Raw genomic sequence first — 288358 nt, forward strand, 5'->3', positions numbered from 1 at the left:
CGGTTTCCCCATGTTCCCAGGAGTGCAGCATCACCAGACAGACACTGAGGGACAGCAACATCCAACAACGCAGTCTTTGAAACAAATGGGAGTGGTGGCATCCCACACCAGGAGGAGAACAGTGCTCAAACTTCGCCCCTGATTATTGTCTATGTGGCGATGCGGGTCCTAACCCTGTGTCTAGTCGCCACTCACAAAACCAAGAGCAGAATTACAATGCGCTGCAAGGGTGCGTGCTCCAGTTCCTTCTCGACGAGTATTGTAAGGAAACAGGACCGGGAAGACTGAGGCCCGGGCATCCCAGCATCCAATGCAATTCTCCCCCAAACGGCCCAGTGGTTCCACAGTGGCAAACAGAGCCCAGTCACTCCCCACTTCAGACCGTGTGTTCGCAGGGTGGGGATCCCCGCAGGCGGAGCCTCCAGGAACAGGACAGGGCACAGGGCCCCGGGGGCAGCAGACCCAGGTGTAGGCCTTTCACTCCCAGCAGACGTAGCAGTACTCACTTGAACCAGGGCACATAGGTGCACCACACCACCAGTCTGTGCCTTTCAGCGTAAGCCTGCTCCGCAACTCCAAGAGAGGAAGCCGGAGGCTCCAGCAGCGTCCCACCTGCAGATCGTCACCCGCCACAACAGCCAGGAAATGGCAGCAGTCTCTATGCAGGCCGGTCCAGCAGGCAACAATTCCATTGTGGGCTGTGAGCCCAGGCGTGGCCCCCCTCTGTCGTCCTGCAAAGCAGCAAGGCTCTGGTGCCAGCGCAGGCAGCCGCCCCAATTCAGCTTCCAGGGACACTGGGAGGCACCAGCGGGCCCCGCCGCAGGATGCAAATCCCCACGCCGGGAGATATCACAGCTGGCAGCGCTCCTCACAGCTATTCCTCGCAGGCAGGACAAATCAGCAGAGCTCTTCCCGGCACTCCCGAAGTGGGGCCAGCAGACGCCGAGATCAGTCGGGCCCCTCCGCAGCCATCGCAGCAATCATTCCGAGGCAGGGATCAGCGCCATCTTGAGGATCCAGGGCCGGCGCCTCCACGCCTGTTCCAAACGGACAGCTCGGCTCCCCAGGCACTCAGGCCGGTCTAAAAACAGGTCCAGGCTCTTCTGGTCTCATGGGGCCAAGTGCATGCCCCCGGATCCGAGGCAGCAGCGATGAAAACAGGATAATGAGCTGGGCTGGTGCGGAGCTATGGGCTCACGTGTCCATCGGCTCGTTAGCCACGCCCCCATGACATTAGTTCTGTTCCGAAGGTAGGACGCAATCCAGTCTAGAGCAGTCCCCTCTAACCCGGCTTCGCAGAGTCTTTGTATCAGAGTGTCACTCCCAACCATGTCAAAGGCAGCCGAGTGGTGCAAGAGGAGTAACGCAGCAACCCCGTTGCGGTCAACAGTTTTTTGCAGGTCATCCCAGATGGCAAGGAGGGCAGATTCTGTGCGTCTTACCAGACTGAAACCAGTTTGGAGGTCTGAAAGTATGGCATGGTCTTCATTGAATTGTGACATCTGGGCGAACATTTCTCTGTCTATTAATTTGCCCAGGAAAGGTCCATTCGTAATGGGTCTGTAGGTGTCCGGGTTCAGCGGCTCAGAGTTTGTTTTCTTCAGTAAAGGGTGTATGTATGACTTTTTGAGTTCTTCTGGAAATATTCCAGTAGTTAAGGAATCAGTGATGATTCTTCTTACTGGGGTGGCAGCAGATTTTGTTAGAAGAATTGTCTTGAAAGTTTGCGGTGGACACGGATCAGAAGGGCTGCCGGCAGGCCTGCTTGCTCTGACCAGGTCCATAAATTAATTGGGTGAAATGCGTTGGAAGCAATGGAGAGGCTGGGTTAGAGTATTCTTGGATTGTTGCTTTGTAAAAGGGTTAGTGCTGGTGTTCTTTTTGAAGTATGAGTCCAACGTGTCTGCTTTGTCCGTGTAATGATTTGCCAGTTTGTCTGTGAAATCTTGAGTAATGGGATGAGTTCCTTCTAGGCAATTTGGTTTATAAAATTCTTTGAGATTCTTTGCAGATTTAGCATTTTGAATTGTGTCTGAATTGTACCTTTTATTTGCTTTTTTGATAGCTGACTTGTATAATCTGTTAATGTTCCGTAGGCGAAGTTTGTCTTGTTTGGCATTTGTTTTGAGCGAGGCATGTTGCAGCTTTCTAATTTGTTGTTTTAAGTCTTTTATCTCGGTATTTCTCCAAGGTGCTGGTTTTCTTTTATTCTATTGTGTGGTATCAGGATATCAAAAGCTTCTTGTAGCCACTCGTATAGTTTGTGAACAGAATGTCTTTTTCCCAGATCTGTACTAGATGTTAGTTGTTTTTCTAAGTGTTCCAAATTGAGTTTGTTCCACGATCGATAGGTGGATGCACATAAGGTGGTTTAAGGTAAGTCGCTTAGTGTTGTTTAATGTTGGAAAGCAAACAAATTGTGGTCTGAACACGTGACTGGAGTTATAGTTTGAAAGGTAACTAGTTGGGTATTAGCAAAAATGATATCTAGGACGTGTCCAGCCATGTGTGTGGGTTTGTGGACAACCTGATGCAGGTTCAGTGCGTCTAGGCCAGTGATTATGGTTTTCGGATGAGCCATATTGGGTTTGACAAACCAAATGTTGATGTCACCCAGAACCCATAGGTCAGAGTGTAATGTTATCAGGTTTGAAACTGTGTCTAGAAGTGTGTCAAGGAATGTTGCTTTGCTAGCTGGAGGTCTGTAAAGGAGCAGGAAGTTACAGGAGGAAGACAGTGTAGGATTTCATCTGGTGAGAAGAGCCTCAGTATTTTTTATGGAGGGGTCATCAATCTTAGTGATATGTAATGTTTGCCTGAAACAACAGCAAGGCTACCTCCTATACGTTGTTGGATGATGGTTTCATAGCCTAGAGGAGTGGCTTCATGCAGGACTGGAGCCATATCATCTCCCAACCATGATTCAGTTAGGAGTAGTATGTCTGGTTCTGCAACAGTGAGAAGGTCGTAGATGTGATGTTTAGAGAGCAATCGAGCATTTATTAGTAGACAGTTTAGAGAATGTGCTTTGGAGACAGTGAGACTTTGTTTTGCAGAAGAGTGATCAGTATTGTGTGGGTTTGTATCAGGTGTTTTTAGTGCTGGTATTAGTATAGCAATTCTGTAGTGTTTTGCAGTGTAGTTCTTGTCTGGCATGCTAAAAAGGCATTTTGATGGGTCTGTGTGCGTAGGTGGTGGAGAAGGTGTTGGAGAGTGAGTTGCTGTGCTGTGTTGTGTTGTTTTTGTAGTGTAACCTTGTTGTGCAGTAGACATGGAGAAGCAAAGTTGGGATGTGTGGCACGTTGCTTACATTGTTTGCATGTGTTTAAGGCAGAAGGTGTATAAGTTAGGGGTGATGGTGCATCATGTGGGTCATCTAGTAAGGTTCTAAATTGTCCAATGGATGAGAGGCGGTTAGAAGAGAGTTGCTGTGTGTGTGTTTGGAGGGGAAAGCGTTTACAACGCTGTCTCCACTACGCAATGCCATTAAAACGCCGTTGTTACAACGATCGCGTTGTTCGTAAGCAATAGCATTACATCGCAAGTTATTACAACAACTTGCAGTAGGGGGGCGCTCTGGTATTGGAATTAAAATCCAACACCTTCCCTGCTGTTGCGCAAACTGGAGTAGGAATAGTAAATAATACTATTTCTAAGTCCAGCGCAACCCCTACTGCAAGTCGCTGTAATGACTTGCGATGTAATGGTATTGTGTACTAACAATGCGGTCGTTGTAATGGCATGCGATCAAATCGCATGCGTTGTAAGGAGCTATATTCGTGTTCAATGTGATGGAAGAGAGAAAGATTGCAATTGCAGTTTGTTCATTTGTGTAGATTGAAAGGTGGGTGTAGGATTGTATTTTGTGACTGTAAGTATGAGGTGTTTGAGAGATTTTGACATGCTGGAATGCGTGATAAGTTTTGTATTTAAGGAGTAGTGAAAAGAGGTACTGATGTATTTGTTTTATGAGATGGATTTGTTTGTATAATATTGTTTGTGAGTGGAAGTTGTAAGGTAAAGGGGTTGGTGATGTGTTTGTGAGTGGTTTTTAGGTGGATTTTTAGGGTGTAGGGTAAAAATGGGTTTTTGGGTGGCAAGGAAATTTTAAGGTGAATATGCGTTTTTTGGGTGGCAAGCTAATCTTTAGGGTGGGTATGGTTTTTTGGGTGGCAAGGGAATTTTTAGGGTTTAGGGTGGGTATGGGTGTTGGGTGGCAAGGACATTTTTTAAGTTTAGGGTGAATATGTTTTTTTGGGTGGCAAAGGAATTTTTAGAGTTTAGGGTGGGTACGGGTTCTTGCGTGGTAAGGGATTTCTTAGGGTGGTTATGGGGTTTTGGGTAGAAAGGGTTGTTTTAGGCTTTAGGGTGGTAATGGGTTTTTGGGTGGTGAGGGTGTTGGCATTTGTGTGTGTACATATATATATGTATTCAAATATATATATAAATAAATAGATAAGAATGTATTATATATAAATATATTTATATTCGTAAAAATTATATATATTTGTAAAACGCAAATTTCATTGTAAAGGTATGCATGATAAAGGCATTTACGTGGTAAAGAATTGCGCGATTAAGAATTGCGTAATAGTGTTGCGAGCGTTGTAATGACCAAGTTGTAAAGCCACGCTTGGTAATGGCTTGTGGGGTCCTGTCATACATCCTATGTTAAATGACATCAGTGAAGACATCACGGATGACAATGTCAGACTTCTCTTTATGCTTGTTGACTCTCTAGTCTCATGCCGGATCGGACGTGTCCCAGTGGATCGGACGCCATACGCCAAGCTGAGTCGAGTTTGATTGCGCTGAGGTCCCGACTCTGGCTCCCCTGTGGGGTCTCATGAAACACCTGTGAGCGAGTGCGACAGCCACAGACTGCTGCGGAGAACATGTCCCACGATGTCCGTGGAGGCGGCCCAGTTAGATCAGGGTGCGGCCTGTAAGCTAGCCTGGTGAGTCCCACTTGCTGCAATTGCGGCTGCAAGGCATCCCAATTTCAGGGCGTGTGGGGATTTTGGGAAAGTCTGAGCATGGACTCCATAGCAGGAGCAGGACCACCGAGGTAGAAGTGGGGCCTTGGCAGTCATTAACCGTCCGGTACGGTGTGCCTATGGTGCCTGAGGATAGCACATCTACAGAGCCCCTGGAAGTAAAAGCCGTGGGGGTACTAGGGTGCTATGGGAGCACTGTGGGAGGAGAAGCCAGGCGCCATAGCTTTACCCAGCCCAGCCACAGCTACTGTTTGCACCTATTACCCCCTTGCTCTTCGGCTCTGCCCCCTCCTGCCTTCCATCCTGTTCTGCTCCCCCTTGCCTACCCAACATCTCTATGAACTTTCTACAATAACAGGAGTTTTTTTGGCGAGAGGCACGTCATCCAGCTGAAACCAAGCTGAAATTAGGCTGTAACCAGTGCAGCAGCAAAGTAAGAGCAATGCAACAAACTTGTGGTTGTCCTCTATCAACAACCAGAAGAAACCAGAAGCTTGTCATCAGTGCCAGCAGTAGCACGATCTGCCCTTCATCACACCAGACTGCAGGCAGAATGGTAACTAAGACAACCTAAAGACCTAGAAGGACAGGGGCTCATGCCATGGATTCCATTGACATCAAGCGTTGGAGAATTCAGAACGACAAAGATTAAGCGCTACTTCTAGAGCAACCAACAGCCTCCATTCTCACAGTGTGCCTGGTTCCTCAGGCAGTTTCCAGAGGTAAAATGGTGGAAGAGTCCTTTCCTGCTTTCAGATTCCTGATTACGGACTTCTTCCAAAGGTCGACAATCCGAGGATCAGCTACTGGTAAAGGGGCTAACACCCTAGACACCCCCAGAAGCTGCCATCACTACACTAACTCAGTCAAGAACAGACCCCTCTGTAGACCCAAAGCGCATGAGCACAGTCCGGACAGACGGCTCCACTGATGACGCCCCCAGTCTTGCTGACTCTTCACAAAAAGTATCTTTCAGTGAAAGCTCTTACTGCAACTATAACTGCTTCAGGCAGAAGTAATTCCCTGTTTCCTTCTAGTCCCTCTGGTCCCATAGCCCTTCTGGAGATTTCAGATCCATTCCCCTCAGACTTGGATCTGAAAGACCTAGAACACAGCAAACCCTGCTTAAGTAGCTCAACTATTCCAGCCAACTTTGAACCCAGATGACCTAGCTCAGACTCATAACGGAAACACCTTGCCTGGCTCTGCCGGCGATCAGTCGCGGTCAGAGTTGTACATCCATCCGGATCTGCCTCCTGCAGAGGATCAGAAGAGGCTTTGATTACCTCAGCGATACTCAATTCGTCAACTTTATCTTCATCCTTACCCAGACTTCCCTTATACACATCAAGCCTCCTCAAGGAAACATCGGCTGAAACACCGCCCGAAGAACAAGACCCGTGTATCCTGAGTTCCAACTCCCCCCACCCACACCCCCTGCCAAGCCAGTTTTCTCAGTCCACAGCCATCATCTATCAATAACTCTCCTACTCCTAAGATACAAACAATGGAAGTGTGGCACTCCCTGTTGAGCCCAATTAATTCCATGGCCACTGCTTTATGCTATCAATCAGCCTAATTAGATGCTCAAGGAGACATCCTTGGCTCCCTAGTGACCCTCATCACTGGCATCAACAGTAAACTGGACACCCTGAAAAGTATGATCAAGCATGTGAAAACCGTGGCTGAACTGGCTGACTTTTCTATAAGTCTGATGAGCACCTGTCTGTGCTCCCCAATTCTAAACAAGCTGGCCACCCTGACGCAAGCTAAGAAAACCTTGCTGTAGGATCTTACAGTTCCATGGGGATCTCCAAGTTAAAAAGAAACTTCATTGCATCTACGCAAGTACAGATGCTGTATTTTAAAAACAAGGGTTTTAATAAAGTGCAACGTGCATGTCTCAGTTCAGGGCAGATACAAACTAGATGGGCCAAGGACTCCTCGAACTAATGGCAAAGTCTGCAGGAGGCTACCCCCTTTAGCGATTTCCAGCGAGTGTTTATGTCTTTTATTGGCATAACCAGGAGTCTGACCGATAGGATTTGTTTTAATATCGATTTGTTCAGAGCAGAGTCAAGGTAAGGCTGCCTAAATTTGTCCCTGTAAGAACGGGCTTGAAACCCAATGTTGCTGCTAGAGGACTCTATAGACCCCATGTCATCATGCTTTGATAATATTCTTACTTGTTTCCTTAGAATTGTTTTGGGCAGACCCGGTTGATGAATAAAGTAACTCCAGTTGGACAAATCAAGGGCAGTTGATAAAGCATCTGCCCAGGGGTTTTTCCCTTCCGTGAACTTTTCTTTCAGGGTTGCTTTCATTGTGTGTGGAGGGGCAGCACATATCCCTCGATAGTAGCGGATGACCGAAGCCCAATGCTCATAAGAATGTTTACTTAGCCCGAATTCCAGCCGTACTAGAGCATTCCTGGCATAAGCTGGTATCTGGAAAATCTGTTCGAATGCTGGGCAGTTGGTGGACTCCATGTTGATTAGAACCCCGGGAAATACTAGTTGCTAGTAGGAGATTGAAGGAATGAGCTTAGCTTTAATACCCTTTCGAATAGGTTCAGATGTCGGACTACACAATTTTGAATTGAGTTTGCAGAGGGCGTTCGTCACCGCCTTGGCTTTGGATTCTATAGATGCAATGTGTGCTGTCAACTTGCAGTTGCTCATTATCCATACTCCCAGGTAGTTATACTTGGTTGTTGTAGATATTTTCAGGGTATAAGTTTGTTACCATGTTTTCCAGTGATAACTACTTTTGTTTTACTAGCGTTTGCGGTCAATTTGTTTTCTTTATTGTAAATACTTAGGGCATCAAATGCTCTTTGCAGACCCATCTTTGTGTAGTCAATTAAGACTATGTCGTCAGTGTATTGCATTAAGAACAGTCTGGTCATCCCAATTTTGGGTGCTAACAGGTTGGCTTTTGATATTGATTTGCCAAGATCTGGAGTATATAAATTAAAGAGTGCCAATACGCAGCCTTGTTTCAACCCTCTGTCTGTGTATATTTTCTTTGTGGCTCTATTTCGGAAGAGTTTCACACGTTGCCAGGTTCTGGTGTAGAGGGCAATAATAGCGTTCAGCAGCCTTGTTGGTATCCCCCAGGTTTTTAGTTTTTGCCAGAGTAAGTTTCTAGTGACACAGTCGAACGCATGCAAACAGGGGGTGCTGTTTTTGCCGGCTGGACTGTTCTATCAGATAGGCTAGGACAAGGATGTTATCCAGTGTTGATGCTCCGGTCCTAAAGCCGGATTCATAGTTTGGTAGTATTCCAGCCTCAATAGGCCTATTTTGTAGGTCTTGTAGGAGCGGATTTGCATAAGCCTTTGCCTCGATATCCTGGAGGGCTCATCCTGTAGTTGGTTGGATCTCCGATGTCGCTTCTTTTATGGATTGGTTGCAGTAGGAATCCTTTCCAGGCTGCAGGAACTGTTGAGTTAGTCATACAAAACTTGTATAATGGGTTAAGTATTGTTGCCCAGAATGCGGAGTCCTCTTTGAAAAGTTGTCCAGGGAGGCCATTGCTTCTAATGTTTTTTAGTATTATTAGTACTCGGTTCTACACATCAGGAGGTTCGCTTGATTCTTCAGTGGTTATTTGAGTTACCAGGTTTTTGTTATACCAGTGACATTGTGCAGGCTAGTGCTCGTGAATGGTCATTGATGATCTAGCGAGGTGTTGTGAGAAGAGTTAAAGTAGAGTGTTTTCACACGGAAGATCCAGGTGTGGCTTGGCACTTTGTTTAGCTGGTCATGACCATGCACGAAGAGACTGTTGATGTACATCCAGAATTCTGCTTGTCTACTTGGGTTTGAAAGACTGTGGATGTGCAGCCATTAGGATTTTTTTGTTGCCTTTTAAAGATCCATATGTTTCTCCTATTTTTGTCATCCTATTTCGTCTCTTGCCCGCTTGTGGTTGGCTTGTCTCAGTGCCATCTTGCTACATTGGATTATTTTACACCTTAGGCTTGGCAACACACCCTTTCTTTGGATTCTGACTGATGAGTAAGTTTAGTACCAAACAATAGGCAGTACAGCTCTGGGACCAATTTTGTCCATTTTGTGTGTGTATTCCATTCAGTGTAGTCGCTGTTAAGTGCAGGCCAGTTGTTTTTCCAGGCTGTCAGGCCCGGTGTGTTGATTTTATTCCATTTCAGTCAACTTAGGAACATATGTATTTCCTCCCCGTTAGGTGCACCCAGGCGGGCAGTGTACTTAAGAGTGACTGTTTGCAGAGAAATAGCTGTGAACAATGGGAGGTGATCACTGGTTGACTGTACTGGCTTTTGGAATTCAACCACTCCTTCACTAAAAAAAATCTCTTAAAAGCCAAAGGTGATACAGGATGTTCAGAACATGCAATTTATGCAGGGCCTTTCATATTTCATATCATCTTGCTTACCCTTTTTTATTTTTTTCCTTTTGTTTTTCCACTCTACCTCTTTCAAGGAGATTTTTAGTCAGCTGTTATGACTGAGAATCTCCATCGAAGGTACAAAGCGGACAATTTTAGGGCAGTGTAATGTGCTGCTTTTTGCTTGGCAGACAAACCTCTTAAACACACTCACACATATGAACATCCATACACATGTGCAAAAGAATTCACTGCTCAGCTCAAAGGAACTTAAACAATCACAGTAAACTCTCATAATAATAAAACAAGATTTATTTAGGGAAATTTCAAATAATGGTCATAAAACCATCATAGGTTCTTCTAGAGGTCCTTGATGCTGATGGCAGGTTGGTCCCTCACCAAGGGACTGACTTTCCTTCCCAGTCCAGCAGACATCCATTGTCTTTTTCAGTGAGACTGTAGAGAACATTCAGGATCCCTTTTACGCTGTCGGGTGGGGTCAAGGGCGCCTGGAAAAAAGACACACACTGTTTAGCACAGCTGGTAACAGTCCTGTTGTGTGCTTAGTCAAAACATTTACTCAAACAGCCTTAGACTGTCTACAGTTTCTTGAATTCATTCAAACATGGGAGATAGGAACTGGTAGGGCTCCAGATATCTTAACTTAGTGGCACAGTAGCTCAATTTGTTTCTTCCAGTTACCTCACAAATCTCACATTTGCTCAGTAGTTACATGAAAAAACTCAGATGTAATAAAAATTCTGAAGTGATGCTTCAACGCTGGAAAAACGTACATGGTCCAATAACTCTTGAGGCTATATGTGAATCAATGCCAGAATTTTAACCTCTTTCCCCACTGGAAAATATATATGAGAATAAACTTGAAAAATCAAGTAAGATCAGATTTTGAGCACCTTAGATTTTTTCTAGTTCCATTTGCAGCTGTCAATATGGACTGAGTACGATCACCAATAAGATCTGCAAATGTTGCAGAGGTTGTAGATATCATCAAGTATCGCGGGCTTTGGTTATCTGTATATGTCTACAGTTTATGAACCTAACTAGAATTTTAGTTCATGCTGTGTCGAACTGTTTACTTGTACAGTTGAAAATTCAATAATGTCATCCCTACATGGCACCAATTATCAACTGCTCGCTTAAAAATCTGCAAAAACCACAAGGTGATGAATGGAATGAATGATTGAATTAATCTCAGCCACTGACAATCGCTCGGGCTGCATACAAATCCATCTTTTGTTTGCCCACAATGCCACCTCAGTTTGGACCCAGCCGTATGCAGATCAGTTTTGACCCTGCTCCAATTGCAACAGTCCAGCCCAAACTGCCAGGCCAGGTCCTCCCTAAACTGTAACGCAAGCAACCTAGGATGTATTTCGGCCTAGTTAGGGTTTTTTAGTCAGGTATAGCTAGGTTCTATTGGCACAGTGAGCCCGGGACCCTTGTCTCACACTTAGGAAGGCAATGCAAAAACAACAAGGTGAATGATGGAACGCTTTAATTAATCTCAGCCACTGACAACTGCTCGGGCTGCATCCCAATCCATCTTTTGTTGCCCACCATGCCACCTCAGTTCGGACCCAGGCAGAAACAACCAGTCTTGACTCTGCTCCTCAAAGCAACAGTTCAGCCCGATCTGAAAGGCCAGGTCCTCCCTGAACTGGAACACAAGGAATCTAGGACTGGTTTTGCCCAATCCCCTCCTTAAGGTTCCCATGGATATTGGTCTTCCTTTCCGCCAGGGAATCATGATCCCTGCATAACATTTCGAACATCATCTTCAGAAAATATGTTACTATACACCAACTTCTTGCATATATACTGTAACCTGCTGAAGTTTATTCATTTGCCATGTATTCTCAATCAGACCACTTTTCAGCCCACCTTCTTACATAAAGGCAAAATATTACTCACTATAGAGATACAGCATTGACCACTTCGAAGAACTTCACTTTGTAGCTATTTTTGTGTCTACCATGACAAGTTCCCAAGTGAACAACCACAGGCGTGGGATTAAAAGCTATAATGTACCTGCCATTAAATCCATGGCTGAGCGCCCGTCAAGTGGGTTGCTAATATTCTTGCAGTCCACCCTATTGCACTCTATCACAGTAGTTGGCACAGACTCTCCTGATCTCCTCTCCAATTAATGATTTTTTTCCTCAACTAAAAACCCTACCGCTCTTGGGGGCTCATTTATGAGCCCTTGCGTCACTTTTGCACCACTGGTGCGTCATTTTTTGTGACGCACCAGCAGTGTAAAAAATGCGCCTTGTTGCGCCACATTTACAAAGTGACGCATCTAGGTAGATGCGTCACTTTGTAAACCCCTGCGCTACATTATACCTGCGCCAGGTATAATGTATGCAGGGGGGGTGTTCCCACGCAAGAAAGGGTCATAGAAGTGACGCAGTGAAATCTACCAGATTTCACTGCGCCACTTCTAGGACTCAAATGCGTCAAAATCTTACGCCTGCCTCACAGTAGGTGTAAGACTGACGCAAGCCCTTTCACATGGGGCTTGCCCCATGTGAAAGGACACATTGCTGGGGTTGCGTCACTTTTGTGTCACACTCCAGCAATGCGTCACTTTTGCGCGATACAGATACGTCAGAAATACTGACGTATCTGTAACTCCTTGCGACATGATGCGTCATACAGTAAATATGACGCATCAGGTGTGTCGCAAGGAGTGCGCACTGAGAAGTGACGCATCGCTGCTTTCATGCAGAGATGCGTCATTTCTCATAAATGAGGCCCCTGGTAATCAACATGTATAATATGAGTGGTGGTCGCAAGCAAGGATCCCAGGCTCTGCTGGTTTTGGACCAATTATTGGTAGCTCAATCTGACACACACCACATCTTTGTAGCTGGGGATTTAAATGTATCATTTGAACCCAACGACGTGCCACAAGAACTATCTAGCACAGGGGATTTAATTTGGGGGATCCCTGCTTTTTCAACCCCTCTAAAAGGAATCTCTCCAGAGCAACCCTCCAGGTTGTTGATCTCACCCTGACACATGGGTTACATGCATGCATGCATGCACCCGGCGGACGCCCTCGGTTAAAATACCTGCTCCTACGTTTAGAAGAGGGCTGTACTACAGCATCATAGATTTCATCCTATTGGATGTGAGACTGACGTAAATTGGGGGATATGTCGTGGTGGAGAGTGACAAATGTGACCATAATCCTCTGATACTTAAACTGAAGCAGTCGATGACCATGCACCCTCCTCATGATGTATGTGGCCAACAAAATTCCCTGAAAGTCACAACTAATAGGAGGAATGTTAAGTGGGAGATAGTGAATTCACCCCCTAACACAGTTATGCATCTACACCTAACGCTTGTTATAAATATGGAAAATATGTTAGCAAATTGGGGAGAGAGCATAGCAATTTTATGAGAGCACAACATAGTATTCTTAAAACTAGGCAAACTTTTTCCTAAGGTGGTCTCGGTGCTGAAAACGAACTGGCCCAATGGGGTGGTTTAATAGATCATGCAAAACTGCAGGGTTGGTGCTGGATCCGATAAAAAAGGAGACATTTGTAACATTAGGGAAAGCAGGGCTAAGTATGGGGTTAAAGGAAGCTAAAGCAACCTGGGAAAATTATATTTGGGCTAAACCTTTGGAAGCTGCGACCTCCAATATTCAGACGTGTTCTGGTCCTTGGTTAGCCTTAGTAGTTAGAAATTGAGCAAATCTGCTGAGCCCTTGATCTTGCCCTGCACATTTTGGGAGACTATATTCAGACCATCTACAGACAAGAGAGAACCCATGCTCCTATGGAGGCCACTTACTCGCTAAAATCCAATCTGGCCCCAGTAGTCTTTTCGTTGGAGGAAACTGCACATGTCATTGCCTCCTTTAGGCCAGGAAAAGCACCAGGGGCCTTATTTATGAGAAATGACGCATCGCTGCGTGAAAGCAGCGATGCGTCACTTCTCAGTGCGCCCTCCTTGCGACATACCTGATGCGTCATATTTAATGTATGACGCATCATGTCACAAGGAGTTACAGATACGTCAGTATTTCCGACGTATCTGTAAGCGCAAAAGTCACGCATTGCTGGAATGTGTCACAAAAGTGACACAACTCCAGAAATGCGTCCTTTCACATGGGGAAAGCCCCATGTGAAAGGGCTTGCGTCAGTCTTAAGCCTGCTGTGAGGCAGGCGCAAGATTTTGACGCAACAGCGTCCTAAAAGTGACGCAGTGAAATCTCATAGATTTCACTGCGTCCCTATTACGAGGCTTTTTACGGGGGAACGCCCCCTCTGCATACATTATACCTGACGCAGGTATAATGTAGCGCAGGGGTTTACAAAGTGACGCATCTGCTTAGATGCGTCACTTTGTAAATAGTGCGCAACAGGAGGCATGTTTTACGCCGCCGATGCCTCACAAAAAGTGACGCATCGGAAGCGCAAAACTGATGCAAGGCCTAATAAATGAGGCCCCAGGCCTTAACTAGATCCCCGAAGATTATTCAAATCTGACACCACTGTCTGTGTATCCTACATAAATGTTGTCTTTAACGCAATCATGAGGGAGGAGGCTATTCCCACTTGCTGAGATGGTACCAATTTTCTAAAAAGGAGGATCCCAGCATCTCACCTAATTATCTCCCAAATAGCCTTATGGATAACTTACAAAAGGTTTTCAGTAAACAGATTCTCGAGCATCTGTTGGATTGATGCGAATAGAACCATGTTCTCTCAAACCTGCAAGAGGGCTACAGGCAGAAGATGAGTTCCGTTGACCAGGCCTTCCGATTACTCTTTATTAAAAGGAGGACGATGGACCTGGGCAAGAGTGAACATTTTGTGGCCTTCAATGATCTCCGTGCCGCCTTTGACCTTGTGCCTTGGGGGAAATTGTGGGAGGTCCTTCTAGAAATGGGGGTCCCCTAAAACCTACTGAGCATAATTAAACCACCCCATGAGGGTAATTTTGAAAACGTCAGGTGTGAAACCAAGTGGAAGTGACTGAGGCCATCCCATGGACCAAGGAGTGTGACAGGGCTGTGTCCTAGCGCAAACCCTGTTACTCTTATATATTAATAACTAGGCAGGCTGTCTGCTGAATTGTGTTAATGATTCATTCTCCCTCCATGGCAGAGAACAAAATATTGGCACTCCCATTTGCAGATTACACACTTATGTTGTCCAAAACCAAGAGGGGTCTGTAAAACCTGATCGATCGATTCAACCAGTTCTGCATAGAGTATGGTCTTGAAATTAACACCACCATAGTTAAATACATAACCTACTCTAATTGAGGTAGGGCGAGAGGGGTTATAAAAGTGGGGAATTAACCCCTGGAAAAAGTGAGAGAGTTCGACTACCTAGGTATCAGATTAGCTGAAACCAGGTCATGGGAACCACATATCCTAAAAGGAACACTTTTAGTGAAGCACAGAGCAGGAGTTAGACGTACGTTTGCAAAGAAAGCCAATTGGATCTCCCCCCTTTACCCGCCACAGAGAATTATAAATTCAAGCAAAGGGGAGCAGCGCTTTAGGAGGTGGAGTTATGGGGCCACTGAAACATTAACTTAGAGTTTGGTAGAAAACAACTTTATTACATCATTCTGGTTTAGGGAGGGGAACCCCTGTTGGAACCCCTATGCCTGGACTTAGGTATCCATTAAATAGCAGCCTAAGTTGCATTAAGACCACTGTTATACTGGATACATATCTGGAGCACTAGTGAACTGTCTCACTACAGAGATGGCCCCCAAGACATTCTAAAAATGAGCTCAGCGGAAACAATAACATGGTTGGCCTCCGTAGAAAGGGCCTGAATGGATCTGGGTTCGGAAAAATTTGGGGAGCAGACATGTTCCATTCAGCCAGGAGATGCCCAACTAGTAAAAAACAAACACTGGTCTACAAGTAAGTTGCCAGTCGCAGTGAACACCGAACAACCACAGGCACTCTGACAAGTACTTTTCTGCAACAGAAATCCACAACGCTGAGGATTCCTTAGACTACATATGACCAGCTTGTGCTCCATCTGTGTTTCTGCAATTTAGGTACACTGCCAATCGGGGTGGTGCACACTTGAGGTCACATTTCATGTTTCCACTGTAAAACTATTACGGAAACAGATGAACACTTGTTATTTTTCTGCCCTAAGTATATCAAAGCCAGGAGCAGGGCCCTGTGTTGTTCCCTCAATCTGGCAGAAAGAATAGAGGCTTATAGAATCTGTAAGCGTGACACCTCAAAGCTAGTAGTGGCGGTGCCTAAGCTCCGGCATACAGCATGGTCTGTGATGCAAACTTTATTAGGTAGCAGGACAGATTGATCACCATAGGGGCTTGGACTTGATGAAGTTATCATGAACTGTGAAAGAACCTCTGATGAAATTTTGTTGTATACTTGTTTTTAGTTTTCTTATTTATTGCTGTTTTTCTTTGTGCTGTTTGGGAAATTCTATTGTTTTTTTCTTTGATTGCCTTATGTATTATGTATAATTAAATTATATTTTGAACTATCAGTAAACAATATGATACAGTAGACTAGTTGACCTATCTTACATCACTTGGCATTTCCATTCCACAATTATAGGATTCCAGGCAATTAATATTATATTATCTTTACAAATATAATTTAGGTAATTACATATCTACTTTCTTCTAGCCAAACCCCTCCCAAGAGGCGAGTCACTCTCTCCCCCCTTAACCATTTTCCTACTGCGCCCCTTTGCAAACACCAAAGACAACTTCTTTGGTGCCAAAAAGGTTACAGTTTATTAACACATAACATTTGAACATTCCTTCTTCATGGTCATACATACAATTCAATTAACTCATTTAGTGATTTGCCATCATAGTTAATTTAGTCCGTTTTCTGCTTGTTATCTGCTCTTAGACAAATCACTTCCTGGGGAGGGGCCCCATTACCCAGGCCACTGTGGCACGGTGTTGGGCTTCAACTTGTTACCGACTTGGTGGGTGCCCGTCCGGACTCGCCCGGGCCACAAGTGCCGTCCCGCTTGCCTTCAGGCCCATCTTGGTCCCTCCCTGCTCCTCCGGGTCCTTGCCGTGTGGCGTCCCAAGAACCCCATGTGAGCACTTCATCTATCCAGCCTGCGGCTGGGTACTAACCGCTCACCCCTTTGGTACCCCTGCTGTGAGGCATCCCAAGGCCTTGTGGGAGCCTCCCATCTACTCTATCTGTGGCTAGTGTCCACTAATGGCTCACAAAGTGCCCTTGCTGTGATGCATCCCAAGGACAGTACGTGAGCCTTCCATCTACATCTAGCAAATTTTCTCCTTTTCTTATCCTTCTAGGTTTTTTACCGCCACACTACCTACGGTTTTCCAATCGGAGGGAGCTCTCCCCAGGCCCCGCTATGCTTGCCCGCTGGTTCTGCGAACCCCACTTGTTCTAGCACTCCCATGATGTTGAGCAGTAACATATCCATCCCCACTCCTGTTAGGTGCACCCCGTCCTCCGTGTGGGAGTCTGGCGACCTCAAGTTTATGAAGCTGTGCCTTACAAAACCCAGCTGTTGGCCCTACATATCTGTGACATCGTAATAATCAGTTTGCGTCTGAATTTCTCCACTGCCCCCAAGTCCATGGCCTCTCTCCAGGACTTCAGCACTATTATTTCTAAGAAGATTAACTCAGCTGACTGCACCAGCTTCGATACTGCCGCTAGTCCTTCCTGCATTTTCATCAGCAGGCTCCTCCTACACATGTGGTTCTGAAAATTCGGGACTCATATGATAATTCTGGACTCGAGAATTAAACTTCGTTGAAACATGACGAATTTAGTATCAAAAGACCGAGAATGACGAGCACACCATGTACAAGCATTTTCAGCATATTCGAGTGACAATTTCACCTCGAAATCGTCATTTTGGTTCTGAAACCTTGGCTTCCATTTTATGTATGGCAGCCATTTTGTGAGTTGCCCTTTACATAGGCCTTAATCCAGGTGAATTCGATTCCAAAAGGACACGTACACCTTAATCGACTTTCCTATGACCTGTGCAAGTTGGAACCATTGCCCCAGGCCGAACCTGTTAGGTCAGTTCCTCTCCCAGTGGCCGAACAAGATAGCATCAAGGCTCAACAAGCCATAAAACCCTTTCAGCGCACACACACCTGCCGTATCTTGCTCACATCTGTCTCTGCTCTTTTTGCTTCACTTGCTTTATGATGGGGAGGTGCCCATTTTTATTGGGGGTCCAACGATATCTGATGAAATGTTGGACCTTGCCGGGTGATTTGTTGTAGGCTGGACGAAGTGAAATATGGACATGTCATCATGACTCTGCTTTTTCCTTTGTAACAAAGGAATGTAAATGGTATACTGTAAATTCGAAGAATGTTTGCCTGAAGCTGAATATTTTGTATAAAAAGAGAAGCCTGGTTTTGTGAAGTCGAGCAGTCTCCTTAGAATATACTCCCCGTGTGTTGTACTTCTAGGACACTTGTTACCTTGGTTGCAGCCAATAAAATCGATCCTTGACTTCACCTAGAAGACTCTGAGTTTCTGTGGTCTGAATCAGGAAGGACTCGAGGTCTCTGGGTGTACCCTGACACAGCTGGGTTGCCGGTTCTGTGCCGGTTCTCAAAAACCCAGTACCTCAGTTGGCGCCCAACGTTTGGGGCGATACCAGTGGTACCAGCCCAGCCAGAGGTTCGTGAGGAGCTTCGTGTGAAAATTCCAGAAGACGGCCAACCACTTCATCGACCCCTGCATGTCGACGTGGTCCGAAGGTCTTTGCTGCGAGGTTCCCCGCTTCCCGACGGCTACAAAGGACTGCTGCGCTGGCTATCGCCCTGATTTGGACCCTTGAAGTTTGGTAGAGCGAAACACTAAGACGAGTCTTCTGGTGACGTCATCGATATCTCAGTTAAGTATAAGTGGAGCGTCTCCCAGTCCTTAGTTGGTTTTGATTTGGAGCTTGCAAGCACCAAAGCCGAAGGACTCGTGTATTCACGAGAAATATCGTAATCGATAATCCTTTGAAGTTTGGAGCTAGACTAGTGAGCGAAGATGCCTAGTCTTAGACTTGGAAATTTGTTTTGTCTTGGTTGTAATAATAGGGACTCCCGATTGGAGGACTCATGTCCGGTTCCTCTGGTTGGAACTCCAACTTACGAATTATATGTCAAACACGGAGTAGGCCCCATCACATACAATGAAGTATGGATCAAATACACCAGAAAAGATGGTGTTTTAAAATGGCCCCAATATGGTAGCTTTGATAACGAAATCTTAGATAACCTTGAAGTTAAACTTTTCAAAAAGAAAGCCCGGCCGGCGATGTTTGACTCTTTCCGCCTATGGCGTAAGGAAGCCAAACAAAAGGAAATTAAATTAGAAAAGAAAAATAAGAGAAAGGGGTATTTCAGTAATGCAAGCTGCTATGCAGTTTAAAGACAATGAAGAACAGATGAGTGAGCAGTTGCACAGGCAACATAAAATGGCAATAGATAAATGCTATCCAGTTTTGCCGCCTCTAAAACAAGATGCAGCGAAAAACCTTGAAAAAGATCCATTAATGACGCATTTATTAAGTTCGCCACCCCCCTATGCACAGAATCCTACAGCACCTCCGCAAACCTTAGTCGCGCAACCTGTGATTGCATTGCCTCCTGCTCCTCTACAGCAACCACCAGCTGCTCTTCAGCTGGCTCCTGCTCCTTCGGTGCAGCCTCCTCAAGGCCCACCGATTACCTCTACTTCCCCTATGTTGTCTACGACTTTGCCTAGTGCACCTTCTATTTCTCCTAATGCTCCCCCTGCTATTGCCTCTACTTCTGCCTTATCTCACCCCGTTTTTCCACCCGTTCTTCCTTCAGTTTCTCCTTCCACTGTTACTAACCTTTTCTCACCTCTTTTCGGGTCGCCTACTACGACCCCTAACAGGACGGAGACAGTTGCGAAGTCAACTGCCTGACTATCAAGAGAGAGATTTATTGAATCGTTTAGCGCGCAAATGGGTTATGGATACTGTAAAGTATGATGTAGAGTCTGTCATGGAAGTCTTCCGTCAGTGGGAAGCACCGACGCAGAGATATGTTTTTGAGCAAATGTGTGTTTTCCTCTGCGAGGATTTGGAAGACAATGATCTGGAATGCAACCCACAAGAGTTATGTCGTGTACGGTTCAAGTTTGGAGAGGGCATGATCGTAGGTCCCGATGTCGAGAGAGCGGTTGAGATATTATTATCATATCGGAGTAAGGGGAGCACTTCTGGATCACAATCTGAGCATGGTGCATCTGGTAGGAAAAAGGCACGACAATACCCCATGAGAGAAGTTCCCCCACAATGGAGAGAGGGCGACCCAACTGTTGATCCCCCCATTCTGCCACACTTTCAGCGCGTGTGGGTACATGTCCCATGGAAGCGAGCTGAAGTTTTAGCACTTAAACAGACATTACCTGATCCGCGTAAAAATCCTGCAGGGTATTACAAAGAGTTGTCACAAACTGCTGGGTCATGTATAATGAATTTAGCCGATATCGATATGTTATTTGGGAATGTAGTTCCACAGCCTTTATGGGGTAAGATTCGTCATACAGATCATGATCAGGAGTTAGGTGACTCATGGGTTAATATTGCTGCTGCAGATGCCCGACAAGTTGGTGGTGCTAAGCCTGAGCCTTTAGTAGCCGAACTCCCTGGTAAAATAGTTGATTACATGAAAACGATAATGCCTGCAGTACGTGTAAATTGGGATAAGTTGTCTGCATGTAAGCAGAAGAAAGAAGAAACTGTCTCAAATTTCTTCACCAGGTTTGAAGAGACTTTTGTGGACCACAGTGGTCAAGATATGACCACAGAAGGTGGTCAGAGATTGTTCGTCGATAAATTCGTGCACAATCTGCTTCCAGAATTGTGTAAAAAGTTAAAGGATTCAGAAAGTTCTTGGGCAGTTTCGTCTTCAGCACAGATATTAGCTACTGCACAATATTACGAAAATCGAGACAAAGACGAGAAAGATAGAGCAGAAAAGAAAACTAAAGAGTTGAAAACGAAGGTTTTGTTACAGCAAGCATATCCGCCACGTGGTGGTGGTAATCAGAATAATGGTGGTCAGAATAACTATCAGAATAATTATCAGCAGCCTCAACAGTATCAGAGGAACTTGCACAGAGTAGAGTACACTCAGCAACGTGTCCCTGTAGGCCCCAACCAGTGTTCATATTGCAAGGAAGAGGGTCATTTCAAGTATAATTGCCCTATTCTGTTACAGCACGCAAATGGTGGTTCTAGTGTAAGAGGTCGTGGTGTTCAACAAGCGCCTAGAGGTAGAGGACGCGGAAAAGTCCCCCAGAACGCACGTCCCCTTCCACCACAAAATTCTATGAATAGGTTCGATCAGCAGAATAACGCATCTGACAGGACAGCTCAATACTATGTTGATGATTACTATACAGAGGATGAGTATTTGGAAGGTAATAATTGCTAGGACAGCCATAGACAAAGAGAGGGAGTTGTTTCAGTTCCAGTAGATCAGAGTGGACCATACGTTGAGGTGATTACATCAGGTGTGTCAGAACCTTTTCTGTTGGATACTGGTGCTACAAAGAGTTCTATTATGCACTCCAAACTCCCTGGCGCACCTTTGTCTGGCGAAATGAACGTTTCTGTAGGTTTTTCTGGCGCCCCAGTTAGAAATCCGATTTCTGACCCTTTGTCTCTTTCTGTTGGTCCTCGTGAATTAGAAGCACCCCTTATCCTGACAACAGGATGTGGTGAAAACTTGCTAGGATTGAATTTGTTAAAAAGACTGTATGCGACTTTGTACTGTTCTCCTTCAGGAGTACAACTTAATTTAGGTAAGAAAGTGGTTTCTCCAATGTATTTGTCGAGAGACAAACTTCCAACATAATTGTCATCTCTCCCCGATATTCTTTGGGCTACTGGTCCTAATGATGTAGGTCTTTTGGAAATACCACCATATGTTGTAACATTGAAAGCCAATGTTAGAATGCCACGAGTTCCCCAATACAAAATCTCTAGTGAAGGTGAAAAAGCTTTGCTAGCGATCGTTTACGAGCTAATTGAAAAAGATGTGATTGAAGAGACAAGAGGCAACGTTTGCAATAGTCCTGTTCTGCCTGTTTTGAAACGAACTGATCCATCTCAGCCACCCGTGTACAGATTTGTGATTGATCTCAGAGAGGTGAATAAAATAGTTGTGCCACAATTCCCAGTTGTCCCCGACATTACTACATTATTGACTCTGATTCCAGCTTCTGCCACTTGGTTCTCGGTGATTGACTTGAAGAATACTTTCTTCAGCATCCCGATTGCTGAGGAGAGCAGGGATATTTTTTCCTTCAGTTTAGGAGGACGAAGCTTCCGCTTTAAACGCGCTCCTCAGGGCTACTGTGAAAGTCCATCAATATATAGTCAAGCTCTAAAAACACAGCTTGATACGATTGTTTTACCTGAAGGCGCTGCCCTTATTCAGTATGTAGATGATTTGCTCATTGCTGCAGATACTGAGGAAATATGCAAGAAAGCCACATTGTCATTGTTGCGGCATTTGTGTGATTTGCATCACAAGGTGTCACTTTCCAAACTACAATATTGTCGACAAGAAGTGACCTACTTAGTTCACCTCTTATCGAAGGAGGGAAGGAAACTGACCCCAGAAAGAATACAGGCAATAGCGAAATTGAGTGTGCCAAGAACACAGAGAGAAGTGCGTGCTTTCTTGGGCATTACATCGTACTGCAGACAGTGGATTCCAAATTTTTCGTTATTAGCCAAACCTTTGGTGGCATTAACGTGTAAAGACACACACAATCCCGTTCCTTGGTCTGAAGAGTGTCAGAAAAGTTTTTCTGAATTGCGCACAGCATTATGTTCGGCTCCTGTGTTAGGTACCCCCAACTACAGTAAGCCTTTTACATTGTATGTCCATGAGAAGGAAGGTTGTGCATTGTCAGTTCTGACTCAGTTATTTGGGGACAGACAACGTCCATGCGCGTATTTTTCGTAGACTTTGGATCCGGTAGCTAGAGCATTGCCAAGTTGTTTAAGAGCCACAGCGGCAGCAGCTGTTTCTATTCGACAGTCTGCTGGTCTAGTAATGAATAATACACTAGTCGTGATGGTCCCACATGCAGTAGACACGTTGTTAAATAGAACCAAGACGCAGCACTTAACTAGTGCTCGATTGTCAGGTTACGAATTAACATTGTTAGCGAGTCATGTGCACATAAAAAGGTGCAGTACTTTAAACCTAACTACGTTGTTGCCAATTGTAGAAGAATTAGATACTTCAGAACAGCATGATTGTTTTCTCAGAACAGAAGAAGAGACGAAAGGAAGAGTTGATCTTTACGACACTCCTCTTGCTGAATGTGATGGTACGTTGTGGGTGGATGGTTCATGCTTCAAGCTCCCGAATGGTGACACGACTGCAGCATATGCTGTCACGACTTTGCATACAATTGTTGAAGCTGCACGTATTCCACATAATTCAGCTCAAGCAGCAGAATTGATTGCACTTACCAGAGCATGTGTATTGTCTAAAGGAATGAAAGTGACTATCTATACCGATAGCCAGTATGCATTTGGTGTGGCTCATAGTTTTGGACGATTGTGGAGAGAACGTGGGTTCCTGACTTCGCATGGTCAGTTGGTGAATGAGCTTCTTGAATCACTGACCATGCCTCTGCAAGTGGCGATTGTGAAATGTAGTGCTCACAAGAAGGTGACTGATGATGTTGGTCGTGGAAATGCATTTGCTGACGAAATCGCGAAAGAAACTGCAAGGAATGTGATGAGCCGAATGTATGTTGCAGGCCCTGCAAGATGGACTGGTGATGTTGGAATGTGTGAAGACACGATAGAGAGTGTGAAGTCCATTCAAGCTGAGGCCACAGAGAAAGAGTTGAGTACGTAGAGAGAAAGTACGGGTAGAATGGATGCAAATGGTTGTTGGGTTGAACTGTCAGAGCATCAGAGATGGTTGTTACCCGATGCATATGTGCTTGCAGTGGTTACAATGGCTCATGGAATGGCTCACATCAGCGTGAAAGGGATTTGCAAGTTGTTGGCTCCAGTATGGCAGAATTCAGGGATTCCCAAGTGTGCAGAGAATGTCGTCAAGAATTGCATGGTATGTCTGAAACACAATCCTGGTAGGGGAACCCCAACTCCAGCTGGTCATTTTGCACCTCCTACGTATCCGTTCGAGGTTTTGCAGCTAGATTTCATCCACATGGAGAGGTGCAACAATTTAAAATACGTACTTGTTGTTGTCTGTGCCTTCTCAAGATGGGTAGAAGCATATCCCTTAAAAGACAATACTGCCTTGTCCACAGCGAAAGCCCTTGTGAAAGAGTTCTTCCCCAGGTTTGGAATGCCTAGAATGGTCTGGAGTGATAACGGAAGTGAATTTGTGGGTCGAGTGATGAAGAGAGTATGTGAAGGACTAGGTATCCAGCAGAAGTTCCACGCTGCAAATCACCCCCAATCAGCTGGATTAGTAGAATGTTACAACGGCACTTTAAAACTTAAACTGGCCAAAATCCAAGCGAGCACAGGTCTTAAATGGCCTGATGCTCTACCCCTAGCACTCCTGTCCACCAGAATGACTGTGCATTCACGAGTGAAACTTAGCCCCTACGAAATTGTTTTTGGCCGCCCAGCCAACATATGGGGAGTGCCTAGACCCACTTAGTTCAGTGAACTCGAACACCCTGTTTTGCTTGATTATCTGTATGAATTGACGGCTAAATTGCGTGTTTTGCATCAACAGGTTCACGACACCCTGCCTCTAGTCTCTGAGACTCCAGGACATCGGATCGACCCTGGATCCTGGGTGTTGGTCAAGAACTTCCAGAGAACAAAGAACGACCAGCCCAGGTGGACCAGACCGCACCTCGTCCTTCTTTCCACAAGATCCGCCATTCGAGTGGATGGGAAGGCCAACTGGATCCATGGGGTCCATTGTAAAAGAATCCCTTTATCTCTGTCTTATGACCCGTGGGTCCAGAAGGGTGTCGCTGACTCAGAACCTGAAACCGTGCCACGTGTCCTACCTTTCAGTGATACACGTGTAAAAAGAACACTAACTGAACAAGAGAGAGACACTATTGTGCAACCAGCAGTAGCACCATCAAAGCGATTGAACACTACAGAACCTGAACTCTTGTTCCAGGACCAAACAGTACACGGAAGAGAACGTTACCATTTGAGACCGAGACCTATAGACAAATAAAGATATTTCTTTTTTCCTTCCAAGTACTATTTTTTTAAGTGCAGCTCTCCCATCTGAAGAAAACTTGCTTATTTTTGTTTTTCGAACCGCCATCCGGGTTTCGCTGCTAGGGCCGTGATTGCTTAAAGTCTTTGGGGTGCAGCTAACGACGTTAGGTCAGCAGTTCTGGTCGGTCTAAGGGAGTTGGCCTGGACTGACAGAAGCATTCCTTAGCAGAGTCAACCTCCTGTCGCGGGCAGCACTTTAGAGAGGATGGAGTTTTCCGAGATGGAGAGACCTGCCAAGGAAATGAACTTTAAACACAGGATTTGTAAAATTATGACAAAGAAAAGCTTCTTGATATTGTGCATATTTGTGTTGTTCAGTATGATGATATTTTTAGTAAGTAATGTCTTGTTCTCTTTTCAAGTAACATTTGCACCCACTTCATCGCCTATACCTCCCCCTTCTACTGTTTCTTCACATTCTTTTCAACCCCTTCCTGAACACGAATCCGCTAGGAGACTAGAGTTTATCAATAACTCCTTTGTTCAGCTCTTGCACCAACACCAACTTGTAATGAACACGACTAACTGTTGGGTGTGCGGTCTTATGCCTCACACAACGGATAAAGGTATCCCTTATCTGGTCCTGCCATTTAGCCACAATGGCTCGGTGGTGGCATACAGAACAATGTTCATATATGCACGTGAAGGTTACCCCCTACGCTCTATGAAAGACAATCCCAAGAATAGTGCTCTAGTCAAGGGTATAGTTGACATGATTAAGGATGGTATTTCTTATGAAACTACCCCCGAAGATGAGATACGTGCCTATATAGGATGGAACGTGACAGGATATGGAGCTAGGTACACAGACAAAATATCGAGTTTTAAATATCGATATACAATAATATCGAAGTTTAAATATCGATGGGACAAAATATCGAAGGTAAGTAATATCGACAGTCTTAATATCGATATTAGTATGATATCAGTAATATCGAAGTTTTAAATATCGATGTCAATAATATCGAAATAAATAACTTCGATGTTACTAATATCAATTTTTAAATAAATTTAGTGTATATTATATTGTATTTATTATGTTTTATTATTTATTTTTAATGTAATTTAATTAAATATTGTCTTTTACTACTGTAGCGGGTTGTGGGTTTATAGGGGAATAGGGTGGGAAGTAATTTGATTATGTTAAATTAATTATTAATTAGTAGGAATTATTAATTAATTGAGAAATAATTTTTAATTAATGGTAATTAATTGATTAATTGATAAATATGTTCTGTAGCGGGTTATGGGTTTATAGGGGGATAGGGTGGGAAGTAATTTAATAATAATTAATTAATTATTATATGTTTGTACATATATTAATTAATAATTAATTGGTAATTAATTAATATTAAATAGTTTATTACATTAATTATAGTATTTTTTTTATATATAATTTTTTGATATTCTTAATTAATTAATTGGGAAAAATATTATTAATTATTAAATTAAATTAATTACAGCTAATGTGCTAATATATTTACTTTATTGTTATTGTTAATTAATAATTAATTGGTAATTAAATAATATTAATTAATTTTGGGTAAAGGAGTATTTTTAGGGTTCAGGGTCAGTTTTCAGTTCTTGGGTAAAGGGGTATTTTTTGGGTTCAGGGTCAGTTTTCAGTTTTTGGGTAAAGGGGTATTTTTAGGGTTCAGGGTCAGTTTTCAGTTTTTGGGTAAAGGGGTATTTTTTGGGTTCAGGGTCAGTTTTCCGTTCATGGGTAAAGGGGTATTTTTAGGGTTCAGGGTCAGTTTTCAGTTCATGGGTAAAGGGGTATTTTTAGGGTTCAGGGTCAGTTTTCAGTTCATGGGTAAAGGGGTATTTTTAGGGTTCAGGGTCAGTTTTCAGTTTTTGGGTAAAGGGGTATTTTTAGGGTTCAGGGCCAGTTTTCAGTTTTTGGGTAAAGGGGTATTTTTAGGGTTCAGGGTCAGTTTTCAGTTTTTGGGTAAAGGGGTATTTTTTTGGGTTCAGGGTCAGTTTTCAGTTCATGGGTAAAGGGGTATTTTTAGGGTTCAGGGTCAGTTTTCAGTTCATGGGTAAAGGGGTATTTTTAGGGTTCAGGGTCAGTTTTCAGTTTTTGGGTAAAGGGGTATTTTTAGGGTTCAGGGTCAGTTTTCAGTTTTTGGGTAAAGGGGTATTTTTAGGGTTCAGGGTCAATTTTGGGTTTTTGGGGTACAGGGATATTTTTAGGGTTCAGGGTCACTTTGGGGTTTTTGGGGTACAGGCGTACAGGGTAAAAACAAAAAAATATTACATTAAATCAATTAAATAACATTAAAAAAAATAAAATTACATTACATTATTAAGTGTTTTATTTATTTTAAATGTATATGTATTAGTTTTAATTTTGTTTTAATATTTTTATTTAATATTTGAAAAATGATATGTATTTTACAATTATTTTTACATTATTATTAATACATTTAAAAAAACGATATTTTTAATTACGATATTTTTGTACTACGATATTTTTTTTCCGATATTTTTGTACTTACCTTTATGGAGATAGGATTCCGATATTTTTGATGTCGATATTTTTGCTCCGATATTTTTGTAGTTCGATATTCTGTCTGTCGATATTATGTCAGACATTCATGGAGCTATTCTGAGTGAGAAACAGCAAGCTAAGATATCTTCCCCGATTTGGATTGTACCCCATCAGGGTCACCTGTGTCTGCAAGGTACTGGCAAGAATCCCAGAGCTCAGTTAGGGAAGAGTGTCTGTACTGAAACGTACGTTTTTGGGTCTCAGACTTCCCCTGGTTTTTGGCAGCTAAGGGTACCTATTTCCTCTGCCATGATAGAGCCTATACATGGTTGCCCCCTGACTTTTCGGGCTCATGTTTTGTTTCATTCCTGTTGCCTCCCACCTACACAGCAGCGGCAGATTACCACAAGACAAAGATGGTTAGAGGTGTCTTGAGTAAAGAGGACACTGCAGGACAAGAATTTGGGGACTTCGCAAAGGGTTTTCTGCCGTTCTGGGGATCCATGGCTAACAGCAGGAACATAAGGCAATTGACAAGGGTAGTTGAGTCCACTGTAATAGAAACTGCTGGTGCCCTTAGTAACCTGACTGCTGAGCTCCAGTCGGATCGTCTTATGACCCTTCAGAACAGGGTCGCATTAGATGTCATACTTGCAGACCGAGGTGGGGTATGCAGATTGATCCAATCGAGTTGCTGTGTTTTCATCCCAGATAACACTCCAACAGTGTACCAGGCCATCTCCAAACTACATAAGATTTCCGAATCTATTCATGTGGATAAAGGAGATTGGTCGTTAATGGGATGGTTCTGGGAACTGATATCCACCTGGAGATGGAAAATTCTGATGGTCATTGGGATGGTCTTAGCCATTCTTTTCCTGTTCGGTCTATGCGTACAGTGTGCTCCTGCAATATGTGGCCTCTGTGTCACATCATGTGTAAGGAAGCCTGTATCAAGAGATGAACTAAGTACTAGAATGATGTTACAGCAACATCTCAATGACTTTAGGAATATAGATCTGGACTCAGATTAGCATGAGGATAGATTAATTGCCTATGAAAGGGCAAAAGGAGGGTTTGTGGTTCTGAAAATTCTGGACTCATATGATAATTCTGGACTCGAGAATTAAACTTCGTTGAAGCATGACAAATTTAGTATCAAAAGACCGAGAATGACAAGCACACCATGTACAAGCATTTTCAGCATATTCGAGTGACAATTTCACCTCAAAATTGTCATTTTCGTTCTGAAACCTTGGCTTCCATTTTATGTATGGCAGCCATTTTGTGAGTTGCCCTTTACATAGGCCTTAATCCAGCTGAATTCGATTCCAAAAGGACACGTACACCTTAATCGACTTTCCTATGACCTGTGCAAGTTGGAACCATTGCCCCAGGCAGAACCTGTTAGGTCAGTTCCTCTCCCAGTGGCCGAACAAGATAGCATCAAGGCTCAACAAGCCATAAAACCCTTTCAGCGCACACACACCTGCCGTATCTTGCTCACATCTGTCTCTGCTCTTTTTGCTTCACTTGCTTTATGATGGGGAGGTGCCCATTTTTATTGGGGGTCCAACGATATCTGATGAAATGTTGGGCCTTGCCGGGTGATTTGTTGTAGGCTGGACGAAGTGAAATATGGACATGTCATCATGACTCTGCTTTTTCCTTTGTAACAAAGAAATGTAAATGGTATACTGTAAATTCGAAGAATGTTTGCCTGAAGCTGAATATTTTGTATAAAAAGAGAAGCCTGGTTTTGTGAAGTCGAGCAGTCTCCTGAGAATATACTCCCCGTGTGTTGTACTTCTAGGACACTTGTTACCTTGGTTGCAGCCAAAAAAATTGATCCTTGACTTCACCTAGAAGACTCTGAGTTTCTGTGGTCTGAATCAGGAAGGACTCGAGGTCTCTGTGTGTACCCTGACACCGCTGGGTTGCCGGTTCTGTGCCGGTTCTCAAAAACCCAGTACCTCACACATTGAGGCCAGGTCGTTGCCTCCTAGGTGGACTACCACTGCGTCTGGTTTGCTACCTTTCCCCAGTGCGTCTTGCAATGCGAGTAGCAGTTGGTCCCATTTCATTCCTGGACGACCCAACCAAACTATGGGGCTGATTAGGATGGCGAACAGACTTTGTCCGTCCGCCATCCTGTCGTAGGAAGGGACCGCTGCCATAAGGGCGGAGGTCCCGTGCGTCGAATTAGGATGCACCCGCCACAGTGGCGGGTGCATCCCGCATTTTTAAGATTGCTGTGGGCGCCGCAATGTTAAAAATGCATGTTGTGCGTTTCAAAGCACAACATGACAAGCACCGCGCGGTGCCTGCCATGTTGTACTATGAAACGCGGGGGGGTACCATAGGTACCCCCCATGTGCACCCCCAGCCCCTCCTTCTCCCTGGGGGCCCGCAACAGGCCCCCAAAGCAAAGACCGTATGCCCTTCCACGGTGGCAATGCCGCAGTGGAAAGGCATAGGACCGCAGGCATTGTAATATGGTTGGCGGTGTCTCGCAGACACCGGCACCATATGTACGAACTTTTTCCGCCGGTCGCAAAGGCGACCGGCGGAAAAGCGGCGGACGGTCTTCCCATTCACCGCGGACCCCCCAGCCATCCTAATGTGTGGGGGGGTAATTTCTGTGAGGATGTCGGGCGGATTGCCCCCGCCGGGTCGGCAGTGGCTACCGCCAGTTCGGCGGGGGCAATCCGTCCGCCATCCTAATCGGCCCCTATGTCGGTGCTTTGCAGCCACATCCCGTGAAATCCATGTCTGGCCACTGCGCACTGCAGCACCCGTGTAACATAGGAATGTGCCACAATCCACACCGTCTTGCGCTGCCCGGGTGGACCTAAAATGGGGGGGTTGGAGGGGGGGGGAGAAATTTGGGCTCAGTACAGTGTGGGGTGTGTATAATATTTGAAAGCGCCAGACGCCCACTGCTCAATTCCCTTGATTTGCTCGCTGCCCATGCCCAGACACGCCGCAGTAGTTGCGGCCCGATCCCGAAAGAATGTGATCCATAAGCCTTGGTCGGGAGTCTCACCGCCCCCAAGGCCCTCCTCATTACTGCTATAAATTGGAAGAGGCTGAGGAATGATCCAGCTTCATGTCTGAAAAGCGGCCCCGGTCTAGGTTCTAAGGATGCCATGAATTTTTGCACCAGGCATACAAGGCAGCAGGGTTCCCCCTTTATGCAATTTAGTCTGGTCCACCTCCCTTTGCCTACTTGGTCTGTTTTTGACCTCCACAGCAGGATGTCCATGTAGCCCTCCGCAAGCGTGAGGTTGGTCCGATGTACACATGCCGTGCTTGGGTCCCTTACCGCTGGGGCCACTAGCTCGCTCACCCTGTATGCCCCGAAAAAGGCCAGTGTGAATGCTGCCCTGAAAAGTACAGCCTCCTTCTCTGATGTGCATTAAACCCCACAGGGCCATTATCCTTTGTTGCAGTATGCTGAAGTGAATGGGCCTTCTCGTGTCCTTCCTTGCCTTCTGCATCCTGCCCCAGCCTTTCATTTCCATTCTACATTGAAAACCCCTGGTAGGGTCCTCCTCCTTCACCATCTTTGTATAGTAGGTTGCTGCGCTCAAATGTGCTTGTGCCCATGATCTCGACCTGGCCAATAGAGATGCCCATTCTATGAAGTGCAGAATTCCGCTTTGCCCCGCCGGCTGTCCTTTTGTTAGCCCTGTTACTGCAGTATATGTCGCCCAGCACTTATGATAGCGGTGCAATGTTTTTGGGGTCGGTGCGTTGCTCAGCATCTCTTCTACGCCAGCTCTACCCATGTCCAAGCTTCTTCCGGCACTGGGGTCATTCCTTGGCCCACATCTGGAGTGAGGTCTCGGAATCTTGCCAACTGAAAACAAGAAATGGCATCCGCAACGGAGGTCTCGATTCCTGGGAAGTGTTGTGCCCTGAGTGCGATATTCACGTTCAGCTGGCATTGGACTAGTCTGTGCAGCAGGCTAACCACCGCCGCACATTTTGCCATCCCGGTGTTGTTCGCCTTTACTACTGCATGGTTTTCAGACCACAGTATTATCTGCTTGTTCGCCAGCCGTTCAGCCCAAATGTGAAAGGCCACTACTATGGGGAACAATTCCAATAGTGAAAGGTTTGCTGTGGTCCCTGCTTGTTTCCTGGCCTCAGGCCATGACCCTGCCGTCCAAGCAGTCCCTAGGATAGCCCCGAAGCCCCCAGCTGCGTCTGTGTACAGCCGGAGATGTGCTGCTGGCACCCATGGCTCTCACCAAGAGTGTGCCATTGAAATTGGACAGGAAAGATTCCCATTGTTCTAAGTCTGCTTTTACCCCATGCGTTAGGCAGACCCTGTGGTGCATCTGTGACATGCCCCTAGTCAGCCATGCCAGTCTTCTTGCAAACGCGTGCCCTGCCGGGATCACCCTTGTGGTAAAATTCAATTTCCCCAGCAGCTGCTGCACTTCACCTAGCGTAGGTTTCTTCTGTAGCCTCAGCCTACCCATTATTTCCTTAAGCTCTGACACCTTGTTGGGTGTTGGTTTGCATGTTCCTGCCACCGAGTCTAGTTCTATTCCTAAGAAGACCAGCTTTGTGGTCAGGCGTTCTGTCTTGGCTTGCGCTAGCAGAATGCCTAGCTCCCGGGCCAGCGCTATGAAGCTTTGCAAGAGGTGGGCACAGTCTCCTGTCTCTGCCTTGCCAATGAAGAGGAAGTCGTCCAAGTAATGGACCCCTACGCAGGTGCGCGTCCCTAGTTCCCACACTAGGAAGCTGCTAAATGCCTCAAAATATACACATGCTATTGAGCAACCCATTGGCAAGCATTTGTCAAAGTAGTTTTCCCCATCAAACTGGAAACCTAGCAAATAGTAGCTATCTGGGTGGACTGACAGGAGGCAGAAAGCCAACTCCTGTAACAGGACCCCGTCCCCTCCTGCCTTATCAGGTCCACTGCGTCATCCACTGATGCATGGGCTACTGTGTAAATGTCCTGATCCAGCCAGTCGTTAATGGAATCCCCTTGTGGGTGGGACGAATGGTATATTAGCCTGAATTTCCCTTCCTCGTTCTTAGGTACCACGCATAGTGGTGAGACCACCAAGTCCTCCAATGGGGGGGGGGGGAGTGGGGTGGGGGTTCTTGGTGAACGGTCCGGCCACCTGCTCCAGTTGAACCTCTTTGCCCACCTCTTCTCTAGCTAAGCCCCAGTTTTCCCTTGCTGATTTTAGGTTCCAGCTGTCCCGTGCACCCCTGGGTCCTTTGTATGGTATTATGAAGCCTTGTGTAAAACCTTATGCCAGCCTTTGTCTGTGGCCTTGGGATACTGACAGAATGATTATACCAGCCTGCTGGTTTTAATAGGGGTCGGTAGCAGCTGCCCCCTACCCTTGCCCCCCATCTGTGGGGGCTTGCTCCTCACTTCTTTGCGTCAGCTTTCTCTTTGCCTGCCCCTGCTCCCTGATCCTGCCTGCAGCGACTTGTGGGGTGGTTTCTCCCGCAGGAACTACAAGCGTGTTTGAACCTGCATGCTGTCCCCCACTGTACAGTTGTCTTTGTTAAATTTCCAGCAAGGTTTTCTGGATTTGGTACTGCACTGGGGCTCTTGCCCTTGAAACCTTGGCTTTGCCCCTCGTATTTGCTCTTACTCCCGTAAGTGAGAATATTGTTATCCCTTGAGCTGACCCCCTTCCCTGGCCACTACCATGTGCATTCAAAAACCCTCCATATCCTGCCAGTCCACTCCATCAATAGCCAGGTTTGCATTTTCTCCCTGAAGCCCTCATTATATTTTAACCAGGCTTTCCCCTGATAGTTCAATTGGGCGCTCTGGGGGAACTTCTCCACAAACACAAGCTAGGGTCCTGAAAGCTTTCATAAAAAAACACAAGAGAGAGTAAGGGAGTCTGTTCACAGCAGGTGTGAACGGGGACTACTCCTAGTCCCCTAGACTAACTATCAATAAACATAAGAGGAGTATCACCTGGAAGAGCTCAAGGAGCGTTATGGGTGGGACGATCGGATGAGAAGCAAGTCCTTCTTGGATTATAATAAACCCCTCACTCACCAACCTGGTTGGTGACATGCTTCATCATCGGGGTCCACCCTGAAAGCCGAATGCCGTCAGGGTGTGCTACGACACCTGAATTGCAGTGGAGCAGGTTAATGTGTGTGAAGGTGCGAAAAAAAGAGTTAAAAATTGTCCTGGTATGACTATAGTGAATAAAGTTTATTTCTAGACTACTGGACAATATTAAAATGTGTGGGCGATACAATTACAGTAAGTTATGACCGTGTGTATCTATGTGTTGAAGGTCTACATGTTTCAACCCGCAAATGGAACTTGCCGGGTTTTCTTCAGGACCAAGGAAAATGGGTGGTCAGAGTACACTAACGCTCTGCCAGTCCTAAGTTCCTTTTGTGCTACTGACAAAATATGCAGTAGAACAAACTCTCATAAAAAAATTTTTGTTGAGAGAAAAAATAAAAGACCTGTGAAAGAAGAATTGAACAGTAGTTACAAGCCTGTAACGTCGTGCAGTGCTGTCTTTCAGGTGTATTTGTATATTTTTGTTATTACAGTGCCAAACCCAGTCGGATCTCACAGCGAGCTTGATGTGCACATCGGTGAAGTATATTACCCATGGCGTGAGTAGGCACGAATCATGCCGGCATACCTGTCAGGTGGTGGGGTGCAGAGTGACCAATAAGAGATTATTGCCTCGTACATTCCACAAATGGTAGGTGCGTGACTCAACTACATGCACCTATCGGACATTGTGTGTGCATCCGTCTGAAAATCCAGTGCACGGTGAAAGAAATACCTAGGTAGACTATCACACTCAACCTTAATAGGTGCGTGACTCAACCGGATCCATTTGCACACCTATCAATAAGTGGTGTGTGTAGTGGTTGGTATATTGTTAAACATATAGGTCAAATGCACTCAATCAATTCAGTTGTGCGTGACTCAATAGTGCTCACTTGCAATAAAGTGAGCGAATAACGACGTGAAAACAGATATCCTTATTTGTCATCATTCACAGACAAGACTCACAAACATAAAGACACACTTTAAGAGACCTGAGGGTTGTCCAACTCACTCTAGTTTCAAGGTCTCTAGGCTTCACGGGGTGGAGTGGGAGAGGGCCTCTGGTAGGGACATATTCTGTATGTTAACAAAATGAAGGGAGGAAGAAGGTTCGTAAGATGCCCTTAAGGCGCCTGCGCCCTGAAAAAATGTCACGGGGGACAGCGTCATTCCAAATTTTAGCATTAAAGTACTTACAGTCTGCCAGGAAGGAACGTAGCTGGATACCTACACGCCTCTCAATTAGCCGCCCCGCGCTGATACAGCGGGCGCCGAGGCTATTTCAAATGAAGATACAACGTTTCCGGGTTGGGCGGGGTCACGTTGCTCAGAGAGCGTGGGCCGTACTATGGAACGTGTCAGGGGCCAAAAAGGTGGTTGCTAAGCGACTAGCCGGACAGGAATGCCCGCTAGTCAAGGTTCCAATCCCGGGGCCGGAGGGAAAGGTTTCTATTGAGAGGCCCGCGGGAATTTTAAAGGATTATGATAATTGAATGCAGCAGATATTAAAGACTAGTCAATTTCCTTACATATAATAATTAGAGACTAGTCAATTTCCTTACAGACAAGGGGTCGGGGAAATACGGGTGAAGTGGCAATTAAGCACCAGTGCTTTAAAGGAGGTAACAGGCGTTATGTGCCTAGTACATGATGGTGACACACCAGATGTATCCTTAGAGGTGGAAGTCAATGTACTTCTGTTAGGCAATCATAAATGTTTGTAGCATAAAGACTGAATAGCCACATTTTTTGAGTACAGTGATCAGAGGACTGAGGCCAAATTCTTGAGTACAGTGATCAGAGGACTGTGGCCCATGGGATGTTATCGTTCAGCCCACTAACATGGGTAGACAGTCTGTAGACCCATCTCTGTTCTTTCTCGTACAGTCGTTTTTGTACATTGGGTCCCGCTGTCACTTGCTCAATAATTGTCCATACCATGTCATTCGGTGTATGGTTCTTTTCAATGAAGTGATCAGTCAACTTTGTTGCATTTCTCTTGCACCTGATGGTGCTGCGATGCTCGCTGATTCGCTGTTTTATTTTCCTAGTGGTCATTCCGATATATTGTTTCTTGCAGGTACATTCGATTAGGTAGACCACATTACAACTGTTACAGTTTGTGTGGGACACCTGTTTCCACACTTTTCCTGGTTCAAGATCAAGTGTCTTGGTGTTTCTTGTGAGGTGACAGACACTACAATTGCCACAACGGTAGTGTCCAGTTACTTTTGGCATACCCCATGCTTCAGAGATAGTTGTAATGGCATCCGCTTTTTTTGCTTCTCTAGGTCTGGTGTTTACCAGGCTATCTTTCAGGCTGTGCTGTTTTTTGAAAGAGAATAGTGGTTTCTCCCAGTGTAGATTACCCGTGTTTAGGATAGACCAATGTTTGTTAATGCTCCTCGTGACTTGGTTTGATATGGCATTGTATGTAGTGACACAGGTCAAAGGTATGCTTTCCTCTGTGATGGGTTTCTTTTCCAGTAATGCCTCTCTTGGTTGATTTCTGGCACGCTTTTGGCATTTGTTAATGATCTTGGTGGGATATCCACGAGTTACTAATTTGTTAGTAAGGTCGGAGGCTTGTTCCTTGTATTCCAGTAATTTGCTACAATTGCGGCGTAATCTCAAGAATTGCCCATATGGGAGGTTTTCCCTGAGTGGGCGAGGGTGGAAGCTCTCGAATCTTAATAGATTATTCTTCGCAGTGGGTTTATAATGCGTTCGGGTTTCCAGATGATTATTTTCCTTGGTGATTACGACGTCCAGGAATACTAGTTCATGGTTGTCAAAGCAGTGGGTAAACTTGAGATTTTGATCACATGTGTTTATCCAGGTGATAAACTCCTGGAGCTTCTCCGCTGGACCTTCCCATATTGCGAGGACGTCGTCAATATAACGTCGCCAAAATTTTATATTTTCTGCAAATGGGTTTTGGGGGTCTAGGATGAATTTCCGTTCAAAGTTGTAGACATACAGCCCTGCCACGCTGGGAGCAAAGACACTTCCCATGGATGTCCCCCCACTTGTAGGTAGAGGGCACCCTCGAACTCAAAGAAGTTGCGTTTTAATGCGAGTTTGGCACATTCCAAAATGAAGACTCTGGGTGTGGTGAATGACCAGGTGGTGTTATTCAATGTATCCTCCAGGACTGTGATTGTGTCGTCCTGTGGTATACTTGTGTAAAGGCTTTCTATGTCGAAGCTCAACAGAAGTGTGTTCTCATTCACAGTTATATCCTGTAGTAGATTTAGCAGGCTATTGCTGTCCTGTAGGTAAGTCGATGTGTTTTGGACAATAGTTTTTAGAAAAAAGTCACAGAATCTGGACAGTGGCTCGAGTAAGGATCCAATGCCTGACACAATTGGACGTCCAGGTGGTGGTAATCTGCCTTTGTGCATCTTTGGCAGTATGTAGAAGTAAGGTATTCTACTGTCAGTGGTGCAGAGGTAATCCGCTTCCTGTTTGGATATTCTCCCAGAGGCCTCAGCACTATTAACCAGTTGTAGAATTGCTGATTTCAATTCATCTGTAGGGTCTGCAGCCAGACTTTGATAGTTCTTTGTGTCACTTAGTAGACGAATGCATTCCTCCCGGTAGGTGTCAGTATTCATTACCACTAGGCCACCGCCTTTATCGGCGGGTTTTATGATGACACTGTCACAAGCCCGTAGGTTTGATATCGCTGAAAGCTCAGCATTACTCATATTTTTGAACTGTGATGTGGCTTCCATCCTTTCAACATCGTTATAAATTGCTTGTTCAAAGGTAATCAGCTCAACGGGGACAGTGTGGGTTGGCGGGGTAAATGAGGATTTTCTTCTCAGTCCGCTCTCATTAGGTATTTCAGGTCCTTCTGGGTTTCCTTGTTTTTCGAAGAAGGCCTTTAGTCGTAACTTTCTAAAGAAACCGGCAAGTTCACAGTGCAGTTTGAATTTATCTAAACGTGCTGTGGGGACAAAACCTAAGCCTTTGTTAAGAACACTTTCTTCAATTTTTGACAAAGGTCTGCTCGAGAGGTTAGTTACTAGGGTCTCGTGTTGCTTGTCCCTGCTTTGCTCCTGGTTTGTCCGCTCACTGGGTCTTCCTCTTCCCAGTGTACTTGGTTTTGTTGTCTTCTTCTTCCCTTTCCCCGCCTGCCCCTGGCTAAAAAAGGGGGGCGAAATGGGTTTTGTTGGTAAGGTGGTGGTTGGAAGTGCGGTTGGAAAGGTGGTTGCCATCCATACATTGGGAAGTGAGGTGGTGGTTGGTTATAGTGGCCTTGAAACATGGCTGGATCGAATTGCGGCCACTGGTTTTGGGTTCTATAGCCGCCCCTGGGTTTTTGTTTTGTACTATTGGTACTTGATCCACTGCTATTATTTGATGAGTTGCTAGAAACATCCGAGTCGGGTGTTGTCTTGGCTTGGCTCACAAAATCTGGATCAGAGTATGGGTAGGTTTTGACGAAGGAGAAACGTTTTAGGTCTTTTTGAAACTTCGACACCTTCTGCTGCGTCAGATTTTCTCTGTATTCGTTTATTTCTTTGTTAATTTCATCAAGTTTTTTCTTGTACCCGGTTATGCTGGTCTTTATATGAGTCTCCGTTTTTTGAATTTCAATTAGTATTGCTTCGGATAATCTCAGGGCGGTCTTCAGGATTAGCATGATCCAGTCATGTGTGCAATGCCATGCAATTAATGCCCAGTCTTTTCTGAAAGTAGCGTCATCGAGAAAGATGCGCGGTGCATTAGTGACCAAAAGCCCTTTGGGGGCCATGTTATTCGTCACGTATTCCTTTAGGATAGTTCCGTGCAGTATAGTCCTTATTCTGTTCCTCTTCATTTCAGACAATTTTTCCCAGTCACTTGTCTGTGAGATGGTCTGTGATATGTTTGCATCGGCGAAGCCAGATATTTCGCCTAGGATGGCATCAATTTCCTCAGTAGAATATGTGAGGCCTTGGTTTTCTCCCATTGTGAAAAAACTCACACAACTTACTTACACATTTTTTTCACAATGGGAGAAAACCAAGGCCTCACATATTCTACTGAGGAAATTGATGCCATCCTAGGCGAAATATCTGGCTTCGCCGATGCAAACATATCACAGACCATCTCACAGACAAGTGACTGGGAAAAATTGTCTGAAATGAAGAGGAACAGAATAAGGACTATACTGCACGGAACTATCCTAAAGGAATACGTGACGAATAACATGGCCCCCAAAGGGCTTTTGGTCACTAATGCACCGCGCATCTTTCTCGATGACGCTACTTTCAGAAAAGACTGGGCATTAATTGCATGGCATTGCACACATGACTGGATCATGCTAATCCTGAAGACCGCCCTGAGATTATCCGAAGCAATACTAATTGAAATTCAAAAAACGGAGACTCATATAAAGACGAGCATAACCGGGTACAAGAAAAAACTTGATGAAATTAACAAAGAAATAAACGAATACAGAGAAAATCTGACGCAGCAGAAGGTGTCGAAGTTTCAAAAAGACCTAAAACGTTTCTCCTTCGTCAAAACCTACCCATACTCTGATCCAGATTTTGTGAGCCAAGCCAAGACAACACCAGACTCGGATGTTTCTAGCAACTCATCAAATAATAGCAGTGGATCAAGTACCAATAGTACAAAACAAAAACCCAGGGGCGGCTATAGAACCCAAAACCAGTGGCCGCAATTCGATCCAGCCATGTTTCAAGGCCACTATAACCAACCACCACCTCACTTCCCAATGTATGGATGGCAACCACCTTTCCAACCGCACTTCCAACCACCACCTTACCAACAAAACCCATTTCGCCCCCCTTTTTTAGCCAGGGGCAGGCGGGGAAAGGGAAGAAGAAGACAACAAAACCAAGTACACTGGGAAGAGGAAGACCCAGTGAGCGGACAAACCAGGAGCAAAGCAGGGACAAGCAACACGAGACCCTAGTAACTAACCTCTCGAGCAGACCTTTGTCAAAAATTGAAGAAAGTGTTCTTAACAAAGGCTTAGGTTTTGTCCCCACAGCACGTTTAGATAAATTCGAACTGCACTGTGAACTTGCCGGTTTCTTTAGAAAGTTACGACTAAAGGCCTTCTTCGAAAAACAAGGAAACCCAGAAGGACCTGAAATACCTAATGAGAGCGGACTGAGAAGAAAATCCTCATTTACCCCGCCAACCCACACTGTCCCCGTTGAGCTGATTACCTTTGAACAAGCAATTTATAACGATGTTGAAAGGATGGAAGCCACATCACAGTTCAAAAATATGAGTAATGCTGAGCTTTCAGTGATATCAAACCTACGGGCTTGTGACAGTGTCATCATAAAACCCGCCGATAAAGGCGGTGGCCTAGTGGTAATGAATACTGACACCTACCGGGAGGAATGCATTCGTCTACTAAGTGACACAAAGAACTATCAAAGTCTGGCTGCAGACCCTACAGATGAATTGAAATCAGAAATTCTGCAACTGGTTGAAAGTGCTGAGGCCTCTGGGAGAATATCCAAACAGGAAGCGGATTACCTCTGCACCACTGACAGTAGAATACCTTACTTCTACATACTGCCAAAGATGCACAAAGGCAGATTACCACCACCTGGACGTCCAATTGTGTCAGGCATTGGATCCTTACTCGAGCCACTGTCCAGATTCTGTGACTTTTTTCTAAAAACTATTGTCCAAAACACATCGACTTACCTACAGGACAGCAATAGCCTGCTAAATCTACTACAGGATATAACTGTGAATGAGAACACACTTCTGTTGAGCTTCGACATAGAAAGCCTTTACACAAGTATACCACAGGACGACACAATCACAGTCCTGGAGGATACATTGAATAACACCACCTGGTCATTCACCACACCCAGAGTCTTCATTTTGGAATGTGCCAAACTCGCATTAAAACGCAACTTCTTTGAGTTCGAGGGTGCCCTCTACCTACAAGTGGGGGGGACATCCATGGGAAGTGTCTTTGCTCCCAGCGTGGCAGGGCTGTATGTCTACAACTTTGAACGGAAATTCATCCTAGACCCCCAAAACCCATTTGCAGAAAATATAAAATGTTGGCGACGTTATATTGACGACGTCCTCGCAATATGGGAAGGTCCAGCGGAGAAGCTCCAGGAGTTTATCACCTGGATAAACACATGTGATCAAAATCTCAAGTTTACCCACTGCTTTGACAACCATGAACTAGTATTCCTGGACGTCGTAATCACCAAGGAAAATAATCATCTGGAAACCCGAACGCATTATAAACCCACTGCGAAGAATAATCTATTAAGATTCGAGAGCTTCCATCCTCGCCCACTCAGGGAAAACCTCCCATATGGGCAATTCTTGAGATTACGCCGCAATTGTAGCAAATTACTGGAATACAAGGAACAAGCCTCCGACCTTACTAACAAATTAGTAACTCGTGGATATCCCACCAAGATCATTAACAAATGCCAAAAGCGTGCCAGAAATCAACCAAGAGAGGCATTACTGGAAAAGAAACCCATCACAGAGGAAAGCATACCTTTGACCTGTGTCACTACATACAATGCCATATCAAACCAAGTCACGAGGAGCATTAACAAACATTGGTCTATCCTAAACACGGGTAATCTACACTGGGAGAAACCACTATTCTCTTTCAAAAAACAGCACAGCCTGAAAGATAGCCTGGTAAACACCAGACCTAGAGAAGCAAAAAAAGCGGATGCCATTACAACTATCTCTGAAGCATGGGGTATGCCAAAAGTAACTGGACACTACCGTTGTGGCAATTGTAGTGTCTGTCACCTCACAAGAAACACCAAGACACTTGATCTTGAACCAGGAAAAGTGTGGAAACAGGTGTCCCACACAAACTGTAACAGTTGTAATGTGGTCTACCTAATCGAATGTACCTGCAAGAAACAATATATCGGAATGACCACTAGGAAAATAAAACAGCGAATCAGCGAGCATCGCAGCACCATCAGGTGCAAGAGAAATGCAACAAAGTTGACTGATCACTTCATTGAAAAGAACCATACACCGAATGACATGGTATGGACAATTATTGAGCAAGTGACAGCGGGACCCAATGTACAAAAACGACTGTACGAGAAAGAACAGAGATGGGTCTACAGACTGTCTACCCATGTTAGTGGGCTGAACGATAACATCCCATGGGCCACAGTCCTCTGATCACTGTACTCAAGAATTTGGCCTCAGTCCTCTGATCACTGTACTCAAAAAATTTGGCTATTCAGTCTTTATGCTACAAACATTTATGATTGTCTAACAGAAGTACATTGACTTCCACCTCTAAGGATACATCTGGTGTGTCACCATCATGTACTAGGCACATAACGCCTGTTACCTCCTTTAAAGCACTGGTGCTTAATTGCCACTTCACCCGTATTTCCCCGACCCCTTGTCTGTAAGGAAATTGACTAGTCTCTAATTATTATATGTAAGGAAATTGACTAGTCTTTAATTTCTGCTGCATTCAATTATCATAATCCTTTAAAATTCCCGCGGGCCTCTCAATAGAAACCTTTCCCTCCGGCCCCGGGATTCGAACCTTGACTAGCGGGCATTCCTGTCCGGCTAGTCGCTTAGCAACCACCTTTTTGGCCCCTGACACGTTCCATAGTACGGCCCACGCTCTCTGAGCAACGTGACCCCGCCCAACCCGGAAACGTTGTATCTTCATTTGAAATAGCCTCGGCGCCCGCTGTATCAGCGCGGGCGGCTAATTGAGAGGCGTGTAGGTATCCAGCTACGTTCCTTCCTGGCAGACTGTAAGTACTTTAATGCTAAAATTTGGAATGACGCTGTCCCCCGTGACAGTTTTTTCAGGGCGCAGGCGCCTTAAGGGCATCTTACGAACCTTCTTCCTCCCTTCATTTTGTTAACATACAGAATATGTCCCTACCAGAGGCCCTCTCCCACTCCACCCCGTGAAGCCTAGAGACCTTGAAACTAGAGTGAGTTGGACAACCCTCAGGTCTCTTAAAGTGTGTCTTTATGTTTGTGAGTCTTGTCTGTGAATGATGACAAATAAGGATATCTGTTTTCACGTCGTTATTCGCTCACTTTATTGCAAGTGAGCACTATTGAGTCACGCACAACTGAATTGATTGAGTGCATTTGACCTATATGTTTAACAATATACCAACCACTACACACACCACTTATTGATAGGTGTGCAAATGGATCCGGTTGAGTCACGCACCTATTAAGGTTGAGTGTGATAGTCTACCTAGGTATTTCTTTCACCGTGCACTGGATTTTCAGACGGATGCACACACAATGTCCGATAGGTGCATGTAGTTGAGTCACGCACCTACCATTTGTGGAATGTACGAGGCAATAATCTCTTATTGGTCACTCTGCACCCCACCACCTGACAGGTATGCCGGCATGATTCGTGCCTACTCACGCCATGGGTAATATACTTCACCAATGTGCACATCAAGCTCGCTGTGAGATCCGACTGGGTTTGGCACTGTAAAAACAAAAATATACAAATACACCTGAAAGACAGCACTGCACGACGTTACAGGCTTGTAACTACTGTTCAATTCTTCTTTCACAGGTCTTTTATTTTTTCTCTCAACAAAATTTTTTTTATGAGAGTTTGTTCTACTGCATATTTTGTCAGTAGCACGAAAGGAACTTAGGACTGGCAGAGCGTTAGTGTACTCTGACCACCCATTTTCCTTGGTCCTGAAGAAAACCCGGCAAGTTCCATTTGCGGGTTGAAACATGTAGACCTTCAACACATAGATACACACGGTCATAACTTACTGTAATTGTATCGCCCACACATTTTAATATTGTCCAGTAGTCTAGAAATAAACTTTATTCACTATAGTCATACCAAGACAATTTTTAACTCTTTTTTTCGCACCTTCACACACATTAACCTGCTCCACTGCAATTCAGGTGTCGTAGCACACCCTGACGGCATTCGGCTTTCAGGGTGGACCCCGATGATGAAGCATGTCACCAACCAGGTTGGTGAGTGAGGGGTTTATTATAATCCAAGAAGGACTTGCTTCTCATCCGATCGTCCCACCCAGAACGCTCCTTGAGCTCTTCCAGGTGATACTCCTCTTATGTTTATTGCCTGAAAGCTTTCAACCAATTCTCTAGCGAACCCCTCCACCCTGGGTTTGCGTAGATCCCTCCTATCGTCCTCTTTCTTGTCCTGGGTTGTCAGGTCTAGGCCTGCCTGCCGTACCTCCAGTAGGGAAAAGAGGTCTATAAACTCTTTCCGCCATATTCTTTCCTTTACTGCTAGCGGGATGAGGTTGGCTAGTCCCAGGAGTTTTGTGGTTGTGGGGGGATACCCCATGGAGGCGCGCAGGTAAGCGCTGGCCGGCTTCCAATTGGTGTCTGTGCCTTCCCCTGGTGCCCCTTTCTTGCCTGCCTTGGCTGCCCCAGGGTTTGTTGCCCCCTCTTGTCCCGATGCTACCTGGTTGTCCGCCCCACCTGGTATAACAATTTGGGGTTTCTCCCTGGTCTTATTTGCCCTCTTTGAGCCTCCCCTTTGGTACAGCCCTTGCTCCTGCTCCTGGCTGCCCACTTGATTGTTTGTGCCCCATTATGGGCCTACTCCATAGGGTGATCCTGAACCAGGCCATTGTTAGCAGGGCATCCAGGGTGGCTGGCCCCATGCCTCCCCCTGAATAAACTGTATGTCCCACCCCTGCCCTGTTTGCCGGGGGTGACCGGGCCAGGGCCTTTGCCACGCTAGTGTACCCGCTGTGTACCCTGCTGTGTACCCAGGTTCACTATTTGCCCTGGCTTCCCTTCTGCTGTTGCATCACGCTGCACTCTTTCATGCACCCTTTGGTCATGTGGCGTGCATTTCTTACCCTTGTCCACAGCAGTCGCGGAGTCAATCTCTGCGCGATTCCGGAGGGGTCGCCATGCTGGCTACAGACCCCTCATCATCGCTGCTCACCTCGGTCTCGGACCTGGATGCCACTTCTGGGGTCACTGTCCACCTGCCCTCCCTGGCCAGTGATTTCTTTCTCTTTGCTTTCGCAGTTATTTTTGGGGCCACCATTCTGGCTACATGCCCCTTAGCGCCCGGTTTCTTGGTGGGCAGGGTGGGAGCTGCTGCCAGCTGCTGTCTCCTTTTTAGGTCTCGCCTACGACGAACGCGCTGAAAGCGCGTTCTCGCAAGCGAGAACTATAGTCGTCGTCTCAGCAGTCTGAGACCGACAAAGTGAGACAAGACCTGGCCGCGCGCAGCGTTTCTCCATAGGGTAACGTTGTGCGCGCGGCCAGGTCTTGTCTCCACGGCATGCGATTGCAGACCGGATCGCGTTGCGCGCCTCTCTGGAATGCAGGGGGAGTCTGCAGAGAGGCGGGCGGCGCTGATAAACAGGCAAGAGACGCATGTGGAATCCGAGTCTGCCAGGCTGCACGCGCTTTGCTGCCCGGCATTTACTTTCGCCGTTCTTGTTTCCTGAGTAGTTGCTTGTTTTACTTTCTGCAACCTCTCGTCGTGTTTTCATTTGAATATTTAATTCTTGCATAATTAACTGTGGTAAATGCCATCCACGCCCCTGCACTCCAGATTTCAGCACTCATAACTTTACTTTCATTTCCTCAGCAAAATGCCATGTTCCATTTCCAGGCACCTTTGATCAGCACGGTAGCAGTGAGCACGGCACAGATTAATCGGTTTGTCAGTGGAAATACACGTACAGCGCTCCGATACCTTTGAGTTGATTTGGCACTAAAAGAAACATTTCTGTGTTGGGTAAATCACAGCTTGTGATGCTAGGCAATTCTTGATCGCGCTCATGCCAGGAGTCTTCCACAACACTCTTGCACATGACTTTGAGCCGAGGATGCGGCAGAGATTTACCATCGGAATAGTTTAAATTGACTAACAGGGCCAAAGTATTTTCACCACGCAGAAGTCAGCGACTGATATGCAAATTACCTTGTAACATGAGGCACGTAGGTTGTAGACGATGTATATGACCATTTGTCATGTACCAAGTGCTCTATGAAAGTGCTATAAGACTTGCCATTTAATAATAATAATGCCATTTATTTATCAGTTTTCAAAACCAACACCTAAATAAAAAAATTGTCATTTACAATGCCAATAGCTCTAACTTTTGCTAAGGCGAGACCGTTGCATTGTAAATGCTTGTTCTTCATTGGGGTGCATCTTTAATCTGTTGATCCACCCATTATTTCCCTTTCAGGGCTACTAATGCCCGGGCTCTGTCCAGCATTGTCTGTAGGTCCTCATCCAGTTCTGGGTCATTCTCCTCTCTTCTCCTATCTTGCCCCTTCTATGGGGCTTCTGCTGCCCCATCCATGTTCCTGAAACACGCTGGGGGCCGTTTAGCCCTTCCGGCCACCCCCGTTGCTGGCCATCCTGCCTGTTTACCTGATTTGAGCCACCTACCCTTGTGCTGCTGTTGTGTGGTGGCAGTGGGGAGGCAGGCTCCTTTGCAGCCCTGCAGTGCACAACAGACGACATCAAAAAAGGCCCACAACTTGCTACAGTCCTAGCGTTTGGCAAGCTCCTCCCTGCTTTGTTTTTAGAGCCTTTCTGATCCGGCTCCCGAACTTTCCGTGTGAACGCTCAGTACTTCTTGCTCCCCTGATACTCTGCCAGCGTGCTTCTCGCTCCCCTCAACGCGCTGATGCAAGCAGGTACCCCGAGTGCACCGGCCTCAGTAATCCTCGCTGACGATGCTGAGGATAACCTGGGCCGCTGCCCTTTAAATTCCAGCTTGCCTCGATGTTCCGGCCCCTTTAAGGCGGAACCGCAGTCTTTCCAGCTGCCTCCTCAGTGTGGCGATGACGGGGATGCCCCGGGGCAGGGGCCGCCTTAGAGGCATGTGCAAGCTGTGCACCTGCACAGGGCCACCACGCCAATATATATCCTTAATATAATAATCCTCTGAGGATGGATACATATTTGCGTGGCGACCCCTGGCAGGGATATGGCAGCCTCTGGCTCTGTTCCACTTCCAAACACCCTGACCCCCCCACCCCCCCCCCTCTTCACTGGCCTCAACGCTCCGCCCCGCCCAGACCCCCTCTTCCGGGGCCCCCTACCTACGCTCCCTGCCCAGGGCCGCCATGAGCCTAGAGCCGCCCCTGCCCGGGGCCGCTGACCCTTTAAATCCTGGCTCAACCTGATGCTTCGCCCTCTGTGAAGCAGGTCTTTTCGTCTGCCTCCGCTCCTTCCCAAACAAGCAAAAACCTTCCAACAGCTTATCGTCATCGTGGTGTCAGTCCTGGTTACCTACGGTTCGATCCTGCTGGATCCGGATTATCGCAAGTCTTTGTCCCGACCACAGGGCTCCTCAGGCCCGTCCCCACAGGTACGATAACGCCACCAATGATTCTCTCTTCTTACGCTAGAGGGGGTTTGTATGCTCAAGGGGGCCTCTCGTTCCCTTAACCCCATCTGCAGCTTTTGGCCTGCTCCCCTGATTGGTAGCGGCCAAACCAGCCCGGAACGACAAATAGTGGTCACCCCTTTTTCCCCCCCAAGATTGCGCCTCGGAGGAGGAAAGCTTCTTGCCTCCGGGCGGCATGTCCCGGGCCCCCATTGGGTCCGGCTTTGCCTTCCCCGGCTCCATTGTCACTGTTACAATAAGTTACAATGAGTAGCCAAACCATGATGTTCTAATTCCTAACCATATTTAATCACAATCACCTAATTCTACGGTCCTCTATCCAAAATTATTGCAACCTCTAGATGATCACTAAGAATCCCTTCATCCCAACAACTTTTATACTGATTACCCGTTCTAATATTGTACCCACTTCAAAATAGCCAAAACTGGGCCTTCCAAACTCCATTAGTTTTTTTTTTCATTTTTTTTTCAAAAAAACCTTTGAGTCATCTCACAATACACGGCTGTTCGCCTACAACCCGGAGGCCGGCAGCAATCATTGAACTGTTGAACAAAAGTCACAGCTGTTCAGCCAACAACCTCAGGGGCTGGCAGCGTAGTTATCAAAAGTTGTGGTCGTAGTCTATCACGCAATTTGGGTCAGCACATCTCGACATGAGACATTACCAGAGCAGCATTAACATTTCACATTGCAGCAGTTAAAGTCACAGAGTATAGCCGGTCTCACAGAACCCACTTTCCCTTTCACATACATCGTCTAGGTGTTACAGAGTAGGCACAGATCATGTCTCTAATGTTTCCCCTCCTCCCGAAGAACCACGGCTATGGTGACTAATTGAGTGCAAGCTGCCCTGTCTGAGGGTCAATATCTTTCAGTTTCAACCAGTCCGCAAATGGGGCCCATATGTCCTTTGGTTTAGACCTTTCTGGCATTTGTTCCCAATATTCCTCCAGTTGATCTTTACAGTATGCAACTGCCCTCACCCAGGCCACAGCCACCGGAGGTTGTCTCTTACGCCAGTGTATGGCCACCTGTCTCTTTGCCATCAGTAGCAGCATGGCCGTGAGTTTACGTCGCTTCACCGGGATATCTCCCACATAACCTAATAGCGCCAGAGTGATCGTCCTCTCTATAGTGGAGCCTATTATGTGTTCAATGTGCGTGAGGACCTCATCCCAGAAGCGGGAGACCCCCGGGCAGTCCCATGCCATGTGTGTGAAATGGGCGTTTTGCATATTGCACCTCCAGCAACTAGCTTCGTCACTCAGTCCCATACGGCGCATCTGTGTAGGTGTGCGGTATAAGCGATGCAAATAGTTAAAATGAGTGAGCCTAAGCCTATAATTGGGCGACAGGTACTGTAGCTGTGCGCAGCAGTAGGACCACTGTTCCTCCGTAATTTCCAGGCCTGCCTCTTCGTTCCAAGCCTCCCGTGATCTAGGCTTAATGAGTGGGCTTTCCTTCTGTGTGACGCTGTAAATGCGCGTGACCAGCTTGTGTGGCGAGGCGTTTGCTAGAATGTTTTCAAGCGCCGGTAGCGGAGGGGGTTCATTTGGGAAGTCGCCAAAGGTGGCCCTGCACGCGGCCCTCAATTGGTAGAAGAGCAAGGTGTCAGACGCCGTAGGGGCCTCCGTGCCACACATATCTTGCAGCGTCAGGAATGTCCCTGCCGGGTATAGGTCCCTCCCTTTATGTAAGTTGTGCGCGTGCGCCCTTTTCGCTATCGCGTCATCCATAAGCGGAGTCAACAGCGGATTGCCCCTCAAGGGCATCGACGGGGCGTACAATTTGTCAACGTGTGCTCTATTCGCTATCTTTGTCCATGCCCACCTCACACTTTCGACTGTGTCAACATCCTGTCGTGGGTGCTTATAAGAGTGGAAAACTGCCGTGTTTAGGGGGGTAGGGGAGACCCTATCTATTTCAATCGCTACATGTGGCTGGAAGGGAACTGGATGTATCCAGTAATGTAGGTACTGGGCTTGCGCGCTGTAGGCATACAGTTCGAAGTCCGGAGCCCCCAAACCACCCTGTGATAAGGGCAATGTCAATACCTTCCAGGAGATTCGAGGCTGTTTATCTGCCCATATCAGGACCAGCACCGCAGTGCGTAAGCGTTTGAAAAAGTGCACATTCAGGGGAATTGGCAGGTTTACAAAAAGATATAGCAGCTTGGGGAGTATCACCATTTTAGCAATGGCGATGCGTCCCGTCAGGGACAACGGAAGGTTTTTCCATCTAGCCACCTTACCCTCTATCCAGTCCATGGCTCTGCCATAGTTCTGCGTCCATAGGTCCTGTAGCGAGCGACTCAGATGAATGCCCAGATATCGCACCCCCTCAGTCGCCCACCCTATAGGAAATTCCGATGCAATCCGGGCCGTATCATCAGTAAGCGGAAACATAGTGGATTTGGCCCAGTTAATCTGTATGCCTGTCAGACCACCATATCTGATGAACTCGCGCATGATCGTGTCAAAGTTGTCCCGGGGATTATTGAGATAGACAGTTATGTCATCTGCGTATAGGGAAATAAGGATTCCCCGCGTTGTGAAGCCTATACTCTTATGTGCATGCTGCTGTCGTAATTTAGCTGCTAGGGGTTCCGTCGCAATAGCAAAGAGCAGGGGAGACAGTGGGCACCCCTGTCTCGTGCCTCTAGTTATGTGGATAGGCTCAGATGTGCGCCCGTTCACTCGGATCCTGGCAGTGGGTTCGGTATACAATAGCTGGATTTGTTGTAAGAATAGAGGGCTGAAGCCCAGTCGCTGCAGCAGGGTGAACAGGAAGCTCCACTCCAGGGAGTCAAACGCCTTTGTGGCGTCCAGCAAAGCCGCAGCTGCCCGCACGTGGGGGGCCAGATAGTGGAGCATACCAAAGAAGGTTCTCAAGTTATGCGCTGTGGATCTCCCCGTGACAAATCCCGCCTGGTCTGTCAGTGCGATCTGCGGCACCATAGGCGTTAGCCGATCCGCAAGTAGTTTAGCGTAAATTTTAGCATCTAGATTAATCAGGGACAACGGGCGGTAAGAGTCCGTTCTAGTAGGGTCCTTATCAGGCTTCAGGAGCGTGATAATTATAGCTTCCCGAACAGTGGGCGGCAATCTACCGACCTCAAGCGCCTCCTGATACAGCTCATGCAGCCATGGGGCCAGTAACTCAGCATATTCCTTATAAAAGGCAGCCGTTAATCCGTCCGCACCTGGAGCCTTGTCCCCAGGCATGGCGCTTATTACCTTTTTAATGTCGTCCACTGTGAAAGGTAGTTCCATATATTGTCGAGCTCCGTCGTTAAACCACGCAAGGCATATCTCATCTAAATAAGCAATCAGATCGGCCTGCGAAGGGGATATTTTAGAAGTGTACAGGTCTGTGTAGTAGTCAGTAAATTCCTGCAGAATGTCCGGCGGCGTGCGCACCGTCTCACCCCTCCCCGTCTGCAGCTCAGCCACATAGGAAGTGCCTCTTGGCGCTCGAAGCAAGTTAGCTAGGGTCCTACCAGGTCTGTCACCTTCACCATATTTACGCGCTTGTGCATGCTTATGTAAGTACACTACTTCCCTTTCCGCCTCAGTTTGATATTCAGTCAGTTTGGACCTAATGTTCGCTAAAGTTTCATGTGATGGTCTGTCCACCTGACTCCGTTCTAGGTCTTGCAGTTTTCTCTAATCTCTGTAGGGTGTTTCGTATGTCACGCAGCACTCCAGTTTTCAAAGCAATACAATCCCCCCTCACCACAGCCTTAAAGGCCTCCCACAGCACTCCAGGGGAATCCACCGAGCCTTCATTTAGTGTGAAGTATGCCTCAATTCTGGTTCTAAGGTCCTCGCGGAAAACCTGGTCTCGTAAGGCCCCGGACGGGAATCTCCATGTATAAGGTTGAGTGTACGCCGGGGGCACCCCAATGGTGATCTGTACTGGGGCGTGATCCGACAGCGTGCGGGCAAGATGTGTGGTCTCAGTGACCCATCCATGTAAGTCTTTAGTAAGTAGCCAGTAATCCAGTCGTGACCATGCCTCTCTGTGATGTGTTATGCAAGTGCCCTCCCTGCGTGTCGGGTGCGCGGCTCTCCAGGCATCTACCAGTAGGAGGTCATCTATCATCTCATGTAGCAACTCCGCTGCTCTAGGGTGGTGTGTACGTGAAGTACCTTGCCTATCCAGTGTTGCAGATAGTGGGATGTTAAAGTCTCCGCCCCACAGTATCGCCATGGGGCCCAGCTTCTGCAGTTCATGCCACAGCGCACCGTATACTTCAGGACTGTCTGTGTTAGGGCCATAGTGGAATGGTGCGCCAGTGCAGGCCCCTCCTTAACAGTATCGCCACCCCCCTGGAATAGTGAGAGAACCCAGCCGCAACAATCACCTCCCACCTCCTGTTCCTCAAAGTGTTCGTGTCTGCAGGGAGTAAATGTGTTTCCTGTAATAAACAGATGTCTATGCCATGTCGTGCCAGGTATGCGTGAGTGAGTCTAACTTTCCGGCGGTCGTTAAGGCCTCTAACATTCCACGTGAGACACTTCAAAGTGGCCAAGTGATTCGTATTCATAGGTGCCGCCATTACACAATCAAGTCAATATCGGCCATAGGCGACAGCCGCCATTTCTGCAAGTATCGCGTGAAGACGCCAATTGGCAGTCCCAGAGGTCATAAGTAACAGATATCAAGCACGTTCCAAATATGGTAAAGCGGACAGGCTCAACATTCCTTCTCAGTGGCAGGCATGATGACCCAAAAAGTAACATGTATGGTGACTCAAAAAATAACAACAGTGTCAATAACAACATCAGGTTCCCCATCCCCCCTCCTCCCACACCAACCCCCCAACTAGGTTGTGCATCATAGCCCTCCCCACCCATGAACGCATCACAGCTCTCAGTGAAAGAACTATCACTAGGGAGCAGTGTCACTAGAACAGTAATTGCGGGAATCATCCCAGAGGGAGCGCAGCGTGACCACCTACTCGCCCTGTACTTATGACAGGATGACCAAGTGCCGGCGCGAACACTGCCTCTCAAGGACCCACTCATGCCATACCGTACAGTGTGTCAGACACATAGTCCCGTTGATTCCTCCACTCGGGTACGCCATCTTCCTCACCGGCGCGGTGTGGTCACAGATATCCGTCTGAAGAACCGCGTCGCAGAGGGAGCGCACTTATCACTCAACGTCACTCAGCCGGTCCGGATTGTCCTGCTCCCCCTGAGTAGGTCTCTGTTTCTGCTCTTTTGCCAAGTGCTTAGCGTATTGAAGCGCAGCCTTCGCATCAACAAAAAACGTCGGTTTTCCGGGACCCTGCACTCTCAGTTTTGCCGGGTAGATCAAAGCATATTTCGTGCCCGTCTGCTGAAATATCTTTTTTGCGGGAATGAATTCTCTGCGGGCTGCCTGTACTTGGAGAGTGAAATCTGGATATATTGCTATGTTATTGCCATTGTATTGTAGCTTGCCTTTTTCTCTGGACATTCTCAGTATCGCGTCCCTGTCCCTGTAGTTCAGGATTCGGGCCAATATTGGTCTTGGCGGGGCTCCCGGTTTAGGCACGGGTCCCAGCGATCTGTGCGCCCTTTCCACTAAAAACATTGAGAACAGGCCATCTCCAAAGAGGTCTCGCAGCATTGTCTCCATGTAACGCTCCATGTTCGGAATGTCTGTGGATTCCGCCACGCCTGTGACGCCTGTTGAATTAGTTCCAATACCTTGTCCATGCCTCGCACTTTCTTTTCCAGCTCCGTCTGGCCCTCCTCCGTTTCGGTCACTCTTGTTTCCAGCACGCTCACCCTTCCTTCCTGCTTGTCCATGCGCCGCGTGATACCATCCATGCGGGCGGCCAGGGTGTCCATTTTGGTATCGATCGCTTGTAGGCTCGTCTTCAAGTCCTGGAACATGTGACGAATGTCCTCAGCCGGGAGTGTTGCGAGGTCTCTTCGCCCGTTCCAGACTCATTTTGGTCCTGATTTGCAGCTTTCTGCCTGGTTTTATCAAATGTGATTTTTGGTTGCCTCGTGTCTGGCTTCCCCATGGTGGCCGGCGTCTTCCAGGCCCCGTCCAGGCACGTCTGGCACTGCTGCTATCGTACACTGATATCTGTCCTGGACAGGGTCGACCCACGCCGAGCAGGCGTTCCTTCAACGTAGTATCCGACCCACAAGCTATCGGCACGTCTGCTGCTATCCCCCTTGGTGGTCTGCGGAGTGTACCAATGCCCACGCGGCAGCGAGGCCTAGCACATGGCGCAGGGCCCGCTCCGCTCGCTATGTCGCCGTCTCGGGTGGTGTACACCGTTATTCTCCGTCTCCGTTAGTAGTCGACAGCGACTAACAAGGTCCCTGGCAGGGCATGAGGGGAACCCCACTTCACCACCAACAGCTAAGGTATGCAGGCCCGACTGGCTGGGCAGACCATCCCGTTCCAAAATGGCGCCGGGGAGCTCACCTCGGCAAGTCCAGCGATGCGGTCGGGCTGCTTATGGGACGACCACCGGGCGTCCAGTCAGCCTGGTACCAGCACGGATCAGCTATCCTCCACACTCCTCTTTTCGCAGACAGTCTCGGCACACTCAGCTGGTTTCCGCGGGGGCACCGCGCGTCGTCTCGCCGTCCTCTTAGGCGGCAGCTCCTTTTCCACCCGCTCCGATGTCCCGGCCGCAAGGCGGCCGGCGGTGGCGCTCGCCCCGTCCGACAGTGCCTGTGAGGGGTCGCTGTCCGCCCGGCGGCCGCTGCTGTCTCTCGGCCGCCAGCCGCGGCCCGCTCCAGCCCATCCTTTCGCTTCGCGTCTGCTCCGGCACACTCAAGTGGGGCGTAAATCCAGTCCCCGGCTCGTCTCCGCACGCAGGCCGCACTCCCGCAGTCAGTCACCGGGCTGCAGATCTAGTTGATGGCGGTCCTCGACTCCGTTACTGCTGGAGGATCGACCGGAGGATCAGATAGTTAGGCAGGCATTCTTTGAATCCGAAATGCAGCGTCGATGAGTCGGATAGATGTCGGATTAATAGCTTGGTCGGCGGAGCCGCCGAGTTAAGCAGCCATTCCGCTCGGCAGTCAAGCCACGCCCCTTCCAAACTCCATTAGTTAGGATTGGCCCCAATCAACATTCCAATGCAATTTCATGGAAACACGTGTTCTCTACTGCTTAAATAGGCACTGTGGTCCCCGGTGGGCATACTGTTGTTATACAGTCTGCATCCAGACAGAATTATATATAGAGAACTGCATCTGTCCTGTTTGACATATTTGTTCTGTCCACTGAATATGGAAGATGGTTACAACCTGCCATCATGCGGTCGACGGACCCAGCACAACCTAAGAGATACTGCATTAATCTCCTTCAACACACTGCGATACAATTGGCAGACCCTGTGGGCAGAGGACATTTTTGAAGTAGATTCTATGGCTCATCAGGGATCACCTAACCAATATTGTTTATTTTTATTTGGGGGGGAATATATATATATTTTTCTTTAAACAACACAGACAGAGCAGTACAGTTGTGCACAGGGTCTCCACAGAAAGGTAGTCACAGATCACTGCATATATTTTCATACCAACACCAGATCTTGCCACCCTCCCTCTCCTGGTGTCTCATAAACCAATGTTCTCAACACATCAATACACTATGATGCCACATATACACATGGAGTCTGGGACAGGCAGTGCCTGGGCCTTGCCAGTGATCACGAGGGCAATGCATTGTTGTGCCTCGGCGTTAGGGACCCTTGCAAGGTGAAAGCCTCTGACTGTTGCGTGTCTCTATCAAGCCCGAAGTATCTTCTCCGGGGGTCCGAAATTTTGTGAAATTTCTTGGGGCATCCTCTGCTTCGGTAGGTGGTCTGCTCGGCTATCATGTACGTGTCCATGCCCTTCGTCCATTCCTGAATAGTCTGATTATCTGCCACCCCCCATTTCCTGGCAATGTCTCTCTTCGCGACCACTAACCCCAAGGAAGGGAAGGAAGCCAAAGTAAGTTGTGCTCTGGTGATGTCAACCTCAGTCAGTTGCGTCACCCCCAGGAGAGTGCCCAGTAGTCCCAGCACTTGTCCGCAGTAGGTCTGGAGTTTAGGACATGCCCACATCATGTGGTAGAAACAGCCGAAGGCCGCGTCGCAGGTTAAGCAAAGTGGAGACTCTGCCCTCCCCATTCTATGTAGTCTGTCTCTGTCATAGTACGAATTATGCAGTATCTTTAATTGAATAAGTCGGAGTCTCGTCTTTATGGCCACCTCCCTAGGGTGCATCAGCACCGCCTCCCAGTCTATATCCTCCATGGCCCCTACCTCACTCTCCCGTCGCAGCCAAAGTCTCCCTAGCCCGTCGGGAATGTTGTTGTTAATTGTTTTGTAAGTGAAGGAAACTGCCTTCTGGGCGAGCTCCTCTTGCAAGAGTCTACCCTCCAAGGGCGCGTATTTCTGGAAGCTGGTCACATGAAAAGCGCTCTGCCCGCCATGCATGGCGCAGCTGGGCATATTTAAGGAATTGTGAATCGCTCATGTCATAGTCTTGTTAGTTTGGCCCATGATATGAAATCCCTCTTCTCAATTACGTCGCCAATGGTAGAAATCCCGAGGAGATCCCAACCCTTGAAACCAGTGAGTTTGCGCAGCTCCCCAAAGCGAACCCCTTCCCAAAGTGTGGTGGCTTTTGTCACTCTCCTTGTCCAGTCCATGATCCTAGTCACCTTCGTCCATGCCGCCAGGGCCACCGGAGTTACAGGTAGCAGGGGAGAGCCACCCCTCCCTCCATACAGGTAGGGCAAATGCATATGAGGCAGCATGACCTCCCTTTCGAGGCGATATGTGGGATGTTGTCTGTGTTTGTGTATCCAGTCGTTCATGGGTATCAAATGAGATGCCCAATAATAAGTCTCAACGTCGGGGAGAGCGATGCCTCCACTGTATGGATTACGTTGCAGTGTTTTGAGTGCGATTCTGGGGTGCCCCCCTTGCCACATTAGTGTTCGGAGCATACCATCTATTTCCTTAAAGACGGCATTGGTAAGGGGGTGATCAGAGTTTTGCAGGGCATGGAGAAGTTGAGGCAAAGTGATCATTTTAAAAATGGCTGCACGACCCAGGAGGGTAAGGGGGAGATCTCTCTACTGCTCCGCACCTGATCTAAAGTTATTGAGGACCGGTCCTAAATTTTGCTTTCTACACAACTAGGGATAGGGAGTAATGAAGATACCTAGATATTTAAAGCCACTTTGCGCTACTCGAAGGTCTCCCGGCAGGGGACAATCAAGGTGTGCAGCCATCGGGCAAAAAAGTGTGGACTTGTTTCAGTTTATTTTGTATTCCGAGTAGCAGCCATAATCAAGTCGGAAAGGGCCGGAATGGTGGTTGCCGGGGGCAAAATATACATCAGGATATCATCAGCTACAAGGAAATCTTTTCCTCTATAGTGTCTGTGGGTGCAGTATGGAAACCACGAATGGAGGGGTGTACTCGTATCACACACGCCAAGGGGAAAGGTGGCATCCCTGCTGCGTCTCTATAGGAATGGGTGACTAGCACATTCCGTTGACTCGCACCGTAGCCAATGGGCGATTGTAAAGGAGTGAGACACAGCTACGAAATGTCAGCCCTATCCCCAGCTTAGCCAGGCTGGCATCAAGGAACAACCAATCAACCGCATCAAACCCTTTCTCAGCGTCCAATGATAAGAACACCTGCGGGCTGGTCTGGTCCTGCACCTTCATGAGCCAGTTGAGGGTGTGTCTAAGGTTTAAACGAGTGGATCTGACCGGCATGAATCCAGATTGGAATGCATGGACCAGACCCTCAATTACCCCTAGAAGGCGTGTGACAGTATGGTGGCCAGGATTTTGACTTCCGAATTTAACAGAGAAATGAACCTGTATGACCCACATTGATCACTGGGCTCGCCCTCCTTGTGTATAACCACGATGGTGGCCATCGGTAGGTCTGGAGGGAGAATGCCTTCCTCGTGAGAATCGAGGAAGAGTCGGACAAGATAGGAGGCACAGGATACTCGCGTATCATCTGCAAAATTCCACGGGGAGCCCGTTAGTACCCGGTGTCTTCCCAGGACGTAGCTTCCCTATCGCATCCTGGACCTCTGCTAACGTTGGCTCTCCCTCCAGGCTCTGTGCCTCCACGTCCCCCAACCGTGGCGTAGAGATCCCCTCCAGGTATGCCTGGACTTCGGCTCGCTACTTAGACATTTTGGGCCGGTATAGGTCTCTATAATACCCTGCAAAGGCATTGGCCACCCCGTTATCGGTAGATTGGGCGATGCCCTGAGAATCAAACACCTCCCTCACCGACTGATCCAGGCTAGGAGCTTTCCTGCCTTGTCTCCTACCTCGTAAAGGCGATATAGTGTAGTCAGATATAACTTCTTAGCATTGTCTGAGGCCAGTTGCCTATATTCCACACTCCGGGCCGCCAGTCAGCGTGTTACGTCTGGGTCATTGCCCAGGATCACCCGCCTTATAAGACCCACAATCTCCTGTCCCAGGATAGTTAAGGCTTTATCTCTGTCCTTCTTGTCCCGCGCTATGCGATTTTGGGCTCTGTCGCGCAGCACGGTCTTATACACTTCCCACACTGTCACTCCAGAGGAGACCGAGTCCTTATTTTCCTGGAAATAAACTTCGATGTCTGCCCTAAGTCCACGCGCTATCTTGGCATTGCTTAAGTCCCACGGATTCAGACTCCAAGTGCAAGTGCCCTCCCGTTCCCTCAAGTCCATCTCAATCAGCAGCGGGGAGTGATCAGAAAGACCCAGAGCCGTGTATTCTGCAGTCCCAGCGTTACGTATTTCGCCCTTAGGGATGAATATGTGGTCCAGCCTAGAATATGCATTAAGGGCCCACAATGAAAGCCGAACTGCCGGGCTGGGGGGTGGGTTTCCCTCTAAACATCTGTCAAACCCAATGTTGTGGAGAATCGCCTAAGGGGGTGGTCGTTGGGGGCATATCATTCCCTACCAAGCGGTCATGCTGGGAGTCCATAACTTCATTGAAGTAGCCCCCCCACAATATGCATAGCTGAGGGAATCTCCATTAGTATGTCCATCACCTTAGTCATGGTAGGCGCTTGTAACCGGGTGGTGCGTACACACATAACAGTGCAACTTCTATCCAACCCCACAGTCCCAGGACGCCTACATATCTACCCATAGAGTCTTGCCAGGAGACATGGAAGGGGAGACCCTTTTTTATCAGGATAGCCACCCCCTTTGCCCCAGAGGTGAACCCAGCATGCGCCAGGACCTTGTATGGACCACAGCCAATAAAACCACATTCTGTACCCCAGAGAAGTGTCTCTTGCAACAGTACGATGTCAGGGTGGTGGCTATTAAGGTATTGTAGAGATATCAATATAGGACTAGCTATGTTGTGTTAGAGGAGACTCAGAAGGTATATCTGTAGGCAAACCCTTAGGTTTGGACATGAAGCCCTCACACACCAACCTAGTTGGTGTCATGCTTCATCATCGGGCCCACCACAGTGACACCGAATGTGTCCCGGGTGTGCTGCGACTCCAGATTACTGAGGAGCAGGTATTCTTACTGAGTGTGCAGTGCTGGTGAGAATGGAGGTGAAAGGTTTAAAAGCTATCCAGGAGGTCCCAGTTCCCGAGGGTAAAGGTAAATTTAATACCTGGGCCCCTGTTAGCAAGATAAAAAGGCTGTGGACGTTGTGGAGTATATTAGGGGCTCCTACGTCCTTGTGGTCTACATGTTTCAGCCAGGCCTTTTGATTAAAACTGGCTTTCCTCAGGACCAAATGAGTATGTGTGAGTGAAAATAAACTATATTAAGTGAAAGTGTATGGTAAAAAAGTGTTGCACTCGCTAAGGTGCCGTACGTGTAAGAGGGGGATTCCCTCTGCTTTACTGTACATAAAACACAAAACAGTACAGACATACAAAGAGAGTCATTGAGAATGGTATTAACCAAAACACAACAATTGCCGGCTTCTGGTGTGCGTGAGCGACCTAGAGCGGCAAAGAACTTAGCCATGAGTGTGCCATGGCTATAGTGAACTATGGCGGTAAATTATTAAACGCAGTGGCAGTGGTGGGCTACACAGCGAAACAGGCATAGCGTGAGGTACAGGTAAGTGTAGTACATAATTCCTCACACTTGCTACTTGCTGTTAAAGCCTCATGGGTCACTTGGCAGGGAGGGAAAGGAGACCCTAAACATTTGTAGAGGATTACAGTTAGGATATCACCTGTGGAGAGAAATTGTTGCTTACCCAGAGCGTTGTGCAGAGATCAAGCTTACTCACGGTATTTCCGATCAGCGGTTCCTGCGACCTATCGTCCTGCTCCAGTGTCCCGAGTGAGCTTTGCCAGAGTCAGGTAAGGGCTTAAATAGCCGGTTTGATTGTTATCACCTGGAGAGGGGAGAGGGCGCGGTCGCGTTTTCTGTTTAGGGCGCAGGCGCTGGGAGCTAGCGGTTTTCACCTAGCGCATGCGCAATGTGAGGTTTCCAGCGCATGCGCGGTAGAGGTGAATGCGAGCGCTATGCAGTCGCGCATGCGCCATGGTACTGGGTTGGCAATGGTAGTGGCAAGTGCGCGCGGGTCCGTGCGCAACTGAAGGAAAAAGAAAGGAATAAAGTAAAAGGCCCAAGTGGGTCCCTTATTATTTAAAAAGCAACAACAGGGATTACAAGGTATATATAGGTCAAGGAGGCAATTACAGAATAGGGACAGACCACGAGTCTGAGCGCAGACAGGGATACTGACCAATATCTTACATATGTGTTTTTTATCTCGCCAGAGCATTCCACGGGATGGAATCATTGAGCCCCTCTATATGGGTAGAAAGGCGATAAATCCAGCGTTGCTCTTTGGTGAGCAGGGTCTTCTCATCACAACTTGAAAGTGCGAATTGTTCGATCACCGTCCAGGTGAAATCATTCGGGGTGTGATTTTGCACGATGAAATGCTGGGTCAGTTTGCTGATGTTTTTACCACAGCGCATGGTGCTTCTGTGTTCAGTCATCCTAGTTCTGACCTTCCTAGTCGTCATGCCTACGTATCTCAAGCCACAGCGACAGGTGATTAGGTATACTAGGTTAGATGAATTACAGTTTGTGAATTGTCGTTGTGTCCAGGTTTTCCCAACTTCCAACGACAATGTCTTTGAAGGGGTAGTCAGGTGGCAGACGCTACAGTTGTAACACGGTTGGTGGCCTATTAGTTCTGGTAGGCCCCAGGTGTTTAAAATTGTCTGGCTGGTTTGGTGTGTTTTTCTGGGTCTCGTAGTGACCAGCTGATCCTTCAAATTTTGTGCCCTTTTGTATGCGAAGCGTGGGAGGTCCCAGTTCCTCGTGCCTGAATTGATGATTTTCCAATTTTTGCGAATTATACTGGAGACCTGATTGGAGGCGGTGTTATAGGTGGTCACACACGTCATGGTTGGTGTTTCTGGTGGTCTGACCACGGCCTCCAGAAGGGCCTCCCTATTCTGATTGCGTGCTCGTTTACAGGATTTTGTGATGATTCTGGACGGGTAGCCACGATCTTCCAACTTGTGGACCAAGGCTTTGGACTGGTGTTTGAAGTCATGGAGGTTGCTGCAGTTCCGGCGAATACGGAGGAACTGGCCAAATGGCAGATTCTCCCTCAAAGGTCTGGGGTGGAAACTGTCAAAACGCAACAACGAGTTCCTGGAAGTTGGTTTGTAATGAGTCGTTGTGGTCAGACCCCCCTGATCAGCTTTTATGTTGAGGTCCAGGAACGCCAGTTCAGTAGAACTGCTAGTGCAGGTGAACTTCAGAAAGGGATCAAGGCTATTGATCCAGGTGAGAAAATCTCTCAGTGTCTCCTCATTGCCTTCCCAGACAATGAGGATATCGTCAATGTATCGACGCCAGATTGTTATATTTGCTGAGTAGGGGTTCGTGGGGGCTTCGATGTTTGTCTGCTCAAAGTGGTGGACGTATAGCCCCGCCACGCTCGGCGCAAAGACACTGCCCATCGAGGTACCATTCGTTTGTAAGAAGAATGTGTCCTCGTATTGGAAATAATTCTCTTTTAATGCCAACGTGGCGCAATCCAAGATGAAATGACGGGGTGGCATCCTGAGGGAGGCTCGTATATAAGCTCTCCACGTCTTTTGAACCAATGGGTTGAGGTTCAAAAAACTCCATCCTACGTCAAAGACACGAAGCACCTCCTTAACATCATTAAGGATGTCAGTTTCGATAGTGACAAGCACCTCCTGGTGGGATTAGACGTGGAGAGCTTATATACGAGCCTCCCTCAGGATGCCACACTGAAGGTACTCCATGATGTCTTGATGGAGATTGACTGGCAACATCGCACACCCCGTCATTTCATCTTGGATTGCGCCACGTTGGCATTAAAAGAGAATTATTTCCAATACGAGGACACATTCTTCTTACAAACGAATGGTACCTCGATGGGCAGTGTCTTTGCGCCGAGCGTGGCGGGGCTATACGTCCACCACTTTGAGCAGACAAACATCGAAGCCCCCACGAACCCCTACTCAGCAAATATAACAATCTGGCGTCGATACATTGACGATATCCTCATTGTCTGGGAAGGCAATGAGGAGACACTGAGAGATTTTCTCACCTGGATCAATAGCCTTGATCCCTTTCTGAAGTTCACCTGCACTAGCAGTTCTACTGAACTGGCGTTCCTGGACCTCAACATAAAAGCTGATCAGGGGGGTCTGACCACAACGACTCATTACAAACCAACTTCCAGGAACTCGTTGTTGCGTTTTGACAGTTTCCACCCCAGACCTTTGAGGGAGAATCTGCCATTTGGCCAGTTCCTCCGTATTCGCCGGAACTGCAGCAACCTCCATGACTTCAAACACCAGTCCAAAGCCTTGGTCCACAAGTTGGAAGATCGTGGCTACCCGTCCAGAATCATCACAAAATCCTGTAAACGAGCACGCAATCAGAATAGGGAGGCCCTTCTGGAGGCCGTGGTCAGACCACCAGAAACACCAACCATGACGTGTGTGACCACCTATAACACCGCCTCCAATCAGGTCTCCAGTATAATTCGCAAAAATTGGAAAATCATCAATTCAGGCACGAGGAACTGGGACCTCCCACGCTTCGCATACAAAAGGGCACAAAATTTGAAGGATCAGCTGGTCACTACGAGACCCAGAAAAACACACCAAACCAGCCAGACAATTTTAAACACCTGGGGCCTACCAGAACTAATAGGCCACCAACCGTGTTACAACTGTAGCGTCTGCCACCTGACTACCCCTTCAAAGACATTGTCGTTGGAAGTTGGGAAAACCTGGACACAACGACAATTCACAAACTGTAATTCATCTAACCTAGTATACCTAATCACCTGTCGCTGTGGCTTGAGATACGTAGGCATGACGACTAGGAAGGTCAGAACTAGGATGACTGAACACAGAAGCACCATGCGCTGTGGTAAAAACATCAGCAAACTGACCCAGCATTTCATCGTGCAAAATCACACCCCGAATGATTTCACCTGGACGGTGATCGAACAATTCGCACTTTCAAGTTGTGATGAGAAGACCCTGCTCACCAAAGAGCAACGCTGGATTTATCGCCTTTCTACCCATATAGAGGGGCTCAATGATTCCATCCCGTGGAATGCTCTGGCGAGATAAAAAACACATATGTAAGATATTGGTCAGTATCCCTGTCTGCGCTCAGACTCGTGGTCTGTCCCTATTCTGTAATTGCCTCCTTGACCTATATATACCTTGTAATCCCTGTTGTTGCTTTTTAAATAATAAGGGACCCACTTGGGCCTTTTACTTTATTCCTTTCTTTTTCCTTCAGTTGCGCACGGACCCGCGCGCACTTGCCACTACCATTGCCAACCCAGTACCATGGCGCATGCGCGACTGCATAGCGCTCGCATTCACCTCTACCGCGCATGCGCTGGAAACCTCACATTGCGCATGCGCTAGGTGAAAACCGCTAGCTCCCAGCGCCTGCGCCCTAAACAGAAAACGCGACCGCGCCCTCTCCCCTCTCCAGGTGATAACAATCAAACCGGCTATTTAAGCCCTTACCTGACTCTGGCAAAGCTCACTCGGGACACTGGAGCAGGACGATAGGTCGCAGGAACCGCTGATCGGAAATACCGTGAGTAAGCTTGATCTCTGCACAACGCTCTGGGTAAGCAACAATTTCTCTCCACAGGTGATATCCTAACTGTAATCCTCTACAAATGTTTAGGGTCTCCTTTCCCTCCCTGCCAAGTGACCCATGAGGCTTTAACAGCAAGTAGCAAGTGTGAGGAATTATGTACTACACTTACCTGTACCTCACGCTATGCCTGTTTCGCTGTGTAGCCCACCACTGCCACTGCGTTTAATAATTTACCGCCATAGTTCACTATAGCCATGGCACACTCATGGCTAAGTTCTTTGCCGCTCTAGGTCGCTCACGCACACCAGAAGCCGGCAATTGTTGTGTTTTGGTTAATACCATTCTCAATGACTCTCTTTGTATGTCTGTACTGTTTTGTGTTTTATGTACAGTAAAGCAGAGGGAATCCCCCTCTTACACGTACGGCACCTTAGCGAGTGCAACACTTTTTTACCATACACTTTCACTTAATATAGTTTATTTTCACTCACACATACTCATTTGGTCCTGAGGAAAGCCAGTTTTAATCAAAAGGCCTGGCTGAAACATGTAGACCACAAGGACGTAGGAGCCCCTAATATACTCCACAACGTCCACAGCCTTTTTATCTTGCTAACAGGGGCCCAGGTATTAAATTTACCTTTACCCTCGGGAACTGGGACCTCCTGGATAGCTTTTAAACCTTTCACCTCCATTCTCACCAGCACTGCACACTCAGTAAGAATACCTGCTCCTCAGTAATCTGGAGTCGCAGCACACCCGGGACACATTCGGTGTCACTGTGGTGGGCCCGATGATGAAGCATGACACCAACTAGGTTGGTGTGTGAGGGCTTCATGTCCAAACCTAAGGGTTTGCCTACAGATATACCTTCTGAGTCTCCTCTAACACAACATAGCTAGTCCTATATTGATATCTCTACATATAACCAGGGGACCCGGACTGGCTTACCTAGTCCTCTCTCTCCTTTTTGATTTGCTATTAAGGTATTGTGACACTAATCCGTGTTTAATCTTGACCCCCAGCCCATTTACATTCCATGTCATGATCGTTAGGAAAGGGGTATGGGACATGGTATCTTTATCTGTTGTGGACCCCGGGTATTGGACCCCGGGTATTAAACTCCCGGGTATGTAGGAGTGGGAGTCTCAAGCACGTCTGACCTATGAAGGTGGTCTGGTATCCAGAATCCTGCTCTTAACAAACCAACATAAAAAACTATGAAAACCCCACTGTTCGGTCCCCCACACCCCCCCTCTCCCGTCCCCCTACAGCCTGCTGCCCCCCCCCCCATCGCAGGAAGGGATCCTCGGCAAAGGAGAGTAGGTTAGCAGGGGTGTGGAATTTATTAAAATATCTACTTGTCCATGAGGCAGGTTGCTTCATAAATCTACTTGTCCTGTAACAAAATCCACTTGTCCCTTGGGTGCCATGTAGTGCGGTGGCAAATTATGGCAGCAATCTCATTATATAAGAGCTGTTATATAGTCTCTCTGATTATGCCAGGGCTCATACCATAGTAGCGTTTGAATACTAGCAATCCCTTTATGTTGCCACGTTTCAGCAGATCTACATACTTTGACTGAAGGTAGTGATAAGCAGTAGTTCCAGGGTTGGAATGCCCTTTTGAGTCTGTGCAAATCAACTGACTTGCATGTTTAAGGGTTTTCAACAACTCTTCGCTAATATAGAGTTTTATAAAAAACCTTGTCAAGAGGATTTTCCCGAGCCAATATCCTTCAATCCCCTCGAGGCACAACTGATCGACGAAGAGGCCTCCGAGCTGCTTTGCAATGGGGCCATTTGCTGATCAGCTTTGCACCCTCATGGCTTCCTCAGCAACATCTTTTTGGTGGACAAGCCAGATGTGGGGACGCCGACCGGTTATCAATCTCAAAGAGTTCAATGGGTGGTTGGTATGCCGCCATTTAAAAATGGAGAGAATACATCTACACCGAGATGTCCTTCTTCCTTGGGAATGGATGGTGCGGTTGGATCTAAAAGATGCCCATCTGGTGATTCCAATCCACCCGCCACACCGGCGGTTCTTGCAGTTTTGCTGGAGGGATCTCATTTACAAGTTCACTGCCCTTCCGTTTGGCCTTTCCTCAGCTCCATGGTGTTTTTCACCCAGGTGCTTCATCCGGCAGTGGAGTTCCTCAGGTCATAAGTATGATCATGTACTTGTACGATATTTTTCTTATTGCGCAATGCCCCTGGACCTTATCCAAACAGCTCCAGCAAGCGGTGTCTCTTTTGCAGAGTCTGGGATTTCTCATCAACGAGAACAAATCCATTCTCAGGCCTTTTCAGAAGGTGATTTTCTCGGATTTGTGGTGGATCCCATCCGTGCGTCGTTGAGTCTGCCGTCACGGAAAATGGCCAAGCTTCGTCACGACTTGCGACAAACAGTCTCCAGACCTTACACTTCACTTTGACAACTGGCCAGGTTGGTGGGGCTTCCATCCTCATCTATTCAGGTGATCTTGGTGATCATGGCCCCTGTATTATCGGGCCCTCCAACGCCTCATCTGACGAGAGGATAGTCAGACGACCACTCAGTCCCGCTGTCGGCAGAGGCCAGGGAGCGATTGCGTAGTCATTGTCCCACATGGAGACGTAGACCGGTCGGGCGACTTTCGGCTCGGTTCCGGATAAATCATAAAATCCGACGCCAGCAGGTCAGGCTGGGGCACCCGGTGTGGGGATTTTTCCACCACAGGAGTTTGGTCACTGGACGAGCAGAACCTTCACATCAACCGTCTGGAGCTTCTGGTAGGCTCTTTTGCAGTGCAATGTTGGACAAAAGACAAAGTGCGGTCTTGTGTCCTTTTAAAGATGGACAACATCTCCGCGGTTCAATATGTAAACCATTTGGGAGGTCCCCGATCTCGTGCCTTGGCAAACCTGGCAAAGAACTTTTGGGGATTCTGCTTGGCTCAACACATTTTGGTCACAGCAGAGTACCTTCCGGGCCAGAACAATCAGATTGGCACTCGAGACATCTTCACAATTCCAGTCTCTGGAAAATGGATCCTCAGGTTTTTCAGTGTGTGGAGTCTGTGTGGGGACTGTTCTCTGTAGACCTCTTCGCGTCACGTCTGTACTGCCAAGTCCCATGGATCTTCAGTTGGAGACCAGACCCAATGGCTTTGTCCATGAACGCCTTCCTTCAGGAATGGAACGAAGAGAGGGGCTACGCCTTTTCTCCTTTTTCGATGATCACGAGGGTGGCGGCCTAGATTCGCCGGCAGAGGGCGGAGGTGACCATGATAACACCACGTTGGAGATCGCAAGTTTGGTTTCCAGTTCTTCTGGAGCTTTGCTGGGATTTTCGAATCCTACTCCCCCCATTTCCTCACCTGCTTCTGAACCCAAATGGGGTTCCGCATCATCTGGTCACCCAGGGGTAACTCCTTCTCATGGTGTGATGGCTTTCAGGCAGCGGTGGTCGTTGCCGGGCCTTACGAGACCGGCTGAAGTCCTCTTGTCAAAGGCTTGGGCGGATAGCACCACAAAACGTTATTGGTCCGCCTGGACAACATGGGTTTGTTGGTGTCTTCGAAGGAGTTTGGGTCTCATGGTCGCAAGTGTTGTTCCAATCTTGAATTTATGGGCAGATTTGGCTTTAGAGGGGCTGGCGTATCGTTCAATAAACGAGATACGGTCTGCAATTTCGGCGGGTCATAACCCAATAGACGGTGCTCCGGTAGGGGAACACCCATTTGTCTGCAGACTTCTGCATGGTATCCGGCTTTCTCTGCCTCTGGAGCAACGCTTTTCTGCTATATGGGACGTCAACCTCGTGTTGAACCTGTTTTTGTCTTGGCAGCCGAACAGGTACCTTTCATTGAAGGAAATTTGAGCCAAGCTGGCAATGCTTTTATGTTTAATCTCCTGCAGGAGAGTTTTCGATATCCGGGCACTGGACATCTTGGCGAGAGTTTTTTCCCCCCGGACGGGGTAGTATTCACAGTAGGACGACATACTAAATCTTATACCCGGATGGTTTCATATCTGGCTTTTCAAGACACCCCAAAATTATGTGTGGCATATGAAGAAATAACTCAAGAACTCCGCCCTCCGGGTGAACGACAACTTCTTATTGCTCTCAGGAAACCACACAAGGCTGTCTCTTCCCCCATCTTAGCCGGGTGGGTGCGTTGGGTCATGCAGGAGGCAGGTATTGACACAAAACAATTTGGAGCCCACTCATACAGAAGTGCGAAGGCTTCTAAGGCATTTTCGCTGGTAGCACGTCTAGAGGATTTAATGCGTGCAGCAGATTGGTCCTCAGACTCAACCTTCAAAAGGTTTTACTTTAAACCAGTTTTGGAAGAGCCTCAGTTTGTGATAACGAAGTTTTAAACTAGCATAATCGGAGCGTCTCGTCCAGACATAGAATAGAAATTTGCCTTGCTCCGAAAAGGTAAGTTTCAATTTTATTAAGGACACTGAGGATTATCCCACCCGGGGCACAGTTGGTGCGAACCCATCCACATGATGGTTAGTAACCGATTCATATTTTCGTTGAGTTTTCGGTATTAGTTGTAAGTGGTTTTCGTTATAGGGTTTCTCGTATTGCAACTGTTGAATATTGTACATTGCATAGAGATTTAGTTTCTTGAACCCCTTACGTTGTCTTTGTTCTTTTAGGAAATGATGGTTCAGAACAGGATCAGTGATGATTTGGCGTAACTCGCACGAAGAAAGAGGAAGGTCAGACGCAGAAAAGGGACTATGTATTGCATGGTGATGGACATAATGGAAGGACTATATACTTGGATGCCTCCCTGGATGTTATGGGAGAGTTTTTTCTTTGTTCACATTCAAAGATTTGTTGGTTTATCTTTCTGGCTGCTGTGAGATTTAATGTTAATAAAGCGGAAAGAGATATAAGCATAATCCTCTCCTTTGCGGTGCTAGGCAAATTTCTATTCCCTCTTACAGCTGCCATATTGTACTTGCTGTGGCAATCTTATATTCCCATCTCAAGATAGCACTATACGCTTTGAGGTGAGAGGCAGCTAGGCCTAACTCAAAATGAATCAGTTGTACTGGAAGTTTCCTCTTACGGGAAGTAATAATCTGGATATTTCACTTTCTCCTCTATTTAGGTAAGTGTATTTTGAAAAGAGAATACATTCAACACCTCAAGAGCTGCTGATGCAATCGTTAGCGCATACACCTTGAGAGTGTGCTTTTAGGCCAATTTGGAGCATAATTGGGACACAGATCAGTCTCTAATGTAAGTTGGTGCGGCAAAGAACACAGGGCATACTGAAACATAAGGAGGAGGACCCGGCATATGATGAGCATGGGTCAAATTGTGGTCTAAAAGGAAAACAGGCCAAACTGGGATCTAAGAAGGTGACAGGCCAAACTAGGGTGTAAAGGGGCACACTGCATCATACTTAAAATGACATTCATGTATATTAGCATGATTTTAAATGCAGCAAAAGAGAATGGAATGCTTTAGAGGGAATATTTTCACAGCACAGCAGCAGAGGCATCTTTTACATGGAGTGTGTTGCAAAGAAACATTTGTGGGGGCGTGGTCCATATTACAGAAGCTAGAATATGATGGGTTGGCGGAAAAAGGTAATCCTAGGCAAAGTGTAGTCACCTGAGGGTGATTTACCCACAAGCACATTTTTAGGTCTCGCCTGTCGATGCGCACGCGCATCGAGCTTGCGAGACTATTGGGGCTTAAACAGTCTTTAACCAACTTGCAAGGAATCGTGGCGATTCCTTGCAGTGCCCGTGAAATTCAAGCTCAATGCGCATGCGCATTGACATTAAAAGCGCGTGCACATGCCCCCAGCCGCCTGGATGTCTTTTCCCTCAGCCGCACTCCTCCCACACCCCCGCTCCGCCCCCTCCCCTGTCTGCCGTGTCGCATTTCTTCAGGGCACTTTCTCCACGGCCGCCAGGCCACATCAAAGGCTTCCCCAGCACTGCCCCACCCATCAATCACCATCCCACTGCCACCCCCCTCCCTCTCCATATGGTGCGCCCTGCCTCAGGCCTCTGAGCCGTCCCTACGCTCCCCACCCACCCCCATCCTTCACACCCTTTGTCATTACTTCGGCCCAAGCCTGAGCCATCCCTACGCTCCCCGCCCACCCCCCTCCTTCACACCCTTCGGCACCACTCCGGCCCCGATCCGTCACTTATTCACGGCCGCAGGCCATGACTCGCATGTACTTCCCCGGCTCTGCTCCCCGCCCCGCCTCCTCTCTATCCCTCGCTCTCCTTGTTTTGTTCTCATTCTCGCAAGCTTTTACCAAGTCTCAAGGCCGCACTTTCAAGGCCTGTCTCTTTCACGGCCAATGCTTGTTTACTTCGTCTCCCCCTAACCCCAACACTTCGAGATCGCTGTTATTTTATTTTTTTTATTTAATTAGTCGATTCCAGTGATTTGTGTATTTAAATTTTTAGTTTAGGAGATTAACGTTGAGCCAACGCCTAGGCTCGAACTCTGGTCTCCAAGTCTCTGGTCGGTGAAACTGTTTCAGCACAACAACAGCCACGTCACAACCCACCATTTGGAGCAATGCGCTCCCGCCATGCCCCCCACAGCAGTGCCAAGAGCTTGTTAATTCCTAACCAACTGCGCAAATTGCTCTGTACCACAAACTGCTACCCCCCACGCCTCAACTCTCCACGTCTGCACTTCTACTCTTCCCTACTCTCTAACACTACACCCTCTCACGCAGGCTCTCCACACTTTCACTCGCTTTCCCTGCTCCTTCACCTGTCGGACTCCTCTTCGTCCTCTCACATTTATACCTGTTTAGTCCCATCTTTCCGGCTTTCCCTTCCCATCTCCTCCCTCTGCCTCATCTCCCTGACTTGTCATTCGACGACCCCCTCACACACAGCCCAAGCCTTCCATCCATTGTACTCGCTTGCTTCCTCCCACCTTCCTCACCCTTTAACAATGTCCTACCCTCCAAGGTATCTCCCACATGCTTTACCTCTTACACTCCCCCTAACACACATGCTCTCCCCTCTTCATCGGCTCTTCTCTCCCTGTTACTTCTTCCCTTCCAACACCTTCTCCTCCCTTACCCACTCCTTCTCTCGGACCCATGCTCCCTTCACACTCTGCCCCCCCCCCATCTCTCTCTTTTTTTCTGCCTACGCTGCCTTTACTGCCCCGTCCTTGCCTTTACGAATTTACGCTGTTTACCGTGTGTCTCTTCTTTTACAACTTATTTGAGGTTTTTTTGTGTCTACACTCCAGGCTTTTGGGGTTCTGTTAACCCAGGGGCGTAACGCAGGCACCTGGAGAGGGGCATAATTTGAGCCGGTGGTTACCGGTACGCACATGGGGAAATGCCATTAAAATATAACAGTTACTCCACTGTATGGTCTTAAATGTAAGGTTAGGTGGCTATGGGGGAGAGGAGTCACAAGTGCAGTGAAATAAACTTTCACTTTTAGCTTTCGTGTGGCCGCGCTTGCTAAAGCCTCCTGCCCTACCCCTTCCTTATCCCCTCTCCTTTGTGCCTCTTCCAAGAGCCAGCTGAAACGGGAGGAGATGGACTTGTTTTCGAGGTGCAAATGGGTTTTATTTGAAGGCGGTTCTGTACACTGACTGTCCAGTTGTGCAGTGGAAGAGGTGACATTGTGTACACCGTTGCATCAGCCTTGAAAGTGTGCAGTGTTGAGTGTGCATGTGTTTGCTGCATCCACCACCACCACATCCACCACCACCACATCCACCACCACCACATCCACCATCACCACCACATCCACCATCACCACCACATCCACCATCACCACCACATCCACCATCACCACCACATCCACCATCACCACCACATCCACCACCGCCACATCCACCACCACATCCACCACCACATCCACCATCACCTCCACCACCACATCCACCATCACCTCCACCGCCACCTCCACCATCACCTCCACTGCCACATCCACCGCCACATCCACCGCCACATCCACCGCCACATCCACTGCCACATCCACCGCCACATCCACCGCCACATCCACCGCCACATCCACCGCCACATCCACCACCACCACCACCACCCCATCCACCACCGCCACCACCACCGCATCCACCGCATCCACCATCACCACATCCACCGCATCCACCACCACCGCATCCACCACCACATCCACCATCACCTCCACATCCACCATGACATCCACCGCCACATCCACCACCACCGCATCCACCACCACCACATCCACCACCACCGCATCCACCACCACCGCATCCACCACCACCGCATCCACCACCACCGCATCCACCACTGCATCCACCACCGCATCCACCACCACATCCACCACCACCGCATCCACCACCTCCACCGCCACATCCACCATCGCATCCACCACCACATCCACCGCCACATCCACCACCACATCCACCACCACCACATCCACCACCACATCCACCACCGCATCCACCACCACCACATCCACCACCACATCCACCACCACATCCACCACCACATCCACCACCACATCCACCACCACATCCACCACCACTTCCACCAGACCCACCACCACCACCACATCCACCACCACATCCACCACCACCACATCCACCACCGCATCCACCACCACCGCATCCACCACCGCATCCACCACCACATCCACCATCACCTCCACCACCACCTCCACCATCACCTCCACCACCACATCCACCATCACCTCCACTGCCACATCCACCGCCACATCCACTGCCACATCCACATCCACCGCCACATCCACCGCCACATCCACCACCACATCCACCACACCCACCACCACTACATCCACCACACCCACCACCCCATCCACCACCGCCACCACCACCGCATCCACCGCATCCACCATCACCACATCCACCACCACCGCATCCACCACCACATCCACCTCCACATCCACCATCACCTCCACATCCACCATGACATCCACCGCCACATCCACCACCACATCCACCACCACCACATCCACCACATGCACCACCGCATCCACCACCACCACATCCACCACATGCACCACCGCATCCACCACCACATCCACCACCACCACATGCACCACCACATCCACCACCACCACATGCACCACCACCACATGCACCACCACCACATGCACCACCACCACATGCACCACCGCATCCACCACCGCATCCACCACCGCATCCACCACCGCATCCACCACCGCATCCACCACCACCACATCCACCACCACCACATCCACCACCACCACATCCACCACCACCACATCCACCACCACCACATCCTCCACCACATCCTCCACCACATCCTCCACCACATCCTCCAACACATCCACCACCACTTTCACCACCACCGCATCCACCACCACCACCGCATCCACCACATCCACCACATCCACCACCACATCCACCACCACATCCACCACCACATCCACCACCACATCCACCATCACCTCGACATCCACCATGACATCCACCGCCACATCCACCACATGCACCACCACCGCATCCACCACATGCACCACCACTGCATCCACCACCACATCCACCACACCTACCACATCCACCACCACACCCACCACCACACCCACCACGTCCACCACCACATCCACCGCATCCACCACCACATCCACCACCGCATCCACCACCACCTCCACCACCACATCCACCACCACATCCACCACCACCACATCCACCACCACATCCACCACCACCACATCCACCACCACCGCATCCACCACCACCCCATCCACCACATCCACCACCTCATCCACCACCGCATTCTCCACCACCACATCCACCACACCCACCACCATCATTTCCACCACCACATCCACCACATCCACCATCACCACATCCACCACATCCATCACATCCACCACATCCACCACCACCACATCCACCACCACCACATCCACCACCACCACATCCACCCCCACATCCACCACCACCACCGCATCCACCCCCATCACCACCACATCCACCATCACCACCACCACCACATCCACCACCACCATATCCCCCAGATCCACCACCACCACATCTATATGTGTGTGTGTGTGTGTGTGTGTGTGTGTGTATGTCGCTCTGTGTGTGTGGAGGTGCAAATGCAAGGTTCTTGGATTTTCGTCACAATAAAATACACTGAACATAACCTTCACAAAAGATATTTACACACGTTTAAGCTATTGCCATTATAAATTACAATACATTTTATTTAAGTAATAATTATTCACAAAATTAAAAGCCATTGTTATTTGTAATATCAATACATCTAAGTCACGTAAATCCAACACACATTGCATTACAAATGCTATAGGTGTCACATTTGCGAAAGTTAAAACTATTGACATTGTAACTGACAAAGCTATTAATTTTGCTATTTTCAAAACCAACACATAAATAAAAAAAGTCAAACTTTCCTAATGCGAGACCTATTGCATTTCCAATGCTTGTTGTCAGTGGTGCTGAAGATCAGAGTTATTGTTTCTGGTGTATTTGTTTTTTAACTCTTGCTTTTCTATGGTCTTTTTATTGCGTTGACTTGTTGCCCAATGGCCACTTCCCAGCTCTGATTGCTCCTTTGCATACTGGCAGGTAAAGAGTTCTCGAGTACAGCGTGGACTCCTTCAACATAATTATGTCCGGTTCTTCCTGAGGGAGATTGGTCCACATAGGGCCCTGTCCATTAGAGAGGTGCAGAGCATGAATATTGTTTAAAAAAATGTTATGGCTCCATAGGGCAGACAACCTGTGACGATGATGGTGACTACAATGGGTATTAAACACTAGCTTTTAAAATATGGAATGCTGGTTGTAAGACCCTGGAAGGATTTTGTGAGATTAGTTTGTCAGACACCTTATCAGTAGAAAAGCCACTGGATTGCATGTTTGTACCTACCTCTGATCCACCGAGATCAGTCTGGACCCAACCAGGATGGATGGCGGTGCACAGGATGCCATCCGATTTGTATCCCAATGACTGGCACTGTGTGAGCATGTTCAGAGCAGCCTGCAGGGAAAAAGGAAACAATGATAAGACATGTTAAACAGGCCCAAGAGCTAAACTAAGAAATGCATTCCTAAAACTTCACATTTCATCCACACGTGACAAAGTCAATCCAAGATTAATCACAGAAACGTCCTTGTAGACCATGACACCTGTCATTCCACTGAGATTTACCCGAGATCTTAACATGTGCCATTGTTTGAGCATGCTCCAATGCCAATATTACCTGTGCACCTAAAATATGACTGCTTCCTGCAGACTACAGAACTGTAAAAAAAACTGCTTCTTTTTAAACTCTTTAATCACAGATGCCACTATCACTCCAGATGACATCAGATCAAATCAAATCAAAGTGTTAATAATCCTCTTCAGAAGTTTGAAAACCTTAATAAAGAGATGTTTGACAACAAGTTCTCCTTTGGTTGTGTGCATCCTCATTTCCTTGGCTTTTTTGATTAGTGTCAGTGTTACCAACTCTGATGCATACAAACAAACACCAACTACCTTAAATTACATTTCTAAATGTCATTATGCTGTGTATTGCTGGGGCGGCTATGATACAGAAAGAATCAAAGAATAAAACTTCAGAAAAGCATAACCGTGTTAGACCGGTCATCCTTAGGGTGGTGTTTCCTCAGACATTTTTTCTTTTACCTCCCGTTATTGCTGATTCTTTTTGTTGACCGTAGGATTCTGTGCACTTTACCACTGCCAACCAGAGGCAAAGTGCATGTGCTTCTCCCCTCAATAGGAGGACATTGGCGTATACCGGATTGGCATATTTGTTGTGCTGTTAAGTCCTTTGTAAAGTGGTATATCATATACCCAGGGCCTGTACTTCAAATGCTATTAGTAGACATGCTGCAATGATTGTACCATCCACATAAGTAGCCTTTCAAACCTATTACAGGTCTGTGGCTGCAGTGCCTGTGTGTGCTGTTTTCTGTCACTTCGACTTGGCATTTAAAACCACTTGCCAAGCCTTAGACTCCCCTTTTATTACATACAAGTCACCCCTAATGAAGGCCCTAAGTAACCCTAAGGGCAGGTTGCCCTGTAAGTACAAGGGAGAACATGTATGTTTGATTTTTACATATCCTTTTAGAGGCAAACACCCACATTTGTTTTTCTCTACTGCAAGGCCTACCCCTCACATGGGTCAGTATTGAGACTTCCTTAATACACTTTTAAGCTGTAATTACTGATCAGAAAGGAGTAGAAAGGAGTAGCTTTTTCATTGTTCATATCTTTGGAATGGTAATGATAAATCCTCCTTACTGATGAAGCTGAATTTAACATTTCTAGTTTAGAAATGCCACTTTTAAAAAGTGGACATTTCTCTGCACTTACTGCTCTGTGTGCCTGACATCCTTTCTCCAATACATGTCCGGGCTGGGTGACAGCTATACTATGTGCATTCCCTCCAGACAGCCACAAACACAGGAAGGCTAGGTGTAGCTGGGTACCCATCTACAGAAATCTGCATTCTGATGGCCCTTCCTGGGCAGGGTCTCACACTTATAATTCAAATGGTAGTGGCAATACACCACACAAAGGACTGATCCACCCCCCCCACACACACACACACACACACACAGATAGCCTGGCAGACAGGACTAGGGTCAAGGGGATCTGTGTGCACTTCAGAGAACTGCTTTGAAGTCACCCCTCACGTCAAAGGCACTTTTGGGTATGAGTACTGGGTTACTGATCCCTTCAAATCAGACCCTTCTAGATCTTAAACTGAACCTCTGCCAGAAGGACTAATGTGCTGCTTAAAATTCAACTGGACTGCTTTTCAGCATGTTGCCCTGCTGCCTGCTTCTCTTGGACTTCGGTGAAGGAGAGCTGGACTCTGCCTTCCCTCCAAGTGCGCTCCAAGAGCTGGTTGGCTTGCCTCCTGTTTTCTGAAGTCTTAGGGACACCAAAGACTTCTCCTAACTCTGCTAATGGACTCTGCTGTCTGAGAGTCCTACCCTTTATGAGGTGCCCCTCCAGTTCTGGACCTCAGAAATGGGTTCTGAAGCTGTTTTGCTACAAAACCAACACATTGTCACCTTGGCACCAATAGGAACCGGCGCATTGCCCTTCAATGCCAGTGCAGAGGCTGTTCGACAACAGCAGATCCACAGCCTGTGCGGTTTAATGACGAAGCTCTGCGATGCTCGACAACTACTCATTGTCTGAATCTCAACGGAGCTAGATGACGACGTAGCAACCAGACTGTGTGGAAAAGATTGGCACATCGTTCCCTCAGCGAGGTTAGTTCTTATGCTACCGAAGAGAGCTTCAGCCAAAAGACCACTAGTCTTACTGCACTGGCTTCCCTTCAGGGAGAGAGTGAAGTTTAAGGCCATATGTGTGAGTCTTTGGATTTTACAGAATAAGGGGCCTTCGTATTTGCATGGCTTTCTCACTCCCAATGTACCGACCAGACTGCTAAGATCTAGTGGGAAAGGAAAGGTGCACATTCGCAAAATCATGAGATCCAGGATGGGCTGGACTGTTCCCATGAGGCACAGGGTCAGACTGATTTGCATATGGCCATGTCTGAACTGGGGTGGTGGAGTGAGCTAAAGAATGATGATTTATTAAACCCAGATCAGTTGAATGGGGGTGAGTGTTTGATTTGCTCAAACGCTCCGTCCATCATCCCCTTTGGTATCGCTTTGTTCGCCCTAAATTGGCAGGGTATGCCCAGACGTGGGTCCCTTGCTCACTTTGCCACTGGATTCAAGATAGCCTGGCTGATGAGGGTTATGAACCCGAAACCGGTCCCAAGATGCTCGTTTCCGGTCCAGGGAAGACATGGCTTGGCAGTTCAGGCTGGACTGTTCCCATGAGGCACAGGGTCAGACTGATTTGCATATGGCCATGTCTGAACTGGGGTGGTGGAGTGAGCTAAAGAATGATGATGGGTTAAACCCAGATCAATTGAGTGGGGTCGAGTGTTTGATTTGCTCAAACGCTCCGTCCATCATCCCCTTTGGTATCGCTTTGTATTTACATGGCAGCCTTCGAACAAGACAACATCTTCAATACCGACAATCCGTACCATAAAAACCTAAATCTGTGGAAACGTTTCATCGATGACATCCTGATTTTCTGGCATGGGACACAAACTGTGAAGAATTTGTGAGGTGGATCAATGAATTAAATGATTACCTCAGATTCTCCCATATAATCTCAGACACTTCTATTCCATTTCTAGATATAAATATCACACTCACGACAGGGAGTCTTAAAACCTCTTTGTACAAAAAAAAGACTGACCGGAATAGCATACTTTTATACACCAGTCATCACCCTAGAGCACTGATGGATAACCTGCCAGTCGGCCAGTTTTTACGAATTAGGCGCAATTGTACATCAATTGCTGACTACAGAACAGAGGCCAACACCTTGGCGTCTAACCTCAAGGATAGAGGCTACCCTGAGAAACAAGTCAGAGACTCATGGAAGAGCTAGGAATAACCCAAGAAGGCGTTACTTGAGGCACATCCTAAACCATCCACTGACAACCTTACATGTGTTACATACTTCACCCCAGATTCTGCCAGAATTAAAAAGATAATCCTAAAACACTGGCAGATTAGATTTTAAACACAGGGGATTTACAACTTCCCAAACCCAGGTTCGCGTATAAAAGAACACGCAACCTAAAGAACACATTGGTACATACCAGACCGAAGAAGCACAACACCGACACACAGAGGACTTTGTGGGGTCTGCCATCAGTGACTGGATACTACCCTTGTGGTTCATGCGTTGTATGCCCGCTAACCACCGTATACAAAGAAATATCCCTGCAACCTAACTTCAGATGGACCCAAAAGAGGCACACTAATTGCAATACCAAGCAGTGCATTTACATGATGACGTACCCTTGCGGCATGAAGTATATAGGTATGATGATGCGACCCATTAAGACAAGGATCACCAGGCAAAAAGTAACATCCGCTGTCAGAGAGTCACGACAAAACTGTACACTCACTACAAAGAAACACCACACTCCCCTGACAATCTATGTGGGACGATACTAGAAGTCTTCCCAGTCATCACTAAAGCTGCACTGTTCAGAGCAGAACAGAGATGGGTCCACAGACTGTCCACACACACCACCGGCCTCAACAAGGACATTCCTTGGGGCGTGTTGAACTAAGTTATATATACCAGCGTGATGAATGCATTTACACAATGAGTGACCCTTCGTGCAATATGACTCATAGCATGATTTGTCACAATAGCCACCACAATTATTGAGGGCTCTCTTAGATCATCTCAATACCCTGACCATCCTGTAATAGACACTCCCTCCTCCACTACGCCACCATCAACTAGCGGGGTTGACTCGACACAAGAGGTTTTTAGTGGCTACCACAGTTAAGGAGTGCTTATACATACAGCCCCCATTGGAGTACATAACCCCATTGTAGTTTGTCCCCCATCCACCATACCACTACCCGCCGTGTGGGCGGATTAATCGCTTTGATCCTCACCGAGTTAACCTGGTTAGCAATGTTACAGACTTACTGCCATTTATCTAGGAAATAGTGCTTTTACTGCCTAGACATAAAACGTGGAGGTTATTTACCAGCTACATAATCTCTAACACAGATTAGTTCCTGTGGAGATACTAGGCACTTACGGTTTATAAATACGATCTACGATCCGTAGTAACACACTCCTCTGCAAGATGTCCGCCACTGCGCCGTCACTTCTAAAATGCCTAATGATACTCCCTTTTTATTTCCGTTTCGCCACACACGTGACTTTGTCACACCATTGGTTCACAGCACTACATTAAGACCAGCCGCCGAAGTCCCATCACCATCCCAGTGTCGGCGGCAGGGTAGGTCGAACGCCTTAGAGCGTTACACATGCTGCTGAGTGTTCTCGATTTTCATACTGTAGAGGTGATTGACCAAAGCTCTGGGCTCTTTCTGTGTGTAGGGTATACCTACCTGGGATACCGCTCATGGTGTACTGAGTTGGGAAGCGCTGCCATATACTCTGCTCTGGTGCACTGACTGGGCGTGCTCTGGCTTCCCCGGAGGCGCCACGGCAGTGCACTCATGGCAGGGGGTTAGCGCCACCTGTAGGAAGGTGGATACCTGACTATGGTTACCCCAGATTTTTTGCCTAGTGTTTAGCTGGTTTTCGACTTAGTTGGCGTGGGATCCTCCTAATCAAGGCCCCTGGCTATCTGCTCTCACTGTAAAATGGACTCCATGTACTTTAGGTACATACCCAATTCAATCAATCAATCAATCATAACATTTGTATAGCGCGCTACTCACCCGGAAGGGCCTCAAGGCGCTTGGGGGAGGGGGTCCGCTACTGCTCGAACAGCCAGGTCTTGAGTTGTCTCCTGAAGGCGAGATGGTCCTGGGTCAGCCGAAGGTGGATGGGGAGGGAGTTCCATGTCTTGGCCGCCAGGTAGGAGAAGGATCTGCCTCCGGCGGTTGCTCTTCGGATGCGTGGTACGGCGGCGAGGGCGAGGCTAGTAGACCGTAGCTGGCGGGTGGGCGTGTAGAAGGTCAGGCGGTCGTTGAGGTACTTGGGGCCCAGGTCGTGGAGAGACTTGTGTGCGCGGGTGAGGAGCCTGAACGTGATCCTCTTGTTGACGGGGAGCCAGTGCAGGTCTCTCAGGTGGCCGGAGATGTGGCTGCGTCGGGGGATGTCCAGGATGAGTCGGGCGGAGGCGTTCCGGATGCGTTGGAGTCTTTTCTGTAGCTTGGCTGTGGTTGCGGCGTAGAGGGTGTTTCCGTAGTCCAATCGGCTGGTGACGAGGGCCTGTGTGACCGTCTTCCTGGTTTCGGTTGGGATCCATCGGAAGATCTTGCGAAGCATGCGTAGGGTGTGAAAGCATGATGAGGAGACGGCGTTGACTTGTCTGGTCATCGAGAGGGAGGAGTCCAGGATGAAGCCCAGGTTGCGTGCGTGGTCTGTTGGCTTGGGAGCGATGCCCAGGGCTGGGGGCCACCAGGAGTCGTCCCAGGCGGAGGGCGATGGTCCCAGGATGAGGACTTCCGTCTTGTCTGAGTTCAGTTTCAGGCGGCTGTTCTTCATCCACTCAGCGACGTCTTTCATCCCTTCGTGCAGGCTGGTTCTGGCGGTGTCGGGGTCTCTGGTGAGGGAGAGGATCAGCTGGGTAGGAGATGATGTTGAGGTTGTGTTGGCGTGCGATGGCGGCAAGAGGTCTCATGTAGACGTTGAAGAGGGTGGGGCTGAGTGATGATCCTTGCGGAACGCCGCAGATGACTTCGGTGGCCTCGGATCGAAATGGGGGGAGGCGGACTTTCTGTGTTCTTCCGACGAGGTACGAGACGATCCACTCTAGTGCCTTCTCTTGGATGCCGATGTTGCTGAGGCGCTTATTAGGGTGCGGTGGCAGACAGTGTCGAACGCTGCGGAGAGGTCCAGGAGGATGAGTGCCGCTGTTTCCCGTTGTCGAGCAGGGTTCAGATGTCGTCGGTTGCTGCGATGAGGGCGGTCTCGGTGCTGTGGTTGGCTCTGAAACCGGACTGCGAGGGGTCGAGGGATCCGTTCGTCTCGAGGAAGGCGGCAAGCTGTCTGTTGACGATCTTCTCGATGACTTTGGCAGGAAAAGGAAGGAGCGAGATGGGGCGGAAGTTTTTGAGGTCGGTGGGGTCCGCGGTTGGTTTCTTCAGTAGGGCGCTGAGCTCGGCATGCTTCCAGCTCTCCGGGAAGGTGGCGGTGTCGAGGGAGGTGTTGATGACGTCTCGGAGTTGGGGTGCGATGGTGGAGTTGGCCTTGTTGAAGACGTGGTGGGGGAAGGGGGTCAGTCGGGGATCCGGAGTGAATGGTGTTCATCGTGCGGGCTGTGTCTTTGGTGGTCACCGTGGTCCAGGTGCGGTGGGGGGGCGTTGGTTCGACGGTTGGGTGTGTGGGTGGTGCGCCGAAACTGTTGTGGATGTCGGCAATCTTGCGGTGGAAGAACGAGGCGAGAGAGTCACAGAGATCTTGTGAGGGAGTGATGTCGTTGTTGCCGGTGCTGGGGTTGGAGAACTCCTTGACGATGGTGAAGAGTTCCTTGCTGTCGTGGGCGTTGTCCAGTCGTTCCTTCAGTGATTTCTTCTTGGTGGTGCGGATGAGCTGGTGGTGCTTGCGGGTGGCGTGTTTGAGGGCGGTCATGTTGTCAGTGGTCTGGTCGAGGAGCCAGGCTTTCTCGAGGGTGCGGCAGGTCTTCTTGGAGTCCTTGAGTTCGTCGGTAAACTAGGGGGCCTTCTTGCTTCTGGGTCTGCTGGGAGGGTTCTTCAGTGGTGCGAGTTCGTTGGCGCAGGCGGTCAGCCACTGGGTGAAGTTGAGGGCTGCTTCGTTGGGGTCCGTTGTGCTGGTGGGTGGGTTCTGGCTGAGGGAGATGGTGAGCTGGTCGGCGGTGATCTTGCTCCAGCTTCTGTGAGGAACCTGTTGCGGGTGGTGGTGGGTTGTGGTTTTCTGAAGCTGAAGTGGACGCAGCTGTGGTCGGTCCAGTGGAGTCCGGTGGAGTGGCTGAAGGTGATGTGCTTGCTGGATGAGAAGACGGGATCAAGCGTGTGGCCGGCGTAGTGGGTGGGGGTGTTGACCAGTTGCTTGAGTCCGAGGTTGGCGAGGTTGTCCAGCAGGGCGGCGGTGTTGCGGTTCTTGTTGTTCTCCAGGTGGAAGTTGAGGTCCCCTAGGAGGATGTAGTCGGCGGAGGGGAGGGCGTGTGGGCTGATGAAGTCCGTGATGTCTTCGCTGAATTGTGTGCGTGGTCCCGGGGGTCTGTAGATGAAGGTGCCTCTGAGGGTCATCTTTGGGTCGGTGTGAATCTGGAAGTGGAGGTGCTAGGCGGCGGCGAAGGTGTCGTTGGAGTCGGTCGTGATGCGGATGGTGTTCTTGTGGACGATGGCGATGCCTCCTCCGGTCTGGTTGACGCGGTCCCTCCTGATGATCTTGTACCCGTCCGGGATGGCGATGGCGATGTCGGGGGCTGAGGAGGCGTTCTTCCAGGTTTCCGTGAGGAAGGCGACGTCTGGTGATGTTGTGTCTAGCAGGTTCCAGAGTTCCACGGCGTGTCTGTGGACGGAGCGGGTGTTGAGCAGGATGCACATTAGGTTGCTGCTGGTGTTTGGCTTGGCGGGTGCGATGCAGGTTCGGAGGCAGGTGAACTTGCAGGTTCTGCAGGTGAAGGGTCCGTGAATGCGTTTCGGGGCGGCCCGGCAGCAGGGGGGGTTCCGGCCGGCGTTGAGGGCGGCGGCGTCGTAGGTCTGTCGGGTCGTCTTGCGTCGGTGGGGGCCAGGGGTCCTGGCACTGGGCGCTGTCCAGGCGCGGACGGGCGCAGACGGGCTTGCCTTTGGCGCGCCTTCGGCGCACAATCGGCGCGCCCGCTGCGCGTACGCATGCACTCTGCCATAATGGAGAGTGGGGGTGGCGGAGCGAGGAAGGGGCAGCTGGGAGGCGGGAGCGGGGTGGCGAGTGGGGGAGGAGCGGTGAGGAGATGCGGAGGGAGCGTGGGTGGGGCCGCGGGGGAGCAGCGGCAGGGAGCGGGGTGGGTCAGGGGAATAGGGCAAGTACAGTGAGTACAGTGAAAGACAAAATACAATAGGAACAGCAACAGAGTTTAGGGCACAAAATACAAAAGGCGGAGCTAAATTACAAGGGGCCGGGGAGCGACGGAACAGTGAGTACAGTGATCAGATAAAATACAATAGGAGCAGCAACAGAGTTTAAGGCACAGAATACAAAGGCGGAGCTAATTTACGAGGGGCAGGGGAGTGACGTAACAGACAGCAACACGAGGCAAAGCAGCAAAAGCATGACACGAGTCCAGACGGAAAATTAGATATTGGATCACCTTATGAGCCCCTGTATAGTGTACCATAGGTACCCAGGGCCTAGGTGCATCCAAGGCCACCAGAGGCTGCAGCATGAATTATGCCACCCCTGACTGGCCATCCAAACTGACACAACTGGCTGATCACTCAGCTGGGGCAAGGTTGAGTAATCACCCCTTGCTTAGATATAGTATTCCTATATCTAACCTTATGTCTAGACACATATACACCTATAAATCACTCCTATGGCAGGCCCTAACAATCCTGGAGGCAGCGTGCTTGGTTTTATGTGAGATGAGGCTCTTGCATGAGCTGAGCCTGTCTAAAGCTTTCGGAACCATGTCCTTATAGCTGTTCTAGGATATAGCCATACCATATACTCTTAAGCGCATTATGAACCTCGCGGTTAAATGCTAACTTTGGTTTGGCTTTATCAAAACATGTTGTGTAAGGTGTCATACGCTTTGGAATACTACCCCCCTCACCAGTTCTGGCGACGGGGGTAGCATTCCACCCTTCTAGGGGGAAAAGACATGTTGTTCCTACTAATCCCGGTTAAAGTTAACCAGAGCCTCAGCATCACAAAATGGATGCTGCTGCCACAGACACAAGTCTGACCTCCTGCTGCTGGGAGTACTTCCAGCGAGGGAGGCTTGGACAATAGGTTTCCTGTCTTGAGAGGTGCTAGCACCACCCCAGACAGGCCATAGTATATTGGGGCAGGGAGGGCTGAATGAAATGAGACACTGCCTGGGGCACACAAGGTGTCCCATGCATAGTCCGGTTCAAACCGGTGCTGGGGCACTCCAGCCCCAGCTCTGGCGCAAAACTGGACTAAGGGAAAGGGGTGTAACCACCCCCTTCCCTGGTCCCACCCATAGGAGATCCAGCCCCTAAATTTGGTATATAGGTAGGAGCTGAGTCCCAAGACTTTAGATTTATCCTGACTGAAACTTGAAACGAAACTCTGGACCTTCGATGTTCTACTTGAAGATAGAAGACTGAAGAATCTCCCTTGTGGTCAAGGAGTGACCACCCTGTGTAAGCACCATCAAGCGGTCAACGGTTTGCTTTGTCGACGCTCCCGCCGGAGCCCGAGCACAGAGCCTGACAAGACCCGGCCTTCCAGACTTCCAACAGCCTGATCCACAGTCACAGCAGAGCTGAGACCCATGGAGGCGACGAGAGACGTGGGACCGGCCATCTTGGAGAGCCAGCGAACTGCTTTCCGTGCAACTTCTGAGGAACCCTCGAAGTTGTGCATTGGGGATTGAGAAGCCCCAGCCCCGAGCACCAACTGCACCGAAGACCAGCCCTCCACGAGTTCTGCGTGGGGCCCTTCTGCATTTTCCTGCTCAACGCGTCTGTCCAGTCACTTGCCCGTTGGCTAGTGGCCTCTGTGATGACGAACCTTTGAATTTACACTGCTGGTCTGGTTGCTCCAGACTGGCCCCTGCTTCCCTGAAAAGGAGAAGCCCGTCAGACCTTGTTGGTCTGATCCGTAAGCCACCTTTGATTCCTGCGTGGGTTGCCTTTGCCAAGGCTTGTTGACTCCAATCCTGAAGGTGACACCGCCGACAGCGAGAGCCTTCATGGGACAGTCCGTATCCAGCGCCTGGTCGTCCTCGACACCTCCTGGTCCACGTGGCTGTAGAGACAAGCTTCACGACATCACCCGATTGCTTCGCGACATCGCCTGGTTCCTTCCTGGTCACTGGCTAGTGACCCAGACTCTGTCCCCTCTGCTTTCAGGTACTCTTCATCCTCGATCCGCCCTTGGATCCAACCGGACACTTCTCTCCTGGGCGCCCGCAGCATCTTTCTTCAAGGCTCCATAGGATTCAGCGCCGAAACCCGACACACGTTGACACCTATGCACCTGCTTTCTGTGGGTGAGGTAACGCGAGTATTTCGGTACTCCTTTGGGTATTGACTATCCTAGTGTCCTAGTTTCCAGTAGCTTTCTCCTAGTCAATCCGGAAGTGAACTCAAAGAACTAGTTTCCAATTCTTTCATTCCCATTTTAACTCTATGGTAACTCGTGTGTGTGTAAAGACACTGCACACGCATCCCGTGGGTCTCCTGCTCCCTATCCTTTGGTAGTACAGCGTAGCCCCAGCGATTCTCCAGGTCCTAGACCTATCCTTTGTTCGTGACATGTTTCTTATACCACTATTTTAGTATATGGTTTGAAGTGCCCCTAGGGCATTACTGTATTTTGTGCAACTTATTGTATGTTGATTAAGTCTCTTGTTATGTGCTTGTGCCTCTGACCTCATAAAGAGTTCAGAGGATTAATTTAGTAATAAATACATATATATTTTACATATATAACCTGTGTGGTGTCCTTTCATTTGGAATTACAGGGATTCCATTTGGTAAAACAGCTGGCTTCACATGCCCTCTTGAGTTTAGCCTAAGACTGCTTTGTCCATGCTACCACTAAGATAGCTGGTCTATAAGGTTGACTTTACAACCATCACCATAAGGGTTGTTTGGACTGGTGCAAGGTGCTCACTAGAATAGTGAACATCATATATCAGGCCAACTTCTCACACCGCCCTCAGCCCAGATCACTAGGTTGGATCCTCGGTGGGGTGAGGCCACTTATTGGACAGCCTTACATTTGTGCATTTACCGCTATAGTGATTACACTTTGGCTACCACCATATACCTTCCCTGGCTCATTATGGTGGCTTATTAACAGAGCTCGACCGTTACTTCCTTTTCTCCCCATTAGGACCCAACCGGTGTCCTCTAACCACCGGCTACTGAAGCAAACAATTTTTGCGGGCAGTATAGGCGAGTCCTACAATGTCCTGATTACCATTATTACTATTTTTACAAATTAGTGTTTTAACCTTGCGAATGGGTGACACGAGTAGAGTATGTTTTAAATATTGAGCATACTCCACTTTGATCTACACTTGTTTCTCACTGTGATTCTATGTGTGACACAGTATTTAAGTTAAGGTCCTTTCACGAGCACAATCATCGTTGGACAGTAAGGGTTTACTTAGAGACAATATGCTTATTAATGTGTGATTTTAACATGTTCCCCCCACTTATTTTTGTCCCACTTCCAGGTCTACCATGAGAGTACGGGGTATGTACATTCCACTTACTTTGTAGTGTAGATAGTGTGACTTTGATCCTGAAAAAGTGTCCTAGCAGTTTGACTTTTGAGACACGAAACATGTTGATCACTTGAGAGCCGGGCATATACCACTAGACACATTACAACTAGTTTTTATCCCCTCTCCACCTTTTAATTAGGCAGTTTACCGTCAGAATAAATATTGGTTAGGACTAACTGACCTATTTTAACTCACATTTTCCTTACATCTACACAGGCTAGGCCCCTCACCCCTACTGCACCCACCGGCAGGAACAAAAGATCCCCGATAAAGAGCCCCGGTTCCGGGTGCCCGTCAAAGATTGCAGCACCGACCCGACGAGGGGCAGGCTCAAATGATGAAGCATGACACCTAGCTTGCTGGGTGTGTGAGAGCCCTAGTTCCAACAAGGTGAATTCACTCTCCTCCCCTCACACAATAGTGGTCCTCCAGTGACCCTACTACCTTTTCATGCTCCAACCATCCTAACATACTATCACAGAGGAACTCCGTACCCACCTTGTACACAGAAACACAGGGTAACATAGAAAGTTAACAGGGCAGACATCCAAATGTATCATCAGCGTTATGGGGAATATGCAATCGACCCGAGGTTATGAAGGGCAGCACTAATGGGCATGTAATACCTCTAGAATTATCACAGATCTCAAATTAACAGCTGCAGTGATCAAACTAACTGCCCTGCTTGGGATGTCTGTTTTGCACCCTTACATGCCCTCTGGGAAGGCAGGGTACTGCAATTGCCCCTGGGGCATGAAACAAACATGGCTGCAGATCCAAGCTCCCAGGGGATCACGTGGGCCTCGTACAGGCAGTTTGGGGGCCTTGTACTTTCCGGAAGAATACCTAGATGATAAACGAGTCAGAATCTCTTTCACTTGTAAGCGTAAGAAGTCCTAGTGGAAGGCCTCTTAGCCTCCTTCAATATGTCCATGCAATCCTCAGGAAGATTCAAGTGGCCATATTGCACTCTCTCAGGAGCCATGCCGCCAAACTCAATGATGAGAGGTTGGGGTGCACCATCTGCCCCCGAACTTCGTCAGAAAGTTCGGCCGACACGGCAGCTGCCGGTGAGGTAGGAGCGACCGGTGAAGCAGGTCCGTGAACCACCACTGTCTGGGCCATTCTGGAGCAATGAGGATCATCCGCGCTCTAGACTGGGACAGCTTGATGAGCACTGCCGGAATCAGGGGAATTGGTGGAAAAGCGTACAGAAAGCTGTTGGACCAGCTGATCCATAACGCGTTCCCCAGAGTCCCCGGTTGGTAATACCTCGAGGCGAAGCCGCGGCATTTTCTGTTTTCGGCGGTGGCAAACAGTTCTACGTCTGGAGTGCCCCCACATGGCGAAGATGTCGTCTAGCACCTCGTCGTTTATGACCCACTTGTGGTTTTCTTGGATCAACCTGCTGAGGGCGTCCGCTTGAACATTCTGCACACCTGGCAGATGAGTCGCCTTTATAGTCAGTCCTCTGGCTAGCAGCCAGTGCCAGATCGCCTGCGCTTCCTGTGACAGTGTGCGCGATCTTGAGCCCCCCTGCTTGTTGAGATAATACATTGTGGTCGTATTGTCCGTCTGCACAAGCAAGGAGTTGGTCTGGAAGGACAGATGAAAGGCCTTCAGTGCCAAGTGAACAGCTCTGAGTTCCAGGAAATTGATGTGATACGTGGACTCCGCCGGAGACCACGTTCCCTGGATCTGTAGATGGTCTGAATGAGCTCCCCAGCCCTGGAGAGACGCATCCGTCACGATAGTTTGAGTAGGGATGTCCCTGTGGAAAGGAACCCCTCTGAGGAGATTCTCTGCTGAGCACCACCATTTCAGGGACTGTTGGGTGGGACGAGACAACTGGATCCTGGCCTCCCAGCACCCTTTCCTCTGGTCCCACTGATCCTCCAAGCATTCCTGCAGCGGTCTCATGTGGAGGCACGCATGTGGAGTGATGAAGATGCAAGAGGCCATCGACCCCAGTAGAGAAGACACCGTCCTCACTGTTGTAGATGGAGCAGCTATGAGAGCCTGAGCCTTCCGAAGGATCGATAAGCGTCTCTCCTCCGAAGGAGACACTCTTGGGGACCGCGTATTGATGGAAGCTCCCAAGTACTGCAGGCACTGGACAGGAATCGGGACAGACTTGGACATGTTTATGTGCAACCCCAGCTGGCTCAACAGAACAGCCATCTTGTTGAAGTAGAGTTGCGCTTCCTGGAAGATGGAGGCTTTGATCAACCAGTCGTCCAGGTACGGGTAGACAAACACCTTGTTCTTTCGCAGGTGCGCTGCCACGACAGCCATGCATTTCGAAAAAGTCCTGGGTGCAGACTTCAGTCCAAACGGTAGTACGGTGTACTGATAGTGATTGGTGCCGACGAGGAAGCGCAGGAACTTCCGGTGTTTCTGTGCAATGGGCACATGGAAGTACGCATCTTGCAGATCTATCGCGCAAAGCCAGTCTCCCCTTTGTAGCTGAGGATAGATCTGGTGCAACGACAGCATGCAAAACGTTTCCCTGCAAATCCATTTGTTTGCTTGCTGCAAATCCAGAATGGGCCTGAACTCGTTCTTGTCCTTCTTCTGTACTAGGAAGAAACGGGAGTAAAGGCCCTTTCCCCTTTGAGACAGAGGGACGTCTTCCATCGCCCTTTTTCTTAACAGGGTATCGGCCTCCGCCTTGAGCTCGCGCAGTCGGAACTGCGAGCAAACCGGTGGAATTGCTGGAGGCGGGCTGATGAAACGAAGACTGTATCCATTGCAAACAATATTCAGCACCCACTTGTCCTGAGTAATTTTTCTCCACTCTGCCAAGTATTGTTGGATGCTTCTCCCCACCGGAGCGGGTAACGGACGAGAGGGAAGTAGCACCTCAGGGCCCAGACCCAGCCGGGCCTTTGGGCGTCGAGGCGGACTGCTGGCCGCCTCTGCCCCTCTGTCATTTCTGGAAAGGCCGCCTCTGGTACTGCTGCTGCTGATGTTGCTGCTGGCCAGATTGACGACCTTGCCCTCTGCCCTGGGCCCCGAAACGCCTCTGGAAGGGGCGGAACGACTTCTTCTGTTCCTTCGGCTTCTCTAACCCGACGGCCGTCAGCGTTTCAGCCTCCGCCTTCATGCGGGCCATCTCCTCATCAGCGTGTTTGCCAAACAATGTCACTCCAGAGAACGGCAGGTTGGCGACCCTCTGCTGGGCCTCTGGCTTCAGCGACGTCAGGCGTAACTAGGCATGACGTCTCAAATTTATCCCGTGACAATAGCCATGGGCAGCCAAGAACGAGGAATCCGCCGCTGCGCTGATCACTTGATTAGACATCATCATGCCCTTGTTGAGGATCTCTTGGAAATCCGCCCTTTTGTCCCTAGGGAGATGCTCCATAAACTGCTGTAGGGAATCCCACAGGGATCGATCGTAACGTTCCAAGAGAGCCATGGCACTCGCGGCTTTCATAGACGTAGAAGCCGTACCGCAGACCTTACGTCCCACTGAATCCATCTGCTTACACTCTTTTATCAGGGGGTACCGTGGATGAAGGAGCAGTAGCATGTTGTTTCCTGGCGGCTGTAACGATCACAGAATCTGGGACCGGGTCCAACCTGAGAAACGCCGGATCGGATTCTGGAGGTCTGTATTTCTTCTGCAGCCTGGAGGGGGCGGATCTCGCCGACGCTGGCGTCAGGAAAAGGTCCATTGCCGGCTCCTCCAGCCCCGGCACTAAGGGCAACAGTGGTCGTGATAGTTGCCGCTTATGGAGGGTCTCGAAAATCACTGACATAGAAGGCATGGGCACCGTCAGGGTAATACCCAGCTTCGCCGCCCCTCGCAATAAGACCTCTTGAAACGACACAATGTCATCCACTGGCGACACTTTCGTGGGGGGCGAGTCTGACAGTGTGGGCGAATACCCCCGAGCACTGGACGAATCCGTATGACGGGATCTCGATCGATCACATCCGTGACGCCGCCGTGACCTTGTAGATGAATGACGGTCACTCCTAGAACGGCGTCTTCGCCTGGATCTAGACCTGGACCGTGATCTGGGCCTCCGAGGTCGTGGACGATCCACAGGCCTGGTCGGCTGCGGAGGTATAGCCGGAGTCTTCGGCTGTGGCGTCCCCTTAGGTGGTGACCGGAAGGGCGGCAGCGAGACTGACCGTGGAGGAAGCCTTGGTGGAAGAGGCGGAGGACGATGTGGAGGCGGAGGAGGAGGAGGAGGAGTCCTCGGAAGTGGCAGAAGCGGTGGAGGAGTGGGACTCTTCTGCGGCAACGTAGGAGGTGTAGGCGACCTCGGCCGAGAAGGGGAGTAAGCTTGAGAGTACTCCGAGTCGGAAGGTCTCACCACTCTCTTCTTATTTGTAGGCCTGTGCGACGAAGTCCTAGAAGCAGACCTTCTACTGGGCGACCGCCGGCGCTGCCGCGACCGGGGGCTCGTGGAAGAAGAGGGCAGGCTGACCACCGAGCCCGGGGACGCCGTCCTTGCCCTGGATCGCCTCCTGGAGGTAGACTTCTCTTTTCTAGACGTCGACCTCTTCCTCGACGTCGAATGCCTCGACGTCGAGACATCCCTCGACGGCGATCTTCTTTTCCTCGACGTCGAGTGCCCGCTCCTCGACGTCAAATGCCGAGTAGACCTCGACGGCGAGCGGCGGTGTCACCTCGACGGCAAGCGCCGGTGCCTGGAACCATCACGACGTCGACGACTCCTCGACGTTGATGTAGTTCTCGACGTCAACCTCGTCCGAGGTCTCAACGTCAGCCCCCTCGATGTCGAACGGCGACGCCGCTTCGTCCCAGAGCCCCTGGGTCGACGGGGAGCACACGGTGGTCAATCCTCTCGACGACAACGTCAAGGCCATCGACGTCGACGGAGAAATGTGCCGTTTTCTGGCCTTCTCTTGCCTGGGGAGCCCCCCAGAGGCCTGAGCACGGGCAGAGGACTCAGATCAAGTCCTCCCATGCCCAGACCCACCTTGATCTTGCAGTTTCCTCAGCTCCAGGCCTTGGAGCCGGATCTTCTCCCTCTCTCTCCTGGTCCTTTTGGAAAAGGACTGGCAGATGTCACAATCCGCAGGAACATGGGATGAAGAGAGACAGAGGATACACACTCTGTGGCCATCCGATTTGGCCTTCTTCTTGGCACACTCAGGGCATCTGTCAAACAATGCAGGCATTTTCGACAGAGAAGGTGGCAAAAAACTCCAGCAAATGGAAGAAGGAACAGGTGGACATCGAGTGAAACACTCTAAACACTTGAAAAGTGTAAAAAAATATGAATAAAACCCAAAAAGGGAGAGCTCAATGCTCCAGGGTCCTGCTAGCAGGAGCCGGAAAAAAGAACTGAAAGTAAAAGGAGTTTGCTATGCATCATGGGATACAGAGGGTCTCTGGAGATTTCCTTAAAGGCACGGTAACCCTTTTCCAGACATATAATGGCAGCCTATGGGGGCTTGTCTGTCCATCCCTTCCTCTCTATCATTCGAAGGTTTTTGTGAACGGGAAGTTTCTCTATGGATGGAACTGGTCACATTATGGTAAATGTGAGGTTGGTAAAACATCCTTGGCATTTCTAGTTGAAGTACTGGACAGTGTAGACTTGTAGGTACAGGCTGCATTATTGTCTTTAATTTTCTCTTAAGTGTCTATGCAGGTCTGCAAATAAGACGATTTAAGAGATTATTTTTGATTGGTCCGGGGTCCACGCACATGGGCGGGACTATTCACTAGATTATGACTATACACAGAGATCCCCTACTACAGAAATATGCCAATTAAGGGTATGCCAATCAAACTGTGTTTAGGAGAGAGAGCACAAGCACTTTGTGCACTTTACCACTGCTGATCAGTGCTAGAGGCCAGCAAAAACGAGTTCAGCAAGATTGGAGGCAATCAGGCAACAGGTTTGGGAGACGACCACCTTAAGTCGGACAGGTCTAGCACAGCCCATGAGTTACAATTCTAACTTAGAAACGTGACCTATGAGTTGCCAAAGAGCTGCATGCAAACTAACTGGTAAAGGGTAGATTGGTATGTCCCCCCCCCCCCCCAAAAGTCTTTCATTAGCCTAAAGTTGCTAAAAAGAGTTAATTTGGGTAGAAACACATTCTTATAGTAAAATCAATCCCAACCACTTTGTTGTATTTTAAATCCCGAGTTTGTGCTTCTCCAAACCAATCCCTCAAAACATACACTGCCTACTAGTGTGGATGACATTTAAATCTACATATACCTTTTATTCCTCATTGTCTTACGTAACATTTCTTATAGACTGATTTACACACATATAATTCATTGTGTGAGTGTGATGTAAAATGCTCTTACACCCTACACTGGTAGGCGTAGCGCTATAAAACAAATTAAATTCACGGGAAAGAGGGTTTATGGAGAAATGAGGGGCACTGTAGTAGATAGGTAGTGAGGGATCCATGGAGAATAAAGTAACTGAAGGAGGGGAAAAACACAGCCTGGGCTGCTATCGCAGGAGCAACTGGTAGTCCTTTGTGCCATTTGTAATAAGCTGCTCAAATTTCCCCCATGATGACAGGGCAACGCCCATATCTCCCTTGAGCTCCAGCTGTTCCATTACTCAAGTGCCCACCTCCAAAAAGCAATGATGTCCTGCAGGTTAGACATCCAAGACGTATTCGAGGCCTTAATTGTAACAAATGAAAAAAATATTCAATTAAAATAAAAGACCCCCTAAGCCATATGTGGTTTACCATGGAGCAAGTGGAACATTGCAAATGGAAATGCTGACACTCCAGAGAACCTTGAGGAAGGGCAACAGAGCAAACGAGTTACATCACAAAGATATATAGTGACAATCAAACAGGGTGCTGTAAATTTGTTCACTGAATTGAACCTGCTTGCCTTACCTTGCTACAACGATAGGAGACAACAGGAGCGTATTCAAATTTTTCATGACAGACGGCGATTGATGACAATCTGGTAGACATGTTGATCACGGCTGCTTTGCTGCAGCTCATACCAGCCTCGTTGTTGTCTTGGGCAGCCTTCTTTAAGAGGTGTAGAAATGCCTGAGGAGACAAAAATCATTTAAACAGCCATTTGGGACACAATCATGCTAGAAAATGCAGCGCTGGGGCATTTCTAAGGGAAAATTGCATGAGGTGACTGTTCCTTTAGGTCCTTCAGCTTTGACAATGACAATGTTGAAATAAATAAATGTATTTCTAATCACAATGATTGCAAAAAGTGGATTTCTGTTTGAAGAGTGTTCAGCAACATATAGTGATTTATGTTGGCTACTGGACCAGGAGACCAATGGAGTTTTATTTGGTAATGTGTTTCTGGGGCAGGTCTATAAATCACAAAAAGGAGGGGCTTAATTATGAGAGCCCTGTGACACTGTTGCATCACGTAAAGTAGCACATGCATTATGCAGGTCTCTCAGTCCAATTTATGAAGCCACACAAAGCCACCCTTTGTGGCTTTGAGAGGCCTCATAAATTATGAGAAAGGCAACACAGTGCCAATCGCTGCCCCGCTTTACTCTGCGCCCAAGAGGCGTTCCGTGGGTGTTGCAGTGGGTTTTCCCAAGCAAAATCCATGGAATTTGACACTTCCCCAGATTTACAAAAGCATGAAACCTGGAGAACCGTCAAATTCGTACGTCTCCCGAGGTGAAGCATAACGTGGAGAAATATCCTTATTTCCTCTTGTTTTTTCCTCTTTCTAGGTCTGCTGCACAGATAGGAAGAGGAAAACACTGTTTAGGATTGGTTTTGTGAAGGAAAGATCCCCTTTTTTAGAGGAAGCAGAGCCGATACAAAGAAATGTCAGATAAGAAAATGGTTTACAAACAGTCTACATTTTGGTCTTTATATTGCCTATACTGCAGCAGAAATCATTTTTCTATGTTAGCATAACCAGAGGACTAGGTTTTAGTCGACAGCACCCTTTTAAGACGGCAGCGCCTTTCATTTGCTAGAGACATTTCCAAATGAGAAATATAACTAATCATAAATCTAAATAAAACTAAAACCATGACATTGGAAAGCCCTATAAAAGATTCTTGTTTTAGTAAATGGGACACAAATGCTGAAAATTCTCTAATTGTGTTTATTATTAAATTGAGCTAATCACCAGATACACAAAAGCCTAGCAAGTGGAATCGCTAAAGAGAAAATTTAACTGTGGGGAATTAGGATTAACACCATGGGGCCGATTCAGATCCTGGAAAAACGCTGTACAAATCGTGGTATGGAGCGTTTTCCCCATACAACTCGTACTTGTAAGGAGGCCCCTACAACCTAGGAAGTACGATCCGTACAAATAGACGCACTCCATACAAATTGTAAAAAAGACCATACAACTCGTATATACAAGCAATTCAGATTCGGATTGCTCTGTACGCAACATTCCCATGTATTCCCGGCAGCAGTTTACAACCCGGCAAGTACGATTCGTACAAACGGCACTCAGTACGGCTCTTTTTTTACACGAGCCAAAAAGTGCCGGAAAAACCTTGTACGCCCCGAAAACAGTACGAGACAGACCCCCTCATGTACGCGTCTTACACCCCATGAATACAGGGGTATGGTGCGTATGTACGGTGCGTACGGATGACACGGAAAGTGGGATACGGTGCGTACATACGCGATGAAGGGGTACTGGTCGTGTACGCACCGTACAAGCACTGTACCCCAAAATCGCATATGTACGCAATGTACCCCAACATCGCGTTTGTACGCACCGTACCCCAAAATCACGTACCTACGCACCGTACCCCAAAATCGCGTATGTACGCACCGTACCCCAAAATCGCGTATGTACGCATCGTACCCCAAAATCGCGTACGTACGCACCGTACCCCAAAATCACGTATGTACGCACCGTACCCCAAATTCGCGTACGTACGCACCGTACCCCAAAATTGCATATGTACGCACCGTACCCCAAAATCGTGTACGTACGCACGGTACCCCAAAATCGCATATGTACACACCGTACCCCAAATTCGCGTATGTACGGTGCGTATTTATTTATTTATTTATTTTTTGATATTTATAGAGCGCATGCAAAGGCCCGTAGGCGTCTCGGCGCTGAGTATCTGAGTATTTACCCTGAAGAAACTAAGATGGTCTATTGATTAAAAAGCCAGGTCTTGAGTTGTTTACGAAAAGACCATAAAGATGGACTGGCTTTAATCGCAGATGGCAGAGAGTTCCACAACTTGGGGGCTGCTACCAGGAATCTTCTATCGCCCCATAAGACCGTTTTTGTTCGGGGTATAGCAAGATCTCCTGAGCAGGATGAACGTAGTGTTCTAGATGGACGATAAGGAGTCAAATTGCGGATTAGATGAGCTGATCCTTGGTTATGCAGCGCTTTATACACAATGCACAGGGTCTTGAATTTTATCCTGTTTTTAATGGATAACCAGTGCAACTCTTTGATGGTTTTGGAGGCAGAGTGATGTTTAGGGATATTACCCAGAAGCCTCGCGGCAGAGTTTTGTATTGTTTGTAATTTATGTAGGACACCCTCCTGTGCATTGAGGAACAGGGCGTTGCAATAATCCAAAGTGGACAGCACAAGAGAGGTGACAAGGGTTTTACCCGCTTTATCAGGTAAAAAAGGGAGAACTTTTTTAATGAGTTTCAATTTATAAAAAGCTGAAGATGTAATCTGGTTAGCGTGTGGATGGAATGTAAGACGCTCATCAAAGATGACTCCCAGATTCCTCACTTTGCTAACAGGCTCGGGGGGAGAGCCCATCGAGGAGGGCCACCAATTGGATGACCACTCGGGTGTTAATTGTCCAAAGACAACTACCTCAGTTTTCTCTGAGTTCAATTTTAAGCAATTGGAGGCCATCCAACTCCCTATTGCCATCATACCGGCCCTGAGATCATCTGCCACTTTATAGCCATTGTTCTTGATGGCTAAAACCAGCTGGGTGTCATCTGCGTAGGATGTAAGGCTCATCCCAAAAGCCCGAATGACATTGGCTAAGCCCGACACATAGATGTTAAAAAGTGTCGGGCTTAGGGATGAGCCCTGAGGTACACCACATGGCAGTGACATGGTGGACGATTGGAATGGTCCCGTTGTAACCACCTGGGTTCTATCAGCCAAAAAGGAGGCCAGGAGTCTGCTAGCAGTCCCCTGTACCCCCAAACCCTCGACACGGTCAATCAGGATGGTATGATCGACCGTGTCGAAGGCTGCAGATAGATCCAGTAGTATCAAAATGGCTGTACCCCCAGTGTCACGGATGAGTCTGATGTCGTCAGCTGCTTTAATCAAAGCTGTCTCCGTCCCATGACACTGGCGGAACCCAAACTGAGTTTCGTCAAGTAGCTGGTGTTCTTCCAAAAAAGCGGAGAGTTGTTTGTTCATAGCCCTTTCGGCTATCTTGGCCAGGACTGGTAAGTTGGCTATTGGCCGATAGCTTTTGGGTTCATCCTTGTCCAAATGTGACTTCTTTAACAGAGGTTTTATGATAGTTTGTTTCAGACTTTTTGGGTAAATACCTGTTTTGAACATGGCGTTACATATGAGGGATATAGCCGGGGTAATCTCTTCCAAAACTGGCTGTAAAACTTTAAAAGGACAAGGATCAAGTGCTGAACCTGATCTAATGGTGGCAGTTATATCCATAACCTGGGCTTCTGTAATTTCGACAAACTGAGTAAGCGTGGGGCCAATAAGAGTGTTAGGTGTACTTTCAGAAGAATTTTTAATATTGGTGGTAAATGCGGAGTATATGTCATTAACTTTATTAAAGAAAAAGTTAGCCAGTGTGTCACACAGAAGTTGAGATGGAGGAGGGGTCAAGTTGGAAGAATGACCAGCTAGCTGTTTTGCAGTATCATACAAAAGTTTATACAAATTTTTTGCAGTTTCTATTTTATGACTAAAAAATGATTTCTTGGCTTCATCAATCATTTGTTTATATTTGGCTACCATTTCCTTATATTTAGTTTTGGCCTCTTCGGCGTAATCTTTGCGCCAAAGCCTTTCTTTCTGCCTGCATTGTTGTTTCTGCTGTCTTAGGGCAGCTGAATACCAGGGAGCTGAGGGAGTAGATCTATTGCGGGATACTTGCTTAATGGGAACCAGTGAGGATGCTGCTGCATCAACCCAGTCATGAAATTGAGAGGTGGCTATGATTGGGTCTTGTGAGAAGGAGGGCATGGAGGCTACTAGAAAAGTTTTCAAATTGGAGCTGTCTATATCGTCCCATGCCTTGAAGGTTTGATTAGTGTTGCTGGGTTTCAGCGGAGCAACTGGTTGGTGAGGGTTAAGTGATGCCATGATGACATAATGGTCAGACCAAGTGACCGGAAAGGTTTGCGTTACATGAAGGTCATTGGAATTGGAAAAAATGCCATCCAAAGTATGGCCCCTATCATGCGTAGGAGATTTGACCATAAAAGACAACCCAAAGGTAGTCATATCCCCTAGGAACATAGCAGTGTCCTTATCTTCAGGTTTGTCAAAATGGAAATTAAAATCTCCAAGGACCGTAAAGGAGTTGTCAAGAGCGCATGATTCCAAGATGGATCTAAGATCGGTGATAAATCCTGTTCTTAATCCCGGTGGACGGTACAAAAGGATTCCTTTAAAATTGTCAGAGGGGGTCAGTTTGACAGAAAATTGCAAGGCTTCACATGAAGGCAAGGGGATGATGTTGGTTCTGACAATGAATGAGTCGCGTACAATAAAAGCAATCCCCCCACCTCTCCCTCGTGGTCTATCCAGTCTGTGGATAGCGAATCCCTTGGGGACTGCAATGACAATGTCTGGGTCGGATGAATTATCCATCCATGTTTCTGTCATGAACAGCATATCTAGGTTATTATCTTCTATTAAGTCAGTTATGTCCTGGCGATGTTTACCCAGCGAACGGACATTTATAAGTGCCAATTGAAGGGGTTTAAAGGGACGAGTCTTAGGTTTAGTTGGATAAGATTTATGTAAAATGGGTATCTGCAGTTGACAACAGGGGCAGGTTTGGGGAAGAGCCAAACCTCCAAAAAATATCGGGTCTAATCGGATACAGGACTGTTGTATTACAGGCCGTAGACCCTTGAGCGTATTTGCCGTATATGAGCCAGGGGAATCTGGGACACTCGGGTCAAGAAGACCAGGGGGACTGGCCCTCGGCCCGGGCCAGGCGCGGACGGGCGCAGACGGGCCCGCCTTTGGCGCGCCGCCGGCGCGCCCGCTGCGCCCGCCCGCTGCGCAGACGGGTGAACCTGTTGTTTATATCCGCCATTAGAATGGGAGGAGAGAGGGCGGTACCAGCGAGCAGCTAGACCGCCAGCCTTCCCCAGTCCAAGATGGCGCCTGAAATGCGCCTGAAATCGGCGTCGCGATGTTCGAAAAGGCAATAATAGAGGAGCCTTGGGCGACGCTAGTCTCGCACCAAGGTGGGGGCTACTGCAGCCTAATTAACATTTGTTACGCACTGTACCCCGGGATGAGTCATACCAGGGTACGAGGCGAATAGGGGTTCGCTTCGTTGCCCGGTACGAGTCATTCCCCGTATACAGGCCATTTTCCATACAAATTGTATGCTGACAACCCGGTACGAATCGTACTTGACGGGTTGGACAGCCTTTTTACAAATTGTATGGTCTTTTTTACAAGTCCGTGTCGTACAGCTTTTCCCGATCCGATTTGTAAGGATCGGGCCGATCTGTATGTATTTTTCCCGTACGAATCGTACTACACGGGTTGGAAGGGACTTTTACAATTTGTATGGAAAAATATACAAATCCTATTTGTATGGAAAATAAAAATCCAGGATCAGAATCGGCCCCCATGTATGCGGTGCAGATTTCCGCGGTGCGCTGAAGTTAGCAAAAAACCGCGGTTCATGACGAGCTCAGCTCGTCAATGAGCGTACGAGAGGTGTACCTCATGACGAGCTGAGCTCGTCATGAGCGTCGAAGGGGTTAAGTAAATATTATATACCGTAAGGGACACTGTTCCCCTCTCGCTGTACAGAGAGTTTGTGGCCACACTGATTTTTTGGGGGTGAGATATCGGGGAATACTGTACAGTGGGAAATGTAATAAGAGACTGATTGTAAGTAATTCAAATTCACTATAAGCTTAGAAAATGAACCCCACATGGAGAAAGTAGGTTATAGTCCGGTCATATGACAGTTTAACATCCGTTTGATGAAGCAGCATTACATTATTTCTATAGTCTATGATTGGCCAATGGAGGCTGCCCTTATTGGTGTCAGGGCTCTGCAATCCTTGTTTTGTGACCTTTCGTATCACACCAATATTAAATCATCGTTTTCTTATTGCCTACAGATGTAATTGGGAAAATGACGACTCCTTTTGCAAGCAGCAGCCTCGGGCAGTGAATCTGTGTTATGCGCTGGCAAAGGCATAGAAAGGCCCCTGCGCCAGCCATCAAAAGGTTTTAGGAGGGAGGGTGATATCTCAGCCCTTGCCTCTGCGTCACTGGTAAAGTAAAGCGCGAGACAGCATGTTGATTCCTTTGTTTTCTCGGGGGCATTTTCGTTCACGCCAGGTGAGGTGCTATTATAGCCTTCCTTGATCTGAACATGGGCAAGCGTGCTTGTGCAGTAAAAAAAAAAGAATCATCTCCAAGTGCCCATTCCTCCTTCTCTGCCCCAACCTCAATAGATAGGATGCTCCAGAGAGCTACAAGGGTGGTAACGACTGAAATAGAGATGACGGAGAGGCACCTGTCTGTAACCCCAGATATCTTCTGTCAGGTGCCTGAGCCATCTACCTCCCAAGCTACAACCCCTGGATCTGCATGTAGGCTAATAGAATCTACCTCTGGGCCAATAGTCCCTTCCACCTTCACCCCAAGAACTGCCAGTGAAGCCGGCAACTCACAAAGGCGGCACCACCACTAGCTCATGTAAGAACGGGGGATGCAAAACAGGAACTGGGGCAGGAGCTAAGAGAAAGAAAAACATGGAGATAACACCCAGCAAGGAGGAACTAGCTAGCACTGGGAGTAACAGAATACCCCACAAACCCTCAGTTTCTGATTATCCTTCTTGGGTGAGGAATTTGATAGTGGATCTAGAGATCCAGCTGAGAGCTATTGTAAAGGAAAAGCTTGCTCACTTACTCAACCATATAGGCACAGGACATATAATGGGTCATAGCAGTCAGGCCAACTCTACTGATAGCACTACCCATGCTCTAGGGAAGAGGGAAGACTATAGCTTCCAGACGGACAGTGTAGGTCAATCCCCCCTGGCAATCGAGGTCCCCGAGGGCTGTACCCCCCCTGTGTGCCAATGTGCACCAGTAGGGCAGAGGATCATAGCACCGAGACAGCTGAAACTACCCGGTCTCAAAGCCAGGTATTCAGCCGGCCCAAGATATTAGGACAGCAACTGGCCCCAGGAGCCTCACCAATGCGAAAGGGAGCCACAGCCCTGCTTCAATAAGGGGGATTTAAATAGAAGAAGGCCCACCCATTTAGAGCACAGGTCCGGGTGTTAGACCTGGCACCATTGGTGTGGGTCTCCCTCCCATTTTTCTCTGTTGTCTCTTTTGTTTTTGCTGGTATTAGATGCTCTGGGCGTTGTGCCATTGCCATTCAGTGCCACAGCGCAAATGCTCCCTGTGTAAATAAGACTGTGAATTGGAATATCCCCGATTGGCTTATTTGGTTTACCTGTTAGTTCCTAGTAGTGTGGCCTGTGTGTGCCCAGGGCTGGTAACCCAAAAGCTACTGGTGGGCCTGCACCACCCACAGAAGCAGCTTGTAAAGTGTACCTCAGCCCTGCCACTGCAGTGTCTGTGCAGTCCAGAACTGCCATCTTGGCTGTGAAGTGCCCACACTTCCCAGCCCCTGAACCTTCCCTTAGCATCATATCAGTCACGTGTGTGTAAGGTAGGACATGGCTTGATGTGTGTAGCGTGTCCTGGTAGTGAATTACACCCCATTTCGTTTTTCACTACTGCACGGCTACCGGTTCTCCATAGGCTAGAATGGGCAGGTCTGATTATTACATTTTATAATCCTAACCGACCCAGAGAACATGGTAGAAATTCGAATTTAGTATGACTGAACTCAGAATGATAAAATACATATTTTATTGAAGTTGGTTTTAATATTCTGTGTTTGAAAATACCACTTTTAGAAAGGAGGTATTTTCTTGCCTAAGCCTTCCAGCGTGCTCTGCTGTTATGTGTATAGGCTATCTGGGTTTAGAGGGGAAAGGCAGGCAGAGTCAGACCAGGGTTGAATAGAGAGATCTGCATTGATTACTGGGGAGGGGTAGCTCCTTGATCTGAATAGGGCTGTGCCTGGCAAGGAGAATGCTGGCTCCACCTCCCACTGTGCGTCTGGTGGCAGACTCCCTCTTTCTGAAAGGAAGGATGCAGCCTGGTAAACAAAGTGCTCAAGTCCTGAGCAGAACTGGTTTTGGCTGTGTTCAGTGACTAGGGACTTTTTAGAACAAAGACTTTTGGGGTATAAATATCTGTGCCCAAACCCCCTGATTTTGTATTGCTCCTGGATGTCAAGAAGAACCTCCGTCCATGTCACTGAAGGAATCTGCAGGAGAGGACTATCCTTGTGCTTGTGTGCTGTTTCTTGGATTGGCCTGCAGTAGTTTCCCCTGGACTTGGAAGAAGAGGGAAAAGGACATGGAGGGGACTTTTATTTCAACTTGCTAAAGCAATCACCCAAGGACTAGGAGAGAGCTAGCCTCCTGCTGGAGTCACAGACACATCTGACTCCCCCACCAGCCTCCTGATTTCTCCCAGTGAGGATTTCTATCTGCAGGTAAGGCCCCTGTGAGTTCCAGGGCCTATAGTTCTACTACAGAGAAGAGAGAGCAGAAATCGTCGCTAACGCCCGTTTGCGAGCAGCCGCAGCTGAAGAGCGGAAGAAAAATCACTGCACTGCTGCCGCCAAACGCTCGCAAACCAAAGATAATCGCATCACACGCTTGCGGGCCACAAAGTGCTCGCTAACCCCAAAGATCATCGCATCGCACATTGGGAAAATCATCGCTACAGCCTGTTTGCGACATTTTTCTTGTTTTGCTACGTAATCCAGGTACTTTGTAAGTAAAAGGGTCGCAGAGACCACTGCCCTGAACTGAATCCCTATTTGAACACTTTGAACTATTTTTACAGCATTTCAAGAGTATCCCTATTTTTCAGTAGTGTGGCTTTTTCCGTTATTGGTCTTGTGTTAAGTCTATATATAAAGATACTTATTTTTTATAACTATTTGTGTGGTGTCCCTTTGTAGTGTCCTTCACTGTGTTACTGTGTATGATCATAAATGCTTTACATATTGCCTCTGAGATAAGCCTAGCTGCTTGTGTTACGTTACCATAGGGTTGAGCAGGGGTTATCAAAGGGTGTAGCCCCCTTACTCTGACTTAGGAAGAAGGGGCCCTACTTGGACTGTGGCCAGCCACTGCCAACTAGGAACCCCCATTTCTAACACCGGGAAAGGGTGGACCCTGTAGAGGTAGAGGACAGTGGATCAGGAGTATTGACTCCTCCAACTACAAAGTTATCCCCAGCCTCACTTCCTTACGTATTATACTGACAGGAGTACCCGAGATCAAAAATGGCCAGAAGGTACGCAGCTGGACCTAAGGAACAAGGGCCTCTTTTGGCTGGCCAGGCACAAGCAGTTCTCCTACGATAGGGCAGGAGAAATTTTAATGGTTCGTAGAGTTGTTTGGGTGGGTAAGAAACCGAAATCAATGCAAGGCGACTGCATAGTTATTTATTTCAGTAATCCCCTGATTGTACATATCCTAGCAGGCCAGATCGCCTGTAACTATGTACCACACACAGGGGTCAGAGCTCATACTCTGGACTATTTACATTCCAATATCCACAGCCAACCTTGGACCCCAAACTCCAGGGCCCCAGCTAACTGGTTTCAAGAACAACCAACTGCAGGCCCACAACCCAGACCACTTTTATTTAACAACCGAGTAGTAAATAGATTTGGGGCCCTTGAGGAGGTGGACTGACTTGCGCTGAAACGTGGCCATGTTTCTAGTTATGGGTCCGGGGGCTGTCAGGGAATTAGGGAAGAGCAACAGCAGAGCCAGAATACCCTCAGTGGTAATGGCGATGAACCAGGGGGTCAAAAATTCAAAATCCATCGGGGAGCCTCAGATCATGACGGGACCTATATAGATATGCTTAATATACCAGCTCTCTCTTCTCCCGACCTTTTAACTTTTAGTCCAGGTAGGAGTGGTCCCCCATTGGTAATTGCAGAAGTAGTCCCCATGGTTCAGCTGGAAATCTCTCAAAGCCCCAACCTTAACAATCATAATGCCCTAGGTGACAACGCTAACCCCGGCCAATCAATCAGAACATTTGTAAAGCGCGCTACTCACCCAGGAGGGTCTCAAGGCACTGGGGGGGGGGAGGGCGGGGGGTGCTGCTACTGCTCGAATAGCCAGGTCTTGAGTAAAGTTCTGAAGGTTAGCAGGTCCTGGGTCTGCCGTAGGAGGATGGGGAGGATGTTCCAGGTCTTGGCGGCGAGGTGGAAGAACGATCTACTGCCGGAGGGCATTCTTCGGATGCGGGGGGGCGGTGGCCAGGGCGCGGTTGGCTGAGCGGAGCTGGCGGTTGGGGGTGTAGAAGGTGTGTAGTCTGTTGAGGTATGCTGGTCCGGTGTTGTGGAGTGCCTTGCATGCGTGGGTGAGGAGCTTGAAGGTGATCCTCTTGTTGACGGGAAGCCAGTGCACGTCTCTCAGGTAGGGTGTGATGTGGTTGCAGTGATGGATGTCGAGGATCAAGTGTGCGGAGGCGTTCTGAATGCGTTGTAGTTGTTTCAGGAGTTTGGCCAAGGCTCCTGCGTAGAGGGCGTTTCCGTAGTCCTGCCTGCTGCTGACGAGGGCCTTGGTAACTGATCTTGTTTCGGTGGGGATCCACCTTTAGATCTTGCGGAGCATGCGGAGGGTGTTGAAGCATGAGGACGAGATGGCGTTGACCTGCTTTGTCACGGAGAGGGTGGGGTCGAGGATGAAACCCAGGTTGCGTGCGTGGTCGGTGGGTTTTGGTGCTGTTCCCAGTGTGGTAGGCCACCAGGAGTCATCCCAGGCTGAAGGGGTGGAGCCGAGGAGGAGGACTTCTGTCTTGTCGAATTTAGCTTCAGACAGTTGTTCCTCATCCACTCGGCAACGGCTTTCATTGTTATGTTATGTTATATTTACTTTTGTATAGCGCACGGGTACTCAAAAAGAGTGTCCCGGCGCTTTGAGTAAGGAGGACTACAGTACAATAACATAACACAGTTAAAAAAAAAGAAGGAGACAGCGATAAAGAGGGCAAACCAAATATATGCAGCCTACTGGGTAAACAACCAGGTTTTAAGACCTTTTCTAAAGGCAAGTAGGCTGGTGGCTCCCCGAAGTGTGAGCGGCAGAGAGTTCCACAACTGTGGCGCCAGTAGTCCAAAGGAGCGACCTCCCAGGCGAGCTCTCTTCACTCGCGGGACCACCGCCAAGAACAGAAATTCCGATCTCAAGGAACGAACAGGGTGGTAGAATGCAAGTCTCTTTTGGAGGTACTTTGCTCCAAGCGCATGGAGGGCCTTGTAGGCCAAGGTCAAAGCCTTGAAGGCGATCCGCTTGCGGATTGGAAGCCAGTGCAAAGTCTGCAGCAAGCCTGCTGCACTGGCACGTCTATTCAAGCCAAAGATAGCTCTCGCAGCAGCATTCTGCACCACTTGGAGCCGCTGTAGCAGATACTCTGGCAGGCCCAAGTAGAGAGCGTTCGAATAATCTAGCCTAGAGCCGATCAGGGCCTGCACAGTCAGCTTCCTGTGCTCCTCAGACAAAAGAGGAAGAAACCTCCGCAGCATCCTAAGGAGGCCAAAGCACATCCCTGACACCCCGAGAATCTGGGATTTCAACGTAAGCCCCTTATCCATCTTGACCCCCAAGTTCTTCGCAATCTGGGATGAACAAGACGGAGGGAACATATTGATGGGCCACCAAGCCTGCCAGTCGACATTCCTTCGTGAAAGTTGGTTTTGTGGTGAGGGGGTACTTGGTGAGGGAGAGGATCAGCTGGGTGTCATCGGCGTAGGAGATGATGTTGAGGTCGTGCAGTCGGGCGACGTGGATGAGCGGTGCCGCGTAGATGTTGAACAATGTCGGGCTGAGGGATAAGCCCTGGGGTACGCCGCAGATGATCTTGGTGGCTTCGGAGAGGAAAGGGGGAGGCGGACACTCTGGGTTCTGCGAGAGAGGAAGGAGGTGGTCCAGTCAGAGCCTGGTCTCAAATTCCACCGTACTGGAGGCATGTGCGTAGGGTGCGGTGGCAGACAGTGTCGAAAGCGGCTGACAGGTCCAGGAGGATGAGGGCTTCGATTTTGCCATTGTCCAGCAGGACCCTGATGTCATCGGTGGCGGCAATGACGGCAGTTTCGTTGCTGTGGAACCCGGACTGGGACGGATCCAGGATGCTGTTCTCCTCGAGGTAGCGGGTCAGTTGTCTGTTTACGGTGTTCTCGATGACCATCGCCAGGAACGGGAGCAGGGAAATGGGTCGGAAGTTATTGAGGTCCTTAGGGTCAGCCTTGGGTTTTTTGAGTAAGGCGTTGATCTCAACGTGCTTCCAGCTCTCCTGGAAGGTCACGGTCTCGAAGGAGATGTTGATGGCTTTCTAAAGGTGGTGTGCGATGGTGGTGCTGGCTTTGTTGAAGATGTGGTGTGGGCATGGGTCGGGCGTAGAGCTGGAGTGGATGGTGTTCATGATATTGATGGTGTTGTCGTCATTTATGTTGGTACAGGAGAGCAGGGGATTGGTGCGGAAGGTGGCCGTGGGGATGGTGCTCTCAGTGGCTATCGGGGTGGCCATGACGTTGAAGCTGTCGTGAATGTCTGCGATCTTGCACTGGAGGAAGGTGGCAAGGGAATCGCACCGATATTGCAAAGGTGGGATGTCGTTGGTGTTGGAGATGGGGTTGGAAAATTCCTTCACGATGTTAAAGAGCTCTTTGCTATTGCATGCGTTGTTGTCTATGCGGTCTTTGAAGGAGGCCCCTGTGGCGGCTCTGATGAGGTGATGGTGTCTGTGGGTGGCGTTCTTGTGGGCTGCGTAGCGGTCTGGTGTCCGTTCACTGTGCCATTATTTCTCTAGTTTCCGGCAGGAATGCTTGGAGGCCTGGAGGTCCTTGGTGAACCAGCTGGCTTTCTTGTTGGTGTGTCTGTTGGAGGGTTTCTTGATCAGGGCGAGAGTGTTGGCGCAGTTGTCGATCCACTGTCTGAGGTTAGCGGGCGGCGGTGTCGGGGGTCGGCGGGTGGGCCCCGGGCTAGGGTGGTGGTTAGCTAGTCTTCGGTCACTTTGCTCCAGCACCTGCGAGGGATCGGTTGGGTGCGGTGGTGCGTGGCGGATTTCTGGAAGGTGAAGTGGATGCAGCGAGGGTCGCTCCAATGGAGTTCGATGGTGTGGCTGAAGGAGGTGTGGGTGCTTGTTAGGAAAATGGGGTCAAACGTGTGGCCGGCAGAGTGGGTGGGTGTTGTGACGAGTTGTCGGAATCCAAATGTATGGTCTTTAACGCAGACAAACATCTCGTCCAAACCCCTCTTTAAATGGTACCTTGCGAGAGAGGGTGACTGTTTTTGACTATCTTCGTGTCACGCTGTCAGAAACATTTGAATGGTTCCTGCAACTAGCCAAAGCAAGCCTGAAGCTAGCTCAGATGGTAGGGGGAAATCACAAAAACCTATAGGAATTCCTTCCACAAACCGTCTGGCCCAGTGGCTGAGATATATAAAGTACATTTTAGGAGTACTGTAATGTATGGGGCCGAATTCTGGGGTCATCGTCCCATTGGCGGACTCTCCAAATTAGAGAACAAATTCATGAGACAGTTGTTGGGACTATCGCCAAGCACCCCCCTCATCCCCTACACCTGGATTTAGATCCATTGCAGAGGAGATTGGACTCAGCCCATTAACCTATTGGCGGAGATTGTGGGCAACCCCAGAATTAGCAGTCTATCAGTCAGAACTAAAAATGATTTTGGGACTCCCAGGGGCGGGGAAACTACCATGGTTTATACATATAAGAGATGTATGCCTTACAATAGGCATTCCAAACCTATGGAGCAATCCCGAGGTAGTGTGCCCGACAATCTCATGTCTAGAGCTAGTAAGAGCCTATAGACCACTCAAATTAGCTGATATCCATAGGAACACTAACCTTGGTCACCTAACTGCTGACTTCCTTAATATCAATGCTGAATACCCAAGAAATCTATACATCCAGTTTAGAATAGGGACCTTGCTGTTTTGTGCACTTACGAGCAAATGACTAAAAGCCCCTCCCCTTGGGTGCCCTGCCTGCAACTGCACAGTTGAGTCAGACATTCCTGTTCTTTTTTTTCCCATGGCTATAAAACAGCCAGACAGCGTTGGCTTGTACCACTTTGTAGAAATTTGGGGTGCAGGCAGTGTTCAGAGACATATAGAATTCTGAGAACTAATACCCACCCACCTATTCTCTTCGCCGAGTCCCGATTCCTGAATTCCATGTGGCATAGTCGTAGGGTGCTGTTAAACTCACCACTGCAAGTATAAATATCTCTCTCCGAACACTCTGCCATACTTTAATTATTTTTAACTTTAACTCGGTTTTAACTTGTTTTTTATCATCTTTTCCTTTCAAAAACTAAAAATATTGATGAAATGATACCGGATTAATTTAAAATGCACTGTGGCCGCCTTTTTTTCTTTTTTTTCTGATTGTTGTTTTAACTAGGATAATTGTTATGGTGGTTGCATAAGGTGGCGAAGAAGTTATATATTTCTATTTCAACTCTGCCTCTGATGAAATTTTAATGTTGTTAAAAATCAAGTCTTGTTTGCATCTGCATTACCTACTTTTTATGGTCTATACTGACCGAAATAAAGTTTGCTGGAATGGAATGGTAAAGTTAGTCCCATGCGCTTTATCCTTAAGCCCTAGAGTGCCCAGGCTGTCACCTCACCCTCTGCCATCCCGTTGAAGGGTCGGATGTGGTCCAGAGCATCACTGATCTCACTTGTAGCGATGAGAGTGTGGGATGAAACAGCTAGAGGTTGAAAGTTCGAGCCGGTGTAGTGCATCAGGTTGATACACAGCCTGAGCTTTGAATACTTGCTTAACCACATCGCTACGGCGGCTTTTCCCGCTGTACGCGATAAGTTTTAAAATACCGCGTTACATGACGAGCTCAGCTCGTCATGAGCGCACGGCAGGTTACGCTCATGACGAGCTGAGCTCGTCATCAGCCTGGAAGGGGTTAAGTACTCCTGGTGGGAAATGAAATGACTGTTGCTGCCCAGAGGGGCCATGAAGCAAACAACAGCTGAGGCATGGTGAAGGCACTTGAAGGTAAATAATAAAACAATGCATGAGAGAGCGTGTGTGTGTGTGCGTGCGTGCTTAGGGGAGAGCATGTACATATGTATATCGATCAGCATGTGTATGTGCTGGCTACGTGAGTTCAAATGAATGCGAGTTAGTGAGCAAGACAGTGAGTGACAATAAATGCAACAGAGTTAAAGTGAGAATGAGTGAGTGCAAGCCAGAGACGGCAAGAGTAAGAATGAGTGTAAAAGGAAATGCGAGTGAGCACGGGAAAGTAACAGTGTATAAGTCAGGGTGTTACGGTGACTCTGGTACATTGGAAGTAAATATTGGCATAAAGAGGCACCCATTACAAAATATTGGCATATCGGATGGAAATTCTTGGCGTAAGGGGCACTAATGACAAAATGATGGCACTGGCCCACTAGAGGCAATTTATAGCAGAAGGGGAATCAATAAGTAACTGCTGATTTATTGGAGAGTAATTCTTTAAACAAACACTGCCAACGCTAATAGGTCTGGCATTAGCCACCAGCCTTTTGCTTTTGGCAATCCTCAATTTGTTCTCCCGTCTGTGAGTGACAGCATGATGCCCTTTTAAAAGGAGCACAGCCACACACAAATTAGTTCCATTCAGTGCCAGGGACTAAGCAAATATGTGCTTTTAGAGACCAAAAAATATTCTTGCCTTTAGAAAATGTTTTTTAGATTGATGAGGGTTGGCAGCATCACCAACAATAAAACCACAGTGATGTCAGTCAAAGGGTGAAGTGGACTGACCCATTGCCCCATGGTGCATAATGCAGTGAGTGGAAGAAAAGCTTGAATGACAAGAAAACAGACTATTGGATGAAGTCTGCCTGACAGACCCTATAACTGTTAGACACAGAATATTAGTAAAATCAGAAGGCCAGACTTTAAAAAAGCCCGCTGATCTGCATTGGGTGCTAGTCTCTGGACTTTTTCTAATGGTTTTTCGTACTGTTCTTGTAAATCTTCATTACAATAGATATGTTTGATAGATGGAGGGTTACAAAGGCATATAAATAGAGAGGGTTATATAGATAAATAGTGTTGCTTAGACAGACAGATATATAGTACTGCACAGATAAACAGTTACATAGTGTTGCTTAAATATACAGCTATATGGTGTCGTCTAGACAGATGGATATCTAGCTAAATAGATCGATTTAGTAAAATAACAGTTAAATGTCTATAGGAGCACGCCATGCAAGAAGAGTACTGAAGGCAAACTAAACATTTACACAAGCAGGACATACTGACAAACTTTGTTTACAAGTCTAACTGTAGAACTCTATTTAAATTAATGCCACTTCAAATTTAAGAATGCAGTTATAAATGCACGTCATTGTGTGCACTCTCAAATGATGATAACTTTATAAAGAACATTATCAAATGGACACAATCTAATATGCTGTGACACCGCAGCAGTCAGATAAACAAAAGCCACTTCGAAAGGAATTTACATTAGCAGGAGACTGGACCTCATAAAGCTGGAATGTGCCTTGTGAGGACATCAAAAGCAAAATGAAGAGATGGGAGAAAGCATCATGCTACCACATCAACACAAAGGCAACACTATACTAATGACTAATAAAAAAGCAAAAAAATAACAATGGCACTGACGTGAACTATATATTGTAAAAGAAAAAATGCAGTCACTTAAAGTGAAGTTAACCACTACCTGAAGTACACGGATTCACTGCTCTGTGCTGTATGTATGCTGTAAGGGGTGGAAGCAAAATGTGAATGGCAGAACAATAACAAATGGAATGAAAGAGCTGGCTGGAAGCCCCCTTTAAGTGTGCATATTATACATATAATTTTAGGGAAATTAAAAGGTTGATTGTTAGTGCTCAGTTTAATGTATGCAACCACTGGAGTTTGGCAGCTTTTTGCACCCAATATAAGTTGTGTCCTGTTTGTGTGTGTATGATGGATGTGACAGTGGGGGTCCACCAGGTAAAGGACTTTGGCCATGCCAAGGTTGTGGATGCTTTTAGTTTGTTGCTTAAGAACAGTCACATGGGTCTGAATTTTGCACTCAACAAACGTTCAGGACTAGAGTATGTTTTCAGTGTGACAGTTGGGCCTGCCATGGGGAGGGCTTCGTCCATGCCCAGTTTGTCGACGTGCTTCATTTGAAATTAACACACCGTTGAGTGGCGTGCTTCTTGAAGCCAAAATAAGCCTTCTATTTGTGCCTGGCAGTTAAGACAGCTGTGCCTGCCGGGCCATTGACTTCACCCACACAGAGTTTCACTGTGCCTTTGATACGGATGTTTGCAACCCACAGCGTCTGCAGCCAGTAATGTTCACGAACTCTTGGCCAGGGTGTGGACACATGCATGTGATGACTCAGCACATAAACAATGGCCACCACTTTAGTTGTTTACCAAGCTTTAATCTGTTGTTCGCCTGGATTTATGGAAATACACAGCACAGGCTCGTGCATGCACGATAAACACTCAGTTTTTATTTAATACCTCAAAAATAACGGGATGAAATGTAGCTAACTAAAAAAGGCAATTTGTTACATACAAAATTTGGACGACTTTCATTCAGTAGATCGTGAGTTTGTCAGGCAATTCCCATGCTGTTAGACCTGTCAGCTCTAGGGAGGTTTTCCCACAACCTTTTTATCTTCACCCCTCCAATTTTTGCTGAATTCTTTTTTGTTGACCATAGGACTCTGTGCACATTACCACTGCTAACCAGTGCTAACATGCTTGTACTCACTTCCTAAAACATGACAAAATTGGCATACACCTGATTGACATATTTAATTTACTTATAAGTCCATGGTAGACTGGTATAGTATAAACCCAGGGCTGGTCAATTTAATGCCACTTGTGGGCCTGCAGTACGTATTGTGCCACCCACTTAAGTAGGTCCTTAAAACAATTTCTCAGGATTGCCATTGTAGTTGGTTAGCAGTTTTAGATTGCCAATTCGATTTGGCAAAATAACCACTTTGCCAACCCACAAACTTAATCTGTATTATATATAAGTCACCCCTAAGGTAGGTCTTGGACAGTCCTTAGGGTGTGTTGTAAGCTTTACATGTCCTAGTAGTGACAAACTCACAAATTAGTTTTTCACAACTGTGAGGCCTCTCCTCCATAGGATAATATTGGGTTACTGTATTACCTTTAATAAATGATAGCTTTTGATTGGGAGCATGTAAGAGAGTCATGCATGGCATCTGAGAAATTGCAATTCAAATTTCTCTTAATTGTAACATCGGATTTTAAGTCTCAATTTTGAAAATGCCACTTTTATAAAGTTGGAATTTTCCTGTTCCAACCATTCAGTGCCTGCCACCTGTTCCTGGGTCTCATGACTAGATGTGAGTGGCAGTTGGCCTTTGTATATTCCTTCCAGACAGCCACACAATAGAGGGTTTAGGAGTGCCTGAATGGGCCATCTCAGACAGGCTGGGGCAAGATTTGGGCACATACCACCTTACGGATCAATAGGCTGGAACCCGTTTACAAAATAAGAAATTCACACTAGTCTTTTGTGCCTGTAGCCAGGCTGTAGCCAGTGCAGGGAGGCAGGAAATTCCAAGTCCTCTTGAAAGGGGAACCTCTAGAAACTTTTCCTACTTCAAAAGGACTTACCAGGTATAAAAATAGGGCCATCAGACCCGCTGTTCAGTTCACTTTGTGGGCAGGTCGAAGGACTCTCAGAGCACTGAATGCTGCTGTGGCCTACTGTGTACATCGGAAGACTTCTTTACTGCACCAATAAGGACTACTCTGCTGCTTGAAAACTCCCCTGAGCCCCAGAGGTCTGCCCTTCTGCCTGTGGTCTGCATGTCTCCTTGAACCCAGGATTACCAAAGTGACCCCGAGGACTAATTGGCTGGTCTTCTGATCAGAGCCTCAGGGACAACACGCATTTGCAATGCAATAGGTCTCGCATTTCCGCAAGTTTCAGCTTGTGGTATTGTAAATGACAACAATGCCTTTTATTTATGCTTTAAAAACCAAAACATAAATAAAAGGCATTTTCATTTACAATGCCAGTAGCTCAAACACACGTCAATGCAAGACACTTTCCACTCACTTAGATTGTCGAAAAGCTCTGCACCCTCATGCGAGGGAGGGAGGGAGCCAAAAGAGGAGGAGGGTGCGGACTGGCTGAGGGGAGGGAATGGGCAGCAGAAAGAGCACGGTGCCCACTTCAGGGACACCGCGCTCAGTATTAAAGTTTTTTAAAAAAATGCAAACCAATGCAGTGTCCCTTAAGCGGGCGCCGCGCGCAGTATACATTTCTTTTTTAAATGCGACCGAGCACTGTGTCCCTGAAGCGAGCGCCTCACTCGGAATTAAAGTTACCAAGACAAAAAAACTGAGCGCGGTGTCCCTAAAGGGGGCACTGCACTCAGCATGCAGATACAAAAAAAGGCAGCCGCCATTGTCCCCAGTGTCAATAAATTAAATAGTGCTCAGCCACTTATAAGGCTGACCTGTAACAAGCCAAGGAAAATATCCAGTTGGTATGGATGGTAATTAAAGGAGACAAGGCAGTACCAAGGAGGGACTAACAAGCCATTCTACAAATCAGAAGCCAGCATTTAAGAAGTACAATGACACAAGCCATTAAAAAATATGGGCGGAGAGTGGGCGGGGCTTCCACTAGGCTCGACCTAAAAAGGAAGGTTTAGGCCTGGAAAATGGATTATTTTGCCAAGTTAAAACTAGTTTATTGGACATATATGTTCGCATCTATGGAAAAATGTGGCATCCTAAGAAGATATCTACAATGGGTTGAATTATTATACACTGCCCCCACGGCTCGAGCCAGAACTCTCTCTCCTATATCCTCTTCATACTCAGTAGCAAGGGGTACTAGGCAGGGATGTCCCCTGTCACCACTGTTATTTGTATTGGCCCTTGAACCTCTAATCATTAAGCTCCATAAAGAGGCCATAGATATGGGGATTCTAATACGAAACTCAATGCATATAGTGTTCGCCTATGCTGATGACCTTATACTTTTCCTAAACAACCTTACTACAAAGTTGGAACCTATCCTATCTATATTTAAACATTTTGAACAGGTGTCAGGACTAGCAATCAACGCGAACAAATCACATGCGATATAAGGAAAAATCAGACCCGGTTACATTTGGTGATTTTACTTTATCGATTGCCCCACACACTTTTAAATATTTGGGCATACAAATCTACAGAACTTCCCAAGACTTAATTGATGGAAATTTGTTGAAAACGGTAGGATCCTTGCGGTTGCAGGTCTCTTTTTGGACCTCGTTACCACTGTCTGTGATGGTCGGAGTGGCCATCGCTAAAATGGCAATGCTACCTCGACTTTTATATTTTTCACTAATCTACCAGTCATAATTCCAGCCAAACTCTTTCATACTCTTGATACACTCCTATCGAAACTTATTTGGGGTAGAGGACGTAGGAGGGCGAGTCTGGCTAAATTGCAACCTGAGGAGGGAGTTCTTGGCGCTCCAGACTTTCAGGCATACTGTATGGCTAGTCAGCTACAATGGCTATCGTACTGGCTAGCAGGAAAACATATACATGAAATAGGTTATACACCACAGCTCCTTAGCCAGGGTACTCTTTATACATTATTACTCCCACACGCTAAGATTCCGCCCACAGTCCCCCCCTCTGCTTAAAACAGCACTATTGTACTTGAAGCAGACACTCCAACACACCAAAAGTATATCCCCATCCGTTGGGGAACTGCAGAGAGTGTGATTATTAGACTAGAAGAATGTTGTGGCCTACGTAAAATTCCCATCGCTATGGAATGGGATCAGATGGTGGAAGCATTTAAAGCCACAGATCCATTGACTCCTCCAACATCTCAGGTCGCACCCACACCTCCCACATCCCTATTAGCTAATCGACTGAACCCGTGTAATACTACATCTCTCACAATATCTTAATACCTAGGAGCATATACCTATGAATGATTAGTATAACTACATGTTTTTTAAACGAGAGAATATATTCTCAGGTTATGATCAGGTTCATTTAGGAAGCCAGAGAATTGGGGGAGAGGGGTATTTTCAGTTAAAATATAGTAGTTTATAACTAATTGCATGAACGCAAGTTTTACATTATAAGGCTGTATATCTACACTTCTAATCCTAATTTCTTATATTTCCTATTCCACTGTAATGTATGATGTTATTCTGTATAACTACTCATATATATGTTTACAACATGGTTGAATCATTCTATCACATCATTACCGGTCCAAAACTCTGTTTTTATTGCCAACTATGTATCTCATCTGCAACAAGAATTGGAAAAAAATTCAATAAAAATTGTGTTTAAAAAAACCGCAGTTTAAAAGTGCACTACAGCCTACACTGGCAGACCCGAGACATGTTTTACAGAGCAACTTTAGTAGGAGACACATTGAATGCTGCAGCGCACAATATGGCATTTATTTAACAGGCCCAGGGAATATGTTGTACCATTAACTAGGGACTCATAAGTCAATTAAATGTACCAATCTGCTGTGGGCCAATTTTACCATGTTTTCAGAAGACAGCACAAGCATGTTACCACTGGCCAGCAAGAAAAAAGTGCGGAGTCCGAAAAGCCAACAAAAGTAGGTTCATGAAAGGATAGCAAAAATCTGGGGTGACCCTGTAGAAAGGACCAGGTCCAACACATGCATGGGCGATTGCTGCACTAGGTGACTGATTTTATCACACTCTATACAGGAGGAGGATCTATCCGCTTACTATAATAGTCCATTCTTTACACATTTGTTGAGATGTCTTGAGCGGAGCTACTGTCCTCACATCACCAAAAGGAAAAGATGACTACAGAACTCCGTCATAATACAGGCAGGAGTTTTATAACACCATACCCTGCCGAAGGTCTCTGTGTTATGCTTCCTGCTAAGTCTGTGTTGCACCCGCCTCTGTCTTGAGTTTGCTAGGGATCCCCTTAATACTGTCTGGGGAATGGCGGGAAAGAACCAAAAGATCTGCAGCTTAACGGTTACAGCAACGTGTTGTACCCGCAGGACACTAGGAGGAGAAGTCCTGCGCATGCGCTCACAGACACCTGATGTGTGTTACCAAACGTGACAGCGAGCGCAATATCGCGTTAAAAACAAAAGCGACAACGCGTTGTGTCACTAGAAACAGTCCAATTCACAACACAGAATGGGCGTGGCCCATGGCTTTGTCAAAGAGTTTTCTTAATGGGAGGTGGAAGTAGAATAAGCATGCCCCATATCACGTGTGCGCTGTATGGCTCATCACAGAGTTTTAACAAGCCTTAGGAAAAGTGAAAACGCGCCATGTGTTCACGCGGGGACAGGAGATGTGCTCGCGTACGGAGTGCACATCTCCTGTCCTCCTTCAGAGGAGAAGCCATGCGTGCGCACATGGCCTGTCCGTGAGTGCACATGGTACGTCTCCCTTCGCTACCAAAAACCACAATAGATTCGCCAACGCGAAGCAGCAAATACGCTGAGTTCACTAGGCTACACCTAAAAAAAGGATCAAACCATCTTGAACCTGCTCCTGGACTCAGCCTGAGTGAGTCCTAAGCCTCCAAGCTGTGTCCCTCCAGTCCTGGACCCTTGGAAGTGTTGCTAAAGGTGCCCAGAAAGCCTAAATCCAGGATTTGGGGCATAGAAGATTTTCAAACAAAAATTGCTCAGAGAACCAAGAGGAGACCAGGACCAACCTGCTACTTGATCTAGCCACGGTGCATCGCAGGTCGACCTGGCTTTGAGGTAGTTCTTGACGGGTTTTTTCCGACAGACGCAAATCCTGTTCAGCGTCTTATTGCAGAAGGGGTATCTGGCCTCATGGAGCCCTCGTCAGGTACAGTCTACATCTTTGTCCCAGTGGAGATCTAGGAGTTCCAAAAAAGAGACTAAATCCGAACTAAGGAATTTTTAATGTGACTTTGACCAGTGGCTTCTCGACAACTTTTCAAAAAAAGAACCTATACCCAAGGCACTCATTACATTTATAACTTAATGGTGTATCCTATGTCGCAAAACATTACAACTATCCTCCCCTCTTTCAATTAATGGGGTAGGAGATACATCCACATTGTGCCGTAATTAAAAAAAAATTGCCCAGACCCTATTAATAAAATAACAGCTGTGAGACAACAAACAACACACACCAAAGTGTCACGTTCAGACAAAAAAGGAAAAAAGTGTGTGTGAGCGAGATGGCACCTCACGGGCGAACCACCAACGGGAACCTGGCAGGTACTCACCAGGATTGCCCTGCTCTCATCATTGGTGCCATCAAGCTAGAGAATATGTGTCCAAATCAACAAACAAAAGTAGTGTTTGTGAAAACATGCAGTGTAAACAAACAACAATGAACAACAATGAACAAACAAACAACGACACAGATTGAAGTCAAACCAACATAAATACCACAAGCAACACGGATCTCTAATTTTATTCTTTCTCCTTAGTGTTGGTTGTGGAGTGTTAAAAAAGTGAGTGTGGTTACTACTTATCCAACCATACTCCACTTGCCAACATGTTTCATTGCCACTTAACTTTTTGGCAATTTCTTCAGGGCACTACGTATTTTTAGCCACTGCCTTGGACATACATAGTCTTCACAACTGTAAAAAATTATAAAATACAACACTTGTTTAGCTATCACCCTGCCTAATGCATTGCTAAAAATGTGGCAAGACCAATGGCTTCTCGACAACAATACCTCCTCCCAAGACACAGTTCGCTGCCTTGCCCCACTGTACTTTACCTTCTCCGACATTTTTCTGCAATTTTTCTTCTATGTCTGAAGGTAAGTGGAGACCAAGCTGAATCCACTTCTTATATCCGACCCTAACTTTCGACTTTCCTCCGGCCTTACGCCAATAGATGTCGACGTTTGGCACTTTCATCTTTTAGATGCTAGTTTTCACTTTAAATTTTAAAAAGTTCGTAATTCTAGTTCTACAGATTTGATTTTGAAAGCTTTGGTGTCAAATAATTTATTACAGTTTACTCTATTTTTCTAAATTGGTGTGGGATTTTTCGAGTTGTGTTTTGACTTTATTACTGTTGTATGGTGCATACATACTTTACACATTGCCTTGAAGTTAAGCCTGACTGCTTTTGTGCCAAGCTACCAGAGAGTTAAGCATGGGTTAGTTTACTGTCTTTAATGATTCACCCTGATGGTGATTGTTGCTGTTGCTTGAGAAAAGCTTGTATCCCGCTTACCCAACAACCCAATTTCTCACACATACCATTTAGAAAAAGTCACTGAATTTGAGACACACTTTATAACTTTTGATATATTGACTAATCTACAACAAATATAGTAACAAAGAATTTATAAAGCCCTTACTTCCATCGTTTGGTTCAAAGTTACTAAGAATATGAAGTTAATAAGGAGGATAACTGGATGCCTTATGGATTCCTTTGTCAACCTTAAGTGCATGTGTGACTGTCACTCTGATATAAATGAACGAGGGCTATTTAAAGTTAGAACTCTACAGTTCTCAAAGGGTTTTAAGAAGTGGTATCCCAAGAATTGCTGCTTTGTATCCCCAACATTTTCTGGGGCTTTGGGGATAAATAGCTTCTCAGTTAGTGTTGGTGCATGCTTATTTGGCATGGCCCTCACATTGCACTAAGGCCATGAATCAGATGCAGGCAAGCAGGAGTGAGCACCAGGGCTTGCTGACTACCTCATCTCACTGCTACCTTCGCCAGAGCCCTGGGAAGCTAGACTTAACAGTCATCAGACACCTGTAATGATGAGGACTGACCTGCAGGCCAAGCTCTATCAAAGCGAAGCAGATATGTATGGCCATCAGGTCCGCATTGCAAGGGGGGAAATCGGCCATGCTGAAGGGGCTTAAAGCAACACCAGAACTCTGTACTCCTCCCTACCCGAGTTAAGGTCCACATTCAGGCTAAAGAACAGCTGTTACAAAACCACAGTTGCTTTCTCAAAATAGTTATTCCCCCTTTTCTTAAACTGCTTGATGATGAGCAGTGCTTTCGTTTCTTCCTACCTTGGTCACTAACAGTGGACCAACCACATTGGTTGAGTACACATGCAGCATGTCTTCTGCATCCACATTTTCAAGGGAGCATGGAGTCAGGATTCCAGCATTGTTGAACAGCACATTTAGACCAGCTCCTTTCAGGTGTGCCTCTACTTCTTTTACAGCCTTGTTGACACTTTCAGGATCTGTAACTTCTAAAAAACAGAGAGCATCTAATCAGTAAAACTGGACACCCATACTGGTTATCCCAACACAATGGTTGCATTATGGTTGAGTCTGTTATTCTTATGAACAGACAGCCATACATTTCCAAGAGTGATTGTTGCTGACTGGGTTGGCATCAGTTTTTCTTATACAAAAAAGTAAAACATTTAATTAAAGTACCATGGGGATCTTTCAATACAAGCACTTGAAACACTACCTGCTGCTTTGTTTTGTCAGGGATCTTTACATTTGAAAGGATAAGGCATATTCAAAATGCAGGCACTTACAGACTGACATTGACCATTTTAAGTCTTTCAATATTGTAAAGGATTTTATGTAACCATATGTACTGCTAATGAACAACGACAACCTCACTGCAGATACCCAGACGACCGTATGGCATCATAGTTTCCATCTCATCAAATCAAAAACAGTCAAAGTAATTTTGTACTTGCAACTGCGGTCGTTCAAACTAATACATTAGGTAACTACACAAAAATACAGTAACAAAATGATAGCATAAATGTGCTGGACCACAGATGGAACCATGTAGCAACAAGAATGGAGAGATGAAACAGATGATACCAATTATTAATCATAATAACGAACAGTTTCAGCATCAAGCAATTGTCGGTACAAATCAACAGTAGAAATGCATCACAAAGAAATATTTATCCGAGGACATAGTCATGGAGGTTTTTTCATAACAGTGAAATGGCTGCTAGTAGTGTGCCCACTTCCCAGTTCCAAGACGCACTAGTGTTGACCCGTAGGTTCACTAAAATGTACAACGAAGGCTTGCAAAAAATGTATGCAAAAGCTTGTTGCTGTTTAATTGGTTCATTTAATTTTGATTGTCAAACATAATTGTCAGTCAGTATGTTCCGTCAAATTCAAAGATCCTCATAATGCCACCCTCAACATTGATTTACTTTAGAATTGTTGTTTGAATATGTTGTTCTGTTCCTTTACGAGCTGAACAGTGATTTGCACACATTTCAACTATAGTTTTCCTACGGTTTGTTGTTTATTTATTATTGGACACTGAGCTGGGCCCCCCCGCCCATCTATTTCAATTGTTCAGAGTAGTGGATCTTCTATTTCTACTATAGTTTAGCAAGCCATTGGAACAGCACTTCATCAATGGTTGCCCTATAATTTAATCCTTACATATGGGTGGATTCTGTTTAGTCTAGAGCATCCCTCCCCCCAGTTCACTACCAGTTCTCGGTTTATGCAAGGGCTTTTGTTTTCTTCTCCATATATGCGGAACCTATGTCAATGTGTTATTTATACTAGTGTTCGTGTGTTTCATTGTTATTTCAAATATTAACTATATTTTAGGTCTGGTGTTAGAAACGGGGTAGCTTGGCGCGGAGCGCATAGGCTAAACTTTGGAGCAATGTGTAAAGCATCTGAGCAGCCCACACTCACAGGCGACACACTAGGCACACTACAGAAGAGACTCCACACCAGGTTGTGTAAAAATAACTTGTGTATTAGGTAAAACACATTGTAGAACCATCACAGGTGCATATACATTGTGTCAACCGGCACCAGGTAGCAATTTACAGGGGGATTATGTCCAAGGCAGGGCCAATCGGGCCGCTGCCAGAACCATCACAAGGGATAAATGTAGGACCATCAGCAATAAATGTGTGACCGCCAGTACCTACTGGCAAGACCATGCACTTAGTAACATCACATTAGCATTAGGCAGGAACATAAAGCATCATAACTTGGCGTTAGGCATGAACCTGTGGGCAAAACCTAATTAGCATGGATCACACTATACATAAACATGTGAGCATTGAGGCATCATCAGCAAAAACATTAGGCATAAGCCACCTTAGATCAGGTGTGAGCCCGTTATGCCGGAAACCAACAATGTAAGCATTAGGGGAAATTAGGCATCAACCTCAACCATCAACGCAGATTTTGATGTCTCTCGCCCAACCTGTCATCTCCGCTGCCTCCAATTGTAGACACTGTATGGAGGCAGTTGCTCAATGGATGATTTGCAATTCATTGAAGCTTAATGGCGAGAAGACAGAAATTCTGGTGTTCGGAGGAAAGGAGGACACTTGGTCGGCGGAATGGTGGCCAACATCGTTGGGCGTGTGTCCGACACCTACTGCCCTGGCCAGGAATTTAGGAGTCATGATTGACCCTACCCTGGCGATGGGTCAGCAGGTAAATAGGACTATCTCCACATGTTGGGGCATAATAAACATCTTGCGGAAGATTAAACATTTCCTGTCCCCACAAGCCAGAAAGCAAATTGTAACAGCATTAATAGGCTCAAGACTTGATTACTGCAATGCCTATATTTAGGCATTAACAAGGGTCTGCTAATGCGACTTCAAATGGCGCAGAACGACGCCGCTAAGTTTGTATTGGATCTACCAAAGCGGGCTTCTGCTACGGCTGCCATAAAGACATTGCATTGGCTTCCAATTGAGGCTAGGATTTCTTTTTTAAGTCCCTATGTTTGATCTATGGGGCTCTGGCTACAAATAGATCTGGAGGCCTAAGGGACCTGTTGGTTCCTTACACCCCGGCCAGAACTCTGCGCTCTGCCAATAAATCCTTGCTATTAGTCCCCCGTGTTCGTAGAGCCAAGTGGGGTGGCAGAGCCTTCTCAACCTCGGCCCCAAAGCTATGGAATACTCTGCCGGTTGAGATTAAATCCCTTCCCTCAAAGCAAGCCTTTAGGAGGGCTCTCAAGACGTGGCTATTTGCCAAAGCCTACCCGTAGCTCTGGATTTGCCTTTTATGATTTTCTTTGGTTAGGTGCCTTTATGCCTTCGGGCTTAGTTGCGCGTTTATAAATTTCATTTCATTCATTCATTCACCTTAGGCATATAAACGCATTACGCATCATCTCAGCATAAGTCCCATTCAGATGGGGGCACAAACCCGGAGTATAAATCACATTATGCATAAGGCATTATCATTAAGGTAAAAGCATTAGGCATACAATCAGTCGGGCAAACGTTGGCAAAAAAAATAGTAGTGTAAACCTTACACACCCCATTAGCAGTGGGAACAACCCCAAACATCCTGGCATGACGTTAGGCATCATCACATTAGGCATCATTATGGTCATGAATACATTAGGCATAGAAATAGATTCATAGGTAGAAAACACATTATGCCACAAATCAGTAGTGCACCACGGAAATACCACCAGGGTGCATATCGCCTTCAGGGCCTTGCGTCCTGACAGAGTACCCTAACTGACCCCGGGCCAACTGACCTAACCTGGAGCCCAAAAAGCCCTTTGTCCTGCACCGTCAGGGTCCTCAACACGTGGCAGCTGCCCGTGCTGTCGCAGGGCAGCGGTGCAAATTAGCCTGGGGCGCCTCTGCGCCTGGGGAGCCACTACTTTCTAAGACTCTACAATTAAAAGTTCCCCACATGTTGCAGCTGCCCGCGCTGGTACGGCGCTGCTGTGGAGCACAAGAGTCACTGGCACGGCTGGAGTCCCTCCCGGGACTCTGAAATTCAAAGAGAATGCCCCAACATCGTAAAAGCACTAGCACCACAATACTGGGAAGGCGGCCCCCACCTCCCCACAGCGAGAGCCCAGCCCTACTCACCACTCCTTGGTGGCTGGGCAGGGGAGGTCCCAGCCTGGCTCGCTCTCCACTGGTGCTGCAAGATTCAGGCAGCCAGCATGCAGGGCTCTCTCCAATCACAGGAGCCCCGCCAACGAGCAGGCCTTAGCTCGCCTGACTCTCACCGCTGCCCTGCTCCTCTCACCGGTGGCCGGCGCACTCAGGACACGCACGGGGCTCACCTCTGCTCACGGGGAGCCCTCACCTCCTGAGCGAAGTCTCTGGTGTCCTGTTGGCGATGTGCCAGCATGGGGTAGGCTCCCAGCTGGCTTCTCTGCAGCCATGGGGCTCCCTATTACTGGCGGCTTCTCTGCAGGGTGTCGCCTGCTCCCCCGGTCTCTGCGGCAGCCCCAGGAGCCCTCGAGGCTCCCACGCCGGGACTGCAGAACTGCTCTCCTTTGGAGCCCGCCTCCCTGTTGCCAGGCAACTCCTGGCGCCGGCACCATTTCTAGCGCGGCTCCCCTATGACATCAGCGGGGGAGCCCACGCAGTGCTGCAGGACTCCCAGGCCGGTGAACTTCGGCGATTCCTCTGTGTGGGGTGGGCTCCTGCCACCCAGCGATAACGCGGGGTGGGCTCCCGCGGTTCAAAATAACATCAATGCGGGGTAGGTTCCAGCTGGATATAACACAAGAGTGGGGTGGGCTCCAGCTCTTAAAATTAATACCGGTTGCGGAAATAACGCAGAAGGGCACCCGCGAAGGAGGGCAATACAGGGTAGGCTCCCGTTATATTGAAGTATAAAAGGTGGGCTCCCGCTGATTTCAGGAGCGCAAGGGGGAGATCCCACACGCCGGGGATTCCCTTGCAGCCTTGCACTGGAGGCGCCAGCTCCTCAACTCCTGGGCAGACAACGCCCTCACAGGGCGCTAGTAAGCAGGCCGAGCTGGAATAAAGGTAGAGCGCTCACACGGTGCTGGGGTTAGGAAAGCAGAGGAGCACAGTCAATGCGGGCAGGATCAGTAGGCAGTAGAGCAGCTCATCAGAACAGGACAGTAGTTCCTTGGAACAGTCAACCCCCATAATGTGAAACTCCTCCTGGCACAGCAGCCTTCACTCCAGCAAAGGTCTCTCACTGGTCCTGTGGACAGCAGAGGGGTACAGATGGGCACAGGGGCCAGCACGCAGGCCCTTGCGGTGGTACCTCCTGGCAGAGTGTCCCCTCCAAATCAAAGCCCAAGCAAGCACACCCACATGGAGTCTCAGCTCCTTTATATATACACCCCTCACCCCACCTACTAGAAAGAGCCAGAAGTTTCTGGAAGGGTCTCTGAGGAAACCGGTCCCAACTGGTTTTGGGGGAGGTGTAGAGCACTCTGTCTGCCAGACTTCCCTCCTCCCTTCATGAGCTGGGGTCTGGGAGACAGACACCCCAGGGGGCGGAGCCAGCCTTCCCAGCCCCTGTCACTTCGAGAACTAGACCTGCAACCCACCTAAGGCAGGCAGGCCCGAAGCACACAGAAATGGCGGGTGTTAAAAGTGACCTTTCTAAAACAGTGAAAATAAACCTGTGTACACAATTGCGCAGCATTTATTATCTTTATTTCAACCACACCAAACATAACATATTTATTTTATTTACTTAGGGAGTTATCCATGGGGGGGGGGGGGGCGGGAGAGCACATGCACTTCACACCAAACTCCAGTGCCAAAGTGCTCAGAGTCCGTAAACCACCAATACCATTACAGCAAAAAGGCTAGGCGGAAGGCAAAAAGTTCCGGGATGACCCGGCAAGCAGGGCCAAGTCCAACATCTGGTATGACAGTTACAGCTGTGTAGAAGAGATCATGTAATTAGGAAACAATAACAGTTTGATATGCTTCGGGTCAGCCTCCGTTCAACCACTGCTTGCTCAAAGCCTTGCTCACAATTTGATTTGACTCACAGAGCAACTTAGGGAAGGGAATAGGTCAGCCCGCTTCCCTAAAAGGTTTTGTGAATTCAGGAATAGGAGATATTCCTTATATCATGGCCAACAGACAGTTTCTTTGCCTATAGTAGGCTTCTATTAACAGACTGTGCTTACGTCTGCAGACTTAACTATAGGCAGGTTACTACAGATCTCATCAGCAGGATGACTCCAAGCTCTCAAAGCACCAGTATTTAAATTGCTGTCTTCTTTTTGGTGGTTGCATCTTGATTTGTATTTCCTTCTGTGTCAACCTTAAGTTTCATCCTCATCATTGTGTTTAAAGTCTGCAAGACTCAAGTGAGTACTGGAGACGGACTAGAGTTTCAGACATTTACAACAATTACTCTTCAGATTATACTTACCAAGAACATTGGTGTTCTAATGACTCAGCCTTCTGGCCAACAGAATCCTCTAAACATTCAGAGACAGAAACTCTACTCCAAACCTTTCACTTTTCATACATTCCAATATAGGAGAATTTTAAGGGGCTGAGACACAGCTCAACATTGACAAAGCATGGAAGGTCAGGATAAAACAATCACTTAGATAGCTTTTACTTTCTGGTGTAGTCAGCGGTACCTCAAGACATATAGATTGATAATGGGGCAAAATGAATATGGGTTCAAATGATTGCTTCAAAGCCTGTGAAAATGTGCGCTTTTGTACAATCTTCGAGATTGCAGACCTACACAAGAATTAGAAAAAAAATTCAGACATGTAATGTATTCCTTTAGAAAGAAATCACTATTTTTGCTTTCCTGTGCAAACAGTTCTAGAGATGTATCAAAAACAAAGAGGATTGGAGAGCGATACACCTACCTAGCTGAATCACCTTCAAGTTGGAATGCTTGGCCGCTAGTTCATTCAATGCCTAAAAAGAATACAAGCAAGTATAAGTTCATGTTTAAAAGACTCATTCAAATATGGCAAGCTGGCAGAAAATCCATTTATCCCCTTCTGGTATAATTTCTGAACTTTTTCGCTTTCTACCTTTTTAGGTCTCGCCTACGCAACGCCCATGCGCTGCATAGGAGGACCTTTAGCCATCGTGCTGCTCTTTTTCGAAGCACATACGCGTGCTTGTGGCGGCATCCACCTTGCAGGAGCGAGCAGGGGCGCGCTACAAGCACGAGTATGTGCTTCGAAAAAGAGCAGCCTGCGCACGCACGCACACACACACACGCAAACAGCTGCTGCTTCTTAGCATGATCGCTTTCACTTTCACAATCACTTTCACAGCCGCGTCGCTTTCACCGACGCGCGGCCAATGCTTGTTTCATGTAGTGGGAGTATCTTATTCCGTACTATGGATGGTCACAAGCTCACCCCTCCGCAACTCTTTTTAAATCACCTTGGTCTCTTGCTCCTGGTTATGAAAGAGATATTTTACGTGCAGATATATGAATACTCATGTATTTTACACGGAAAATAAACATGGCAATGTAAAGTTTGCAATTTTTTTGCAAACCCCTATTTTTTAAGTGGCAACCCCAGTTCTGCTCAGTGACCAACCCTTGCAGGAACTGTGATATCACAACTTGTCCGCTTTAGGTTGTTGTTGTTGCCGTAGAGCAGTAGGCACACTTACAGTCACGTTTTGAGCAGGCGCTCACGTGATGCAAGTCATCCCTTGTCCGATGTGAGATGATTGTCCGGTCTTCGCTTTGTAGCTCCCTTTCCTTTGCACACTGGTACTTTCTCTTGAGGAATGCTGGACTGCATTTACTGAATGCTATGCATTGTGAGAGAAATAGTCAAACCTGGCTCTAATCTCACCAACATGGAGATTCCTACCCACCTTCATCCGGACCTAAACCAGTCTATATTCTTTCCAATTTGGATCCTCTTGAAAGGCGCTAGGCGCGAATGTGAATGCGAATTGCAAGGAAACTAAGTGAACTTGCAGTAGGCATTTTTGCTCTAAATTACGCAAGCTGGGGTAATCTCATAATTTCCAGTCATTTCACATCACAAGAGCAACAAAGCTTGCCTCTGCCTTTGTTGGTGGTGCTTCATCAGTTTTCAGTGTGTCAGGAACTCCTACATAACTGTCCTCTGGTTTGTGTCATATGTTGGTGTGCACCACAAAGAAACTTACACTGCTGCAGCGCATGATGTCCCAGCTCTGTGCGTGTGAAAGAAGCTTGCATTGCTGCTGCCTGTGACTAAAGGGTATGAGGCAGGGATATACACAATTTGTACTTCACGAGCCTAGTCTGGCAAAGTTCCGGCGGTCACAGTTCCCTGCTTTTTCTCTTCCTACAGATTTGCATGCTTTTTTGCTCCCAAGTGTTAGTTGAGTGCCAGTAACTTCTGAGAATTGTGTGTGCTGGTGAATCCCCAGTTTAGCATTCTCGTGTGAGCAGATGAAACCTGGTAACTTGCGAGCATTATGCATGGGAATGAGCGCCTTGCTTGTAATTTATTTATAAAGTGGAAGAGGTGTGGCGCCGCGGCCAGGGCGACTGACGCTGGAATCTGGGGACCACGGTTCGATCCCCGGCTCCGGCGGCAGGTTAGCCCAGCACCATGTGACTCTGGGCAATAGCTCGCTTAATCTTGCCGACGGCCCCCAGCGCCTAGAGACCCTTACGGGTGATTGTGCGCTTTACAAATGTGGACTTTACTTTACTTTATAAAGTTTTATATAGCGGGAACAAGATCCCGAATGATAAAGCGCTTTACAATATGAATGGGAGGAAAAACATAAAAACAGTATCAACATTCGAGCAGGTGAACGTATCCTTAGGAAAATAATTTGTTCATAAGGAATCATTTAGCTTCCAATCTGAAAGCTTTTGTTGAAGAGATTCTGCATACTTCCGGTAGCAGAGTTCCAAATCTTTGGTGCAGCGCCGGAGAAGGCACGGTGACCAGATTTATTTTGTTCAGGATAAGTGGTTTCAGGAGGAAGGAAGTGGCACTTCTTGAGGCTCTATAACCATAGGATAGTTCAAGATTTTGTGCAAGGTACCTGGGAGTATTGAAGCGAAGGGCTTTATGAGCCAGAACAGCAATCTTTAACTGAATTCGAGCTTCATAGGGTAGCCGATTGAGAGATTTTAGGACTGGGGAAATATGATTGTATCTTTTGGTGCCTGTGACCAGTCTAGCAGCTGCGTTTAGAGTTGACCTTAGTGGAGCCAGGGCGTGTTTGGGAAGGCCACAGAGGGCAGCGCTGCCTTAGTCAAGCCTTGGCAAGACAAGCGCTTGGACTACCTGCTTGAAATCCTTTAGTGGAAGGAAAGGTTTGATATTTCTGAGGGACCCCAACAAATGGTTTGCTCCCTTACATAGATTGCGGATATGATTTTTCATATTCAAGTGCTTGTCCATGGTGACTCCAAGGGATTTGGCTGAGTCTATGATGAGGAGTGCAATTGAAAGCATTGAGGTGCTATCAGCCATATGTCTATTTTGGATACGTGGTCCGGGGAGGGGGATGAGCAGGAATTCTGTTGATGAAATTTTTAAATAGAGTTGCGTGTCGTCCGCATACATTGCTTACCTTTTCCTTGTGTGTGGCTCAACACAAAAATAAGCGTGTGCTGCTGCTCATACGTCGCCTGTCTGTGATTGTGTGTTGCAGTGCTTGTACCCATGCCAGGGTAGTAGAGTTTCCACCCGCCGGTTTTCCTGGCCCTCACAAACACGCATTGGCTTTGCCAACAGGTCTCGCCTTTGGGACCTTATAAGTGTTTAGCCATGCAACAGTTGATGTTGTTGCACCAAGGATATTGTGCTGCATAACTAAATACGTATAAGGTCCCAAAGGCGAGACCTATTGGCTATGCCAATGCTTGTTTTATTTTAGTTCTCTGGTCACAAAATGTACATTCTCGTTGTGTGAGCCTTCATCTGCATTTGAAAGAGTTTTCTTATTTCACCCGAAAAACGATAAACGAAGGGGAAACAACGAAGGCCACTTATTAGGGGCGAGTTGAACTCAGGGACACAAGATTATTATTTAAAGGCACAGTTATTTAAATGATGTTTACATTTTCGACAAAAAAACAATTTATATTGGTCCTTTACTTACCTTTTCTAAGTATGTCCACCTAACATCTGCAACCAATGTGCTTTAATCATTGCAAGCTGTAAACTAATGTTTGCCTTTTTTCTCACTCAATATATATTATGCTGTTTGCTATAATTAAAACATTTACATTATCAATATGTATTATAATAAAAAAGGAGCAGTAAGCCCACTACTGAATACAAATAGAATTTACATCATACATGTACCTCAATGTAAAAACATTTTAAAACACTCATATTTGCCCGACCTAAATTAGAAAAAGTCCACTCTGATGGCAACCATGGCAGTTTCCGACCGAATGAGTATTTAACAAGCATTTTCAACAATCCTTATACCAGCTTTTTTAAAAGGGGATTTAAAACGTTTTTTCCAGGCCTGGAGTACAGACGGCAGTGCATGTCAGGTTTGGCATTTGACACTTTAAGGAAAAAAACACTTCTCCTTGATGTCAAGTACCTTTAGGTCGCTGGGCAAGGTAGTTATTTAAATAACTTTAAGTCCTTTTTTTAGTTATTAATGCATAATTTAACAATAATCTATGACATAATACAATTCATTATCAGAAAAAAGCTGGAAAAAAAAGAACACAAGGGTGAAAAGAGAAAGAAAGTTATGCATTAACTTTTTCTCACTATTTTTATTTTAAACTACCCCAGACTCTCCGCCCTCCCTCCCAGCCCACCCACAAATTGCAGATAGAACGGCCTCAGTGGAAGTTCGAACTGAAAATCTGGAGAAGGATTTAGCCACTTTGAAAACACAAGGTGATGAACAGGATGGTATAGTTAAAGACCTAATGTTGAAAGTTGAGGAGCAGGAGAATAGACTATGACACAACAACCTACATGTTCTTGGCATCCCAGAGGGAGTGGAAGGGAATGATCCCAGAGCCTTTATGATCACGCTCCTTAAGGGAGCCTCCCCGGAACTACACACCTGGGACTGGGACAAGGAGATACAGCAAGCACACAGTTTCCCATTAACACCATCCAAACGCCCCTCAGCCACTCCCCAATACCCACGAGCAATGCTCATATACTTTGGAAACTTCCTCCTTCACCAACTGCTCTATTATCTGGCCAGGCCAACTACCAGGAAAGAATTCAATGGTATCATGTTCTTTACAAGGCCCAACTTCACCCAAGCCACAGTTGAGCGCAAATGGAGGTTGAAACAGCTTTTTGGCCCTTTTCAACAACCTGGTGCTGTTGTCCATCTACAACATCCAGCCCGTTTAAAGGTCGTATACAAAGGGATCACGCAAAGTTTTTTTATCTGAAATCCAGACCCAGGCTTACCTACATGAGATCATTGGTCGAAAAGGAGGCAAAAACAAGCATTGGAAATGCAATAGGTCTCGCAGCATTAGAGTTAGTGCTTTTAGAATTGTTTATGGGTTTTTTTGTAAATCTTTAGCATTTTTGTTTCCTGTAGCCAATGCTAAAGAATTAAAAAAAAAAGCCATAAACATTTCTAAAAGCTCTAACTCAAATGCTCCGAGACCTATTGCACTGTGTGAGGGTGAGGGGTTGAGGGTGAGTGAGGGTGAGGGTGGGTGAGGGTGAGTGAGGGTGAGTGAGGGGTTGAGGGTGAGTGAGGGTGAGGGGTTGAGGGTGAGTGAGAGTGAGGGAGGGTGAGAGTGAGGGTGAGTGAGGGTGAGGGTGAGTGAGGGTGAGGGTGAGTGAGGGTGAGTGAGGGTGAGTAAGGGTGAGGGTGAGTGAGGGTGAGGGTGAGTGAGGGTGAGGTATTGAGGGTGAGTGAGGGTAGAGGGTGAGAGAGGGTGAGGGTGAGTGAGTGTGAGGTGTTGAGGGTGAGTGAGGGTGAGGCGTTGAGGGTGAGTGAGGGTGAGTGTGGGTGAGGGTGAGTGAGGGTGAGGTGTTGAAGGTGAGGGACGGACCCATATCATATTGTTTAGTACCTTGTGTATTTCCGGAAGCCATTCATATGCCCTATGTGTTTATTGAATGATCTGAAAAACCCACTGATGTCTTATGCATTCTTTCTTGTCAGTGAGTATCGTGCACCTAAATAGTGGTGTTAGGTTATCTTAAGAGGAAGTTGATTCCTAGGACACAGTAATATAACATAGCTTAACTCAATGGCACACATAAATGTTTGTATTGTCAATGAATTAGAGGCTTTTCACATTAATAAGCGCAATGGGAATCCATCTTTCTCTGTTCTTCCGTGCAGCTGTTCTACCCCATCCTATGAGTATTAAATAATGCGCCATTTTGTAACAATGGCTCACAGGAGGTTCAGTTTCTCTCTTAAATTGAAGCACATGGCACTTTGAGCCAACGAAAATCAGAACGTTCGGGGACTCGTGATTGCTTTGAACTTGAAACACCTGTTGAGTTTGTCATCACGTATGTTTGAATAAAAACAATTTCACAGCTTAGATAGCAAATAAACATCTTTGTATATTAGTTGCTCTTGTCATCATCACTACATACTTGTAAGTAGCGGATGCTGTACGCAGAGGTTAGCGAGTTTGGGAACTTCACGAGGACAGAGCTGTGCAACCTGCAAGAGCGCGCGGATGAAGGAAGAGAGAAAGAACAAAAGACGCAAGGCGTCGGAGCATTAATCATGCTCAGCTGCGAGAGCTCGAGTATGCACCGGCATGCATATATCGTAATTAAAGCGAGGCTTCCCCTGTACACCAATAAATAGAGTCAGCCCGGTAGCACACTTTAGATGAAGCTTCCTTCTGAGAATAGCGAAGAAATATTGCCGGGTGGCATGCGCGAGGCAGGAGGTCAAGCAGAGCTCCCTGTTCCCCGCAGTGAATCCTATATCAAAAGTAAACTCGACCTACTTGCAGCGTCCCTGTTTATTTTTAAATGAGGTCGCAGTATTGATCCGGCAGCAGACGGAGAGCAATGGATGTGTGCCGGGCTCGCGGGGCGATCGGCATTCGTTTAGTGCTTTTGTCTCTAAGGTTGTCTTTTTAGGCAGTGGCGTTTTGACAAGCCTCCCTTTTGCATTACTGTCTTACACTTAGGAGGCGGAGGCACCGTGCCAGCTAGGTACTCATCCGGGAGACTAAATCATCTTGAAAGTGTTCTGTATGTGTGTGCTCGCGCCACGGTTGGGTCTGTCGTTGTTAAACTGTTGTTTCCTGCTGCGCGTGTGATGAACGGAGGGAAGAGAGGGGAGGGGGGAGGAGAAATGCGACACGGCGGGAAGGGGAGGGGGCGGAGCGGGTAAAATAAACAAACAAGACGGAGGGAAGAGAGGGGAGGGGGGAGGAGAAATGCGACACGGCGGGAAGGGGAGGGGGCGGAGCGGGTAAAATAAACAAACAAGACGGAGGGAAGAGAGGGGAGGGGGGAGGAGAAATGCGACACGGCGGGAAGGGGAGGGGGCGGAGCGGGTAAAACAAGACGGACGTGCACGCGCTTTTAAGCTCAATGCGCATGCGCATTGAGCTTAAAAGTCACGGGCACTGCAAGGAATCGCCACGATTCCTTGCAGTGGATAAAGAGTGGATAAGCCCCCATAGTCTCGCTTGCTCGATGCGCATGCGCATCGACAGGCGAGACCTAACTAGGGCACAAAGACTCAAAAAAACTCTGTCTAAATGTAGACTTTTCACACTATCTATAGTTCTGGGCTCTCTTCAATCTTTCTTTTACCTTTTCTCTATAGACATAATTCAGTCTGCTCATAAATCTTGAAATAGCTTAAACTTAATTTGACCATTAGCTATGACAGGTGAAAGCCCTGTTCAAGAAGTATTTGACTGTTTAGGTTTCAAATTACGGGGGGGGGGGGGGGGAAGACCAGTGGGGAAAGCGGGGTCACGGCTGCTCAGATGCCTTTGCCTGCAGGGTAGTTCCTATATACCCAATAGGCTCTGTGCATTGGAATAATATACACTATAGTTTTGACATAGGACGGAGGTCAGCATGTCTCTTTCGAGTACATTAAACTTAATTACTTGTGTGTGCCAGCTAACTTCGAGGTCACTAGAAACTTTCTCGAATGAACAAGAAGGGATTAGTTTCTGACAACCGCAAAAACATGACAACTTTGTTTCACTTAGAGTCGGAACAATATCTTCAGAGTCGTGGAAACAACAGATAACCGTTTCACTCAGTCAATTGTGCATGCTTCGTTTCTACGGAGTTGCACAGAAATAGAGAGACAGGCGTTTCAATAAAAGGGTTTATTGAACAGTCTTATTTCTCATGCAAGAGATATGAACTGCTACAACCGTAAGACAGAATGCGAAGTATAAAATGTACAGCGTTACCAGTAATATGAAATAATACTGCAATAGCATGGTCTGTTGCTATGACATATATAAAAATACATACATAAATAACACAGGCTAAAATACTCAACTGATGCTTCTAAAATAATACTACCCCAGTGTACCTAACCTAAGTCTAGTATGAGGGAAGAAGTAAGTGCAGTTTTAGCTATAGTCTAGTTTAGTTTGGTTGTGCCAAGAATTGCCAAAAGTTTCTCTAGGTACTAATCAGCTCATACCTTAGAATGAAAGAGGTTGGTATCTATTTTCCGGGACTCCATCTCTAACACCCTGCAAGGGGAGTCAGAAACACTGGCGCTGGATTCTCGGCGAGGAAGATGACAGCGTCTGGTCAGTGCGTCAGTTGGGGACTTGGCTTCCTTTCAGGACTTGCTGTGGCGAGCCGCATCGTGCAAGTAGGTAGCCGAACTGCACCGTACCTTGCCATAACAAGTGAAGGTATATAAACCTTGAAGGGGTTTATGAATGCCAGTATTGACGTAAAAGTCGGGCATAAGAACGTCATGAATGAACCCCTAAGGAATAGATGTTCATGCATAATAAAGGAGTTCTTGGAGAAATCAATATCCAAGCACGGGGAAGGTTAAAGGCTAAGAGTCTGGTTTTCCAAAAACTCATTGTGATGTAGATGAACGGATGTAAGTAGCCATGCCTGTATTTGGTTAGCATGAGCAATGACTAAATAAGGCCTGGGTTTCTATGCCTAAATAAGGGCAATGTGAATTGTACCTATATAAGGGCATAAATCGGGAAATTCATATGGGATCTAAATCGATACACAACACCCACTCCACGTTCGTATGTACGATGTTACTAAATCCTAAACATGTTTAAACATATCTAAAATATATCTACACACGAAGTGCTAAAATTATGTCCAAAATACATTATAAAATGCTTTAGAACTGATTGTAAGCATAAAAAATGCCTTGGTGCTATACATATTAAAGCAATGTTTCATTCTAAGCATATGTTGACATTTGAAATGCAAATTGAATGAATCATGAAAAATATACATTTATGAAATGGCTTGTAAATACAGAAGAAAAAGGCCAAAACCATTTCATGTCAGATTATATAAAACTGTTTGTTTGTGGACTAGGTCATATATTGTCTCTGGAAGTATTCAAAGAATTCTTGTTCTCTATGAATAGTTCTATTATAAGTAGATTACTTGTGCCAAAAAATGAAAAATACAATAATCATAGAAAAAAGTTCCAAAGTTAGTACCTTGTTTTGAAAAATGAAGGAAAATTCAAAGTCTCTAAGAACACTGTGTGCCAAAATCAAAAGTCAGTGTTAGGGCTGGGAGAAAATATGAAATCTTCTATGTCCCTAGACAATAATTAATCTACCATTGTAGGTGAAAGTTGGATTACCTCATTTAGAAGATTAACCGCACATAGATGAGAAGCATCGCCTTCAGCATTGGTCGCATCAGCAATGTTCGTATCGGATGTTACCTGCGCGCCTGTTGTTCCCTCTCGTACCTTAGCAGTAGCAATTTGCATCTGTGCGATCTCAATGAATGCCGTCATCAGAATTGGCAGCCTCTGGGGACAACACAGAGCTTGGACCATTACCGGGTCCAGCAGAGTATCGATATCCGTAGGCATGACTGATGGGAGTGTTAGACAGATGTCTAGCACGCATTCTTCACCGCAAAGCAGGCAGCGTAGAACAGGTACGATGCAATCTTGCCAGATTGGTCTGAATGACAGAAACCATGTGGTATTTAATTCTCGTAGACGAGGTAAACCTAGACTCTGAACGATGCGCTCACGACACTTCATCTCCAGCAGAGCTCTCTCTACTGTGAATTGTGTGTCGCTGGTGATTTGGCTTGCCATAGCGAAGCAGTAGGAGCAAAAATAGTATCCCTGCAACGAGTCCAAAAAGTCCGCCAAACACAGAGTGCACAAAGTTGGGAAGTATTCCGAGGACAGCTTGAAAAGGTGCCAACAGTCCTGAACATACGTTCCTAAATAGATGTACAAACAAAATCTTCTACCCCCGGCGCTTGCCAATCTTTTGAACCTCAGATAATTTTTGTCTTAATGTTGTCTTTCCAAAAGTCGAAACCCTGTGTAGACAGTTGGGCATTAAAGGCTGCTGAATAAATCTGTTTCGTATTGGTTAACATATTTTACGTTCCTGAATCTTGAATAAGTGTGGAACCTTCAACAGCTCTGATGGGCCAAAAATGTCATATTCAGTTCTGTCCCAAACTATACCATCTGGTATAGGAACGGCTGTGATGTTCACTGCTGACAAGTCTCTTTGTTCACGACGGGATGGTTTGTGTGGCTGGAGAAATAAGTTCACTTTTTTACTTGCTGTGTCCATTTGAATATATCTTCCATGTATCAGCTTACCCACAGTTTTTTACCAGAGCTAACCTAAGTAGAAAAATGAATATTCCCAAAACAATCCATAGTTCAATCCATGGTGAAACCAGATGTCTTTTTCAGGAGATGAAAAAGGTCTGTTGCTTGTTCTTTGAAAGTTCTTTTTGCTGGTGTTGTTTCAGGTTCGCTGGGATCCTCAGAAAACGTATCACAGTTAATGAAATAGCCAGAGGCAGTTCTGTCAATGGTTGGAATTGCATCGGGATTTGTTGAAATCGGTGGAAGCACTTGAACACTTGTTACTTCGTTGTAGACTGGTGAGTCAGGACAAACTGTTATTTGGGTCTCAAGAGGAACGAGTGCCATAGCTTTGTTGCTTAGTCCTTCTTTTCTCACTGTAGAATCTTCAAAGGTGATGAGTCTCTCAGTTTGAACCTCTTGGATTGTAGCTAGATGAGTGCTTCTGCTACATTGGCAGAGTCCACTGGCCTACTGCTTACTATCGGCCACATAGTGTGGTTTGATCAGGTCGATGGACACAAATCGGTTCTCCTTTTTACCAGCAAGGGGCGGCAGTATCACTGTTCTTGTTCCGTGGATTGCTAAGACAGGTACTGGTTGTCTGTAAGAAGGCCCAAATTCCTTCTTGTCCGCGATCTTTTCTCTGACTAGATCACCAAGCTTTGGAATCCAGACAGGCCTTGCTGGGACAGTTGGTTTTTCCCCAGTGGTGGTTGGCTTCAGGAACACATTGCTTTGTTTCGATCTTAGTTCATTTAAGTCCTGTAAAACAGCCAAATGATCTTTGATATCAAATTTCTTATTTTCCACCACTGTTCCATGACAATCAAGGTCCGGAACCAACATTCTTGTCCCAAAAAGGACCTCATATGGAGGGATACCCCCTAGAGAACTTCTTGGCAAGTTGTTAAGACTGCGTTCGACCCCATAAAGATGTTTGGCCCACCCATCACCCGAACCTAATACCCTAGCTGTTAACCCCGCCCGTGCTCATGACGAGCTCAGCTCGTCATGAGGCACGGTTGCGCTGTGCTCATGATGAGCTGAGCTCGTCATGACATGCGTGGCACTCACACGCGGGGCCAATTCCCCCGCTGTGCTGAGCGTTCTGAAAAACAGGCATGGTCATGACGAGCTCAGCTCATCATGAGCACAGCACCACCGTGCAGCGTGACGAGCCGAGCTCGTCAAAAGCACCATGGCGCTGCGCGCGCCTCCCCCCAGTGCCGCGGGGGAATTAGCCCCGCGGCGTTGGGGTTAAAGACTGCTTTGTGTCCCGGTTTTTCTTTCCACAACAGAATTTCCCTCAGGATGGAATGGAGAAGAGTACCGCAAAGCTATGCCCAAATGGAACATGGCTTCTTTGTAAGCTCGAGAGCTAAACGCAGGGCCCTGGTCAGAATGTAGCAGACCTATTGCGTATGTGCCGATAAAGACTAGCAAAACTTTTATAACAGTTTGAGCGTCAGCCGAGCGCTGATGCAACATCCAAATGGACATTGAACACGAATCCACTGCGACCATAATATATTTATAGTTACCATCCCTTTGTAAGGGACGCAGTGGTCCAGGCAAACACAAGCTAATGGTTTATCAGAAATTAACAGGAGCATCTGCGCAGGACGTTTCACAGTAGAGACTGTCATCTTTTAGCATATTTCACAGTCCAAAATATAGTTTCTGGTCTGTTTCCTAATGCCAGGCCACCAGTATTGTTGTTTTAATAACAATACTGTGGCGGAAACACCTGCATGAGCAGAGGCGAGCCCTTCATGTGCTGCTAGGATTAGTCCTAATCTATGTTCCATGTTTGGCATTACCCTATCCCCCACGCCAGGGATTCGAGCAAACTGAATATTGTTTGTATCAGTTATATATGAGTATTTGAGTGGAAGGTAACGCTGCACTGCTGCCTTTGCCTGTAGCATTGACAGCTAGTAGTATTTCACTGTCTATTCTAGTTTTTGAATGAGTGATTGCAGCTACGGAAGCAGTTAGCACAGCCCCCTTCGCGGCTTCGTCAGCCAATGAATTCACTTCAACGTGAACGCCATGATGACTCAGCGTGTGTATCACGTGAGTGTTTTGTAGTCCGTTTCTCAACTGAACTACTTGTTCCCAAAGCCTTTTATGCTTGATTGTGCAACCTTTTGCATCTTTGAAACCATTTTGAAGCCAATTCTGTAAATATTCATTGTAAGATTGTACACAGTAGAAAGAATCGCACACTGAGTGTGGGTAATTCGCGATCCGTATTTTCAAGTGCCATTATGAATGCTCGTAGCTCAGCTCGCAGATCTGTAAAATCTCCTAGGGATTGCGGTTTTGTGACCATAGGTCTGAATTTGCCATCGTACATACGACCTTTAACGATCGCGCATGCAGCACTATAAGCTTGTTTACCCCCCGTAGCGGGTTGTGCTGATCCGTCAGTATAAATTATACATACATACATACTCTTCTAGAGGTAGAATTTCAGTAGGCAGAGAACATTCGTGTTCGTATTGCAGGAATGCTTGCGTTTTCAAATAAGGATCAAAAACGTATTCAACGTCAGTTGCAGCAAGAGAATTAACCCATTGTATCCATCTTGGATGTAAAGCTTTTGCATTCGGAATGCTGGCTTTTGCATCTGCCTCGAAGGCTGGTACAGGTTTTACGACCATAATGCGTTTTGCCTGTGCTAGGGCTCTCTCTTTTGCTACAGCTATTTAAACTGCTGTCAGAATTTTTTCTGTTGTGTAAATTTCATTTCTGCTTGTGTGTACAAATGTGATTTGTAAGCACTTGGCACTTTCTCACCTTCGTTAAAAGTTAAGTAGGTGAATCCGCATTGACCATGAATGATTCGGATCACTAAGTTGCGTATGTTTGCGCGTGTTTGTAAATGTTTAGTTGCCAACATGTCTGTTTGAAGTGAACGCAAAATTTGTGTGTTTTTGTGTCCAATTTACTGTTTTAAAATCAGGTTTGATAAATTCGTAGAGGGTTTAACCCTTTCTGCGTTGTTTAGAATGTAAGTTTTTCCAAAATTCAGGAAACCTAGATTCAACTACGTTTTTCTGTGTTTTTGGAGGTTGGAGCAGCGCACACTTTTCTAAAAAGTTGGCTGCCAGGCTTTTGCCTTCACTTGATATTTCATATCCTAGAAAAAGGACTTTGAGATGGGCAATTATCGATTTTTTTTTATCAAATTTGTACCCTTCAGAGGTGAAGGCCAGTATAATGGTGTTCACCCTGTTCAAGTTCCTATCCAGGTCGTCTGTCAGATAGATATCATCGACATATGACAATGCCTCGTCATCATAAGTTTGTAGTAACTCTGTTACTCTTGCTGAGAATAACCCTGGACTATTCTTGAATCCTTGAGGGAGACGACAGAAGTGACGCTGGGTCCCTATTATTGAGAAAGCTGTCAAATACCTGCTTTCAGGTGCAATGTTTTGACAAAATGTGGTTTTATATTTTTTACGCATTCATTAATGCTGTACTGTGTGCATTTTGCACTGCAAATGTTTTACAACAAGAGTTTAGGTGTCTGTAATCCAAAACTATACAATATGTACTGTCTGGTTTGGAAACAGGAAACAAAGGATTGTTCATTGATGAGGTGCATGTTTCAATCACCCCTTGATATTCAAGTTGATCTAAAATCTCCCTGATCTGTTTTTTAGCTTCTTGCTTAACTGGATACTGCTTTTTTGCAGTTGGTTGATTTTTTTTAACTGGATTTTATGGGGAGGTGAATCCTCATCCCATCCTACATGATTTTTGTATAATGCTGGGGCTTGGGCAACTGCCCATTTTCTGGCATAAGTATATTTTGAATGTACTGGAATATGATTAGAGAAGGCTGGCATAATGATGTCTTTGCCATGTGGGCACTCCCTGACAAATTCTGGTGGCCAGTCTTGTTCAGCTAGAAGTATATCATAACCCTTAGAAAGTCGCTCCCAAAAGAGTGCTTTCACTTTCCTTGGTATGTCTCCCTCCATCCGGAGTGTTATTTCATATAACCTATGTGGAGAACTAACCCTGGCATCTTTAGTTTCAACTTCAATGTCTTCATTCAAGTCCACTGTCTCCAGAAGTCCCTTCAGGTTCTGGTGAGCTATTGTTACTTCTCTGCGCTTTCCAGCATTGTCTGAGCCCATTCTCCGTTCTTGAGTTGTGTCCTCAAGATCCTCAGCATGTCTGATCTTTAGAAATGCTACCTTCTTTTTGGTGTATTGAGGTTTTAGTTTGCTTTTCTGAACGTGTTGATCGTCTTTGGACTTCACGCGTTCTTCCTTGTTCTCTGACTGTCCTCTTCTTTCGGATGTCTGACGATATCTGAATGGTACGAGAGGAACGTGTATCAGTATCTTGATACCCGTCAGGTTTTCTCAAATTATCCCTATTCTTGAGGTTGTACCTCCTTTAAGAGGGTTCCTTCTGAGGAGATCTACCTCGGGAATGAGAACGCTTCTCTTTGGAAGGTGGTTTGCTAGTTTCCCACTTCTTTTTAGAAGAGGTAGGAGAGTTTTTAGTAAAGACCTTTTCAGGACTTTCATACAGTTGTGGTTTCACTGGTTTCCCACCCAAACGGTCTCTGCTTTTATTCTTTATAGGATTTTTCAATTATTCTGGCTAGTTCTTGGGGTTGTTCTGTTACATCAAATTCTCTTAATTTGTGGCAGATTGCCACTGATGCTGCTTCTCCTTTAATATTAGATAATATTATCGTTGAGACCTGGGTGAAATTTTTCAGTAACTTCATACCTAAATTCAGAGCAGGCTCTGCCCCGTATTCGTTTTGAATCTGTTTCAGGACGTCAGGTATTACCGCCATAGACGGAACACCATGTGTTTTAGTGTAGACAGCAGCGAAGACTGTACCCCAAGTGGTGCAGTCTTCCAGATGTGGTGTAATCTCCATTGGTAAACAGATTGTTAAAATTCTGTGTTTCTCATGAGGGCTAGTATTAGGAAATACTGCTTCGATTTGAGTAATTTTTGAGCTATCCAGGATGGAATTTGTTCACGTTTGGCGGGTAATTTACCCATGACTGCGTGTAAATTCTGTGGTGTAATTTTTTGTGTATTCCCCTGGTGAAAGGTTTGTTGTGGAATAACTATTGGAGGTTGGACTGTGAAAGTCTGCATGACATATTGGACCAATTGTCTGTAGATTTTGATTAACCCTTTGAGTTGGGTAAGTAATTCTACATCTGTCATGTCTTCAATTTCAGGATGAGGTGTATAACCTGCTAAAACCGGCCATGTTGCTCCTGGTCTACCTAGTGGACTGAGCCCGGTAATGTGATTTAAATGTTTTAGGGCGCCTTTGAACCAGAGCTCATGCTCCTGGTATGTGAGTGGAATTTCAATATCCTCGAAAGGAATATATTCCTCTGGTGGATCATCTTCTTTGTAGAAGTGAAACATATATGTTACTGGAGTTGATTCTGGGAATACTATCCATGAATAGAATACCTCTGTCTGGTGATATTCATGTGCCTCTATTACAAAAACTGCTCTACCACCTCTTGATGTTATGCCATGTTTTATAAGTTTTAGAGTGATGGCTCTCCTTAAATTTGGAGGAATGATTATAGCATTCTCATCTGTTTCAGAAAAACCTGAAGTTAAAAGCTGGTACGGCGTTGTCGCCTGTAGCTCCGCCGTTTTCGGTGTTGTTGGCTTCGTCAGCCATTGTTTAATGAAAATTGCAGAGCAAGTTTCAAGGGAACAAAGATAAGGTGCACAATATTTTTGGAACACTGTATCCTTCAACGTTGAACAAACCAAAATGCTAATAACATAGGATTTTCCGTCCTACTCAGCTATGGCGGATATTTATCCCTTACCCACTCCAGACGTCTATTGGAGCATTATGAGTAGAGGATCTCTGAGAAAAGCACGACTGAGTTACTTTAGTATCTAGCATTAAATTAGTGCCTTACCAAACCGTTGGGCGCCAGGTAGTGTAGGTCCTATATGCCTAATAGGCTCTGCGCATTGGAATAGTATATACTATAGTTTTGACATAAGACTGAGGTCAGTATGTCTCTATCGAGTACATTAAACTTAATTACTTGTGTGTGCCAGCTAACTCAGAGGTCACTAGAAACTTTCTCGAATGAACAAGAAGGGATTCGTTTCTGTCAACCGCATAAACATGACAACTTTGTTTCCCTTAGAGTCGGAGCAATATCTTCAGAGTCGTGGAAACAATAGATAACCGTTTTACTCAGTCAATCGTGCATGCTTCGTTTCTACAGAGTTGCACAGAAATAAAAAGACGGGCGTTTCAATAAAAGGGTTTATTGAACGGTCTTATTTCTCATGCAAGAGATATGAACTGCTACAATTGTAAGACAGAATGCGAAGTATAAAATGTACAGCGTTAGCAGTAATATGAAATAATACTGCAATAGCATGGTCTGTTGCTATGACATACATAAAGTACACAGGCTAAAATACTCAACAGGTGCTTCTAAAATAATCCTACCCCAGTGTACCTAAGCTAAGTCTAGTACGAGGGAAGACGTAGGTGCTGTTTAAGCTATAGTCTAGTTTAGTTTGGTTGGGCAAAGATATGCCAAAAGTTTCTCTAGGTTCTAATCAGCTCCATACCTTAGAATGAGAGATGTTGCGATCTCTTTCCCGGGACTCGATCTCCAACACCCTGCAAGGGGAGTCAGAAACACTGGAGCTGGATTCTCGGCGAGGAGGAGGACAGTGTCTGGTCAGTGCATCAGTTGGGGACTTGACTTCCTTCGGGACTTACTGTGACGAGCTGCGTTGTGAAAATAGGAAGCCGAACCGCACTGTGCCTTGCCATTGCAAGTGAAGGTATATTTATACCTTGAAGGTGTTTAGTAATGCCCGTACTGACGTAAAAGTCGGGCATAAGAACGTCATGAATGAACCCCTAAGGAATAGATGTTCATGCATAAAAAATGAGTTCTTGGAGAAATCAATATCCAAGCAAGGGGAAGTCTTAAAGACTTAAGAGTCTGGTTTTCCATTAACTCGTTGTGACGTAGATGAACAGATGTAAGTAGCCATGCCTGTTTTTGGTTAGCATGAGCAATGCCTAAATAAGGGCTGGATTTCTATGCCTAAATAGGGACAATGTGAATTGCACCTATATAAGGGCATAAATTGGGAAATTCATACGGAATCTAAATCGATAAACAACACGTCCTGGCTCGAGCAGAGCCAGGTAACCTCAGCGGTAGGTGGTGGGAGGGTGAGAGGGGGGGGTGCAGGGTCACGGGGGAAGGGGGGGGAAGGGGGAAAGGGGTTGGTACATTGGGTTCTAGCTTTGTTAGTTTTTTGTTTTTCTTTAGACAAAACTCCTTACCTATTATAAATGAGTAAATTGGGTATAGCTACAATTAATATTTGCGGCCTCAATGATCTCAAAAAAAGGCGAAACACCACAGCGGGGCTCCGCTTATTGAATGCTGATGTTATTTGTAAGCAGGAAACGCATATCGAAAGAGCTCGGATATAATTCAAATTCAGCTTTATTCGATTTTTCATATTATAAAAATCATTTCGCTTATATTGCACAGTAAAAAAAATCTATATTTATCCAGAGAAGCAGGTGTAACATAGCTTTAAATCTTCACATTGTGTTCCTGTATCTAATAACAGACTTTAACAAGCATTTGCAATGCAATAGGTCTCGCATTAGGAAAGTTTGAGCTATTGGTCTTGTAAATGACAATTGTTTTTTTTATGTGTTGGTTTTGAAAATAGCTAAATTAATAGCTTTGTCATTTACAATGCCAATAGTTATAACTTTCGCAAATGTGACACCTATAGCATTTGTAATGCAACATGTTTTGTATTTACGCGACTTAGATGTATTGATATTACAAATAACAATGGCTTTTAATTTTTTTAAATAATTAATACTTAAATCAAAGTGATTGTAATTCATAATGGCAATAGCTTAAACTTTTGTAATTAACTTAGTGTATTTTATTGTGACGAAAATGCAAGAACAGTGAAATATTAACATTTTTTTGTGACATTTGTAATAAAGCTTGAAACACAGAGAACATATTTGAACCAGTTGTTGTTGAATGGTTGCACAGATTGATGCTGTGGTGGCGATGAGTGATGCTGTGGTGACCCCGAGTGATGCTGTGGAGGCCCCCCGAGTGATGCTGTGGAGGCCCCCCGAGTGATGCTGTGGAGGCCCCCCGAGTGATGCTGTGGAGGCCCCCCGAGTGATGCTGTGGAGGCCCCCCGAGTGATGCTGTGGAGGCCCCCCGAGTGATGCTGTGGAGGCCCCCCGAGTGATGCTGTGGAGGCCCCCGAGTGATGCTGTGGAGGCCCCCCCCGAGTGATGCTGTGGAGGCCCCCCCCGAGTGATGCTGTGGAGGCCCCCCCCGAGTGATGCTGTGGAGGCCCCCCCCGAGTGATGCTGTGGAGGCCCCCCCCCGAGTGATGCTGTGGAGGCCCCCAGAGTGATGCTGTGGAGGCCCCAGAGTGATGCTGTGGAGCTGAGGAGGCCCCCGAGTGATGCTGTGGAGGCCCCAGAGTGATGCTGTGGAGCTGAGGAGGCCCCCGAGTGATGCTGTGGAGGCCCTGAGTGATGCTGTGGAGGCCCTGAGTGATGCTGTGGAGGGATAATGTGGTGGTGCGGAATGGTGCTGGGGTGGTGCTGAGTGGTGCTGCTGAGTGATGCTGTGGTGGTGCTGAGTGGTGCTGTGGTGGTGCTGAGTGATAATGTGGTGGTGCTGAGTGATGCTGTGGTGGTGCTGAGTGATGCTGTGGTGGTGCTGAGTGATGCTGTGGTGGTGCCGAGTGATGCTGTGGTGGTGCCGAGTGATGCTGTGGTGGTGCCGAGTGATGCTGTGGTGGTGCCGAGTGATGCTGTGGTGGTGCCGAGTGATGCTGTGGTTGTGCTGTGGTGGTGCTGAGTGATGCTGTGGTGGTGCTGAGTGATGCTGTGGTGGTGCTGAGTGATGCTGTGGTGGTGCTGAGTGATGCTGTGGTGGTGCTGAGTGGTGCTGTGGTGGTGCGAGAGTCACAGGATTAACACTTTACTCCAAAGGCTGTCTTTCGGGTCTAAAACTTCTTTGAGAGTTAGAGATTGGTCAGCAAAACCATCCAATTCGAAATGACACACGGATGTCTGTCACCAAAACATTTCAGAAAGGTGTACTCCTGCATTCCTTAAAGTCACAGTAAAAATAAATCTTGTGTAACCTCTGAAACGCTTCTTTAAAACCATGCCATTGCAAATCTAAATTTTCAGCTTCAAAGATATGGAACTTAGATGATTCAAGTTAAAACTTTATGGCTGCGTCCATATTACCTCCACCTTCCGCCAGAATTAGGAAGGGTGAAATGTATTAAATAAGGAAAATACATTTAGTGAGGAAAAGGTTCAAAAATTTGAGGACGACATAAATATTGTTGTCTTTATGGTTTTTAACATCAAGGTTTTGTAGTTTTAAAGCTCGGTAAATAATATTCCTGTTACCCAACCTCACCATAATCACATTCTATTCGGTGACACAATTAACAGCCATATGGTACTGTGCGGTTTCAAACCTTTGACCTACGAATCACCCAAGTATCTGTCTACACAGCAGAAAAACACGCAATCCAACTAAGTGCTTAAAACGAATTGCAAATAGGTGAAGTCTACCAAACACTCACACTGTTCCCTCATTCAAGAACATGACACCGCTAAAGCCTGGTATAACTCCTCTAAACAGCGCTAAGTAGACAGCTGTCACTACACGTGTTCTAGAGTACATGGTAGAAGATGACGGAATATATTGCTCTTTCTAAATCGAAGGTGCCGAGTCAGAGTTTAAGGAGAAACTCGGCGTTTTTCTAATAAAAATTCCAGTTTCATCTGAAAGTAACTTCGTGAAAAGGTATATCAGACAGACCTATTGGCGAGAGCATAAAATAAAATGTAGCAAAAACATAAGTAGGATTTTATTAGTTACCATATAAAAACACAAACGCTCCTTTCAGAAAGACAAGTTGTGTTTCATTAAAAAAGTGGCTATTGGAAAACCCCATCAATGGAGGCTAAAGATGTCCATACAGATATTTAATGTGTGAGTTGTAAACAAATAGCCCGAGTGGAACGAGAGAGAAACAATCAAGCATCATTTTTCAAGTGGTGGGGAAGGGAGAAAAATCCTCTCTGAGGAGCGTCATTCAAGAAATACCATATGTTTTAATTTAGGACATTAACAACGAGGCGTTTCAGTAGGTTGGCGAATAGAACCGAAAAACCTGAAGGTGAAGATGTAAAAAACCACACATCTAGGTTAAACGCTGCGTCCTGAAGGGGAAAGGAAAATAATGTGTTTGGGGAAGTTTTACAACAACAACAAAAAAAACAAGCAGGGTGTAACGAATTGTGTGCACTTGCAACAATATTTATTTTATACGTTTTTATAAAGCGCGGACTTTACCTGAAGTTGTCAGAGCGCTTTACAATCGTACCAGATACATTACATAAGGACTCCGTTTATTTTTACATTATGTAATGATGCATTTTTATTGTAAAGCACACCAACACGTTTGGATGAGGTCTGCACTACATTCAGATACATAAATGAATAAAGGGGCAAATAAGATACAAAACTACAAATGAAGAACGAGACGCGCTCATAGAAGGATACGGGGGATGCACCGCGGGAGTGAAAAGGTTGCAGCAAGAGAGGACAGCAATCAGTGGGAGAGAAATGTAAATGTGGGGTTAAGCAAAGGAAGTTGAAGTCAGAAAGAAAGTGGGAATTCAGAGACTGGAAAACACAATGTAATCGGAGAGCAATCACAGAACAGCAATGTTTACACTTACGCTGGCTTCATAACCTTGCTCTGTCCGGATTTAAACTCGCTGGCTACAGGTCACCACTTCCGGTGGCTATCCGGTCCCCTGCACTCACTATGCGCAGTCAATCTCATCCAGACTCCGAAACAAGGAGCGGTATTGTTGTAATTCTAGACTTGTGATGTTACAAACGGACGCCGATGGACTGAAAGGAACAAACCCACAGCAGACAATGGGCAGAGTCCCGCGAGTGCTGCGAGGACGCCGCTATTGAAACAAGCATTGTCGGCCCCTTTGAAGTGAAGCTCACGGCCTTTCGGCCGTGAAAGTGAAAGCGGGATGTAATTAGGGGGAGGAGAAGTGAGGCCGAGCACGCACTGGGGAAGTGACATATGCCTGTGGGAGGGAGGCTGATGGCTTTGATGTGGAGACGCTTTCCGCACGAGTGCACCACACGAACTGTCCGAAATCCGCAATGGTTTCAGACCTTGGTTTGCCCTCTATACTCTCGTCTATTATCCCTTGCGGGATTAATAGGCGAGACCTAATAATGAGGAGATAGCCATGATGATCAGTTGATTTTCTAAGGATTGTAACATCAGGAAAGCTGTTCTACATTGTCTTAGGCCCATACTCCTCAAAATGGGTATTAAAAACCTTTTCCTAGGAAGAGTATAAAATTTACAGAATAAAATACAGTGCAACGTGGTTTGGGTTGAAATGTCATCACACGGGCATGGGAGTAGGTTTCTCGACCAGTCATTAACTTTTGGGAAGGTAATCGATCTGTGGAAAGCCCCATAATGAAAACGGGTTAAAAGCATCCGACCAAAACTTCCCTGGACCTGTACCAAATAGGGTTGAATACCTGGGCAGATTCTCATCAGGTAGTTATCCATTACAGTTTTTTTGTATCTCTCTATGAGCCATCTCTTATTCTTTAAATGGGTCAGACAATCAGATTTTCTAGGGATTGTTTGTATGATCTCCGGAGTTTCAAAATATTCAGGATGGGCAATTAAATTCGCTATTTTTTTAAATATAAGTGAGCCATGGTATATCAGCCACCCTATCCAGAGCTCAGATATATCTATTGGAAACACTTGGGTACACACTGGTGGGGGCTACAACACAAAGTTCACAGACATGCAGGGTAGCTATTTTGACCTCTAATCGCTCTCTATAATTCACGCGAACGTCAGTGGATCAGTATGGGAGGTGGATGATCACTAAATACCGCAGAAACAATGGAGACCTACTCACTATATGTACAATCTACGGAAGAACCTTAGATGACCCAGCAGTATTTCATTATATAAATAATGAACTGGCTGCCTGGCCACTAAATATAATTATCTGCGGGATTTTAATATAAATTTGCCAGCTGATCAAAATATAAGCCTGGAAAATGACTGGATATATAGTGGCCGGAAAACAAAGGTATATAGAGCATTGAAGACACTATTTCATGAGCAGGCACGGTCAGATATTTGGAATTGGCAGAATCCCTCGGATCCCGGGTTCACCTAATTTTCTTACCGCACAATAAACACGCAAGATTAGATTATATAGTAGTGTATTACACTCTTCTTCACGCCTGCTCAATTGAGAAAGCCGCACGTATACTGGCTGACCATAATCTCCTTATCGTAAAGTGAAAGCGCCAAAAAAATACGGGCACAACTTATTGGAGTTTTTAACAAACTCTTCTTTCTAATGAAGAATACTTTGAACACATGAGTATATGGATTCCCCAATTTCTCAAGGAGAACATAGGGAGTGCATGGGTCGAAGTGGTGTGGTATTAGTTGAAAGCAGTAATTCGTGGGGAGACATTTCGTTTTTCACTATCCCTGAACAAGAAAAAGAGTTCCTCGTTAAATGATATGTAAGGCAGATTGGCTGCTGCTGAAAAAGGATTGATTACAGTGCTCCAGAATGGGGGTGACTCCGCAGAAGCATTGGCAAAAGTGATGGTAGCCAAGTCGGCAATTATGGGGACAATAGCAAAAAGGGCCGCAGATAGACTAGCAGCGTGGTGGGAGGAATCATAAAAGTGTAGCGAGCAGGTTGGGCATCACCTCGCAACCAGAACTAGACAAAAAGCCACTCGGAATGTAATAGCAGGAATCAACGATCCTGTACGAGAAAGAATCATAGACCCAGAGGGAATTTGTAATGTGTTTTACTCATACTACCAAGACCTACACCACCCCATTTGGGAGATATTACGACATATCTTAATTAGACTCCATTGGAACAATTTTCCCAGGAGGATCAACAACAACTGGAGGAACTCACCCAATCGGTGGATATATTGCTATGTATTAACAGTCTCCCAAGTGGTAAGGCCACTGGATTAGATAATATACCCCTAGAATTTTACAAGAAATTCTCAACTCAACTGAAAGATTGTATGCTACAACTGTTTGTACATGTATTTAACAGGGGAAGACCACGTGAATCCTGGATGAAGGCCAAAATGATAGTATTTCTTATAAAACATAAAACACCTTTGGAAACTTGGGACCTATCGGTCTATAACACTGATTAATACTGATAATAAGATTTACTCTAAAATCCTTGCTACTCGCTTAGCCTTTGTAATTCACAAGGTAGTCTCTATACAACAACATGGATTCATACCAGGCGGTGGAACTACGGACCACATCAGGAGGGTCATTTCACTTTTCGATGCTGCAAACATCTCCAGGGACCCAATGGCACTAATTTTACTGGATGCAGAAAAGGCCTTTGACAAGGTCTTTTGGCCTTTTTTATGGGAGACCCTGTCAAGGGTCGGAAAAGGTAAGGGACTTCTAGAGGCTTTTAAAATGCTTTATTTTCAGCCTAGTGCAAACCTTTTTTTAAATGTTGTACTCACAGACACTAGTTAGAAATAACTAGAGGTACCAGACAAGGTTGCCCAAGCTTGCTGCTTCTATTTACAATTTATATAGATTCTTTCCTACGCCAATTGGAATGCAACAAGGGTATTAGGCCTATCGTAACTCATGGCTGGGAAACCAAAGTTTTGGCATATGCCGACAATATTGCTCTTGTGACACCCAACCCTGAAACGGCTATAGTCAAGATTGAGGTAGAGGCGTCGAGATCTGGGTTACTTTCAGGAAATTCCCTCAATCATAGTAAAACCCTAATCGAGTGTAATAATAATGCGACGAGTAATGACATCAGAGTGGTAGAAAAGGCAACATATCTCGGAGTCGATATTAGGGTGACCAACTGGCATGGGCGCAAAATCAGGACGGTAAGTGTAAAAATTCAGGACAAAAATTCAGGCCAGAAGGTCAAAATTCAGGACAAAAATCCGGGACACAAGGTAAGTTTTACAGACACATCAGAGGAAGTTGTGCAACGGTATAAAGTACGTAAATGGACAAGACAAGTCAAAATAAGTTTTATATTAGGTTGAGACTATTGAGCACTTCACGGTTTTTGGTATGCGTGCAGCTTGGAGCAACTGTGCGGGTCTTTTTGTGGTATTTTATATGATAATAGTCTATTTATATGGTTACTGCACTGGGTTGTCCAGTCTGATATTTTGTTTACAACTCATGTTCCTGACAAGGCATGTTTGGTGAGAGAAGTGGTCAGGAAGATCTGCTCGGATAGACTTTGCTACTGGCATCTCATATCTGAGTGCCATTGTGAGATGTAACACGGCAAGCATAGGTGAACTAAAGCGAGGATTGCTGTGATGAACCCACTATAGGGAATGCATTATGGGTGTTTCAGCAAGTGAAACCTAAAATATGGAATCTGACTTTGCTTATGGGGGCTTTGCAGAGTTGCACAAGCTGACGGAAGTCACAAAGGTGCTTTTCCCTGCAGCTTTCTTAGAGAATGCACTGTCAATACACTTTTGCAGAGTTTATTTGTGACGCCTTGCCTGTTGCTACAAACACAATATACATCTCAAGCACAGCTTATGGCACTATGAGACTCTCCCTAAGATCTTACACCTAAAACAAAACATGCAAACATTTACAATTACTAGTGTAACATTCAAGTAGGAGTTGGGTGTCAATCAAAATGTCATCTATTATTTCTTTTATCCATCATTCAGTCTTTCACTATTCATTCTGTCCTTCCATCTGTGTTGCCATCCATATACAAAGCTTTTAAACCATTTGCACACCTATCCATCATCTATTCTTCCATCCATCATTTCACTCATCCATCCACCCTTTCACCCAATCCATTCTTTCACTAATCCATCCACTCTTCCACCCATCCATCCAACCATTTACCCTTACACCCAAGTCATTCTTTCACTCATCCATCCACTCTTCCACCCATCCATCCACTCATCCACCCAATCATTTACCCTTTCACCCATCCAGCCATCCTTCCACTTACTCACCCATGCACCCAGTCACTCATCCGTCCACCCATTCACTTATCCATCTATACTTTCTTCCAGCACTCCGCCCTCCCTTTCACTCACATATGTATGTTTTCACTCATCCATCTTCACATTCTTCTTTTCACTCATCCATGCACCCATTCACCCATCCATTCTCTCAATCATTCATCAATGCTATCATTCATCCATCCATCCATCCATCCTCCCTTTCGCTCTCCAATCCCCTTTCAATTAGCCACCCATCCTTCACCCATCCACCCACCCATCCAGTTGCACACAGAAGAGGCCCATCTAGAACTTCACCCTTGCTGTAGTTCCTGAAGCAAGGGTTGGGGTGGGGGAGAGTTCACTATGCCCCTGCACATAGGCAATGTGAAAACTTGATAGTGATGAGTCATACATGATGCACAGTGCCAGGACACGAGGTGACTGTGACATGGTGTTGTTTTCAGGGCTCTAAGTGGGATGAATAATCTGGGGGTCTCTCCAAAGGGCGTGTCTGATGTAATTAAGTGTGAGATTTAAAACACCCCACCTTAAAATATATGCTGAGCATAATGTGCTGCCCGACTGGTATTTTGCTATTTCTATCATTGCATCCAGTAACATTAGACCCACAACAAGCCAGGACTGTTGGCTTTGTCAATTGATGGTAGTTCCATAAAATAAATAAAAAACAGCAACTATGTCTTTGTTTTATATAATAATAAAAATGCTTTAGCTCTCATTCGGTAAGAGACGTAGAGTCAACCGAGACCCTTTGGACAAGACTAAGGTCCTAGAACCCGAAATCTAGAGGCGGAACGAAGAGAGTTTCAATTGAAATCCGGAAGATATAGCAGGCTGGGAGAGTTGAGCCTGACAACCCTAAAATCGAGCCCAGGATTAGGGCCGGGGAGAGCAGACATGCAGCAGTCCATGCACGTCCTCCTCTGACAGACCCACTATGAGGATGCCCCTGGTTCGCACCCTGATGCTAGCTGCGAGCCGGGCAGGGGGCGCCCTGAAGCAGATCGACCATTTGTCTGTTTTCTCCCTCAGCGCTCTCCATGAAGCAATTACTGGACTTCGAATCTAGCAATGGCTGTGAAAAAACCTCCTTGGCCTTCCTGCCTTGGAGCTGCCAGTGCGCCTCGCCAACATCATGAAAGAGATTAACTTGCTACCAGATCGACTGCTGGGAACCCCTTCCATTCAGCTGGTGCAGAGCTGGTATATTCAGAGTTTGTTGGACATCCTGGAGTTTTTTTTAATAAGAGTCCAGAGGACCAGAGCACCCTTAAACAGTTTGCAAACGCCCTCATCACCATCAGGAACTGGCACAATGATGTGGTCCCAACTATGGCCCAGGGGGTCATGGAGTACAAGGAAGCCTTCGGCATCGACCCAGTGACCAATCAGAATGTGTAATACTTTATGGACTGCTTTTACCTGAGCCGCATCTCTATCCACATGCTGATCAACCAGCACACTTCAATTTTTGATGCAACGACAAACCCTGCACATCCTAAACACATTGGAAGCATTGATCCGAATTGTGATGTGACTGACGTAGTGAGAGATGCCTATGAAATGGCGAAGATGCTGTGTGATAAATACTATATGGCTTTGCCTAATCTGGAAATCCAGGCAGTCAATGCTAATGATCCAAGACACCCCATTCACGTCGTATATGCTCCATCGCATCTTTATCACATGCTCTTTGAGCTCTTCAAGAATGCCATGCGAGCGACAGTGGACTTCGCTTCCACCCATCAAGGTGATGGTGGCTCTGGGTGGCAAAGATGTTGCTATTAAGATGAGTGACAGATGAGGTGAAGTCCCACTACGCACAATTGAAAGGCTCTTCAGCTATATGTCTTCTACTGAACCCATGGCACAGCTACGTGCAGGTGGAACACCTCTGGCTGGTTTTGTATAGGGTCTTCCTATTTCTAGACTCTGTGCCAAGTACTTCCAGGGTGACCTGCAGCCTTGCTCCATGGAGGGCTTTGGAACTGATGCAGTCATTTATCTTAAGGCACTGTCCACGGACTCAGTGGAACGCCTTCCTGTCTACAACAAATCTGCCTGGAAGTACTACCAGTCAACTCAAGAAACAGATGACTGGTGCATCCCCAGCACGGAACCTAAAAATCTCTCCACATATCGGCTCAGCTACCAGGCAGCATTTTTCACACAGGCCTGGCACTATGTCAAGACCTAGCTTCTACACCCTCAAAAGACTAAGTCATGCATGAACTAATCCCACACCTGTTGCAAAATAGAGGGTGTTGTATGCAAGTGGCATGGGGAACCTCACAGCGTGAGGTTTTGTGCAGTGTTTATTTTTTTTGTGTCCAAATCCTTCACTGTGGGACCAGGGTGTCCGATTATCGCACATCACGAGTGCTGTGGCACTTTAAAGAACATGTCTCAAACCTTCATTTGAATAATTTCCAGCACTTTGAACACACCAAGTATTTTGACCTACCTTTTTGCAGCGGTTACCACTCAACTGAAAAGAAATATGATGGAAAGGCCTTAAAGGGGCATTTGAGAATGTGAAGTTTTGAGACTGATGGAGAGAAATCGAGAGAACAGACGTGCGAGAAGTGGGATTTCATCTCTCCAGACAAAGATAATCCGATTTTAATTTTGCTGCAAAATAAATCATTCTTCATTTAAAAAAAAAAAAAAATGCTTCAGCTCCGAAATGATGAGACTATGTAAGAACTTTAACCTCTTCTTTTTAACTGTATACGTTTGTTTTGTAAATGTTAAACCCTAACAGAAGGCCCTGCCCTAGACGGAGGCCACCACATGCTGGAAGAGCCTACACTGGCCCATTGTCATTCTGTATGTGACAATCAGCTGCAGAGAGAATGACAATAGGCGGGTGGGGCTGCTCTTGTGCTTCTATGATAAGAGCGAGGCGCCCCAGCAGGGAGCAGTGGCCTCTCGCAGGGGAACAGCTTTGTTCCCCCCTGCAAGACCCAAAATTACTGACAAAAAGCGTCCGTTACAAGGACCCTCACGGACAACGGACGTGAGGTCCTAATTACGGACCGTCCGTGAAATTAACGGACGGTTGGTCACCCTAGACTCGATATCACTGCTAATGTTGACAACATTGTGAATGTTAACATTGATCCCTTAGTCACCGAAACGAAACCCTAACTGGTGAGACTACATAATTTACATCTATTGATTATTGGCATATGTAACATCATTAAAACGCTATTCTTCCCTAAGTTTTATATTTGCTACGGGCAATCCAGTTAGAGTTTACTACCAACTGCTTAAAAAGAATACTCGAAGATTTATTTTCCCGCTTTATTTGGGCATATGAGAAGCCCAAAAGGGCATATACATTTTTATCTTTATAAAGGGAAAGGGGAGGGTTGGCCTTACCAAATATAAGACTGTACTATTGGTCTAATACTCTATTATGCAATCTAGTCCTTATACGCGAAAATCCAAGATATAGCACTACCGAAGTACCAACCCCAAGATAACTTAGAATGGGGTTAGACGCATGGGGTTGGGTTTGGCGTTTCTTGTATGATAGTCATTACAAGAAAGTCTGTTTCAAAACTTTGCAAGGAGGGCACAGAATCATGAGGTCAGTTCGGAAATTGTTAAGTCTGGGTCGTCTGAACTACTATTCACCACTTCGTAATAACCTCAATGTACAGAAATTTTTCAAAGATCCAATTATTAAACGATGGCATGATACTGTTATGTCCGAGCTCGGTGATTTTTATTCTTCAACTGGTATAGCCTCTTTAGAAGATCGTAAAAAGCGGTATGAATTAGAAGGGGGAATTTCCATAAATATGTGCAAATCCGGGATTTTCTAAATAAGAAAGGTGGCGGTCCAATAGGCTTTGCCAACAAGAATATAATAGATCATTTAAGAATGAATAAAGCTTTATCTATTGGAGGTGTGTATACCCTTTTCAACTCATTAATGCACGATCAATAAAGTTGAAAGCGGAGATAGGAATACCGAAAAATCTATTTTTTCGCTCAGCAGATTTAGCACAAAAAAATTTAATACCAGCCCGCCTCCAGGCTCAATATTACAAATCTTGCTTTTCGCTATATTATACCCCAAAAAAGATTGCCAAATGGGGGACTGGGAGAGGAACCCTATGTCCCCGGTGTGCATTATCAGGCAGATCTAAGTCATATCTTTGCCTCCTGTGACGCTCTAAGTAAATTAAAACAAGAGATTTCCAAATTTCTCAAGGAGGTGCTAGTTGACTGCTTCCTCTCTCAGACCTTGATTGGACTTGGAGTGGACCAGGAAATGCGAGGGAAGCCAGGAGAAGAATTTGTGTGTATTGGCATGGTGATACTTTGCTTATGCCTCGCCTCTGCCAGGCTGGATCCGAATCCCCTTGGGTTCCACCAGTGCCTCTCTCGCTTACTTGCAAACTATAATTTCAAAAAAGCCATCTTTGCAAAAACAGGACTGCGCTCCCGAACTAAAGGCTAAAAAATGTGGGCAACGTTGACCAGATGGATCAAGAAGAATGGGTAAGCTGTAAAGCCCATCTTTACTTTTTTATTTTACATGGCTTTTTACAGAGCAAGCATATTTAATTTTTCTTAACAGGCCTGTACAGAAAAATGCTCACTCCAAAAACTCTCAGGGGTATATTATCAAGGGGGTTTATCTCCGCTTTTTTGGCTTTAAAAGCCAAGAAAGCGGAGATAAAATTATCTCCCTATTTCCTAGCTTTCGCTAACACCAGTTAGCGACAGCTAGTAGGAGATAGCGACCATCTTGGGCCCCACTTTGCATGTCAGTGATATTTATCACTAATGACATGCAAAGTGGGCGTGCCAAGATGTTAGCGACTGGAAACAGTCGCTAACATCGCTATCTCCTATTACCAACTTATGGAGATATTCGCGCTAAGCGCGAATATCTCCAAAAGCTAACACCTGCCCTGAGCAGTTCTTAGCCATGTTATCCAATGGGAGGTGGATAACATGGCTAAGAGCATTAGCTCGGTAATGCATGAATATCGCTGACTTTTCAGCGATATTCATGCATTACGGCCGATTTTTATCGCATTTACGATAAACCTTGGTAATACCAAGGTTTATTTGCGATAAAAATCGCCGCAGCTCAGCGGTAAATTTTTGTCTCTAACCAAGCAATAGCGATAATTATCGTAATTGCTTGGTAATATGCCCCGTAGAGACACAGCGGCTACCGAAAATGATTTACTACTTAAAAGATTTTTCCTCCCACCCCTCCTAACGTCCGTCGCTTTTTCATTGCATTCACACAAAGGGGCTAAAAGCTAAATTAAAATACACTGTCATCCTACCGTATATGAGAGCTTGGCGGAAATCGGTCAGTTCTCGTAGAACAGTGTACGGTATGCCTTCTAGGTCAAACTTTCCACAGATCATAAACCTTCAAGCATACAAGGCTGAGTCAGATGGAGCAATATCTCGGTAGGCGATACCTCCCCACCCACTTTGACGTTTTACCAGAAGCGGGAATACATTTGGTAACACCAGCAGACGCGTCAGAAAGCACATTGTTGACTGCCTCTCAGCTTCCACCTTTGGGACCACAATATCTTGAGTGCTCCGTCTTGGCTCAATGGAGATGGAGTTGATGCTGTCACATTGATATGGTGGTATCAGGCGCGCAACACCCATTGGGCTCACGGGGCTTCAGCCCCCCCGTCGTGTGTGCCAGCCCGGGCTGACACAGCTTTGCAGGCTGGCGGCCATCTAATTGCAGCCGCACCCGAGTGCTTAACAGGTCTTTAAAAGACCATTTACGTGTAAATTAAGTGTTTGATGTGTTTTCACCCCTTCTTTCAGTCACTTTCAGTCTATGGTAGGAAGGATTAGGCCCCCCCCCCACCGAAAAAAAATTCAGCCCCCCCGAAATTCGGCTCTAGTTGCCCGCCTGGGTGGTATAGTTATGTATATAGAAATGGGGAGGGTGATGCCCTTGGATCATAGTGACTGAACACTGACCTCACTGGAAAAAGTTCTGATTTACGGTTCAGTCAGTTGTCTCATGTTATGTTAAGTTTTATTTCTATAGCGCACGGCTACTCAATGAGAGTGTCCCGGCGCTTTACTTAGGCAGCTCAGTGTAAAAAAACATAACACCATAAAACAAAACCAAACAGGGGAAAGAAAGACCTACTAAAGGTTAAAAAGCCAGGTCTTAAAGCTTTTCCTGAACAGGAGCAGATTAGGTGTGCGCCGCAAGGCCAGGGGCAAGGTGTTCCGCAACTGAGGGACCCTCAAACTAAAGGAGCGACCTCAGGTACGGGCCTTCCTCACTCGGGGGACCACGGCCAAAAATAGAGATTCCGACCGCAGGGATCGAACCGGGCGATAAAAGACGAGCCTGCGCTGTAAATACCTTGCTCCAGAGCCAAAAAGCGCTTTGTGAGCCAGGGTCAACGCTTTAAACATAATCCGCTTCCGGATGTGCAGCCAATGAAGCGACTGTACCAACCCGGATGCTCTCGCTCGCCTATGGAGGCCGAAAATGGCGCGAGCCGCAGAGTTCTGCACAACCTGCAGCCGCTGAACAAGATAGTCCGGAAGACCTTAATAAAGGACGTTAGCATAGTCCAGTCTGGAGCCAATTAAGGCTTGCACAGTGATCTTTCTATGCTCTTCTGTGAGCAGAGGTAGGAACTTCCGGAGCATCTTAAGAATGCCAAAGCAGGTGCCCGTCAAACCAAGAATATGTGATCTCATACAGAGGACAAAATGAGCGCAATCGGACAGGAGCGATGTGCCCTTTCTTTTGAATGTATTAAAAAGAGTTCCCCAACTTTTAGTGAGAAGACATCCGCCCAGGGAGGGTTAGTTCCGATAGTTTCAATGCTTCAGTTGACATGTCAGGAAGGGAGACCCCTGTGCTGTGAAACCTAAGGCGGGCAGACGCCAAAACAAGAAACAATCCAGGGTGCCTGCTTTCCTGAAGAAATATAAAGGTGAGCAACTGGTTAATCTGAAAATGTAAAGGGTGCTTGGAAATTTGTAATGGCTTTAACTGATAGAATCACTTGAAGCTTCCTGATAACACAGAATATTGTGTGGTAGTGCAAGGAGTTCCCAGCGGAGCTGTGAAGTACGTGCTTTAACCCCTCCCACGCTTGTGACGGAACCGCTCCGTCACGCCCCTCTGGTTGGCTGTGCTGGTGACGGAGCGGTTCCGTCACGACCCGCTCGCCGCACCTGCCCGGCGCCGATTTTGCGCCTTTGCGGCACGTTCTATTGAGCGGGCGGGGCCGTGACGGAACCGCTCCGTCACAAGCACAGTCCACCCGAGGGACGTGACGGAGAAGTTCAGTCACAAGCGTCGGAGCGCCGCGTGGCCCCCCCCGCCCCTTAGCGCTGCGGCCTAATTGCCGTCACAGCGAAAGGGTTAAGGGCCAGTTATATAACAAATGGCACTATGTACAGTCTGGGTATTACTGAAATCAATATTTTGGAAGCACCGTTTTATCTTATACCCTTTTGCGCATTTCGAGCAGCCCATCTTATAGTGTGTGTAATGCAAGTTTAAAATACATATTCACAGTGCTTTCTGTCACAGGCAAGGACCTTGTAGCACTAAAAATACACAAGTCACTATTATCCAGTGTGCCATACAAAATGCAGGCCCAGATTTATCGAAATATTGCATTGCCCTTGCGCCACGCAGGGTGACGCAAGGCAAACGCAATCCTGAAGTCATATTTACTGAGCCATGCAAAGCCACGGTGGCTTGGTAAATCTGGAGCGACACAAGGATGCTCATGTCGCTGCCTGTATTACTCTGAATCAGAAAGGCATCACATGGGTGGAGAGAGGATCTTCACATGCATCCATCGATGCTTTATGTCCCTTTTCCAGATTCACCAAGAGTAGTAAACTTGAGAATGTGTCAAACTTGTATGCCTTCCCGATAGTGGCACATTGAGGAAAACAATATCCGTATATCCTCGTCGTTTCCTCTTTCTGAGTGTGCTGCACAATGCAACACACTAAAAAGAGGAAAACACCTCCAAGGAATGTTTTTGTGCAGGAAGATGTCCCTTCCTACACAAAACCAATTCTGACTGCATCGCAGGCACCCTTGCACCTTGATACAAGAGTGCCTATGTTGGTGCTAGGCAGCGCGGAGGGTTCTGGCGCAGGGAGATAGCAGGAATGCGCCTTTTGTTAGTAAATGTGATGCATTCCTGCGGTCTCAATTGAGCACACCGCGGAGCAGAAAGTTGTCTTGCACTGTGCGCTGCATCAAATAATGATACATCTGGCCCTTAATTCTGTAGCTCTCTGGCTACAGACACGGACCTCTACCGTTCATTAACTAATAGAGGTTAGATAAAGTACTAGTGCCTTTCCCACTGATTAACTTAACTTTTATTTATTTTTCAATTAAGCTGCACGTTATTTCATATGTAATTACAAGAAGGTGAAAGACCAAAAATTGTACGGAATGTTTTTTTTTCTCACACCTTTGACCCTGCCCCTACCTTCACTGACCCCCACCCCCACGGCATGCAGCATCACAGTTCCCATATTTTCTAAGTAGTTCGACCTCCTCGGTCCATTCTCCCTGCAAAGCAGGTCATCTGAATTACTTACAACTTTAGGCCTACACTGTAGGGGGTTACAATCCCATCAATCTTATCTTATTCTTTCTCTTGTGGATGAAGTGGCAGAGCAGTTCTTGGTATCCTTTGAGGAGCTCATGTTCCCTTTCATGCAGATCTTAGTGGACTTTGTTCTGCAAGTCTTCCTTGGAAGGGCATTGGAGGCTAACCCATAGGCCTTTTCCAGTTGTTTCTTGAAATGCTTCATGAATAGACAGATCTCGAACCACGGACGTCACCAGTGACAATGACGAGATGTAAACAAGTACTCCGCCAATCCTTATGAATATGAGATTGCAGAAAGGGAACACTATAGAATCCAGAATTATGCACTTGTATGTATCATGCTGGCTTCACATGGCTTTCTGGTAGGGCTTAAGAATGTCCAGCAGCAGGGAAGTCAGTCAGTAAGTAAAAGTTTAGCAAATATGGCCATAAAAGAGTAGCGGCGATAAACATAGTTAAAACTATGATACAAATACTGTCAGTATAATAAAATAGAAACCAGTCAGGACTGACAATTTACCCTTATACTTTTGGCTACACTGGTCAAATAGCAAGACATAAAAAGCAGCATTGGACATACGATTAAAAACAGAAAAAGATGCACTAAGAACAGTTCAAGGCAGACGATTTTGCCAATATCTTACTCTCGCTTCTAATCCTCCGGGCATGCGTGCGCTATTGTTATTGTTAACTGGGGTTTATATAGCGCCAAATCATCGTCAGGTCTCTAGGTGCTCATGACAGATGACACTAACAACAACTGAGTAAATGTACAGAAAGTACATATGTGACAGCATTATTTAAATAGGGACGAAAGCTTCCCTGAACAGGAGTGTTTTCAACGACTTCCTAAAGTGCAGAAGATTTACTTCTCTACGGAGAGACTCCGGTAGTTTGTTCCACATCTGTGGGACCAGAACAGAGAAAGATCTCCCTCCCTTGGTTGCCAGTTTGAATCGAGGACAGGACAACAATTGGGAGTTAGAGGACCTAAGCGTTCGTTTGGGATTATAGACCCCGAGACGTTCTTTAATATAGGCAGGCGCTTGCCCATAGATTGCCTTATGGGCAGTACATAAACTCTTAAACTCCACCCTTTGCTTTATGGGGAGCCAATGTAGCCTGCGCAATAATGGGGAGGCATGGGTCTATCTAGGTAGTCTGAAATTTAATCGCGCTGCATCATTCAAAGTTACCTGCAAGCGATTAGTCAGGATTTTTGGCAGACCTAAATAGAGCGCGTTCCCATAATCTATCCTTGAAATTATTGTGGCCGAGACAATGGTACGGAGCCTGGTTAAAGAAAGTAGGGGGACTAGCTTGCGTAGCTGCCTAATTAAGTTAGTACAGGTCCCAACAACAGAAGATATCTGGCTAGCCATTGTCAGCTCATGGTCGATCTTAATACCAAGGCTTTTTACATTGGGACACAGTTTCGGGGTGGGGCCAAGTTCCTGGGGCCAGAACAAATCGCTCCAGGGCGAGGCAGCAGTTGATACCACCAAAACCTCAGTTTTTTCCGGATTTATCTTCAGCAAGTTTGCCGTCATCCAACTGACCGCATATCCAAGTATATTCTGGGCCTGGGTCTGTGCAGATGCCGTACTGTCAATACTCAGTAACAACTGAGTATCGTCGGCATAATTAAAAATTCTGCAGCCCATGCTTGCCAAAGAATCTATCAGTGGTTGCAGGTAAAGATTGAACAAAAGTGGGGACAATGCAGAGCCCTGTGGGACTCCGCACTCAAGAGTACCCACCTCAGATATACAATCCCCCAATTGAATCCTCTGAGTCCTCCCCAAAAGAAAGGATTTTAGCCACCGATGGGCTAGGTCCTTTATCCCAAACGTGGACAGTCTGTCCAGAAGCAGGGCATGGCTGACAGTATCAAATGCCGCTGACAGATCTAAAAGTATCAGGGCACTTGGTTTCTTACTGTCGGCCATGCCTCTGAGCTCATCCAGCACCGAGAGCATCACCAACTCGGTGCTGTGATGTGCACGGAACCCTGCTTGACGCTCATGGAGTAGATGGTGTAATTCCAGGAATGAAGACAGGGACTTCAGCACATGTTGTTCCAGAATCTTGGACAAAAAAGGCAGCTGGGATATTGGCCTATAGTTTTTTAGAATAGCCGGGTCAGCCCCCGGCTTTTTTAATCAAGGGCTTGACTCATGCTTCTTTAAAGCTAACTGGTAGAAGGCCGGTATCTAACGAATTGTTAAGGAGGGAGATAATGTGGTCCTCTAGAACAGGGATCGCCAGACAAAAGACACCGGGGGGGCATGGGTCCGCCGGGGAACCTGACTTGGTTCTACTCATAAGCTGCCCAAGGGTTATAGAATCTATACCTGGAAACCTAGAGATGGTGAATTTCGGGGAAGCTTGAGAGACCTGTAATGAGGAGGGACCACTGGAGGTACTGTTCTTAATATCAGAAAGAATGGTTACCACTTTCTTGAGAAAGTAACGTTGAAAGGTATTACAATCTATCGTTATTTCTGATTTTTCTTCTTTCTTGCTCAGTTCTTTTAGAATTTTAAAAGTTTCTTTCTGAATATTGTCTGCATTATTTATACGGGTTTCATAATATTCACCTTTTGCTAACAAAATGAGCTTTTTATGTAATTCAGAGATATTTTTTACTGTTCCCCATCTATGCAGTCTTTTGTTTTCCTCCAGCATCTCTCAAGATGGCGAAGCTTTCTTTTGTGTTCCCTCAAAGGAGGGGTAAACCATGGGGCCCCTTTTCCAACACCCTTTATTTTCTGTACCCTTTCAGGTGCTATCTGGTCAATGGCCTGGCTAAGATTCCGCGTTATAACCTTATAATCCTGGTCTAGATCACCATAAGAGGCCAGTGGTTGCATATATTTAGGAAGGACATCAGTTAAGGCTTTAGAGTCAACTTTTTTCCATTGACGTACTTTTTTGGTTTTTAGGGGTAGTTGGAACAAGTAACTGTCAATAGGGATGTCACAATAGAGTAGATGATGGTCAGACCAAATGCAGGGTAGAATATTCGTAAGGACCACCTCTGGATCAGCGGTCCAGATTAGGTCAAGGGTGTGACCCTTAATATGCGTTGGAGCTTCTACAAGGTGTTCAAGGCCCAGTGAAGTCATAAAGGTCTCCAACTGTCGAGTTGTCAAATCTTTACGGAAACTATCCCAGTGGACATTAAAATCTCCAGTTACCAAGACTTTTTTATATCGAGTACAGATATCGGAGATGATAGGGGCAAATAAATCATTGAACACTGAAGTACATTTTGGCGGGCGATAGACAGTGAGAACAATAAGGCAAGTATTATTCAAGGTGATCTTCACTCCAAGTATATCCGCTGAATCTACTGTTTCAGCCATTAATTTAATGACTGTTAAATGTTTTTTAAACAGAATAGCTTCCCCCCCCCCCCACCGAGCATTATCAGCACGATTGTGCCAAACGACGTCGTATCCATTTGGGAGAGCTGCTATAATATCGGGTAATGAATTATCGCCTAGCCACGTCTCTGTAAGGGTTAGGACGTCTATATCCTCATCCTGAAGAAGAGTAAAAATCTCAAGGTGCTGTTTTTGAAGCAACCTTGTATTCAGGCTAGTAAGCTTCAGAGAGGGCGAGTGAGTAATGGACCTGCAACTAAGGGGTCGTAGGATGTTAGTCTCCTTTAATTTAGTCAGAATAGTTGAATTTAGAGTCTGCCTACCTGAGTCTAATAGCTGTAGCTCTCTAGATGAATATGTCAGCCGCCCGCCAGGGTTACTGGCGCCTGGGCCCGATCGTGCGCAGACGGGCAAGACTCTGGCGCAACTCTGGCTCGACTCTGGCGTGAACGCGGCGTGAATGCGGCGTGTCACCGCTGCGCGTCTTCATGACAGGTTTTTGTAGGGGACTGGTAATCACGCCTGAGCACTACAGTGCTCACAAGATGGCGCCGTGAAACCTCCCAAAAGTACCCCCAAGATGGCTGCGAAGGATGTAAATGCTGGCTACAGACCCGCTAAAGCAGCGGTGATTATGCCAATTAAAGTGCAAGAATGCGCTACAATATGGGATTAAAACCAGGGGTTAACAACGAAAAAGAAAAAAGAAAATTTAGACAAAATAGGTATTTAAAATTTACAGTTGCACACAGAACTCGCCCCAGGCGCAGGATACTCAAAATGCGCTGCGAGGTCTGAGAGGCCTTGTCAAGCTATACAAATCCCCCAATCAAATCAAATCAAATCCTAAAAGAGTGACAAATAAAGCCAATAGTAGAATGACAGAACGTTTCAGAGTTCAGGCACTGCAAGAGTTTAAGACTTTGACTAGCTGGTTTACAGTATGTAGAGCGTAAAAAGGGACGGAGAAATTAGGTTCTGGGAACAGTGTAAAAGCTACAAAAAAAACAAAGTGCTTAATGGATTGTTGAATAATTATTTTGTCATTGGCACAGCAGGGCGAGGAAAGAAACCAGCTGCCCTGCTGGGGGAAGGCAGCCAAAAAGTGAACATTACACATCGTAGAATGTGTTAAATAAAACCTGTGCTCCTGGTTAGGAATCCGAACTAAATATGTCTCAACCCGCTCAGGTGAGATAATGTCCATGTGGTAGCATACAGTGTCCATCACCTGCGTCTTGTTAGACCTTTTTAGATTGAGGATTATTTGAAAGAGGGAGCATATCGAAGTCTTTGTATTGCTATTAATCTCACTGGGGGAATGAAAGAGATGTGGAACACTCAGAACTTGGAAAGATTTTCTGATGTTGAAAAGATTTTCTGCTGTAAGCTAATCAAGCAATGTTATTTTCATGATCTAAATTAATACAATCAGATAGGAGAAGGGGGAAAGTAAGAGAATGGGGAACTCCAGATTTTAACCCACAATAGGAGGGGTGCCAGTTTGATCACGTCTTCGATGTATGGGCGCCCAATCTCAGTGTGGGCGATGCTTTTAAGGACTGCCAGCAATCTGGAAAGACATTTTTTTCGGCAGCTATTAAGGGGCCCCAATTCGTACACCCCTAGACTCCCGCCCCATTAGTACCCAGGGAGAGATAGTTTGCTTTATAAAGGGAGATAAGATCTTCGATTGGTTTTTGTTTGAGTTTCCTGAATCCAGTCAGATTGCAAAAGACAACATATGTGCTATTGTGCTTGTGTCAGAGCACTACGTGTAACTGCAAGTCACTTATTTGTATTTTATGTTGACAGCTCAAAGGGTTACTGCTTTTGGTGCAGAGACCCTTGTGCTACTTGTAGATCAAAAGATATGATCCTAGTAATATAGCGCATTGAGTTATGATCCAGTCTCAAGGAGCCACATTCAAACTGCAAAGCTTAAGTTTAGAACCTTTTTTTCTCAATCTTTTGTTACTCTGAGGTCTTTGGCTGGTAATAAAGACTTATTAGTACAGACAACCCAAGCCATTCAGACCTGTAGACACCACACACATTTTAAACTATTACTTTATATGACCCCAGGCCAGAGGCTTTTAACATGTAACAATACAAGTATGGATGACGCGATTCCAATTTTTTGTATCTGTCATGGTCTTATGCAACATCCTATATACAGACTAAAACAATTGTATGATTCAAAGCCTCTGTATAACATATGTGTGCTGTAGAGCAGCATCAGGGTCAATCCAGGTCCCAGAAAGGCTGAGACGCGAACAAAAGGAGAGTTCTTGTTCATTTAAGTAAGGCATTTGCATTTGGCCCAGCCCGAAATGAAAATAAGAAACCTCCCTCACCCACCACAGCACGCCAGGGGACAGATTTATTAAAGTGTAACACAACACAGCATCCTTTACATAATGCATGTGTTGCGCTGCACACAACATAGTGTAAAGGTGTATGCCGTCTAGCATTGGTTTTGTACTATAAGTGTATGCTTCCAGTACCAAATATTGCGCTAAGTTATTTTTTTAATTCCTCTAAAGTACCGTACCACTCAAACAAATGTTGAAATGGTAGGAGATATTAAAACATTTCTCCTGTAGGAGGATTAATTTCTCGATGCTAAACCAGGTTAGAGAATCTCTGTGGAAGCAGCTTTGCATCAAAATAGTAGGTGGCGAAAGTCCAAGTCCCACTCATGAAACACCTATTTGAATCAATGATGCAGACAGAGTGCTAAACAAAGGCAACTTTCCAGCAGAAAAAAAATGTTTGCTCTGGAAAGTAAATATATTATCAAGATTTTGCGCCACTTTGCATGATTTTGCGGCATATGAAAGTCTTGAACAATCTGTCCCATGGAGAGGGCACTTTTCATTGTGCGCATTCATGAACTGACTGCTTGATAGTGTGTAAAAGGCAGCTTTAATGAAACAGGTGCACAGTCAGAGGCGCAACTAGAGCCAAATTTCAGGGGGGGCTAAGAAAAAATGTCGGGGGGGGGTGCTGAATCTTTACTCAATAGGTAGAGTGGAGCTGCAGGGGCTCTCAGAACGGGTGAAACAACAGCAAGGCCTCATTAACAAGCAAATGGTATTTTAAAGACCTGTGAAGTGCTCAGGTGCGGCTGTGTGTGTGCGCCTGGGAAGCTGTCTCATCCAGGGCTGCCACACACGAGGAGGAGGGGCAGAAGCCCTTTGAGTCCAATGGGTATTGCGCGCCTGTGCACAGTTAATAGCAAAACCTTGGCTAAAACCTTACATACTAAATCAATCTGTCCTTGCTATCTATCTTGTAACTATCCAAACCTAGCTCCACTAAACAACCCTTCTTCACAAAGCATACTAAACAAGCATTTGCAATGCAATAGGTCTCGCATTAGGAAAGTTTGAGCTATTGGCAATGTAAATGACACATTTTTTATTTATGTGTTGGTTTTGAAAATAGCGAAATTAATAGCTTTGTCATCTACAATGCCAAGAGTTATAACTTTCGCAACTGTGACACCTATAGCATTTGTAATGCAATATGTGTTGTATTAACGTGACTTAGATGTATTGATATTACAAATAACAATGGCTTTTAATTTTTTTAAATAATTAATACTTACATAAAAGTTATTGTAATTTATAATGGCAATAGCTTATACTTTTATAAATAACTTTTGTGAAGATTATGTTCAGTGTATTTTATTGTGACGAAAATCCAAGAACAGAAGTGAAATATTAACATATTTTTGTGACATTTGTAATAAAGCTTGAAACATTGAAAGAACATATTTGAACCAGTTGTTGTTCAATGGTAGCACAGATTGATGCTGTGGTGGCGACGAGTGATGTTGTGGTGGCGACGAGTGATGCTGTGGTGGCGACGAGTGATGCTGTGGTGGCGACGAGTGATGCTGTGGTGGCGACGAGTGATGCTGTGGTGGCGACGAGTGATGCTGTGGTGGCGACGAGTGATGCTGTGGTGGCGACAAGTGATGCTGTGGTGGCGACAAGTGATGCTGTGGCGTTCAGTGATGCTGTGGTAGTGCATAGTGATGTTGTGGTGCCCCTGAGTGATGCTGTGGTGATGCGATAGATAGATAGATGGATAGATAGATAGAGGGAGGGCGATAGATAGAGGGTGGGCCATAGATAGATAGATAGAGGGAGGGCCATAGATAGATAGATAGATAGGATGGCGATAAATAGAGTGAGTGCGATAGTTGTTATGCTATGTTTTGTTATGATATGCCATGCTATGCTATGCTTTGTTATGCCATGCTGTTTTGTTATGCTGTTTTGTTATGCTGTGCTTTGTTATGCTATGCTATGTTTTGTTTAGCTATTCTATGTTTTGTTATGCTATGTTTCGTTGTGTTTTGTTATGCTATGCTGTTTTGTTATGCTATGCTATGCTTTATTTTGTTATGCCATGCTATGTTTTGTTATGCTGTTTTGTTGTGTTTTGTTATGCTATGTTTTGTTATGCTGTGCTTTGTTATGCTATGGTTTGTTTAGCTATGCTATGTTTTGTTATGCTATGCTATGCTTTGCTTTATTTTGTTATGCTATGCTATGTTGGACTATGTCGTTAAGCTATGCTGTTGTGCTTTGTTATGCTAGGTTTTGTTATGCTATGTTTTGTTATGCTATGCTATGCTTTGTTTGTTACGCTAGGTTATGCTATGCTGTGCTGTTTTGTTATGCTGTGCTATGTTTTGTTATGCTGTGCTATGTTTTGTTATGCTGTGCTATGTTTTGTTATGCTGTGCTATGCTTTGTTTTGCTATGCTTGGCTATATTTTGTTGTGCTATCTTTTGTTGTGTTTTTTATGCTATGCTGTTGTGTTTTGTTAAGCTATGCTTTGTTACGCTAGGTTTTGATTAGTTATGCTATGTTTTGCTATGCTTTGTATGTTATGCTATGCTGTTTTGTTATGCTATGCTATGTTTTGTTATGCTATGTTTTGTTATGCTTTGCTTTGTTATGCTATACTATGTTTTGTTATGCTATGCTATGTTTTGGTTTGCCATGCTATGTTTTGGTTTGCTATGCTATGTTTTGGTTTGCTATGCTATGCTTTGCTATCCTGGTGTGTGGTTGTGTGTGTGTGGGGGGGTTATGTGTGTGGGGGGTTGTGTGTGTGTGTGGGGGGGTTGTGTGTGGGGGGGTTGTGTGTGGGGGGGTTGTGTGTGGGGGGGGTTGTGTGTGGGGGGGGTTGTGTGTGGGGGGGTTGTGTGTGGGGGGGTTGTGTGTGGGGGGAGTGGTTGTGGGGGAGTGGTTGTGGGGGGAGTGGTTGTGTGTGGGGGGGTTGTGTGTGGGGGGGATTGGGGGGTGTGGGGGGTGTGTGTGTGGGGGTTGTGTGTGGGGGGTTGTGTGTGTGGGGGGGTTGTGTGTGGGGGTTTGCATGTGTGTGTGGGGGGGGGTTGTGTGTGTGTGGGGGGCTTGTGTGTTGGTGTGTGTGGGGGTTGTGTGTGTGGGGTTGTGTGTGTGGGGTTGTGGTTGTGGGGTTGTGGTTGTGTGTGGGGGTTGTAGATGTGTGGGGTTGTGTGTGGGTTGTGGTTGTGTGTGTGGGGGGTCCTGTGTGTGGGGTTGTGTGTGTGGGGTTGTGTGTGCGTGGGGGTGGGTTCTGTGTGGGGGGTTGTCTGTGGGGGGGGTTGTCTGTGGGGGGGTTGTCTGTGGGGGGGTTGTCTGTGTGGGGGGTTGTCTGTGTGGGGGGTTGTCTGTGTGGGGGGTGTGTGTGTGGAGGGTTGTGTGGGGGGGGTTGTGTGTGGGGGGGGGTTGTGTGTGGGGGGGGGGGTTGTGTGTGGGGGGGGGGGTTGTGTGTGTGGGGGGGTTGTGTGTGGGGGGGTTGTGTGTGTGGGGGGGTTGTGTGTGTGGGGGGTTGTGTGTTATGTGTGTGGGGTTGTGGTTGTGTGTGGGGGGGTTGTGTGGTGTGGGGTTGTTTTGTGGTTGTGTGGGGGGTTTGTGTGTGGGGGGGTTTGTGTGTGGGGGGGTTTGTGTGTGGGGGGGTTTGTGTGTGGGGGGGTTTGTGTGTGGGGGGGTTTGTGTGTGGGGGGGTTTGTGTGTGGGGGGGTTTGTGTGTGGGGGGTTTGTGTGTGTGGGGTTGTGTGTGGGGGTTGTGTGTGTGGGGGTGTGTGTGTGTGGGGGAGGTTGTGTGTCAAAACCTAAAGAGAGGTGTGTGGGGTTGGTGGGTAATATTCCTATATGATGAGTGAATATATTGTTATGCTATGTTCATTTAGCACCCTCAGATTGAGCTGTGGTGCCTACAGGCTGCTAGTACTTATTTTTTAAACTTTTTTTATAAAGTGCCAAATTAGTTATTGGATCACAAGTTTGAATAGTGAGTGCTGTGAGGTCCAACACAAACATTACAATAAATGGTGGTGGAAGGGAGCATCACAGTAATGTCTCCTGGAGTAGAAAGCTTTTCAGCGAGTCGAGAAGTCAAAATCAAAGGAGGGGCGCTGAATGTCAGGGAGTGGGCGGGCTTATGACGGTGCAGAAAAAAGAACAATCAGTTACAAAAAAGGAGGAAAGCTGATGAAGGGCAGTTATGGGAGGTTGGAGAAGTTTTTGAAAAGAAATGAAATGTGAATAAACAAAAGAGCGTCAGCAGTGTGATGACGAGTGAGAAGAGAAGTGGGGGCAGTGCGATGAGTAGGGCTAGTAGCAGTGGGAGGAGGAAGGGGAGCAGTAGCACGTGGAGGAAAGGGGAAAAGCAGTGCCACTAGGTGTTGGAGAGCAACAAAGGAGACAGTGGGGGGAACAATGGTTAGTCGGCGGGGTGAGGGAGCAACGGAGGTGCTTGAGACTGACCAGCTGCACGAAGAGGACAAAATTATTAGCAGAACTTTAAAAACCATAACATGCCCCTTGGAAAATGCATTTACAGTGAAGAAATTTGTGAACGTGTTTGGGTTAAGTTTTAAGTGAACTTTACGTTACCCTTCGGTGAAGTTACTGGCCTTCTAGAAGAGAGCCAGGCTGCAGAAAAAAATAAAACAAACGAAAAAGGCTACAAAGGGTCAACGAAGGAACGAGGCAAGTATAAAATAACAAGCTAGGATTTGGGCAACATAGACTATCATAGTGGAGGAGGCTGGGCTTTAGGTCTGGTTGGTGGGAGGGGGAAGAAACAGACACAAGGGTGAGATTAATCAGGGATGAGTGGGTGGACAATTGAGATAATACTGGGCTCCGTGTTATAGTGAAAGCGGGCACCCGTGTTACTGTGAAAGTGGGCGCCTGTGTGGTTATTGAAAGCGGGCGCCCATGTGCTGCCTGAAGTAAGAGAAACTCAATAAAGAAAATAGTGCTTACAAGACTAACAAGCCTTGATGTTTATCTATCATTTACGAAGGACAATAACACAAGCCAATGACAAATGTGGGCGGAGAGTGGGCGGGGCTTCTATTCCATACTCCACTACAACATGTCTCGCAGCGCATGCTCTAGGCTCGACCTAAAAAAGTATGATGCTAACAACCTTACCTGCTGCTATGTTCAAATAATATCCTTTTTTCAATATCCAGCATTTATATTGTACCCAGACTTGGATCATTTCTATTAGTAACAAGCAGTGGCAAAGAAAACTTGTCTGGCTTTTAATGAGCTATCACAAGCAAACAGCATTTATGCAGGCCTTTGTTTGCATGCATTAGCAGGTTAGAGCCAGAACAAGTGACTCTGGCAATGATTCTTGGTTGAGCTTTCTAAGAAATAACTGAATCCATGGTAAGAGTTGGGTACAAAAAGGCAAGACATATTTTGCAAATCACAACAGTGTACAAACGAAAGAGTTAAACTGACGACAAAATAATATAATGGGAAGGCATCCTGGTGCCAGAGACCTCAGTTGACTTGCTTGTAGCATCTCGCTGGTGGGTGACATTTTCAGACACTGAACTCGTTGTCTCGGTTACAGTTACCAACATGCCACACATATTTTGTAAATGTCAGAACTGTTTTATTATGTTTTCATGAAACAATAAAACAATATAGTAAAACAAAAAGAATTGTCTGATGTAGCGGGGTCAATTTGCAAAGTTATGGTCTGAGTAAAATGAGTAAAAGAGTCATAGCATATACTCAAAATATTATTGGAGGTTCTGCTGTGGGTGTCAAGTGTAAGCCCGAAATAAAATGAAAAGTGTCTAGAAGGAAGATACAGAGTTTGAACTGAGGGAGTGAGAAGAGATAGAGTGGAAGGGGAAACAGTGGAGGGTATTGGGAGAGAGGGTTAGGGAGGGACTAGATGTCGAAGGGGAATGGGGAGAGGTTTGGTTAAGGGTTAGGTTGGGCCCCTGGGAGGGATGTAGTTAGTTTTTGTGTGGGTATTTTGTAAGGACAGGTACATAAGGCAGCATAGGTATTGGGGGATTACAGTTGTTTAATGGAGAGTTGAAAGGTGAAGCAGCTCTATGGTGGGAGGTAGTCGGATATGTACGAGTCCATGTACGTGTACGCTGTCACAACAAAGGGGACACCCATCTGATTTGTCAAGTTGCCTGTCAGCTATCTTTTCTTGGATGACTGCCTCCAAACTTAGACTCAATGGAGCGAAGACCGAGATTATGGTCATGGGTCACCCTCTCCCATCTCTGTCCTCCGACCATTGGCCTCCCTGTATGGGGGACCTACCACCCCCAAAGGAGAAAGTTAAGAGTCTTGGGGTTTGGTTTGAGCCCCAACTCACCTTTATGACCCATGCGCAGAAGGTGGCGGGAGGATGCTTTGGATCATTGCGGGCCGTAAGGAAGGTCCTCCCCCTGCTTCCTTTCGAATCAAGAAAACTTCTGATCCAGGGCCTAATCCTGGCCAGATTGGATTATGGCAATGCCCTCCTCCTGGCGGCACCTCTGGCCACGATTAACATCTTACAGCGGGTTCAGAATGCCGCAGCAAGGCTCCTTATGGGAGTCCCCAGATGGGTTTCAGCTAAACCCCTGCTTAGAGCCTTGCACTGGCTCCCAATCCAGGAGCGAATTTCCTTCAAATCACTGTGTATTGCCCATAAATCCCTCCAAGGTAATGGCCCCACAGCCCTCAGGGGACTGATCCGTCCTTACAAAGCCACTCGTGCCCTTCGATCAGATGGAGAAAATCTGGCCGTTACTCCTAGAGTAAGGAAGGCCCGCACGGGAGGTCGTCGCTTTTCGCTGAATGCAGCAAAAAAGTGGAATGCCCTGCCCAGAGCCCTACGGAAGGAATCTTCATACCTTAAGTTCAGAAAACTACTTAAAACTTTCCTTTTCCCCAAAGCTCCCTAATCTTTTCTTCCTCATTCGCTCTGTTATCGACTGTTTTAGCGCTGGGACGCTCAAGGGCAGCCATGCGCTCTATAAATCCAATTCCATTCCATTCCATTCCATTCCAGTTGTGCCCAGATGTTCCACTTCTTTGCTGAATTTGATTGCAAGGTGTTCAGGGAGTTGTCTGCACCTCTGGTGAATTGAATCCATGCCTACCAGGTATGGGTTAATAATTTAGAGAGGCCCTTCCATTCGGCTAAAATGGACTTAAGACTTATTGTTACTAGAATATTTAAGAGGATGTGATTTTCTGTGCTAGTATGTGAGAACCTCAGGGGAGAAGGGGGATAGCCTAGGACAGTGGAAGGGAGGGCAGGTGGCCATTTAGTATGTATGATTCATGATATAGTTATGCTGACCCCAGACAGGAAATCATTAACGAATGAGCAGTCGAGGAGCATATGTTGACGGGCACCCGGGGCTTTTCCACAACTCCAGAAAAAGATTCGTATCTTGGAGTCCGATATTAAATAGTTGGGTGGGAGTCCAGTGGGACATATAAGCAGTCCAATATCTGCATTGTGCTAGTGAGGGGGCTATTTTGTTGGTCGTTAGGTTAGCCCAACTACAGGGCCAGTTTAGGATCATAGTTTGAGGTGAATAATGAGTATTTATTAAGGACACCCATTTATCTTGGATTGGTTACATTAGGGAATTGACTTAGGTTATAAAAAGGATAGAGTTTGGAGGCTAGGTGCCCACCAATCACTACTTTGTTTAGTTTGGACAGAAGATCTGTTATTTTTAGAGGTTTGTGTCTAGCTAAGATGACCTTGAGTTTCAGAAATGTATGAAAGTCAATGCCATCTAAGTTAAAAGTGTGTTTGATGTGAGAGAAGGGTAGATAGAGGATATGAGGGTGTCCCTAAGATTTTGATGAAAAGAATACCTTTTTGTTCCCTGTTCTCACAGTACAGCATTTCCCTTATCTTATTTGATATGTCGTTGTGCCACAGTGAGGCTAACGTAGAGTGCTTCATTTTATTCGTAAGTTTGTTGTTGATTTTCCGGAGGACTTGGGAGGTTCCAGCATGGATAAAGGAGGAGTGTTGTACTATTATCTTTTTAGTCATGAGTAACAACATGAGGGAGAGTGGTAAAGCAAGATTATTTTCAACTGTGAGCCAGGTTGGAGAAACATTTGGTGTGGGGTTAAGCCAGAGGTGTTCTTGTCTAGCTAAGTAGATTTTAGAAATACAAGGGAACACAGTAATATTCTGGGATCTTGAGTATTAACTGTTTCAAGGAACAATGGTCCCTGATAAAAAGGATATTAGTTCGTAGTATACACAAATAGCAATACAATTATGTCTATTTTTATATGTCCTATTGGACATGATATTTAATGTAAGATTTAAAAGAAAAAATTACGAGTGGGAACATAAGTATGACAGATATTTCAGGCAACCACGAGTTTTAGCCAAACAATTTCAACATTAGAACCACTAGAAAGTAAATGAATGGATCCTAGCACATATAGATACAAATATTCATTTATGTCAAGGTGTGGGCAGGAAGTCGACGACGTTTCAATCCCTCTACAAGAATGCAGGGATCGTTTTCAGGACAAGAAAATAGGTGCCGAAGGCAATTGCTGTGGAAACCTCGTGGGATTGAGGAATCACTTGATCAATGGGTTGGGTGGAAAGTCGTGGACGGAGGTACTTGGGCTGATGTGACATGACCAATGTAGGGCAATGGATCTACCACGCAGGTAATTTAGGACGGGAGCAGCGAAGGTCGAATGACGTTCAGGCCAAGGGGATGTCTCTAATTACAATGGAGTAATCTTCCAAAAGTCCTCAATGGGACATTCAGGTCAAAGGGAGTCTTTATAAGGAGGAGTGGCTTGGGGGTGGGCCCATTCCTGCTGCTGATTGGTAGTAGGAATGACTTGCCTTAAGCATAGGGTGCGCACTGCACATGCCGAATTGGTTGGCCACCGACTTGCGAACTTCAGACCGCACCTATATTAGCTGTGAGATGGCTGCAGGCACAGGCTCATATTCTGGAGAGGAGTGCTTTTTTGGCCTGCTCAGACCAAATATTGGCGCTGCTCTCAAGCTAAACAAGGTGAAAGCCAACAACCAGGCTCGTCGAAATTAATTGAATTTAGTACGGAATTGTAAAATGATTAAGAGAAACATCAAAGAGGACGGATTTTACAACTCTCGAGCCTTGCGCTGCCAAGGTCTCCAATTGGCAACAAAGGTGGCATCAAGCGCTACAGACCTGACTTCAAAGGCAGCGCTGGGCCTAGAGGGGGGCGGCACTTCACGAGGGGCTGTGGGAAGGAAACACGGCAGGGACAGGGAGGGGTGAGGAATACATCATCAGGAAAGTCTGTGAGAGAGAAACACGAGGGGCAGAGCGACACAGGGGGCAGCGCTTCACGAAGGGTTGTGGGAAGGAAACACGAGTGGGAGGAGGAATACTTCACCAGGAGAGTCTGTGAGAGAGAAACACGGGGGCAGCACTTCACGAGGGCCTGTGAGAAGGCAACACGAGTGGGGAGGAATGCTTCATCCGGAGAGTATGTGAGAGAAACACGGGTGGCAGAGCGGCGGGGGGGGCAGAGCGACATGAGGGACATGAGGGGCGACGCTTCACGAGGGGCTGTGGGAAGTTAACACGGCAGGGGCAGGGAGGGGGTGAGGAATACTTAATCAGGAGAGTCTGTGAGAGAGAAACACGGGGGCAGAGTGACAGGGGGGGCTTGGAGTGAGAAACACAAGGGCGGAGAGGGGGCGGAGCTTCATGTGGGGCTGTGGGAAGGAAACACGACAGGGAGAGGGTGAGAAACACGGGGGCAGCGCTTCACGAGGGGCTGTGTGAAGGAAACACGAGTGGGGGGGGGAGGAATACTTCACCAGGAGAGTCTGTGAGAGAGAAACACGGGGGAGACAGAGTCACGAAAGACTGTGTGAAGGAACGAAGGTAAGGGCAGAGAGGTGCGGGTGAGGAACACTTCACTAGGAGTCTGTGAGAGAGAAACACGGGGGAGTGACACGAGGGGCTGTGGGAAGGAAACACGGGGAGCGCCTCACGAGTAGCTGTGTGAGGGGAACACGAGAGGGAGGTGGGCTAATACTTCATCAGGAGAGTATATGAGGGAGAAACACATGTGAGGGATAGATCTTCGCGAGAGGCTGGAGGAAGAAACACTAGTGAGTGATAGATCTTCAGGCATGGAGGAGGGACCGAGTAACAGGCTTCTCTGTTTAAGTGCGGGATGAAATTGTTTTCCTGAGGAAGAATAATTCCAAAAGTATTAAGCTAATGCTGAGATTGAGCCACACCCAGGTCTGTGGCAGGGCCGATATAGCAGCCGCCTCACGTTTCCGTCCATGCCACGCTCTGGGAGCTTACAGAGGCTTAGCAACAATTGTATATATATATATATATATATATATATATATATATATATATATATATATAGAGGAGGCGAAGAGGGGTGCATGTCACCCCGTCTAGGAAATGTGTTAAGGGGTTTGGGCCTTAAGTTTGGCGGGTGCCAGCAGATAGTTTCGGGAACCAAGCCTTACTTTATATCATTGTGTTTGATCTTGCGCAAAAGAAACAAGCGCGAGAGGTCCAGCGCAGCAGCGGAGCTGTGGAAGTATCGCACGGGGCCTGAGCTGACTCCAGCTCTCGTGGACTTCCCGAGAGGCCCGTGTGCGGCAGACACAGTCGCGGCTCAGCAGGCCGTGGGAAGGAGAGCCGGGCCTGGCAGGCGAGTGTCGGCTGGAAGCAGCCACGTGATCCCGGGTAAGGAGGAGCTGAGCTCCCCCCAGTGCAACAAACCGAGAGCAGGCAGGGGCAGACAGGCTCAGACCCTGGCTGAGGCTTTGTGAGACAGCGGGGAAGTAATCAAATCGCTGGAGGGTAGAAATAGAACCAGGCGAGGTACGCCGGAGGGTAGAAATGGAACCCAGCGAGGTAAACAAGCGGATAGGAGAGAGTCCCGAGGGTTTCTTGAACTACTGGGGAAAATTAAGTAACAAGTGTGCGCACGCATGTTGCCTCAAGAGGGCCCCGGTCTTACATTTCTTTCTATAATGCAGATAAAGGATCCAAAAAATAACCAGCGCGTGCCTCGCGCTGAAGTTAAAAACAAGCTCAACAAGCTCTCGGCATTGCGTGGTGGGGGGCGGGGGAGCGGCTTCCTTTGAAGTCTGATGCCGAGGCTCAGACAAATGGTGTGCGATGTGGCTGGCGATGTGCACGTGCCTGGCTCAGATGCACTGTACCTAATCCGCAGTTTGGGTAGACTTTTAAAAGCCTTATTATAATCTCGCCAAACAAGCATTGCTACAGCACTGCTGTAGGCGAGACCTAACAAAAACCATTCCAAACTCTCTCTTTCAAACTCTCTGCTTTCCAACCTCGTGCCTACCCCATTGTTGTCATCATGCCTGCAACTCCCCTCCCCCTCAACCCCACGCCACGCCCCCGAAACCTCAACTGTGTCTCAACCTGACCAATGTTTTGCTGCAATAGCGTTTAAATGTATCCACTCCCGCCAAGGCACCGGCTCGTCAACAGCAACAGCATCTGCCTCAATAAAACTAAAAACAGGTGGGGGGGGCTTATTTACAAGCCCCTAGCGCCACGTTGCGTCACTTTTAATACGGGAAAAAGTGACGTACCGGCAGTTCAAGGGGCTTGTAAATAAGCCCCAGGTGGGTCGGAAGGAGGGATCCCCCCTTCCCCACTTCCAGCACAAATTATCCCTACTTTTGACCTCCGCCTTATTCCTTTTGTTTTTTCATTATACTTTGGGATAGGTGTCAATAGGTTCTGTTGAGTTGCTTATCACTAGATTGGATGTCAACCTGCAGTCCTATTTCATGTTCTGTATATCTAATGAATTTTTAAAAATCTTTTTGATAAATTCTTTTCTCTATACACCTGGCTTGTGTTTATGTTTGTCATTTTATGTAGTTATGTATGTTTGACCTTAACTTACTTAGTTGAATTGAATTCTTATGAGGATCATTAATTTATCCTTGCAAGCTATATCATAAGCGGTTAACTCTACTTAAACGAATTCCCTTGAAGGCACCCTTACCCCTTCACGTCAACAGCAACATCTGCCTCAATAAAACTAAAAACAGGTGGGGGGGGGGGGCTTATTTACAAGCCCCTAGCGCCACGGTGCGTCACTTTTAATACGGGAAAAAGTGACGTACCGGCAGTTCAAGGGGCTTGTAAATAAGCCCCAGGTGGGTCGGAAGGAGGGATCCCCCCTTCCCCACTTCCAGCACAAATTATCCCTACTCGAGGACTTTACCTGACTTTGAGGCGATTCCGGGGTCCTGCAGGTGGCAAAGATCTGCTCGGGGGCGTTGGGCTTTGCCAGCAGCTGTCGGACCATTTCTAGCCCAAGGCCCCGGTTACAGCCGGTTATAAGAATGGTGCGCGCTAGTGGAGACGACATCTTCTTTCAAATGAAAGTTCTCTTGACTGCAGGAAAGTTCTCTCGGCTGCAGCCGCTATAAGTTGAAGCATTCGCCCCACTCACCCTTACACAATCAACCCCGCCCCTCGTTCAATGCGTCATCGCGGCAGACCCTTCCGGTGTCTGACCCTTAACTGGCTCTCTCACCCAATAGCAGCCTCGACCTTTATGTGTGCATTTGCCAGATTTAAAAAAACAGCAACAGTAATTATCATTCTTCTAACACAAAACATCGAAGTAGGCGATCTTTTTGCCCCGTCATGCGCCCCGGGGCTTGCTTTGGTTCCGCACAGCCTCGGTAGCGACTTTCCAAACTAACCTGAAAGTCCTCCTCCTCCACACCCCCTATTTTATGTAAGACACTGCAATCAACTCCTGGCACAGACGCCCACACTACCTCAACCTTTCACTGCTGTATATGCTTCTTATGCATCCTCTTTTTTGTTTTTATTAATGTGATTTCTGTAATGATTTACCTTTTGTAATTTCATGACCTCTTACCTACTGTGGTAGTGTTTGTTAATTTTAAACCACCTTTAACATCCGTGTAACGAAAGGAAATATTTATATTGCAAAGCGCTGTAGCACCTTGGGGTAATGTCCGTTCTATATACAATTGCATAAATAATTAATAAATAAGAGAAGTACCGAAAATAAAAAGTTAAATCAACCTACAAAGGATGTCCGTGGACTGAAAAAAAGTTAAACTGCAGGAGAGGGAGGAATATGACATAAGTAGAAGTGAAATAAATCGAAGTCAAAGAAGATGAACGACAGAAACAAAGGCAGAGAGGGGGAAATGAAATCCAGAAAGGCTAAAAAGATAAACAAGAGGTGTAGGAAGAGAACAGTGAGGGAAAAGAAAAGCTCAAGAAAAACAAAATGGATTGGCTGTTTTGTCAACAATACTGTGAGAAGTTAGCCTGACATATGCTGTCCACTAGTTCTAGTGGGCACCTTGCACCAGTCTAATTGACCCTTATTGATGGTGGTTGTAAAGTCAACCTTATAGAAAGCTATCTTAGGGTAGCTGTGACGAGCAGTCTTCAGGCTAAGACTTCAGAGAGCGAATTAAGCTAGTTGTTTTACCAACTATAATCCCTTGAGTACCAAATGAAAGCACACCACACAAGGTATATATCAAATATATATGTATTTATTCTAAACACAACCCCTATGCACTCTTTATGAGGTCAGAGGTAAAAGTACAATACAAGGATATCAAATTGGCCAGGGCAAGCTTAAAGTTAACGCAAACAGCGGGGGGGGGAGGTAATGAAAATGCACAGACTGGCTACGTTTAAGCCAGCCGCCCCTATTATTGAAATTTATAAAGCACAGCCTAGGGGGGCCAACTTCTATGGGGCTGAATTGTGGGTACACTTATGAAAGTAAAGCATTCTTTCATGAGGAATTTGGTGGGACTCCCCCCTAGCACACCCTTAGTTCCCCTCCGCATGGATTTAGGGCTACTACCCATTGATGAAGAGATTGCTCTAAGGCCCCTCATGTACTGGCAAAGGCTATGGGCAACACCAGAGCTGTCTTGTTATAGAGACGAACTCAGGGAGGTTTTGCCTATCCTGAGTAATAAGAAAATCCCTTGTCTTAGCCACATAAGGGCTCTTAGTACCAGAATAGGGAGGCAGGAACTCTGGGAAGTACCGGATATAGCGTGCCCATTAACAACTAGGGTAGATCTGGCGCAACACTATAGGTATCATAACCTGACAATCCTCCAAGTAAGTTCTACTCCTCGCCGCTTGACAATATAGTTTCTACAAGTGAAAGAAGAGTTTTTAGATTTGATCTATCCTCCCCAGGCCAGGAAACTATACATTCAATTCAGATTGGGCACTCTTCCACTTATGTCGTTCACCAGCAAATGGGATAATGCAAAGAATCAAAATTGCCCGGCGTGTAAATATAAGACAGAGTCTGAAATTAACGTGTTTTTCCTCTGCCCCGCTTATATTGTATCCCGCAAACGATGGATAATTCCAATCTGTAGAAACCTAGGATTTAGACACTGTGTTCAAGCCTTTAGGATCTTAAAGTACGATACCCATCCCCCTATTGTTTTTGCTGTCTCGCGCTTTCTGAGTGGGATGTGGCATAAGCGTTGGAGTTAAAAAAAATATTTATGTGTGGAGACCTATGTTTGCCTGTCTGTTAAAGAAATCCATGAAGGCACATATAATGTGGTAATTTGTATTACTTATTAACTTAGTTTTTAATATCGATAACTTTCAATGAATTTTGAAGTTGTTTTATCTTATTCTAGGGATGGTTAAATCACATTTTTTAATTGTAAAAACTGTAGAATACATGATTGTATTGCACTATTTTATGCTGTTTATTAACTTGCTTGTTCTTTTTTTATGATTGTATTAACGTACTTTTAAGGCCCGAGGTGGCCAAATGAAGTTATAGAATGGAACAATACACGGATCTCATTTAGCATACGATAAGTTGCACAGTATACATTTTGCCCTAGGGGCCTCACAAACCATATACTAAAATAGTGGAATAAGAACCCCGTCTGAGATAGAAAGCAGGCCTAGGGCCTAGGGAATCGCTGGGGCTTCTAGGAACAACCAAGGGTTAGGAAGTAGGAGGCCCACGGGAGACACGTGCAGTGTCTAAACACAGCCACGGGTTACCATTGACTTTTTATGGGAAACAAACAAGTCACAAATTTACAATTTAAGGATACTTCTGGATGGACTACGATGGAAACCTTAGACAAGGGGGCACATGCATCAACCTATTTAGGAAGTGCAAACGGTGCGAATCGGTAAATTCGGCCGTTTGCACTTCCTAAATACGTTTTTGGGATGCATCAAACTCTTTTCCAATATTCGCATTTTTTTGCATTTCTTAAAAATGCAAATGCATTTAAGGAATCGCATTTGTGCGATTCCTTAAATGCAATGCATCATTTAAAAAAAAATGCAAATTTTGAAATTGGAAGTGCAAATTACCACGAGGTTGAACCTCGTGGTAATTTGCGAAAATCTGTCAAAAAGCAAAAAAATGCATTTTTTAAACTGTCATGTTACAGACACACATGTCCTTAGGACATGTGTGTGTGAAACATGCACTTTCAAATACATTTCAGGGGTGCAAGGGGGGGTCCTTTGGCCCCCCCCCTGCACCCTTGGAATGCATCAACAAATTGCGAATCTGTAAATGCCTTCCCATTGACTCCTATGGGCCTTTTGGCCCATAGGAATCAATGGGAATTGCGAAAATGCACTTAAGAATTCGGTATTTATTTGGGATTCGGTAAAAATTGCAATTTTTACAGAATCACAAATAAATACCAAAAAAAATGATGCATAGCATTTTGCAATTCTTAATTTGCAATTCGGTATTTTTCGCAAATTAAGAAGTGCAAAATGTCTCAATGATGCATGTGCCCCTTAGACACTAGCAGGGTTAATATCCTAGAGACTACCAGAGTACTTGTGTTACACCTCACCCACGGAAGCCGGGTGCATAGGTGTCTTTTGATGTCGGGTTTCGTCGTCAATTTCAGTGGAGGGCTGCAAAGAAGTGCTGCATGCGTCCAGAGGAAAAGTGTCCAGGTGGATCCAAGAGGGGATCGAAGATCTGAAGAACCTGAAAGCAGAAGGGACAGAGTCTGGGTCACTTGCCAGTGACCAGGATGGCGATGGAAAGCGCCAGCCAATGTTGGGTGATTTCAGGTGAAAAGGTGAAGCTTGTCTCTTCAGCCACGAGGTCCAGGAGGCGTCGACGAGGACCAGGAGCTGGATTTGAGCTGTCCCACAAAGGATCTAGTTGACTGCGGTGTTGATATCCAGAATGGACCCAACAAGCGCTGGCAAACGCAATCCACGCAGGATGTCGAGATTGGCTTTGTTGCAGACCAGCTAGGTCTGGGGCGCTTCTCCTTTGTAGGGAAGCTGGAGCAAGCCTGGAGGCCTCAAGCACCCCAATGCACAACTTTGGGATACCTCAGGAAGTGAGTGCAGATTGCAAAATGCAGGATGTCCAGGAGTTCCGGTCCCACGTCTCTCGTGTCTGCCATGGATCTCAGCTTTGCTGTGAGCGAAGTTCGGGGTCAGACATGTCTGGAAGTCTGTGTCCTGTGTCGCAGATTCTTCGGGATCCGGCGGGAGCCTCGAAAATGCAGACCGGCAATGTTGCTGTTGGTGCCTGTTTGAACAGGGTGGTCACTCCTTGACCACAAGGGAGATGTCTTCCGTCTTCCAGTCAAAATGGAATGTCGAAGGTCCAGGATTTATGTTTCAGAGTTTCGTCCAGGGTAATCTAAAGTCCTAGGGACTGGGATCCTATACTTCTACTAAGTTTAGGGGCTGGACTACCTTCAAGGTCCCTCCTATGGGTGGACCTGGGAAGGGGGTGGTTACACCCCTTTCCCTTTGTCCAGTTTCACGCCAGAGCTGGGGCAGAGTGCCCCAGCAACCGGTTTGAACTGAGAAATGCACCGAGAGTCTTGTGTGCCCCAGGCAGTGTCTGGAAAGCATTCACTAAATTTGGCCCTCCCTGCCCCAATACTCTAAAGCCTGTCTGGGGAGGTGCCAGCACCTCCCTGGACAGGAAACCTACTGTCCAGGCCTCCCCTGCTGGAGTTTTATCCAGCAGCAGGAGGGCAGACTCGTGTCTGTGGCAGCAGCATCCATTTTGTGATGCTGAGGCTCTGTTTAACTTTAACCGGATTTACCAGTAACTACATGTCTTCTCCCTCTAGAAGGGTGGAATGCTACCCCCGCCACCAGGACTGGGAGGGGGGTAGTATTCCAAAGTGTTTGACACCTTACACAACATGTTTTGATAAAGCCAAACCAAAGTTAGCATTAACCGCGAGGATTATAATGCACTGAAGAGTATATGGTATGGCTATATCATAGAACAGCTATAAGGAGATGGTTCCGAAAGCTGAGGAGGGGCGCAGCTCATGCTAGGGCACCCTCTCATATAAGACCAAGCACTCTGCTTCCAGGATTGTCAAGGAGTGACTTATAGGTGTATATGTGTCTATATACGTATATAGATATAGGGGTACTATATCTAAGTAAGGGGTGATTACCCAGGGTGATTACCACCTTACCCAGGCTGTGTGAACAGACCTGTGGTGTCAGTTTGGAAGGCAAACCAGGGGAGGCACAATACATGCTGCAGCCCCTGGTAGGCCTAGGGTGCACCTATGCCCTGGGTACCTAGGGTACACTATACAGGGGCTCACAAGGGTGACCCAGTAACCAATCTGGTATGTACCTAACGTACATGGTATCAATTTAGAGAGAGAACAGCTAGGCTGTGGGCCTGATTAGCAGGGCCACAGCCAGACTAAAGTAAAAAAAACTGAGAATCACAGCAAAAAGTGGGGGTAACCATAGGAAGCAGACCCTACTCTTTTACAAATACAAATCTTCATTAACGAACGCAGAGCTGATATGACAGGAGTTGCAACAGTGCAAGCTTCTCTTAGTAACACCTCACTAGTGCACAAAACTAAAACTACAAAGTACCCCTTTTATGAGTGGTAAGGCCAGATTCTTAACTAGATTTTTATTTTACCAATCTTTAGAATCCATTGTCGACTGAATCCTTTTGTCTGCTAAGAAGTGTAAAGGGAAGATTCTCAAAGTCATAACGTTTAACAGCTTTGCAAATAATCAATTAAATCAATTTTAAAAGATCACTGACTACGGAATAAAGTTTAAAAACGTATTACAAAGCCAAGAATAACTGAACATACAAGCACCTCAGCAAGAGGTTTAGGAAATAAACTGGCACTAATACAAATATAATCCTAAGCAAGAGACTCAGACGACTAAGTATGAAAATCGGTGTAAGTTCAAGAAGCAACAGGCACACTATGACAGTACCCACTTGAAGTCTGGACTGCATTTATTTCAAAAGGAAAGAAAAGGTTAGTCTGTCCCTACACTACTCTAAAGTGACATCCCTATCTGACATCCCTCCTAGGCAAGAGAAAAAGGTGTCAGCTGTGAAGACTTCCTAAGAAGTGCACTCACTTTTTGTAGGTAAGTAGCCTAAGCTACAGAGCTCGTTCTAAGATGCTCCTTCCTACATCCCTCTCCTGCCTGTCTCTCCCCAGTCAGTCTAAGGTCTGCTCTCCACCCTCGGGGTGCTGTCCCTACTACAAAATCCCAAAAAGAGTAGACACGCCCTAAACACACCCCTGTAGGCAGGTGCTTGCTCCTGAATTTTTCCAGTAAACCGTCGACTTCATCCAAAAACCGTTGCTGTGTCCTTGGGTCCCAATCACCTTCACCGCCAAATGTAGCATCCTTGCATTCCAATCCACTCACTTCGTTCTCACTCCTACCTACCTTACTCCTAAACAATGGATTATTCTACCTAACAAGCTTCGTGTCCTTGTACCTGCAGCAGAAATGTATGAGAAGCAACCTTGCACACGCTCTAAGTTACAATTCGAAATTCAACTGCAAAAGGAGCTTTTTCCCAAGGAAAATTACTCATTTCAGATCTACATTGATAGCTAAGCTAAGAAAATACAGTTAGGCCTCTGCTGGCATTATCATGTTTTCAAGCCTTCACACGTTTAAATGCATTTCTAACATTACCGCATAAGCATTACATTAATTGTTCCAAAGCATTACATTTAATCATATTTCTAAGATATTATTCTTCTCATATTAGAGCATCACAATTGTTTCATTAATAAACAACCTACACGTGCAACTTTAATATGGCACGTTTAAACCCAATGCAACATTTTACACGTGAAGCAATAATTTCTGCATTACTTAAGGCATATTCTCAGTTAAAGCACTACATTAGTCTTTCGAATAATGTGAGCACACAACTACATATTGCACTGATCCCGGCCTAGTACTACATCTTAAAAGTCACACATTAACACAGTCCTCTAAATATGCGGGTGCTGACTACTGAGGTTATGATGCACCTCTACAATTTTCTTGAATTACATGGCGCTCTATCAGTCCCCCCCTTTGATGACCTGTGTCATCACAAACTACACCATCCTTGGGGAAAGAACCAACTTAAACAGAACTTGTTGCCATTCTTCCTCTTCTGAGTAGCTCCATGTTTTTAAGATTCTTATATTGACTGTCCTGCAGTCTCTCCCATTCGCCTCTCTTGCACTCTCAATGATCTCTCCAATCTGCTGGATCTATACCTCTTGTAAGCTCTAATCATACCCCACATTCCAATCACACATGCCAAGACTATAATGAGAGGTTTCAAGACAAAACCAAGGAATCCTTTTTCAAGGTTCGCAAACCAACTCCCTACCTTGCTAAATCCCTTGCCAACCTTTTCCAACACTGTCTCCTCAGTCAAGTCTGGCTCATTATTATGGTGGTCGGAGGCACAACCCGGATGCTGGCGGTGGCGGAAAATTACCTTTTCCGCACTCCGGCAGCGGTCTACGCGGCCGCCATATTACAATGGGCAAACATAGCCCATTTCCCATCCGCCGCGGAGCGACGTGAACCAGCAGAAATTTGTGCCCACCTCTGCGACAGAGCGAGCCAATAGAGACCCTCCACTGTGCGGAATGACGTCCCGTCTGCTGTACAAATCACGATGCCCCAAACAGCCCATCACACCGCAGCCGAGAATCCACCCACCCGGAGACGGCGGAAACACGATAGCGGAGCGCAAAACCAGACTCCCGGTCCCCTCCACCTGGTCCGGATCCCAATGGATCCAGCTCTTCAAGCCTTTCCGGCGCTGTGCCTCCTCTACTACCAGCAAGTAATGCACTGTCGCGGACAACACCGCCGGTACGCAAATACACTACTCCGCACACAACCACAACACACAAGTTCTGCGCTGATATACGGTTCCTGTCCACATCAGACACTCTGGTTGGGACAGGAACACAACCCCAAGTGTACCCACACATGTCCTACCTGTCACAAACTCACCCCTCCCCATCTGGGTAACCCATCAACTGCGAAATCACTGCAATCTCCCGGTCATGTCATTGCAGCTGTGAAGGCGCGGGAAAACCTGCACACAATGTAGTAGGCAGGGCCAGCGCCAGGTGTGGGCAGTCCACAAAGATTAACAGGGCTCCACCTCCACCCTGCACACACTACACTTCTCACACCCATTTGGGAGCATGCTGTGTGCCCCTCCTGTGCCCCCATGCACAATTAATCTGCCAGGTGTAGCCAGACCTTGCACTTCACACACCAAAGGACAATGGAACCTGTCTTGGAAGGTGGGGGTGAAGAGGAACACCCTGCACAGAAGGTCAGGGGCTCCTCCTCACATCTACCTTCGAATGAAGGCACACTAACTAAACTGCAGACACTATAAAATGCAGCAGCCAGACTGACTCTCGACCTGCCCCCACGCTCTCCATCTGCCCCGTGCCTGAAGAAACTGCACTGGCTTCCAGTCAGAAAGCGCATAAGGTTCAAGATCTGTTGCCTAGTGCATAAAGCATTAAACGGACAAGGCCCCAAATATCTAAAAAACAAACTTCAGGGATACTGCCCGGAAAGAACACTGCGCTCTTCAAATAAAAATCTCCTAAAAATACCAAGAGTTCGTACTGTCAGAAATGGAGATAGGAGCTTCTCGAAGGTTGGCCCTATGGCATGGAACTCCCTGCCTACGGCTTTAAGATCAAACCCGAATCATAAAATCTTCCGGAGAGAACTCAAAACATTACTATTCAAGGCAACGGCATAAGAACCCTTCTTTTTCGCATCCCCCATACCCTCTGTCAGCGCTATGAGACCTAATGGTGAAATGTGCGCTTTATAAAAATAAATACATACATACATACATACCTCCAACTCATGTGAAGCAAACTGAGTATAATTACATAATGAAGACTCACAGTGCATATGAGCATCCACTGAACTGTCCACACTGCCGGTCAAGTCACTCACAAACACCCCACACTGACACTGTGCCACATTCACATCCCATAGGTCAGCAGCAATGGAGGACAAGAAATGGGTCAGTCAAAAGTGAAGATAGACAGTGCTGGAAAGCCATGGAGCAAGCCACATAGCAAGTGTACATCATATGCAAGAGAAGGAACATATCACACCACCGTTAGGCCATCATATCAGACATGGGTGGCACAGTGAGTGAAATTACACCAAAGTGACCTCTGTGCAACAACTCATGGATACATAAAGGCAAGCCATGCTTAGGCACAGGAATGATATGAAGTGTCTGAAGTCAGTGATCAGCCACACACCTGTCTCAACTTACTTGTCATGTGTATGTCATCAGCACAACTCACATGGCTCATTATCACACTCCCTGACTGTCAAACCAAGTAGGACCTTCACACATACCCCTCCTCTACCCACCTCACACCTACAACACTCAACACCAGTGTGAAACACACAGAATGGTGCAAATGATGTACTGTGAGTTCACTGACAACCGATAACAAACATCACACTCAGGGGTGCCTGAACCAATGCAGATACAAAAACAATAGCCAAACAAAAAGCTCACAAACAACATACACAGAAGTCCAACAAGCCCACACACGAGCAGCCAAACAGTTGAAAGGCAAAGTGACCCTTGAGACAACAGGAATACACAAAATTGTCACTCAGGGCCAAAGCACAGACACCATACCTCAACACAAACAAGAAGTGCATCATCAAAAATCAACCATGAACACTAACTGGGATCAATGGGACAATAAGCCAACACAGACAGAGATACCACACCACTCATAAAGTGGACAAGGTGCCATATTGTACCACAAGCATGCACATGCACGATCCTTACAAGGGACAGACCAAAAATAGAAGGACAAACAACCAAGGTGTACTCAAAACAAGTCCAGCAACAAGAACCCACCTTGCTGCATGTGACAGACACACAAGTAATGCACACCACAACTGCAACACTCATCTGAATTTATCACACAGCAACAACTACTCACACACAATGTTGTGCAAATAGAACATCACACAGACATAGCATCTGTCAGTAGAAAGAGCCAACACAGGCCAAACACTGCATACATCCACAACAAAAACACAACAGATACACATACCAATCCATCACTTTGCAAAGTCAGCTGCACATCAGGGGGATGCACAACAAGCAAGTACAAGGCAACATTTTATTTGTATTTATTTATTTTTATGTTTTATAGAGCGTGAACTTGACTCGTCAGGGTATCAGAGCGCTTTACAGGAATCAGGGATTGTACAAAAAGACTTAGAAACTCAAGAGTAAAAAATCAATTAGAAGGTGGCGGGTGCAGAATACATAAGAGATAGGACACGTATTTACAGATTATATGAACAATTACTCAAGATAAGACCACAGGTTTCTTGGTGGAGTGACTAGGAAATCCGAAGGGAGGCGATAGCCAGACGTATATCAGGGTTATAGTGGTGGTTGCAGGCAAAATTTAAATAAGGAATTTACCCATAAGGAAGGTTTTGGTGTCCTTTTTGAAGCAAGACAGAGAAGGGATTCTTCTGATGGCGGGTGGGAGAGAGTTCCATATTCTCGGAGCGGCCCCAGAGAAAGCACGATTGTAAGTTATTTTTTTTTTGGAAGCGAGCAGGTTGCAGCAGGAGGTCTCTGGCGGACCGGGAGTTTCTGATACCTCCAGACATCAGAAGTTTCCATACAAGGTATGCAGGGAAGTTTGAGCATAAAGCCTTGTGTGTAATGCAAGATAGTTTAAGCTGTATTCTTGCCTCAAGAGGAAGCCAGTTCAGAGCTTTCAGGTGTGGGGAAATGTGGTTGAATTTTCTTGTGCCGGTAAGTAGCCTGGCGGCCGCATTGAGTTAGGCTTTTAAAGGTGCCAGGGAGATCTTGGGTAAACCCGAGAGGGTAGAACAGCCATACTCCAGTCTAGAGATGACTAGTGCTCGGACTGCCATTTTTAGGTCGGGAGCCTCGAGGAAGGGTTTCAATTTCCTTAGGTAGCTCAGGTGGAATCTGGCTGATTTGGCCATTGAGTTGATGTGGTCCCGCATGTTCAAGTTGCTGTCCAGGGTGATTCCCAGGGATTTGGCTGAGTCCATGATGGTCGGTGAGCAATTTAAGGCTGAGATAGCCGCGATCCATTTTTGCATCTGAGGGTTGGTTTTAGGAGGGGAAATTAGGAGAAATTCTGTTCTTTGCGTTGAGTTTGAGTTCACTGGAGGCGAGACAGTGGACAGTCAGTTTCAGGGCTTCATTCAGGAAGAGGATCTCCTCGAGAGATGAGGTTTTGATGTAGATCTGAGTGTCGTCAGCATACATATGGTAGGAGATATTGGCAGTGCGGGGTACTTCGGCAATCGGTTCAAGGTAAATGTTAAAAAGGGTGGGGGACAGAGTTGATCCTTGGGGGACTCCAACTGTGACCGGGGAGGGAGTAGATAGGTTGCCATTGATTAGGAATCTCTGTGATCAGTTATGGAGAAAGGACCTAAACCATTCTAGGACAGAGCCTTCCAATCCCATCCTGAGTTTGAGGCGTTCGAGTAGTTTTTCATGGTTGACCGTGTCGAAGGCCGAGGATAGATCTAGGAGGATTAGGAGACATGTTTTGACTTGGTCAAGGGCTTGGAGGGCATCATCAACGATTTGGAGCATGGTGGTTTCAGCGCTGTGCCCAGGTCTAAATCCGGATTGGAAGTCATCGAGTAGGTGGAAGTTGTTGATGTGCTGACTTAGCTGCTGTTGCACACACTTCGCCAGCACTTTGGTAAGAGGGGGATGTTGGAGATGGGTCTGGAGTTGTCGGGGGAAGCAGGATCTAGCGTTGGCTTTTTCAAAATAGGGAGGACTTGGTCGGCTTTCAGAGAGTCAGGCATCGATCCCTGCGGGAGAGAGGCATTAATTATTGCAGTCTAGCTAGGAATAATGGATTGGGCAATGGTGGCTAGGCACTTGGAGGGGAGTGGGTCATTAAAATGGTTGTTCGGGTTTAACGTAGATAGGATTTTAGAAATGGAGTCTTCGTCATAGACTTTGAAGTCGGTCCAGTGAGCTTGATTTTTAGGCGAAATCTGTGGTGGCGTTGGGGCAGGAGGATGCAGGTCCGGAAGGAGTTGGAATATGTGGCGGGACTGAGTTTTTTTCCTAAGGCTATGATTTTGTCAGCGAAGAAGGAGGAGAATTCCTCAGAGGATATTAGGGACTCGGGGTTTCTTTCGATGTTTTGGCAAATTTATTAGATTGGTGTTTGACCAGTTCGAAGACCTTGCGGTGTCTGTGTTATAACTTACTTGTTGCCCTTCCTCTTCACTAGCTGTCTCTTCCCTACTGCTCAGCCAGAATGAGTGCTGGTGTGCTTGATGATGTTTGGAATGTTGGATGTGTGTGATGTCACAAAATGCTTGGGGGTCTGGAGATGTGTGGAGTCGCAGTTGGTGGATGCAGGCTGAGCAGCAGGGAGGCTGCTCCTGGTGGGGCTTGCTATCTTTTACTTACCTACTTGGAACTTAACCTGGAACTAAGCTCAAATAAACGTATCCTGTTTTGTATACCTGGCTCAAGGATCTTCTGTTTTTAACATTGTTGGCGACTATTTAAAGAACCTATAGCATGAAGATAAGAGACTGTCTTTAAAGAAGATAAAAGACACACACTGGAAGTAAGGAGTCTACTAAAGTAACTGGAACATATGAATCGAAACTTCAAAAGAAAAAGCTTAAAGGAAACACTCCGGTCAGCCCCACCAGTGTCCTCTCTCATCTGGATAGCCTGCAGCCCAGGGCATTTGACCTTCTATTGGCGGTCTTTTAACTGCTACTGTGAAGATTCCTGCCATCCTACTACTTTGGAGGAGTTGCTCTTGCACAGCTGTTATTCCTACCGTCGTGGGAGAAATTGTTAATTTGTGTGGCAGTAGCAACAGGTTTTGGGGAATTGGCTGCAGCGACGTGTGTAGGGAAAACTGGCACCCCTGTGAGCAGTTACACTTTAAGGAGGATAAGCAGAGGCTAAATTTTCCAGAGGTGCTGTTGTGTTATGATGTGGAGTGAGTGCCATTTTTTGTGCTGTTTTCATAACATAAAAGCTGCAAGGAATTTAAAGTGGAGCGCAACACATGAGTCTCACACGAGCAATGTCGTTGTTGTATGGACTTGCCTGTGTTTACTAGTTTGTTTTAAAGCCATTTGGCTCACCGTTACCAGCCTATTTGGATTTGGGTGAAAATCAATTGTTAGTGTCCAATGGCACAGAGCGCAATGGAGAAGACCAGCTGTTCTTACTTGGTTCCCCTGCTGAGTTGACACTTGTGTTTATTATGGGCAAGACAGATCGTTTGCCAGCCGGTGTGTTGAACATTTTTTGTGAGTATTTTTTTTTTCATTTTGTCCTTCACCACCCTGTGCCTTTACAACTTGGCAGTTGAACCGCTGCCTGTGATTTTAAAATTGGCACGGGCGGTGCATAGTACGCATTCAGAGCGCGCCGCATTACTTACATTCAGATGTCTAGTGATACTTCCTTCCAGTCCTCTGTGATGCTTTTTTCCTCCATGAGGCTCCTTGCTGTCTGGCACGTTTGGCAGCACAGTGATGCCTTGAGCCATCCGGCTCAGCATCACGGACGTGCCGCCATCTGGTGATTGGAAGTTGCACTGGGGGCAGAGGAAGGAGGAGCCACGAGTGAACTGCCTCGGGAGAGGCCGGAATGCGAGGTGAGCGGGAGCGCTGCTGAGTAGTATGTGGTAGCGAGGGCTGGGCTCACCATCGGCGTGAACCCTGGGAAGCAGCCACTGTGTCAGTGCCCCGCCCGCAGGAAGTGGCCCAAAGAGACCACGCCGCGCCCGCATGATGAGTGGGACCGGTGTAGCCAGGGGAGGAGAGATTGAAGGAGAGCAGCCCGGGAAGTAAAGAGGAGGTAGAGCGAGGCCCGCAGTGTGTGTGAAGCTATTGAGGTTGATCAGAGCACTGCCGGGTGTGTAAACGATTCCAGCTGAGAAGTGCCCGTACATGTGCACCTCTTCCTCACAACTGTGGCATTTCTTCTTTGGATGCGGACATGTTTTGCTACCAAGCGCAACATTCTTTATGATTGCAATGTATTCCCCGGGAGTTCCTGAGTGACACACTCGGCACAACTTGAATTACTTTGCACTTCAAACGTGAAACGTTACCAGGAGGATGTCACTACACCACACCGCATTTGATACCAACAGCTATATTGAACTTTGGGTGAAAACTTCGGGTGAGAAGTCGTTCACCGCAGTAAGAGACTTTCTCTTTGTTTTTACTATTAAACTGTTTGTGGGGGTGGTTGCAGCGTGGTGAGCTTTTTTGCCCATTTTAGTTCATGGAGTGGTGTGTAAAGTTGTGGAAGATGAGTTCTTATTTTCGAGGGTGGTGAGTACCCAAGTACGTCGAGGTTGAGGGGCGGTTTGCCCCAGTTCTGGTTTTCTAGGGTGGTGAGTACCCTAGTACGTTGAGGTTGTGGGGTGGCGAGTGCCCCAGTTCTTGTATTCTATGGTGGTGAGTACCCTAGTACGTCGAGGTTGTGGGGTGGTGAGTGCCCCAGTTCTGGTTTTCTAGGATGGGGAGTACCGTAGTATGTTGAGGTTGTGGAGTGGTGAGTGCCCCAGTTCTGGTTTTCTAGGATGGTGAGTACCTTAGTACGTCAAGGATGTGAGGTGGTGAGTGCCCCAGTTCTTGTTTTCTAGGGTGGTGAGTACCCTAGTACGTCGAGGTTGTGGGGTGGTGAGTGCCCCAGTTTCTGTAAGGTTGTGGGGTGATTAGTGCCTTGCCATAATTTTTTGAAGTTTGTTACCTGACAGTTTTGTTGGCTCAGAGGCATATGCTTGTTGGTGTTTTTTTTTAAGCCATGTCCTCGTAATGTTAGTAGTTAATTTTTCCTAAGGGAGTGGGTTGGGGTTAATCTCTATCAGTTATGGGGTTAATCTCTATCAGTTATTTTTTTTCGTATTCAGTCAATTCCATAATTTCATGCATGTATATGGTGGATTACTTCCATCTCTTCTGATGTTTTATATTTAACTATTCAGAAAAGGGGGTGGTGATGAACAGAGTGTCTGAATTAAGCAGACCACTCTTAACCAGGCCAAAGATCAGGGCTTGATCCATCACCGTTATTTAGCTCACTGCCCCATCCCAGCTCAGAACCTGGCTATATGCAAATTAGTCTGTCCCTGGCCCAGTGCATCATGGGAACAGGGCAGACCAAACTACCAAGCCAATTATTCACCAGAAAGGAGACAAGCTACCGGGGACCGGTTTCGGGCATTTCAGCCTCGTCGGCCCGGCTTGCTTGAATCCTGATGGAGCAGTGAGCAAGGGACTCATGTCTGAGTATACCCTGCCACACCTATAGTGGCCAAAAACGATTCAGAAAAGGGGGTGGTGATGAACAGAGTGTCTGAATTAAGCAGACCACTCTTACCCAGTCCAAGGATCAGGGCTTGATCCATCACCGTTATTTAGCTCACTGCCTCATCCCAGCTCAGAACCTGGCTATATGCAAATTAGTCTGTCCCTGGCCCAGTGCATCATGGGAACAGGGCAGACCAAACTACCAAGCCAATTCTTCACCAGAAAGGAGACAAGCTACCGGGGACCGGTTTCTGGCATTTCAGCCTCGTCGGCCCGGCTTGCTTGAATCCTGATGGAGCAGTGAGCAAGGGACTCATGTCTGAGTATACCCTACCACACCTATAGTGGCCAAAAACGATTCAGAAAAGGGGGTGGTGATGAACAGAGTGTCTGAATTAAGCAGACCACTCTTACCCAGTCCAAAGATCAGGGCTTGATCCATCACGTTATTTAGCTCACTGCCCCATCCCAGCTCAGAACCTGGCTATATGCAAATTAGTCTGTCCCTGGCCCAGTGCATCATGGGAACAGGGCAGACCAAACTACCAAGCCAATTATTCACCAGAAAGGAGACAAGCTACCGGGGACCGGTTTCGGGCATTTCAGCCTCGTCGGCCCAGCTTGCTTGAATCCTGATGGAGCAGTGAGCAAGGGACTCATGTCTGAGTATACCCTGCCACACCTATAGTGGCCAAAAACGATTCAGAAAAGGGGGTGGTGATGAACAGAGTGTCTGAATTAAGCAGACCACTCTTACCCAGTCCAAAGATCAGGGCTTGATCCATCACCGTTATTTAGCTCACTGCCCCATCCCAGCTCAGAACCTGGCTATATGCAAATTAGTCTGTCCCTGGCCCAGTGCATCATGGGAACAGGGCAGACCAAACTACCAAGCCAATTCTTCACCAGAAAGGAGACAAGCTACCGGGGACCGGTTTCTGGCATTTCAGCCTCGTCGGCCCGGCTTGCTTGAATCCTGATGGAGCAGTGAGCAAGGGACTCATGTCTGAGTATACCCTGCCACACCTATAGTGGCCAAAAACGATTCAGAAAAGGGGGTGGTGATGAACAGAGTGTCTGAATTAAGCAGACCACTCTTACCCAGTCCAAAGATCAGGGCTTGATCCATCACCGTTATTTAGCTCACTGCCCCATCCCAGCTCAGAACCTGGCTATATGCAAATTAGTCTGTCCCTGGCCCAGTGCATCATGGGAACAGGGCAGACCAAACTACCAAGCCAATTCTTCACCAGAAAGGAGACAAGCTACCGGGGACCGGTTTCTGGCATTTCAGCCTCGTCGGCCCGGCTTGCTTGAATCCTGATGGAGCAGTGAGCAAGGGACTCATGTCTGAGTCCCCAGCGCGTCACACCCCCAGCGTGTCACGCCCCCATCGTGCCCCTTGATGCTGCGCAGCAACGTAATTGGCGCTTGTATGTACGACTCACATGGCATGAAGGGCGGACACACGCCCCCAGTGTTTGTCACGCCGCCAGCACACGCCCACAGCCCACAATGTGATGGCTGTACCACACGCCCCCAACATTATTCACACCCCCAGCCACACCCACAGCACAACGCAGACACACCCACAAGGGACTACTTTGCTGGCACAGTTCTTTTACCTTTTAAATGTATAGAGGAGTTGGCCTAACGGCTAAAGCGCTTGACCTCGGACCTGGGGATCTGGGTTCGAGTCTTGGTAACGACTCCAAACATCCTGTGATTCTGGGCAAATCACTTAATCTCCCCGTGCCTAACAAAAATGAATGTGTGTCCTCATGTAAGGTAACTGGTGCTATGTAAAGCGCTCTGATACCTGATTCAGTTCGGGTCAAGTTTGCGCTATATAAAACTCTGCAAAAAAAAATACATGGTGGCCGTCTGCATAGCCTATGTCCTTCTGCTGCAACTGCCCTTTCCAACGCTGTATTGGGTGTTATGATTGGTGCTGTGGTTACTGAGATTACCCGCCTCAAAGGTTTGGGCTCTCTCTTTATAATATTAGTATGGATATGGATGATGTTTTTCATTTATCTGCATCATTTCTATTTTATGCATTTATATTGTGGATTGCTTCCATCTCTTCTTATGTAATGTATTTAATGATGTTTATATTTATGTGCATCATCTCGGTTTTTAGTTTCCCTAAGGAAGGGGGATGTGTTATAACTTGCTTGTTGTCAATCCTCTTCCCTACCGGTCTCTTTCCTACTGCTCAGCCAGAATGAATGCTGGAGTGCTTGATGATGTTTTTAATGTTGGATGTGTGTGATGTCACGGAATGCTTGGGGGTCTGGAGATGTGTGGATTGGCAGTTGGTGGATGCAGTCCGAGCAGCAGGGAGGCTGCTCCTGGTGGGACTTTGCTATCCTTTACTTACCTACATGCAACTTAACCAGATGTGCGGCAGAGGGGTGCTGCCTCCAGATTATTTCAGATTGCCGGAGGGATATCCTCTCATTGTTGAGGGATCCTGTGAACCAGGGGTTTTTGTCTTTGATTTGGGTTCTTTTCAGTTTTAGTGGGGCAAGATCATCCAGAATGTTCGATAAAGTCGCAGAGTAGCGATCGTTGAGGTCAATGTCCGTTGTGATATGCATTGGGGGATGTCATACTCTGACAACACTGCATGCACAACAAGCAGTGTGTGCACACCAACTAAATCAGTAGCACACACATCTGAGTGCCACACCATGCACTCCCACAACACAAACCAGCACAGCACACAGAGAACATCACACTCAGGAAGGGTAACAGTAACTCAGCAAACACACATACAGCTTAGCCATCACCCACAGATGCACAACTCAGGGACATCCAGGTGCAAACAACATGGCCAGAGGACTGTGCTACCCAAACATTTGCACTGCACATGCACAACCATGACAGCAAACCAGTACAAGAAAATAACACATAATTAATTGGGAAACTGTCTTGAGTTGCACATTGGCCTGTTCACAGATTAGCCTTACACAGCATAGTGTCACACTATGAAGAGGTGGGGAGGCTCACACACTGGCAAGCCATGGGGTGGAAGACATGAGATTGAAGTGGTATGTACTTCAGTAGTAGACAGGTGAGGAGTGTACAGTACACAAACACATAAAGGAGTGACTCCCAATGTGAAGGCATCAGAAGCACATATAGATGATGGCAGGACTCCACATATCACATACCATACTGGAGCCAAAAATGGGTCAAGTGACAGCAATGCATGACAAAACTCAAAAAAAAGTCAGTGTGGCTGAGCAGGCCTGCACAGTGAGCACAAACAGTACCAAGACACAACACAGCCTTGGCTGTCAAATACTCTACATACTCACAAATGGCAGCAACAACAAGTAGGTGTCCCCCAGGAGTGCAAGGACACACCAACACACTGCGCAGTGCTTAACCTACAACTGCTACATGTGCCCACAATCTTAAGCACACAGCAGACAATTGAAACAAACAGGCACTCACCTCCTGGGTCATACATGTGTGCAGTTGGCATTGCAGGAGCACACACACATCAACACTACTGACAAAGTCACCCCTTCACACTTTATGACCACTCAAGTGTACATTCAAATGTAGTAATGTGACTAGGAAGACAGGCCATCACAAGATGAACATACATCAACACTCCTGTTCACACATCAATAAAGATCACACAGATATGATGGGCCCTGGCCAGCCCGCAAGTAATCCTGTGGATAGAATTCACCTCTGTTCTGGTATTGCACCATAAACTGACATGTGTACAATTTAGCAAACATGGTCATATGATGAGTATGATAATAGTACAGGGATACTCATAGTACGGCCCGCGGGCCGCTGGCGGCCCGGAAAGCCTTCTCTGGCGGCCCGCAGACCTTTCAGACATCTACCCGAGTTTTTTTTTTTTTAAAGGCTGTCTGCAACCAGAGCTCGACTCAGAGACTCTGCTGCCTGTGGGGGCCGGGCGATTTCCGCCGTAGTCAGAGTGGGGCTGCAGGGGCGCTGAGAGGTGAAAATAGCCTCATTAACATGCTAATGGACCATTAGCATGTTAATGAGGCTAGTTTCACCTCTCAGCGCCCCTGCAGCCCCACTCTGACTACGGCGGAAATCGCCCGGCCCCCACAGGCAGCAGAGTCTCTGAGTCGAGCTCTGGTTGCAGACAGCCTTTAAAAAAAAGAAAGGAGGTATTCGCTCTGTGCTAGCTTCACAAAGGCACTGATGCCATGGATGTATGCGTCGAGTTCAATATCCAACACGTCTTCCTTTCCTTCCGTAGGGCAGGATGTTGGGCAGAATCATCCCAGAGCACCATCAGAAAAAAACCTTTGACTCCCTGATACAGGAAGCCTTGGATAATCTAATGATTGAGGGAGAGAACATCGTACAAGCGGCTCGCAAAGCCATTGTCCGGTATGACTATTCAGCTGTGCTGACTATCTTCCCCATTCTGGGGCACCTGAAGCAGATAAAGCCAGAATTCGATAAGGTTTTACAGGGGACTGCAGCGAGCACCAAGAACAAACTACCAAATCTCATCAACTCCATGGAAACTACTGGAGCCAAAGCTCTGGACGATTTTGCTGACAGTATCGAGAATGACACAGACAAGGAGTACAATATGCCTAAGGATGGCACAGTGCATGAACTCACAAGTAACGCAATCCTATTCCTCCAGCAGCTCCTGGATGTCCAAGAAACTGCTGGTGCCATGCTGGCCTCCCAAGAGACGAGCTCATCAGCCACGAGTTATAGCTCGGATTTCAACCGACGGCTTCTAAGCAACTACATGTGTAAAGTGCTTGGCAACCTGCAGCTTAACCTCCTGAGTAAATCCAAGGTATATGAAGATATGGCTCTGAGTGCCATCTTCCTTCATAACAACTACAATTATATCCTAAAGTCTCTTGAGAAGTCTGAGCTCATTCAACTGGTGTCAATAACACTGAAGAATGCAGAGAAGCATTATAGGGGACACATTGAAGAGCAAATCAAGTTGCATCAGAACAGCTGGTTGAAGGTCACAGATTACGTCTCTGAGAAGAATCTCATTGTGTTTCAAGGTGCTAAGCTCGAAGATAAAGAGAGACAGATGATAAAGGAACGATTTAAGGGTTTTAATGATGGCCTGGAGGAGCTGTGTAAAATCCAGAAAGCCTGGGCGATCCCAGACCAGGAGCAGAGGGACAAAATTAGACCAGCACAGAAGAAAATCATACAGAATGATTATGCCGCATTCCTGCAGAGATACGAGAATGTGCACTTTACCAAGAACTACGAGAAGTACATCAAATACAGCGTGGAGCAGGTGGGCGAGATGATCAAGAAGCTGTTCGACACATCAGCCTGAACTGGAGCACACTACTGACTGGATAGCAGCACTTCCTAGCCACCCTGCGGCCAACTCCCCTAAGCCCTCATCTAATGTGCATAGAGTAACAAAGGTGGGCTTCAATCTAAAGTAGGAGGGAGGGAGGGAAAGGAAGGCAGACAGAGGGACGGAGACAGAGGGAGGGAAAGGGAGGGAGAGGGAGACAGAGGGAGGGAGAGCGAGAGGGAGGGAAAGAGAGGGAGAGGGAAAGTGAGGGAGGGAAAGGGAGGGAAAGGGAGGGAGAGCAAGGGAGAGGGAGGGGGAGGGAGGGAGGGAGAGTGAGGGAGAGCGAGGGAGGGAAAGAGAGCAAGGGAGGGATGAAAAGCGGGGGAGGGAGGGAAAGGGAGGCAGACGGAGGGAGACAGAGGGAGGGAGGGAGACAGAGAGGGAGGGAGACAGAGGGAGGGAGGGAGACAGAGGGAGGGAGGGAGTGAGAGAGTCAGAGTGAGTGAGACAGAGGGAGAGATGGAGAGATGGAGAGAGAGAGAGTCAGAGGGAGACAGAGTCAGAGGGAGACAGAGAGACAGAGAGAGGGAGAGGGAGAGGGAAAGGGAGAGGGGGAGGGAGGGAGAGAGGGAGGGAGAGAGGGAGAGGGAGAGAGAGGGAGAGAGAGGGAGGGAGACAGAGAGAGTGAGTGAGACAGAGGAAGAGAGGGAGTGAGAGAGTCAGAGTGAGTGAGACAGAGGGAGAGATGGAGAGATGGAGAGAGAGAGAGTCAAAGGGAGACAGAGAGTCAGAGGGAGACAGAGAGACAGAGGGAGAGGGAGAGGGGGAGGGAAGGGGATAGAGGGAGGGAGAGAGGGTGGGAGAGAGGGAGAGAGGGAGAGGGAGAGAGAGGGAGAGAGGGGGAGAAAGAGGGAGAGATAGAGGGAGGGAGAGGGAGGGAGAGTGAGTGAGACAGAGGAAGAGAGGGAGTGAGAGAGTCAGAGTGAGTGAGACAGAGGGAGAGATGGAGAGATGGAGAGAGATGGAGAGAGAGAGAGTCAGAGGGAGACAGAGAGTCAGAGGGAGACATAGAGACAGAGAGAGGGAAAGGGAGAGGGAAAGGGAGAGGGGGAGGTAGAGGGAGGGAGAGAGGGAGAGGGAGAGAGAGGGGGAGAGAGGGGGAGAGAGGGGGAGAGAGGGAGAGAGAGAGGGGGAGAGGGGGAGAGAGATGTGTGTCTATGCCGGGTCTGGTGGCTCAGTGGACGAAGGCGTCCGCAGCAGGGACCTATGATCAACCTCATGGTCACAGTTTTTGTTGTTGCTCTAGCCCCGCCCCTTCCCCACTGACCCCGCCCCCACCGGTGCGGCCCTCGGACACAAACCACACTGTAAATTTGGCCCCCGAGAGAAAGTTTGTGAGTACCCATGTAATAGTTGATCATCACAAGAGGTACTAAAGTGCCTCTCACCACTGGTAAACCCTTAAAAAGTAAAATAAGCTATTGGCAATGTTAAAGTGACATACAGAACATTTGTCACATTCAACCATACCCATACAGAAAAAACTTTCATTTAGCAAGGACACTGACAAAGCAGACAACAGGAATAACTGTCTTTATTACATATCAGCAAGATAGGCATAAAAAGTAGACAACAGCAAGGCCAGTGGCCAGTCCATAGTGCAAAATAGGGACATGTGTGCCTGAGAACCTGCACAGGTGTCAGGTCTAGGGCGGCACGCGGTCTAGGGCCCACCCCATTCATTTCACGTATCCCTATAGCACGTCAGAGTCGTGTGCTATGCCACTATGTGCTAAGGTGCGCTGTGGCAAAGCGTATGAGGCAGCCATAATAACACATTTTGGTTACCTTTTATACTTTGTCTCTTCATTTTGTTTTGCCCCCGGAGCTCTTATAACTCTTTATTGCCTTTCAGGGAAGGTTTTCTTTTGGTGAACTACATGTCCCATCATGCCTGAGGAACGGCACTGTGAGCGTGGCAACGTTTACGTCAGCTGCCACGCCCTTTCTTCCGTGCTCACTATTCCCTGGATGCTCCTGTGTGCAGACCTCTTGCTTCCCGCTTCGGCTTCGTTTTCTGGGCGGAGCATTGCCGGTTCTTCAGGTGAGCCTTGTGGTCTTCTGAGGCTTTCCAGCGAGGAGCTCTTTTCAATTTGGGCACCTGGCTCCCCTCGGTGATTCCTTGTTCATGGCTGCATGTCTCAGGCAGACGCCGGCTCCCGCAGTGATTCCTTCAGCATTAAAACAGCATGAATGTGAAGTTTCAGAGTAGGTCGTACTCTGCCGGTAAGAGTGTTTTATGATTCTTACAAAGTTGTGTTGAAACAAAACAACTCCGTAATCTTGATTTTGAGCGCATTTACATATTCAGTTCAGTTAAGTTCAAAAACTTTATTGCGGTTAGTTTTAACCATAAAAGCACATACACATACAATATACAGTTTTCAAACATATCACAGATATTTTAAAAGCAATTAATATGTAAAATACATCATCTTAAATTTATCGAAGTGGGAAGAGATGAGATATTAAAAACTTAAAAAATTTAAATTAGACTACAAATACTTAAAAATTATAAAATATCCCTTGACGAACTCCCTAACTCCCTACGTCTCTACGCTAGAATATGTGTACCAATTTTAACTGAGCAAATTCCTTCGACTTAACCACATTGAGAACAAGAACTTTGCTACAGCAACCACTATCAATGTGTTGGTATCAGATTTTAAAATCCTAAAAAAAACAAGGTAGTTCCTAATTCCCAAGTTATTGCACAGCTGAATTATCCACTTTCTCCGAAAATTTTCATAGGTCGGGCAGAAGAGGGTAACGTGAAGAAGAGTTTCACCCTCTATTCGACAGCCTGGGCATGGGTGTGCAGGACCCCCCGTCCACCAGTCAGTCGTTAAATATAATGGCAGGGTTCCATATCTGAATTGGAGATATAGCTTCTTTGCTAAAGTAGGTTGTATGGCATCTATCTCCTGTTCAAAGGTATAATGTGACTTATGATCCAGGAAGGCATCAGTTAGACTTAAAGGTTTAACTGAGCAATACACTTTCCTTAGATTAAAGTCTTTTATAGTGTGAGATAAGGTTTTCTTAGAAATAGCTGAACAGGAGGCCTCTGGATTGGACCAGAGATGCTCGTGCCCAATCAGGTTAAAAGACTGCCTTACAAAAGATAACCAGGGAATCCTGCCTGCACCTAGAGAGGCCATCACGACCTTTAGTTCCTCCTTATAGCTCACCAACTTGGGAGTACTCCACAGCCTCCTCCAATAAAGGAGTGGGCATGAGGCGATGGCGTCTGCAATCGGGCGGATATTCAAATCCAGCCTGAGCGGGACTAGCGGAGTGTTTCTTGGCAAAGTCAAAATGTGCCTGATAACGTTGTTTTCTGTAATGGATAGCTCGTATGATGATAAATGGCCCCAGAGTTCCGCCCCATAAAGGGATGAAGACCTAGCTTGAACTTTGAATATTTCAAGCTGGGCACTTACTATTTTTTGCACACAGTTTTTTTGGACTTTTAAAATCCCCCCAACGGCCTGAGATAATCTTAAATTGGCCATGGCCGTTTTTGGACCCCACCCCATTTTGTCATTCAGAGATAGACCTAAATAGTCAAAAATTGGGACCCTCTCCAGGGTCTACCTTCCATTGTAGGATGGGGACAATTGATGGTACTAGCGTTAAATACCATGTACTTGGTCTTGTCGATGTTGACCACCAGGTTTCTTTTATTGCAAAAGTTGGTGAACGGGTTCAGCACCCGCTGCATGCCCATTGGCGATTTAGAAGGCAGCAGGGTGTCGTCCGCAAACATTAATGCGGGAAATCTTTGGGAAGCCAGTTTTGGGGAATCAATGTCTTTAATAGTGAGGAGGTCTTCTATAAACCCGTTGAGAAAGAGGGAGAAGAGGGTTGGGGCGAGCACACAACCCTGCCTGACCCCCTTCTCTACCGGGAACGGCCCCGTTAATTGGCCATACTTGCCAAAGCGAACTTGGGCGAAAGTACCTTCGTAGAAACGTTTGAATTGGTAGCATAAGTATGGTGGAACCCCCATAGCTAGTAAGATGGTCCAGAGCTGGTTCCGGTCCACCATATCAAATGCGGACTTCAGGTCCACGAAGGTTAAATATAGGCTTCCCCCATCCAAAACAACATGCTTCCAGTAAAGAACCTGGAGCCGGAATAATTGGTCGATTGTTAACGTTTTGGCCCTAAAACCCACCTGAAGCGGGGACAAAATATTATTATCGTTGATCCAGTCCTGTAAGCGTTGTAAAAGAAGCATAGCATAGATTTTATGGCACACATCAATAAGGCTGATAGGCCTATAGTTTGATGGTTCAAGCGGAGAACCCTTCTTAAAAATGGGGATTATCTTCGCCCCCCAACCAAGTACATGGAAAAGGTTGCCCCTGCAGAATCGCATTATATAATAATAAAAGGTATGGGACCCAAACTATCGGTTCATCTCTAAAGAGGTCGCCCGGAATCCTATCCAACCCCGGAGCTTTATTAGATTGCAGGCTAAGTACAGCCGTTTGAACCTCAGCCAAAGAAAAGGGTGGTGGGCACCACTTGGGATCCAGGGCCAGAAGGCTTAGAGGGGCCTCACTTCTCGATGTAACGGGGATAGAGTAGAGATTTTTTAAATGTATAGACCAAGATTCTTCAGGAATATTTGGGTCGATCGTGGTCTTACCTTCTGGTTTCCCGGTATGGACGAGATTCCAGAAGGTCCTTGGATCTTTTGCCACGAGTGCAGATCTGATGGCTTGCCATTGTTCTACTTCCACTCTGATTTAGCATATTCAGTTGATCGCGAGCCGAAGCTAGATAAAAGGTACCAATAAAAGAACAATTCACAAAAGACTTCATTTATATTTAAGAAGACACGCCTAATTTTAAATGTGAAAGTACCAGTAGTTTGTATGCATATTTTCAGAGCCATTTTTGAGAGCTGACAATTCGTAAGCATATTTACAGAATTGTTATGAGTGCTGATAACTCATATGCATATTACAGAGTCATTATGAGTACTGATAACTCATACGCATATTTACAGAGATATTGTGATAATGAACAAAAGTGAAACTCTTTAGGCTCTTATTGATAGAAAGCACGCTCAAGACACATCATTGGTATTCTGTTTATGTCAATGTATTTGTGAATAACTTTCCCTTTTCAGATCTCCTTCCCAGCTGTTCCATCCTAATTTCCTTACCCCCCCCGCTCGATCACTTAAATACTCTGTTGTATCAAATCAGAGTTTAAGGTATTGAGAGGTGGGTTCATTGTATCTTCACGTCCATATCCTGAGGAAGGAAGTCCACCCTGACAGAATAGTGAGCCCACGGTTTTTATTCCTCCAGGTCTGTATGAGTGGATACAATGGCCACCTTAGACAATCTTATGAAGGTCATTACTCAGATGCAGAGGGACTTAGCGGAGGCAAAAAATGTTACAGAAACACTATCGATAAGGTAGACCGACTGCAACAACAAGGAGTTGGTAGTACTTTTCCCCAGGCCACAACACCCACGTCAAGAGTAGATCCGCAGCCCTCCACTAAAATTGCTGTGAACATTCCTTCACAGATTCCTTTGGCTCCTCCTGAGCGTTTTTCTGGTGACCCTTCCAAGGTACAAATATTTCTGACTCAGGTGGAATTACATTTTGCATGCAGGCCTACTGCATTTCCAGATCCACAACAGGAGGTCCAGTGACTATGCAAACTACAAAGGTTTGCATGTTTTGTACAGACGTTAAGGAACAGAAACATTCTGAGGAGATACAGTTTGAGGTTATCCAAGCTCCACAATATGGTTTCATTTTAGTGTCAGGGCTCACAGGAGGTTTCCTCCTCGCAGCCCTGTTGTGGCCCTTACATCTGCCCCCTTTTCACAACATGAGAATTTCTGAGCCCGTCATGCCTGGAGTTGGCGAGTGTGCTGGCGACGCTGGACATCCAAGATGGCTGCCAGCACACCTGCCATGTAGCGGTCTAGTAGTTAGTCTCTGGTTTAGGGAGCTCAGGTGAGGCGCGAACAAACGTTCTATTGCGCACTTCACCGAGTGTCTCGCCGTCTTCAGACCTACCCCAGACTCGTCGTAAATTAGGTATTTAGACGGCATCGTTGGAGGCGTTGGCTCCTCGGCGTCGGCTTCCCTGTAGAAAGAAGTCCACAAGGTTAGTGTTCCTGTTTGCGCAATCCCTTTGAAAACTAGATGTAATGTGCAAGTCTTGAGGAGAAGCGTTCACAGTTAGTTTATTCAGCTGCGCATGCTCCGAGCAGATTGCAAATAGTGCGCAGGCCCTGAGGAGTAGAGTTTTGGGTTGGGCACTTGCTCAGTGGTCGGACAGAGATAGGAGTAATTGGAATCAGAGTGGCATAGTTTCTGTAATTAAAAAGACTCGGCACGAATGCAAATAGTTGTTGTATAGTTATTGAAAAAAGAAACAATCAGTAAAGGCTTAAGGTTGAGACCTATCATCAGCAGTATCACACAGTTACGCTGGAAATATATAATTCATGGAGACAGATAAGAGGTCTTTGGCATAGCGCTAGAGAGAAGTATCATTTAGTATTATAGTTATAGTAGGGGCAACAATCAAAGATCTTTGACATTATCTTTTGAGTTCGTCGTCAAGAACCTAATAAATAACAATACTGCATTACACTTATCCGATAAAATAAAAGGAAGAATTTATAAGTGAAGGCAGAATCACATCGAAGTAAGTAAGGAGAGTTAGTAAAAGAGTATAGAGAAAAGAAAAGATACGGAGTAAGATACTCACCTTGTTTTTACCTCCTTAAGAAGAAGTACACAACTTCTGCTATAACATGTGAATGAGAAAAGAAGAAACATTTCAATAAAAGTATAACCAACACATTGAACAGAAGAGTGGCAAGCCCAGAGAAGGTTCCTGGTAAGAACAGTAATTGTATTTTAATCTGTGTATTAAATTATACTAATAAAATGGAATTAAAAGGTAAAGTTTAAGAATTATAGAAAAGTATTTACTTGCAGTCTTATAAGAAGAAAGAAGAAGAAGAGGCAGTGAACCAAAGAAGAATACGGGCAGTCTCTTCTCTATCCCATTCCCCTTTCCCCCCTTGTTACTTACCTGTCAAGGTAGTAATAAAAGCCTGACAGAAGGGTATTAAGAGGTGAGTTGGGAAAAGGCATCATTCTGCTCCCGTGTGGTTAAGAGATTATTTAGCTCTGACATTTAAGGATGCCTTGGCTCTGTTTACATAACCCCCTGATTGATTGGCAAAGAAGATAACTTAATTTTGTTTCCATCCATTGTCAAGCCTACTATCTTTCTACAATGAATGATACCGACAAAACAGTACAAGGACATATTGCCACAGCAGAAGAAAAAAAAAACATCTTGCCTATACAATATGCACAATTCCTTGATGTATTCAGTGAATCTAAGGCTGCCGTTCTTCCACCACATCGGCCGAATGACTGTCAAATAGATCTGATACCTGGTTCTTGTGTACCAAATTGCCAAATTTATGCTTTATCTGGACACGAAAATCATAATTTGCGGCAATATCTTGATCAATATCTGGAGAACGGTTTCATACGTCCATCTCAGTCTCGAGCAGCGTCTCCGCTCATTTATACTGTAAATTATCAAAGTGCGATTTTCATTTTACACAAGTGGAATTTTTAGGAGTAATTGTGACACCATCTGGAATGAAAAGGAGTGCCAGAAAGATACAAGCTGTTGCAGACTGGCCAATACCTAAGTCTATCAGAGATGTGCAATGCTTTTTAGGCTTTGCAAATTTCTATTGACAATTCATCGATCATTTTTCAATTTTAGTAGCCCCAATCACACGACTGTTGCGGAAAAAGGTGAAGTTTGAATGGTCTTCAGAGGCCGATACTGCTTTTCAAGCTCTAAAGAGAGCTTTTACAGCTGCCCCAATCTTAAAGCACCCAGATGTACAAGAGCCATTCATAGTATAAGCAGACACCTCAGACGTTGCCATTGGTGCCATTCTTTCACAAAGACACTCATATACAGGACAGTTACATCCAGCAGCACATATGTCCAGAAAGTTAAACTCTGCCGAACAGAATTATACAATTGCGGAGAAGGAATTGCTTGCCATTCACAATGCCTTCAAAGAATGGCGACACTATCTTTTAGGAGCATGATTTACTGTCACAGTATACACTGATCACAGAAACCTGCAATTCATGAGTTCAGCTAGGGTTTCAACACCACGCCAGCTGCATTGGATGATGTTCTGTGCAGAATATGATTTCATTGTAACATATCGACCTGGACTAGACAATAAAAAAGCGGATGCCTTGCCTAGAAAGGATTCCTCTTTACATAAGTTAGAAGGACACCACAATCCATTATCACCCCTGCTAAAGTGTTGTGTGTATTATCAGCAGAATGTTTTGGGGGAGAACATTCATAAAAATGTTCCCAATTCTTCTTGGTCGAATTGGATTAAACAAAACAGTAAGCAAACTGCGAAACAAGGGATACCCTTTCATGAACAACTAATGTATCGACCCACCAGAGAACTTCAAGAAACAGTTTTTCATTGTCTACACTCTCTTCGTTGGCAGGTCAACCAGGATCTAAGAAAACAAGAGAGAAAATACAAAAAACTTTCTGGTGGCCAACTATGACCAAAGACATTGCGAGAATGGTTCAAGAGTGTGAAACTTGTGCAAGAAGCAAATCCGATCACGGTAAACCATAGGGTTTGTTGCAGGTTCTTCCTACGCCTTCCACACCATGGAAACATGTTTCAATGGATTTTATCACAGGATTACCTCCAGTGCAGCAACACTCAGTTATTTTAGTAGTTATAGACAGTTTGACAAAATATGCTAATTTTAATGCCTGTAAAAAGTTACCAACTTCCAGTCAATTGGCACAAATATTTTTACAGCAAATAGAAGGTTTGCATGGATTACCTGCTGTCCTTTTATCTGATGGTGAATCTCAATTTTCATCTAAATTCTGGCAACAATGGTGTTGAACTTTTCAAATCACATCGAACATGTCAACAAGTTACCACCCTTAGACTGATGGCCAAACCGAGAGACTCAACCAAACTCTAAAGCAATATTTACGTTGTTACACTGCTGAAGCGAAGCAATCTTGGTTGGACTTACTATGGATGGCAGAATTCGCTTACAACACCTCACAGCATTCCTCCACTGGTACATCTCTTTTCGTTGGCTTGTACGGTTATGTCCCCAATACTATACCAGTCGTATTACCTAAGGCAAGTTCTGACACACCAGCTGTTCAAAATACTGTTCTCCACATGCAACAAATACATCAACAGATTCAGAAGAACCTTACTAAGGCCAAACAAAACTATAAACAACAATACGATAAGCACCATAGACTTGGCCCACTCTACTGCTCAGGGGACAAAGTGTGGCTTTCCACTATAAATGTTGCCTTCAAGGTCAAGAGTTTGTGGTTCTGAAATTCTGGACCCCGCTGTTATCCCGGTATCGAGATCCAATACCCGTGCCACACAATATCAACGTACCGTGACGAATTTGGTGTAGACGGACCGCTAATGATTAGGACATCATCCCTATACAGTTGCGTCATGATTGAGGGATGCCAACACCCCTAAATCGTAGTTTCCGTCCCGACCCCTTAGACTCCATTTTGTAAACGACATCCATCTTGTGTCTTGCCCTCATGATAAGTCAATTGAGTAAGGTCGAGCTTGATCTAAAAGGACACGTCCACCTTCCCAGACTCCCCCCTGACCTGTCCCAACTGACTCCATTGCCTCCAGCCGAACCTGTTTGGGCAGCTCCTCGCCCAGTGGCCGAATAAGATAGCATCAATGCATAACATGCCACAAACCATTCACTACGTACAGACCATGTTTTCTACACACACACACACCTGTCCATGTTCCTTGTTTATGGCCAGTTTTATGACTAGGAGATACCCTGATTTATTGGGGTTTCATCGATATCTGATGGGAGTTCCGGGCCTGGCCGGGTAATCCGTCACGAACTGGACGTCTAAAATGTGGGTTGGCCTACATGACTTCGCTCTTTGTATTATTGTAGAAATATGTGTATAACCATATCGTAAACTCAAGAATTCTTGCCTGCAGCTATTATTTCTGTATATAAGGAGAAAGCTGGTTCTGTAAAAACGAACAGTCTCCTGGGAATACGCGACCCGGGTTGTCGTGTTTCTAGGACACGTGTTACTTGGTAGCTGCCAATAAAACTCGATCTCTGACTTCAGCTAGAAGACTCCGTGTTTCTGTGGTCCGGAACAGGGAGAACTCAGAGGTCTTCGGGTGTTATCCCCTGGCACCACCGGGTTCCTAAAAACCCGTTACCTCAGTTGGCGCCCAACTCGGGGCGGTATCAAGCGGCGACGGTCCAAGCCAGATGTTCGTGAGGAGCTTCGTGTGAAAATTCCAGAGGACGGCCAGCCACTTCAGCGACCCCTGTATGTCGACGTGGTTCCGAAGGTCTTTGCTGCGAGGTTCCCCGCGTCCCGACGGCTACGAAGGACTGCTGCCCTGACTATCGCCCTGTTTTGGACCCAGTGATCCTTGGTAGAGCGAAACGATAGACGAGTCTTCTAGTGACATCATCGATCTTCAAATACTTCAGTTAAGTATAAGTGGAGCGTCTCCCAGTTCTCAGTTTGATCCTTAGTTTTTGGTATCCTTGAGATACGTTTTGATTTGGTACTTGCAAGCCCCAAAGCCGAAGGACTCGTGTATTCACGAGAAATATCGTAATCGATAAATCCTTTGAAGTTTGAAGCTAGACTAGTGAGCAAAGATGCCTGGTTTTAGCAGACTTGGAAACTTGTTTTGTCTTGGTTGTAGTAAGGACTCCCGATTAGAGGATTCTTGTCCAGTTCCTCCGATTGGAACTCCAACATATGAGTTATACGTAAAACATGGCGTAGGTCCTATCACATATAATGAAGTGTGGATAAAATACACCCGCAAGGATGGTGTTTTAAAATGGCCCCAATATGGTAGTTTTGACTCAGAAATTTTAGATAACCTCGAGGTCAAATTGTTCAAGAAAAAAGCCTGGCCGGCGATGTTTGACTCTTTTCGCTTATGGCGCAAAGAAGCCAAACAGAAAGAAATAAAATTAGCAAAAAGGAATAAAAGAGGTATGTCGATGGTGCAAGCTGCCGTTGCATACAAGGATAACGAGGAAGAGCAAGAAAGCGAACAAGTGCTTAGGAGCAAGAAACTGGCAGTAGATAAATGCTACCCAATGTTACCTCATAAGGGACAAGGTCAAGAGGAAAGATCCGAGAAAGATCCATTGATGTCCCACTTATTAAACTCACCACCGCCGTATGCGTTAGACGCTACCGCACCCCCAAAGCATTTTATTATACCGCGCCCCGGCGCACGAAACACAGCTCTTGCACACACGCCAGCTACTCTTCAGCTGGTTCCTACTCCGGCGCAGCCTTCTGAAGGGCCGCCACCTCTGCTACATACTCCATCTACTTCTACTACTTTGCCTACCGCTCCAACTGTTCCCTATGATACTACGTCTGCCACTGCTTCAACTTCCTCTGCTATTGCCTCGATTTCTTCTTCGCATCAGCCTGTTTTTTCTGACGCATCTGCCCCTCCGCAAGCTTCTCCTTCTATTAGACAGAGAGTGGCAGGTACTGTCACTGGTCTGCTTTCACCTTTCTTTGGGCCGCCTAAAACGACCCCTAAAACAGAACGTAGACAGTTACGTAGTCAGCTGCCTGATTACGAGGAAAGAGAAGTGCTGAATGAGCTAGCACGCCAATGGATTACGGACACTGTTAGATATGATGTTCAGTCTGTTATGGAAGTTTTCCGTCAATGGGATGCACCCACTCAGAGATACGTATTCGAAGAGATGTGTGTATATCTGTGTGAAGATTTGGAGACAAATGATCCCAAACGCAAAATGAACGAACTATGGCGTACGCGGTTTAAGTTCCATGAAGGTATGATTATAGGTGCCGAAGTTGAGGAAGCGATAGATTTATTGTTCTCTTACAGGAGTAAGGGAAACGCCTCTAGATCATTGTATGAAGACGACGTATCAGGTAGAAATAAAGCGAGACAGTACCCCATGAGAGAGGTTCCTCCGGTTTGGAGGGAAGGTGATGCGAATGTAAACCCACCAATTCTGCCACATTTCCAGCGTGTATGGGTACATGTCCCCTGGAAAAGATCCGAAGTTTTAGCACTCAAGCAGACATTACCTGATCCCCGTAAAAATCCGACTGGGTATTATAAGGAGTTATCGCAGACTGCCAGCTCATGTATAATGAATTTAGCGGATGTAGATATGTTGTTTGGGAATGTTGTTCCACATCCTTTATGGAGTAAAATCCGTCATACGCATCATGATCAAGAACTAGGTGACTCATGGGCTAATATTACCGCTATAGATGCTAGACAAATAGGTGGTTCTAAACCTGAGCCGTTAATAGCCGAACTTCCCGGTAGGATTATCGCGTACATGAAAACATTAATGCCTGAATTACGCGTAAATTGGGACAAGCTGTCTGCGTGCAAGCAGAAGAAAGATGAGAATGTGTCTGACTTTTTCACGAGATTTGAGGAGACTTTCACGGATCATAGTGGTCAGGATATGGCTACCGAGGGTGGTCAAAGATTGTTTGTAGACAAATTTGTACATAATCTGCTTCCTGAACTGTGTAATAAACTGAAAGATTCAGAGAGTGCTTGGGCTGTCTCTACGTCAGCACAGATTTTAGCTACAGCCCAGTACTATGAAAATAGGCGCAAAGACGAGCTAGATAAGGTAGACAAAAAGACGAAAGATTTAAAAACTAAAGTTCTTCTCCAGCAGGCTTATCCGCCTCGTACGGCTAGTCAGCCTAATTATCACCAACCACAGCAGTATTCGAGAAACGCGCAGGGAAACGAGTTTTCCCATCAGCGTCTTCCGTATGGCCCGAATCAATGTGCATATTGCAAGGAAGAGGGTCACTTTAAAGGTAATTGTCCGGCTCTTGCGCGACGTTTAAACGGTATTTCAGGTATAAGGGGTAGAGGTGTTCAACATGCTCCTAGGGGTAGGGGCCGTGGAAATTTCCCCCAGAATACAACTTCTTTTCCGCCTCAGAATTCCATGAACAGCTTTGACCAACAGAATAATGCATCGTCTAGGTCAGCTCAGTACTATGCTGACGACTATTACACCGAAAACGAGAATGAGGGAAATAATTGCTAGGACAGCCATGGACAAAGAGAGGGAGTCGTTTCAGTTCCAGTAGATCAGAATGGACCTTATGTCGAGGTGATTACCTCAGGAGTGTCAGAGCCATTTCTGCTGGATACTGGTGCTACAAAAAGTTCTATCATGCACTCGAAACTTCCTGGCACACCTTTGTCTGGCGAAATGAATATTTCAGTAGGTTTCTCTGGCGCCCCTGTTAGAAACCCGATCTCTAGTCCCATGTCCCTTTCTGTTGGCCCATGCGAATTAGAAGCACCCCTCATTCTTACAACAGGTTGCGGTGAAAATTTGTTAGGTTTGGATTTGCTAAAGAGGTTATATGCGACTTTGTACTGTTCTCCCTTGGGAGTACAACTTACCTTAGGTAAGAAAGTCATTTCTCCAATGTATTTGTCAAAGGAAAATATTCCAACTGAATTGTCATCTCTTCCGGATATACTCTGGGCTAATGGTTCCAATGATGTAGGCCGTTTAGAGATAGCACCGTATGTCATAACATTGAAAGCTAACGTTAGGTTGCCACGTATTCCCCAATACAAAATATCTAGCGAATGCGAAAAGGCGTTGTTGACGATTATTTATGATCTGATCGAGAAAGATGTCATCGAAGAAACAACAGGCAACGTTTGTAACAGTCCAGTTTTGCCCGTTTTAAAGCATACCGATCCTTCACAGCCCCCTGTGTACAGGTTTGTGATCGACCTCAGAGAAGTGAATAAGGTGGTTATTCCACAGTTTCCAGTTGTCCCCGACATTACTGCCTTGTTGACAATGGTTCCAGCTTCAGCAACTTGGTTTTCGGTGATTGACCTGAAGAACGCTTTCTTCAGCATCCCGATTGCTGAGGAGAGTAGAGATATTTTCGGCTTCAATTTAGGAGGACGAAGCTTCCGCTTCAAGTGCGCTCCTCAAGGCTACTGCGAAAGCCCATCAATATTCAGTCAGGCCCTGAAAACACAACTAGACACAATTGTTCTACCTAATGGGTCAACTCTGATTCAGTATGTCGACGATCTGCTGATCGCTGCAGACACTGAAGAAATTTGCAAGCGAGCTACATTGTCCTTATTGCGTCACTTATGTGACATGAAGCACAAAGTCTCTCTTTCAAAACTGCAATTTTGTCGACAAGAAGTAACCTACCTAGGTCACATCTTATCGAAGGAGGGAAGGAGACTGACACCAGAAAGAATACAGGCAATTGCAGAACTGAGTGCCCCAAGGACACAGAGAGAGGTTCGGGCCTTCTTGGGCATTACATCATACTGTAGACAATGGATACCGAATTTCTCACTACTAGCTAAACCCTTGCTGGCACTACTCTGTAAAGACACGCCCAATCCTATGCCCTGGTCTGAAGATTGTCAAACAAGTTTCCACGAGTTGCGTGATGCATTATGTTCGGCTCCTGTGTTGGGAAACCCCAACTACAGTAAGCCTTTTACATTATATGTCCATGAGAAGGAAGGTTGTGCATTATCAGTCCTAACACAATACTTTGGGGACAAACGGCGCCCATGTGCATATTTTTCGGCAACTCTAGATCCTGTGGCTAAGGCACTACTAAGTTGTCTGAGGGCCACCGCCGCAGCAGCTGTCTGCATTCGACAGTCCGCTGGGTTAGTCATGAATAATACTGTGATCGTTATGGTCCCGCATGCAGTAGACATTTTGCTAAACAGGACGAAGACACAACATCTTACTAGCGCTCGACTATCCAGTTACGAACTAACACTATTAGCGAGTCACATTCACATGGGTGTGATACACTCAACCCCGCTACGCTACTACCTATCCCGGCAGAGACAGACGAGGTCGAAAAACATGACTGCTGCTTTAGGACAGAAGAAGAGACCAAAGGGAGAGTAGACTTACAGGACACTCCCCTTCCTGAATGCAATGATACTTTATGGGTTGATGGTTCATGTTTCAAGTTGCCGAATGGGGATACGACTGCAGCATATGCCGTAACGACATTACACACCATTATAGAGACCGCGCGCATTTCCCACAATTCCGCACAAGCCGCAGAGCTAATCGCACTTACAAGAGCATGTGTGTTGGCGAAAGGAAAGCGAGTGAATGTGTACACTGACAGCCAATACGCCTTTGGCGTGGCTCACAGTTTTGGGAGCAAGACGATGTTGGCCGTGGGAATGCATTTGAAAGAGACTGCAAGGAACACAATGAGTCGGATGTATGTTGTAGGTCCCGCTAGATGGATTACTGATGTGGGGATGTGTGAGGACACCATCGAAAGCGTGAAAACTATCCAAGCTGAGGCCACCGAGAAAGAGGTGAATGAATGGAGAGAAAGCCAGGGTAGATTAGATGCGAATGGTTGTTGGGTCGAATTGTCAGAACACCAGCGATGGCTATTACCTAACGCATATGTACTTGCAGTGGTAACAATGGCCCATGAAATTGCGCACATCAGTACGAAAGGAATCTGTAAACTATTGGCCCCAGTATGGCAGAATAGTAATATCCCAAAATGTGCAGAGAATGTGGTCAGAAACTGTATGGTGTGTTTAAAGCACAATACCGGTAGGGGAACCCCAACTCCAGCTGGTCATTTTGCGCCTCCAACTTATCCGTTCGAGGTTTTGCAGCTCGATTTCATCCACATGGAGAGGTGCAACAATCTGCAGTATGTGCTCGTTGTTGTTTGCGCTTTCTCCAGGTGGGTGGAAGCGTATCCCCTTAAGGACAACACCGCCTTGTCAACTGCCAAAGCCCTTGTCAAGGAGTTCTTCCCTAGATTCGGTATGCCTAGAATCGTTTGGAGTGATAATGGAAGTGAATTCGTGGGACGTGTGATGAGGAGAGTGTGTGAGTGTCTAGGCATACACCAGAAATTCCACGCTGCAAATCACCCCCAATCAGCTGGATTAGTGGAGTGCTACAATGGCACGTTAAAACTCAAACTAGCCAAGATCCAAGCCAGTACAGGTCTTAAATGGCCTCTAGCACTCCTGTCGACCAGAACGACTGTCCATTCCAGATTAGGACTTAGCCCCCATGAAATAGTGTTTGGCCGCCCAGCCAACGTCTGGGGCGTGCCAAGGCCAAAGAAACTCAGCGAAATAGAGCACCCCGTACTGCTTGACTATTTGTGCGAATTAACAACTAAATTGCGTGTTTTACACCAACAGGTTCACAGTTCCTCTCCGCCAACCTCTGATGATCCAGGTCACTCCATCGAACCCGGCACCTGGGTGCTGGTGCGGAATTTTCAGCGCACGAACAACGAACAACCCAGGTGGACCGGACCATACCTTGTTCTTCTGTCCACGAGATCAGCCGTTCGGGTGGAAGGAAAGAAGAACTGGATCCACGGGACCCATTGTAAACGGGTCCCTCTGCCCCTTCCATACGACCGGTGGGTCAAGGAAGGAATTGCCGACTCCGAGACAGAGTCCATACCTCGCTTCATCCCTTTCAGCGATGCACGTTTGAAAGGAACTGGTACCGAAAAGGAGAGTGATTATATTTTACAAGGATTTGTGCCACCGTCAATGCAGTTGGACACTACAGAACCTGAGACATTGTTTGAAGACCACACCGTACCTGGGAAAGAACGATATAATCTAAGGTCGAGACAAAGAGACTAATAAAAAAAGGCAACTTAATGCGATTTTCCTTTCCCCCCCCCCAAGAACTATTTTTGATTTTTCAGCTCTCTCGCCCAGGGAACTTGCTCATTTTTGATTTTCGAACCGCCATCCGGTTCTGCTGCTAGGGTCGCGGTTGAAGTCTGGGGAGTGCAGCTGGGGACGTTTAGGTCAACGGTTCTGGTTGGTCCAAGGGAGTTACCCCGGACTGAACAGAGCGCACTCCCTGGCAGAATCAATCTCCCACCGCGGGCAGCAACTAGAGGATGGAGTTTCCAAGGGTAGAGAGACCTACCAGATTCACGAACTTTGAAAGACAATTATGCACAGTACTGGCCAGAAAAAGGTTTCTGATAATATGTATTTTAATGTTGTGCAGCATAACGATGTTCTTGATTGGTTATACTCTATTCACATTTCAAGTTACCTTTGCAAATGACACTCGGCCAACACCTCCTCCTACTATCTCTCCACACTCCTTTCACCCTCTACCTGAACACGAGTCTGCCAGAAGACTCGAATTTATAAATAACTCATTCATCCAACTCCTACACCAACACCAGTCCATAATGAACACTTTGAACTGTTGGATATGCGGACTCATGCCGCACACAACTGATAAGGGTATCCCATACTTCATCCTGCCATTCAGTTATTATGGTTCTCTGTGGGCTTTCCAGACTCTGTTCCTGTTCGCCCTAGAACCATACCCGCCCCGTTCCACTGAGAGCGATTCCAGCAACAAGGCACTAGTGGCAGGGATAAGAAATATGAGTAGGGATATTGACACATATCAAGCGATTCCCAAAGATGAACTCACTCCATACAGTCGTTGGAACGTATCTAAGTATGGGGTTTCCTTGAGTAAGGGCCAGACAGCAAAGAAATCCCACCCAGTTTGGACAGTGCCCCACCGAGGTCACTTATGTCTGCAAGGTATCGGCAGGGATCCTAAAGCACAATTAGGAAAGAGCATATGCACGGAAACATATGTATTTGCTTCCCGAACTTCCCCTCTATTCTTGGCAGCTAAAGGCGCCTATTTCGTCTGCCATGACTAAGCCTATACATGGTTGCCCCCTGACTTCTCGGGCACGTGTTTTATCTCATTTCTGCTGCCACCCACCTACACGGCCAGGGCAGATTACCATCGGACAAGAACAGCTAGGGGTGTCGTGAGTAAAGACGACACTGCGGGTCAGGAATTTGCAGACTTCGCAAAGGGTTTTCTTCCTTTCTGGGGGCCTATGGTGAACAGCAGGAACATTCGCCAGTTATCGAGGATAGTTGAATCCGCCGTGACTGAAACGGCCGGAGCCCTTGGCAACTTAACAACTGAGCTTCAGTCGGATTGACTTATGACCCTTCAGAACAGGGTTGCCCTAGATATCATACTTGCAGACCGTGGTGGTGTATGTAGAGTGATCCAAACCAGTTGCTGCATTTTCATCCCTGATAATGCACCGACAGTGTACCAGGCCATCTCGAAGCTACACGAAATATCTGGTTCCCTTCACGTAGAAAAAGGGGATTGGTCTCTGCTAGGGTGGTTCTGGGAACTGATCACTGCCTGGGGATGGAAAACACTGATCTTCATTTGGATGATCTGAGCGCTTCTGTTTATGTTCTGCCTGTGTGTACAGTGTGCTCCTGCACTATGTGGCCTCTGTGCTACTCCATGTGTAAGGAAGCCTGTGTCAAGGGACGAACTGAGCAACAGAATGATGCTACAGCAGCATCTCCACGAATTCATTTATACAGATTTGGACTCAGATTAACATGAGTTATTGCCTTATATGAGGGCAAAAGGAGGGTCTGTGGTTCTGAAATTCTGGACCCCGCTGTTATCCCGGTATCGAGATCCAATACCCGTGCCACACAATATCAACGTACCGTGACGAATTTGGTGTCGACGGACCGGTAATGATTAGGACATCATCCCTATACATTTGCGTCATGATTGAGGGATGCCAACACCCCTAAATCGTAGTTTCCGTCCCGACCCCTTAGACTCCATTTTGTAAACGACATCCATCTTGTGTCTTGCCCTCATGATAAGTCAATTGAGTAAGGTCGAGCTTGATCTAAAAGGACACGTCCACCTTCCCTGACTCCCCCCTGACCTGTCCCAACTGACTCCATTGCCTCCAGCCGAACCTGTTTGGGCAGCTCCTCGCTCAGTGGCCGAATAAGATAGCATCAATGCATAACATGCCACAAACCATTCACTACGTACAGACCATGTTTTCTACACACACACACCTGTCCATGTTCCTTGTTTATGGCCAGTTTTATGACTAGGAGATACCCTGCTTTATTGGGGTTTCATCGATATCTGATGGGAGTTCCGGGCCTGGCCGGGTAATCCGTCACAAACTGGACGTCTAAAATGTGGGTTGGCCTACATGACTTCGCTCTTTGTATTATTGTAGAAATATGTGTATAACCATATCGTAAACTCAAGAATTCTTGCCTGCAGCTATTATTTCTGTATATAAGGAGAAAGCTGGTTCTGTAAAAACGAACAGTCTCCTGGGAATACGCGACCGTCGTGTTTCTAGGACACGTGTTACTTGGTAGCTGCCAATAAAACTCTATCTCTGACTTCAGCTAGAAGACTCCGTGTTTCTGTGGTCCGGAACAGGGAGAACTCAGAGGTCTTCGGGTGTTATCCCCTGGCACCACCGGGTTCCTAAAAACCCGTTACCTCAAGTTTATTTCATCCACAATGTATTGGTCCTTACACGGTTGTGCGCAAGTTCATTGCGTATTCACCCAGTGTTTCACACTTCTCTTTTAAAACTGGCCAGTGATAAATGTCCAGAACGTCCAGCACCTCTCTTGGTCCAGGGCCATTGGGAGTATGAAGTATATGAAATTTTGGATTGAAAATTCAGGAGCTCTGTGTTGTGGTATTTGATATCCTGGAAGGGATATGGACCTAAACATAACTCATGGGAGCCTGCAGGACATGTTCACGCTCCACGTTTAGTGAGACGCTTCCACCTCCGTTATCTTCAACAGCCGGGCCTAGACCACGCTGGGGAGGGGAAAGTACTGTCAGGTCTAGGGCGGCACGCAGTCTAGGGCCCGCCCCATTCATTTCACGTATCCCTATAGCACGTCAGAGTCGAATGCTTATGCCACTGTGTGCTAAGGTGCGCTGCGGCAAAGCGCATGAGGCAGCCATAATAACACGAAGATGGGGTTGGTGCTCTCCTTGTTAATAACTTGTTTTGGTTACCTTTTATGCTTTTTCTCTTCATTTTGTTTTGTCCCCGGAGCTCTTATAACTCTTTATTGCCTTTCAGGGGAGGTTTTCTTTTGGTGAACTCATGTCCCATCATGCCTGAGGGACTGCATGGTGAGCGTGGCAACGTTTACATCAGCTGCCACTCCCTTTCTTCAGTGCTCACTATTCCCTGGATGTTCCGTGTGCAGACCTCTTGCTTCCCGCTACGGCTTCGTTTTCTGGGTGGAGCATTGCCGGTTCTTCAGGTGAGCCTTGTGGTCTTCTGAGGCTTTCCGGTGAGGAGCTCTTTTCAATTTGTGCTCCTGGATTCCCTCGGCAATTCCTTGTTCACGGCATGTCTCGGACAGACTCCGGCTTTCGCAGTGATTCCCCTGGCATTAAAACGGCATGAATGCAAAGTTTCAGAGTAGGTCATACTCTGCCGGCAAGAGTGTTTTATGATTCTTACGAAGTTGTGTTGAAACAAAACAACTCCTTAATCTTGATTTCGAGCGCATTTACATATTCAGTTGATCGCATGCAGAAGCTAAAGAAAAGGTACCATTAAGAGAACAATTCAATACAGACTTCATTTATACTTAAGAAGACACGCCTAATTTTAAATGTAAAAGTACCAGTAGTTTGTATGCATATTTTCTGAGCCATTTTTGAGAGCTGACAATTCGTAAGAATATTTACAGAATTGTTATGAGTGCTGATAACTCATATGCATATTTACAGAGGTTTTGTGATAATGAACAAAAGTGCAAGTATTTAGGCTCTTATTGATAGAAAGCATGCTCAAGACACATTATTGGTATTCTGTTTATGTCAATGTATTTGTGAATAATCTCCTTCCAAGCTGTTCCCATCCTAATTTCACTTCCTCCGCTCGATCACTTCATTACTCTGTTGTATCGAATCAGAATTGAAGGTATCGAGACTGAGGTGGGTTCATTGTATCTTCACGTCCAGATCCTGAGGAAGGAAGTGCGCCCTGACACCAGGGAATGGGCATCCAACGTTACAAACAGCAAGGCCAGTGGCTAGTCCATAGCATAAAGGAGGCACATGTGTGCCTGAGAACCTGCACAGGGAATGGGCACCCAAAGTTACAAACTGCAAGGCCAGTGGCCAGTTCATAGTGCAAAGGAGAGACGTGTATCTGAGAACCTGCACAGGGAATAGGCATCCAACATTACAAACAGCAAGGCCAATGGCCAGTCCATAGTGCAAAGGAGGGACATGTGTGCCTGAGAACCTGCACAGGGAATGGGTGACACTGTACACTGCCATGGTAAGCAAAACAGCTAGGAGGATAACAATGGGCAGTCCAGGCACCGCTGTGGGAGAGATAGGTTTGGGAGGGGACTTCTCCTCAGATTTGGCTGCCAGTCGAACTGGGAGGTGGCTGATTGTCATGGCCAGTTAGAGGACTGGACCCGGGAGAGAGAGGACCAGCTGAGGTAGAGGCATCAGTGGCTTTGGTAGCCGGAGGGCTGCTTGGACCGGGTGGCGTGGTAGCATGTGGAGGCAGAAACATGCTGCTGTGAGACACAGTGTGTGAGGGTGTATGTGGAGGGCTGCCTCTCCACTTCTTGAGGATTCGATAGCCAAGAACCGTCTTGGTAGGAGTGGGAATTGGGGCGGACACAACAGGCACACTCTCCACCAAAGGTGCATCAGGTACAGGTGGTGGCCCTCCCTCTGGGGATCTGGCAGTATGCTTGGCCTGGTCTTGCCTTTTCCCCTCCATCCCCTGTTGACCATGTGAAGCCCTCACAGTGCCCTCCCGTCCCAGCTTCACAAGGGTGTGGGTGGGAGTTGAGGTTGTGGGTTAATCTGTCTTGACCGAATAATCACTGCTTAGTTTGGAAGCCAAGCCGGCGACATTCCAGCTTAGCACGTGTAACATTGGGTCATAAGGCACAAAACTGTAATTTTCTGAGATGACCAACATAGATGTCAAAGGGGCATTTTCAGTAGATTGACCGTCATTTATACCACAATTTAAGTTGTCAAGATCACAAAGGGCAAATAACCTATTTACAAACAGATATGAAGGGGTAATTGAAGGTTGCTGCTCAGAGTTTGGTTTATAAAAGAAGCCAAGAGGCAATAGCCAAATATTTGTAGGTAAGGAGCAATTAATCTCCTTTGCCATCAGTATTGATCTAACAAGTGTTAGTCGCCGAAAATTAATAACAATGCAATCTCCCTCAATGGTCTTTTCTGATGATCCAACCCAACCAACTCTACGTACCATTATAATGCCGTTTATGTTAAACCTCCTGTACCCTTTATGTTTAGCCTGCCAGTCAATACTTTTATTCTGTAGTTGGTCCCAAGACTCAGATTTACTCTTCTCTAATGGGGGAACCCCTGCGAGAATCAGGACATACGGACAGGCTGCTGGTGGTAAACTTAAAACATCTTTACTTGACTCAGCAGACCGGCTAGCATTGTTACTGAAAGTATTAGCGGAAGCTGTACGGAGAAATTGATCAGAAGTTTGGCTAGATGGATGTAATGTGGTGGTAAAGACTACATTTTGGGTTTTAACAGAGTCTGGAGGAAGTTTAAAAGGGATACAATCTTTGGCTTTACGACAGGTGTCACAAGAGACAAGAGGCTGCGTGGAAATTATATTCCCCTATTGTTCTTTAGGAATTCCATCACTCAGGGTCTGTATTTTATGAGTGCTACCCTGTGGAGATGACTGCTTAGATACCTTACTGGGCGAATTTAACTTATTGGTTAGAGATTCCAAACTGTCTAAACTCTTCCATAATGCGGCAAAATTCTTGTCTACAAGCTCTTTAACTCGCTCGTTCATTGTATCTATGATAATATCAATGGCAGTATCCCCAAGTCTAAGGTTAGAAAAAGTTGTCAGTGTAGATTCAGTTTCAGTATATACAGAGTAATTTAATGTCTCTGAAGATGTTAGATCAACAGAAGCGCTAACAGATACTAAGTCGGCTGGAGCTGTCGAACCCTGAATCCATGTAGTTAGCGCAGTGCGTTGGGAATTCGAACATGGGGGTTGTTTCCGTTTAGAACAAACCAGCTTAGCTGTTTTCCTTTTCCTTTTTGCCCGAATAACTTCTGGGGTCGGGGATACATTCACAATTGCCAATACCAGAGTGTCTTTAGAGCAAGTCATGGATGCGGAATCCTCCATTGCCCCAATACGTCCAGTATCCACAATTCCAGCGCCCAGTTCACTTTCTCGGGCTGGCAAATGTAAACTATGATCAACTTGTGTGGGCAACATTGGTTGAGAGTCACTATTATCAGTATTGTCGGTTTGTAGAGGAAAATGCGATATTATTCCGCCCAAGGACAAGCACCTCTCAGTTAGCTCGATTTCGGTGATAACAATATTAACTACTCTGTCCAGCATACTATCAATGGATGTAGTATTACACAATGCTGGGGTAATATTGCGTTTGCCCATGACGATTGCTGCCCCAGACATGAAACTGATATGATTCACCACTCACCACTGCAAAGCATGGCTGATGGGAGATGTCAGAGGGGTGTCCCAGCCCGGCCTCTGACAGCCCCGGGCGGACTCAGATGGGCCCGCCCTTGGTCTGGGCTGCATCCTGTGCACATCCCGCATCGTGGTGGGAGAGGCTGCGCTATGAGCACATTGGCCATGCCTCCCCCTCACTCGCGGCAGCTGCGGGGAACAGCAGGAACAGCGGTGCACTCTGGGGGTTGCAGTCCACCCTAGAGCGTAAGGAACAGTGCGGATGGCGCAGCAGTGGTGGTGTTGCCCCTGGGACCCTTGTCCCACCAGGGGTACTTAGCAGGGAGGTTGTGGTGTAGCGAGCTGGCAAAGGAACATCACCAAACAGGCAAAGGAATTCAGATTTCATTTATAGTAAGAACCACAAGCAAGGAATGATCACCTTGTGCCTTTTGGACATCTCTCCATTTGCAAGGTGGTCTTCTGTCGTTGTCAACCAGCTGCTCATTTTCTCCCGCCTTTTTCCCTATTGGTCCTTTGTTTATGATCTGCACTGTCACATGGCTTGGGTCCTGGGAGAAGCCATACTTGAAACAGTGAATCAATATGACTATCTCGGAGTCTCAGTGGACATGGGGTTATCTTGGCGTAACCACCTGTTAAGCAGGAAGCTCAGATCAGTAACCACCACCAAGTGTATAACGAGGCTCGCTAAATTATGTGGTGGTAGAGCAATTGAATCATCTTTAAAGGCATTACGAGTGAAATGAATTGCTCTATTTAAGACTCACCTGTTTTAAATGACAAGACCATAAATAATCTTGAAATAATTACATACAGAGTACTCGACAGTTCTTAGATCTGAGAACTGCCATACCTCATTCTGTTATCAGGTTGGAGTTGAATTTCAGTTCTCCAGAACCACTTCACAGCCGAGTTACACTGGACTACATTTGTCACTGGGCTGGGTCCGATTCAACATCTCTAAAAGCTCTAATTTATACGGAACTTTAAAAAACTCAAACAAGGATATGGAACTGAACATCCCAACATTAAATTCGCCAATTGAGGCTTATAATTTACTGGACCTGCTTTTGCAGCAGGACATCCTCTCTACTAACAGTTAAAATATTTTTTATAGCACCGGCGCTGAACGCATTTGCAATGCAATAGGTCTCGCATTTGCGAGAGTATAAGCTATTGGCATTGTAGATCACAATGCCTTGTACTTATCAGTTTTTAAAACAACACATAAAAAAAGGCTTTGTCATGTACAATGCCAATAACTCAAACATTCGTAAATGCGGGACCTATTGTATTATATGCTTGTTTTTTTATGGTGAGTGATGGCAGTTGGTGGCGCAAACACAGACAATGGTATTGAGGGTGGTAGGGAACAAGCAGCATGGACAACTGGACGGTAAAAAGAAAAAGTGCAATGACAAAGCACTTTTTCCCCCTTATGGCGGGTGGGAGGGTGCAGGTACTGCTTTAGTGCTGACAGCACCCAGTGACCTCCTTCCCCACTGATTCCCTCAACACCACCGTCCACCAGTGCTCCACATCTCTCCATAATACTTCTCTCATATGCATTTCGTTTGATTTAAAGTACTGGTTGGGGTTGACTCTACTAATAAAGATACAATTCAACCCAAACAAACTTTTTAAGCAACATTAGGAATAGACTAATGAAACATTCTAACCTATACTGTGCAGTTTGCATGCTGTTCATTGATGATACTTTAAAAGGTCACTGTGATAAATTAGGATTGTAGTTTATGAGCTGCATGGAACAAAAGGATAACACAGTTCTGTGAGCTGCATTGTGCACTTTCATTCCGCAACTTTATGATGAGTCAATCTGCCAACAGCCAAACTCCCATCTCTCTCCATCAGGAACAATAATCCCCAGTGTTATCTTGACATTTTTATTGTTTCCTGAAATCTGATGGACACACAGGTAACTCTGCAGCAGGTGATTGTAAACCTATACATATTTTTTCTAAGCAAAGCGCTGCCTTAAGGTGAGCACCAGGGGGCAGATTTATGAGGCCCTTGCGCCTCTTTGCGCCGCAATTGCGTCACTTTATTTGACGCAACGGCGGTGCAAACAATGCGCCCTATTTACAACGTGACGCATCTAGGAGATGCGTCACGTTGTAAAGCCCTGCGCCATAAGGAGGCGTTCCTGCGCAGGAACGCCTCCTGAAAGTGGCTGAGTGAAATCTATAAGATTTCACTCAGTCACTTTCAGGCCAATGCTGCGTCAAAACCCTGCGCCTGCTTGAAGCAGGCGTAGGTCTTGACGCAGCATTGTGAAGATGGGGCACCCCCGAGCCTTGCTGGAGCTGCGTCGCGCTTGCGACGCAACTCCAGCAATGCGCCACCTTTACGGCACAGATGCGTCACGCATCTGTGCCGTTTTTGCCCCATGGTGCGCCGCATTGTAAATGCGGCGCACCATGGGTGGCGGAGCTGTGGCGCACATTAATTGGCGCATCCCTGGGGATGCGCCAGTTAACATAAATCTGCCCCCAGGTGCGGCTGCACCGGTCACAAAACCCTAAAGCCAGCCCTTGCACAGTGCAACACACATAATTGGAGGGAAGGTGTGAGGTGGAAGGGAACAAGCAACACAGACAACAGGAGGGTGGGAGGGAACAAGTAACATGGACAGGGAAAAAGAAAGAAAAGATAGTACCTAAATCACAGCACAAGCATCGGAAGGACACTTATAAAAGTGAGGCAATCAGTAGTAGGTCCATGCTCCACAGAAGGAAGAAACAAAAGACAGAGTAAAAGTAGCATGCACTGGCCAATTAGAAAGCAACAAATAAGAGTGACAATGAAGCCACCAAAGGGTAAGCAATAGGCAGGCTCAAAGCACCCTTCAGAAAAGGAAATGTCTCCCAAGTGAGAGCGCATGCTCTAAAGCATGTACTGTCTCGAAGAGACCTAAAAAGATAGGAATGCTCATTCGAGGCATTGAAAAATGGAAGAAACAAAGAATTCTTGTGTCACCTGGCCCCCATCAGAGGCCAGCGATTATACTCAACTTATTAGCAATCACATTGTTTTTAAGTTTAAAGAAATTTTTTTATTGGGTACAAGAATGCAGCAAGAACAAGAAATACAAATTTGATATGAAACACCGTAAGCAAGCAATATAATATATAAGAAAAGGAAAAACGAGAAAGAGAAAAAGAGGGAGAGGGAAAGAAAGAAAGGAGGGGAGAGAAAGAAAGTAGAAAAGGCAAAAACTCAGCAAAGGAAATACAATTTCAGTATTCATATCACATCATTATAAAATAAGCGTGCCATATTTTAGAAAAAAGATGGATAACCATAAAGAAAAAATGCACAAGTTGAAAATGTAATAAAAAAGTAAGCAAGAAACATATCATGGGGGTTTGGGTACTTCCTCAGTACGAGGGGAATGAAGTGTAGAGGTAGCAGCTGAGGAGTCTAAGAAAGAGGTGATAGGTAACCACAATAAATCACGTTTGATAGCAATTGTAATAGGATAAACATAAGCTCTACCTAATCTATGATTAAAACAGACACCATACCACCAGGCCTGATATGATATGGATGAGGTATCTTCCCATGCTTTGGTAATTTGCTGGAAAGCTATCGCTAGAAGGAGATCAATAATAGAGGTGTTGAAGGGAGATGAGGACCATATATCGGAAAGGCTACCCAGGAAAACATTTGTAAAAGAAAAAGGAAAATTAGTAGAAAAGATATTATTAATTTGTTGTCAAACCTTGGACCAAAATGTACGAACAAGAGGGCAGAGGAAAAGCATGTGTTTGAGATCCGATCGTGTGTCCAAACAAGACCAGCATGTGGAGGGAATAGAGGAATCCACTTTATGTAATCGAGCAGGAGTGAGCATAAGACGATTATAAAGAAAAAATAAAGTTTGGGTAGTGTTGGCTGCTCTAGAGGATTTACGTATCTTATTCCATATATTTTGCCACAAGGAGGTAGAGAACGTTTCACCTAAATCCGATTCCCATGCTAGTTCAACGGTTGATTTATCTCTGGTAGGAGACGATTCATGTAATTTTTTATAAATCTGTGAAGCAGAGGACGAGGAGAAGAGGAAAGAGAGGGTAAGAGGAGAAGAAGAGGAAGGACAAGAGATAGAGGGGGAAGGGAGTTATAGCCTATCTGAACAGCAGCGGTCAAAAGAGCGTATTTAGAAAGGAAGGAGAGAGGAAAAGAAAAACGATGTTGAAGAATAGGGAAAGGGATACAAGCACCATGTTGAAAAATTTGATGCACCCAAAAAAGTCCTTGATCATACCACGCCTTCCAGAAAAGAGTCCTATTTTTGACCTTAATAAGAGGATTGTACCAAAGAGGAGACTGTAAAAATCGTGAATGGCTATCAAGATTAGTCTGAAATAATGGAAGAAAAAGTTTCCTGGAATTCTTAAGAGTAGGTAAAGACATCTGCTTTGGGACACGGGGCAAGGAAACAAACTCTTTAAAAGAAAAGGGATGAAAAAAGGTGGATTCAATGTCGACCCACAAGGGAAGAGAAGTATCATCTAGTAAGGTAAGAGACAACAAAGAAACTGAGTGAGAAAGAAAAAAGGAAGTATGGTAAGAGGAAAAATTGGGAAAATTCACTCCTCCTAAGTGTTTGGGGAGGGGAAGTTTAGAAAACGACATTCTAGCTCTTTTATTGTGCTATAAGAAACGGGATAAAATAGAATAAATAGTTTTATAACAAGATTTTGGAATATTAATAGGGAGAATAGAAAGGAAAAATAAAATAATAGGAACTAGCATCATTTTAATTGAGTCCAACCTCCCCCACCAAGATAAAAATAGCGGATGCCATCGTGACGTAGAATCTGCGAGAGTAGTATGTAAGTGCTTAATATTAAGAGCCACTGTTTCTTTAATGGAGGGAGCAAACCAAAGGCCTAAATATTTAATTTTGGAGGGATTCCAATGAAAAGAAGATATCGAGAAATCCGCATGAAAACAGAATTTATTAAGAGGAAGAATCTCGCATTTATCGACATTCAGTTTATACCCTGAGACGGCTGAAAAATCAGAGACTTCAGAAAGGAATGCAGGAACAGAAACTTAAGGGTTAGAAATAAAAAGGAGAATGTCATCAGCATAAGCAGACAACTTTATTTGTTTATCACCATTGGAGAAACCTGAAATATTTGCATTGAGTCGAATTTTTGTTAGGAAGGGTTCTAAAGCAAGAATAAAAAGAAGGGGTGAAAGAGGACAGCCTTGACGGACTCCACGGAACAAAGGAAAAGAAGAGGAAACAAGGCCATTAGCAAAAATAAAAGACCTAGGAAAAGAATATAATAAAGAAACATAAGAGAGAAATTGATACCCAAAACCAAATCATTTAAGACAGGATAAAAGGAAGGGCCAATTAACTCTGTCAAAAGCCTTTTCTGCATCTAAAGCTATAGCAGCCAGAGAATGAGGGGAAGTTTGTGATTTACTAAGGACATCAAAAAATAAACGTGTGTTATCTGATAGATGTCGACCTTTGATAAATCCACATTGCTCCCTACCAATAAGTTGAGGTAAAAGTTTGTCTAAACGTAAAGCTAAAATCTTTGCAAAAATTTTATAATCAAGGTTAATCAAAGAAATAGGTCTATAATTTTTACATAGAGTATGATCCTTATTATCCTTAGGGAGAAGGCAAATTAATGCTTCCTGAAAAGAACCTTCAGATTTTTGGGAAGAAATAAATAAAGAAAATAATTGAAGTAATTTAGGAACAAGAAAAGCAGAAAAATGGGAGTAAAATTCAATAGAGAAACCATCCGGACCCGGAGCTTTCCCCCTCTTAAGGACACGAATGGCTTCTAAAATATCTATAGACGTAATGTCTTTGTCTAAAGAGGAAAAGTCCACATCAGAAACTGAAGGAGAAGGAATAGAAGATAAGTAATGATCAATGTCAGACAGCAAAGGGGGAGATTCAGGAGTGTAAAGATTCTGATAAAAATTAGAAAATTCACCCAAAATATCTTCATCTTTATGAAGAATGATATTAGTGGAGGAAACAATCGATTCAAATTTGGTGCGCTCTTTCTTAACTTTAAGATAATTTGCCAACATATTACCAGCTTTATTTTGAGAGGAGTAATATTTAGCACTGGATTTAAGTAAAATTAAATTCGCGGATTCGGTGGTTTGGTGCGCTCTTTCTTAACTTTAAGATAATTTGCCAACATATTACCAGCTTTATTTTGAGAGGAGTAATATTTAGCACTGGAGCAATCACATTGTTAATTACAATGGTTGGCCCCAGACAGTATGCTTAGAAGGAACTTCACTAGAGCGTGTGAGTGTTACATCTGCCTGACAAAAGGGCCTTGAGGCAAGCATTGAGCAGAGACTTCCATACTGGGAAAGCTGTTCTTAAGTGCAGTGTGAGGGGCTGGGCAATGTATTTACCTTAATGCACTTAGGGTCTTATTTACAAGAAATTAACGCAGCGCGGTGCTGCAAGCCATTTGGCTTCCGAAGCAAAGGGATGTGTCATATCTGCAACGATATGAAGGATTCCTATGCTCTCCCCTGCGCTGGCGCACAATTAGATGCCATGCACTTATGCAGGCACCCTTGCACCATTGTGCAAAGGTGCCTGCGTCACAGGGATGATTGTTTTGTGTAGGTGGGGACACCTTCCTGCACAAAAACAATCACAAGAGGTGATTTCCTATTCCTATGTGTGCTGCAGAATGCAGCACACATAGAAAGAGAAAGAAAACAAGGAGACATAAAAACATTTCTCCTCTCTACACTTCCCTACGCCTCCCCAGGGGAGGCATAGCATTGTGATGCATTTCCAGGTTTACGATTTCTTGTAAATCTGGAAATGCTGTAGAAGCCAAATGGGTTGCGTGGGAACCACCACATCAATACTTATGGCATGCCTCTTTAATGCACAGTGTCGCATGTAAAGGGGCCATACTTACAAGGACATGAAAAATCGGCTGCTCTCTTTTGTTTTTTTGCCTGTCTGCAGAGAAGCCAATCACTGCCCAGATTCATAAAATCACCCACGGTGGTGCAAGGCAAAGCATGCAGTTCACAAAGCCATGCAAGGGGCTATTTGCATCCACCAATGGAATTGGACACAATCCCAGACTTTCTGAAATCAGTAAACCTGGAATGTGCCAAATTGGTATGCCACCACGACCATGGTGTAACGAGGAAAAATATGCTTATTTCTCCTAATTAATTCCTCTTATGATTGTTTTTGTTCAGATGGGTATCCATTCTTGCACAAAAACAATCCTGCTCTTAACGTAGTCACCCTTGCTCCATGGTGCAAGGGTGCCTACGTTGGTGCTAGGCAGACTCAAGTGCGCCAGCGTAGTTAGCGAGCAGACACTCAAGTGCGCCAGAGTAATTATCGAGAAGTGCCCCATATCTTGGTAGATATGGTGCTGTCCATGTCTCTCCTATTCACACAACGCAGCACAGAAACTTCGCTTGCTGACATGTGTTTTGTGAACTTTAAGTAAATATGTCCCCTGGCCCAATTCGCCTGTGCAGGTGGGAATAAAAAACAAGCACATTTATTGAATTTTTCTTTTAGCACAGATATCTCCCCCACCAATAGGGCCTTCTACACACCATTATGAATGTCTTTGCTACGCTACATTTAGGAAGGGGTGTGACACAGTCATGTTTCCACTAGGGTCATGGCACTGTTTATGCCACTCTTTACCTCAAGGTCAAATGAATGTGCAGTAAATCTCAGTGGGCACTGGAGCTTTTACAACCTTGTGTAAAGTGCTGTATGTTGTGACATGTTGTAGGGAATAGCCTAGGAAATTGAGACGTATTCAAATGCCACCTAATTCCCTCCAGTTAGTTAAAAAAATATATAGTTATCCACAGATGTATTAGAACCACTGCTGCACGTGTGCAGTGAAAATTGATAATCATAAGTGATAACAAAATGCTGTTACTTTGTTGCGTCAAAAAAGCTGATGTATCTAGTGGTTGATTCCTGGGGTTAGGAATTCTTTTGGACGTAGGGCTTAGGTTTTGTGACTGATTGGCTGCTGGGATTAGGGCTGGGGCTAGGGTTAGGCTGTTTATAGGACGTAGGGCTTAAGGTTTCATGCCTGATTGGCTTCTGGGACAAGGGCTGTAATTGGCTGTAAGAGGCTTGGTTGTACGGCTTAGGGTTAGAATTGTGACTGGTTAGGGCTAGGGTTCCTGATTACTATGACTATTTAAGCTGAGGGCTCAGGGCATCTCAGCCCGGGCACAGGGCCAGACAGGGAACTGAAACCTGCACTGGCAAAGAGCTCAGCTAGTCCCGGGTTCGAAGGTATGGTAATGGAAAGCTAGCTTTGTTCTGCTTTTATTGCTGGGGGCCGATAATGCAGCTATGCTGCAAAATGGGCCCCCAGTAACAAAAACGCCCCCCAGGGGTCTAAAACCATCCCCCAACCCTGGCGGCCAACCGGGGAAACGCCCAGTGCTTGCTACTGCCAGTCCGGCCCTGCCCAGACGTCAAAGTTAAGGGCAGAGAGGACAAGGGCAGTGGCCTGTTTGAGCCTTTTTGGGACTAAGGCCAGAAATGCTGCCCAAATTTACATTCAAAAGCACCCACCCTAACCCATCCACAACCAGATTAACACAATCACAGCACATGCACTCCACTCATTTACTACAAACTAACCTTAGACACAATTCAATATCTCAGCACCCACTACAAAACCCCATAAACCACATCTATACACCCTTCTATACCAGCTACCACACATTTGCACCATCACTTACAAACAATACACAACGCTATGCTATACCACTAACCAATGCACTCATCACCAACCCAATCCAACACCGTACCTAACTATATCTCATCCAGTTACACACTCCCTACTGTAATTACTCTTAACAGACCCCTTTTTGTCACTAACAAACCCATGCTCAGCCTTCCATCTTTTCAGCCACCAACATCCTCCTCCTCTTTTTACTACAATAGCACAACTGCACAACACTTACACTCCACTGCACCACACATATTACCTCTTTCAGCAATCAAATCTAACACAAACACTCTTAACTCTAGTTCATCACCTCCTACACATCCCCTAGACCGTTTTCCTGTCAGAGAGTTGTGAAGTTAGATGCTGTAGGTACTTGCCACTTCTAATCAGTGTGCAAGTACAGATGTTCTGTGTATAAATTGTAGTGGTGATTGGTTGTCTCTGGTTGGTATGTTTGCCTCACTAGCAAGATCCCTAAGTGATGTGCACTGTGTGTGCCAGGGCTAGTACTAAAGAAATGCGCAGAGAGGGAACATACGTCTTCAGTTTAGGACCTGCGTGCATTATGCTAAATTATGTCTACCACTTGTCAGGCCTGACTTTCCCTTTTCCATACACATGAGGCACCCCTGTAGGGCGTCCTAGGTAACCCCTAGGCAGGGTGCAGTGTAGGTAAAAGGCAGGCCCGGTGCCAGTGTGGGTGCGAGGCCCTGACAGTGGAAAATACTCCATTTCATTTTCCCTGGTGAAAGGCCATCCTGTCCATTGGACAAAATGGGGGAGGCTGGGTGTAGTATTGTTAGCCTAGTTTCCCAAGAACTGGAAATGGAACAGTGACGTTTGGTATGTCTGTACTCACAGCGTCATAATGCATCTTTTTGGGTAGATGGTTTTGTCGCTGTGTGTCCAGAAAACCAGAAACCGCTGTTTGAGAAAATGTCCGAGTTTGTGCTTTAGAGCTTTTTGTGTGTCTCAGCAGAATGTGAATTGCCTGCCTGGATCTGGGAGAGGTGAGGCAGGCTGAAGGAGGTCGTGCCCCAGGGGAGGGGTGGAGATGGCGCCAGGCTGCGCTGCACCTGGAGGGGGGAGATGGAGAGGCTTCGCGAGGTGAAAAGGTGTGGGCCAACGCCATAAAACAATAGACCCATCTCCCTCTGAGCGATTAAAGATCCAGGCCCCCAGTATCAAAGGGAGTACGGTGACACTGGGGGAGGGGAGATATGCAAGACTGTTTTAGGGAGGGGTCGGGACCCCTGAGCACAAGGAAACTTCAAAGACAATGAAGGGTATAACTGGAAGAACTGTAAACCCAAGACTTTGGTTATGTTGATGATGTCATTGAGAACGGTCTCGGTATCGTTTAGAGAAGTGCTGGGAGCGATTTGAAGACGCCGTGGCCTGGTCGAGTCTCTGGCGGCTTTGCCCTATCCACGATCGGGAAGAAAACCTCTGCCTCAGGAAGAGTTGCTGAATAGGCTGCAGGAGACACTTGACCCTTGCTTTGTGATCTGGGGCTTGTGGGGAGTTTGTAGCTCTTGACCAAGGAGAGACTGAAGGGCGATGCAGTGGTCATGTCCCCCTTGTTCCTGAGCAGGACTTTGCTGTGTACTGCCTCCTGTACCCCAAGGGCCCGAGGTTAGCTGGCTCCCTGTTTGGAAACACAGGAACATAAAAGTTTCCAGGAAGTCTCAAGTGGCACGGTGGTGAGACCGTGTCGTGGCAGCCTGAGACCTCCGATGGGGTGCCTAAGGTTATCGTGGGCACCCAGAGCGAATCAAGACTCTGACGCGCAGGGTGCGTGTCTTGGTGCGGCTACAGGTGTTGGAGCGCCTGTGGATTGTGGGCATCGTGAAAGAGAGCCGAGATTCGGGACGTGCAGACCGTACATGTCGCAGTGCAATCCAGGCACTAGTGAAGAGTGCCGGGACATCGTGGGCACTAAGAAGGAGTGAGTCTCAGATGTGATGTATTCCTATAGGTTCTGAATCGATCCCCCTATTCCTGACCCTATTCTGGTTAAAACAAACCAACAAGTTAACTAGCAGTCAGCCCATGAGGCAGAAAACCCCCATGATGCAGATACCGTTATCTGACGCAGTCACACTACGGCACAGGAACGTGTTATCTGATTAGGTCATAACGCTTGCGATCTAATTAGACAAGCGATATTCCTCCAGCCCCTGATAAGGCATACGGAGTTCTCATAACAAATCAAACCTATGACAACCTGGAAAAACCGTGCGGCCATTGTTTTGATTTCACAGAGAACTTCAGCAAAAGAATGTGCTAACGAGCAAGTCGTATGACATCCTTATTGACGTATCTATGTCCATCCTTACGTCAATATCGGCACCTTAAAGGTATAAATATTACCGATCTTGCCCTATGCAAACACACGCGTGGTGACGAGACGGAGCAGCCATACTTGCCGAAGCCCAGAGCAGAGCAGACCCCGCTGGCAGCAGCCCCGCCTTCCTGACGCGCTGAGAACGAGACGCGCTGCTTTCTCCTGCCGAGAATCCAGCCCCGGCACTTCTGGGTAGCCCTCGCAGGCAGCCTGGAATATCGAGACCAGAGAAAGAGATACCATTCCTCATTCATCCTAACTTCCAGGTACAGAACTGAATAACCCCTCGCAGAGAATTCTTAAGTTATTCACTTGGCAAAAACAAACTTAACTTAAACTGTAACTTTCTATTCCCGCCCACGTATTAGACTTAGGTCAGGTACACGGGGTAGGCGTATTTAGAAACACCAGTTGAGTACGTTTAGTCAAATGTATATGTGTATGTAATATATTTTAATCATTTTAAAACATCTTATGGCTTAGAAACCATATCAATGTTTTTACAGTATTATTTTATACTATTGCTTTTAATGTATGCACTTTACTTAACTATAAGTATTGCAATAATATCGATCCATTTCTCTTGTATGAGAAAAGAGACTGATCAATAAATAACACCTTTTTATTGAACACGCCCGTCTCTTCCTTTTCTCTACATTCTGATGAGACTAAGAATGCACGTACTGACTGAGTAAAATATTTTGCCTTTTGTTCACACGACTCTCGAGATTTACTCTTGATTAGGGGAGAGCAAAGTTGTCATGTTCTATGGTTGTCAGAAACTAAATCCCTTCTTGTCTAATCAGGGGAGTTAATTCTTTCCTGAACATTCGAGAAAGTTTCTAGTGAACTCTGAGCTAAGCTGGCAAACCCAAAACTTTAAGTCTAGTATCGACAGTAGTAGACCTAGTTAACGTCTGGTCTAGGCCTTTACTGCTGTAGGTATTATTCCAATGCGCAGAGCCTATTGGGATGATAGGAGCTACACTACACAGACACGCAGGTCAGCGTGTGGTGGGGCAGCCAGGGCATTGGTGGAGAGCGCCTGGTACCTCGTGTGCACCAGGAGAAGAGGTGAGAGTCAGACGCGCAGTGTCTGTGTCATGGTGCAAACCGGGCGTTAGTGGAGAGCGCCTGAAGACCGTGTGCACCAGGAGACAGAGTGAGTCTCGGACGTGCCGGGGGTGCGTGTTAAAGGTGCTACTGCAGGTGCTGATTCCGGAGTACCGGGGAGTGGTGAAAATCAGGGAGCGAAGAAGTCCTAACAGCACTGGAGAGGAGGGCCAAGTGATTGGGCCCTCAAAGGCAATGTGAGGTAGCACCAGCGTAGTGTGGAAGCCTTTGTGAAAAGAGTTTGTGCTGAACGTTGGTGGCCCAGACTGGCAGCCCTGTAGGAGCTGAACTACCAGCCCGAGCGCGCCTTGCCAGTGGTGACAAGCTTCTGGAGTGAGGCCAAGCCGCTGCGGCAGGAGATGAGAATGGGGTCATGCCCCCCAGGTAAAGTGGATCATCGCCTGGGGCAGGTTGTGGGCCCGGAGGAACACTCTCTCAGCCTCTCGCTGCTTGCAGCTGTATGCGCCTGTTGCTTCGGCCTAGATCTCGGTCCGTGCTGGTCCCGATTGGGGCAGTACAGGGGCCAGGGCCCGAGTGGAACTGGGGTGTCTTCGTTGATCTGTGTTGGGGGCAACCGGTCGCACAACTTCTAAAAACAGTTGTATAACACTTTGCATATTTGCTGCTAACAAACTATCGAACTATTGGACAACGTCTGACACTAGAGGTGCTTAACGAACTCAGGGGTTAGTGCATTATGCACTACATTATGTTTCTCGTGCAGGATACAGGATCATAGCGTAGTGCACTGCATTTGTTGTTTACTGCACTGTACTGAATTGCACTGTGACGCATTACCTTATTCCTTCCTTGCACAGGGCATGTTGGTGGTGATACGCATTGCATTGTTTTTCTATTGCACTGTACGTAATTGCAGCGTGACGCATTGCTGTATTCCTTCCTTGAACAGGGCATGCTGGTAGCGAACCGAGTTGCATTATCTTGTGTTGACTCAGTGCATGATCTTGACGCTACGCATTGCATTGTTTCACTGCGTCATTGTACAGGAAACCTGTCACGCCTGCCAGTTCGTGTACATCAACAAAGATGGCCGCGCCGCTCTGCGCATGAGCGAGGGAGTCAGGCCGATGTCAAAAGCCTGACTTCCCTAGAGACCGACGCTTCGCGCTCTAGTGTTCGTGCTCCCTATGCGTCGCGTCACTTCCGCCCTAAGCCCGTTCCACAATTGTTCCTGTTTGAAGACTCTTCGTGCTGGTGCTATTCTCGTCCAGCAAATATCCGGTTCCTCTGGTAATCTATGCTCCACGGTATTCACGCTGGTATCGAGTGGGTATCTGTTCGCTTCTGTTGAACTTTTAATATTCAGGAAAGACGCTCCCGCTTTGGACCTTTTATCGTGGGTTTAGCGTCTCTTTGTTCCTCATTCCCCCCACAGCGCCGGCTAAAGCTCTCCTTTTTTGCCAAGGGAGATTCCCGTTTGTTGCTCCCGGTTCTGCCCGTCAGCCGGACTTGTTTCCCGTTGGCCGGCCGGACTTGGGCAGAGCAGACGTGGAGTCTGTCTGAGGCATTGTGGGACTAGTGGTCCGCCTGTGTCACCCAGTTACTTTTCCCCCTGGCCATTATTTTTCATTATTATTTTGCGGCATCATCGGACAGCCAGTGGGTGTGTCAAAATTGGCAGGGGTCACAGCCTCGGAATCACGAAAGATCTGGTACAGGCGCGTGGCGCTATTTATATATTCTTGTTTATGGTGTTTCTGTAAACATATGTTATCGTTAGGTCTTTTCTTGGTACAGATATCTCCACCAAATCAACGCATCTTAAAGCATCCAACACCTTCCCTGCCCTTACACCTCACATTAGGGTAAGTCCTCTATGATTAGATATATTTCTCATGGAATAGCAACATACCCCAGTATCTCATTATTTGTCTCTTTCCTTTTAGGTCAACCCAGAGAGACTAGTGTTGAGAGATTAGTTGTGGCAGTTAACGAGGGGTACGTTTGGTGCTCTAGAGAAGAACTTAGGATTATCCTTAGGTAATATACACATGAGAGGTGAAGTACAGGGAAGAAAGGACAGTTGTGGTGTTTTAACCTGTACACTGTTAATTTTCCTCTTTATTACAGTGCCTGTATTCAACCTGCTAAGGCTTCTGGTCCAAGGTGTCTGCTCCCCTCCTTCCCTTGTTTTGTTCCCTCCTTTCCCTCTTTGTCACCCTTGCGTGCTATGGTCTGATAGACGCGGTGTTACAAGAGGGAGGGGTTGGGCCTATCATCGGTTCCTGGCACTCCTGCGGAAACAACTTGTGGATCCTTACAAAACCATCTTTAAGTAGTGCAGTATTCCTTGTATTTTGCAACGTGTGAGAATCTAGTGATACTACATACCTAACCTGTTGAGAACGGTTAAAAGTCAGCGTAGTGGTTGGTTAGAAGCGGTGGTTGGGGATTATGACTGCCCAACCCACCGGAAACAATATTAACCAGTGTATATATGTGGGAGTTGTATCGTGTGGTCATTTCGTATATCTTTTAATATAAAGTATACTTGTTTTGTAAAAACTTGTGTGGAGTCCATTTGTGGTGACATCATTGGGATTGCTATGGGCGTGGTTGCACATACTGAACACTCGTGCCTTGGAGATAAGCCTGGCTGCTCATGTCAAGCTACTAATGGGGTGAGCAGGGCTGTCTCAGATGGTGTCCTTTTTTGGCCTAACGTGGGAGCGGGGGGTCCGGGTCGTGCATTTGACAACGGTGCGCACGGGAACGCCGGCTTCTAACAATTATTTATTTATTTATTTATTATTATAATTTGTAAAGCGCATACGTATGCCCGTGGGCGTCTTGGCGCTAAGATTTCACTTAGGGTTTCCGAGAAGTGACAGCATATCACTAAAAGGATGAAGCGGACTCATTACTGGTTGAACAACCACGTCTTCAACAGTTTCCTGAACTGGAAAAGGGATTGACTCGATCTGATTGTTAATGGAAGAGAGTTCCAGAGTCTGGCTGCTGTCACCGTAAAGCGCCTGTCTCCCCAGGTGACCGTCCTAGTACGAGGTACCGCTAATTGATGCAGCGTCGTCGATCTTAGTTGTCTAGACGGACGGTAAGTGGAAAGCTGCTCTTGGAGAAACTTCGGCCCTTGGTTATGAATAGCTTTGAACGTCAGGCAAAGTGATTTAAATTTAATCCGGTTTTTGATTGTTAGCCAGTGGTAATTTCTAATTGTTTGACTGATCGGTTTAAATTTAGGGGTCCTGGAGAGTAATCTTGCTGCCGCGTTCTGAATCATTTGTAGTTTAGAAATTACCCGGGCTTGCGCATTGGCAAATAGGCCATTGCAGTAATCTAATGAAGAAAGCACAAATGTGCTCACCACCGCTTTTCCAGCGCTTTCTGAGAGAAACGAGATAATCTTTCATATAAGTCTGAGTTTGTGATGTGCATTTACCACTGTTTGATTAGCGTGTGCCGCAAAATTAAGCTTCTCATCAAAGACAATTCCCAGATTTCTGACCCTTGCGGATGGCGTTGGTAAGGCTCCCAAGGATGGAGGCCACCAAACTGATGACCATTGTGGGGAGATCTTCCCAAAAATGACCACCTCCGTCTTCTCGGAGTTCAGCCTGAGGCAGTTGGAATTCATCCAGTCTTTGATTGCTGACATACCTTCTTGGAAGCGTGCCGCTACCTGTTCTCCATCGTTTTTAATAGCAAGCACCAGCTGGGTATCATCAGCATGGGAGGTAAGGCTCATCTGGTAGGTTTTAATAACTCTTGCTAAGTCCGACACATAGATATTAAAAAGTGTCGGACTTAGAGATGAGCCTTGAGGAACTCCACAGGGTAGAGCAAGTTCCGGCGATTTAAATGGTCCCAGCGTTACAGCTTGTGTTCTGCTGGAAAGAAACAAGGCAAGCAGGTCCGTTGCTCTAGATAGAATGCCCAGGTTTCCGACACGGTCAATCAAGATGGAATGATTGACCGTGTCGAAGGCCGCCGATAGGTCCAGCAGTATAAGGACTGCTGTCCCTCCCTGGTCTCTGATGGTTCTGATGTCATCAGCGGCTTTGATAAGGGCCGTCTCGGTGCCGTGGAGCTTGCGGAACCCAAACTGTGAATCATCTAGCAGATTGTTTTGCTCAATATAATTGGACAGCTGAACATTCATTGCCCTCTCGAGCACTTTGGCTAGAAACAGCAGACTAGCTATTGGTCTGTATTTCTTCAGCAGGTCCTTGTCTAGACATGTTATTTTAAGGAGCGGTTTTAAAAGAGTATTTTTCAGCATGTCCGGGTATGTCCCTGACGTGAGTATCGCATTGCAGACTTGTGTGATATCTTCGCTGATGAAATCAATTACCGGCAGATAAACTTTGGGGGGGGCACGGATCCAAGGCCTTTCCTGTTTTTATAGACTGCATAATGTCCCTAGTTTGTTCCTCCTCCAGTCCTTCAAATTGAACTAGTGAACAGGCAGGAGGTTTAATGTATGTCGCTAGAGGGACCGGTGTATCCTTAGCAGAAAACTCTGAATAAATGTCATTGACTTTGGCAAAGAAAAAGTTAGCCAAAGAGTCACAGAGGGCCTGCGATGGAATAGGAGCTATATCTGAGGACTTCCCAGCCAGTTGTTTCACTACATCATATAGCTATTTGCTGGAGTTCTTTGCATTATCAATTTGATCTCCAAAAAACTTCTTTTTGGTCTCAGTGATCATTTTTTTATAGATAAGCTGTGTCTCCTTATAACGTAGTTTGCTAACCTGATCATAAGATCTACGCCAGTATCTTTCATGCTTTCTACATTCTTGCTTTTGTTTCCTTAGTTCTTCTGTGAACCAAGGTGCCGAAGGCACCGTTCTATTTCTTGAAATGGTCTTGGATGGAACCAATAGATCCATCGCATTCCCTATCCAGTCAGAAAATTGTTTGGCGGCTGAATTAGCATCCGTAGATATAGTAGGGCGGGTCTTGATCAGCAACTCTGTGAGAGCTACATTATCCATGTCCTTCCATACTTTAAAAGGCTCTTGATTTAAGTGGGCCTGTCTGATTGAGGGAGCGTCAGTGATGGAAAAAACACAAAGAATGGCATAGTGATCAGACCATGTGAGGGGCAAGATATCCTGGACTGTTATCCCATTTATATTGGAAAAAATCCCATCCAAAGTGTGGCCGGCCTCATGTGTGGGAGCATTAACCATTTGGACCAGCCCCAAGCTTTCCAGGTCGTCCATTAGTGCTTGGGAGTCAGCATCATCCCTCTTCTCTAAATGAAAATTCAAGTACCCCAATATTATAAAGGAGTCCTCGGTCACCAATGATTCAATCAATGAGTTCAGATTGGCCAGAAAAACAGAGCGTGGACCAGGCGGTCTATACATAAGTACTCCATTAAGATTATACGAGGGAGTCACCTTAATGGCGAATTGAAAAGCTTCACAGCTTGTAGACAGAATCGGGAATATTCTGACTGAGAAGCTGTTTCGAGTGATAACCGCTAATCCTCCTCCTTTCTTTCCCTGTCTATCTAGTCGATGTACCGTATATCCCTGCGGTACAGCGACCACCAGATCTGGGTCTGATTCGGCGTCCATCCAGGTCTCGGTTATAAATAATGTGTCTATGTTCTTGTCTAGAATCAGATCTTGAATTTCCTGTCCGTGCCTTCCCAGGGATCTGGCATTAACAGGGGCGGTTTTCTCATTAGGGCGGCAGGGCTCCGCCCCGCTTACATTTCTGCTTCAATTAGGGTTTCCTTTTTATTTAGAAGAATTCCAAATCCATTACACCTGCGACCCTCGCTCTGCGCAAGGATCAGGCAAAACCAGGCACATGTGGTGTTAGAGCGCATGTGCGGGGCGTCGCAGGATTTTAAGAGCTGGCCTTATTTCAGCCCCGTCCCTCGGTGGCTTCCAACAATTGAAGTCTCTGCCCTCTGATGACGTAATGCAGCCTCGCTGATTGCAAGCAGCCTGGGCGCTTTAAGCAGAAGCCCTGGGTTTCCAAGTCTGCTTGTCAATCAGGGAGGGTGCACTACGTACGTCACTGCACCCTACCCATTTTCTACCACGTCAGCATGGGGTGGGAGCAAGACTCCATGGCCCCACCCCCTGGGAAGAGCTGGGAAAGGCCTGTGGTGCTCACGACACGAGGCTGTCTGAGGCGACCTGATCTGCAACACTCGTGCTCTTCTTAAAAGCAAGCAGCAAAGTTGATCGGACCAGAGAGGCTGGCAGTTAGTATCCCAGGCAAGTGCGGGTGGGGGCTTAGAGAGGGTTTTAATGGGCTGTATGATTTAGGCTCTAAGAACCGAAGGAAAAAGCGGGCCTAGAAATGTGTCCTTACCAGGTCCATATTTATAATATCCAAAGGGACCAGCAAATTATATCACGCCAGGTTTTGTTGCTCGGCAGGCAGTGTGTGAATCATCAGTTCTTTGAAAGTTATTTCTTGAAGTCTGATAATTGGAAAATGTCACATTGTGCTCATTTGGGTAATAACTGGTCATGGGCTACTCATGGATGGGGAATATGGAAATGTATTGTAAAAGTAAAACTGTCAGTATTCAGTAAATAATTGTGCGTCATTCATTAAAAGGCCTTAGCATCTGAAGGATAATTACACTTATGCCGTGAGTACCTTGCTCCTAGATGAGCAAAGACAGAAGCCCGTCATAAATCATCATCTTGTGATGATGGGGCAGGTTTTCAGGAACTTGATTAGTCTTGTGGAGGGTTTGTGAGGATTATTTCCTTATCCTGTGGGGTCTAGATTGAGGGGTGTAGTTAGAAGATAAGAACATTTCATTGTTTAGTAGTGGTGACTTTAGTTTCCTGCGATTTCACTTTAGATGATGTTTTTTTCTGTAAATATAAGACACATTCTAGCACGTAAAAAAGGACTTAATGCACCTTTCTGAATTCAACACACTTGGTAACTGCATCACTGTGAAAAATGTATTTAGTGTCATTGAACTACAGCAAATGTATGAGCATAAATTTAGGTTGGGGGGAGAATTGCCTTTATCCTAAGTGAATCCCACCAATTCATTAACGTGTAGTGGTTTTGCTGCCGTCTTCAACAGTTCATTAATTTACAAACTGTTGAGGACTGCAGCAAAACCACTACTGATGATGCCATCAAGCTATCTTTTCAGTTTTCCACTGTGCTCTTCATAGATCACTGAGCTGAATGTCTGAGCTCTAGATTTTAGTAATACAAATAAATCTGCAAGTCCTTTTTCTATGACTAGACCTTTGGTTGCTATCATTTTAAATTATTCACCGTTCACTGATTTCTTCTCTTCGCTAAACATCATCTTGACTTGGGGTTCACTGTTTCTCTCAACTTAACTACAATGTACGTTTCAAAGAATCAAAACTAAAGGCTTCATCTTCCTAGTGTGAGGTAAACGCAAGCCCAATGCCAGCAGGGCTGCACAGAAGGGCCTTGCTACTCACTTTTAGGCATGCTTTGTAGCTTGAGATCACATACTAGTTTGCACACATTATGGTAAATATTGACAGACCTCATTCACTTACTTATTATTAGTGCTTAATTTAAGCCGGTGGTTGTAGGTGGGACCCGCCATTCAGTAGCACCAGTCGCAAGGTTCTGAGCAAAACGTTGTGCCTGCCACTTATTCTTTTACAAATTAATCACTGCTAGTTAGCCAAGAGCTTAGCACAAGACATTCATAGAGTAGGTGTGTTGATACGAAAAATCCTCATTCTGAGGTGCTGTGTGTTTGACTATTTTGTGTTCACACCCTGAACATAGTCTCTTTGCCAGAAACCTTCTTTTAAAGGGGGTTAATAAGATCTTTTTTAATTGAAGCAAACCCTTGGATGATATTCTAATAGTATATCTGCTAAGCTTTGATGACACAAGAATTACTCTATATGTCACCAGTAACCAATGGAGGTTGGTAGATGATGTTGCTTCTGTTGGTGAAGGGCTGATGCTGTAGACCATATGAACCCCAAAGAGGAGGTAGTTGGATCATAATATTATTTGAGCTCTATCCATGAGATACATTTCTTCCTTTAACGTTTGATTTCACTTTTTGCTGATCTGATCCACCAATATCTGGCTTAGTGTGTGCTGCCTTGGGATGGCATGGAAAGTGACAGATGTCTGCAATGGCATGTTAAGTCTTCTGTGGTACTGGGTAGTGACTTTCTACTCACCAAAAAAGCTCTACAACACCCCATCAGGGGTAACAAGCACTATATAAATGAAAACCTTTTTCCTTCATCTATCCCTTTGCTATCCTTCTGATTCCAAATAACTGACTAACCTATCCACCACTCAAATTACTTTCATATTGCACTATACTAATTCAACACTAATCCTTTATGGGTTCACGAGTAGCAAGCTACTCGCCGAAAAAGGGCTTCAACGCCTCATCATGGGTAGTAAGCGCTATATATAAATGCAATTACAATACAAAGCATGCGCATAAAGGAATCATTTCCTTAGTTACGTTGCCGGACTTACAAGCTCCTCTGCTTTTGTCTATCAAGGGTTGATGGGCATTGATGTGGTCAGAATGTATAATTATAATAAGCATCTAGTTCCAAGTCTAGGACCTCTCCTCTCAAGTCTAGTGAAAACAGATGCCAAAATAACTAGGTTTATTGTGCTGACCATATTGTGTCACTCTCTAGCAACCCATCTGTTTATCAGAAAAAAGCCTGTTCTGGTTTGTGAAAATGAGGGGCGGACGGTGGATGGAGGTGCCCACGTGTTAGACCTGGCATCTCTGGTGTGGTTTCCCCCTGTCTTTTTGCCTCTACCTCCTGTATTTTTGATGCTGTGCTGGATTTCATTTTTGCTGGTTTAGATGCTTTGGACACTCTGCCACTGCTGATCAGTGCCAGAGTGTAAGTGCTCCCTATGTACATTGTTATTATGATTGGATATGCATGATTGGCATATTTGTATAACCATGAAGTCCCTAGTAAAGTGCACTGGGTGTGCCAGGGCTGGTGATGACAAATGCTACTAGTGGGCCTGCAGCACTGATTGTGCCACCCACATGAGTAGCCCTAAAATGGTGTCTCAGGCCTGCCACCACAGTGCCTGTGTGCAGTCTGTGAACTGCCATGTCCTCCTGGTCAGTGTCCCCACTGACCAGGCCTACCCCATCCCTTTTGTGCACATTGGTCACCCCTATGGAAGGCCCAAGGTACACCCATGAGCAGGGTGCAGTGTATGTGAAAGGTAGAGCATGTACTGGTGCAGGTGACATGCTCTGGTAGTGAATTACAGCCATTTTCGTTTTTCACTATTGTAACGCTATCTTGCTCCATAGGTTAACATGGGGGATGCTGGATACAGTGGCTACCAGCATTTCTTCCCATAGTAACAAGATAGGACATAAGAGTCTAGTATCCCTGAACTCAGAATTTATTAACACATCTTTTAGGAAAGGTTGTTTTTGAATCCTGTGTTTGAGAACAGCACTTTTAGAAAGTTGCTGTTCTCTTGTCTGACCTTCCTGTGTGCCTTGACCTGTTTGTGTATTGACTGTCTGGTTTGATAGTGACAGGTGCTAGGGATTCCCCAGGAGGCTGGCCGAGTCAGCCCTAGGCTGAATGACTGCATATGCAACTTGAGTGGTGGGAGGAGATAGCACCTGGGCCTGAATAGGGCTGTGCCTGCCTTCCACAATGCTGGCTCCACCTCCTGCTGGGCGTCTGACGACCCTGCCCCTCACTCTGAAAGGAAAGGAGAAGCCAGGAAAACAAAGTGCTCAAGAAACACCCAGAACTGGTTCAGACCGGGCTCAGGGCCGACTTGCACCAAGAGAACAAAGACTTTTAGGGGTATAAGTACAGGACCCCTGACAACAGAAAATTAGATCATCCTCGAATCAAGAAGGAACCTCTGCCAAGGAGAAAGCTGAAACTGAAGAAGGAAGATTGTCCAGCTGTTGCTCTGCTGGATTGCGCCCTGCTGTTGCTTTGCTACCAAGGAGAGGGGACGGACTTTGCTTTGTGCTGTGTCCCCTTGCTTGAAGGAGTCTCCAAGGGCCTGAGAAGAGCTGGCTCCCTGTTCTGAAGTCCCAGGAGAAAAAGGACTTCACCCCCAGATTCCCCTGAGCTCTACTGAGAGAGTTATGTCCTTCCTGGAGTGCTTGGCCCATGTGTGGTGCCTCTGGAAGTTGTACCTGGGTTGGGAAGCTGGAAACTAAGCTTTAGAGACTTTGCTACAGAAAAGTTATCGCATCGCTCGCTGCGGAGCTCATCCCCGACAGTGCGAGGCAATTCCCGCCGCTACGAAGGCCGAGATCGACGCAGCGCCTGTTGCCGCTGTCGGAGCCGTCGCATCCTTCGTCTGCGGGACGCACCCGATCGTTGCGGGAAGTCTAACATCGCTGCGAGTGTCGTCGCAGAGCCTGTCGTCACTGGGTGAGATCGCTGCACCACCTGCTTGCGGACCGCATCACGTCGCTGCGAGAGTCATCGCCGAAGCCAGCGCATCGAGGAGCTGCGAGAGAGAAGATCAACGCTGGTCCGCGCATCGTCGCCTCGGAGATCGTCGCACCTCCAAAGATCGTCGCATCGAGCCTTTGCGAGAACAAACTTCCTACGGAACCTACGCACCGGAATCCATACAAGTGGCCTTCCTCCCCATACAGACCGGATTATGTTATCCCCGACCTCTCTTCCATTTGCTCCTAAAAATGTGTACTTTGGCCATGATGCAAGAAACTCCTCAAAAATTAGTTACCTCAGTGTTCTCCCAGTATGGTCCCTGTAATGTTTGATCCTGCAGGTTGGCCCTCTGTGCACTTAGCTAATTCATGCTGAGGCACTTACAAAGTTTGCTAGTAAATCGTTGGGCCATAGTTCATTTTTAAATATTTGGTCCTTGGTGTCGATTACTCATAATGTTTTGCTTCAAAGATATTCACTCTGTAAAGATAGATTTTATTCTGTGGAGTTCTCTGGTTGGGCAGATCAAGTAGTCTTTTAATGCATTTCTACCACTGGATATAAGTAATTATAGCCTGCCTGCAGTCTATGAGAGAGCATTGCCAGTTCTAGCGATTTAAGATCAGGTTGGTCAGGTGTGTATCTGCAGCTTGTTAAAATGATAACATCCCTGACTGACATGAATGTGTGGAGACTTGCCACAGCCAAAGTTGGGCCTTGTAATGGCATGGATGGATGTCAGGGTGGGAGTGTTAACCTGTGAGAAATCTCCTTTCTTGGCTTGACTTTAAGTTGTTTATTAAAAAAATTATCAATGAGGTATTGAGCAGATATTTATCCAGAGTTAAAAATGTAACTGATGGTAGTTTGAGGGGAGGCAGTGGCCTGTTTCTGTTTAACACAGTGGCTTCCGAAAGTCTTGAAAATGCACCATTTGCCTTCAAATTTTTCAAAATTTTCCCGGAGGGAAACCCCTCCGAACCCTCCTTAGGTGGTTCGGGCTCGCTCGCTGCGCTCGCTCGCGTGGTGTGCTCCACTATTAATTTAACGCCACACCACTTTCAAATGTCACCAGCCGCCACTGGGCATTAATAAGTGCAATAATCACTTTCCTGGTTTTGTTGTTGGAACTTAACTTGGTGCGAGCTTTACTATTAATGAAAGGTAAAAAAGAAGCGCAACAGGGACAGGTAGAGATTACCGTTTAGGAAATGAACTCAGGATCATATTGTGGGCAGATGCTACATTGGACTTACCTTAGCTGTAGGAGATCAGAGGCAGAGTAGAAAATGTGCTCAGCTGTCCTGTCTGGACCAGGGGTCATGGCCCTCGGCCCGGTCTCGGCGTGGACGGGCGCAGACGGGCTTGCCTTTGGAGCGCCCGCTGCGCCCGCCCGCTGCGCGGACGAGATGACATCGTCCTTATATCCAGTGTGGAGGAGGGTGGGATGCGGCCAGCAACTGGACCGCAACCCTTTCCCCCACCCAGTATGGCGGCTGTGAGCACTCTCTCCACAGCGTCAGCACGTGGTCTGCTGCGCTGGGAGATGCGGTGTGAGCAGAGATGAGGCTGCTTTTTTTTTTTTTTTTTAATATTTTTATTGCGAAATCCTAAACAGGCACAGGTTCTCATGATCATCCAAGCCACTCAAATGCAAGATTATTGACATGCAAGTTTCAGGACAATACACAGCCATATAGGCCCACATCCCGGAGGCTGGGCTGCGTAAAATCAGAGCTCTGGTCAAGAGAAACTCAGCCGTGCATTAAGGATACGCATTTATCATTGTATTCGCTAATTTGTCTTCTATTTTGTGTAACATAAACCAAGAAACAAACCCCCCAAGCATGGCATCATTAGTAAAGTATTCAAAGAATCAGGCTATCTATGTGAGGCCCAACAAAGGCACAGTCATTATTATGCAGGAAAAGACCTATAGGGATCACAGCAAATCACAGTTATACGCACCAAGGAATATTAGCGTGCAGACGGTGGAGTACTACACCGGACTCGGGCCCTCCAACCCAGTTCCCTCTCCAGCATACTCGGTCTCAGATTCATCAGGGGTGAATAATTCAGCGCTGGTGGCATCAGAGTCATCATCCGCCAACCCCTCCATGCACATCATCCTCCAAGCAAGCAGATCATCCTGTAATTACTCATCCCGGCGAGTGCGTTGCATGTGCGTCTCTTCAGCCAGGGACCATTCTCTGGCATCTCTCAGCCAGAGGGAAATCTCGGGAGCCCTTTGACCCATCCAGGTTATAGCTACGCGCCTCCTTGCCAAGACTAGCAGTAATTGTAAAAACTTATAAGACAGCTTCTTCTTTTTGGGCCTGGGTACAAGAGCCAAGAGACAATGGAGCGGGTCTAGCGCAATTCTAAGTTTTGTAGCACGACTGATATGGTCCACCACCTTCCTCCAGAAGGTACTGACTAGAGGACAATCCCACTCTAGGTGGTAAAATCCCGCTTTCTGCGCACCACACCTAGGGCAATTGTGTCGCCTATCTGCAGATATGCGATTCAGGGAGACCGGGGTCATATAGGTTCGGTGGACAAAATTGAAATGTATAAGTTTGAAACGGGCATTACAGGAGACCTTACGGGTCAAGAGCCCGATTCGTTTACGCTGTCCCGGTTCCAACTCCACCCCCAAGTCCGCCTCCCAGGCCGCCCAAGACGGCGCGGTCGGGGGGGTCGAATCCTGACGCATGGCCGAGTAGAGCAGAGAAATCAGCGTTCCACCTCTACCACAGGATAAGATGATGTCAAGAGTATAGGTCAGCGGAGGCGCTTCCGGGAACTGGGGCCACGTTGTTCTGGCTATGTCCTGGAGGCCTCAATAGTGGAGGTACTGCCCCCTACTTAACCCAAAAGACTTTGTAGCCCGTTCAAAGGACATGAAAGAGTCATCCGGGTAGAGGTCCGCCAGGGTCTCACATCCGCCACAGCGCCACTCTCGGTAGGACATGTTCTCCTCCATCCGGAGTACCGGGGCCAAGATCCACACTGGGAGCTCCCTATGAAATGGGGCCCGTCTTAATACCTTCTCGACGAATCGCTGCCAGATTCCTGCTGTGTGACGCACCACATACGGCAAGGATTCATCTGCACCCCGGCCCTGCATCAAGGCCTCTCTCAGAGCCCTTTCGTCTGCCGTGCCCGCCAGCAGTGCCAGTTCCCAGTTCTCTTTGTCAGTGAACCACCGTGCGGCTGGAAGAAGTTGCGCCGCATAGTAATATAAGTCAAATCTCGGGGCCTCAAGGCCTCCCTCTTCCCAGGACCGGGTCACCGTGCGCAGAGCTACTCTACTACGCCCGCCCGCCCAGAGAGGTAAGGAGCGAGTCGAGTGTACGAAACACTCGGGGAGGCAACGGACACAGGGTATTCTGCAAAACGTACAAAATCCTGGGAAGCATCACCATTTTGGCAATCGCCAATCGGCCCATAAGGGAGAGAGGGAGCGTGTTCCAAAAAGTGACAGATTTGTGGAGAGCCTGGAGGACTCGGTCAACATTATAGGACAGCAGGGTCTCGTCAGTTGCGGCCACTTGTACGCCAAGGTAGCGGAACGCTTCCTGCTCGTACCGTAGACCCAAGCATGGGATGTCTGCGCTCGGGTCCGGAGCACAACCCGCCAATGGGAAAACCAGGGATTTACTGAGGTTAATACGCAGCCCAGAGGCCGCGCTAAATCGGTCCAGGGTCCGCATCAAAGCAGGAAGGGACTCGGTAGGAGATGTTAGATAGAATAATGCGTCGTCAGCATAAAGCGAGATCACATTCGCAGTGTCACCTACCGTAATTCCCCATTGCTGCAACTCTGTGCGGGCCGAGACTGCCAGGGGTTCGATTGCTAGAGCAAACAGGAGAGGGGAGAGAGGGCAGCCCTGGCAGGTGCCTCTCCCCAAGGACCATTCCTCCGAACGGGCCGATCCCAGCCGAACCCTAGCGCGGGCGCCCCGTAAAGCACCCGGATCCAACTGCAAAATTCTGGTCCGAGACCCGTCCTCTGGAGCACCTCCATCAGATACCCCCAATGTACCGTATCGAAGGCCTTAGCTAGGTCAATTGACACAAGCACATGTGGACCCTCTCTCCCCCGCACCTCGTGAAGGACATGATTCAGGCTGCGCAAGTTCATCGCCGTGTTATGGCCCGGGATAAATCCACATTGGTCCGAGTGGATCAATTGAGTCATATGTGGGGCTAGGCGAGTGGCCAACAGTTTAGTGAGGATCTTTGCATCCGTATTAATCAGGGTAATAGGACGGAATGCTGCCGGGTTGCAACTATCACCGCCCGGTTTCAAAATCATGCAGACTTCCCCTTGATTCATGGTGGGTGGAAGAGCGCCAGCATCCAGAGCCTCATTGTAAACTTGCAATAAGAGGGGAGCCAGAACATTCCCAAAAGCGTGATAAAACTCAGATGGGAAACCGTCCCCGCCAGGGGTCTTAGCTCGTGGGAGAGCGGCTAGCGCCACGCCGATCTCGCCCAGCGTCAGTTTGGCCTTAAGGTCCTTCACCACCGCATCTGGCAGGGTCTGGAGGTCTAAGTCTCGAAGATATGGTCAGTAGGAGTCCTCCGTAATCAAGGGGTCAGCTGCGTACACAGTCTGCAGATGGGAACGGAGGACCTCAAGGATATCCGACTCCGAATGGACCACATCACCACTCGAGTCTCGTAGGGCAACTATCCTTTCAGGCGCAAATTCACGATGAAGGATCCAGGCTAATAAGCGGCCAGATTTGTCGCCTTCGCGTTGGAGACGTTGCCTGTATTGGCCCAACGTGTATTTGTCAAGTCGGGTAAGGATGTCATGAACCGACACTTGCGCCTCCTTCTCCGCCCGTTGATCTAAAGCGTCAGGATCTGGTCGGGACTGGGTGCGTTGGAGCACAACCTCCGCATCCCGGAGGTCAGACAACAATTGTTTCCGGACCCCGTATGTGAGTCCCATGCAGGCTCCACGCACCACTGCCTTCAGGGCCTCCCATTTAGTAGAGTAGGGTAGGTCATCGCACCCCCAGTTCAGATCTATGTAATTCGACAGGGCAGTCGCCACATGGTCCTTACCCACCAGATCCTGGAGAATGTCAGTGGGCAGTCGCCAGGTGCGGGGACGGGTAGCTCGATCAGCCCACTGCGCCATGCACATCACCGGGGCATGATCTGACACGTATCGGGCCTGATGTGTAACCGTCAAGGTGAGGGCCGGGGCGAGATTAGCCGCAAGTAAGCGGTCCAATCTGCTATGGGTACCATGTGTCGGAGTATAACACGTGTATAGCTTCTGGGTGGGATGGCAAGTTCGCCATACATCCAGCGCCCCCAAGTTGTGCATCACTTCCCGAAGACGCGCCGTCATACGGGGCTTCGTGCCCGACCGAGGGGGATGTCGATCCAACTCAGGGTGCATACGCAATTGAAATCCCCAAACCAGAGGAAGGGGGCATCCAGATCCGAAGCAACAAGATCTTGGATTCGGGAAAAAAAGGTTGGATCATCGATATTCGGTGCATAGGAGGTAAGGAGTAATAATTCCTTATCATCCAATTTAAGCCGCACTAACAGATACCTACCTTCAACGTCTGCCTCGACATACTGGACAGCACAAGGGATCCCCGGGGCCACCCAAATGAGGACCCCCATGGCATATGTGGAAAAGGAGGAGTGGAAGATCTGACCTCTCCACTTCTTAGACAGCCGCTGGGCGCCGTCTTCATCCAAGTGGGTCTCCTGCAAACAGGCCACTGAGACCCCTTGACGTTTAATGAAGGAAAGGACCCTATGTCTCTTGGTGCAAGTACCCAAACTGCGCACATTCCAAGTTAAGAATTTAAAACCCATGGTCTGTTAATGCGCCCAGCCGGGCTATAGTATACGTACATCATGACCTGCTGCCTCCGGGCCCCCGCTCCAGTCAGACCGGAAGGAGTAGCCCAGCCAAGGAGCCACACATATGTCCGATTCATCATGCATATAATGCCAGCAATAACCTCTACGGTAACCCCGCCCCACCTCCCAAAAACCCTAGAACTCAGAACTTCTACAAAAACATTTTCCCCACCCCCACCCACGAGCAAGAGGACAGCAACAAAGAAAAACGCCATCCCGCCCTTCCCCTGCCAGTGCCAGGACATACACAGCCACCCCATACAACTCAGTCAACACACACTCACACACAACAAACCAAACCCACCCACCCTCTGCCCCAGCTCCCCTAGGGACCTAGTGTTCCAGGACAGTCTACTAAATACGGTTACTAGTTCGGGCGACAATCCGCCCAGAGAAAAACAATGGACCCTCCACCCCGTACCCCAGTCCAACGGGATGCAAGTCCTCCGCTCCAGTCAGGCATCCAAGGCCCCCAGTATCGGTCAGGAATAGCATTGGACCAGGTGAGTTCCAGTAGGAGGCCCCCCCAATGAAGAGGACAACAAAGCATTAACCAAACAGTACCTCAAGTGAAGACTTTACTCCAACCTTGGTTCAGAAAGGCCAGTCTCCGGGATCACTGGAGCCGTGAAGTCCGTGTCCGGCAGTGTTTCCTGCAAGGTATCCGGGACCAAAATCTCACCAGGGACGGACGCTCCAGGGGCCCTCAGGGCCGCCCCCGTCGGTGATGTTCTCATATGGAGTGCGCCATCTGCTCCCACAGTAACCCGAGGCTCAGAAGAACCCCGGGATCTAGAACGGCGCCTTCCTCTGCCTCGACGCCTCTTCTGGGGTCTGGTCCCCCAGGTCTCACGGGGGCCACCACACTCACCAGGGGGCAGGTCGTCTCCCCTAATCTCGAGCCACTCCCACACCTCCGTCGGAGACTCGAAGAAGTGAGCCCGGCCCTGGGAAAGCTTGGCTGGATATAAGAGCATGTATTGGAGTTTCATTTCTCGAAGTTTTTGCTTAACTCCCAGGTAGGACTTTCTCTGCTCCTGCACTTGTTGGGTGTAGTCAGGGTAAATGGAAACGCGGCTGTTCTCAATTGTGAGCGACTCCGTTTCCCTCGCAGCCCTCAGAATACAGTCACGGTCTTTATAGTTCAGGATTTTTGCGATTAGGGCTCTAGGGGGTTCGCCCGGTCGCGGAGGAGGGACAAGGGCCCTATGCGCCCGCTCAACAACAAAGACGCTGGACAGTCCAGTCGGGCACAGTTGATCGCGGATCCAGGTCTCCAGGAAGCGCTCAGCATTCCCCGCCTCCAATCGCTCTGGTACTCCCAGGACCCTGATGTTACTTCGACGGGCCCTACCTTCCGCGTCCTCAGCTCTTCTCTCGAGCGCACTGGTAGTGGATGTAAGTTGCGCGACCGACTTTTGCAAGGAGACCACCTCACTTTGCAATTGGGTGATATTACCCTCTGCGTCTGAAACTTTGTCTGCTACCTTGCGGAGGTCCGTCCGGAGGAGATTAACATCTATGGAGACAGTCTCTATTTGCCTCTCCAGGGCAGAATGGGATCCCTGAATGGCCTTCAAGATCTCTACTCGGGATGGCTCTGCTGGACCATCCCCCCCGTCCTCCGGACCCGTCTGGCGTGTGATCCTCTGAGAGGGCAGACGTGGAGTAGTATACTGCACTATGGTTTTAGGTTGGGAGGACTTCAAGGATCTATCTTTGCGGGTCGCCATTGGGAGCGGCAGATCCTGCACCCACCCAATATGTTCCAGAGAGTTCTCCCCAGGCCCCCCGGTTGGATGTGTGATGCAAGGGTGGGCCAAGGGTGGGATCAGCAATGGAGGCGCACCAGGCAGTTCCAGACAAGTGCAATATAGGAGGTGTCCACACCAATCGGACTGACCAATTAAGAGGAGCAATGTCAAGTAGGCGATCTCCTGTCTCCCCCTCAGTGTAGGTATGTTTGTAGAGGCAGGAGTCCGGTACCTTTAACGGTGACTAGGAAATGAGCGGCCAGTCGTTCACAGTGCAGGCAGTGGGATCTCAGGCAGCTCAGCCGGGGCAGGTCAGCAGGGTCCCTCATCAACCACGGCGCTCCAAGATGCGCCCCTCACCTCCAAGCGGCAATAGCACGACCCCCAGGGCCCCAGGGATGCCCCCGTAGAGGAATGCACAACTGTAGCGCAGCGCGGGTCAGGGATCATCCAAGCCGCATGCCGCCACAGAGCAGAGAAGGAAGCGCCCCGACACTCAGGCAAGATGGTGGGCGAGTGGGGGAGGGGCGCCAATTCAGTCATGTCCCCTATAGCGCCGCATCATGGGCCTCCGCAAGTTGCCAAATCACCGCCGCGATCTCTTCGCGCCAGTCGGCGTGTGTCGCCGAGGTCCTCCGGCAGCCGCTAGGCGCCCCCAGATGTCCGCCAGCCGCAGCCCGCAGTGCGAAGGGGCCCGTCGAGGGCGCCCGGTCCAGGATCTGCGAAGGGCCACGTCTATGCGGGCCACTCGCACCTCGGCACCTCACCACAGGCCCAGACCACGGCCTCGCGTAGTGCGGCCCGGAGCTCCGGTCGCCGACAGTGCCTCCGTCGCTGTTTTGTGAGGGTTCCACGAGTCGCCCTTTCAGCGTGGGGGTCGCATTCAAGTCAGGGAAGCTCCCGGTCCGTTTTTACTCGAATCGACAGCCCAGGCAGGATCTTTACACAGGATTAATGGGTCCTCGGGACGGAGCTGGTGGAGCTCACGTCCTGTCGGCCATGCTGCTTGGCCACGCCCCCCCCCCTGAGAGATGAGGCTGCTTAGTTTAAAAACTTAGCAAAACTAAAATGAAATGCCACGAAAGAAACACAAATGCACGCTATTAAAAATACGCTAGCCTCCGGCTTTCCGCCTCAGAGGTAAGCCCAAGTTGAAATCAGCGCGCTCGCACTAAGATAAGCGTTTAAATATCTTGGGAGGGCGGGATGCGGCCAGCAACTGGACCGCAACCCTTTCCCCCACCCAGTATGGCGGCTGTAATAACAAACCACTCTATTCACAAACACATCAACACTCCCTTTACCTTACAGCTTCCACTCACGAACAATACTTTACATACAAATCCTTCTCAGAAAACAAACACATCAGCACCCCCTCTCACTACTCCTAAAAATAAAAACATAACACACACACACACCAGCACAAAAAATCTGTCATGTCCAACACTTCATAATACTTTGCATGACAAACTACAAACATTCTCCCACTCCCCCTCTAAATTCCACACAAATGATACACACCATGAATAAGTTACAATGCCAAGCTTTCTCTCTTCCCCCACACCTAACACATATACAGCTACAGAGCAACTCTCTTTTAACCGCCTCTAATAGATTGGACAATTTCGAATCTTACTACATGACCCACATGCTGCACTACCACCCCTAACTCATACACCTTCTGCCCAAATAGACGCAAACAAAATAAGCAACATGCTACTCCTCACAACTTTGCTTCTCCATGTCTCTTGCACAAGGTTACACTAGGAAAACAACACAGCTCACCAACTCACCAACTCACTCTCAACCACCGTCTCCACAATCTACACATGCAGACCCATCAAAATGCCTTCTTAGCCTGATGGAAGAAGAACACAATACAGAACAGCTACACGATTGCTTTCCTCAAACAGATAATACAGCACTAAGAAAACACATACTACAAGCCAACAAAATACTTCTCAATCATCGGTTGGACTGAGAATGCGTCTAGCCGACTCATTCTACCGTTATGCGAGTTAACATTTGCGGCACCATTTTGTATTCAGCTGGTATTTTGTATAAATAGATCGTTCTGTCTCTGCATACTTTTCCTCCTGAGTAAGCCCTGCTCCCACTCTAGAGAGACAAACACGGGCAGAATAACCTTGTAACTAAGATAGCATGTACCCATTCGCAAGATAGTAGCTGTCCTTTCTGTACTCCCTTTGTTTGTTAGTGCCCAGGCTGGAAAATTCCAGTCTGGGCGGGGATTTAGAGGTGTTTAAGAAATGTATATTTTGTGTAACAGTGTTGACGGGAGTCAGTCCCTCGGCAGCTATCTAAGGAGGCTGGTCAGACCGGACTCCGCTTGAGCGAATACTAATAAAATAACTTGTATTCTCTACTGTCTGACCGACTCTTCATTTGTATGGAAGGCTGAGAGGTGGTAGCAAGTGACCCGGGTGGCCCTAAACGGGTCACTTCGTTCACGTCTACAAAACAAAGTCACACTATCACCACAGCACATTCTCTGAACTGTCTGCTAATAAATGCTTGATCGCTTCCCAAAAACAAACATCACATCTATGCCCTTCTCACTGACACAAAACCTGACATACTCTTCATAACTGAATCATGGTTGGGAGATGATATGGCTCCAGTCGTGCATGAAGCCGTTCCTCTAGGCTATCAAACGATCACGCAAAATTGTATATGCAAAAGAGGAGGTGGCCTAGCTGTTGTTTTCAGTCAAACATTACACATCACGAAAGCTGACAACGTCTTCATACGAGGTTGTGAGGACCTCTTCACCAGATGCAATCCTACACCATCTTCCTCCTGTATCTTCCTGCTCCTTTACTGACCTCCACATAGCAATGCAACATTCCCAGACACACTTCTATACATGGTTTCAAACCCGATAACAGTACTGTCCAATCTATGCATCCTGGGTGACCTCAATATTTGGTTTGACAAACACAATATGCCCCATACGAAAACAATAATCACTGGCCTAGAAGTACTGAACCTGCATCAGATTGTCCACAAACCCAAACACATTGCTGCCGCATCCTAGATGTTATTTTTGTTATGTTATGTTATGTTAGAACTGTATTTCTTGAGCGCACGGCTACCCAGATCGGGTGTCCCGGCGCTTTGGCAGAGAGTCCTGAACACAACCAAGAAAAACCCAGCGGCAGAAACACTGTAGACCCACTGGTTAGGCGGAGAAGAGGCGCGTCTTGAGCTCCTTTCTGAAGGCCAGGAGATTGTTAGCCTTGCGGAGTGACAGAGGGAGCTCATTCCACAGACTGGCCGCCATAAACTGGAAAGACCGGCCTCCCATCCGCACGCGTTTGATCACTGGTACCTCCACTTTAGCCAGGTCAGCAGATCTCAAACTCCTCCGGGGAACGTAGAGAGCAATCCGCTTCCTGAGGTAAGCTGGGCCAATACAGTGGAGGGCTTTAAACGCCAACGTGAGGACCTTGAACCTAATTCTGCTGGGGATAGACAGCCAATGCAGCCTGCCGCGCAGTAGAGAGGCACTGGCTCTCCGTGGAAGGCCAAAGATGGCTCTGGCCGCCGAGTTTTGGACAACTTGCAATCTGGATACCAGATATTTAGGCAGACCAGAGAAAAGTGCGTTAGCGTAGTCTAAACGCGAACCCACAAGTGCTTGCACGATGTTCTTGCGGTATTGAAGGGAAAGCAGTGGGAGAAATTTCCTCACCATCTTCAAGATACCGAAACATTTCCCCGCCAGGCCCGTGATGTGGGGACGAAAAGAAAGACTGTCGTCAAACACCACACCCAGATTTTTTACTTGGGCAGATGGTTTCTCAGGGGGGAACATGTCGGAAGGCCACCACGATTTCCAGCCAGGGTCCTCGGCGCAGCCAAAAAAGAGCAACTCGGACTTATCCGAGTTACATTTCAGGTTCTGGTGCTGAAACCATGCAAAAACAGCACTCAGGCAGTCTCTGATTCTGTCGCCATTAAAAGCCTCTCCCTTCCTGCAGGTAAACAGGAGCTGGGTGTCATCAGCGTAATAGATGACCCGGGCTCCAAATGTCTCCGCGACCTTCGCCAAAGGGGCCACATAAATGTTAAATATGGTGGGGCTCAGGATGGATCCTTGAGGCACCCCCACCTCAAGCGAAGGCATTTCCGCGGAGAACGGAGGAGCCCAGATCACCTGCCGACGGTCGGTTAAGAAGGATTGAAACCAGTCCAACACCGTCCCCCGCAGACCTACCTCCCTGAGTCTTAGGAGGAGGCCGGCGTGTGGGACGGTGTCGAATGCCGCCGACAGGTCCAGCAGGACCAACATAGCCTTTCCCCCAAGATCAAGCGTTTCCCTGATGGCGTCGGTCACCTCCACAAGAGCTGTCTCCGTACTATAATTGGCACGGAAACCAGATTGGGAGTCATGCAGCAGTTTGTTGTTCTCTATAAAGGTGGTGAGAGTATGCTGAACATGTTTCTCCGCCACCTTCGCCAGAGCAGGGAGGAGGGAGATTGGTCTATAGTTGGCCCACTGTAAAGGGTCGAGTAGAGGCTTCTTAATGAGCGGGAGAATAAGAGCATGCTTCCATTCTTTAGGGACCACTCCAGAACTCAGAGACATGTTGAGCAAGGGGTTCAGCAAGTTGTTAATAGCTGGCGCCACCGAGCTCAGGCATTTAGCCGGACACGCATCCAAGGGGGATCCAGATTTCAACCGGGAAAGCAGCTCCAGAGAGGACTCGCAGGATAGCGGGGGGAACGTCGAAAGAGTGGGCGCCAGCTCGACTGCAGCGGATGGAAGGACCTTCAGATCACTTTCCACAGCTGCAGCCACTTCCGGGGACCCCACCCGATCGAAAGAGTCCTGAATCCTACGGATCTTGTCCACAAAGAAGTCAGCAAGCTGCTTGATCCATTCCTCAGTATGGGAGTGAACCCTAGCGGCCGCCACCGGCTCTACGAATTCCTTCACAATTCGGAATAGTTCCCGGCTCGTGTTATCAGCCTGGTCTATTCTATGCTCGAAGTAGATCTTTTTAGCTTCGGCAATCTGTCTGTGATAAGATTTTATCGCACCCCTGTACTTCAGTTTCTCCTCAGGCGCATATCTGCGCCGCCAGAGCCTTTCAGATCTTTTGCAGTCCTGGCGCGCTTTCCGCAGAGTAGCGGTGAACCAAGGAGCGGAATCCTGACAGGGGGCTGTCCTGACCGGTTTCCGAGGGGCAAGCTCCTCGAATCTTGTCCGAAGCCAGTCCTGGACTAGCGGCAGGTCGACTTCTAAGTTCCCAGTCGTAATGCAAGGATGTGTATGAAGTGCGTCAGCGAGCATATCAGCTGACACCAGGTGAAAGGCTCTTGCTTGACGAGACCCGTCTTTATAAGCTCTTTGGCTCGTCTGGTGCTCAGCTAACAGCACGAAATTAATTAAATAATGGTCGGACCACAGAACTAGTTACCTTTCAAACAATAACTCCACTCACATGGTCAGACCGTAATTTGTTTGCTTTCCAACATAAAACACAAAGCAATACACCTAAAACTACTTTACTGGCATCCACTTATCGACCGTGGAACAAACTAAATTTTGAACATTTAGAAACACAGCTAACATCCAATACAGATCTAGAAACAATAAATTCAGTTCAAAAGCTATATGAGTGGCTACAGGAAGCTTTTGATATCCTACTACCACTAAAAATAACACAACCTAACAAAAGAAAACAGGAACCTTGGAGAAATACAGGAATAAAAGAGATAAAACAACAAATTAGAAAGCTGCAACATGCCTAGTTCAAAACAAAGACCAATCAAGACAAATGTCGCCTACAGAAACTTAACAGATTATACAAGTCAGCAATCAAAAAAGTTAAGAAAAGGTACTATTCAAAGAGAATTCAAAGTGCTAAATGTGCAATCATCATATTCTAACAGCATTTCATCAACCAAATTGCTTAGAATGAACTCATCCTGTTACTCACGATTTCACAGACAAACTGGCAAATCATTACACGGCCAAAGCAGACATATTGGACTCATATTTAAAACAAAGAAAAAGCACCAGCACCTACCCTATTCCAAACAATAATCCAAGCCTACTATAACCCAGCCTCTCTATTCCTTCAAACAAATTTCACACAATTAATTTATGGACCTGGTTAAATGCAAGCAGGTCTGCAAGCAGCCCTTCTGATGCCAGTCCACCACAAAACTTCAAGAACATTCTTCTAACAACCTCTGCTGCCACACCAGTAATAAGAATCATTAACAATTCCTTAACTACCCGAATATTTCCGGAAGAACTAAAAAAAATCATACCTATGCCTATGGCTAAAGAAAACAAACCTGGACCTGCTAAACCCCGACAACTACAGACCGATTACAAATGGACCTTTTCTGGGCAATCTGGTAAAAAGAGCAACATTTGCCCAGATGTCACAATTCATTGAAGATAATGGCATTCTTTCAGACTTCCAAAAGGGATTCCATCTAGGAAGAGGCACAGAATCTGCCCTCACTTCCATCTGGGATGAACTTGAGAACACAGTTGACCACAGCAGGGTGGCTGCGCTACTTCACCTTGACCTCTCGGCTGTCGTTGACAGGTTGACCCTGACACTCTGATAAAAAGACTCTACGACTGCTCTAGACTGGATCACATCCTACCTCCACAACAGAGCTAATGTCATCCAATCCCTCCTTTCTCTTCCAAATTGTACTTCACAAAAGCAGGAGTCCCTCTAGGCTCTATCATCTCACACATTCTTTTCAACATCTACATGAAGCCATTACCAGCCCCGATCAATCAATCTCAACTCATGTGCTATAACTATGCAGATGACACACAAATACTCCTTCAACAGCAATGCCCCAAAGACATTGGAAACTCAACAATTGTCTGATGTCTCTGAGCTGTGGATCAATGGATGACGTAGAGCCATCTCGAAGTGAATGCTTCCTAAACGGAAATACTTATGTGTGGTGACTGGAAAAATTATGACCCACTCGCCACATGGCCTAATGATCTGGGAACACTGCCAAAAATATCAAAGGAAGTAAAAAACCTCGGAAAGACCATGTAATCCAAGCTATCAATAAATGCCAAAGTGGACAAACTAGCAAGATCAAGCTTTGTAAATATAAAACATCTGCAACACATGTTTCCCCACCTGGATTTTCCACACAAGGTCTATGCTACTATCTCTTTTGTTCTGTCTAAACTTGATTATGCCAATAGCCTATACCACGGATCGCCATTAACAACTATGAAAAGACTACAGCGGATTCAGAACTCTGCTGCCAGTCGACTCTAACATATAAAGGTGCAAGCCCACTTCCGCCCTGACTTGAAAGCCGGTTGCCACAGGGCACAAGTCCTAAAAAAGTTGGGGGGGACTAACCTAGTTATACAGTATGCAAGTGACATCACAACACGTGACATTGAGGTGCATGACATCACAAGTGGCATCACAGGAATTTACATCACAGGAAGTGGCATCACAAGCCACGACTTTTCAGGAAATTGCATCGCAAGAAGTGATATCAGATGTTATGCCCTCACATATATGTTTAGCAGGTTTATCATGAGTACACTCGAGTGCATTCAGAGAATACACGCAAACACTCCTGATTTAGGCAGAAGAGTCACACTTTTGCAAGTTACACTTAAAACAATGTTGCCTTTTGTCAGTGTCAACCTTCCTTTATCCAAGGATTGAACAAACTAACTCTACCGCCAGCCTACTGAACATGGGATAATATCCCATATGCAGCATATTTCAATGTAGATGTAATTTATTTAGCTGTCTGTGCTCTCCAGAGATGAGACCACTCTCCTATGCAAAGTATTCTCAGCCTTACCCACCTGCTCTAATTTTAGGAGATTGGGGCTCATCTTTCACTAGCAGACCATGACCCAAAGCGAGAGACAAAGACAGGAAGGGAAAAAAGGAAAGAGATAAGAAAACAATGATTAATGCAGAAAAGGGGGTGAAAAAAAAAATCTGCAAGAACAAGCAATTTTAGGATAGTGAAAGAAAACCTTTATGGCAACCTTGGTATTTAGCAATGGGACCCTAAGAAAAAGATTGGGTCTTTGCATTTATGTTTTTACAAATTACACACTGCCCCAACCCCCCCCCCCCACACTCCCCCCAACAAAATGTCCCCTCCATATTTAGCAGGAGACTTCTCTCATGTTCTTATAGTTGGCATAACTATATCTAAACTAACCTCATATTTACGTGCGCAACCTGACAGCTCACCCTGGAATCAGTACCACCAGAAAGCACACACAAAGAATGGACCATAAATTTCAAAGTAAGAAGTATCAGCTCCACATAAAAATAAGTGTAACCTGCATGGTATCCAAGGATGAAAAGGAAATAGTGACAAAAGTAACTCACAAGAAAAAGGCACATGCAATTATTCCAGTCCCAACTAGCACTTCCAAGAAAATATTGGCCCTCCGAAGGAAATATTACTAGTTTGCATGGAAAATCAACCCAAGTGGGGAATTGTAAGAACAGCGAGCATTACCACAAAATATTGCCCATATCCAGAATCTATACTAGACTATGCTCTTTAAGAAGACCTCTGCACTTTCTAGACTTGTTACACTGCCAACATGGTGCACCATAGACACCTATTCACGGTAAATTCATCCTGAAGGAGCCAGTCCTAGGTAAGAACACATGATCTTTCATTTCATTTCATAGCTAGCAAAACTCGGAATTACATCAATCTCCCAAACCTAAGAGCGTTATAACAACAAAGCTAACTTGTGTTATTGTGTTTTAATAGAGTACATTGCAAATGTTGCAACAACGCTGAAATAGGTAGGTGTGAGAAGTGCAAAAAACAGAATCACCTATACCTCGGCAGGTTAACAACTTGGCAAAATTTAACACATCCATATCCAGTGCTTTAGAATATCCAGAGCTGCAAAAAAACAGCTTGTTCTCCTTTTGAGGAAAACAGCTCTTAAACATTTAGTGATTGGAACTAGTAAAGAAAGCGCACAATTTCAAATGTTTGGAAATCATTTTTTTTTGTGCTGTGACAGATTTAGATACTTCTGCACAAAACTGAAATATCTGTGCCATGGAGAAGCAAGCAAGATTATGCAAGGCAGTCTCTATTTGAAATGAAAAGTGTACAGTTGCAGCATTTGCTTGCCACCCACGCTTCAACCTAATTTGCCAAGAACTAAAGACTAAGCATTAACCTTTAATGTATAATAGGAGAAATAGGAGAAACAAAGAAATGTCCATCTTATGGCTGAAATGACCGATGTGAAAGGAGAAAACCTGGGATCAATCCTAGCTTCCCAGCTTGACCAAATTCTGTGATCCTAGGCAAATCTCTCTCTTGTGTTTGATGTATTAGTCCATAATGTTGCACCATGTATAATAAGAAATTAGGATGCGGGGAAAGGAGGAACCTAAAAGGTTCTCAGCTGGTAAGAGACCTGATATGAAAGTTTGACTACAAGGTCCACCTGCCTCCTTACCCTCATGTTGCTCTAAATAGGACACTACTAAAGAAATGCAAACATAGAGACCAATTTGGCCAGTATGATTGCCATGTATGAGTATAGTGAATGTAAGTTTCACAATTGAATGCAAACGAATAGGATGTTAACGGGATCCAAGTGAGGTCCTGATGAAAGCCAACTAGCCCAGTGAGGCATTGGTTTGATGACTGAAACATGTTGACCCAGGGTTACAGAGGATACTCATTTTCTTAGTGCCTCCCCACCTATTTTTTTTAACTCTGCCAGGGTGCCCTTTGAAAATAAAATTAACTCTCAGGACACCCAAGATTTTTTAAAATCTAGGATCCCTCCAAATAACTAAAGGGCCTCCTTGGCTACCGAGGTTGAGCCCACCCAGATACACAAGGACTCTATGATGAAGCATGCCATTTGGAATTTCAGTGGTTGAGAGCCCTTTTAATACCATAGGGTGATCCCCTTGGGCTAGTATGGAGAGATAGGCTATGCATGGTAGAGGTTTGTTCCTGTTGTTTTTCTATCGTTAGGTGTTTGGAAAGGTGATCTAATCCTGTATCACTTCTCAGTGTCTCCTTTTTGGAATATAGTAATAAGAATCCAAGCCACATATATAATGCATTTGACATTTGGCTTTCATGTGGCTTTTGCCTGCCAGCCACACTCTAACCTCATGCACCACGAATTAAAGACAAACATTGACCTCTGATGTGAAATGGGAGAAATAAAGAGAAGTCCATTTAGTGGCTGAATTGCACAAAGTGAATGCAGAAAACCTGGGTGCTGCCCATGACCACGGGAGCTGTGGTGAAGTAAGAGGGCTGTCGCCCTGGAGTGCAGCTTTGAAGAAGCGAGCCATTACTTGCAGAGGAAGAGCAACAACTCAACTACCTAACAATCCAGGAGGACCAAAGACCTGCCGTCGGATTCAGGGAGGATTACTACATAGGCGGAGGAGAGTGTAAACTCCTGTTGCCTCTACTGCAGTATCTAGTCTTCTGCTTACGACCAGGCTGAAGATTCGAGACAGGGCACTCTGACCATCCATTCCAGCGAAAGCGGGTAGAACTGAATACTGTACTGCCAATACTGGGCTTGCTCTGACTGACACGCTACAGCGCAGAGGCACTTTGACTTTCCCAAAGCCATCATGAAACTTCTAAAACTTGAACTCACTAGTGGGGCCTAGCTGAAATGCCACCTCACATATATAGGGAATAGCCTCAATTCTTTTACAGGGAAGTGGAACTTGAGAACTGATCCAAGGAAAGCTAGTGTGCCTGCCTTTAGAAGACTGAGTATATTATTTGCACAAAAAATATATGGGTGGATCTACGGGTATGCCAATGCACCGCCCATGTAAAACCTACCTGACTCATGGTAACGCAAGGCAGAGCAATGGACTGCCTTGCATATTTTTGTTTTTCCCCAGGCCACGCAAAAACTATCTGAGGCTATTTCCTCTTTGTATGTGTGGTGCAGAATGCAGCATACTGCAAAGAGGAAATGAGGAGAAATAGATATTTTTTCCTTGTTACGGTAGACTCATCATTTGGTGTAAAGCAATATTTACATGTCTTTGTAAATATGGGCTGTGGCAAAATACATAGATGATGCGCAGGAATGCCCTAGCACCACCCATTTATTGCCTACCTGACTTAAGGTAATGCAAGGCAGGCCAATGTGCTGCCTTGTGTTAGCTTTTTATTTACAAAGCAACACAAACAGGATTTGTGTAGTACTGTAAACCCCAAAAAAGATTTTGTGCCAGAGCTGTGCCAGAAAAAGGACTTAACCCAGATGCAAAATCTGGGCCTCAACTATACATTTTTTTTTAAAGTTCTGACACAGAGCAAGTGGCAACAAGAAGAAAACTGACATTAAATCTGTTCTACTGAATTGGTTGCAAATACTGTATTTTAAGATATCTTATTGGGTTAAGGCACCTTCTGCAGTGATCTGTGTGTTAGCAGTAAATCTGAGTGAATAACAATTGTAAGATAACTCTAGAGGTTAATGCAATTGCTGGAAAGATCTGTGTTTTGTCTAGCCTCAGTTTTGTCTCAAAGTAGCATAGAGGGTTAATCTATCTCCTGCAAAGCACATCAGATAACATGCAAATGACAGATTTTATTTTATATAGATGGGTAAGTGGGTATTGCTTTGAACACAGAGATCCTTATGTTACTTGCAGTTGCATTGTAATCCTTCTAATATAGTACAGTGCGCTATGGAAGATGATATGTGACTTCTACACAGTGTAAACCCCCCCACTGTTTTAGGTAACACACCCTGTACAATCATTTACAAACGTATATGATTACTGTATATGTAATATGTACTTGTGATGTAAAGCGCTCTGACACCCTGCACTGGGATGAGTAGCGCTATACACGAAAAAATAGTAGTACTTAAATTATTTAAACACCTCCTCAGGGGTAGTAAGTGCTATATAAATGCAATTTATTGTGTGTAAATACTGGGACCGACCAACACATCTGACATTCTTACACTGCATGCATATGTCTTAAACAGGGACTGGATAAAGTGAAGAAACACTGCTTCTCTTAAGTATGTGTGAAGTGCTAACAAGTTGTGAGCCTTTGTTTCCCCTCAATTGCATATGCATCTAGGCGTGAAGTCCTGACTGTGAGCGAGACTTGAACAAAATGAGGCCTGATGACCTCTCATATTGGCCTTTCTTATGGGCCCAGCAGGGGTCAGGAATAAGAAAACCCTGACCCCACCTGCACGTTGTTGCAGATCGAAAGCAGACAACGTGCAGGCACTGCTGAATGTGTCCCAGTGTTTGAAAATTGCACTGGGACAAGTTCAGCACATTATTCAGTGAGGCCCAACTTCTTGACAGGTTGGACGGCGTCCACCATGTGAAAATAGTGGGTGGGCGCCATCCACCTGCGTGTACCCCTGACTTGTGCCCTGGGTTGCCAGAAGATCCACATTTAAGCTGCTTTGTATCGCCCACAAAGGGATACATGGAACAGGACCGCTCTTCATCAGAAAGAAACTCACAAAGTACATTCAAATAAGGGACCCTGCTCTAGGTTGTCACCTCGCCTCAAAATCTCACCATACAAAAAAAAAGATGGGTAGGACATCCTTCTCTGTTCAAGCAGCCAAACTATGAAACTCTTTACCCCCGAACATAAGATCCACAGATAACCACCTTATCTTCAGAAGACTACTCAGGAATTGGCTCTTCGTGCATAACCCCCATACTCAAATGTAAATATACAGTATATCCCTCTGTATATAAGCAATAATTTGGACTGTAGATGTGTACCAATACATGTGTATTGCTTTGTATAAACGTGTATAATAATTATGTTTTTAAAGATATAGATATCTGTTAGTTCTGACTAAAAAATGTATATGTTACTCATAGTTACATTATTTATTGTATAACATGTATATAAGTGACTGCAGAAATAAGTAAATTATCATTGGAATGTAGTAATTGAATCGGGCAGGGAAATAAAATTATTTTAGTCTACGGAAATTGTAACTTTTTTAGCATAATTAGTGTTTTAAATTCCCAGGCAAAATTTTTCTTTTTTCTTGGCTTCAAATAAAAATATGGTATTCTCCCCAAAATACACTTAGCACTTTATGTATAATGATAACCTAGCTTGTAATTGAACCTTACATGAATTTTTATTATTTCTCACCGTGATAAATTATTTATATCCTATTGTGATGATTTATGAGAAATATTTTAATGTTTTTATATTTGATGTATTTTAGAATGCTTTTATGGTTGTATACTAACCGAATAAAGCTTGTTTTGAATTGAAATCTTATCATAACTATTTATCTACAATTTCTTTACTATTAAATTACAAAATGAAAACAAATACATTAATTTAACATACAACACTTGAAAGTATGAGTTTATTAAATACAAGTTTAATCTACAAATATTACCTTCCTTATGTATATATATATATATATATATATATATATATATATATATATATATATATATATATATATATTCACTGAAAAAAACATAGGTTATGGACCATATATAGTTAGGAATTAGCATTTACAAAACCTTGAAAATTCACTGAAAAAACCATAGGTTATAGACAATATATAGTTAGGAATTAGCATTTACAAAACCTTGAAAATTCACTGAAAAAACCATAGGTTATAGACCATATATCGTTAGGAATTAGCATTTAAAAAACCTTATTTTACTCACACAAAACCATTGAAATTCCATATATAGTTAGTTGCACTAACTATATATCGCCCACCCGCAATCCACTGCTGATGATGTCACATATTACATCATTCATGACATGGTCAGTGACATCACTGATGACATCACTGATGACATCTCAAATGACATCACTGATGACATCACTGATGACAACATCCAGTGACTGTATGTTTCTGTAAAGTTAAAATGTGTCTTACATATTGAAGAATGAGTGGAAGTATAAGTGTCTGGACAAAGGATTTAGTAGGTGCATGACTGAATGTATGAGTGAGTGATTAAATGTGTCTCACTGAGTGCATGGGTTAGTGACTAAACTGTCTTAATTTGTGCATCATTATGTCTGTTGTTCTGTAAACTGCTGCATGTGTTGATCAGTAGCTATATGATTAACTATATGGGTTACTGATTGATTGTCCAAGTATTTGTATGGGAGACTGAGTGTGTGTGTGGCTGGCTGGGAGGTGTGTGACTCTGTGCAGATCAATGTGTACTTGTATCAATGATTGTATAAGAAGGTAAGTATGTGTTAGTATATGTTTGAAAATGTAAGGTGCTCTATGTTTAACTGTATAGACAAGAAAATGGAAGTGTCATTGATTCTTTACAGGACTGACTAGGTGTGTGAGTAACTCCATGGATGAGTGGCAGAGTGTGAGTGTCTGTATAGGTGTATGAGTGCATATGATAGTGTTGTAAAGATGAGTGATTGTATGTATGAATGATTGTATGGGTGAATGAGTGAATGTGTGTGTAGACGTAGGAATCAGTGAGTGCGTATGTAGTAACTAGTATTGGTGTGTCAATGGTTTCAAAAATTATACTCTATATTTAACACTGGGTGAAACAGAGGTTATATTAAAATGTGAGGAGATGCATTGTATTGTCACATGAATGATATCATCAGTGATGTGGTCATTGATGTCAAATGAGATGTCATCAGTGATGTCATCAGTGATGTCATTTGAGATGTCATCAGTGATGTCACTGACCATGTCATGAATGATGTAATATGTGACATCATCAGCAGTGGATTGCGGGTGCGCGATATATAGTTAGTGCAACTAACTATATATGGAATTTCAATGGTTTTGTGTGAGTAAAATAAGGTTTTTTAAATGCTAATTCCTAACGATATATGGTCTATAACCTATGGTTTTTTCAGTGAATTTTCAAGGTTTTGTAAATGCTAATTCCTAACTATATATGGTCTATAACCTATGGTTTTTTCAGTGAATTTTCAAGGTTTTGTAAATGCTAATTCCTAACTATATATGGTCTATAACCTATGGTTTTTTCAGTGAATTTCAATGGTTTTTTAATAGCAAATATCATAAGCTGTCGAATGTCAAGTACGTGGTAAGTAAAAACATTTTCGTGTTTATGCACACTGATCTGCTTTGAATGCTGCCCCCCCCCTCATTTCTATTAGGAGTACTCTCTCTTTGCAGATAGTGAAGGGTAGTTAACGCAGGCCTTTGCCCCCGTTGTAATCCGTCGTGCCTGCTTCTCTCTCCATTTGATTGATTGTTCTCTTTGGTTCATTCTCTATTTACAAACAAGCACAGAGTCGCAATACTCTGTTTAGTCTTTGCAGATAGCGAAAAATCGTGTTAAAAAAACAAAAGGAATCGAGCAAAATCAGTAGGCCACTAATGGGATCTCTTTTTGACCTCGCTAAAATAGAAACATTAGGAACAACCTGTTGAAAATAGCAATGTGTATGTACATAAGCGGCGTTCATTTGTGTTCACAGTACCCCTTGTTGATTGTTTGAATCGAGCATTGAATTGTTCGAAGTTGGTTCTCTTAAGGATCTTCTCTGCCTGCAAACGAGGAAGAATAGGAATATTCTCTCTCCCTTTGCAGATAGTGAAGGGTAGGTAACGCAAACCTTTAACACGTCGTGCCTATTTCGTTCCTCATTGATTGACTGTTTGCCCGAACATTGACTGTTTGGGAATTGGTTCTTTTTGGAGGTATTCCCTGTTTGCAAATAAATGTAGGAAAATCTTTGCAAGTAGTGAAAGGGTAGGTAATGCGGACCTTTCTCCCCCGTTGTAATCTGTCATGCCTATCTACTCCCCACTGATTGATGCACCTGTTTCACCCGGACCATTTACTAGAGATAGGTCATCTGGCCCGACCAGAGAGCACCCCTAGTGAAAAGGACATATGCAATAATAACGAAGTGATCACTGTATCCTGTTAACAGAAACTTTAGCATGAAACAATCTGGAAAGAAAGGAATAGGAAAACGAAAATCAGTAGGCCACTAATGAACTTTTTATTAAATAACAAACAAAGAAACGATAACAATACGTAATGATAAAACCTATTATTGTCCTAGAAACAAGAAACGTTAGAAGTAAGCCCGTAATAAGAAACCTGAAAACAGTAAGAGAAACCAAGTGTGACATTGCAACGGCCACAAGGCAACGAGGCTTCATCGCCCCTCACTGCCCCAAAACGTGTCTGTCCCACTGCCTGCCACGGCCAAATAACGGCAAACTGGGAAAGATACAAGTCAGCAGACATCCGCCCCATTCTGGAAACTTCCAAAGTGCAACAGGTTTCCGGCTACGCCCAGCCGGAAGCAACACATATAAGGCGGGTCCTGCTGCCAACCGTCGGCCAGGAGATCATCACGTAGGGGGTAGCCGGAGGAGAGGCCGAGGCCAGCGGGACCCGGCCAGGGGGATTGACAACACTGGAGAGTTGCAGGGGGGGGAATGTCTATGTCCTCGACCCTCCCCTCTCTCTCCCAGTCCGGCCGCGGTGGCACTTGAGAGTTGCAGGTTGTTCCCCCACTCTCTCTCCCGGTCCGGCCACCAACGGCCGGGGGCTGGGGCCGACGGGATCCGGCTGCAGCCGATGAGCCAAGGAACCCGTTCATGGGGCCAGAGCAAAGGGCGTCCGGCCGCCATCCACCGGAGGTCCGGCCCAAAGACGGACGGGACATTTCTTCTTTCTTTTATAATGGCTGCGACAACACTGGGGGGGATGTCTTGCACATGCCTCCGACCCCCCCCTCGTCCTCATCGCCTGGTCCAGCCATAACAAATGTCAAGCGAGACGCCGTGGGGTGCACTGGGTGGGACAGACAGTGCGAACAGGCCTCTCCCGCCTCCCCAGGTGGAGGCTTCCCAGCTGCACCCTCAGCGCTCCAGGCGCCCGGAAAAGGGTTCTTCCACTGTGGCGATGCTGCAACGTCTCGCCCGGCAGGGTGGAGCCCGTCCGCTCATTTGACCCCGCGATCGCCAGTAGCTACCGAACTCTCAAAATGGCGGTCGACCTGGCAAGAGCGGGCCCAGCATAAAGAAATGGCCCGGTCACTGGTTGACTCCACCACCGTAGTCCTCCACGACCTTGAAGATTCTAGAGGAGCTGCGGGAGTCCCCGACCCCCGCAGACACCCCCGATGGGGAATGACTGCCATGATCGCCCGTGGAGTGACGAAACTGTAGCCGCGGGACGTCGGCGCTCCCATGCTGGCGCCAGCCTCAGTTTGAATGACTAGAATCCTGCAGACCTCAGTTCCGGTGAAAGCACAGTGTGACCCGGTAGGAAAAATTGTTGCACCCCCTCCCCTTTTTGACTGATGGTTCAAACCACCGATCCTTTCCTTTGCCCTTTTAACGGAACTTTGGACTGCACCACCCCCCCCCCGCGGCGCCCCACGCCGTTATTTGCTGGGCGGCAACTTACTAGACATCACCTTCGTGCCATCCAGATTTCAGCGCGTTCTGCTGCCTTGGAACTATTCGCACAACAGACCGCTACTGACAACCCACCCCCCGGGACGCCCCACGCCGGATACCCAAATCAGTGCGGCACCCAGGCAACATCTTCTGAATTTTCATAATTTGAAAGAACTAGTAACATGTCCTCATCAGGAATTTCCTCTTCAATCATCTCATCAGGAATCTCCTCATGAAAAGTCTGCAATGATGATTCTTGTAACTCTATGGTCTCCAAACATTCGATAAATTCGCCATCAAGAGATTGATCAAAAAAATCATTCAAGTCATCTCCTCCTTGTGAGAATATTTCATTATTGGTGCTGTCAATTTCATTAAATGTAGTGGATAATTCAAAAGAAATTGCCACGGTCTCTTCATTGTTTAAATGTTTTTACTGTTTTTGTTTTGTTGTATATATTTATAAGTTATTAAAGTTTTATATTCCTACTACTTTGTTGGAGTGCTATATATTTTTAATGTGACACATAATTGTAAAAACTTTGATGTACAAAGAGTCATCCCTGCAATCTTCCGCTTCAGGCTCGGTCCCCTCCCCAATCACAATACAGGATGGTTTTCAGATAGTAGGAACGCGTGTGGTTTGACGGATCTCATCGGGTGTGGGCCTTGATCTACTATAACTCCTTTGAAGAGGGGTGACTCTTTACAGCTGGGGCCATAAACTACATCTGCAGGGCTAGCTGATAGCCTGGACAATCGGACACAGAGGAAGAGGAGTGTCAGAGGGTGCGGTAGTGAATAGGGCGAAAGGGAGGTGTCGGGCGGGCACAGAGTGTGATTCTCAGGGAAGAGCAGCGCAGATGGGGGGAGGTTTATTGCCGATGCATAAGACAGAGAGCGGGGGTGACCAGTGCCTGGGAAAGATGCTTGCGAGGGTGGGGAGCCATGCTACGGATCAACAGCGTGCAGACTGGTCAAGGCATCTAAAATGGCTGCCGTGCACGACAAAAGTGTGGCATTTCAAAAAAGGCAAGATGGCGCAGACAATGTTTTTCAACACTTCCTCATTTCCTTCGAATCGAACGTTAACAGACGTTGGTGCATATTACCAAAGTTAAGCGATATTTATCGCTAACGATGCTTAGCAACGAATTTTTTACCGCTAAGCATCGTCAGAAATTATCGCAGATAAACCTTGCTATTATCAAGGTTTATCGCAAATGCGATAAAAAACGGCCGCAATGCATGAATATCGCTAAAAAGTCAGCGATATTCATGCATTACCGAGCTAATGCTCTTAGCCATGTTATCCACCTCCCATTGGATAACATGGCTAAGAACTGCTCAGGGCAGGTGTTAGTTTTTGGAGATATTCGCGCTTGGCGCGAATATCTCCAAAAGTTGGTAATAGGAGATAGATATCTTGCATGTTGTAATGCAAGTTATTGTGGTATATGGAACTCATACCATAATCTCTCAGGAAAACAGAAACTGATCCTTTTGGGACCGCCTGAGAAGGCCTAGGGGGTGAGGGGTACTCTACTTTGCCCCCTTTTCACGTTCCGAACTATTTTATTTTACTCTCTTCTGTAATTACACAAAATGGCAGCGATAAGATGCATCAGAGACAGACAGTGAGAGAAAGGAGGCCGTAGATGAGGAAGAGATGTCAAATACACATTGGAGATAATATAGTGGGAGAAGGGAAGTAAATATGAGTAAACTTACCATGTAACATAAAAATGTTGCACTCTATACTATAAGTCTCATTTTATACTACAATCACTTCGCTACAACCTCATAAATTAAAAATAAAAATGAATAATGTCTCAAACAATTTTTGATTTCTAAATATAAATTTATTCTTCTGAATTTTCAAAATTTGAAAGAACTAGTAACATGTCCTCATCAGGAATTTCCTCTTCAATCATCTCATCAGGAATCTCCTCATGAAAAGTCTGCAATGATGATTCTTGTAACTCTATGGTCTCCAAACATTCGATAAATTCGCCATCAAGAGATTGATCAAAAAAATCATTCAAGTCATCTCCTCCTTGTGAGAATACTTCATTATTGGTGCTGTCAATTTCAATAAATGTAGTGGATAATTCAAAAGAAATTGCCACGGTCTCTTCATTGTGAGCCATTTTATTTTGAAATTGCTTGCTGCAAATTGCAGAAAAAAATAATCACTTTCATTTATCGTTTTTAGTAATACATAATATAAAACTAACTTTATCAAGTATTTAGTATAACAGAAGGACTGTAAATAAATAACAGAAAACATTTTTCAAATTATCTTAAAGTGTACAACATAGTTCCCCTTACAAATTAACAACTCACCTTTTTAAAAGTAGGAGAAGTGTTAGTACTGTGTAAATCAAACACCAGAAATTGAGCACCAAAAATTCCTCACAAATGTACCTCAGACAGTAGTATCACAAAATGGCTGTGGTTTCCTCTCATTTTAGATATATACATAACCAATTAACTTTCATCACACACAAATACAAAACCAAAGTAACATTTTAATTGGTTCTAAATTTCAACACTTTCAAATGTGTTTTCCCCATGCAATTTTCCATAGGACATTTAGATACGTCTACAGCCTGAATGGCTGAACGGAATTACACCAAACTTGGCAAAATGGTACATCAAACCTAAGAGGTCAGGGAGGATCTACTATGCCCCCTTATGGTCATTTGCCCCTTCGCTTTGGCCTCCTCTTGTCTCTCGATCCTACCGAGAGACAAGATGGCGGCCGCTACGGACTGTTTGGAATGTTTACAGACGCCGGAGAACCAATCAGCTTCGCAAAGCTCCGTAACGCGAAAAGTACGCGAAGCGGAGCGCTGTTACAGATATATATCTTTTTTTGAACGTTAATTTCTCAAAATCCACTGGAGCACATATATTGAGACCTAGCAAAGGCACATCGGGCTACCAGTCCCTAATATTTAGCCAAGTTTCGTGCAAATCCATTCAGCCGTTCGATTATTATTATTATTTATTTTTTTTGCCCCGCGGGGCCCTTTTAAAACCTCCACATCAAACCTAGGGGGTCAGGGAGGATCTACTATGCCCCCTTATGGTCATTTGCCCCTTCGCTTTGGCCTCCTCTTGTCTCTCGATTCTACCGAGAGACAAGATGGCGGCCGCTACGGACTGTTTGGAATGTTTACAGACGCCGGAGAACCAATCAGCTTCGCTTCACAAAGCTCCGTAACGCGAAAAGTACGCGAACTGGAGCGCTGCCCGGTCCGCTGTTACAGATATATATCTTTTTTTGAACGTTAATTTCTCAAAATCCACTGCAGCACATATATTGAGACCTAGCAAAGGCACATCGGGCTACCAGTCCCTACAATTTTGCCAAGTTTCGTGCAAATCCATTCAGCCGTTTGGGCTAAAAGTGAGGCCAACCGCCCTATGGAAAACTCAATGTTAAAAACACGTTTTTGGACCCCCCTTTTTTCTCAGCCCCCCCTTGACAAACCCCCCCCAAATTTTCAGTGGCTGCTCAGAAACAAAATGTTCCATTTTCCTGAAAATGTCAGCCAATTCCGTCCACAAACGCCAAAGTTATTAGACATAGAATTTTCAAAAATCCCATAGAGAAAAAATCCTAACTATATATACCTACTGGCGACCGCCAGTAGGTAATATATATGTATATATGTATATATATATAGAGTTCACAGTTACCCAAAGGTGCGGGGCTCACTCTCCCAACAGCGCGTTCAATTTTGTGGCAAGAAACAGGAGCATCCAGCGTCAGCAGTGCCTGACGCGTTTCGGGCTACGCCCTTCCTCTGAGGCTTGCTGCTTGCTCAATAACTGCCAACACAGGGACTTCAGGTATACTCCCATATTTATTCAAATATTGGCACTCAGGTGAGTATGATAACCTCAAAGCTTTCTGGGACTGGTAGTCCTTCACATCAAACCCCAGTGGGCTGCTAGTAGATATTGAGTAAATGTCATTTTAGTTCACAGGTGCTTCTGTTCAGTTCTCACCCGTGTAGGTAAACGCCAGTTGCATCTGTAGCGCTGATCGTAGATCGGCCACGGAACTGTTTGAATCCACAGCGGTGCGCCCCCCGGCCGGGTCGGCCGTAATTAATGTAGAGTTCACAGTTACCCAAAGGTGCGGGGCTCACTCTCCCAATAGCGCGTTCAATTTTGTGGCAAGAAACAGGAGCATCCAGCGTCAGCAGCGCCTGACGCGTTTCGGGCTACGCCCTTCCTCTGAGGCTTGCTGCTTGCTCAATAACTGCCAACACAGGGACTCCAGGTATACTCCCATATTTATTCAAATATTGGCACTCAGGTGAGTATGATAACCTCAAAGCTTTCTGGGACTGGTAGTCCTTCACATCAAACCCCAGTGGGCTGCTAGCAGATATTGAGTAAATGTCATTTTAGTTCACAGGTGCTTCTGTTCAGTTCTCACCCGTGTAGGTAAACGCCAGTTGCATCTGTAGCGCTGATCGTAGATCGGACACGGAACTGTTTGAATCCACAGCGGTGTGCCCCCCGGCCGGGTCGGCCGTAATTAATATAGAGTTCACAGTTACCCAAAGGTGCGGGGCTCACTCTCCCAACAGAGCGTTCAATTTTGTGGCAAGAAACAGGAGCATCCAGCGTCAGCAGCGCCTGACGCGTTTCGGGCTACGCCCTTCCTCTGAGGCTTGCTGCTTGCTCAATAACTGCCAACACAGGGACTCCAGGTATACTCCCATATTTATTAAAATATTGGCACTCAGGTGAGTATGATAACCTCAAAGCTTTCTGGGACTGGTAGTCCTTCACATCAAACCCCAGTGGGCTGCTAGCAGATATTGAGTAAATGTCATTTTAGTTCACAGGTGCTTCTGTTCAGTTCTCACCCGTGTAGGTAAACGCCAGTTGCATCTGTAGCGCTGATCGTAGATCGGCCACGGAACTGTTTGAATCCACAGCGGTGCGCCCCCCGGCCGGGTCGGCCGTAATTAATATAGAGTTCACAGTTACCCAAAGGTGCGGGGCTCACTCTCCCAACAGCGCGTTCAATTTTGTGGCAAGAAACAGGAGCATCCAGCGTCAGCAGCGCCTGACGCGTTTCGGGCTACGCCCTTCCTCTGAGGCTTGCTGCTTGCTCAATAACTGCCAACACAGGGACTCCAGGTATACTCCCATATTTATTCAAATATTGGCACTCAGGTGAGTATGATAACCTCAAAGCTTTCTGGGACTGGTAGTCCTTCACATCAAACCCCAGTGGGCTGCTAGCAGATATTGAGTAAATGTCATTTTAGTTCACAGGTGCTTCTGTTCAGTTCTCACCCGTGTAGGTAAACGCCAGTTGCATCTGTAGCGCTGATCGTAGATCGGCCACGGAACTGTTTGAATCCACAGCGAACAGTGAACTCTATATTAATTACGGCTGACCCGGCCGGGGGGCGCACCGCTGTGGATTCAAACAGTTCCGTGGCCGATCTACGATCAGCGCTACAGATGCAACTGCCGTTTACCTACACGGGTGAGAACTGAACAGAAGCACCTGTGAACTAAAATGACATTTACTCAATATCTGCTAGCAGCCCACTGGGGTTTGATGTGAAGGACTACCAGTCCCAGAAAGCTTTGAGGTTATCATACTCACCTGAGTGCCAATATTTGAATAAATATGGGAGTATACCTGGAGTCCCTGTGTTGGCAGTTATTGAGCAAGCAGCAAGCCTCAGAGGAAGGGCGTAGCCCGAAACGTGTCAGGCGCTGCTGACGCTGGATGCTCCTGTTTCTTGCCACAAAATTGAACGCGCTGTTGGGAGAGTGAGCCCCGCACCTTTGGGTAACTGTGAACTCTATATTAATTACGGCCGACCCGGCCGGGGGGCGCACCGCTGTGGATTCAAACAGTTCCGTGGCCGATCTACGATCAGCGCTACAGATGCAACTGGCGTTTACCTACACGGGTGAGAACTGAACAGAAGCACCTGTGAACTAAAATGACATTTACTCAATATCTGCTAGCAGCCCACTGGGGTTTGATGTGAAGGACTACCAGTCCCAGAAAGCTTTGAGGTTATCATACTCACCTGAGTGCCAATATTTGAATAAATATGGGAGTATACCTGGAGTCCCTGTGTTGGCAGTTATTGAGCAAGCAGCAAACCTCAGAGGAAGGGCGTAGCCCGAAACGCGTCAGGCGCTGCTGACGCTGGATGCTCCTGTTTCTTGCCACAAAATTGAACGCGCTGTTGGGAGAGTGAGCCCCGCACCTTTGGGTAACTGTGAACTCTATATTAATTACGGCCGACCCGGCCGGGGGGCGCACCGCTGTGGATTCAAACAGTTCCGTGGCCGATCTACGATCAGCACTACAGATGCAACTGGCGTTTACCTACACGGGTGAGAACTGAACAGAAGCACCTGTGAACTAAAATGACATTTACTCAATATCTGCTAGCAGCCCACTGGGGTTTGATGTGAAGGACTACCAGTCCCAGAAAGCTTTGAGGTTATCATACTCACCTGAGTGCCAATATTTGAATAAATATGGGAGTATACCTGGAGTCCCTGTGTTGGCAGTTATTGAGCAAGCAGCAAGCCTCAGAGGAAGGGCGTAGCCCGAAACGCGTCAGGCGCTGCTGACGCTGGATGCTCCTGTTTCTTGCCACAAAATTGAACGCGCTGTTGGGAGAGTGAGCCCCGCACCTTTGGGTAACTGTGAACTCTATGTATATATATATGTATATATATACATATATATATACATATCCAAAGTCAAGTTTGCCAACTCGGGAAAGCCACACACAGGTAGGTTCAACTTGCGTTTATTTCAAAGGCTGCAGCATGCTGAAGGGCAATCTTTACAAAAGAAATTAACAGCCTGACGCGTTTCATGCTCTGCGAGCATTTCCTCAGAGGCATTTCATTAGCACACGCAGCGTGAAGGCAGCACTTATCTTGATGATCACCTGCCCCAGTGTGTAAAGCGGCTCACTGGAGTTACATTAAAGGCACTACATGGACCATCAGGCTTAGTGCGAGCCAACGCCCACTGGGGCAGGTGATCATCAAGATAAGTGCTGCCTTCACGCTGCGTGTGCTAATGAAATGCCTCTGAGGAAATGCTCGCAGAGCATGAAACGCGTCAGGCTGTTAATTTCCTTTGTAAAGATTGCCCTTCAGCATGCTGCAGCCTTTAAAATAAACGCAAGTTGAACCTACCTGTGTGTGGCTTTCCCGAGTTGGCAAACTTGACTTTGGATATATATACATATATATATATATACATAAGGAAGGTAGGCATCAGGCAGCGGTGAATTGGCTGTGAAAGAAATCGGCGGGCCGGCGTTCCCCATACCTAATGAAGGAGTTTAGCCCCTTCGCTGCGGGGGATATTCCCCCGCTGTTCTGGGGAGGAGGGGGGCGCGCACAGCGCTCACATGCTCATGACGAGCTGAGCTCGTCATGAGGCACGGCGCTCCTGTGCTCATGACGAGCTCAGCTCGTCACGGCCACACCCGTTACTGTGGAACGCTCAGCACAGCAGGGGAATTATCCCCGCATGCGAGCGTTCCACGGCTCATGACGAGCTGAGCTCGTCATGAGCACCGGAGCGCCGTGGCTCATGACGAGCTCAGCTCGTCATGAGCATTCAAGGGGTTAAGCTTGGAACTCCGTGTTGTCTTTTTGCGTGCCTCTCAATTTTGGGACACAAGCAGGAGCATTGATATATATATATACCTTCTGTGTACTTATGTATCTTTATATTTATCACTTTGCTTCTACTTCAGCATATCCAATGCACTACCCTATATCTCACCCTATATCTCTTGCTACATATCCTCTACCTCCACTCTGACTCATCTAAACCTCATTCTATTACTCTCTCCAATGCCCTACCCTATTTTCCACCCTAAACCACTTTCTATATTCTCTCTAGGTCAACTCTCTGACTAATATCAAACCTCATCCTACTACTCTTTCCAGTGCGCTACCCCAATTCTCACCCTATACCACCATCAATATGTCCTCTACCTCCACTCTCTCATTCGTCCCAAACCTATACCACTACTATAATCCCCAAAATAACCCTTTCTAGATTCTTCCCTCCTCTACCCCTCCTTGCATCATCTCATACCTCTTATTATTCTGATCTCCCAAACACGCCTTTCTAAACCCTTCCCTCTGACTCTTCCCCCTCCACCTCCCCTTTACTCATCTAAACCCCCTCCAACTGCTATGAACTCCAAAAAAAGACACTTTCTACACACATCCCTCTTCTATCCCTTCACTATACTTTCAAATCCAAATAACAAATAAGCATGTCCACTGCTCAAATTAATGTCATACTCCCCAATAAAAATTCAGCACTAATCCTTTTTTAATTCCAAGTAGTGTGCTACTCGCCTAAAAGCGCTTCAAAACCTCATCAGGGGTAGCAAGCGCTATATAAATGCGAACCTTTTCCCTCTTCTAGCCCTCCACTATCCTTCTCAATCCAAATAACAGACTAACATATCCACTGCTCAAATTAATTTCATATTTCAATATACTAATTCACCATTAATCCTTTAAGGGTACCGGAGTAGCATGCTACTCGCTGAAAAAGCGCTTTGACGCTCGTCAGCGGTAGTAAGCGCAATTAAAATACAACAAACTGCCAGCTTAGATATACCCCATGAAAGAACCCTCCAGCACAAATTCAGTTAAAGTCAAGAAACTCTGCCGCCGCTAGCTGCTTCTATTTTTTGGTTCACAGTTCACTCAGTGGTAGTTTATCAGTCGTACAATTTTGAAAAGTGTGTACTTTTACCATGGTTAATAAATCAATGATGACTTTTGTATATTTTGTGCTTCCTTTCAAGCTCCACTCATTGGAAATAGGGCTTAATGAAGAACAAAAGTAAGATTCTGATTCTCTTTGCAGCTGGTGATGTGTCTCTCACTCCACCCCCTCCCCCCACCTACCACCACCCATCCACCCCTTCCACACTTGCATCAGCTCCTAAAGTATATTCTAGGCATCAACTAGATTTGCGCACGGGGAGGGGAGGAGCTCGAATACCCAACGAGCAAAGGATCATTTGCACTTTATTCAAAATAAATCAGAGTTGTTATGCTGTAAGGCAAATATCACTTTGAAAAGGTTGTGGGACAGATTTACAAGAAAGTGCCACGGCGCGGCACCGCAAGTCCTTTGGCTGCACCACGCTGCGGCACTTTGAGCACAGGAATGCAACATCTTTACAATGATATGTTGCATTCCTGTGCTCTCCCCTGTGCTGGCGCACAAACAGCTGCCATGCGCCGGTGCAGGCACCCTTGTACAACGGTGCAAGGATGCCAGCGTCATGGGGAGATTGTTTTTGTGCAGGAAGGGGCACCTTCCTGCACAAAAACAATGAACACAGGCCTTTTCATCTTTCAATGCATGGTGTAGAATGCAGCACGCATTGAAAGAGGAAAAAAACGAGGAGAAATGAACACATTTCTCCTCGTTGTGCCTCGCTACGCCACCCCTAGTGTGGGGTAGCATACTGACGCATTACCAGGTTTACGATTCCTCGTAAATCTGGAAATATGTCCGGTTCCATGGGTGTTGCGTGTGAACACCCACAGCAACACCTATGGAACACCCCTTTCACACAAAGTGCTGCATGTAAAGTGGCCATATTTACAAGGACTTGTAAATATGGGGCAGTGTAATGCACTGCTAGTGCGTCACAAAAAGTGACGTTCTGGCAGTGCAAGGGGCTTATAAATCTGCCCCTAAGTATTTATTAAAACAGTAATGGAGGCTCTCTCCGGCCCCCCTGTGTACACAGAACCAGGCCTTGTGCAAAGGCAGGGTAGGGTGGGAAGAGCAAACAGCGGTCCCTCTCTGTGGCGGGGAGTGGCATTCTCGCTCCAATTTCTCGGGGTGCATATTAATAACGCCTGTGAATTCTTTACAACAACAGAACTTACATTGGACAGGGGGTTTCTACTGTTAGACGCATACCTTAGCATTCCACGTTTACAAAGAGCCTTTCCTCATAATGCAGTTCCAGGATATGTAGAAAAGCCAGGCACTAGGATTTACTTATATACCAAGCTGGTTCAAGGTACTGTTGAAACAAACTCTCTTCTTCACAACGTTGCTCCAGAGTGAGAGCTGCTCCGTGCTACCCAAGGCTCTGCTTCCAGGCGCTACATTTGTCTAGTGTCACCAGGCACTCATAGATTTATGTTTGGCTCTGAAGTGGGGTTGGTAAACCTGCAAGCACTGCCTTTGCACAGGGTCACAGTGAGCACTTGAGTGCCATTCATACCCAACCTGGCCCAGCGGGAATGTTTGTACACTGCTGGAGGGTGCTGCCTTTTTCCGTTGTGACTGCATGCACTTGGAGATCCAGCGTTCGTATAGTTGCCTTTGTCTGGTGTCCCATCAGGCACTCAGTGGTGAAATATGGCCTCCCTGACCCAGGAGTGGAGTAGTACACCAGTTTCAGGGCGCCTCATTAGCCTTGTGTCACACCAAGCACTATAAGGAAACTGATTACTTGTATACTGAGGTTTGTACACCTGACCCCGGACATGCAGGGCCGGTCCTAGAACTTCTGGGGCCCCGGGCGAAAGGGAAGATGTGAGGTCCCCCTAATTTGCATGTAACATCCAGTCGTGGCCTGCATAACTCGCGGGTGGGAGGCGGGGTCTTGCAGGGGTTCGCGCATGGGGAGGTAATTTAAAAATAAAATAAACTTGCCTTCCCGGGTCTCGCGTCGTCTGTGCTCCTGACCTGCTCTCCTGATTTCCTGCCTCTGGCAGGAACAGGATGCATTGCTAACAAGGACAAGGGACACCCTACTCACTGGGAACCAGGGTAAATTATGTGTGACAAAAACAGTGGTTCCTGTGGAAAAGTACTTATCTATATTGATAATACTGTGCGCAATCGCAATAGTTATGGGTAACTTAGATGTCAGACGGCAAGGAGACCAAGAACACTTCCATTTCTGTATACAACAAAAAAATGTATATATTTTTTAAAGGTATATATATATATATATATATATATATATATATATGTCGGAAGAGGTTCCCAATCCTGATTTTTAGGAACACAAAAGACTCGCACTCCAGGGTCCGTGTATAAGTCGTTTTATTGGCGACGCGTTTCGACCTAGCGGTCTTTTTCGATAGCCGGATATATATATACAAAAAGCAAACAGGTTTTTTTTCAGATAGTGCTTAGTGTCCCCAGTGTAAATGGAACCAAAACAAACAAAAAAGAGGTTTAGTGAGTTTGTGACATATACAACTCGGTTTCCATCATTTTTAAAGACGACCATCTACAATTATGTAATAATCACAGCCACTGTATACAATAGTCAGTGCTGGTCACAATGGTTCGCTTTGCTCAATTGTCAACGTTTCGACCCTTCTACATCCTGAAGAGATGTAGGGTCTCTTCAGGACCTATGGATGTAGGGACATCTATGGTTCAAAGAGAGACAGTGTAACGAAGGAAGTTGGAAGTGACTATGATAAATGAAAAAACTGAAAAGGCCATAAGGTACCTGAATACAGGGAGGTATTGCGCAGCCACGTGAAAGATGTGAGGCACCGGTCAAGTGAGAAGAAAAAAGTAAGGGAATACTCACACTGGACCCAGCCGGGTACTACACGTGTGAGAGAAGGAAATAAAAAAGAGTGTATAATTAGTGAGGGATAAACTGTGTAATGTTATCTATGTAGGCAGCTTACCCCAGAGTGAGAGACAGGGTGAAGGGCTAGCAACCATGGATAAGTACAGCAAGGCAAGTGCCCCCATGTAAGGAGAAGGTATTCCTGTGGGCTTAAGGGTTCTCTCTGGATAGTAAATGAAGTAACCATGAGCATGTGGCATGTGTGGATATACAAAGTAAGGACCGAAATAGTAGAAGCTTACCAAGGCAAGGCCATGGGTATGGGCGGGGATGTTGCTTCAGCTACAATTGTGCTGACATGAACGAGGGACTTTGATCGTCCCGTCTACTCAGGATGTACTCTGTAGTTGGTAAAATAACAGAGCCTATGAGGTGAAGTTCACAGGCGTACATAAAAAACTTTCAGCCAGATTCATGAAGCAAAAATCGGCTTTGCGAGCGCTTTTTTTGCATTTGGGATTAATCATCCCAAATGCAAAAATCGCAAAATTTGAAATCGCTAAATTGCGAGGAATTGCATTTAAGGAATCTCTATTTGAGATTCCTTAAATTCAATTCATGAACCATTTGAGAATTGCGAATTCGCAATTTTTGGCCGCTATTTACCGCGAAATCTGACTTCGTGGTAAATAGCGAAAACTTAGAAAAAAATGCACTTTGGACATGTGTGTGCACAACACCAGTGAAAATCACCATTTCAGGGGTGCTACCAGGGTGTCCTTTTGACACCCTGGCACCCTTGAAATCGTTTCCTTATTTGCGATTCGCTATTTGCTAATCGCAAATAAGGATTGACTCCCCATTCATTCCTATGGGCCAAAGGCCCATAGGAATGAATGGGGAGTCATTCCTTATTTGCGATTCGCAATTAGCGAATCGCAAATAAGGAAGATGTAGAAATCGCTATAAATTTTGCAATTTCTACATGCATCCCGTTTTGCGAGTCCTTAATAGCGATTCCTTAATAATCGCTATTAAGGACTCGCAAAAGAGGAGCATGATGAATCTGGGGGATAGTTCACAATAAGTCTCAATATGTACTGGTTACTAGAACATAGCGCTAAAGTCCTAATCAAACATTGACAGTTGGCACATGGAGGATGGGGTCACTAATGAGTGCCAAAATGCATGTACCTTTCAAAAAGCAGTGAGCCTTGTATAAAATTATGCAGTGCGCACTGAACCTGTAATCAATCAAACATTGACAGTTGGCACACGGAGGATGGGGCTAATAATGAGTGCCAAAATGCAAGTACATTTTAAAAAAGCAGCAAGCCTCGAATAAAATTATGCAGTGCGCACTAAACCAGTAATCAAGGGTGGCCTCATCTGAATATGGGCAAAACGCTTAGCTTCTGAATTAATCAGCAGTACAAACAAAGCGTGCCTACGCTACATGGAACTACACAGGCCGTCTGCTCAGGTACAATGACAGCGAGTGTGGGTTTACAGCGGGATTAAATTAAGACTGGGTGTAGTTTGCGAAGTAGCGCTACGCAAAGTATACTTCGCACTACGTGGTCTACGTGTAGTGCTATGCGAACTGCATAGTGCGCTGTTCGCGATGATTGCACAGTGCCGGATGCTTGTCCGCACTGTGCAATCATTGAAAATGGCATCTTGCACAGTGCGAGCTGTCTTTTACTGCCGCTTGAGTAGATTTTTACTCGAGCAGCAGTTTTCTCAACGCGGACTGGTAGTTTCTCATCGCGAGCGGTCGCGAGCATACGCGACCACTCGCAATGAGAAACCTGATCTCCCTGCGTTGAGAATCTCGCCGGGAGGTTTATTTTCAACGCTCGCGATTGGCAACTTGATGTTGCTGATCGCAAACGAGGAAAAAGTCTTGCCGGGATGTCATTTTGCTTGCTCGCACTCGCCAACTTGACGTTGAGGACCGCGAGCAAGCAAAAAATGCCCGCTACGCGTGTTTGCACTGTGCTACGTGCATTTCGCATAGTGCGAAGTAGCGCAAACTACGCGAGCGTAGCGTAGTGCTTTGCCCAGGGTTAGATTAAATACACTTTGAGCCTGTTCTAACCGGTCCTCAAGGCAGGCATCACAAAGGATTGCCGCCAGTGGATGAGGATCGGTTGTCTGTTTTCCAACAGAAAGATATGAAAGACCGGTAGTGGAGGAATAGAAAGAGAAGGAAGAGGATGTGTTAGTAAAGTGTGGCACGAAGCGGTAGGAATGTTGCAAATTAACATATCCTCTCCAATTGCAAAATTATAGAGAAAGGAACATCCGAAAAACATCCTGTGAGAAGTTGGCCTGGTATATGATGTCCACAGTTCTGTGGGCACCTTGTATCAGTCCAAACAATCTCTTATGGTGGTGGTTGTAAGTCAACCTTAAAGACAAGCTATCCTAGGGGTAGCATGGACTAAGCAGCCTAAAGGCTTAACTCAAGAGGACATGTGAAGCCATCTGTTTTACCATATACAATCCTGTAATATCAAATGAAAGGACACCACACAAGTTATATATTATTAAAAATATATGTATTTATTCTTAGAATAATCCCCACTACTCTTTATGAGCAATGAAGCACAAGCGTTTAAATAAAAGCACAGTATAACATAGACAAGTTGCACGTTTTGGATGAGGCCGGTGGCCACTCAAACCATATATCAATAAAGTGGTATAACAATCACTAATCGATCGGGGGTAAGGCCTAGGGCCTTGTGAATCGCTGGGACTACACTGGACTAACAGCAGTTAGGACGGGAGTAGCCCGCGGGATTCGGGTGCAGTGCGGGAAGCACGGCTTTCACCAATGTAAAGTCAATGGTGCGTAAAAGTTACAATGTTATTGCAAAAGGAGTCTTCCGACTGGACTAGGACTACCAAACTTTAGACTTAGGCCCTAGAGGTGTGTACCAGTGTGGGAACACCAGCGCTAGTAAGTTACCTCACCCACAGGACGTGGGTGCACAGGTGCCAACCTGTGTCGGGTTTCGTCACGCAGTTCGATGGTGCCTGAGGATGAAGATGCTGCAGGCGTCAGGAGAGAAGTGTCCGGTGCGATCCAAGGGTGGATCGAAGTTGAAGGGTACCTGAAAGCAGAGGGGACAGAGTCTGGGTCACTAGCCAGTGACCAGGAAGGAACCAGGCGATGTCGGGCGCAATCAGGTTGATGACAGGTGCCTTGTCTCTGCTGCCACGTGGACTCTGGGGCACCGAGGATGTCCTGGAGTGGATCACGAGCTGTCTCACAAAGGCTCTCGCTGTCGGCGGTGTCGGCTTCCGGATCGGAGTCAACAAACCTTGGCAAGGGCAACCCACGCAGGATTCGAAGATGGCGTTTCACTCGGACCAGCAAGGTCTGAGCGGGTGCTCCTTTTCAGGGGAGTGAGAGCCAATCTGGAGCAACCAGATCAGCTGTTCAAATTTAAAGGTTCGTCGGTTCAGGGGCCACTAGCCAACGGGCAAGCGACCGGACCAACGTGTCGAGCAGGAAAATGCAGAAGGGCCCCACCCAGCACTCGTCGAGTGTAGAGGGGTGAGCTTTGGTGCAAAAGCTGCTCCGGGCTGGAGCTTCTCACGCTCCAATGCACAGCTTCGAGGGAGCCTTGGATGCTGCACGGTCAGCGTTTCGTAGTTACTTCAAGATGGCAGCTCCCACGCTTCAGGTCGCCTCCACGGGTCCCAGCTCTGCATGGACTGTGGATCAGGCTGTTGGAAGTCAGGAAAGCTGGCTCTTGTTGCTCTCTGTTGCTCGAGTTCCGGCGGGAACTGCAACAAAGCAAACGTCGAGGTGCTGGATGGTGCCTGTTTGCACAGGGTGGTCACTCCTTGACCACAGGGGAGATTCTTCAGTCTTCTACGTCGAGTAGGATGTCGAAGGGTCCAGAGTTTCGTTTCATAAGTTTCAGTCAGGATAATCTGATGTGCATTGGCACTGCTCCCACCTATATTTCAAATCTGGGGGGCTGGATTACCTGCTAGGTCCCTCCTATGGGTGGGACCTGGGAAGGGGGTGGTTACACCCCTTTCCTTTGTCCAGTTTGCCGCCAGGACTGGGGCTGGAGTGCCCCAGAACCGGTTTGACTGGAATCTGCCCAGGGACACCTTGTGCGCCCCAGGCAGTGTCTAGTTTCATTCAACCCTCCCTGCTACAATCCACTATCTCCTGTCTGGGGTGGTGTGACACCTCCCTGTGACAGGAGATCCTTTGATCAAGCCTCCTCTGTCGACTTTCGGTCAGCAGCAGGAGGGCAGACCTGTGCCTGTGGCAGCAGCATCCATTTTGTGATGCTGGGGCTCTGGTTAGGATTAACCGCATTTGCAGTAAGTAACATGTCTTCTCCCTCTAGAAGGGTGGAATGCTACCCCCGTCGCCAGAACTGGCGAGGGGGTAGTATTCCAAAATGTATGACACCAAACACGACATGTCTTGATAAAGCCAAACCAAAGTTGGCATTAACCGCGAGGATTATAATGCACTTAAGAGTATATGGTATGGCAGTATCACTGGAACAGCTATAGGGAAATGGTCCCGCAAGCTGCAGACAGGCTCAGCTCATGCTAGAGCACTATCTCACATAAAACCAAGCACTCTGCCTCCAGGATTGTTAAGGCCTGCTATAGGAGTGGCTGATAGGTATATATGTGTCCAGATATAGGTTTAGACATAGGTATACTATATCTAAGCAAGGGGTGATTACACCACCTTGCCCCAGCTGTGTGAACAGCCAGTTGTGTCGATTTAAGTACCAGCCAGGGGTGGCAAAAGATATGCTGCAGCCCCTTGTAGGCCTTGGATGCACCTATGCCCATGGCACCTATAGTGCACTGTATAGGGGCTGACAAGGTGTCCAGTACCAAATTGGTTATGTACCTATAGTACATGTCTGTGAATTTAGAGAGAGAACAGCAGGCTGTGGGTCTGATTAGCAGGCCCACAGCCACATTAAGTCGAAAACCAGTGAAGCAAAAAGCAAAAATTGGGGTGACCATAGGATAGCAGACCCTACTCTCCTACACAACCCCCCCCCCCCCAAACGCAGGGACATTAAACTTAACCTTGACCAGATTAGTCTTCATGTTCTAAGTGGAAGTACCTGGAGAGACCATCTGCATTACCATGGTCAGTCCCTGGGCGGTGCTCCACTGTAAAGTCCATCCCCTGTAGGGAAATGGACCACCTGAGTAGTTTGGGGTTTTCATCCTTCATCTGATTAGGCCATAAGAAGGGCTTATGGTCTGTCTGAATTAGGAAGTGAGTACCAAACAAGTATGGCCTCAGCTTCTTCAGGGCCCAAACCACAGCAAAGGCCTCCCTCTCAATGGCTGACCAACGTTTCTCTCTGGGGGTCAGCTTCTGCTAATAAAAGCAATGGGCTGGTCTTGACCATCTACATTGAGTTGTGAAAGCACAGCTCCCACCCCCAACTCGGAAGCATCTGTTTGAACAATGAACTGTTTGGAGTAGTCAGGACTCTTAAGGATTGGTGCAGAGCACATGGCCTTCTTCAGGTCATCAAATGCCCTTTGACAGCTAACTGTCCACTGAACATTTTTGGGCATCTTTTTGGATGTGAAGTCATTTAATGGTGTCACAATGGACCCATAGTTCTTTACAAATTTTCTGTAATACCCAGTCAGGCCCAAGAAGGCTCTGACTTGTGTCTGGGTAGTTGGAGGAGCCCAGTCCTGTATGGCCTGGATCTTGCTCTCCAATGGTTGAACTTGACCCCCACCTACTAGGTGGCCCAAGTACACAACCTTGCTCTGCCCTATCTGGAACTTAGTAGCCTTGATAGTCAGGCCTGCCTTTTGCAGGGCCTCCAGAACCTTCTTCAGGTGGATCAGGTGATCCTCGCAGGTAGAGCTAAAGACAGCAATATCATCTAGATATGCTGCACAGAAGTCATCTAACCAAGAAAGGACTTGATTCACCAACCTTTGGAAGGTGGCAGGTGCATTCTTCAAACCAAAGGGCATCACCACAAACGGATAATGCCCACTGGGGGTAGAGAATGCTGTCTTGGCCTTTGACTCTTCAGCTAACCTGATTTGCCAATAGCCAGCTGTCAGATCAAATGTGCTCAGAAACTTGGCAGAAGCTAATTTGTCAATGAGCTCATCTGCCCTTGGAATGGGATGAGCATCTGCCCTAGTGACAGCATTGAGACCTCTATAGTCCACACAAAATCTCATTTCTCTCTTTCCATCTTGGGTATGAGGTTTTGGCACAAGGACTACGGGGCTGGCCCAGGGGCTCTCTGATGGCTCAATCACTCCAAGTTCTAACATTTTCTGCACCTCAGCCTTGATACAATCTCTGACATGGTCAGGTTGCCTGTACATTTTATTCTTCACAGGTAGACTATCACCAGTGTCCACCACCTGGGTGCACCAGGTAGTCTGACTGGGTGTGAGTGAAAACATGTGTCTATGGGCTTGCAAAACTTGTCTGCAGTCCATCTGTTGCTGGTCAGTGAGGTTGCCTGCCAAGGCTACTCCATCAACTGAGCCATCAGCAGGGTTCTGGGAAAGCAGGTCTGGGAGAGGGTCACTCTCTTCCTCCTGATCCCCATCTGTAGCCAGGAGCAAGCCCATGCTTTCCCTGTCAACAAATGCTTTCAGTCTATTCACATGGATCACCCTGTGGGGGTTCCTGTGGGTTTCAAAGTCCACCATGTAGGTGACTTCCCCCTTCTTTTCCATTATGGTGTAGGGTCCAGACCATTTGTCCTGGAGTGCTGCTGGGGCCACTGGCTCCAACACCCACACCTTCTGTCCTGGCTGGTACTCAATCAGAACAGCCTTTTGGTCAAGCCAAGCTTTCTGTAATTCGTGGCTGGCCTCCAGATTTTTAGATGCTTTCTCAATGTATTCAGCCATCCTGGAGCGGAGACCAAGTACATAGTCCACAATATCAAATTTGGGCTTTTTGAGAGGTAACTCCCATCCTTCCTTCACAAGACACAATGGACCCCTAACAGGGTGGCCAAACAAAAGTTCAAAAGGGCTGTAGCCAACCCCCTTCTGTGGGGCCTCTCTGTAAGCAAAGAGTTAGCAGGGTAAAAGGATATCCCATCTACGCCTGAGCTTTTCAGGTAATCCTTTTATCATTCCCTTGAGGGTCTTGTTGAACCTTTCAACAAGCCCATTGCACTGTGGGTGATAGGGTGTGGTGAACTTGTAGTTCACTCCACACTCCTTCCACATTGCCTTTAAGTATCCAGACATAAAGTTTGTACCTCTGTCTGAAAGTACCTCCTTTGGAAAGCCCACTCTGGAGAAAACTCCAAGTAGGGCCCTTGCCACAACAGGAGCTGTTGTAGTCCTTAGGGGAATTGCCTCTGGGTACCTGGTGGCATGATCCACTACCACCAGGATAAATCTGTGCCCAGATGCTGTTTGGGGATCCATTGGTCCAACAATGTCAATCCCTACTCTCTCAAAGGGCACCCCCACCACAGGTAGTGGTATAAGGGGGGGCCTTTGTTGTGCCACCTGATTTGCCACTGGCTTGGCAGGTGATGCAGGAGCGACAAAACTCCTTGGTATCCTCTGACATATGAGGCCAGTGAAAGTGAGGGACAAGCCTGTCCCAAGTCTTGTTCTGGCCTAGGTGTCCTGCAAGGGGAATATCATGGGCCAAGGTTAGAAGGAAGCCCCTAAATTGCAACGGTATGACCAACCTCCTGGTTGCACCAGGCTTGGGGTCTCTAGCCTCTGAATAAAGGAGCCCATCATCCCAATACACTGAATGGGTACCTTGAGCATTCCCTGCAGCCTCAGCAGCAGCTTGCTGTCTGAGGGGTTCAAGTGAAGGGGAGGTCAATTGAGCTTGCCCCAGGTCTGCCCTTGAGGGTCCCCCTGTACCCAGAAACTCAACCTGATCAGGTTCAAGCTCTTCAGAGACAGTCTCCTCTTGGATCACAGAATCACCCTCCTGTGAGGTCTGATCCTCAACCTGGGGCAAGTGGGAAGGCTCTGCCTTGACCCTCTTGCTCCTTCTCTTGGGTTGTGGTTGGTCTATAGTTTCAAGATCCACCACAGGTTCAGGTAGGCACTTCTTGGCCTGTGACCTGGTCACAGCCAGCACATGTGCTGAAATCCCTGAGTCCTGTACTCCACTTCTGACCATACTGATTCCTCCAGATCATTGCCTAACAAACAGTCAACTGGGAGGTCTGCACTAACAACAACTCTTTTGAGGCCAGTTACCCCTCCCCAGGAGAAATTAACAACAGCCACACTATGTGTAGTAGTGGTGTTGCTAGGATTGGTCATTAGGTAATTCTCACCTAGTATCATCTGTTCAGGGTCCA

General features: G+C 46.5%; 1 protein-coding gene and 2 pseudogenes across 1 annotated transcript; 2 read left to right on the forward strand and 1 right to left on the reverse strand.

The window, feature by feature from the left end:
* Window positions 1–9662: 9662 nt before the first annotated feature.
* Window positions 9663–176492, reverse strand: LOC144799580 (C-signal-like). The gene is made up of 6 exons (XM_078670954.1): window positions 176227–176492; window positions 124539–124590; window positions 117989–118176; window positions 92499–92660; window positions 73574–73684; window positions 9663–9877 (listed from the first exon to the last, which is right to left on the reverse strand). Exons 1-6 carry the CDS (start codon window positions 176371–176373, stop codon window positions 9764–9766), a joined length of 774 nt encoding a protein of 257 aa, XP_078527080.1. The 5' UTR covers window positions 176374–176492; the 3' UTR covers window positions 9663–9763.
* On the forward strand, window positions 150559–151812 carry LOC144799266 (pyruvate dehydrogenase (acetyl-transferring) kinase isozyme 2, mitochondrial pseudogene; annotated as a pseudogene).
* A 19483-nt stretch (window positions 176493–195975) lies between the features above and the next one.
* On the forward strand, window positions 195976–197141 carry LOC144799618 (exocyst complex component 7 pseudogene; annotated as a pseudogene).
* Window positions 197142–288358: the final 91217 nt, after the last annotated feature.

This window comes from Lissotriton helveticus, chromosome 12 (assembly GCF_964261635.1).
Source record: "Lissotriton helveticus chromosome 12, aLisHel1.1, whole genome shotgun sequence".
Taxonomy (NCBI): domain Eukaryota; kingdom Metazoa; phylum Chordata; class Amphibia; order Caudata; family Salamandridae; genus Lissotriton; species Lissotriton helveticus.

Excerpts from the sequence above, each read along its gene's own strand:
- LOC144799580 (XM_078670954.1), bottom strand. The coding sequence starts at position 176,373 with ATGTCGTCTCCACTAGCGCGCACCATTCTTATAACCGGCTGTAACCGG. Across the intron at positions 92,661-117,988 it reads GTCCACTGTTAGTGACCAAG|GCATTTCTACACCTCTTAAA; the intron begins GTAGGAAGAAAC and ends TTGTCTCCTCAG. Across the intron at positions 9,878-73,573 it reads CTGATCTCGGTGGATCAGAG|GCGCCCTTGACCCCACCCGA; the intron begins GTAGGTACAAAC and ends TCTTTTTTCCAG.